The sequence below is a fragment of the Pseudorca crassidens genome (assembly GCF_039906515.1).
Source record: "Pseudorca crassidens isolate mPseCra1 chromosome 1 unlocalized genomic scaffold, mPseCra1.hap1 SUPER_1_unloc_8, whole genome shotgun sequence".
Classification (NCBI taxonomy): domain Eukaryota; kingdom Metazoa; phylum Chordata; class Mammalia; order Artiodactyla; family Delphinidae; genus Pseudorca; species Pseudorca crassidens.
The window spans coordinates 800,999-1,089,356 of NW_027135945.1; the positions used below are offsets into that span (position 1 = coordinate 800,999).

The following is a 288,358-nucleotide window of genomic DNA, read 5'->3' on the forward strand; positions in this document are numbered from 1 at the left end:
GATTCTTCCTTCAGCTAAAACATGCATGTGGAACCCAGAGGATGATCCACCGTGTGATCGGGAAACGTGTTCAAATGTGTCTCAGTTTTCGTCCCCTGGTACTCGGGTGCAACATTCCAGACGCTTTACTAACACTCTCCCCACTTGGAGAGTCAGTGCCTTTAACCTCCTGTTTGGCCCAGTTGGCAATTTCTTCGGAAAATGAACAGGAATAGGGAGAACCAATGAGAGACTAGCTGGAGGTGTCTGGACGGGTAAATTTAACTCTCATTTCCCACCAAGAAGAGGAATTAACCAAAGGCTCAGCGAGCCATGCCGGAACCACACTAGGGCCTGAAGCAATCCTGCGGTGTTGCGGCCAGCTCACAAGAAAGCGAGTTGAAGAAAGGAGCTCAGGGGCCCTGTAATTCACACACCTGCAGAGTTATAAATGACAGCTATCGTCCAAAAATATATTGAAGTAAGGCTGCCAAGAGGACTTGAAAGCGGGGCAGAATTGCAGGAAACCGATTTCAGGAGGTAGACTGGAATTGCATGTAAAGCATAGGAAAAGAGGCAGAACGTCCACAATGATGCACTTGGCCAAAAAGGGCGTATGCGTTTTTTCCTGAATATATTCAGGAAAAAACGCATACGCCCTTTTTGGCCAACCAAGCAAGCTTGCAAAGAAATCTGCACTACAATGAAGTCTCACTGCCCCCCGGTCAAAAGGGCCATCTGAACAAAGTGTAAAATCCAGAAAGGCAGGACAGGCCATGGAGAACTGGGAGCCTTGTTATGCTGATGGGCGTGATGTAAATTGCCAACAGCCACTCTGGAGAAGTGTATGGTGTTTCCTGAAACATCTAAAAAACAAAGCAACAGAGCCTAGGGCACTTCCACTTATGGTCCTATAGCTTAGGGAAATTAAAATAAAGACACAGACACCCCAAAGTTTGGGACAGCTCTGTTTACAAGAACCTCGTTTACGGTACAAGTTCAATATCGCAGAAAGCAAAAAATGGATAAAGAAGTTGTGGTACTTACGTACAATGCAATATCACTCAGCAATGAAATCTATGTCATCAGGCCAGTAGCAGCATAATGAGTGGATTCAGGTACGATGATTCTAAGTGAAATAAGTCACACAGAAAAAGAAACATCATAAGATATCACTAATACACGGAATGTAAACTTGGCTACACAGGAACTGAATTACAAAACAGAATAGGGTCTCAAATGTAGAAAACCAACTTATGCTTGCTTAAGTGGAAAGGTGAGTTGTGGTGCTGCATAAAACCAGAGATTGAAATTAGCACAGATACTTTTCCATAAGCCAAATATGTAATAGACAAGAGCTACTGCTTGGTCAACGAAGTGGACTCAACACCCCATATTAAACGCCTAAGAATATATCTGACTAGTAAGAATCTTAAAACCTATGGATTTATATGTCTCCGAAAGAGAATCAAGCGTGTGTACAGCGGCATAAACGCAGCAGTGATAGGATTGGTGAGGTTCGGTGAGCAATGCAGACCCTTTGAAGTCGTATTGCATGGTACCCATTCCATGGGTCTCAACTCTCCAGGTTTAAGGGATTCTTCCTTCAGCTAAAACATGCATGTGGAACCCAGAGGATGATCCACCGTGTGATCGGGAAACGTGTTCAAATGTGTCTCAGTTTTCGTCCCCTGGTACTCGGGTGCAACATTCCAGACGCTTTACTAACACTCTCCCCACTTGGAGAGTCAGTGCCTTTAACCTCCTGTTTGGCCCAGTTGGCAATTTCTTCGGAAAATGAACAGGAATTGGGAGAACCAATGAGAGACTAGCTGGAGGTGTCTGGACGGGTAAATTTAACTCTCATTTCCCACCAAGAAGAGGAATTAACCAAAGGCTCAGCGAGCCATGCCGGAACCACACTAGGGCCTGAAGCAATCCTGCGGTGTTGCGGCCAGCTCACAAGAAAGCGAGTTGAAGAAAGGAGCTCAGGGGCCCTGTAATTCACACACCTGCAGAGTTATAAATGACAGCTATCGTCCAAAAATATATTGAAGTAAGGCTGCCAAGAGGACTTGAAAGCGGGGCAGAATTGCAGGAAACCGATTTCAGGAGGTAGACTGGAATTGCATGTAAAGCATAGGAAAAGAGGCAGAACGTCCACAATGATGCACTTGGCCAAAAAGGGCGTATGCGTTTTTTCCTGAATATATTCAGGAAAAAAAGCATACGCCCTTTTTGGCCAACCAAGCAAGCTTGCAAAGAAATCTGCACTACAATGAAGTCTCACTGCCCCCCGGTCAAAAGGGCCATCTGAACAAAGTGTAAAATCCAGAAAGGCAGGACAGGCCATGGAGAACTGGGAGACTTGTTATGCTGATGGGCGGGATGTAAATTGCCAACAGCCACTCTGGAGAAGTGTATGGTGTTTCCTGAAACATCTAAAAAACAAAGCAACAGAGCCTAGGGCACTTCCACTTATGGTCCTATAGCTTAGGGAAATTAAAATAAAGACACAGACACCCCAAAGTTTGGGACAGCTCTGTTTACAAGAACCTCGTTTACGGTACAAGTTCAATATCGCAGAAAGCAAAAAATGGATAAAGAAGTTGTGGTACTTACGTACAATGCAATATCACTCAGCAATGAAATCTATGTCATCAGGCCAGTAGCAGCATAATGAGTGGATTCAGGTACGATGATTCTAAGTGAAATAAGTCACACAGAAAAAGAAACATCATAAGATATCACTAATACACGGAATGTAAACTTGGCTACACAGGAACTGAATTACAAAACAGAATAGGGTCTCAAATGTAGAAAACCAACTTATGCTTGCTTAAGTGGAAAGGTGAGTTGTGGTGCTGCATAAAACCAGAGATTGAAATTAGCACAGATAATTTTCCATAAGCCAAATATGTAATAGACAAGAGCTACTGCTTGGTCAACGAAGTGGACTCAGCACCCCATATTAAACGCCTAAGAATATACCTGACTAGTAAGAATCTTAAAACCTATGGATTTATATGTCTCCGAAAGAGAATCAAGCGTGTGTACAGCGGCATAAACGCAGCAGTGATAGGATTGGTGAGGTTTGGTGAGCAAATGCAGACCCTTTGAAGTCGTATTGCATGGTACCCATTCCATGGGTGTCAACTCTCCAGGTTTAAGGGATTCTTCCTTCAGCTAAAACATGCATGTGGAACCCAGAGGATGATCCACCATGTGATCGGGAAACGTGTTCAAATGTGTCTCAGTTTTCGTCCCCTGGTACTCGGGTGCAACATTCCAGACGCTTTACTAACACTCTCCCCACTTGGAGAGTCAGTGCCTTTAACCTCCTGTTTGGCCCAGTTGGCAATTTCTGCGGAAAATGAACAGGAATAGGGAGAACCAATGAGAGACTAGCTGGAGGTGTCTGGACGGGTAAATTTAACTCTCATTTCCCACCAAGAAGAGGAATTAACCAAAGGCTCAGCGAGCCATGCCGGAACCACACTAGGGCCTGAAGCAATCCTGCGGTGTTGCGGCCAGCTCACAAGAAAGCGAGTTGAAGAAAGGAGCTCAGGGGCCCTGTAATTCACACACCTGCAGAGTTCTAAATGACAGCTATCGTCCAAAAATATATTGAAGTAAGGCTGCCAAGAGGACTTGAAAGCGGGGCAGAATTGCAGGAAACCGATTTCAGGAGGTAGACTGGAATTGCATGTAAAGCATAGGAAAAGAGGCAGAACGTCCACAATGATGCACTTGGCCAAAAAGGGCGTATGCTTTTTTTCCTGAATATATTCAGGAAAAAAAGCATACGCCCTTTTTGGCCAACCAAGCAAGCTTGCAAAGAAATCTGCACTACAATGAAGTCTCACTGCCCCCCGGTCAAAAGGGACATCTGAAAAAAGTGTAAAATCCAGAAAGGCAGGACAGGCCATGGAGAAATGGGAGCCTTCTTATGCTGATGGGCGGGATGTAAATTGCCAACAGCCACTCTGGAGAAGTGTATGGTGTTTCCTGAAACATCTAAAAAACAAAGCAACAGAGCCTAGGGCACTTCCACTTATGGTCCTATAGCTTAGGGAAATTAAAATCAAAAAGACACAGCCACCCCAAAGTTTGGGACGGCTCTGTTTACAAGAACCTCGTTTACGGTACAAGTTCAATATCGCAGAAAGCGAAAAATGGATAAAGAAGTTGTGGTACTAACGTACAATGCAATATCACTCAGCAATGAAATCTCTTTCATAAGGCCCATAGCAGCATAATGAGTGGATTCAGGTACGATGATTCTAAGTGAAATATGTCACACAGAAAAAGAAACATCATAAGATATCACTAATACACGGAATGTAAACTTGGCTACACAGGAACTGAATTACAAAACAGAATAGGGTCTCAAATGTAGAAAACCAACTTATGCTTGCTTAAGGGGAAAGGTGAGTTGGGGTGCTGCATAAAACCAGAGATTGAAATTAGCACAGATACCTTTCCATAAGCCAAATATGTAATAGACAAGAGCTACTGCTTGCTCAACGAAGTGGACTCAACACCCCATATTAAACGCCTAAGAATATACTTGACTAGTAAGAATCTTAAAACCTATGGATTTATATGTCTCCGAAAGAGAATCAAGCGTGTGTACAGCGGCATAAACGCAGCAGTGATACGATTGGTGAGGTTCGGTGAGCACATGCAGACCCTTTGAAGTCATATTGCATGGTACCCATTCCATGGGTGTCAACTCTCCAGGTTTAAGGGATTCTTCCTTCAGCTAAAACATGCATGTGGAACCCAGAGGATGATCCACCGTGTGATCGGGAAACGTGTTCAAATGTGTCTCAGTTTTCGTCCAGTGGTACTCGGGTGCAACATTCCAGACGCTTTACTAACACTCTCCCCACTTGGTGAGTCAGTGCCTTTAACCTCCTGTTTGGCCCAGTTTGCAATTTCTGCGGAAAATGAACAGGAATAGGGAGAACCAATGAGAGACTAGCTGGAGGTGTCTGGACGGGTAAATTTAACTCTCATTTCCCACCAAGAAGAGGAATTAACCAAAGGCTCAGCGAGCCATGCCGGAACCACACTAGGGCCTGAAGCAATCCTGCGGTGTTGCGGCCCGCTCACAAGAAAGCGAGTTGAAGAAAGGAGCTCAGGGGCCCTGTAATTCACACACCTGCAGAGTTCTAAATGACAGCTATCGTCCAAAAATATATTGAAGTAAGGCTGCCAAGAGGACTTGGAAGCGGGGCAGAATTGCAGGAAACCGATTTCAGGAGGTAGACTGGAATTGCATGTAAAGCATAGGAAAAGAGGCAGAACGTCCACAATGATGCACTTGGCCAAAAAGGGCGTATGCGTTTTTTCCTAAATATATTCAGGAAAAAATGCATACGCACTTTTTGGCCAACCAAGCAAGCTTGCAAAGGAAATCTGCACTACAATGAAGTCTCACTGCCCCCCGGTCAAAAGGGCCATCTGAAAAAAGTGTAAAATCCAGAAAGGCAGGACAGGCCATGGAGAACTGGGAGCCTTGTTATGCTGATGGGCGTGATGTAAATTGCCAACAGCCACTCTGGAGAAGTGTATGGTGTTTCCTGAAACATCTAAAAAACAAAGCAACAGAGCCTAGGGCACTTCCACTTATGGTCCTATAGCTTAGGGAAATTAAAATAAAGACACAGCCACCCCAAAGTTTGGGACAGCTCTGTTTACAAGAACCTCGTTTACGGTACAAGTTCAATATCGCAGAAAGCAAAAAATGGATAAAGAAGTTGTGGTACTTACGTACAATGCAATATCACTCAGCAATGAAATCTATGTCATCAGGCCAGTAGTAGCATAATGAGTGGATTCAGGTACGATGATTCTAAGTGAAATAAGTCACACAGAAAAAGAAACATCATAAGATATCACTAATACACGGAATGTAAACTTGGCTACACAGGAACTGAATTACAAAACAGAATAGGGTCTCAAATGTAGAAAACCAACTTATGCTTGCTTAAGGGGAAAGGTGAGTTGTGGTGCTGCATAAAACCAGAGATTGAAATTAGCACAGATACCTTTCCATAAGCCAAATATGTAATAGACAAGAGCTACTGCTTGCTCAACGAAGTGGACTCAACACCCCATATTAAACGCCTAAGAATATACCTGAGTAGTAAGAATCTTAAAACCTATGGATTTATACATCTCCGAAAGAGAATCAAGCGTGTGTACAGCGGCATAAACGCATCAGTGATAGGATTGGTGAGGTTCGGTGAGCAAATGCAGACCCTTTGAAGTCGTATTGCATGGTACCCATTCCATGGGTCTCAACTCTCCAGGTTTAAGGGATTCTTCCTTCAGCTAAAACATGCATGTGGAACCCAGAGAATGATCCACCGTGTGATCGGGAAACGTGTTCAAATGTGTCTCAGTTTTCGTCCCCTGGTACTCAGGTGCAACATTCCAGACGCTTTACTAACACTCTCCCCACTTGGAGAGTCAGTGCCTTTAACCTCCTGTTTGGCCCAGTTGGCAATTTCTGCGGAAAATGAACAGGAATAGGGAGAACCAATGAGAGACTAGCTGGAGGTGTCTGGACGGGTAAATTTAACTCTCATTTCCCACCAAGAAGAGGAATTAACCAAAGGCTCAGCGAGCCATGCCGGAACCACACTAGGGCCTGAAGCAATCCTGCGGTGTTGCGGCCAGCTCACAAGAAAGCGAGTTGAAGAAAGGAGCTCAGGGGCCCTGTAACTCACACACTTGCAGAGTTATAAATGACAGCTATAGTCCAAAAATATATTGAAGTAATGTTGCCAAGAGGACTTGAAAGTGGGGCAGAATTGCAGTAAACCGATTTCAGGAGGTAGACTGGAATTGCATGTAAAGCATAGGAAAAGAGGCAGAACGTCCACAATGATGCACTTGGCCAAAAAGGGCGTATGCGTTTTTTCCTGAATATATTCAGGAAAAAACGCATACGCCCTTTTTGGCCAACCAAGCAAGCTTGCAAAGAAATCTGCACTACAATGAAGTCTCACTGCCCCCCGGTCAAAAGGGCCATCTGAAAAAAGTGTAAAATCCAGAAAGGCAGGACAGGCCATGGAGAACTGGGAGCCTTGTTATGCTGATGGGCGTGATGTAAATTGCCAACAGCCACTCTGGAGAAGTGTATGGTGTTTCCTGAAACATCTAAAAAACAAAGCAACAGAGCCTAGGGCACTTCCACTTATGGTCCTATAGCTTTGGGAAATTAAAATAAAGACACAGCCACCCCAAAGTTTGGGACAGCTCTGTTTACAAGAACCTCGTTTACGGTACAAGTTCAATATCGCAGAAAGCAAAAAATGGATAAAGAAGTTGTGGTACTTACGTACAATGCAATATCACTCAGCAATGAAATCTATGTCATCAGGCCAGTAGCAGCATAATGAGTGGATTCAGGTACGATGATTCTAAGTGAAATAAGTCACACAGAAAAAGAAACATCATAAGATATCACTAATACACGGAATGTAAACTTGGCTAAACAGGAACTGAATTACAAAACAGAATAGGGTCTCAAATGTAGAAAACCAACTTATGCTTGCTTAAGTGGAAAGGTGAGTTGTGGTGCTGCATAAAACCAGAGATTGAAATTAGCACAGATACTTTTCCATAAGCCAAATATGTAATAGACAAGAGCTACTGCTTGCTCAACGAAGTGGACTCAACACCCCATATTAAACGCCTAAGAATATACCTGACTAGTAAGAATCTTAAAACCTATGGATTTATATGTCTCCGAAAGAGAATCAAGCGTGTGTACAGCGGCATAAACGCAGCAGTGATAGATTTGGTGAGGTTCGGTGAGCAATGCAGACCCTTTGAAGTCGTATTGCATGGTACCCATTCCATGGGTCTCAACTCTCCAGGTTTAAGGGATTCTTCCTTCAGCTAAAACATGCATGTGGAACCCAGAGGATGATCCACCGTGTGATCGGGAAACGTGTTCAAATGTGTCTCAGTTTTCATCCCCTGGTACTCGGGTGCAACATTCCAGACGCTTTACTAACACTCTCCCCACTTGGAGAGTCAGTGCCTTTAACCTCCTGTTTGGCCCAGTTGGCAATTTCTGCGGAAAATGAACAGGAATAGGGAGAACCAATGAGAGACTAGCTGGAGGTGTCTGGACGGGTAAATTTAACTCTCATTTCCCACCAAGAAGAGGATTTAACCAAAGGCTGAGCGAGCCATGCCGGAACCACACTAGGGCCTGAAGCAATCCTGCGGTGTTGCGGACAGCTCACAAGAAAGCGAGTTGAAGAAAGGAGCTCAGGGTCCCTGTAATTCACACACCTGCAGAGTTATAAATGACAGCTATCGTCCAAAAATATATTGAAGTAAGGCTGCCAAGAGGACTTGAAAGCGGGGCAGAATTGCAGGAAACCGATTTCAGGAGGTAGACTGGAATTGCATGTAAAGCATAGGAAAAGAGGCAGAACGTCCACAATGATGCACTTGGCCAAAAAGGGCGTATGCTTTTTTTCCTGAATATATTCAGGAAAAAAAGCATACGCCGTTTTTGGCCAACCAAGCAAGCTTGCAAAGAAATCTGCACTACAATGAAGTCTCACTGCCCCCCGGTCAAAAGGGACATCTGAAAAAAGTGTAAAATCCAGAAAGGCAGGACAGGCCATGGAGAAATGGGAGCCTTCTTATGCTGAAGGGCGGGATGTAAATTGCCAACAGCCACTCTGGAGAAGTGTATGGTGTTTCCTGAAACATCTAAAAAACAAAGCAACAGAGCCTAGGGCACTTCCACTTATGGTCCTATAGCTTAGGGAAATTAAAATCAAAAAGACACAGCCACCCCAAAGTTTGGGACGGCTCTGTTTACAAGAACCTCGTTTACGGTACAAGTTCAATATCGCAGAAAGCGAAAAATGGATAAAGAAATTGTGGTACTAACGTACAATGCAATATCACTCAGCAATGAAATCTCTTTCATAAGGCCCATAGCAGCATAATGAGTGGATTCAGGTACGATGATTCTAAGTGAAATATGTCACACAGAAAAAGAAACATCATAAGATATCACTAATACACGGAACGTAAACTTGGCTACACAGGAACTGAATTACAAAACAGAATAGGGTCTCAAATGTAGAAAACCAACTTATGCTTGCTTAAGGGGAAAGGTGAGTTGGGGTGCTGCATAAAACCAGAGATTGAAATTAGCACAGATACCTTTCCATAAGCCAAATATGTAATAGACAAGAGCTACTGCTTGCTCAACGAAGTGGACTCAACACCCCATATTAAACGCCTAAGAATATACTTGAATAGTAAGAATCTTAAAACCTATGGATTTATATGTCTCCGAAAGAGAATCAAGCGTGTGTACAGCGGCATAAACGCAGCAGTGATACGAATGGTGAGGTTCGGTGAGCACATGCAGACCCTTTGAAGTCATATTGCATGGTACCCATTCCATGGGTGTCAACTCTCCAGGTTTAAGGGATTCTTCCTTCAGCTAAAACATGCATGTGGAACCCAGAGGATGATCCACCGTGTGATCGGGAAACGTGTTCAAATGTGTCTCAGTTTTCGTCCCCTGGTACTCGGGTGCAACATTCCAGATGCTTTACTAACACTCTCCCAACTTGGTGAGTCAGTGCCTTTAACCTCCTGTTTGGCCCAGTTTGCAATTTCTGCGGAAAATGAACAGGAATAGGGAGAACCAATGAGAGACTAGCTGGAGGTGTCTGCCCGGGTAAATTTAACTCTCATTTCCCACCAAGAAGAGGAATTAACCAAAGGCTCAGCGAGCCATGCCGGAACCACACTAGGGCCTGAAGCAATCCTGCGGTGTTGCGGCCAGCTCACAAGAAAGCGAGTTGAAGAAAGGAGCTCAGGGGCCCTGTAATTCACACACCTGCAGAGTTCTAAATGACAGCTATCGTCCAAAAATATATTGAAGTAAGGCTGCCAAGAGGACTTGAAAGCGGGGCAGAATTGCAGGAAACCGATTTCAGGAGGTAGACTGGAATTGCATGTAAAGCATAGGAAAAGAGGCAGAACGTCCACAATGATGCACTTGGCCAAAAAGGGCGTATGCGTTTTTTCCTGAATATATTCAGGAAAAAACGCATACGCCCTTTTTGGCCAACCAAGCAAGCTTGCAAAGGAAATCTGCACTACAATGAAGTCTCACTGCCCCCCGGTCAAAAGGGCCATCTGAAAAAAGTGTAAAATCCAGAAAGGCAGGACAGGCCATGGAGAACTGGGAGCCTTGTTATGCTGATGGGCGTGATGTAAATTGCCAACAGCCACTCTGGAGAAGTGTATGGTGTTTCCTGAAACATCTAAAAAACAAAGCAACAGAGCCTAGGGCACTTCCACTTATGGTCCTATAGCTTAGGGAAATTAAAATAAAGACACAGCCACCCCAAAGTTTGGGACAGCTCTGTTTACAAGAACCTCGTTTACGGTACAAGTTCAATATCGCAGAAAGCAAAAAATGGATAAAGAAGTTGTGGTACTTACGTACAATGCAATATCACTCAGCAATGAAATCTATGTCATCAGGCCAGTAGCAGCATAATGAGTGGATTCAGGTACGATGATTCTAAGTGAAATAAGTCACACAGAAAAAGAAACATCATAAGATATCACTAATACACGGAATGTAAACTTGGCTACACAGGAACTGAATTACAAAACAGAATAGGGTCTCAAATGTAGAAAACCAACTTATGCTTACTTAAGTGGAAAGGTGAGTTGTGGTGCTGCATAAAACCAGAGATTGAAATTAGCACAGATACTTTTCCATAAGCCAAATATGTAATAGACAAGAGCTACTGCTTGGTCAACGAAGTGGACTCAACACCCCATATTAAACGCCTAAGAATATACCTGACTAGTAAGAATCTTAAAACCTATGGATTTATATGTCTCCGAAAGAGATTCAAGCATGTGTACAGCGGCATAAACGCAGCAGTGATAGGATTGGTGAGGTTGGGTGAGCAATGCAGACCCTTTGAAGTCGTATTGGATGGTACCCATTCCATGGGTCTCAACTCTCCAGGTTTAAGGGATTCTTCCTTCAGCTAAAACATGCATGTGGAACCCAGAGGATGATCCACCGTGTGATCGGGAAACGTGTTCAAATGTGTCTCAGTTTTCGTCCCCTGGTACTCGGGTGCAACATTCCAGACGCTTTACTAACACTCTCCCCACTTGGAGAGTCAGTGCCTTTAACCTCCTGTTTGGCCCAGTTGGCAATTTCTGCGGAAAATGAACAGGAATAGGGAGAACCAATGAGAGACTAGCTGGAGGTGTCCTGACGGGTAAATTTAACTCTCATTTCCCACCAAGAAGAGGAATTAACCAAAGGCTCAGCGAGCCATGCCGGAACCACACTAGGGCCTGAAGCAATCCTGCGGTGTTGCGGACAGCTCACAAGAAAGCGAGTTGAAGAAAGGAGCTCAGGGGCACTGCAATTCACACACCTGCAGAGTTATAAATGACAGCTATCGTCCAAAAATATATTGAAGTAAGGCTGCCAAGAGGACTTGAAAGCGGGGCAGAATTGCAGGAAACCGATTTCAGGAGGTAGACTGGAATTGCATGTAAAGCATAGGAAAAGAGGCAGAACGTCCACAATGATGCACTTGGCCAAAAAGGGCGTATGCTTTTTTTCCTGAATATATTCAGGAAAAAAAGCATACGCCCTTTTTGGCCAACCAAGCAAGCTTGCAAAGAAATCTGCACTACAATGAAGTCTCACTGCCCCCCGGTCAAAAGGGACATCTGAAAAAAGTGTAAAATCCAGAAAGGCAGGACAGGCCATGGAGAACTGGGAGCCTTCTTATGCTGATGGGCGGGATGTAAATTGCCAACAGCCACTCTGGAGAAGTGTATGGTGTTTCCTGAAACATCTAAAAACAAAGCAACAGAGCCTAGGGCACTTCCACTTATGGTCCTATAGCTTAGGGAAATTAAAATCAAAAAGACACAGCCACCCCAAAGTTTGGGACGGCTCTGTTTACAAGAACCTCGTTTACGGTACAAGTTCAATATCGCAGAAAGCGAAAAATGGATAAAGAAGTTGTGGTACTAACGTACAATGCAATATCACTCAGCAATGAAATCTCTTTCATAAGGCCCATAGCAGCATAATGAGTGGATTCAGGTACGATGATTCTAAGTGAAATATGTCACACAGAAAAAGAAACATCATAAGATATCACTAATACACGGAATGTAAACTTGGCTACACAGGAACTGAATTACAAAACAGAATAGGGTCTCAAATGTAGAAAACCAACTTATGCTTGCTTAAGGGGAAAGGTGATTTGGGGTGCTGCATAAAACCAGAGATTGAAATTAGCACAGATACCTTTCCATAAGCCAAATATGTAATAGACAAGAGCTACTGCTTGCTCAACGAAGTGGACTCAACACCCCATATTAAACGCCTAAGAATATACTTGACTAGTAAGAATCTTAAAACCTATGGTTTTATATGTCTCCGAAAGAGAATCAAGCGTGTGTACAGCGGCATAAACGCAGCAGTGATACGATTGGTGAGGTTCGGTGAGCACATGCAGACCCTTTGAAGTCATATTGCATGGTACCCATTCCATGGGTGTCAACTCTCCAGGTTTAAGGGATTCTTCCTTCAGCTAAAACATGCATGTGGAACCCAGAGGATGATCCACCGTGTGATCGGGAAACGTGTTCAAATGTGTCTCAGTTTTCGTCCCCTGGTACTCGGGTGCAACATTCCAGACGCTTTACTAACACTCTCCCCACTTGATGAGTCAGTGCCTTTAAACTCCTGTTTGGTCCAGTTGGCAATTTCTGCGGAAAATGAACAGGAATAGGGAGAACCAATGAGAGACTAGCTGGAGGTGTCTGGACGGGTAAATTTAACTCTCATTTCCCACCAAGAAGAGGAATTAACCAAAGGCTCAGCGAGCCATGCCGGAACCACACTAGGGCCTGAAGCAATCCTGCGGTGTTGCAGCCAGCTCACAAGAAAGCGAGTTGAAGAAAGGAGCTCAGGGGCCCTGTAATTCACACACCTGCAGAGTTCTAAATGACAGCTATCGTCCAAAAATATATTGAAGTAAGGCTGCCAAGAGGACTTGAAAGCGGTTCAGAATTGCAGGAAACCGATTTCAGAAGGTAGACTGGAATTGCATGTAAAGCATAGGAAAAGAGGCAGAACGTCCACAATGATGCACTTGGACAAAAAGGGCGTATGCGTTTTTTCCTGAATATATTCAGGAAAAAACGCATACGCCCTTTTTGGCCAACCAAGCAAGCTTGCAAAGGAAATCTGCACTACAATGAAGTCTCACTGCCCCCCGGTCAAAAGGGCCATCTGAAAAAAGTGTAAAATCCAGAAAGGCAGGACAGACCATGGAGAACTGGGAGCCTTGTTATGCTGATGGGCGGGATGTAAATTGCCAACAGCCACTCTGGAGAAGTGTATGGTGTTTCCTGAAACATCTAAAAAACAAAGCAACAGAGCCTAGGGCACTTCCACTTATGGTCCTATAGCTTAGGGAAATTAAAATCAAAAAGACACAGCCACCCCAATGTTTGGGACGGCTCTGTTTACAAGAACCTCGTTTACGGTACAAGTTCAATATCGCAGAAAGCGAAAAATGGATAAAGAAGTTGTGGTACTTACGTACAATACAATATCACTCAGCAATGAAATCTATGTCATCAGGCCCATAGCAGAATAATGAGTGGATTTAGGTACGATGATTCTAAGTGAAATATGTCACACAGAAAAAGAAACATCATAAGATATCACTAATACACGGAATGTAAACATGGCTACACAGGAACTGAATTACAAAACAGAATAGGGTCTCAAATGTAGAAAACCAACTTATGCTTGCTTAAGGGGAAAGGTGAGTTGGGGTGCTGCATAAAACCAGAGATTGAAATTAACACAGATACCTATCCATAAGCCAAATATGTAATAGACAAGAGCTACTGCTTGCTCAACGAAGTGGACTCAACACCCCATATTAAACGCCTAAGAATATACCTGACTAGTAAGAATCTTAAAACCTATGGATTTATATGTCTCCGAAAGAGAATCAAGCGTGTGTACAGCGGCATAAACGCAGCAGTGATAGGATTGGTGAGGTTCGGTGAGCAAATGCAGACCCTTTGAAGTCATATTGCATGGTACCCATTCCATGGTTCTCAACTCTCCAGGTTTAAGGGATTCTTCCTTCAGCTAAAACATGCATGTGGAACCCAGAGTATGATCCACCGTGTGATCGGGAAACGTGTTCAAATATGTCTCAGTTTTTGTCCCCTCGTACTCGGGTGCAACATTCCAGACTCTTTACTAACACTCTCCCCACTTGGAGAGTCAGTGCCTTTAACCTCCTGTTTGGCCCAGTTTGCAATTTCTGCAGAAAAGGAACAGGAATAGGGAGAACCAATGAGAGACTAGCTGGAGGTGTCTGGACGGGCAAATTTAACTCTCATTTCCCACCAAGAAGAGGAATTAACCAAAGGCTCAGCGAGCCATGCCGGAACCACACTAGGGCCTGAAGCAATCCTGCGGTGTTGCGGCCAGCTCACAAGAAAGCGAGTTGAAGAAAGGAGCTCAGGGGCCCTGTAATTCACACACCTGCAGAGTTGTAAATGACAGCTATCGTCCAAAAATATATTGAAGTAAGGCTGCCAAGAGGACTTGAAAGCGGGGCAGAATTGCAGGAAACCGATTTCAGGAGGTAGACTGGAATTGCATGTAAAGCATAGGAAAAGAGGCAGAACGTCCACAATGATGCACTTGGCCAAAAAGGGCGTATGCGTTTTTTCCTGAATATATTCAGGAAAAAACGCATACGCACTTTTTGGCCAACCAAGCAAGCTTGCAAAGGAAATCTGCACTACAATGAAGTCTCACTGCCCCCCGGTCAAAAGGGCATTCTGAAAAAAGTGTAAAATCCAGAAAGGCAGGACAGACCATGGAGAACTGGGAGCCTTGTTATGCTGATGGGCGTGATGCAAATTGCCAACAGCCACTCTGGAGAAGTGTATGGTGTTTCCTGAAACATCTAAAAAACAAAGCAACAGAGCCTAAGGCACTTCCACTTATGGTCCTATAGATTAGGGAAATTAAAATCAAAAAGACACAGCCACCCCAATGTTTGGGAAGGCTCTGTTTACAAGAACCTCGTTTACGGTACAAGTTCAATATCGCAGAAAGCGAAAAATGGATAAAGAAGTTGTGGTACTTACGTACAATGCAATATCACTCAGCAATGAAATCTATGTCATCAGGCCAGTAGCAGCATAATGAGTGGATTCAGGTATGATGATTCTAAGTGAAATAAGTCACACAGAAAAAGAAACATCATAAGATATCACTAATACACGGAATGTAAACTTGGCTACACAGGAACTGAATTACAAAACAGAATAGGGTCTCAAATGTAGAAAACCAACATATGCTTGCTTAAGGGGAAAGGTGAGTTGGGGTGCTGCATAATACCAGAGATTGAAATTAGCACAGATACCTTTCCATAAGCTAAATATGTAATAGACAAGAGCTACTGCTTGCTCAACGAAGTGGACTCAACACCCCATATTAAACGCCTAAGAATATACCTGACTAGTAAGAATTTTAAAAAACCTATGGATTTATATGTCTCCGAAAGAGAATCAAGCGTGTGTACAGCGGCATAAACGCATCAGTGATAGGATTGGTGAGGTTCGGTGAGCAAATGCAGACCCTTTGAAGTCGTATTGCATGGTACCCATTCCATGGGTCTCAACTCTCCAGGTTTAAGGGATTCTTCCTTCAGCTAAAACATGCATGTGGAACCCAGAGGATGATCCACCGTGTGATCGGGAAACGTGTTCAAATGTGTCTCAGTTTTCGTCCCCTGGTACTCAGGTGCAACATTCCAGACGCTTTACTAACACTCTCCCCACTTGGAGAGTCAGTGCCTTTAACCTCCTGTTTGGCCCAGTTGGCAATTTCTGCGGAAAATGAACAGGAATAGGGAGAACCAATGAGAGACTAGCTGGAGGTGTCTGGACGGGTAAATTTAACTCTCATTTCCCACCAAGAAGAGGAATTAACCAAAGGCTCAGCGAGCCATGCCGGAACCACACTAGGGCCTGAAGCAATCCTGCGGTGTTGCGGCCAGCTCACAAGAAAGCGAGTTGAAGAAAGGAGCTCAGGGGCCCTGTAACTCACACAATTGCAGAGTTATAAATGACAGCTATAGTCCAAAAATATATTGAAGTAATGTTGCCAAGAGGACTTGAAAGCGGGGCAGAATTGCAGTAAACCGATTTCAGGAGGTAGACTGGAATTGCATGTAAAGCATAGGAAAAGAGGCAGAACGTCCACAATGATGCACTTGGCCAAAAAGGGCGTATGCGTTTTTTCCTGAATATATTCAGGAAAAAACGCATACGCCCTTTTTGGCCAACCAAGCAAGCTTGCAAAGAAATCTGCACTACAATGAAGTCTCACTGCCCCCCGGTCAAAAGGGCCATCTGAAAAAAGTGTAAAATCCAGAAAGGCAGGACAGGCCATGGAGAACTGGGAGCCTTGTTATGCTGATGGGCGTGATGTAAATTGCCAACAGCCACTCTGGAGAAGTGTATGGTGTTTCCTGAAACATCTAAAAAACAAAGCAACAGAGCCTAGGGCACTTCCACTTATGGTCCTATAGCTTAGGGAAATTAAAATAAAGACACAGCCACCCCAAAGTTTGGGACAGCTCTGTTTACAAGAACCTCGTTTACGGTACAAGTTCAATATCGCAGAAAGCAAAAAATGGATAAAGAAGTTGTGGTACTTACGTACAATGCAATATCACTCAGCAATGAAATCTATGTCATCAGGCCAGTAGCAGCATAATGAGTGGATTCAGGTACGATGATTCTAAGTGAAATAAGTCACACAGAAAAAGAAACATCATAAGATATCACTAATACACGGAATGTAAACTTGGCTACACAGGAACTGAATTACAAAACAGAATAGGGTCTCAAATGTAGAAAACCAACTTATGCTTGCTTAAGTGGAAAGGTGAGTTGTGGTGCTGCATAAAACCAGAGATTGAAATTAGCACAGATACTTTTCCATAAGCCAAATATGTAATAGACAAGAGCTACTGCTTGCTCAACGAAGTGGACTCAACACCCCATATTAAACGCCTAAGAATATACCTGACTAGTAAGAATCTTAAAACCTATGGATTTATATGTCTCCGAAAGAGAATCAAGCGTGTGTACAGCGGCATAAACGCAGCAGTGATAGGATTGGTGAGGTTCGGTGAGCAATGCAGACCCTTTGAAGTCGTATTGCATGGTACCCATTCCATGGGTCTCAACTCTCCAGGTTTAAGGGATTCTTCCTTCAGCTAAAACATGCATGTGGAACCCAGAGGATGATCCACCGTGTGATCGGGAAACGTGTTCAAAAGTGTCTCAGTTTTCGTCCCCTGGTACTCGGGTGCAACATTCCAGACGCTTTACTAACACTCTCCCCACTTGGAGAGTCAGTGCCTTTAACCTCCTGTTTGGCCCAGTTGGCAATTTCTGCGGAAAATGAACAGGAATAGGGAGAACCAATGAGAGACTAGCTGGAGGTGTCTGGACGGGTAAATTTAACTCTCATTTCCCACCAAGAAGAGGATTTAACCAAAGGCTGAGCGAGCCATGCCGGAACCACACTAGGGCCTGAAGCAATCCTGCGGTGTTGCGGCCAGCTCACAAGAAAGCGAGTTGAAGAAAGGAGCTCAGGGTCCCTGTAATTCACACACCTGCAGAGTTATAAATGACAGCTATCGTCCAAAAATATATTGAAGTAAGGCTGCCAAGAGGACTTGAAAGCGGGGCAGAATTGCAGGAAACCGATTTCAGGAGGTAGACTGGAATTGCATGTAAAGCATAGGAAAAGAGGCAGAACGTCCACAATGATGCACTTGGCCAAAAAGGGCGTATGCTTTTTTTCCTGAATATATTCAGGAAAAAAAGCATACGCCCTTTTTGGCCAACCAAGCAAGCTTGCAAAGAAATCTGCACTACAATGAAGTCTCACTGCCCCCCGGTCAAAAGGGACATCTGAAAAAAGTGTAAAATCCAGAAAGGCAGGACAGGCCATGGAGAAATGGGAGCCTTCTTATGCTGAAGGGCGGGATGTAAATTGCCAACAGCCACTCTGGAGAAGTGTATGGTGTTTCCTGAAACATCTAAAAAAGAAAGCAACAGAGCCTAGGGCACTTCCACTTATGGTCCTATAGCTTAGGGAAATTAAAATCAAAAAGACACAGCCACCCCAAAGTTTGGGACGGCTCTGTTTACAAGAACCTCGTTTACGGTACAAGTTCAATATCGCAGAAAGCGAAAAATGGATAAAGAAATTGTGGTACTAACGTACAATGCAATATCACTCAGCAATGAAATCTCTTTCATAAGGCCCATAGCAGCATAATGAGTGGATTCAGGTACGATGATTCTAAGTGAAATATGTCACACAGAAAAAGAAACATCATAAGATATCACTAATACACGGAACGTAAACTTGGCTACACAGGAACTGAATTACAAAACAGAATAGGGTCTCAAATGTAGAAAACCAACTTATGCTTGCTTAAGGGGAAAGGTGAGTTGGGGTGCTGCATAAAACCAGAGATTGAAATTAGCACAGATACCTTTCCATAAGCCAAATATGTAATAGACAAGAGCTACTGCTTGCTCAACGAAGTGGACTCAACACCCCATATTAAACGCCTAAGAATATACTTGAATAGTAAGAATCTTAAAACCTATGGATTTATATGTCTCCGAAAGAGAATCAAGCGTGTGTACAGCGGCATAAACGCAGCAGTGATACGAATGGTGAGGTTCGGTGAGCACATGCAGACCCTTTGAAGTCATATTGCATGGTACCCATTCCATGGGTGTCAACTCTCCAGGTTTAAGGGATTCTTCCTTCAGCTAAAACATGCATGTGGAACCCAGAGGATGATCCACCGTGTGATCGGGAAACGTGTTCAAATGTGTCTCAGTTTTCGTCCCCTGGTACTCGGGTGCAACATTCCAGATGCTTTACTAACACTCTCCCAACTTGGTGAGTCAGTGCCTTTAACCTCCTGTTTGGCCCAGTTTGCAATTTCTGCGGAAAATGAACAGGAATAGGGAGAACCAATGAGAGACTAGCTGGAGGTGTCTGCCCGGGTAAATTTAACTCTCATTTCCCACCAAGAAGAGGAATTAACCAAAGGCTCAGCGAGCCATGCCGGAACCACACTAGGGCCTGAAGCAATCCTGCGGTGTTGCGGCCAGCTCACAAGAAAGCGAGTTGAAGAAAGGAGCTCAGGGGCCCTGTAATTCACACACCTGCAGAGTTCTAAATGACAGCTATCGTCCAAAAATATATTGAAGTAAGGCTGCCAAGAGGACTTGAAAGCGGGGCAGAATTGCAGGAAACCGATTTCAGGAGGTAGACTGGAATTGCATGTAAAGCATAGGAAAAGAGGCAGAACGTCCACAATGATGCACTTGGCCAAAAAGGGCGTATGCGTTTTTTCCTGAATATATTCAGGAAAAAACGCATACGCCCTTTTTGGCCAACCAAGCAAGCTTGCAAAGGAAATCTGCACTACAATGAAGTCTCACTGCCCCCCGGTCAAAAGGGCCATCTGAAAAAAGTGTAAAATCCAGAAAGGCAGGACAGGCCATGGAGAACTGGGAGCCTTGTTATGCTGATGGGCGGGATGTAAATTGCCAACAGCCACTCTGGAGAAGTGTATGGTGTTTCCTGAAACATCTAAAAAACAAAGCAACAGAGCCTAGGGCACTTCCACTTATGGTCCTATAGCTTAGGGAAATTAAAATAAAGACACAGCCACCCCAAAGTTTGGGACAGCTCTGTTTACAAGAACCTCGTTTACGGTACAAGTTCAATATCGCAGAAAGCAAAAAATGGATAAAGAAGTTGTGGTACTTACGTACAATGCAATATCACTCAGCAATGAAATCTATGTCATCAGGCCAGTAGCAGCATAATGAGTGGATTCAGGTACGATGATTCTAAGTGAAATAAGTCACACAGAAAAAGAAACATCATAAGATATCACTAATACACGGAATGTAAACTTGGCTACACAGGAACTGAATTACAAAACAGAATAGGGTCTCAAATGTAGAAAACCAACTTATGCTTACTTAAGTGGAAAGGTGAGTTGTGGTGCTGCATAAAACCAGAGATTGAAATTAGCACAGATACTTTTCCATAAGCCAAATATGTAATAGACAAGAGCTACTGCTTGGTCAACGAAGTGGACTCAACACCCCATATTAAACGCCTAAGAATATACCTGACTAGTAAGAATCTTAAAACCTATGGATTTATATGTCTCCGAAAGAGATTCAAGCGTGTGTACAGCGGCATAAACGCAGCAGTGATAGGATTGGTGAGGTTGGGTGAGCAATGCAGACCCTTTGAAGTCGTATTGCATGGTACCCATTCCATGGGTCTCAACTCTCCAGGTTTAAGGGATTCTTCCTTCAGCTAAAACATGCATGTGGAACCCAGAGGATGATCCACCGTGTGATCGGGAAACGTGTTCAAAAGTGTCTCAGTTTTCGTCCCCTGGTACTCGGGTGCAACATTCCAGACGCTTTACTAACACTCTCCCCACTTGGAGAGTCAGTGCCTTTAACCTCCTGTTTGGCCCAGTTGGCAATTTCTGCGGAAAATGAACAGGAATAGGGAGAACCAATGAGAGACTAGCTGGAGGTGTCTGGACGGGTAAATTTAACTCTCATTTCCCACCAAGAAGAGGATTTAACCAAAGGCTGAGCGAGCCATGCCGGAACCACACTAGGGCCTGAAGCAATCCTGCGGTGTTGCGGCCAGCTCACAAGAAAGCGAGTTGAAGAAAGGAGCTCAGGGTCCCTGTAATTCACACACCTGCAGAGTTATAAATGACAGCTATCGTCCAAAAATATATTGAAGTAAGGCTGCCAAGAGGACTTGAAAGCGGGGCAGAATTGCAGGAAACCGATTTCAGGAGGTAGACTGGAATTGCATGTAAAGCATAGGAAAAGAGGCAGAACGTCCACAATGATGCACTTGGCCAAAAAGGGCGTATGCTTTTTTTCCTGAATATATTCAGGAAAAAAAGCATACGCCCTTTTTGGCCAACCAAGCAAGCTTGCAAAGAAATCTGCACTACAATGAAGTCTCACTGCCCCCCGGTCAAAAGGGACATCTGAAAAAAGTGTAAAATCCAGAAAGGCAGGACAGGCCATGGAGAAATGGGAGCCTTCTTATGCTGAAGGGCGGGATGTAAATTGCCAACAGCCACTCTGGAGAAGTGTATGGTGTTTCCTGAAACATCTAAAAAAGAAAGCAACAGAGCCTAGGGCACTTCCACTTATGGTCCTATAGCTTAGGGAAATTAAAATCAAAAAGACACAGCCACCCCAAAGTTTGGGACGGCTCTGTTTACAAGAACCTCGTTTACGGTACAAGTTCAATATCGCAGAAAGCGAAAAATGGATAAAGAAATTGTGGTACTAACGTACAATGCAATATCACTCAGCAATGAAATCTCTTTCATAAGGCCCATAGCAGCATAATGAGTGGATTCAGGTACGATGATTCTAAGTGAAATATGTCACACAGAAAAAGAAACATCATAAGATATCACTAATACACGGAACGTAAACTTGGCTACACAGGAACTGAATTACAAAACAGAATAGGGTCTCAAATGTAGAAAACCAACTTATGCTTGCTTAAGGGGAAAGGTGAGTTGGGGTGCTGCATAAAACCAGAGATTGAAATTAGCACAGATACCTTTCCATAAGCCAAATATGTAATAGACAAGAGCTACTGCTTGCTCAACGAAGTGGACTCAACACCCCATATTAAACGCCTAAGAATATACTTGAATAGTAAGAATCTTAAAACCTATGGATTTATATGTCTCCGAAAGAGAATCAAGCGTGTGTACAGCGGCATAAACGCAGCAGTGATACGAATGGTGAGGTTCGGTGAGCACATGCAGACCCTTTGAAGTCATATTGCATGGTACCCATTCCATGGGTGTCAACTCTCCAGGTTTAAGGGATTCTTCCTTCAGCTAAAACATGCATGTGGAACCCAGAGGATGATCCACCGTGTGATCGGGAAACGTGTTCAAATGTGTCTCAGTTTTCGTCCCCTGGTACTCGGGTGCAACATTCCAGATGCTTTACTAACACTCTCCCAACTTGGTGAGTCAGTGCCTTTAACCTCCTGTTTGGCCCAGTTTGCAATTTCTGCGGAAAATGAACAGGAATAGGGAGAACCAATGAGAGACTAGCTGGAGGTGTCTGCCCGGGTAAATTTAACTCTCATTTCCCACCAAGAAGAGGAATTAACCAAAGGCTCAGCGAGCCATGCCGGAACCACACTAGGGCCTGAAGCAATCCTGCGGTGTTGCGGCCAGCTCACAAGAAAGCGAGTTGAAGAAAGGAGCTCAGGGGCCCTGTAATTCACACACCTGCAGAGTTCTAAATGACAGCTATCGTCCAAAAATATATTGAAGTAAGGCTGCCAAGAGGACTTGAAAGCGGGGCAGAATTGCAGGAAACCGATTTCAGGAGGTAGACTGGAATTGCATGTAAAGCATAGGAAAAGAGGCAGAACGTCCACAATGATGCACTTGGCCAAAAAGGGCGTATGCGTTTTTTCCTGAATATATTCAGGAAAAAACGCATACGCCCTTTTTGGCCAACCAAGCAAGCTTGCAAAGGAAATCTGCACTACAATGAAGTCTCACTGCCCCCCGGTCAAAAGGGCCATCTGAAAAAAGTGTAAAATCCAGAAAGGCAGGACAGGCCATGGAGAACTGGGAGCCTTGTTATGCTGATGGGCGGGATGTAAATTGCCAACAGCCACTCTGGAGAAGTGTATGGTGTTTCCTGAAACATCTAAAAAACAAAGCAACAGAGCCTAGGGCACTTCCACTTATGGTCCTATAGCTTAGGGAAATTAAAATAAAGACACAGCCACCCCAAAGTTTGGGACAGCTCTGTTTACAAGAACCTCGTTTACGGTACAAGTTCAATATCGCAGAAAGCAAAAAATGGATAAAGAAGTTGTGGTACTTACGTACAATGCAATATCACTCAGCAATGAAATCTATGTCATCAGGCCAGTAGCAGCATAATGAGTGGATTCAGGTACGATGATTCTAAGTGAAATAAGTCACACAGAAAAAGAAACATCATAAGATATCACTAATACACGGAATGTAAACTTGGCTACACAGGAACTGAATTACAAAACAGAATAGGGTCTCAAATGTAGAAAACCAACTTATGCTTACTTAAGTGGAAAGGTGAGTTGTGGTGCTGCATAAAACCAGAGATTGAAATTAGCACAGATACTTTTCCATAAGCCAAATATGTAATAGACAAGAGCTACTGCTTGGTCAACGAAGTGGACTCAACACCCCATATTAAACGCCTAAGAATATACCTGACTAGTAAGAATCTTAAAACCTATGGATTTATATGTCTCCGAAAGAGATTCAAGCGTGTGTACAGCGGCATAAACGCAGCAGTGATAGGATTGGTGAGGTTGGGTGAGCAATGCAGACCCTTTGAAGTCGTATTGCATGGTACCCATTCCATGGGTCTCAACTCTCCAGGTTTAAGGGATTCTTCCTTCAGCTAAAACATGCATGTGGAACCCAGAGGATGATCCACCGTGTGATCGGGAAACGTGTTCAAATGTGTCTCAGTTTTCGTCCCCTGGTACTCGGGTGCAACATTCCAGACGCTTTACTAACACTCTCCCCACTTGGAGAGTCAGTGCCTTTAACCTCCTGTTTGGCCCAGTTGGCAATTTCTGCGGAAAATGAACAGGAATAGGGAGAACCAATGAGAGACTAGCTGGAGGTATCCTGACGGGTAAATTTAACTCTCATTTCCCACCAAGAAGAGGAATTAACCAAAGGCTCAGCGAGCCATGCCGGAACCACACTAGGGCCTGAAGCAATCCTGCGGTGTTGCGGACAGCTCACAAGAAAGCGAGTTGAAGAAAGGAGCTCAGGGGCCCTGTAATTCACACACCTGCAGAGTTATAAATGACAGCTATCGTCCAAAAATATATTGAAGTAAGGCTGCCAAGAGGACTTGAAAGCGGGGCAGAATTGCAGGAAACCGATTTCAGGAGGTAGACTGGAATTGCATGTAAAGCATAGGAAAAGAGGCAGAACGTCCACAATGATGCACTTGGCCAAAAAGGGCGTATGCTTTTTTTCCTGAATATATTCAGGAAAAAAAGCATACGCCCTTTTTGGCCAACCAAGCAAGCTTGCAAAGAAATCTGCACTACAATGAAGTCTCACTGCCCCCCGGTCAAAAGGGACATCTGAAAAAAGTGTAAAATCCAGAAAGGCAGGACAGGCCATGGAGAACTGGGAGCCTTCTTATGCTGATGGGCGGGATGTAAATTGCCAACAGCCACTCTGGAGAAGTGTATGGTGTTTCCTGAAACATCTAAAAACAAAGCAACAGAGCCTAGGGCACTTCCACTTATGGTCCTATAGCTTAGGGAAATTAAAATCAAAAAGACACAGCCACCCCAAAGTTTGGGACGGCTCTGTTTACAAGAACCTCGTTTACGGTACAAGTTCAATATCGCAGAAAGCGAAAAATGGATAAAGAAGTTGTGGTACTAACGTACAATGCAATATCACTCAGCAATGAAATCTCTTTCATAAGGCCCATAGCAGCATAATGAGTGGATTCAGGTACGATGATTCTAAGTGAAATATGTCACACAGAAAAAGAAACATCATAAGATATCACTAATACACGGAATGTAAACTTGGCTACACAGGAACTGAATTACAAAACAGAATAGGGTCTCAAATGTAGAAAACCAACTTATGCTTGCTTAAGGGGAAAGGTGATTTGGGGTGCTGCATAAAACCAGAGATTGAAATTAGCACAGATACCTTTCCATAAGCCAAATATGTAATAGACAAGAGCTACTGCTTGCTCAACGAAGTGGACTCAACACCCCATATTAAACGCCTAAGAATATACTTGACTAGTAAGAATCTTAAAACCTATGGTTTTATATGTCTCCGAAAGAGAATCAAGCGTGTGTACAGCGGCATAAACGCAGCAGTGATACGATTGGTGAGGTTCGGTGAGCACATGCAGACCCTTTGAAGTCATATTGCATGGTACCCATTCCATGGGTGTCAACTCTCCAGGTTTAAGGGATTCTTCCTTCAGCTAAAACATGCATGTGGAACCCAGAGGATGATCCACCGTGTGATCGGGAAACGTGTTCAAATGTGTCTCAGTTTTCGTCCCCTGGTACTCGGGTGCAACATTCCAGACGCTTTACTAACACTCTCCCCACTTGATGAGTCAGTGCCTTTAAACTCCTGTTTGGTCCAGTTGGCAATTTCTGCGGAAAATGAACAGGAATAGGGAGAACCAATGAGAGACTAGCTGGAGGTGTCTGGACGGGTAAATTTAACTCTCATTTCCCACCAAGAAGAGGAATTAACCAAAGGCTCAGCGAGCCATGCCGGAACCACACTAGGGCCTGAAGCAATCCTGCGGTGTTGCAGCCAGCTCACAAGAAAGCGAGTTGAAGAAAGGAGCTCAGGGGCCCTGTAATTCACACACCTGCAGAGTTCTAAATGACAGCTATCGTCCAAAAATATATTGAAGTAAGGCTGCCAAGAGGACTTGAAAGCGGTTCAGAATTGCAGGAAACCGATTTCAGAAGGTAGACTGGAATTGCATGTAAAGCATAGGAAAAGAGGCAGAACGTCCACAATGATGCACTTGGCCAAAAAGGGCGTATGCGTTTTTTCCTGAATATATTCAGGAAAAAACGCATACGCACTTTTTGGCCAACCAAGCAAGCTTGCAAAGGAAATCTGCACTACAATGAAGTCTCACTGCCCCCCGGTCAAAAGGGCCATCTGAAAAAAGTGTAAAATCCAGAAAGGCAGGACAGACCATGGAGAACTGGGAGCCTTGTTATGCTGATGGGCGGGATGTAAATTGCCAACAGCCACTCTGGAGAAGTGTATGGTGTTTCCTGAAACATTTAAAAAACAAAGCAACAGAGCCTAGGGCACTTCCACTTATGGTCCTATAGCTTAGGGAAATTAAAATCAAAAAGACACAGCCACCCCAATGTTTGGGACGGCTCTGTTTACAAGAACCTCGTTTACGGTACAAGTTCAATATCGCAGAAAGCGAAAAATGGATAAAGAAGTTGTGGTACTTACGTACAATACAATATCACTCAGCAATGAAATCTATGTCATCAGGCCCATAGCAGAATAATGAGTGGATTTAGGTACGATGATTCTAAGTGAAATATGTCACACAGAAAAAGAAACATCATAATATATCACTAATACACGGAATGTAAACATGGCTACACAGGAACTGAATTACAAAACAGAATAGGGTCTCAAATGTAGAAAACCAACTTATGCTTGCTTAAGGGGAAAGGTGAGTTGGGGTGCTGCATAAAACCAGAGATTGAAATTAACACAGATACCTATCCATAAGCCAAATATGTAATAGACAAGAGCTACTGCTTGCTCAACGAAGTGGACTCAACACCCCATATTAAACGCCTAAGAATATACCTGACTAGTAAGAATCTTAAAACCTATGGATTTATATGTCTCCGAAAGAGAATCAAGCGTGTGTACAGCGGCATAAACGCAGCAGTGATAGGATTGGTGAGGTTCGGTGAGCAAATGCAGACCCTTTGAAGTCATATTGCATGGTACCCATTCCATGGTTCTCAACTCTCCAGGTTTAAGGGATTCTTCCTTCAGCTAAAACATGCATGTGGAACCCAGAGTATGATCCACCGTGTGATCGGGAAACGTGTTCAAATATGTCTCAGTTTTTGTCCCCTCGTACTCGGGTGCAACATTCCAGACGCTTTACTAACACTCTCCCCACTTGGAGAGTCAGTGCCTTTAACCTCCTGTTTGGCCCAGTTTGCAATTTCTGCAGAAAAGGAACAGGAATAGGGAGAACCAATGAGAGACTAGCTGGAGGTGTCTGCCCGGGTAAATTTAACTCTCATTTCCCACCAAGAAGAGGAATTAACCAAAGGCTCAGCGAGCCATGCCGGAACCACACTAGGGCCTGAAGCAATCCTGCGGTGTTGCGGCCAGCTCACAAGAAAGCGAGTTGAAGAAAGGAGCTCAGGGGCCCTGTAATTCACACACCTGCAGAGTTGTAAATGACAGCTATCGTCCAAAAATATATTGAAGTAAGGCTGCCAAGAGGACTTGAAAGCGGGGCAGAATTGCAGGAAACCGATTTCAGGAGGTAGACTGGAATTGCATGTAAAGCATAGGAAAAGAGGCAGAACGTCCACAATGATGCACTTGGCCAAAAAGGGCGTATGCGTTTTTTCCTGAATATATTCAGGAAAAAACGCATACGCCCTTTTTGGCCAACCAAGCAAGCTTGCAAAGGAAATCTGCACTACAATGAAGTCTCACTGCCCCCCGGTCAAAAGGGCATTCTGAAAAAAGTGTAAAATCCAGAAAGGCAGGACAGACCATGGAGAACTGGGAGCCTTGTTATGCTGATGGGCGTGATGCAAATTGCCAACAGCCACTCTGGAGAAGTGTATGGTGTTTCCTGAAACATCTAAAAAACAAAGCAACAGAGCCTAAGGCACTTCCACTTATGGTCCTATAGATTAGGGAAATTAAAATCAAAAAGACACAGCCACCCCAATGTTTGGGAAGGCTCTGTTTACAAGAACCTTGTTTACGGTACAAGTTCAATATCGCAGAAAGCGAAAAATGGATAAAGAAGTTGTGGTACTTACGTACAATGCAATATCACTCAGCAATGAAATCTATGTCATCAGGCCAGTAGCAGCATAATGAGTGGATTCAGGTATGATGATTCTAAGTGAAATAAGTCACACAGAAAAAGAAACATCATAAGATATCACTAATACACGGAATGTAAACTTGGCTACACAGGAACTGAATTACAAAACAGAATAGGGTCTCAAATGTAGAAAACCAACATATGCTTGCTTAAGGGGAAAGGTGAGTTGGGGTGCTGCATAATACCAGAGATTGAAATTAGCACAGATACCTTTCCATAAGCTAAATATGTAATAGACAAGAGCTACTGCTTGCTCAACGAAGTGGACTCAACACCCCATATTAAACGCCTAAGAATATACCTGACTAGTAAGAATTTTAAAAAACCTATGGATTTATATGTCTCCGAAAGAGAATCAAGCGTGTGTACAGCGGCATAAACGCAGCAGAGAAAGGATTGGTGAGGTTCGGTGAGCAAATGCAGACCCTTTGAAGTCATATTGCATGGTACCCATTCCATGGTTCTCAACTCTCCAGGTTTAAGGGATTCTTCCTTCAGCTAAAACATGCATGTGGAACCCAGAGTATGATCCACCGTGTGATCGGGAAACGTGTTCAAATGTGTCTCAGTTTTCGTCCCCTGGTACTCGGGTGCAACATTCCAGACGCTTTACTAACACTCTCCCCACTTGGAGAGTCAGTGCCTTTAAACTCCTGTTAGGCCCAGTTTGCAATTTCTGCGGAAAATGAACAGGAATAGGGAGAACCAATGAGAGACTAGCTGGAGGTGTCTGGACGGGCAAATTTAACTCTCATTTCCCACCAGGAAGAGGAATTAACCAAAGGCTCAGCGAGCCATGCCGGAACCACACTAGGGCCTGAAGCAATCCTGCGGTGTTGTTGCCAGCTCACAAAAAAGCAAGTTGAAGAAAGGAGCTCAGGGGCCCTGTAATTCACACACCTGCAGAGTAATAAATGACAGCTATCATCCAAAAATATATTGAAGTAAGGCTGCCAAGAGGACTTGAAAGCGGGGCAGAATTGCAGGAAACCGATTTCAGGAGGTAGACTGGAATTGCATGTAAAGCATAGGAAAAGAGGCAGAACGTCCACAATGATGCACTTGGCCAAAAAGGGCGTATGCGTTTTTTCCTGAATATATTCAGGAAAAAACGCATACGCCCTTTTTGGCCAACCAAGCAAGATTGCAAAGGAAATCTGCACTGCAATGAAGTCTCACTGCCCCCAGGTAAAAAGGGCTATCTGAAGAAAGTGTAAAATCCAGAAAGGCAGGACAGGCCATGGAGAACTGGGAGCCTTGTTATGCTGATGGGCGTGATGTAAATTGCCAAAAGCCACTCTGGAGTAGTGTATGGTGTTTCCTGAAACATTTAAAAAACAAAGCACCAGAGCCTAGGGCACTTCCACTTATGGTCCTATAGCTTAGGGAAATTAAAATCAAAAAGACACAGCCACCCCAAAGTTTGAGAGGGCTCTGTTTACATGAACCTCGTTTACGGTACAAGTTCAATATCGCAGAAAGCGAAAAATGGATAAAGAAGTTGTGGTACTTACGTACAATGCAATATCACTCAGCAATGAAATCTATGTCATCAGGCCAGTAGCAGCATAATGAGTGGATTCAGGTACGATGATTCTAAGTGAAATAATTCACACAGAAAAAGAAACATCGTAAGATATCACTAATACACGGAATGTAAGCTTGGCTACACAGGAACTGAATTACAAAACAGAACAGGGTCTCAAATGTAGAAAACCAACTTATGCTTGCTTAAGGGGAAAGGTGAGTTGCGGTGCTGCATAAAACCAGAGATTGAAATTAACACAGATACCTTTCTATAAGACAAATATGTAATAGACCAGAGCTACTCCTTGCTCAACGAAGTGGACTCAACACCCCATATTAAACGCCTAAGAATATACCTGACTAGTAAGAATCTTAAAACCTATGGATTTATATGTCTCTAAAGAGAATCAAGCGTGTGTACAGCGGCATAAACGCAGCAGTGAAAGGATTGGTGAGGTTCGGTGAGCAAATGAAGACCGTTTGAAGTCATATTGCATGGTACCCATTCCATGGTTCTCAACTCTCTAGGTTTAAGGGATTCTTCCTTCAGCTAAAACATGCATGTGGAAACCAGAGTATGATCCAACGTGTGATCGGGAAACGTGTTCAAATGTGTCTCAGTTTTCGTCCCCTGGTACTCGGGTGCAACCTTCCAGACACTTTACTAACACTCTCCCCACTTGGAGAGTCAGTGCCTTTAACCTCCTGTTTGGCCCAGTTTGCAATTTCTGCGGAAAATGAACAGGAATAGGGAGAACCAATGAGAGACTAGCTGGAGGTGTCTGGACGGGCAAATTTAACTCTCATTTCCCACCAGGAAGAGGAATTAACCAAAGGCTCAGCGAGCCATGCCGGAACCACCCTAGGGCCTGAAGCAATCCTGCGGTGTTGCGGCCAGCTCACAAGAAAGCGAGTTGAAGAAAGGAGCTCAGGGGCACTGTAATTCACAAACCTGCAGAGTTATAAATGACAGCTATCGTCCAAAAATATATTGAAGTAAGGCTGCCAAGAGGACTTGAAAGCGGGGAAGAATTGCAGGAAACCGATTTCAGGAGGTAGACTGGAATTGCATGTAAAGCATAGGAAAAGAGGCAGAACGTCCACAATGATGCACTTGGCCAAAAAGGGCGTATGCGTTTTTTCCTGAATATATTCAGGAAAAAACGCATACGCCCTTTTTGGCCAACCAAGCAAGCTTGCAAAGGATATCTGCACTACAATGAAGTCTCACTGCCCCCCTGTCAAAAGGGCCATCTGAAAAAAGTGTAAAATCCTGAAAGGCAGGACAGGCCATGGAGAACTGGGAGCCTTGTTATGCTGAGGGGCGGGATGTAAATTGGCAAGAACCACTCTGGAGAAGTGTATGGTGTTTCCTGAAACATCTAAAAAACAAAGAAACAGAGCCTAGGGCACATCTACTTATGGTCCTATAGCTTAGGGAAATTAAAATCAAAAAGAAACAGCGACCCCAAAGTTTGGGACGGCTCTGTTTACAAGAACCTCGTTTACGGTACAAGTTCAATATCGCAGAAAGCGAAAAATGGATAAAGAAGTTGTGGTCCTTACGTACAATGCAATATCACTCAGCAATTAAATCTATGTCATCAGGCCAGTAGCAGCATAATGAGTGGATTCAGGTACGATGATTCTAAGTGAAATAAGTCACACAGAAAAAGAAACATCATAAGATATCACTAATACACGGAAGGTAAACTTGGCTACACAGGAACTGAATTACAAAACAGAATAGGGTCTCAAATGTAGAAAACCAACTTATGCTTGCTTAAGGGGAAAGGTGAGTTGGGGTGCTGCATAAAACCAGAGATTGAAATTAACACAGATACCTTTCCATAAGCTAAATATGTAATAGACAAGAGCTACTCCTTGCTCAACGATGTGGACTCAACACCACATATTAAACGCCTAAGAATATACCTGACTAGTAAGAATCTTAAAACCAATGGATTTATATGTCTCCGAAAGAGAATCAAGCGTGTGTACAGTGGCATAAACGCAGCAGTGATAGGATTGGTGAGGTTCGGTGACCAAATGCAGACCCTGTGAAGTTATATTGCATGGTACCCATTCCATGGGTCTCAACTCTCCAGGTTTAAGGGATTCTTCCTTCAGCTAAAACATGCATGTGGAACCCAGAGTATGTTCCACTGTGTGATCGGGAAACGTGTTCAAATGTGTCTCAGTTTTCGTCCCCTGGTACTCGGGTGCAACATTCCAGACGCTTTACTAACACTCTCCCCAATTGGAGAGTCAGTGCCTTTAACCTGCTGTTGGGCACAGTTTGCAATTTCTGCGGAAAATGAACAGGAATAGGGAGAACCAATGAGAGACTAGCTGGAGGTGTCTGGACGGGCAAATTTAACTCTCATTTCCCACCAGGAAGAGGAATTAACCAAAGGCTCAGCGAGCCATGCCAGAACCACACTAGGGCCTGAAGCAATCCTGCGGAGTTGCGGCCAGCTCACAAGAAAGCGAGTTGAAGAAAGGAGCTCAGGGGCACTGTAATTCACAAACCTGCAGAGTTATAAATGACAGCTATCGTCCAAAAATATATTGAAGTAAGGCTGCCAAGAGGACTTGAAAGCGGGGCAGAATTGCAGGAAACCGATTTCAGGAGGTAGACTGGAATTGCATGTAAAGCATAGGAAAAGAGGCAGAACGTCCACAATGATGCACTTGGCCAAAAAGGGCGTATGCGTTTTTTCCTGAATATATTCAGGAAAAAACGCATACGCCCTTTTTGGCCAACCAAGCAAGCTTGCAAAGGAAATCTGCACTACAATGAAGTCTCACTGCCCCCCGGTCTAAAGGGCCATCTGAAAAAAGTGTAAAATCCAGAAAGGCAGGACAGGCCATGGAGAAATGGGAGCCTTCTTATGCTGATGGGCGGGATGTAAATTACCAACAGCCAACCTGCAAAAGCGTATGGTGTTTCCTGAAACATCTAAAAAACAAAGCAACAGAGCCTAAGGCACTTCCACTTATGGTCCTATAGATTAGGGAAATTAAAATCAAAAAGACACAGCCACCCCAATGTTTGGGAAGGCTCTGTTTACAAGAACCTCGTTTACGGTACAAGTTCAATATCGCAGAAAGCGAAAAATGGATAAAGAAGTTGTGGTACTAACGTACAATGCAATATCACTCAGCAATGAAATCTATGTCATCAGGCCAGTAGCAGCATAATGAGTGGATTCAGGTACGATGATTCTAAGTGAAATAAGTCACACAGAAAAAGAAACATCATAAGATATCACTAATACACGGAATGTAAACTTGGCTACACAGGAACTGAATTACAAAACAGAATAGGGTCTCAAATGTAGAAAACCAACATATGCTTGCTTAAGGGGAAAGGTAAGTAGGGGTGCTGCATAATACCAGAGATTGAAATTAGCACAGATACCTTTCCATAAGCTAAATATGTAATAGACAAGAGCTACTGCTTGCTCAACGAAGTGGACTCAACACCCCATATTAAACGCCTAAGAATATACCTGACTAGTAAGAATTTTAAAAAACCTATGGATTTATATGTCTCCGAAAGAGAATCAAGCGTGTGTACAGCGGCATAAACGCAGCAGAGAAAGGATTGGTGAGGTTCGGTGAGCAAATGCAGACCCTTTGAAGTCATATTGCATGGTACCCATTCCATGGTTCTCAACTCTCCAGGTTTAAGGGATTCTTCCTTCAGCTAAAACATGCATGTGGAACCCAGAGTATGATCCACCGTGTGATCGGGAAACGTGTTCAAATGTGTCTCAGTTTTCGTCCCCTGGTACTCGGGTGCAACATTCCAGACGCTTTACTAACACTCTCCCCACTTGGAGAGTCAGTGCCTTTAACCTCCTGTTTGGCCCAGTTGGCAATTTCTGCGGAAAATGAACAGGAATAGGGAGAACCAATGAGAGACTAGCTGGAGGTGTCTGGACGGGCAAATTTAACTCTCATTTCCCACCAAGAAGAGGAATTAACCAAAGGCTCAGCGAGCCATGCCGGAACCACACTAGGGCCTGAAGCAATCCTGCGGTGTTGCGGCCAGCTCACAATAAAGCGAGTTGAAGAAAGGAGCTCAGGGGCCCTGTAATTCACAAACCTGCAGAGTTCTAAATGACAGCTATCGTCCAAAAATATATTGAAGTAAGGCTGCCAAGAGGACTTGAAAGTGGGCCAGAATTGCAGGAAACCGATTTCAGGAGGTAGACTGGAATTGCATGTAAAGCATAGGAAAAGAGGCAGAACGTCCACAATGATGCACTTGGCCAAAAAGGGCGTATGCGTTTTTTCCTGAATATATTCAGGAAAAAACGCATACGCCCTTTTTGGCCAACCAAGCAAGCTTGCAAAGGATATCTGCACTACAATGAAGTCTCACTGCCCCCCGGTCAAAAGGGCCATCTGAAAAAAGTGTAAAATCCTGAAAGGCAGGACAGGCCATGGAGAACTGGGAGCCTTGTTATGCTGAGGGGCGGGATGTAAATTGCCAACAAACACTCTGGAGAAGTGTATGGTGTTTCCTGAAACATCTAAAAAACAAAGCAACAGAGCCTAGGGCACTTCTACTTATGGTCCTATAGCTTAGGGAAATTAAAATCAAAAAGACACAGCCACCCCAAAGTTTGAGACGGCTCTGTTTACAAGAACCTCGTTTACGGTACAAGTTCAATATCACAGAAAGCGAAAAATGGATAAAGAAGTTGTGGTACTAACGTACAATGCAATATCACTCAGCAATGAAATCTATGTCATCAGGCCAGTAGCAGCATAATGAGTGGATTCAGGTACGATGATTCTAAGTGAAATAAGTCAAACAGAAAAAGAAACATCATAAGATATCACTAATACACGGAATGTAAACTTGGCTACACAGGAACTGAATTACAAAACAGAATAGGGTCTCAAATGTAGAAAACCAACTTCTGCTTGCTTAAGGGGAAAGGTGAGTTGGGGTGCTGCATAATACCAGAGATTGAAATTAGCACAGATACCTTTCCATAAGCTAAATATGTAATAGACAAGAGCTACTGCTTGCTCAATGAAGTGGACTCAACACCCCATATTAAACGCCTAAGAATATACCTGACTAGTAAGAATCTGAAAAAACCTATGGATTTATATGTCTCCGAAAGAGAATCAAGCGTGTGTACAGCGGCATAAATGCAGCAGTGATAGGATTGGTGAGGTTCGGTGAGCAAATGCAGACCCTTTGAAGTCATATTGCATGGTACCCATTCCATGGTTCTCAACTCTCCAGGTTTAAGGGATTCTTCCTTCAGCTAAAAGATGCATGTGGAACCCAGAGTATGATCCACCGTGTAATCGGGAAACGTGTTCAAATGTGTCTCAGTTTTCGTCCCCTGGTACTCGGGTGCAACCTTCCAGACGCTTTACTAACACTCTCCCCACTTGGAGAGTCAGTGCCTTTAACCTCCTGTTTGGCCCAGTTTGCAATTTCTGCGGAAAATGAACAGGAATAGGGAGAACCAATGAGAGACTAGCTGGAGGTGTCTGGACGGGCAAATTTAACTCTCATTTCCCACCAGGAAGAGGAATTAACCAAAGGCTCAGCGAGCCATGCCGGAACCACACTAGGGCCTGAAGCAATCCTGTGGAGTTGCGGCCAGCTCACAAGAAAGCGAGTTGAAGAAAGGAGCTCAGGGGCCCTGTAATTCACAAACCTGCAGAGTTCTAAATGACAGCTATCGTCCAAAAATATATTGAAGTAAGGCTGCCAAGAGGACTTGAAAGCGGGGCAGAATTGCAGGAAACCGATTTCAGGAGGTAGACTGGAATTGCATGTAAAGCATAGGAAAAGAGGCAGAACGTCCACAATGATGCACTTGGCCAAAAAGGGCGTATGCGTTTTTTCCTGAATATATTCAGGAAAAAACGCATACGCCCTTTTTGGCCACCCAAGCAAGCTTGCAAAGGAAATCTGCACTACAATGACGTCTCACTACCCCCCGGTCAAAAGGGCATTCTGACAAAAGTGTAAAATCTAGAAAGGCAGGACAGGCCATGGAGAACTGGGAGCCTTCTTATGCTGATGGGCGGGATGTAAATTGCCAGCAGCCACTCTGGAGAAGTGTATGGTGTTTCCTGAAACATCTAAAAAACAAAGCAACAGAGCCTAGGGCACTTCCACTTATGGTCCTATAGCTTAGGGAAATTAAAATCAAAAAGACACAGCCACCCCAAAGTTTGGGACGGCTCTGTTTACAAGAACCTCGTTTACGGTACAAGTTCAATATCGCAGAAAGCGAAAAATGGATAAAGAAGTTGTGGTACTTACGTACAATGCAATATCACTCAGCAATGAAATCTATGTCATCAGGCCAGGAGCAGCATAATGAGTGGATTCAGGTACGATGATTCTAAGTGAAATAAGTCACACAGAAAAAGAAACATCATAAGATATCACTAATACACGGAATGTAAACTTGGCTACACAGGAACTGAATTACAAAACAGAATAGGGTCTCAAATGTAGAAAACCAACATATGCTTGCTTAAGGGGAAAGGTGAGTTGGGGTGCTGCATAAAACCAGAGTTTGAAATTACCACAGATACCTTTCCATAAGCCAAATATGTAATAGACAAGAGCTACTCCTTGCTCAACGAAGTGGACTCAACACCCCATATTAAACGCCTAAGAATATACCTGACTAGTAAGAATCTTAAAACCTATGGATTTATATGTCTCCGAAAGAGAATCAAGTGTGTGTACAGTGGCATAAACGCAGCAGAGAAAGGATTGGTGAGGTTCGGTGAGCAAATGCAGACCCTTTGAAGTCATATAGCATGGTACCCATTCCATGGTTCTCAACTCTCCAGGTTTAAGGGATTCTTCCTTCAGCTAAAACATGCATGTGGAACCCAGAGTATGATCCAACGTGTGATCGGGAAACGTGTTCAAATGTGTCTCAGTTTTCGTCCCCTGGTACTCGGGTGCAACATTCCAGACGCTTTACTAACACTCTCCCCACTTGGAGAGTCAGTGCCTTTAACCTCCTGTTTGGCCCAGTTTGCAATTTCTTCAGAAAATGAACAGGAATAGGGAGAACCAATGAGAGACTAGCTGGAGGTGTCTGGACGGGCAAATTTAACTCTCATTTCCCACCAGGAAGAGGAATTAACCAAAGGCTCAGCATGCCATGCCAGGATCACACTAGGGCCTGAAGCAATCCTGCAGTGTTGCGGCCAGCTCACAAGAAAGCGAGTTGAAGAAAGGAGTTCAGGGGCACTGTAATTCACAAACCTGCAGAGTTATAAATGACAGCTATCGTCCAAAAATATATTGAAGTAAGGCTGCCAAGAGGACTTGAAAGTGGGGCAGAATTGCAGGAAACCGATTTCAGGAGGTAGACTGGAATTCCATGTAAAGCATAGGAAAAGAAGCAGAACGTCCACAATGATGCACTTGGCCAAAAAGTGCGTATGTGTTTTTTCCTGAATATATACAGGAAAAAACGCATACGCACTTTTTGGCCAACCAAGCAAGCTTGAAAAGGAAATCTGCACTACAATGAAGTCTCACTGCCCCCCGGTAAAAAGGGCCATCTGAAAAAAGTGTAAAATCTAGAAAGGTAGGACAGGCCATGGAGAACTGGGAGCCTTGTTATGCTGATGGGCGGGATGTAAATTGCCAACAGCCACTCTGGAGAAGTGTATGGTGTTTCCTGAAACATCTAAAAAACAAAGCAAGAGAGCCAAGGGCACTTCCACTTATGGTCCTATAGCTTAGGGAAATTAAAATCAAAAAGACACAGCTACCCCAAAGTTTGGGACAGCTCTGTTTACAAGAACCTCGTTTACAGTACAAGTTCAATATCACAGAAAGCTAAAAATGGATAAGGAAGTTGTGGAACTAACGTACACTGCAATGTCACTCAGCAATGAAATCTATGTCATCAGGCCAGGAGCAGCATAATGAGTGGATTCAGGTACGATGATTCTAAGTGAAATAAGTCACACAGAAAAAGAAACATCATAAGATATCACTAATACACGGAATGTAAACTTGGCTACACAGGAACTGAATTACAAAACAGAATAGGGTCTCAAATGTAGAAAACCAACTTATGCTTGCTTAAGGGGAAAGGTGAGTTGTGGTGCTGCATAAAACCAGAGATTGAAATTAGCACAGATACCTTTCCATAAGCCAAATATGTAATAGACAAGAGCTACTGCTTGCTCAACGAAGTGGACTCAACACCCCATATTAAACGCCTAAGAATATACCTGACTAGTAAGAATCTTAAAACCTATGTATTTATATGTCTCCGAAAGAGAATCAAGCGTGTGTACAGCGGCATAAACGCAGCAGTGATAGGATTGGTGAGGTTCGGTGAGCAAATGCAGACCCTTTGAAGTCATATTGCATGGTACCCATTCCATGGTTCTCAACTCTCCAGGTTTAAGGGATTCTTCCTTCAGCTAAAACATGCATGTGGAACCCAGAGTATGATCCACCGTGTGATCGGGAAACGTGTTCAAATGTGTCTCAGTTTTCGTCCCCTGGTACTCGGGTGCAACATTCCAGACGCTTTACTAACACTCTCCCCACTTGGAGAGTCAGTGCCTTTAACCTCCTGTTTGGCCCAGTTTGCAATTTCTGCGGAAAATGAACAGGAATAGGGAGAACCAATGAGAGACTAGCTGGAGGTGTCTGGACGGGTAAATTTAACTCTCATTTCCCACCAAGAAGAGGAATTAACCAAAGGCTCAGCGAGCCATGCCGGAACCACACTAGGGCCTGAAGCAATCCTGCGGTGTTGCGGCCAGCTCACAAGAAAGCGAGTTGAAGAAAGGAGCTCAGGGGCCCTGTAACTCACACACCTGCAGAGTTCTAAATGACAGCTATCGTCCAATAATATATTGAAGTAAGGCTGCCAAGAGGACTTGAAAGCGGGGCAGAATTGCAGGAAACCGATTTCAGGAGGTAGACTGGAATTGCATGTAAAGCATAGGAAAAGAGGCAGAACGTCCACAATGATGCACTTGGCCAAAAAGGGAGTATGCGTTTTTTCCTGAATATATTCAGGTAAAAACGCATACGCACTTTTTGGCCAACCAAGCAAGCTTGCAAAGGAAATCTGCACTACAATGAAGTCTCACTGCCCCCCGGTCAAAAGGGCCATCTGAAAAAAGTGTAAAATCCAGAAAGGCAGGACAGGCCATGGAGAACTGGGAGCCTTCTTATGCTGATGGGCGGGATGTAAATTGCCAACAGCCACTCTGGAGAAGTGTATGGTGTTTCCTGAAACATCTAAAAAACAAAGCAACAGAGCCTAGGGCATTTCCACTTATGGTCCTATAGCTTAGGGAAATTAAAATCAAACAGACACAGCCACCCCAAAGTTTGGGACGGCTCTGTTTACAAGAAGCTCGTTTATGGTACAAGTTCAATATCGCAGAAAGCGAAAAATGGATAAAGAAGTTGTGGTACTAACGTACAATGCAATATCACTCAACAATGAAATCTATGTCATCAGGCCAGTAGCAGCATAATGAGTGGATTCAGGTACGATGATTCTAAGTGAAATAAGTCACACAGAAAAAGAAACATCATAAGATATCACTAATACACGGAATGTAAACTTGGCTACACAGGAACTGAATTACAAAACAGAATAGGGTCTCAAATGCAGAAAACCAACTTATGCTTGCTTAAGGGGAAAGGTGAGTTGGGGTGCTGCATAAAACCAGAGATTGAAATTAGCACAGATACCTTTCCATAAGCCAAATATGTAATAGCCAAGAGCTACTGCTTGCTCAACGAAGTGGACTCAACACCCCATAGTAAACGCCTAAGAATATACCTGACTAGTAAGAATCTTAAAACCTATGGATTTGTATGTCTCCGAAAGAGAAGGAAGTGTGTGTACAGTGGCATAAACGCAGCAGAGAAAGGGTTGGTGATGTTCGGTGAGCAAATGCAGACCCTTTGAAGTCATATTGCATGGTACCCATTCCATGGGTCTCAACTCTCCAGGTTTAAGGGATTCTTCCTTCAGCTAAAACATGCATGTGGAACCCAGAGGATGATCCACCGTGTGATCGGGAAATGTGTTCAAATATGTCTCAGTTTTCGTCCCCTGGTACTCGGGTGCAACATTCCAGACGCTTTACTAACACTCTCCCCACTTGGAGAGTCAGTGCCTTTAACCTCCTGTTTGGCCCAGTTTGCAATTTCTGCAGAAAATGAACAGGAATAGGGAGAACCAATGAGAGACTAGCTGGAGGTGTCTGGACGGGTAAATTTAACTCTCATTTCCCACCAAGAAGAGGAATTAACCAAAGGCTCAGCGAGCCATGCCGGAACCACACTAGGGCCTGAAGCAATCCTGCGGTGTTGCGGCCAGCTCACAAGAAAGCGAGTTGAAGAAAGGAGCTCAGGGGCCCTGTAATTCACACACCTGCAGAGTTGTAAATGACAGCTATCGTCCAAAAATATATTGAAGTAAGGCTGCCAAGAGGACTTGAAAGCGGGGCAGAATTGCAGGAAACCGATTTCAGGAGGTAGACTGGAATTGCATGTAAAGCATAGGAAAAGAGGCAGAACGTCCACTATGATGCACTTGGCCAAATAGGGCGTATGCGTTTTTTCCTGAATACATTCAGGAAAAAACACATACGCCCTTTTTGGCCAACCAAGAAAGCTTGCAAAGGAAATCTGCACTACAATGAAGTCTCACTGCCCCCCGGTCAAAAGGGCCATCTGAAAAAAGTGTAAAATCCAGAAAGGCAGGACAGGCCATGGAGAACTGGGAGCCTTCTTATGCTGATGGGCGGGATGTAAATTGCCAACAGCCACTCTGGAGAAGTGTATGGTGTTTCCTGAAACATCTAAAAAACAAAGCAACAGAGCCTAGGGCATTTCCACTTATGGTCCTATAGCTTAGGGAAATTAAAATCAAAAAGACACAGCCACCCCAAAGTTTGGGACGGCTCTGTTTACAAGAAGCTCGTTTATAGTACAAGTTCAATATCGCAGAAAGCGAAAAATGGATAAAGAAGTTGTGGTACTTTGGTACAATGCAATATCACTCAACAATGAAATCTATGTCATCAGGCCAGTAGCAGCATAATGAGTGGATTCAGGTACGATGATTCTAAGTGAAATATGTCACACAGAAAAAGAAACATCATAAGATATCACTAATACACGGAATGTAAGCTTGGCTACACAGGAACTGAATTACAAAACAGAACAGGGTCTCAAATGTAGAAAACCAACTTATGCTTGCTTAAGGGGAAAGGTGAGTTGGGGTGCTGCAGAAAACCAGAGATTGAAATTAACACAGATACCTTTCCATAAGACAAATATGTAATAGACAAGAGCTACTCCTTGCTCAACGAAGCGGACTCAACACCCCATATTAAACGCCTAAGAATATACCTGACTAGTAAGAATCTTAAAACCTATGGATTTATATGTCTCCGAAAGAGAATCAAGCATGTGTACAGCGGCATAAAGGCAGCAGTGAAAGGATTGCTGAGGTTCGGTGAGCAAATGAAGACAGTTTGTAGTCATATTGCATGGTACCCATTCCATGGTTCTCAACTCTCCAGGTTTAAGGGATTCTTCCTTCAGCTAAAACATGCATGTGGAACCCAGAGTATAATCCACCGTGTGATCGGGAAACGTGTTCAAATGTGTCTCAGTTTTCGTCCCCTGGTACTCGGGTGCAACATTCCAGACGCTTTACTAACACTCTCCCCACTTGGAGAGTCAGTGCCTTTAACCTCCAGTTTGGCCCAGTTTGCAATTTCTGCAGAAAAGGAACAGGAATAGGGAGAACCAATGAGAGACTAGCTGTAGGTGTCTGGACGGGCAAATTTAACTCTCATTTCCCATCAGGAAGAGGAATTAACCAAAGGCTCAGCGAGCCATGCCGGAACCACACTAGGGCCTGAAGCAATCCTGCGGTGTTGTGGCCAGCTCACAAGAAAGCGAGTTGAAGAAAGGAGCTCAGGGGCCCTGTAATTCACACACCTGCAGAGTTCTAAATGACAGCTATCGTCCAAAAATATATTGAAGTAAGGCTGCCAAGAGGACTTGAAAGCGGGGCAGAATTGCAGGAAACCAATTTCAGGAGGTAGAGTGGAATTGCATGTAAAGCATAGGAAAAGAGGCAGAACGTCCACAATGATGCACTTGGCCAAAAAGGGCGTATGCGTTTTTTCCTAAATATATTCAGGAAAAAATGCATACGCCCTTTTTGGCCAACCAAGCAAGCTTGCAAAGGAAATCTGCACTACAATGAAGTCTCACTGCTCCCCGGTCAAAAGGGCCATCTGAAAAAAGAGTAAAATCCAGAAAGGCAGGACAGGCCATGGAGAACTGGGAGTTTTGTTATGCCAATGGGCGTGATGTAAATTGCCAACAGCCACTCTGGAGAAGTGTATGGTGTTTCCTGAAACATCTAAAAAACAAAGCAACAGAGCCTAGGGCACTTCCACTTATGGTGCTATAGCTTACGGAAATTAAAATAAAAAAGACACAGCCACCCCAAAGTTCGGGACGGCTCTGTTTACAAGAACCTCGTTTACGGTACAAGTTCAATATCGCAGAAAGCGAAAAATGGATAAAGAAGTTGTGGTACTAACGTACATTGCAATATCACTCAGCAATGAAATCTCTTTCATAAGGCCCATAGCAGCATAATGAGTGGATTCAGGTACGATGATTCTAAGTGAAATATGTCACACAGAAAAAGAAACATCATAAGATATCACTAATACACGGAATGTAAACTTGGCTACACAGGAACTGAATTACAAAACAGAATAGGGTCTCAAATGTAGAAAACCAACTTATGCTTGCTTAAGGGGAAAGGTGAGTTGGGGTGCTGCATAAAACCAGAGATTGAAATTAGCACAGATACCTTTCCATAAGCCAAATATGTAATAGACAAGAGCTACTGCTTGCTCAACGAAGTGGACTCAACACCCCATATTAAACGCCTATGAATATACCTGACTAGTAAGAATCTTAAAACCTATGGATTTATACATCTCCGAAAGAGAATCCAGCGTGTGTACAGCGGCATAAACGCATCAGTGATAGGATTGGTGAGGTTCGGTGAGCAAATGCAGACCCTTTGAAGTCGTATTGCATGGTACCCATTCCATGGGTGTCAACTCTCCAGGTTTAAGGGATTCTTCCTTCAGCTAAAACATGCATGTGGAACCCAGAGGATGATCCACCGTGTGATCGGGAAACGTGTTCAAATGTGTCTCAGTTTTCGTCCCCTGGTACTCGGGTGCAACATTCCAGACGCTTTACTAACACTCTCCCCACTTGGTGAGTCAGTGCCTTTAACCTCCTGTTTGGCCCAGTTTGCAATTTCTGCGGAAAATGAACAGGAATAGGGAGAACCAATGAGAGACTAGCTGGAGGTGTCTGGACGGGTAAATTTAACTCTCATTTCCCACCAAGAAGAGGAATTAACCAAAGGCTCAGCGAGCCATGCCGGAACCACACTAGGGCCTGAAACAATCCTGCGGTGTTGCGGCCAGCTCACAAGAAAGCGAGTTGAAGAAAGGAGCTCAGGGGCCCTGTAATTCACACACCTGCAGAGTTATAAATGACAGCTATCGTCCAAAAATATATTGAAGTAAGGCTGCCAAGAGGACTTGAAAGCGGGGCAGAATTGCAGGAAACCGATTTCAGGAGGTAGACTGGAATTGCATGTAAAGCATAGGAAAAGAGGCAGAACGTCCACAATGATGCACTTGGCCAAAAAGGGCGTATTCTTTTTTTTCCTGAATATATTCAGGAAAAAAAGCATACGCCCTTTTTGGCCAACCAAGCAAGCTTGCAAAGAAATCTGCACTACAATGAAGTCTCACTGCCCCCCGGTCAAAAGGGACATCTGAAAAAAGTGTAAAATCCAGAAAGGCAGGACAGGCCATGGAGAAATGGGAGCCTTCTTATGCTGATGGGCGGGATGTAAATTGCCAACAGCCACTCTGGAGAAGTGTATGGTGTTTCCTGAAACATCTAAAAAACAAAGCAACAGAGCCTAGGGCACTTCCACTTATGGTCCTATAGCTTAGGGAAATTAAAATCAAAAAGACACAGCCACCCCAAAGTTCGGGACGGCTCTGTTTACAAGAACCTCGTTTACGGTACAAGTTCAATATCGCAGAAAGCGAAAAATGGATAAAGAAGTTGTGGTACTAACGTACAATGCAATATCACTCAGCAATGAAATCTCTTTCATAAGGCCCATAGCAGCATAATGAGTAGATTCAGGTACGATGATTCTAAGTGAAATATGTCACACAGAAAAAGAAACATCATAAGATATCACTAATACACGGAATGTAAACTTGGCTACACAGGAACTGAATTACAAAACAGAATAGGGTCTCAAATGTAGAAAACCAACTTATGCTTGCTTAAGGGGAAAGGTGAGTTGGGGTGCTGCATAAAACCAGAGATTGAAATTAGCACAGATACCTTTCCATAAGCCAAATATGTAATAGACAAGAGCTACTGCTTGCTCAACGAAGTGGACTCAACACCCCATATTAAACGCCTAAGAATATACCTGACTAGTAAGAATCTTAAAACCTATGGATTTATACATCTCCGAAAGAGAATCAAGCGTGTGTACAGCGGCATAAACGCATCAGTGATAGGATTGGTGAGGTTCGGTGAGCAAATGCAGACCCTTTGAAGTCGTATTGCATGGTACCCATTCCATGGGTCTCAACTCTCCAGGTTTAAGGGATTCTTCCTTCAGGTAAAACATGCATGTGGAACCCAGAGGATGATCCACCGTGTGATCGGGAAACGTGTTCAAATGTGTCTCAGTTTTCGTCCCCTGGTACTCGGGTGCAACATTCCAGACGCTTTACTAACACTCTCCCCACTTGGTGAGTCAGTGCCTTTAACCTCCTGTTTGGCCCAGTTTGCAATTTCTGCGGAAAATGAACAGGAATAGGGAGAACCAATGAGAGACTAGCTGGAGGTGTCTGGACGGGTAAATTTAACTCTCATTTCCCACCAAGAAGAGGAATTAACCAAAGGCTCAGCGAGCCATGCCGGAACCACACTAGGGCCTGAAACAATCCTGCGGTGTTGCGGCCAGCTCACAAGAAAGCGAGTTGAAGAAAGGAGCTCAGGGGCCCTGTAATTCACACACCTGCAGAGTTATAAATGACAGCTATCGTCCAAAAATATATTGAAGTAAGGCTGCCAAGAGGACTTGAAAGCGGGGCAGAATTGCAGGAAACCGATTTCAGGAGGTAGACTGGAATTGCATGTAAAGCATAGGAAAAGAGGCAGAACGTCCACAATGATGCACTTGGCCAAAAAGGGCGTATGCATTTTTTCCTGAATATATTCAGGAAAAAACGCATACGCCCTTTTTGGCCAACCAAGCAAGCTTGCAAAGGAAATCTGCACTACAATGAAGTCTCATTGCCCCCCGGTCAAAAGGGCCATCTGAAAAAAGTGTAAAATCCAGAAAGGCAGGACAGGCCATGGAGAACTGGGAGCCTTGTTATGCTGATGGGCGTGATGTAAATTGCCAACAGCCACTCTGGAGAAGTGTATGGTGTTTCCTGAAACATCTAAAAAACAAAGCAACAGAGCCTAGGGCACTTCCACTTATGGTCCTATAGCTTAGGGAAATTAAAATAAAGACACAGCCACCCCAAAGTTTGGGACAGCTCTGTTTACAAGAACCTCGTTTACGGTACAAGTTCAATATCGCAGAAAGCAAAAAATGGATAAAGAAGTTGTGGTACTTACGTACAATGCAATATCACTCAGCAATGAAATCTATGTCATCAGGCCAGTAGCAGCATAATGAGTGGATTCAGGTACGATGATTCTAAGTGAAATAAGTCACACAGAAAAAGAAACATCATAAGATATCACTAATACACGGAATGTAAACTTGGCTACACAGGAACTGAATTACAAAACAGAATAGGGTCTCAAATGTAGAAAACCAACTTATGCTTGCTTAAGTGGAAAGGTGAGTTGTGGTGCTGCATAAAACCAGAGATTGAAATTAGCACAGATACCTTTCCATAAGCCAAATATGTAATAGACAAGAGCTACTGCTTGCTCAACGAAGTGGACTCAACACCCCATATTAAACGCCTAAGAATATACTTGACTAGTAATAATCTTAAAACCTATGGATTTATACGTCTCCGAAAGAGAATCAAGCGTGTGTACAGCGGCATAAACGCATCAGTGATAGGATTGGTGAGGTTCGGTGAGCAAATGCAGACCCTTTGAAGTCGTATTGCATGGTACCCATTCCTTGGGTCTCAACTCTCCAGGTTTAAGGGATTCTTGCTTCAGCTAAAACATGCATGTGGAACCCAGAGGATGATCCACCGTGTGATCGGGAAACGTGTTCAAATGTGTCTCAGTTTTCGTCCCCTGGTACTCGGGTGCAACATTCCAGACGCTTTACTAACACTCTCCCCACTTGGAGAGTCAGTGCCTTTAACCTCCTGTTTGGCCCAGTTTGCAATTTCTGCGGAAAATGAACAGGAATAGGGAGAACCAATGAGAGACTAGCTGGAGGTGTCTGGACGGGTAAATTTAACTCTCATTTCCCACCAAGAAGAGGAATTAACCAAAGGCTCAGCGAGCCATGCCGGAACCACACTAGGGCCTGAAGCAATCCTGCGGTGTTGCGGCCAGCTCACAAGAAAGCGAGTTGAAGAAAGGAGCTCAGGGGCCCTGTAATTCACACACCTGCAGAGTTATAAATGACAGCTATCGTCCAAAAATATATTGAAGTAAGGCTGCCAAGAGGACTTGAAAGCGGGGCAGAATTGCAGGAAACCGATTTCAGGAGGTAGACTGGAATTGCATGTAAAGCATAGGAAAAGAGGCAGAACGTCCACAATGATGCACTTGGCCAAAAAGGGCGTATGCGTTTTTTCCTGAATATATTCAGGAAAAAAAGCATACGCCCTTTTTGGCCAACCAAGCAAGCTTGCAAAGAAATCTGCACTACAATGAAGTCTCACTGCCCCCCGGTCAAAAGGGCCATCTGAACAAAGTGTAAAATCCAGAAAGGCAGGACAGGCCATGGAGAACTGGGAGCCTTGTTATGCTGATGGGCGGGATGTAAATTGCCAACAGCCACTCTGGAGAAGTGTATGGTGTTTCCTGAAACATCTAAAAAACAAAGCAACAGAGCCTAGGCTACTTCCACTTATGGTCCTATAGCTTAGGGAAATTAAAATAAAGACACAGCCACCCCAAAGTTTGGGACAGCTCTGTTTACAAGAACCTCGTTTACGGTACAAGTTCAATATCGCAGAAAGCAAAAAATGGATAAAGAAGTTGTGGTACTTACGTACAATGCAATATCACTCAGCAATGAAATCTATGTCATCAGGCCAGTAGCAGCATAATGAGTGGATTCAGGTACGATGATTCTAAGTGAAATAAGTCACACAGAAAAAGAAACATCATAAGATATCACTAATACACGGAATGTAAACTTGGCTACACAGGAACTGAATTACAAAACAGAATAGGGTCTCAAATGTAGAAAACCAACTTATGCTTGCTTAAGTGGAAAGGTGAGTTGTGGTGCTGCATAAAACCAGAGATTGAAATTAGCACAGATACTTTTCCATAAGCCAAATATGTAATAGACAAGAGCTACTGCTTGGTCAACGAAGTGGACTCAACACCCCATATTAAACGCCTAAGAATATACCTGACTAGTAAGAATCTTAAAACCTATGGATTTATACGTCTCCGAAAGAGAATCAAGCGTGTGTACAGCGGCATAAACGCAGCAGTGATAGGATTGGTGAGGTTTGGTGAGCAAATGCAGACCCTTTGAAGTCGTATTGCATGGTACCCATTCCATGGGTCTCAACTCTCCAGGTTTAAGGGATTCTTCCTTCAGCTAAAACATGCATGTGGAACCCAGAGGATGATCCACCGTGTGATCGGGAAACGTGTTCAAATGTGTCTCAGTTTTCGTCCCCTGGTACTCGGGTGCAACATTCCAGACGCTTTACTAACACTCTCCCCACTTGGAGAGTCAGTGCCTTTAACCTCCTGTTTGGCCCAGTTGGCAATTTCTGCGGAAAATGAACAGGAATAGGGAGAACCAATGAGAGACTAGCTGGAGGTGTCTGGACGGGTAAATTTAACTCTCATTTCCCACCAAGAAGAGGAATTAACCAAAGGCTCAGCGAGCGATGCCGGAACCACACTAGGGCCTGAAGCAATCCTGCGGTGTTGCGGCCAGCTCACAAGAAAGCGAGTTGAAGAAAGGAGCTCAGGGGCCCTGTAATTCACACACCTGCAGAGTTATAAATGACAGCTATCGTCCAAAAATATATTGAAGTAAGGCTGCCAAGAGGACTTGAAAGCGGGGCAGAATTGCAGGAAACCGATTTCAGGAGGTAGACTGGAATTGCATGTAAAGCATAGGAAAAGAGGCAGAACGTCCACAATGATGCACTTGGCCAAAAAGGGCGTATGCTTTTTTTCCTGAATATATTCAGGAAAAAAAGCATACGCCCTTTTTGGCCAACCAAGCAAGCTTGCAAAGAAATCTGCACTACAATGAAGTCTCACTGCCCCCCGGTCAAAAGGGACATCTGAAAAAAGTGTAAAATCCAGAAAAGCAGGACAGGCCATGGAGAAATGGGAGCCTTCTTATGCTGATGGGCGGGATGTAAATTGCCAACAGCCACTCTGGAGAAGTGTATGGTGTTTCCTGAAACATCTAAAAAACAAAGCAACAGAGCCTAGGGCACTTCCACTTATGGTCCTATAGCTTAGGGAAATTAAAATCAAAAAGACACAGCCACCCCAAAGTTTGGGACGGCTCTGTTTACAAGGACCTCGTTTCCGGTACAAGTTCAATATCGCAGAAAGCGAAAAATGGATAAAGAAGTTGTGGTACTAACGTACAATGCAATATCACTCAGCAATGAAATCTCTTTCATAAGGCCCATAGCAGCATAATGAGTGGATTCAGGTACGATGATTCTAAGTGAAATAAGTCACACAGAAAAAGAAACATCATAAGATATCACTAATACACGGAATGTAAACTTGGCTACACAGGAACTGAATTACAAAACAGAATAGTGTCTCAAATGTAGAAAACCAACTTATGCTTGCTTAAGGGGAAAGGTGAGTTGTGGTGCTGCATAAAACCAGAGATTGAAATTAGCACAGATACCTTTCCATAAGCCAAATATGTAATAGACAAGAGCTACTGCTTGCTCAACGAAGTGGACTCAACACCCCATATTAAACGCCTAAGAATATACCTGACTAGTAAGAATCTTAAAACCTATGGATTTATACATCTCCGAAAGAGAATCAAGCATGTGTACAGCGGCATAAACGCAGCAGTGATAGGATTGGTGAGGTTCGGTGAGCAAATGCAGACCCTTTGAAGTCGTATTGCATGGTACCCATTCCATGGGTCTCAACTCTCCAGGTTTAAGGGATTCTTCCTTCAGCTAAAACATGCATGTGGAACCCAGAGGATGATCCACCGTGTGATCGGGAAACGTGTTCAAATGTGTCTCAGTTTTCGTCCCCTGGTACTCGGGTGCAACATTCCAGACGCTTTACTAACACTCTACCCACTTGGAGAGTCAGTGCCTTTAACCTCCTGTTTGGCCCAGTTGGCAATTTCTTCGGAAAATGAACAGGAATAGGGAGAACCAATGAGAGACTAGCTGGAGGTGTCTGGACGGGTAAATTTAACTCTCATTTCCCACCAAGAAGAGGAATTAACCAAAGGCTCAGCGAGCCATGCCGGAACCACACTAGGGCCTGAAGCAATCCTGCGGTGTTGCGGCCAGCTCACAAGAAAGCAAGTTGAAGAAAGGAGCTCAGGGGCCCTGTAACTCACACACCTGCAGAGTTATAAATGACAGCTATAGTCCAAAAATATATTGAAGTAAGGCTGCCAAGAGGACTTGAAAGCGGGGCAGAATTGCAGGAAACCGATTTCAGGAGGTAGACTGGAATTGCATGTAAAGCATAGGAAAAGAGGCAGAACGTCCACAATGATGCACTTGGCCAAAAAGGGCGTATGCGTTTTTTCCTGAATATATTCAGGAAAAAACGCATACGCCCTTTTTGGCCAACCAAGCAAGCTTGCAAAGGAAATCTGCACTACAATGAAGTCTCACTGCCCCCCGGTCAAAAGGGCCATCTGAAAAAAGTGTAAAATCCAGAAAGGCAGGACAGGCCATGGAGAACTGGGAGCCTTGTTATGCTGATGGGCGGGATGTAAATTGCCAACAGCCACTCTGGAGAAGTGTATGGTGTTTCCTGAAACATCTAAAAAACAAAGCAACAGAGCCTAGGGCACTTCCACTTATGGTCCTATAGCTTAGGGAAATTAAAATAAAGACACAGCCACCCCAAAGTTTGGGACAGCTCTGTTTACAAGAACCTCGTTTACGGTACAAGTTCAATATCGCAGAAAGCAAAAAATGGATAAAGAAGTTGTGGTACTTACGTACAATGCAATATCACTCAGCAATGAAATCTATGTCATCAGGCCAGTAGCAGCATAATGAGTGGATTCAGGTACGATGATTCTAAGTGAAATAAGTCACACAGAAAAAGAAACATCATAAGATATCACTAATACACGGAATGTAAACTTGGCTACACAGGAACTGAATTACAAAACAGAATAGGGTCTCAAATGTAGAAAACCAACTTATGCTTGCTTAAGGGGAAAGGTGAGTTGGGGTGCTGCATAAAACCAGAGATTGAAATTAGCACAGATACCTTTCCATAAGCCAAATATGTAATAGACAAGAGCTACTGCTTGGTCAACGAAGTGGACTCAACACCCCATATTAAACGCCTAAGAATATACCTGACTAGTAAGAATCTTAAAACCTATGGATTTATATGTCTCTGAAAGAGAATCAAGCGTGTGTACAGCGGCATAAACGCAGCAGTGATAGGATTGGTGAGGTTCGGTGAGCAAATGCAGACCCTTTGAAGTCGTATTGCATGGTACCCATTCCATGGGTGTCAACTCTCCAGGTTTAAGGGATTCTTCCTTCAGCTAAAACATGCATGTGGAACCCAGAGGATGATCCACCGTGTGATCGGGAAACGTGTTCAAATGTGTCTCAGTTTTCGTCCCCTGGTACTCGGGTGCAACATTCCAGACGCTTTACTAACACTCTCCCCACTTGGAGAGTCAGTGCCTTTAACCTCCTGTTTGGCCCAGTTGGCAATTTCTGCGGAAAATGAACAGGAATAGGGAGAACCAATGAGAGACTAGCTGGAGGTGTCTGGACGGGTAAATTTAACTCTCATTTCCCACCAAGAAGAGGAATTAACCAAAGGCTCAGCGAGCCATGCCGGAACCACACTAGGGCCTGAAGAAATCCTGCGGTGTTGCGGCCAGCTCACAAGAAAGCGAGTTGAAGAAAGGAGCTCAGGGGCCCTGTAATTCACACACCTGCAGAGTTATAAATGACAGCTATCGTCCAAAAATATATTGAAGTAAGGCTGCCAAGAGGACTTGAAAGCGGGGCAGAATTGCAGGAAACCGATTTCAGGAGGTAGACTGGAATTGCATGTAAAGCATAGGAAAAGAGGCAGAACGTCCACAATGATGCACTTGGCCAAAAAGGGCGTATGCGTTTTTTCCTGAATATATTCAGGAAAAAACGCATACGCCCTTTTTGGCCAACCAAGCAAGCTTGCAAAGAAATCTGCACTACAATGAAGTCTCACTGCCCCCCGGTCAAAAGGGCCATCTGAACAAAGTGTAAAATCCAGAAAGGCAGGACAGGCCATGGAGAACTGGGAGCCTTGTTATGCTGATGGGCGTGATGTAAATTGCCAACAGCCACTCTGGAGAAGTGTATGGTGTTTCCTGAAACATCTAAAAAACAAAGCAACAGAGCCTAGGGCACTTCCACTTATGGTCCTATAGCTTAGGGAAATTAAAATAAAGACACAGACACCCCAAAGTTTGGGACAGCTCTGTTTACAAGAACCTCGTTTACGGTACAAGTTCAATATCGCAGAAAGCAAAAAATGGATAAAGAAGTTGTGGTACTTACGTACAATGCAATATCACTCAGCAATGAAATCTCTTTCATAAGGCCAGTAGCAGCATAATGAGTGGATTCAGGTACGATGATTCTAAGTGAAATAAGTCACACAGAAAAAGAAACATCATAAGATATCACTAATACACGGAATGTAAACTTGGCTACACAGGAACTGAATTACAAAACAGAATAGGGTCTCAAATGTAGAAAACCAACTTATGCTTGCTTAAGTGGAAAGGTGAGTTGTGGTGCTGCATAAAACCAGAGATTGAAATTAGCACAGATACTTTTCCATAAGCCAAATATGTAATAGACAAGAGCTACTGCTTGGTCAACGAAGTGGACTCAACACCCCATATTAAACGCCTAAGAATATACCTGACTAGTAAGAATCTTAAAACCTATGGATTTATATGTCTCCGAAAGAGAATCAAGCGTGTGTACAGCGGCATAAACGCAGCAGTGATAGGATTGGTGAGGTTCGGTGAGCAATGCAGACCCTTTGAAGTCGTATTGCATGGTACCCATTCCATGGGTCTCAACTCTCCAGGTTTAAGGGATTCTTCCTTCAGCTAAAACATGCATGTGGAACCCAGAGGATGATCCACCATGTGATCGGGAAACGTGTTCAAATGTGTCTCAGTTTTCGTCCCCTGGTACTCGGGTGCAACATTCCAGACGCTTTACTAACACTCTCCCCACTTGGAGAGTCAGTGCCTTTAACCTCCTGTTTGGCCCAGTTGGCAATTTCTGCGGAAAATGAACAGGAATAGGGAGAACCAATGAGAGACTAGCTGGAGGTGTCTGGACGGGTAAATTTAACTCTCATTTCCCACCAAGAAGAGGAATTAACCAAAGGCTCAGCGAGCCATGCTGGAACCACACTAGGGCCTGAAGCAATCCTGCGGTGTTGCGGCCAGCTCACAAGAAAGCGAGTTGAAGAAAGGAGCTCAGGGGCCCTGTAATTCACACACCTGCAGAGTTATAAATGACAGCTATCGTCCAAAAATATATTGAAGTAAGGCTGCCAAGAGGACTTGAAAGCGGGGCAGAATTGCAGGAAACCGATTTCAGGAGGTAGACTGGAATTGCATGTAAAGCATAGGAAAAGAGGCAGAACGTCCACAATGATGCACTTGGCCAAAAAGGGCGTATGCATTTTTTCCTGAATATATTCAGGAAAAAAAGCATACGCCCTTTTTGGCCAACCAAGCAAGCTTGCAAAGAAATCTGCACTACAATGAAGTCTCACTGCCCCCCGGTCAAAAGGGCCATCTGAACAAAGTGTAAAATCCAGAAAGGCAGGACAGGCCATGGAGAACTGGGAGCCTTGTTATGCTGATGGGCGTGATGTAAATTGCCAACAGCCACTCTGGAGAAGTGTATGGTGTTTCCTGAAACATCTAAAAAACAAAGCAACAGAGCCTAGGGCACTTCCACTTATGGTCCTATAGCTTAGGAAAATTAAAATAAAGACACAGCCACCCCAACGTTTGGGACAGCTCTGTTTACAAGAACCTCGTTTACGGTACAAGTTCAATATCGCAGAAAGCGAAAAATGGATAAAGAAGTTGTGGTACTTACGTACAATGCAATATCACTCAGCAATGAAATCTATGTCATCAGGCCAGTAGCAGCATAATGAGTGGATTCAGGTACGATGATTCTAAGTGAAATAAGTCACACAGAAAAAGAAACATCATAAGATATCACTAATACACGGAATGTAAACTTGGCTATACAGGAACTGAATTACAAAACAGAATAGGGTCTCAAATGTAGAAAACCAACTTATGCTTGCTTAAGTGGAAAGGTGAGTTGTGGTGCTGCATAAAACCAGAGATTGAAATTAGCACAGATAATTTTCCATAAGCCAAATATGTAATAGACAAGAGCTACTGCTTGGTCAACGAAGTGGACTCAGCACCCCATATTAAACGCCTAAGAATATACCTGACTAGTAAGAATCTTAAAACCTATGGATTTATATGTCTCCGAAAGAGAATCAAGCGTGTGTACAGCGGCATAAACGCAGCAGTGATAGGATTGGTGAGGTTTGGTGAGCAAATGCAGACCCTTTGAAGTCGTATTGCATGGTACCCATTCCATGGGTCTCAACTCTCCAGGTTTAAGGGATTCTTCCTTCAGCTAAAACATGCATGTGGAACCCAGAGGATGATCCACCGTGTGATCGGGAAACGTGTTCAAATGTGTCTCAGTTTTCGTCCCCTGGTACTCGGGTGCAACATTCCAGACGCTTTACTAACACTCTCCCCACTTGGAGAGTCAGTGCCTTTAACCTCCTGTTTGGCCCAGTTGGCAATTTCTGCGGAAAATGAACAGGAATAGGGAGAACAAATGAGAGACTAGCTGGAGGTGTCTGGACGGGTAAATTTAACTCTCATTTCCCACCAAGAAGAGGAATTAACCAAAGGCTCAGCGAGCCATGCCGGAACCACACTAGGGCCTGAAGCAATCCTGCGGTGTTGCGGCCAGCTCACAAGAAAGCGAGTTGAAGAAAGGAGCTCAGGGGCCCTGTAATTCACACACCTGCAGAGTTATAAATGACAGCTATCGTCCAAAAATATATTGAAGTAAGGCTGCCAAGAGGACTTGAAAGCGGGGCAGAATTGCAGGAAACCGATTTCAGGAGGTAGACTGGAATTGCATGTAAAGCATAGGAAAAGAGGCAGAACGTCCACAATGATGCACTTGGCCAAAAAGGGCGTATGCTTTTTTTCCTGAATATATTCAGGAAAAAAAGCATACGCCCTTTTTGGCCAACCAAGCAAGCTTGCAAAGAAATCTGCACTACAATGAAGTCTCACTGCGCCCCGGTCAAAAGGGCCATCTGAACAAAGTGTAAAATCCAGAAAGGCAGGACAGGCCATGGAGAAATGGGAGCCTTCTTATGCTGATGGGCGGGATGTAAATTGCCAACAGCCACTCTGGAGAAGTGTATGGTGTTTCCTGAAACATCTAAAAAACAAAGCAACAGAGCCTAGGGCACTTCCACTTATGGTCCTATAGCTTAGGGAAATTAAAATCAAAAAGACACAGCCACCCCAAAGTTTGGGACGGCTCTGTTTACAAGAACCTCGTTTCCGGTACAAGTTCAATATCGCAGAAAGCGAAAAATGGATAAAGAAGTTGTGGTACTAACGTACAATGCAATATCACTCAGCAATGAAATCTCTTTCATAAGGCCCATAGCAGCATAATGAGTGGATTCAGGTACGATGATTCTAAGTGAAATAAGTCACACAGAAAAAGAAACATCATAAGATATCACTAATACACGGAATGTAAACTTGGCTACACAGGAACTGAATTACAAAACAGAATAGTGTCTCAAATGTAGAAAACCAACTTATGCTTGCTTAAGGGGAAAGGTGAGTTGTGGTGCTGCATAAAACCAGAGATTGAAATTAGCACAGATACCTTTCCATAAGCCAAATATGTAATAGACAAGAGCTACTGCTTGCTCAACGAAGTGGACTCAACACCCCATATTAAACGCCTAAGAATATACCTGACTAGTAAGAATCTTAAAACCTATGGATTTATACGTCTCCGAAAGAGAATCAAGCGTGTGTACAGCGGCATAAACGCAGCAGTGATAGGATTGGTGAGGTTCGGTGAGCAAATGCAGACCCTTTGAAGTCGTATTGCATGGTACCCATTCCATGGGTCTCAACTCTCCAGGTTTAAGGGATTCTTCCTTCAGCTAAAACATGCATGTGGAACCCAGAGGATGATCCACCGTGTGATCGGGAAACGTGTTCAAATGTGTCTCAGTTTTCGTCCCCTGGTACTCGGGTGCAACATTCCAGACGCTTTACTAACACTCTCCCCACTTGGAGAGTCAGTGCCTTTAACCTCCTGTTTGGCCCAGTTTGCAATTTCTGCGGAAAATGAACAGGAATAGGGAGAACCAATGAGAGACTAGCTGGAGGTGTCTGGACGGGTAAATTTAACTCTCATTTCCCACCAAGAAGAGGAATTAACCAAAGGCTCAGCGAGCCATGCCGGAACCACACTAGGGCCTGAAGCAATCCTGCGGTGTTGCGGCCAGCTCACAAGAAAGCGAGTTGAAGAAAGGAGCTCAGGGGCCCTGTAACTCACACACCTGCAGAGTTATAAATGACAGCTATAGTCCAAAAATATATTGAAGTAATGTTGCCAAGAGGACTTGAAAGCGGGGCAGAATTGCAGGAAACCGATTTCAGGAGGTAGACTGGAATTGCATGTAAAGCATAGGAAAAGAGGCAGAACGTCCACAATGATGCACTTGGCCAAAAAGGGCGTATGCATTTTTTCCTGAATATATTCAGGAAAAAACGCATACGCCCTTTTTGGCCAACCAAGCAAGCTTGCAAAGGAAATCTGCACTACAATGAAGTCTCACTGCCCCCCGGTCAAAAGGGCCATCTGAAAAAAGTGTAAAATCCAGAAAGGCAGGACAGGCCATGGAGAACTGGGAGCCTTGTTATGCTGATGGGTGGGATGTAAATTGCCAACAGCCACTCTGGAGAAGTGTATGGTGTTTCCTGAAACATCTAAAAAACAAAGCAACAGAGCCTAGGGCACTTCCACTTATGGTCCTATAGCTTAGGGAAATTAAAATAAAGACACAGCCACCCCAAAGTTTGGGACAGCTCTGTTTACAAGAACCTCGTTTACGGTACAAGTTCAATATCGCAGAAAGCAAAAAATGGATAAAGAAGTTGTGGTACTTACGTACAATGCAATATCACTCAGCAATGAAATCTATGTCATCAGGCCAGTAGCAGCATAATGAGTGGATTCAGGTACGATGATTCTAAGTGAAATAAGTCACACAGAAAAAGAAACATCATAAGATATCACTAATACACGGAATGTAAACTTGGCTACACAGGAACTGAATTACAAAACAGAATAGGGTCTCAAATGTAGAAAACCAACTTATGCTTGCTTAAGGGGAAAGGTGAGTTGGGGTGCTGCATAAAACCAGAGATTGAAATTAGCACAGATACCTTTCCATAAGCCAAATATGTAATAGACAAGAGCTACTGCTTGCTCAACGAAGTGGACTCAACACCCCATATTAAACGCCTAAGAATATACCTGACTAGTAAGAATCTTAAAACCTATGGATTTATATGTCTCTGAAAGAGAATCAAGCGTGTGTACAGCGGCATAAACGCAGCAGTGATAGGATTGGTGAGGTTCGGTGAGCAAATGCAGACCCTTTGAAGTCGTATTGCATGGTACCCATTCCATGGGTGTCAACTCTCCAGGTTTAAGGGATTCTTCCTTCAGCTAAAACATGCATGTGGAACCCAGAGGATGATCCACCGTGTGATCGGGAAACGTGTTCAAATGTGTCTCAGTTTTCGTCCCCTGGTACTCGGGTGCAACATTCCAGACGCTTTACTAACACTCTCCCCACTTGGAGAGTCAGTGCCTTTAACCTCCTGTTTGGCCCAGTTGGCAATTTCTGCGGAAAATGAACAGGAATAGGGAGAACCAATGAGAGACTAGCTGGAGGTGTCTGGACGGGTAAATTTAACTCTCATTTCCCACCAAGAAGAGGAATTAACCAAAGGCTCAGCGAGCCATGCCGGAACCACACTAGGGCCTGAAGCAATCCTGCGGTGTTGCGGCCAGCTCACAAGAAAGCAAGTTGAAGAAAGGAGCTCAGGGGCCCTGTAATTCACACACCTGCAGAGTTGTAAATGACAGCTATCGTCCAAAAATATATTGAAGTAAGGCTGCCAAGAGGACTTGAAAGCGGGGCAGAATTGCAGGAAACCGATTTCAGGAGGTAGACTGGAATTGCATGTAAAGCATAGGAAAAGAGGCAGAACGTCCACAATGATGCACTTGGCCAAAAAGGGCGTATGCGTTTTTTCCTGAATATATTCAGGAAAAAACGCATACGCCCTTTTTGGCCAACCAAGCAAGCTTGCAAAGGAAATCTGCACTACAATGAAGTCTCACTGCCCCCCGGTCAAAAGGGCCATCTGAAAAAAGTGTAAAATCCAGAAAGGCAGGACAGACCATGGAGAACTGGGAGCCTTGTTATGCTGATGGGCGTGATGCAAATTGCCAACAGCCACTCTGGAAAAGTGTATGGTGTTTCCTGAAACATCTAAAAAACAAAGCAACAGAGCCTAGGGCACTTCCACTTATGGTCCTATAGCTTAGGGAAATTAAAATCAAAAAGACACATCAACCCAATGTTTGGGACGGCTCTGTTTACAAGAACATTGTTTACGGTACAAGTTCAATATCGCAGAAAGCGAAAAATGGATAAAGAAGTTGTGGTACTTACGTACAATGCAATATCACTCAGCAATGAAATCTATGTCAACAGGCCCATAGCAGAATAATGAGTGGATTCAGGTACGATGATTCTAAGTGAAATACGTCACACAGAAAAAGAAACATCATAAGATATCACTAATACACGGAATGTAAACTTGGCTACACAGGAACTGAATTACAAAACAGAACAGGGTCTCAAATGTAGAAAACCAACTTATGCTTGCTTAAGGGGAAAGGTGAGTTGGGGTGCTGCATAAAACCAGAGATTGAAATTAGCACAGATACCTTTCCATAAGCCAAATATGTAATAGACAAGAGCTACTGCTTGCTCAACGAAGTGGACTCAACACCCCATATTAAACGCCTAAGAATATACCTGACTAGTAAGAATCTTAAAACCTATGTATTTATATGTCTCCGAAAGAGAATCAAGCATGTGTACAGCGGCATAAACGCAGCAGTGATAGGATTGGTGAGGTTCGGTGAGCAAATGCAGACCCTTTGAAGTCATATTGCATGGTACCCATTCCATGGTTCTCAACTCTCCAGGTTTAAGGGATTCTTCCTTCAGCTAAAACATGCATGTGGAACCCAGAGTATGATCCACCGTGTGATCGGGAAACGTGTTCAAATGTGTCTCAGTTTTCGTCCCCTGGTACTCGGGTGCAACATTCCAGACGCTTTACTAACACTCTCCCCACTTGGAGAGTCAGTGCCTTTAACCTCCTGTTTGGCCCAGTTTGCAATTTCTGCGGAAAATGAACAGGAATAGGGAGAACCAATGAGAGACTAGCTGGAGGTGTCTGGACGGGTAAATTTAACTCTCATTTCCCACCAAGAAGAGGAATTAACCAAAGGCTCAGCGAGCCATGCCGGAACCACACTAGGGCCTGAAGCAATCCTGCGGTGTTGCGGCCAGCTCACAAGAAAGCGAGTTGAAGAAAGGAGCTCAGGGGCCCTGTAACTCACACACCTGCAGAGTTCTAAATGACAGCTATCGTCCAATAATATATTGAAGTAAGGCTGCCAAGAGGACTTGAAAGCGGGGCAGAATTGCAGGAAACCGATTTCAGGAGGTAGACTGGAATTGCATGTAAAGCATAGGAAAAGAGGCAGAACGTCCACAATGATGCACTTGGCCAAAAAGGGCGTATGCGTTTTTTCCTGAATATATTCAGGTAAAAACGCATACGCACTTTTTGGCCAACCAAGCAAGCTTGCAAAGGAAATCTGCACTACAATGAAGTCTCACTGCCCCCCGGTCAAAAGGGCCATCTGAAAAAAGTGTAAAATCCAGAAAGGCAGGACAGGCCATGGAGAACTGGGAGCCTTCTTATGCTGATGGGCGGGATGTAAATTGCCAACAGCCACTCTGGAGAAGTGTATGGTGTTTCCTGAAACATCTAAAAAACAAAGCAACAGAGCCTAGGGCATTTCCACTTATGGTCCTATAGCTTAGGGAAATTAAAATCAAAAAGACACAGCCACCCCAAAGTTTGGGACGGCTCTGTTTACAAGAAGCTCGTTTATGGTACAAGTTCAATATCGCAGAAAGCGAAAAATGGATAAAGAAGTTGTGGTACTAACGTACAATGCAATATCACTCAAGAATGAAATCTATGTCATCAGGCCAGTAGCAGCATAATGAGTGGATTCAGGTACGATGATTCTAAGTGAAATAAGTCACACAGAAAAAGAAACATCATAAGATATCACTAATACACGGAATGTAAACTTGGCTACACAGGAACTGAATTACAAAACAGAATAGGGTCTCAAATGCAGAAAACCAACTTATGCTTGCTTAAGGGGTAAGGTGAGTTGGGGTGCTGCATAAAACCAGAGATTGAAATTAGCACAGATACCTTTCCATAAGCCAAATATGTAATAGACAAGAGCTACTGCTTGCTCAACGAAGTGGACTCAACACCCCATAGTAAACGCCTAAGAATATACCTGACTAGTAAGAATCTTAAAACCTATGGATTTATATGTCTCCGAAAGAGAAGGAAGTGTGTGTACAGTGGCATAAACGCAGCAGAGAAAGGGTTGGTGATGTTCGGTGAGCAAATGCAGACCCTTTGAAGTCATATTGCATGGTACCCATTCCATGGGTCTCAACTCTCCAGGTTTAAGGGATTCTTCCTTCAGCTAAAACATGCATGTGGAACCCAGAGGATGATCCACCGTGTGATCGGGAAATGTGTTCAAATATGTCTCAGTTTTCGTCCCCTGGTACTCGGGTGCAACATTCCAGACGCTTTACTAACACTCTCCCCACTTGGAGAGTCAGTGCCTTTAACCTCCTGTTTGGCCCAGTTTGCAATTTCTGCAGAAAATGAACAGGAATAGGGAGAACCAATGAGAGACTAGCTGGAGGTGTCTGGACGGGTAAATTTAACTCTCATTTCCCACCAAGAAGAGGAATTAACCAAAGGCTCAGCGAGCCATGCCGGAACCACACTAGGGCCTGAAGCAATCCTGCGGTGTTGCGGCCAGCTCACAAGAAAGCGAGTTGAAGAAAGGAGCTCAGGGGCCCTGTAATTCACACACCTGCAGAGTTGTAAATGACAGCTATCGTCCAAAAATATATTGAAGTAAGGCTGCCAAGAGGACTTGAAAGCGGGGCAGAATTGCAGGAAACCGATTTCAGGAGGTAGACTGGAATTGCATGTAAAGCATAGGAAAAGAGGCAGAACGTCCACTATGATGCACTTGGCCAAATAGGGCGTATGCGTTTTTTCCTGAATACATTCAGGAAAAAACACATACGCCCTTTTTGGCCAACCAAGAAAGCTTGCAAAGGAAATCTGCACTACAATGAAGTCTCACTGCCCCCCGGTCAAAAGGGCCATCTGAAAAAAGTGTAAAATCCAGAAAGGCAGGACAGGCCATGGAGAACTGGGAGCCTTCTTATGCTGATGGGCGGGATGTAAATTGCCAACAGCCACTCTGGAGAAGTGTATGGTGTTTCCTGAAACATCTAAAAAACAAAGCAACAGAGCCTAGGGCATTTTCACTTATGGTCCTATAGCTTAGGGAAATTAAAATCAAAAAGACACAGCCACCCCAAAGTTTGGGACGGCTCTGTTTACAAGAAGCTCGTTTATAGTACAAGTTCAATATCGCAGAAAGCGAAAAATGGATAAAGAAGTTGTGGTACTTTGGTACAATGCAATATCACTCAACAATGAAATCTATGTCATCAGGCCAGTAGCAGCATAATGAGTGGATTCAGGTACGATGATTCTAAGTGAAATATGTCACACAGAAAAAGAAACATCATAAGATATCACTAATACACGGAATGTAAGCTTGGCTACACAGGAACTGAATTACAAAACAGAACAGGGTCTCAAATGTAGAAAACCAACTTATGCTTGCTTAAGGGGAAAGGTGAGTTGGGGTGCTGCAGAAAACCAGAGATTGAAATTAACACAGATACCTTTCCATAAGACAAATATGTAATAGACAAGAGCTACTCCTTGCTCAACGAAGCGGACTCAACACCCCATATTAAACGCCTAAGAATATACCTGACTAGTAAGAATCTTAAAACCTATGGATTTATATGTCTCCGAAAGAGAATCAAGCATGTGTACAGCGGCATAAAGGCAGCAGTGAAAGGATTGCTGAGGTTCGGTGAGCAAATGAAGACAGTTTGTAGTCATATTGCATGGTACCCATTCCATGGTTCTCAACTCTCCAGGTTTAAGGGATTCTTCCTTCAGCTAAAACATGCATGTGGAACCCAGAGTATAATCCACCGTGTGATCGGGAAACGTGTTCAAATGTGTCTCAGTTTTCGTCCCCTGGTACTCGGGTGCAACATTCCAGACGCTTTACTAACACTCTCCCCACTTGGAGAGTCAGTGCCTTTAACCTCCAGTTTGGCCCAGTTTGCAATTTCTGCAGAAAAGGAACAGGAATAGGGAGAACCAATGAGAGACTAGCTGTAGGTGTCTGGACGGGCAAATTTAACTCTCATTTCCCATCAGGAAGAGGAATTAACCAAAGGCTCAGCGAGCCATGCCGGAACCACACTAGGGCCTGAAGCAATCCTGCGGTGTTGTGGCCAGCTCACAAGAAAGCGAGTTGAAGAAAGGAGCTCAGGGGCCCTGTAATTCACACACCTGCAGAGTTCTAAATGACAGCTATCGTCCAAAAATATATTGAAGTAAGGCTGCCAAGAGGACTTGAAAGCGGGGCAGAATTGCAGGAAACCAATTTCAGGAGGTAGAGTGGAATTGCATGTAAAGCATAGGAAAAGAGGCAGAACGTCCACAATGATGCACTTGGCCAAAAAGGGCGTATGCGTTTTTTCCTAAATATATTCAGGAAAAAATGCATACGCCCTTTTTGGCCAACCAAGCAAGCTTGCAAAGGAAATCTGCACTACAATGAAGTCTCACTGCTCCCCGGTCAAAAGGGCCATCTGAAAAAAGAGTAAAATCCAGAAAGGCAGGACAGGCCATGGAGAACTGGGAGTTTTGTTATGCCAATGGGCGTGATGTAAATTGCCAACAGCCACTCTGGAGAAGTGTATGGTGTTTCCTGAAACATCTAAAAAACAAAGCAACAGAGCCTAGGGCACTTCCACTTATGGTGCTATAGCTTACGGAAATTAAAATAAAAAAGACACAGCCACCCCAAAGTTTGGGACGGCTCTGTTTACAAGAACCTCATTTACGGTACAAGTTCAATATCGCAGAAAGCGAAAAATGGATAAAGAAGTTGTGGTACTTACGTACAATGCAATATCACTCAGCAATGAAATCTATGTCATCAGGCCCATAGCAGAATAATGAGTGGATTTAGGTACGATGATTCTAACTGAAATATGTCACACAGAAAAAGAAACATCATAAGATATCACTAATACACGGAATGTAAACTTGGCTACACAGGAACTGAATTACAAAACAGAATAGGGTCTCAAATGTAGAAAACCAACTTATGCTTGCTTAAGGCGAAAGGTGAGTTGGGGTGCTGCATAAAACCAGAGATTGAAATTAGCACAGATACCTATCCATAAGCCAAATATGTAATAGACAAGAGCTACTCCTTGCTCAACGAAGTGGACTCAACACCCCATATTAAACGCCTAAGAATATACCTGACTAGTAAGAATCTTAAAACCTATGGATTTATATGTCTCCGAAAGACAATCAAGCGTGTGTACAGCGGCATAAACGCAGCAGTGATAGGATTGGTGAGGTTCGGTGAGCAAATGCAGACCCTTTGAAGTCATATCGCATGGTACCCATTCCATGGTTCTCAACTCTCCAGGTTTAAGGGATTCTTCCTTCAGCTAAAACATGCATGTGGAACCCAGAGTATGATCCACCGTGTGATCGGGAAACGTGTTCAAATATGTCTCAGGTTTTGTCCCCTGGTACTCGGGTGCAACATTCCAGACGCTTTACTAACACTCTCCCCACTTGGAGAGTCAGTGCCTTTAACCTCCTGTTTGGCCCAGTTTGCAATTTCTGCGGAAAATGAACAGGAATAGGGAGAACCAATGAGAGACTAGCTGGAGGTGTCTGCCCGGGTAAATTTAACTCTCATTTCCCACCAAGAAGAGGAATTAACCAAAGGCTCAGCGAGCCATGCCGGAACCACACTAGGGCCTGAAGCAATCCTGCGGTGTTGCGGCCAGCTCACAAGAAAGCGAGTTGAAGAAAGGAGCTTAGGGGCCCTGTAATTCACACACCTGCAGAGTTGTAAATGACAGCTATCGTCCAAAAATATATTGAAGTAAGGCTGCCAAGAGGACTTGAAAGCGGGGCAGAATTGCAGGAAACCGATTTCAGGAGGTAGACTGGAATTGCATGTAAAGCATAGGAAAAGAGGCAGAACGTCCACAATGATGCACTTGGCCAAAAAGGGCGTATGCGTTTTTTCCTGAATATATTCAGGAAAAAACGCATACGCCCTTTTTGGCCAACCAAGCAAGCTTGCAAAGGAAATCTGCACTACAATGAAGTCTCACTGCCCCCCCGGTCAAAAGGGACATCTGAAAAAAGTGTAAAATCCAGAAAGGCAGGACAGGCCATGGAGAACTGGGAGCCTTCTTATGCTGATGGGCGGGATGTAAATTGCCAACAGCCACTCTGGAGAAGTGTATGGTGTTTCCTGAAACATCTAAAAAACAAAGCAACACAGCCTAGGGCACTTGCACTTATGGTCCTATAGCTTAGGGAAATTAAAATAAAAAAGACACAGCCACCCCAAAGTTTGGGACGGCTCTGTTTACAAGAACCTCGTTTCCGGTACAAGTTCAATATCGCAGAAAGCGAAAAATGGATAAAGAAGTTGTGGTACTTTGGTACAATGCAATATCACTCAACAATGAAATCTATGTCATCAGGCCAGTAGCAGCATAATGAGTGGATTCAGGTACGATGATTCTAAGTGAAATAAGTCACAGAGAAAAAGAAACATCATAAGATATCACTAATACACGGAATGTAAGCTTGGCTACACAGGAACTGAAATACAAAACAGAATAGGGTCTCAAATGTAGAAAACCAACTTATGCTTGCTTAAGGGGAAAGGTGAGTTGGGGTGCTGCATAAAACCAGAGATTGAAATTAACACAGATACCTTTCCATAAGACAAATATGTAATAGACAAGAGCTACTGCTTGCTCAACGAAGTGGACTCAACACCCCATATTAAACGCCTAAGAATATACCTGACTAGTAAGAATCTTAAAACCTATGTATTTATATGTCTCCGAAAGAGAATCAAGCGTGTGTACAGCGACATAAACGCAGCAGTGATAGGATTGGTGAGGTTCGGTGAGCAAATGCAGACCCTTTGAAGTCATATTGCATGGTACCCATTCCATGGTTCTCAACTCTCCAGGTTTAAGGGATTCTTCCTTCAGCTAAAACATGCATGTGGAACCCAGAGTATGATCCACCGTGTGATCGGGAAATGTGTTCAAATGTATCTCAGATTTCATCCCCTGGTACTCGGGTGCAACATTCCAGACGCTTTACTAACACTCTCCCCACTTGCAGAGTCAGTGCCTTTAATCTGCTGTTGGGCCCAGTTTGTAATTTCGGCGGAAAATGAACAGGAATAGGGAGAACCAATGAGAGACTAGCTGGAGGTGTCTGGATGGGCAAATTTAACTCTCATTTCTCACCAGGAAGAGGAATTAACCAAAGGCTCAGCATGCCATGCCAGTATCACACTAGGGCTTGAAGCAATCCTGCAGTGTTGCGGCCAGCTCACAAGAAAGCGAGTTGAAGAAAGGAGCTCAGGGGCACTGTAATTCACAAACCTGCAGAGTTATAAATGACAGGTATCATCCAAAATTATACTGAAGTAAGGCTGCGAAGAGGACTTGAATACGGTGCAGAATTGTTGGAAACCGATTTCAGAAGGTACACGGGAGTTGCTCTTAAAGCATAGGAAATGAGACAGAACTTGGAAAATAATGCACTTGGCAAAAGAGGGCATATGTGTTTTATCCAGAGCTCTCATAACCGAGGGGAGGAGATTCCCAGCAGGCTCCAACTGCCACCTGAAGGCTCACGTTGTCAAGGCAACGTGAACAAGCCAGGCAGGAGTTACCTCACAGCAGAGGTCCCAGCTCACAGAAGGGTGAGAAAATCAGCCAACATCAGACTCTCACCAGAGGGCCCACATCACCAAGGGGATGGGAACCAGGCACGAGTGTCTTCACACCAGTGGGGCCACATCATCGAAAGGTGAGGTACTCAGCACATGTGTCCTCAAACCAGAGGACCCACATCACCAAGGGCCTCGGAGTGAGGCAGGCAGGAGTAGCCTCACAACACTGGGCCCATAGAACAAAAAAGTGAGGAATCCAGCAGTTGGAACCTCCCAGCAGGCGGCCCAGAGCACCGAGGCTATGGGATCCAGGCCACAGTGAACTCACAGAAGAGGGCCCATGTCATGAAACTGAGCAACCCAGCCATTGGGACCTCAGAGCAGGAGGCCCACATCCCCATGGGGATATAAATCTGGTAGGAGTGTCCTCGCACCACTGAGAACATATCAGAAAATTTTGGGAGACCAGCAGTTAGGGCCTGACGCCAGAGGACCCTCATCACCAAGGGAAGGAGGCTCCCAGCAGGCTCCAACTGCCACCAGAGGGCTGACATCGCCAAGGTGATGTGTGCCAACCAGGCACGAATGACCTCACAGCAGAGGGCCCACCTCAGAGAAGTGTGATGAACCCAGTCAGGATCACACTCGCACCAGAGGGCCCACATCACCAAATGGATTCGAACCAGGCAGGAGTGTCCTCACATGAGTAGGGCCACATCATCTAAAGTTGAGGAACCCAGAACATGTGGCTTCAAACCATAGGACACCCATCATCAATGGGCTGGGAGTGAGGCAGGCAGGAGGAGCCTCACAAAAGAGGGCCCAAAAATAAGAAAGGTGAGGAGTGACCTCACAGCAGAGGGCCCACCTCACAGAAGGGTGAGGAACACAGCCAGGATCAGACTCTCACCAGAGGGTCCACATCACCAAGGGGATGGGAACAAGGCAGGAGTGTCCCCAAACCAGTGGGACAACATCATCGAAAGGTGAGGATCCCAGCACATGTAGCCTCAAACCAGAGGAACCACATCACTAAGGGGTTCGGAACGAGGCTGGCAGGACCAGCCTCACAACACAGGGTCCATAGAATATAAAAGTTGAGGAATCCAGCAGTTGGAACCTCCCAGCAAGTGGCCCAGAGCACCGAGGCTATGAGATCCAGGCCGCAGTGAACTCACAACAGATGGCCCACATCATGAACCTGTGAGCAGCCCAGCCGTTGGGACCTCAGAACAGAAGGCCCACATCCCCATTGGGATGGGAACCTGGCAGGAGTGGCCTCGCACCACTTAGCACATATCAGAAAATGTTAGGAGCCCAGCAGTTAGGGCCTGACGCCAGGGGGCCCTCATAACTGAGGGGAGGAGACTCCCAGCAGGTTCCAACTGCCAACAGAGGGCCCACGTCTACAAGGAGGCATGCGTCAGCCAGGCAGTAGTGACCTCACAGCAGAGGGCCTATCTCACAGAAGGGTGAGGAACCGAGGCAGGATGAGACTCTCGCCAGAGGGCCCACAACACCAAGGGGATGGAAACCAGTCAGGACTGTCCTCCCACCAGTGGGGCCACATCATCGAAAGGTGAGGAACCCAGCACATGCGGCCTCATATCAGAGGACATACATCACAAAGGGGATGGGAGTGAGGCAGGTAGGAGTAGCCTAAATACAGAGGGCCCAAAGAATAAAAAAGGTGAGGAATCCAGCATTTGGAACCTCCCAGCAGGCGGCCGAGAGCACAGAAGCTATGGGATGCAGGCAGGAGTGAACTAACACCAGAGAGCCCACATCATGAAACTGTGAGCAACCCAGGCGTTGGGACCTCAGAGCAGAAAGCCCACATCCCCATGGGGATGGGAACCTGACAGGAGTGTCCTGGCATCACTGGGCTCACATCAGAAAACGTGGGGAGCCCAGCAGTTATGGCCTGATGCTAGAGGGCCGTCATCACCGAGGGCAGGAGGCTCCCAGCAGGTTCCATGTGCCAACAGAGGGCCCACGTCGCCAAGGTGATGTGTGCAAGTCAGGCAGGATTGACCTCACAGCAGAGGGCCTACCTCACAGAAGAGTGAGGAACCCAGCCAGGATAAGACTGTCACCAGAAGGCCCACATCACCAAGGGGATGGGAACCAGGCAGGAGTGTCCTCACACCAGTGGGGCCACATCATTGAAAGTTGCGGAACCCAGCACATGTGGCCTCAAACCAGAGGACCCACATCACGAAGGGGTTGCGAGTGAGGCAGGCAGGAGGAGCATCGCAACACAGGACCCATAGAATACAAAAGTTGAGGAATCGAGCAGTTGGAACCTCCCAGCAGGCGGCCCAGAGCACAGAGGCTATGGCATCCAGGCCAGAGTGAACTAACAGCAGAGAGCCCACATCATGAAACTGTGAACAACCCAGCCGTTGGGACTTCAGAGCAGAATACCCACATCCCAATGGGGATGTGAACCTGGATAGAGTGTCTTCGAACCACTGGGCGCACATCACAAAATGTGGGGAGCCCAGCAGTTAGGGCCTGACGCCAGAGGGCCCTCATCACCAAGGGGAGGAGGCTCCCAGCAGGCTCCAAGTGCCACCGAAGGCTCATGTCCACAAGGCGAGGTGAGCAAGCCAAGCAGGAGTGACCTCACAGCAGACGGCCCACCTCACAGAAGGGTGAGGAACCCAGCCAGGATCAGACTCTCAACAGAGGGCCCACATCACCAAGGGGATGTGAACCAGGCAGGAGTCTCCTAAGACCATTGGTCCCACATCATCGAAAGGTGAGGAACCCAGCACATGTGGCCTCAAACCAGACGACACACATCACGAAGGGGCTGGGAGTGAGGCAGGCAGGAGGATCCTCACAACAGAGGGCCTAAAAAATTAAAAAAGTGAGGAATCCAGCAGTTGGAACCTCCCAGCAGGCGGCCAAGAGCACAGAGGCTATGGGATCCAGGCCACAGTGAACTAACACCAGAGAGCCCACATCATGAAATTGTGATCAACCCAGCCGTTGGAACCTCAGAGCAGAAGGCCCACATCCCCATGGAGATGGGAACCTAAGAGGAGTGCCCGAGCATCACTGGGCTCACTAAGAAAAGTTGGGGAGCCCAGCAGTTAGGGCCTGACGTCAGAGGGCCCTCATCACAGAGGTGAGGAGGCTCCCAGCAGGGTCCAAGTGCCACCAGAGGGCTCATGTTAACAAGGCGAGGTGAGCAAGCCAGGCAAGAGTTACCTGATAGTAGAGGGCCCACCTCACAGATGGGTGAGGAACCCAGCCAGGATCAGACTCTCACCAGAGGGCCCACATCACAAAGGGGATGGGAACCAGTCAGGATTATCCTCACACCAGTGGGGCCTCATCATCTTAAGGTGAGGAACCCAGCACATGTGTCCTCAAACCAGAGGACCCACATCACCAAGGGCCTTGGAGTGAGGCAGGCAGGAGTAGCCTCACAACACAGGGCACATAATATAAAAAACGTGAGGATTCCAGCATTTAGACCTTCCAGCAGGCGGCTCAGAACACCGAGGCTATGGGATCCAGGCCGCAGTGAACTCACAGCAGAGGGCCCACATCATAAAACTGTGAGCAACCCAGGCGTTGGGACCTCAGCGCAGAAGGCCCACATCCCCATGGGAATGGGAACCTGGCTGGAGTGTCCTCGCACCACTGGGCGCACATCAGAAAATGTGGGGAGCCCACCATTTAGGGCCTGATGCCAGAGGGCCGTCATCACCGAGAGGAGGAGGCACCCTGCACGCTCCAACTGCCACCAGAGGGCTCACGTCTCCAAGGTGACGTGTGCCAGCCAGGCAGGAGTGACCTCACAGCAGAGGGCCTACCTCACAGAACGTTGAGGAACCCAGCCAGGATTAGACTCTCGCCAGAGGGCCCACCTCACCAAGGGGATGGGAACCAGGCAGGAGTGTCCTCACACGAGTGGGGCCACATCATCAAAAGGTGAGGAACGCAGCACATGTGGCCTCAAGCCATAGGACAGTCATCACCAAGGGGCTGGCAGTGAGGCAGGCAGGAGGAGCCTCACAACAGAGGGCACATAGAATAAAAAAGTTGAGGAATCCAGCAGTTGGAACCTCCCAGCAGGCGGCTCAGAGCACCGATGATAAGGGATCCTTGCCGGAGTGAACTCACAGCAGAGGGCCCACATCATGGTACTGTGAGCAAGCCAGCCGTTTTGACCTCAGAGCAGAAGGCCCATATCCCCATGGGGATGGGAACCTGGCAAGAGTGTCCTCACTCACTTGGCACACATCAGAAAATGTGGGGAGCCCAGCAGTTATGGCCTAAGGCAAGAGGGCCCTCATCACTGAGGGGAGGAGGATCCCAGCACACTCCAACTGCCACCAGAGGGCCCACGTCGCCAAGGTGACGTGTGCCAGACAGGCATGAATGACCTCACAGCAGAGGGGCCACCTCACAGACGGGTGGGGAACCCAGCCAGGATCAGACTCTCACCTGAGGGCCCACATCAGCAAGGGGATGGGAACCAGTCAGGACTGTCTTCCCTCCAGTGGGGCCACATCATCGAAAGGTGCGGAACCCAGCACATGTGGCCTCAAATCAGAGGACACATATCACAAAGGGAATGGGAGTGAGGCAGGCAGGAGTAGCCTAAAAACAGAGGGCCCAAAGAATAAGAAAGGTGAGGAATCCAGCAGTTGGAACCTCCCAGCAGGTGGCCGAGAGCACAGAAGCTATGGGATGCAGGCAGGAGTGAACTAATAGCAGAGAGCCCACATCATGAAACTGTGAGCAACCCAGGCGTTGGTACCTCAGAGCAGAAGGCCCACATCCCAATGGGGAGGTGAACCTGGCTGGAGTGTCCTCGCACCACTGGGCGCACATCACAAAATGTGGGGAGACCAGCAGTTAGGGCCTGACGCCAGAGGGCCCTCATCACCGAGGGGAGGAGGCTCCCAGCAGGCTCCAAGTGCCACCAGAGGGCTCATGTCCACAAGGCGAGGTGAGCAAGCCAGGCAGGACTGACCTCACAGCAGACGGCCCACCTCACAGATGGGTGAGGAACCCAGCCAGGATCAGACTCTCAACAGAGGGCCCACATCACCAAGGGGATGTGAACCAGGCAGGAGTCTCCTAAGACCATTGGTCCCACATCATCGAAAGGTGAGGAACCCAGCACATGTGGCCTCAGACCAGACGACACACATCACGAAGGGGCTGGGAGTGAGGCAGGCAGGAGGATCCTCACAACAGAAGACCCAAAAAATTAAAAAAGTGAGGAATCCAGCAGTTGGAACCTCCCAACAGGTGGCCAAGAGCACAGAGGCTATGGGATCCAGGCCTCTGTGAACTAACACCAGAGAGCCCACATCATGAAAATGTGAACAACCCAGACGTTGGGACTTCAGAGCAGAAGGCCCACATCCCCATCGAGATGGGATCCTAAGAGGAGTGCCCAAGCATCATTGGGCTCACTAAGAAAAGTTGGTGAGCCCAGCAGTTAGGGCCTGACGCAAGAGGGCCCTCATCACCGAGGGGAGGAGATCCTCAGCACGCTCCTACTGCCACCACATGGCTGACTTCACCAAGGCAATGTGTGCCAGCCATGCAGGAGTGACCTATCAACAGTGACCTCCCTCACAGAAGGGTGAGGAACACAGCCAGGAACAGACTCTCACCAGGGGGTCCACATAACCACGTAGATGAGAACCAGGCAGGAGTGTCCTCACACTAGTGGGGCCACATCATCGAAAGGTGAGGAACCCAGCAAAGGTGGCCACAAACCAGAGGACCCACATCACCAAGGGGTTGAGAGTGAGGTAGGTGTCTGGACGGGCATATTTAACACTCATTTCCCACCAGGAAGAGGAATTAACCAAAGGCTCAGCATGCCCTGCCAGAAGCAGATTAGGGCCTGAAGCAGTCTTGCGGGTTTGCGGCCAGCTCACAAGAAAGCGAGTTGAAGAAAGGAGCTCAGGGGCCCTGTAATTCACAAACCTGCAGAGTTATAAATGACAGATAACGTCCAAAAATATATTGAAGTAAGGCTGCCAAGAGGACTTGAAAGCGGGGCAGAATTTCAGGAAACCGATTTCAGGAGGTAGACTGGATTTGCATTTAAAGCATAGGAAAAGAGGCAGAACATCGACAATGATGCACTTGGCAAAAAAAGGGCGTATGAGTTTGTTCCTGAATATATTCAGGAAAAAACACATACGCCCTTTTTGGCAAACCAAGCAAGCTTGCAATGGAAATCCGAACTACTATGAAGTGTCACTTCCCCCCGGTCTAAAGGGCCATCTGAAAAAAGTGTAAAATCCAGAAAGGCAAGACAGGCCATGGGGAAAAAGGAGCCTTGTTATGCTGATGGGCGGGATGTAAATTGCCAACAGCCACTCTGGAGAAGTGTATGGTGTTTCCTGATACATCTGAAAAACAAAGCAACAGAGTCTAGGGCATTTCCACTTATGGTCCTATAGCTTAGGGAAATTAAAATCAAAAAGACACAGCCACCCCAAAATTTGGGACGGCTCTGTTTACAAGAACCTCGTTTACGGTCCAAGTTCAATATCACAGAGAGCAAAAACTGGATAAAGAAGTTGTGGTACTTATGTACAATGCAATATCACTCAGCAATGAAATCTGTGTCACCAGGCCTGTACCAGCATAATGAGTGGATTGAGGCACGGTGATTCTAAGTGAAATAAGTAACACAGAAAAAGAAACATCATAAGGTATCACTAATGCACGGAATGTAAACTTGGCTACACATGAACTGAATTACAAAACAGAACAGGGTCTCAAGTTTAGAAAACCAACTTATGCTTGCTTAAGGGGAAAGGTGAGTTGGGGTGCTGCATAAAACCAGAGTTTGAAATTAGCACAGATACCGTTCCATAAGCCAAATATGTAATAGACAAGACCTACCCCTTGTTCATCGAAATGGACTCAACAATGAGGTATCACCTCACACCTGTTAGAATGGGCATCATCTGAAAATCTACAAACAACAAATGCTGGAAAGGGTGTGGAGAAAAGGAAGCCTCTTCCACTATTGTTGGGAATATAAATTGATACAGTCACTATGGAGAACAATATGGAGTTTCTTAAGAAACTAATAATAGAATTACCATATGATACAGCAATCCCAGTACTGGACATATACCCAGACAAAACCATAAATCAAAAAGAGACATTCACCGTAATGTTCATTGCATCACTATTTACAATATCGAGGTAATGGAAGCAACCTAAATGCCCACAGACAGACGAATGCATAAAGATGTGGTACATATATAAAATGGAATATTACTAAGCCATGAAAGGAATGAAATTGGGTCATTTGTAGAGACGTCGATGGATCTAGAGACTGTCATACAGAGTGAAGTAAGTCAGAAAGAGAAAAACAAATCTTGTATATTCATGCATATATGTGGAACCTAGAAAAACTGTACAGATTAACCGTTTTGCAAGGCATAAATAGAGCAACAGATGTAGACAACAATCGTATGGACAACAAGGGGGGAAAGCTCTTGGGGGTGGTGGTGGTGGGAGGAGTTGAGAGATTGGGATTGGCATGTAAACATTTATATGTATAAAATAGATAACCAATAAGAACCTGCTGTATAAAAATATAAAATAAAATTCAAAATTAAAAAGAAATAAAATTTAAAAAATAAAACAGAAAAAACAATTATTCCCTTCACATACATGTATTTATATGAATAAATTATTTCCATGCTTATATCTGTAAATACAAAAAAGAGGAATAAAATCTACCTTGAACCAAAAACAAAAAAGAGAAAAAAAAAAACAGAACCCACCAGTTACTCAGAGGAAAACCGTATCAGGGCACTTGCTCCAGTTGTAAACAATTCTGAAGTTGGTCAGTGGTGGGGAATCGTCTCCCATTCAGCCAGCAGCCCCCACACAACAAGCGTCCTCATTGCAAAGCTGGGGCACCGTGCCGAGGCATCTGTGAGTAAACGTGAGCTGAGCCCCAGGCCAGTTGCTGCTGAACTGTTCCCACCCTTCCCAGGTAAAACACCTGAATATATACAAGGACTTGAAAGCCTAGAGGAAGGGCCATGGAGCCACACGAGTGACAGCATGCCAGCTGACTTGGTGCCTGCAGGCCAGCCAGGATGGTCCTGGCCCTGGGTGCTCTTCTGGAAGATTTCCATTTCCCTGCCTGAGATACCCGTCCTGTCCCTGCCCCCACTGCTTTTTTCCTTCCTCACCTCTGCCCAGGGAGCAATTCCAGCAGCAGGTATGGGTGACACATCCTCTTCTTTAGCAGGTGGCAGCCTGGCAACTGCTGCAGAAAGTCCAGCAGAGCCCCACTCACACTGGGCCACCCACAAAGCCGTGGCCTCTCACTCCCTCCCACCAGCCCAGCCCCGAGACTGCTGACAGGGCAGAGAAAATGGCGTCAGACACAGCTGCAGGGGCTCTTGCTGCCTGGAGTGGTATTTATATTGATCTCAACCCAGGCACACCTGGGGAGGGCTGGCCGGCACCGTAAGGCTGCCCAGGTCAGCCAATCGTCACCCCTCAGGGGCTCACAGTTGCAGAAAATGGAACTTGCTGAACCGGCCAGGTCCAAGGAACAGGTGTGGGCTCCTGAGAGTCAGGATAGACAAGGGGCTGCAGCTTTGGCTTGTTTTCTAATCATTTTATCTGGCCCATGAGTGGGAGACAACTTCAAGAAAACCCTCTCCTAATGAGAGGAACCCAGGAGTCAGGGAGAGGAGGGGTGGGTGGTGGTTGGAGACAGAGGCCTGGTGCCCCGGGTGCAGTGGAAGTCTCTGGAAGACCAGGTGGAGGGAGGCCACACAGAGTGATGCCCAGGGTCACAGACCTGTCGGAGCTGCTGTTTGTTAGTTCAAGTCCTGCTCTGAGGTGCTCTGTGTCAGCTCTGAGCGACAGGTGAGCTGGGGGTGCTCTTCAATGAGGGCTATGTGCACGGTTCCTGTGTGCCCAGCCCTGCCACGGTACCTGCAAGGGTAGCTCTGTATCCTGGGAGGGGCCTGACCACGAGAGCCCCGTGGGCTGGCTTGGGGGTGGGGTACCTGCCCAGGAGAGCTCCATATCCTGGGATTGGCCTGACCACGAGAGCTCCATGGGCTGCTGGGGACCTGGTAAAGGATGTCAGGACAGTCAGTGAAGCCACCGAGGATATACCTCCAGTTGCTCCTAATTCCTACACCCTGCTGGTCATTCTACCAACCACCAGGACATGGTATTCTGTATTAGTCTTCAATGATGCCTTCTTTTGTATTCCATTAGTCCCAGAGTCACAAGAAATTTTGGCTTGTGAGTGGCAGGACTCAACATACAACTAAAACAATACTTCCGGGCCGTCTTGCCCCAAGGGTTCAAAAATTCCCACACCATCTTTGGGGAAAGCTTAGCTAAAGACTGAAAAGTTCTACCTCTGGAAAAGGAAACCCTCCTTCAATATGCAGACGACATTCTGATCGCCAGCCCTACTAAGGAGGCCTCTGAACTACCAAGCCAATAAAGGATAGAAGTTGTCCAAGAAAAAGCTCAAATATCACAGACTGCGGTGACCTGCCTGGGCTTCATTCTCACACAAGGTCGGAGAAGCCCATCCCAGGAAAGGGAAGAAACCATTTGCAGCCTTACCCCTTTCTAAAACGAGAAGACAGCTTAGGGGTTCCTGGGGAGGCCAGGGTTTGCTGCTTCTGGATCCCTAACTACAGTCTACTAGCTGGGCCTCTATATGAAACACTGAAAGGAAAAGATGATGATCCTTTTGAACAGAATCCAGAAGTGGCCTTTCAAGAATGGAAAGAGCAGTCAATTCAGACCCTTGCCCTGGAACTCCCTAATTGAGCTAAACCCTTTGACCTTTCCATTCCCGGTGAAAGGTGAATCGCCATTGGAGAATTAGTGCAAAAACTGGAACCACTTGAAATGGAACAACGCAAGAATGCCATCCAGGTAGGATAAACTACAGTCACCAAGGGGCTTGGCCCACTGCCACATCTGGCCAAGATACTGGCGGTATCTAAAAACCTGGAAATCAGCAGCCCAAAAGGCCACCTCCCTCCTAAGGGAAAAGGACCCCACGTGGTGATCCTAATCACCAACCATGCCCTGAAGTTGCAGGGTTCGCTCCGTGGGCACACCGACCTCGAGTGAGGAGGCCCTCCAACTCCAACATCCAGAGAGATAACCGGGGGCAGCAGGGCACCATGACGACTCGTGTGAACATCACTTGACCTGGAGTTTCTCTCATAAAACAACAATAGTGTGTCCCGAAGGAGTAGACTACTGCTTGCAGGACTTACTGCACCCGGAGGGGAGCTAATAATCTTGGCGGGGGAACCGTATATCACACTGTCACCATAGAAAAGCCTACAGACACCGTGATGATGGTGGCCAATAAGACCGGCTGGACTCCTGTTTACTTCAAAAGGCTGTTGACTCAGTGGCCATCATGGTCCTTGATCACCACTGACCCTGGACTGTCTGGGAGTTGAGCGGGCAGGGCTCTGACACCTGGTGCTGTTTTTACGTTAATTCAGGGACCTAATTGAAGAAAGAGCAGACTACTGGTCAGAGCATCTAGGCTGGCAGAAACGGTCAGCCTAAGGTGGCCGAACAAATGTGGGGCGGGGTGAAACCGGCCCCCACAGCGTCTCTGCACATCTCTTTCCTGGACCCTTAAAGGTCATTAGAATCTATAACACTTCCAATGCTGGTGCTCAGGCGGACGAGCAGGGAGGCAGGGGTCCTGGGGCCAATCAACGTCACCTGGAGGTTGCTGGGGAGAAGTTCTGACCCTCGTCCCCTGGTATGAGGGCTCCCAACTCAGCACTCAGCAGTTACAGAAGAAGGGTCTGCACCCTCAGCACTCCAAGAATGAGGAATGGGACAAAAGGCAGAGGAGGGGTTTGTCCCCAGCAAAGCCCATTAAAAATCCCTGGGAGATAAAAATAGAATCTGGGCAATAAAGTCAAGTCTGACCTTTTTTATCCTTTGTGCTTTGTCTAATTTCACGTGCTCCTAGGGTCCCGCATACAGAGGTTCCACACCCGGCACTTCAGACCAGATTTCCTAGTGCAGAATGGCTGGGTCGACACCTCAGCTCCTGGGGCCCAGTGCAGACTCCGAGATATAGAGCCTGAGCTGCAGCCAACCCGGCCCTCGAGAGCTCCGCCCCCTCCCTCCCACTGACTCTGACAGGATCTCTACACAGCAGCCCAGCCCACAGCCCACGGGGTAGTGCATGCTCTCACCTCTCCATTCTCTGATCAAAATATAAAGTTTCCTTTGCTTGTGAACCAAACTCAGTCTCGATCTGTTGGCCCCAATGACACTGGGCAGGGGGACACTTGTTGGGGTCCACTCTGGAGGATCAGTAACAGAAATTGAGACTACTGTAACTTCAATGAACAGATGTGTGAGCCAAACTGTAGTTAACATAGAACAGTTTATAAGGCTCGGGTAAAATAAGATGTTTCTAACACTTCCATTTGATATTTCCATCACTTTATTATAAGCAAGTTCAGTGAAAAGGTTTGTCTTATTTGTCAGGTCAATATTAGAGAAATGAAGTGATTTCTTTCCAAGGATGTACATCTAATAATCTTGGTTAAAGCTTCAATCTTGTTTTAAATGCTTTTCCATTGAAAATGATACCTCTCTTTCAGCTCCCCCATTTCTGAGAAGTATAAAATCTTATAATTTATTATTACCAAAGGGGAAAGGTGGGAGGAGGGATAAATTAACAGTTTGGAATTAAAACATACACACTGCTATGTATAAAATAGATCATCAACAAGGAACTACTGTATAGCACAGGGAACTACACTCAATATTTTGCAATAACCTATAAGGGGAAATAATCGGAAAAAGAATAGATATTTTTATTGACATCATCTATCAATGACAGTTAAAGTGTAACCTAAGGGAAGCCGGTGGTGAGTGCTTCTGACCCTGAAGACTTCAATCATCTAAAGTTTGGACTCTGCCTACTTCCCAAGGCCCTTAATGAACATATGTGTAGCCGTAGCTTAAAAATTTCCCCAGTTTGGGTTTCGGGGAGACACTGATTTTGAAAAAGCCCTGGTGTTCTCCTTACATGAATGGGACCCTTCCTACTGCTAAAACATGTCTGTCACACCCAGAGGATGGTATACCGTCTGATCGGGAAGAATTTGGAAAAGGCATCTCATCTCCTCATCTCCTGGTGCTCGGGTTCACCCCTCCAGCGTCTTTACTAACAGTCTCCCCACTTGGAGATGTCAGCACTGTCAACATCCTGTTGCGTACAGTTTGGAATTTGCCCAGAGGATGAAGCGGAAGGATGAGGAACAATGAGAGACAAGTCCTAGGTGTTCAGACAGGCACATGTCACTCTAATTTCCAATCAGGAAGACGAATTGACCAAAGGCTAGGGTTGCCCATGGAAACAGTATAGGGCTTGAGGAAATCCCACTGCTTTGTGGCCAGTTCCCATAAACACAAGTTGAACAATGGAACTCAGGGGCAGTAAAATTCACGAAACTGCAGAGTTGAAAATATCTATCACTGAAAAATGTCTTGAGGAAAGTCAAAGAAAAGGATTGGTAAGCAAGGGAGAATGGCAGGAAAGGGATTTGAGGAGGTAGAAAGGACTCGCCATTAAGCACAAGAAAAGGGGCTGAACATTGCCAACATTGCAGTTGGCCAAAAAGGCTGTATGCGTTTTTTTCTGTATATATTCAAGAAAAGGGCATACACTTTTTTTAGCCAACCAAACAGGTGGGCACTGGAAATCAATACTACAAAAGATATCACTTCGCATCAGTCAGAAAAGCCATCCTCATAAAGTGTAAACACCAGAAATGCAGGACAGGGCAAGGAGAAGAGGGAGCCCTGTGAGGCTTATAGTGGAAATGTATATTGCCAACGGCCATTCTGGAGAAGTGTATTGTGTTTACTAAAGCATCTAAAAAATGAGCTACAGAGCATAGGGCACTTGCACTCATGGGCGTATATCTTGGGAAAAACAAAAATCGAGAGGACACAGGCACCCCAATGTTTACTGCCTCTCTGTTTAAAAGATCCTCGACTAGGATATAACTTAAATGTCTCTGGAGGGAAAAAATGGATAGAGATGTGGTACTTATGTAGAGTGGAATATTACTCAGCCTGGAAATCAATGAAATATGGCCAGTTGTAACAACTCCGGAGGAGTTACGTATGATCATTCTAAGTGACATAATTCAAAAAGAAAAAGACACATATCATAAGATATCACTTAAAGGTGGAATCCAAAATGGCTACACATGAAATAAATTACAAAACAAAAACATAGTCAAATATGTAGAAAACACGCATAAGGCTGCTAAACGGGAAAGGTGGGGAGGGGTGAGGCATCATCCAGGAGGTTGAAATTAGCAAAGATACCATTCCAAATACCAAACTGATAATCAACAAGGCCTACACGGTAGCTAAAAGAACTGCACTCAGCACACTCAAGTCACCGGAAAAGAATATCTATGACTGGTAAGAATCTGAAAAAGAATTTATTGATGTCTCTCTGTACGTGAATCAAGTGGATGTACAGCAGCAAGAAACAGAGCTTTGAAAATCAGTTGTAACCAATATAGTAATAAATTGAAAAAAATAAATGACAGAGAGACAGAGAAAACCTCTTACAACTTTTCCTCAGGGACGGTGATGCAACATGGATTGAACACATCTAGACCCACAGCAGGATGAGACATAAGGCTGGAAACTGTTCGCGCTAAGAGAAATGTGAGGTTGGGTGAGGAAATGCACACCCTTTAAAGTAATACTACCTGGTACCCATTCAATGGGTCCCAAATCTGCAGGTTCAAGGAATCTTCCTACAGCTAAAACATGCATGGAAAACATGCATGGAAAACACCATGTGATCGGGAGATGTGTCTAAAATGCACCTCATTTATCCTCTCCTGGTGCTCCTGTTCATCACTCCAGCCACGTTACTTAGAATCTCCCCACTTAGAGAATCAGCACATTTAAACGTCTGTTTCACACATTTTGCAAATTGTGAGGAGGATGAACGGGAAGAGGGGGAACCAATGAGAGAATAGTTGTAGGGGTTTGGACGGGCACATGTCACTCTAATTTCCCATTAAGAGTAAGAATTAAAAAAAGGCTCAGCCCGCCTCGCCGGAGCCAAAATAGGGCCTGAAGCAATCCTGCGGCTTTGAGGCCAGCTCACAAAAGAGCAACTTAAAAAATGGAGCTCAGGGTCACTGCAATTCACAAACCTGCAGAGTTATAAATGAAAACTAACGTCCAAAAATATGTTGAGGTAAGGCAAAGAAGAGGATCTGAATGCAAGACAGAATTGCAAGAAACAGATTTCAAGAGATAGATTGGACTCGTCCTTAAAGTACATGAAAAGCGGCAGAATTTCGACAATGATGTAGTTGGCCCAAAAGGGAGTATGCGTTTTTTCCTGAATATATCCAGGAAAAAACGCATACGCACTTTATGGGCAACCAAGCAAGCAAGCAATGCAAATGTGCACAACAAAGAAGTCTCATTTCCCACCGGTCAAAAGGGCCATCCGAAAAAATTGTAAAAACCAGAAATGCAGGACAGGCCATGGAGAACAGGGAGCCTTTATACGCTGATGGACAGTGTGTGAACTGCCGAGAGCCACTCTGGAGAAGTGTATGGTGGTTCCTAAATCATCTAAAAAACAGAGCTACAGAGCATAGGGCACTTCCAATCATGGAAGTATATCTAGGGAAGTCTAAAAATCAACAAGACACAAGCACACCACAGTTTAGGGCTACTCTGTTTACAAGAACCTCAACTTCAGTACACCTTAAATATCCCAGGAAAGAGAACAATGGATAAAGAAAATGTGGTACTTATGTACAATGGAATATCTCTTCACCATGAAATCAATGTAATAAGGCTAGTAGAAGGATAAAGAGTGGATTTAGGTCCGATAATACTACTTGAAATAAGTCAAACAGAAAAAGAAACATATCATAAGATATCACTTATAGAGGGAGGATAAATATGGCTGCACAAAAAATGAATTACAAAACAGAACAGTGTCTCACATTTAGAAAACACACTTATGTCAGCTTAAGGGGAAAGGAGAGGTGGGGTGATGCATAAAACCAGAGTTTGAAATTAGCACAGATACCGTTCAATAAACCAAATAGGTATTAGACAAGATCTACACCTTGCTCAATGAACTGGCCTCAACACACCCTATACACCGCAGAGAAATATATCTGAGTAATAAGAATCTTAAAACCCATGTATTGATATATCTCCATAAGGGAATCAAGTGTGTGCAGAGCGGCACAAACACAGCAGTGAAAATGAGCTAAACCCCATTATAGAAATAAATTTTAAAACCAAAACGCAGAAACAATGAAAGAGAGAAAAATTCTTACAAAATTCGCTCAGGGGCTGTGATGCAACCTGTAATGACCACATATAAACCCACAGCTGGATAAGACATAAGGCTGGACACTTGGGGCTGAGAGCATTGGTGAGCTTTGGTGAGCAACTGCCGAAAGTTTAATGCAATACTTCATACTACTCATTCCAAGGGTCCCAACACTCCAGGTTGAAGGGAATCTTCCTACAGCTAAACCATGCATGGGGAATCCAGCAGATGGTATACCATATGATCGGGAAAGGTTTCTAAAACGCACCTCATTTTCCTCTCCTGGGGCTCCGGATCAACATTCCAGCCACTTTACTAACAACATCTCCACATGGAGAGTCAATGCCTTTAAGTTCCGGTATCGCACAGTCTGCAGTTAGTGCGGAGGATGAATGGGAATAGGGGGAACCAGTGAGAAAATAGCTGTAGCGGTTTCAATGGGCACATGTCACTCTAATTTCACATCAGGAAGAAGAATTAACCAAAGGCAGAGCAAGGCGCCCCAGAAGAAGGATAGGGCCTGAAGAAATCCTGTGGATATGAGGCAAGATCACAAAAATAAGAGCTGAAAAATGGAGCTAAGGGCCACTGCAATTCAAAAACCTGCAGAGTTATAAAGGCCAACTATTTTCCAAAAGTATATTGAGGTAAGGCTATGAAGAGGCACTGACAGCAAGGCAGAATTGCAGGAAACCGATTTCAAGAGGTAGACAGGAACTGCATTGAAAACATATGAAAAGATTCAGAACGTCGACAATGATGCACTTGGCCAAAAAGGGCGTATGCGTTTCTTCCTGAATATATTCAGGAAGAAACGCATACGCCCTTTCTGGCCAACCAAGCAAGCTTGCAAAGGAAATCTGCACTACAATGAAGTCTCACTGCCCCCCGGTCAAAAGGGCCATCTGAAAAAAGTGTAAAATCCAGAACGGCAGGACAGGCCATGGAGAACTGGGAGCCTTTTTGTGCTTATGGGCAGGATGTAAATTGCCAACAGCCATTCTGGAGAAGTGTATGGTGTTTCCTGAAACATCTAAAAAACAAAGAAACAGAGCCTAGGGCACTTCCACTTATGGTCCTATAGCTTAGTGAAATTAAAATCAAAAAGACACAGCCACCCCAAAGTTTGGGACGGCTCTGTTTACAAGAACCTCGTTTACGGTACAAGTTCAATATCGTAGAAAGCAAAAAATGGATAAAGAAGTTGTGGTACATACGTAGAATGCAATATCATTCAGCAATGAAATCTATGTCATCAGGCCCGTAGCAGCATAATGAGTGGATTCAGGTACGATGATTCTAAGTGAAATAAGTCACACAGAAAAAGAAACATCATAAGATATCCCTAATACACGGAATGTAAACTTGGCTACCCAGGAAATGAATTACAAAACAGAACAGGGTCTCAAATGTAGAACCAACTTATGCTTGCTAAAGGGGAAAGGTGAGTTGGTGTGCTGCATAAAACAAGAGATTGAAATGAGCACAGATACCGTTCAATAAGCCAAATATGTAATAGACTAGAGCTACTCCTTGCTCAACGAAGTGGACTCAACACCACATATTAAACGCCTAAGAATATACCTGACTAGTAAGAATCTTAAAACCTATGGATTTATATGTCTCCGAAAGAGAATCAAGCGTGTTTACAGCGGCATAAACGCAGCAGTGATAGGATTGGTGAGGTTCGGTGAGCAAATGCAGACCCTTTGAAGTCATATTGCATGGTACCCATTCCATGGTTCTCAACTCTCCAGGTTTAAAGGATTCTTCCTTCAGCTAAAACATGCATGTGGAACCCAGAGTTTGATTCACCGTGTGATCGGGAAACATGTTCAAATGTGTCTCAGTTTTCGTCCCCTGGTACTCGGGTGCAACATTCCAGAAGCTTTACTAACACTCTCCCCACTTGGAGAGTCAGTGCCTTTAACCTCCTGTTTGGCCCAGTTTGCAATTTCTGCGGAAAATGAACAGGAATAGGGAGAACCAATGAGAGACTAGCTGGAGGTGTCTGGACGGGCAAATTTAACTCTCATTTCCCACCAGGAAGAGGAATTAACCAAAGGCTCAGCGAGCCATGCCGGAACCACACTAGGGCCTGAAGCAATCCTGCGGTGTTGCGGCCAGCTCACAAGAATGCGAGTTGAAGAAAGGAGCTCAGGGGCCCTGTAATTCACAAACCTGCAGAGTTATACATGACAGCTATCGTCCAAAAATATATTGAAGTAAGGCTGCCAAGAGGACTTGAAAGCGGGGCAGAATTGCAGGAAACCGATTTCAGGAGGTAGACTGGAATTGCATGTAAAGCATAGGAAAAGAGGCAGAACGTCCACAATGATGCACTTGGCCAAAAAGGGCGTATGCGTTTTTTCCTGAATATATTCAGGAAAAAACGCATACGCACTTTTTGGCCAACCAAGCAAGCTTGCAAAGGAAATCTGCACTACAATGACGTCTCACTGCCCCCGGGTCAGAAGGGCCATCTGAAAAAAGTGTAAAACCCAGAAAGGCAGGACAGTCCATGGAGAACTGGGAGCCTTGTTATGCTGATGGGCGGGATGTAAATTGCCAACAGCCACTCTGCAGAAGTGTATGGTGTTTCCTGAAACATCTAAAAAACAAAGCAACAGAGCCTAGGGCACTTCCACTTATGGTCCTATAGCTTAGGGAAATTAAAATCAAAAAGACACAGCCACCCCAAAGTTTGGGACAGCTCTGTTTACAAGAACCTCGTTTACGGTACAAGTTCAATATCACAGAAAGCGAAAAATGGATAAAGAAGTTGTGGTACTAACGTACAATGCAATATCACTCAGCAATGAAATCTATGTCATCAGGCCCATAGCAGCATAATGAGTGGATTCAGGTACGATGATTCTAAGTGAAATATGTCACACAGAAAAAGAAACATCATAAGATATCACTAATACACGTAATGTAAACTTGGCTACACAGGAACTGAATTACAAAACAGAATAGGGTCTCAAATGTAGAAAACCAACTTATGCTTGCTTAAGGGGAAAGGTGAGTTGGGGTGCTGCATAAAACCAGAGATTGAAATTAGCACAGATACCTTTCCATAAGACAAATATGTAATAGACAAGAGCTACTGCTTGCTCAACGAAGTGGACTCAACAGCCCATATTAAACGCCTAAGAATATACCTGACTAGTAAGAATCTTAAAACCTATGGATTTATATGTCTCCGAAAGAGAATCAAGCGTGTGTACAGCGGCATAAACGCAGCAGTGATAGGATTGGTGAGGTTCGGTGAGCAAATGCAGACCCTTTGAAGTCATATTGCATGGTACCCATTCCATGGTTCTCAACTCTCCAGGTTTAAGGGATTCTTCCTTCAGCTAAAACATGCATGTGGAACCCAGAGTATGATCCACCGTGTGATCGGGAAACATGTTCAAATGTGTCTCAGTTTTCGTCCCCTGGTACTCGGGTGCAACATTCCAGATGCTTTACTAACACTCTCCCCACTTGGAGAGTCAGTGCCTTTAACCTCCTGTTTGGCCCAGTTTGCAATTTCTGCGGAAAATGAACAGGAATAGGGAGAACCAATGAGTGACTAGCTGGAGGTGTCTGGACGGGCAAATTTAACTCTCATTTCCCACCAGGAAGAGGAATTAACCAAAGGCTCAGCGAGCCATGCCGGAACCACACTAGGGCCTGAAGCAATCCTGCGGTGTTGCGGCCAGCTCACAAGAAAGCGAGTTGAAGAAAGGAGCTCAGGGGCCCTGTAATTCACACACCTGCAGAGTTCTAAATGACAGCTATCGTCCAAAAATATATTGAAGTAAGGCTGCCAAGAGGACTTGAAAGCGGGGCAGAATTTCAGGAAACCGATTTCAGGAGGTAGACTGGAATTGCATGTAAAGCATAGGAAAAGAGGCAGAACGTCCACAATGATGCACTTGGCCAAAAAGCGGGTATGCGTTTTTTCCTGAATATATTCAGGAAAAAACGCATATGCACTTTTTGGCCACCCAAGCAAGCTTGCAAAGGAAATCTGCACTACAATGAAGTCTCACTGCCCCCCGGTCAAAAGGGCCATCTGAAAAAAGTGTAAAATCCAGAAAGGTAAGACAGGCCATGGAGAACTGGGAGCCTTCTTATTCTGATGGGCGGGATGTAAATTGCCAACAGCCACTCTGCAGAAGTGTATGGTGTTTCCTGAAACATCTAAAAAACTAAGCAACAGAGCCTAGGGCACTTCCACTTATGGTCCTATAGCTTAGGGAAATTAAAATCAAAAAGAAACAGCCACCCCAAAGTTTGGGACGGCTCTGTTTACAAGAAGCTCTTTTACGGTACAAGTTCAATATCGCAGAAAGCGAAAAATGGATAAAGAAGTTGTGGTACTTACGTACAATGCAATATCACTCAGCAATGAAATGTATGTCATCAGGCCAGTAGCAGCATAATGAGTGGATTCAGGTACGATGATTCTAAGTGAAATATGTCACACAGAAAAAGAAACATCATAAGATATCACTAATACACGGAATGTAAACTTGGCTACACAGGAACTGAATTACAAAACAGAATAGGGTCTCAAATGTAGAAAACCAACTTCTGCTTGCTTAAGGGGAAAGGTGAGTTGGGGTGCTGCATAAAACCAGAGATTGAAATTAACACAGATACCTTTCCATAAGCCAAATATGTAATAGACAAGAGCTACTCCTTGCTCAACGAAGTGGACTCAACACCCCATATTAAACGCCTAAGAATATACCTGACTAGTAAGAATCTTAAAACCTATGGATTTATATGTCTCCGAAAGAGAATCAAGAGTGTGTACAGCGGCATAAATGCAGCAGTGAAAGGATTGGTGAGGTTCGGTGAGCAAATGCAGACCCTTTGAAGTCATATTGCATGGTACCCATTCCATGGGTCTCAACTCTCCATGTTTAAGGGATTCTTCCTTCAGCTAAAACATGCATGTGGAACCCAGAGTATGATCCAACGTGTGATCGGGAAACGTGTTCAAATGTGTCTCAGTTTTCGTCCCCTGGTACTCGGGTGCAACATTCCAGACGCTTTTCTAACACTCTCCCCACTTGGAGAGTCAGTGCCTTTAACCTCCTGTTTGGCCCAGTTTGCAATTTCTGCAGAAAATAAACAGGAATAGGGAGAACCAATGAGAGACTAGCTGGAGGTGTCTGGACGGGCAAATTTAACTCTCATTTCCCACCAAGAAGAGGAATTACCAAAGGCTCAGCGAGCCATGCCGGAACCACACTAGGCACAGAAGCAATCCTGCGGTGTTGCGGCCAGCTCACAAGAAAGCGAGTTGAAGAAAGGAGCTCAGGGGCCCTGAAATTCACAAACCTGCAGAGTTCTAAATGACAGCTATCGTCCAAAAATATATTGAAGTAAGGTTGCCAAGAGGACTTGAAAGCGGGGCAGAATTGCAGGAAACCGATTTCAGGACGTAGACTGGAATTGCATGTAAAGCATAGGAAAAGAGGCAGAACGTCCACAATGATGCACTTGGCCAAAAAGGGCGTCTTCGTTTTTTCCTGAATATATTCAGGAAAAAACGCATACGCACTTTTTGGCCAACCAAGCAAGCTTGCAAAGGAAATCTGCACTACAATGAAGTCTCACTGCCCCCCGGTCAAAAGGGCCATCTGAAAAAAGTGTAAAATCCAGAAAGGCAGGACAGTCCATGGAGAACTGGGAGCCTTGTTATGCTGATGGGCGGGATGTAAATTGCCAACAGCCACTTTGGAGAAGTGTATGGTGTTTCCTGAAACATCTAAAAAACAAAGCATCAGAGCCTAGGGCACTTCCACTTATGGTCCTATAGCTTAGGGAAATTAAAATCAAAAAGACACAGCCACCCCAAAGTTTGGGACAGCTCTGTTTACAAGAACCTCGTTTACGGTACAAGTTCAATATCACAGAAAGCGAAAAATGGATAAAGAAGTTGTGGTACTAACGTACAATGCAATATCAGTCAGCAATTAAATCTATGTCATCAGGCCAGTAGCAGCATAATGAGTGGATTCAGGTACGATGATTCTAAGTGAAATAAGTCACACAGAAAAAGAAACATCATAAGATATCACTAATACACGGAATGTAAGCTTGGCTACACAGGAACTGAATTACAAAACAGAACAGGGTCTCATATGTAGAAAACCAACTTATGCTTGCTTAAGGGGAAAGGTGAGTTGGGGTGCTGCATAAAACCAGAGATTGAAATTAGCACAGATACCTTTCCATAAGCCAAATATGTAATAGACAAGAGCTACTGCTTGCTCAACGAAGTGGACTCAACACCCCATATTAAACGCCTAAGAATATACCTGACTAGTAAGAATCTTAAAACCTATGGATTTATATGTCTCCGAAAGAGAATCTAGCGTGTGTACAGCGGCATAAACGCAGCAGTGATAGGATTGGTGGTGTTCGGTGAGCAAATGCAGACCCTTTGAAGTCATATTGCATGGAACCCATTCCATGGTTCTCAACTCTCCAGGTTTAAGGGATTCTTCCTTCAGCTAAAACATGCATGTGGAACCCAGAGTATGATCCACAGTGTGATCGGGAAACGTGTTCAAATGTGTCTCAGTTTTCGTCCCCTGGTACTCGGGTGCAACATGCCAGACGCTTTACTAACACTCTCCCCACTTGGAGAGTCAGTGCCTTTAACGTCCTGTTTGGCCCAGTTTGCAATTTCTGCGGAAAATGAACAGGAATAGGGAGAACCAATGAGAGACTAGCTGGAGGTGTCTGGACGGGCAAATTTAACTCTCATTTCCCACCAGGAAGAGGAATTAACCAAAGGCTCAGCGTGCCATGCCAGTACCACACTAGGGCCTGAAGCAATCCTGCAGTGTTGCGGCCAGCTCACAAGAAAGCGAGTTGAAGAAAGGAGCTAAGGGGCACTGTAATTCACAAACCTGCAGAGTTATAAATGACAGCTATCGTCCAAAAATATATTGAAGTAAGGCTGCCAAGAGGACTTGAAAGCGGGGCAGAATTGCAGGAAACCGATTTCAGGAGGTAGACTGGAATTGCATGTAAAGCATAGGAAAAGAGGCAGAACGTCCACAATGATGCACTTGGCCAAAAAGGGCGTATGCGTTTTTTCCTGAATATATTCAGGAAAAAACGCATACGCCCTTTTTGGCCAACCAAGCAAGCTTGCAAAGGAAATCTGCACTACAATGAACTCTCACTGCCCCCCGGTCAGAAGGGCCATCTGAAAAAAGTGTAAAACCCAGAAAGGCAGGACAGGCCATGGAGAACTGGGAGCATAGTTAGGCTGATGGGCGGGATGTAAATTGCCAACAGCCACTCTGGAGAAGTGAATGGTGTTTCCTGAAACATCTAAAAAACAAAGCAACAGAGCCTAGAGCACTTCCACTTATGGTCCTATAGCTTAGGGAAATTAAAATCAAAAAGACACAGCCACCCCAAAATTTGGGACGGCTCTGTTTACAGGAACCTCATTTACGGTACAAGTTCAATATCACAGAAAGCGAAAAATGGATAAAGAAGTTGTGGTACTAACGTACAATGCAATATCACTCAGCAATTAAATCTATGTCATCAGGCCCATAGCAGCATAATGAGTGGATTCAGGTACGATGATTCTAAGTGAAATATGTCACACAGAAAAAGAAACATCATAAGATATCACTAATAGACGGAATGTAAACTTGGCTACACAGGAACTGAATTACAAAACAGAATAGGGTCTCAAATGTAGAAAACCAACTTATGCTTGCTTAAGGGGAAAGGTGAGTTGGGGTGCTGCATAAAACCAGAGATTGAAATTAACACAGATACCTTTCCATAAGCCAAATATGTAATAGACAAGAGCTACTCCTTGCTCAACGAAGTGGACTCAACACCCCATATTAAACGCCTACGAATATACCTGACTAGTAAGAATCTTAAAACCTATGGATTTATATGTCTCCGAAAGAGAATCAAGCGTGTGTACAGTGGCATAAACGTAGCAGTGAAAGGATTGGTGATGTTCGGTGAGCAAATGCAGACCCTTTGTAGTCATATTGCATGGTACCCATTCCATGGTTCTCAACTCTCCAGGTTTAAGGGATTCTTCCTTCAGCTAAAACATGCATGTGGAACCCAGAGTATGATCCACCATGTGATCGGGAAACATGTTCAAATGTGTCTCAGTTTTCGTCCCCTGGTACTCGGGTGCAACATTCCAGACGCTTTACTAACACTCTCCCCACTTGGAGAGTCAGTGCCTTTAACCTCCTGTTTGGCCCAGTTTGCAATTTCTGCGGAAAATGAACAGGAATAGGGAGAACCAATGAGAGACTAGCTGGAGTTGTCTGGACGGGCAAATTTAACTCTCATTTCCCACCAGGAAGAGGAATTAACCAAAGGCTCAGCGAGCCATGCCGGAACCACACTAGGGCCTGAAGCAATCCTACGGTGTTGCGGCCAGCTCACAAGAAAGCGAGTTGAAGAAAGGAGCTCAGGGGCCCTGTAATTCACAAACCTGCAGAGTTATACATGACAGCTATCGTCCAAAAATATATTGAAGTAAGGCTGCCAAGAGGACTTGAAAGCGGGGCAGAATTGCAGGAAACCGATTTCAGGAGGTAGACTGGAATTGCATGTAAAGCATAGGAAAAGAGGCAGAACGTCCACAATGATGCACTTGGCCAAAAAGGGCGTATGCGTTTTTTCCTGAATATATTCAGGAAAAAACGCATACGAACTTTTTGGTCAACCAAGCAAGCTTGCAAAGGAAATCTGCACTACAATGAAGTCTCACTGCCCCCCGGTCAAAAGGGCCATCTGAAAAAAGTGTAAAATCCAGAAAGGCAGGACAGTCCATGGAGAACTGGGAGCCTTGTTATGCTGATGGGCGGGATGTAAATTGCCAACAGCCACTCTGCAGAAGTGTATGGTGTTTCCTGAAACATCTAAAAAACAAAGCAACAGAGCCTAGGGCACTTCCACTTATGGTCCTATAGCTTAGGGAAATTAAAATCAAAAAGACACAGCCACCCCAAAGTTTGGGACAGCTCTGTTTACAAGAACCTCCTTTACAGTACAAGTTCAATATCACAGAAAGCGAAAAATGGATAAAGAAGTTGTGGTACTAACGTACAATGCAATATCACTCAGCAATGAAATCTATGTCAGCAGGCCCATAGCAGCATAATGAGTGGATTCAGGTATGACGATTCTAAGTGAAATATGTCACACAGAAAATGAAACATCATAAGATATCACTAATACATGGAATGTAAACTTGGCTACACAGGAACTGAATTACAAAACAGAATAGGGTCTCAAATGTAGAAAACCAACTTATGCTTGCTTAAGGGGTAAGGTGAGTTGGGGTGCTGCATAAAACCAGAGATTGAAATTAGCACAGATACCTTTCCATAAGACAAATATGTAATAGACAAGAGCTACTGCTTGCTCAACGAAGTGGACTCAACACCCCATATTAAACGCCTAAGGATATACCTGACTAGTAAGAATCTTAAAACCTATTGATTTATATGTCTCCGAAAGAGAATCAAGTGTGTGTACAGCGGCATAAACGCAGCAGTGATAGGATTGGTGAGGTTCGGTGAGCAAATGCAGACCCTTTGAAGTCATATTGCATGGTACCCATTCCATGGTTCTCAACTCTCCATGTTTAAGGGATTCTTCCTTCAGCTAAAACATGCATGTGGAACCCAGAGTATGATCCACCGTGTGATCGGGAAACGTGTTCAAATGTGTCTCAGTTTTCGTCCCATGGTACTCGGGTGTAACATTCCAGACGCTTTACTAACACTCTCCCCACTTGGAAAGTCAGTGCCTTTAACCTCCTGTTTGGCCCAGTTTGCAATTTCTGCGGAAAATGAACAGGAATAGGGAGAACCAATGAGAGACTAACTGGAGGTGTCTGGACGGGTAAATTTAACTCTCATTTCCCACCAAGAAGAGGAATTAACCAAAGGCTCAGCGAGCCATGCCGGAACCACACTAGGGCCTGAAGCAATCCTGCGGTGTTGCGGCCAGCTCACAAGAAATCGAGTTGAAGAAAGGAGCTCAGGGACCCTGTAATTCACAAACCTACAGAGTTATACATGACAGCTATCGTCCAAAAATATATTGAAGTAAGGCTGCCAAGAGGACTTGAAAGCGGGGCAGAATTGCAGGCAACCGATTTCAAGAGGTAGACTGGAATTGCATGTAAAGCATAGGAAAAGAGGCAGAACGTCCACAATGATGCACTTGGCCAAAAAGGGCGTAGCGTTTTTTCCTGAATATATTCAGGAAAAAACGCATACGCCCTTTTTGGCCAACCAAGCAAGCTTGCAAAGGAAATCTGCACTACAATGAAGTCTCACTGCCCCCCGGTCAGAAGGGCCATCTGAAAAAAGTGTAAAACCCAGAAAGGCAAGACAGGCCATGGAGAACTGGGAGCCTTGTTATGCTGATGGGCGGGATGTAAATTGCCAACAGCCACTCTGGAGAAGTGTATGGTGTTTCCTGAAACATCTAAAAAAGAAAGCAACAGAGCCTAGGGCACTTCCACTTATGGTCCTATAGCTTAGGGAAATTAAAATCAAAAAGACACACCCACCCCAAAGTTTGGGACGGCTCTGTTTACAAGAACCTCGTTTCCGGTACAAGTTCAATATCGCAGAAAGCGAAAAATGGATAAAGAAGTTGTGGTGCTTACGTACAATGCAATATCACTCAGCAATGAAATGTATGTCATCAGGCCAGTAGCAGCATAATGAGTGGATTCAGGTACGATGATTCTAAGTGAAATAAGTCACACAGAAAAAGAAACATCATAAGATATCACTAATACATGGAATGTAAACTTGGCTACACAGGAACTGAATTACAAAACAGAATAGTGTCTCAAATGTAGAAAACCAACTTATGCTTGCTTAAGGGGAAAGGTGAGTTGGGGTGCTGCATAAAACCAGAGATTGAAATTAACACAGATACCTTTCCATAAGCCAAATATGTAATAGACAAGAGCTACTCCTTGCTCAACGAATTGGACTCAACACCCCATATTAAACGCCGACGAATATACCTGACTAGTAAGAATCTTAAAACCTATTGATTTATATGTCTCCGAAAGAGAATCAAGTGTGTGTACAGCGGCATAAACGCAACAGTGATAGGATTGGTGAGGTTCAGTGAGCAAATGCAGACCCTTTGAAGTCATATTGCATGGTACCCATTCCATGGGTCTCAACTCTCCAGGTTTAAGGGATTCTTCTTTCAGCTAAAACATTTATGTGGAACCCAGAGTATGATCCACCGTGTGATCGGGAAACATGTTCAAATGTGTCTCAGTTTTCGTCCCCTGGTACTCGGGTGCAACATTCCAGACGCTTTACTAACACTCTCCCCACTTGGAGAGTCAGTGCCTTTAACCTCCTGTTTGGCCCAGTTTGCAATTTCTGCGGAAAATGAACAGGAATAGGGAGAACACATGAGAGACTAGCTGGAGGTGTCTGGACGGGCAAATTTAACTGTCATTTCCCACCAGGAAGAGGAATTAACCAAAGGCTCAGCGAGCCATGCCGGAACCACACTAGGGCCTGAAGCAATCCTGCGGTGTTGCGGCCAGCTCACAAGAACGCGAGTTGAAGAAAGGAGCTCAGGGGCCCTGTAATTCACAAACCTGCAGAGTTATACATGACAGCTATCATCCAAAAATATATTGAAGTAAGGCTGCCAAGAGGACTTGAAAGCGGGGCCGAATTGCAGGAAACCGATTTCAGGAGGTAGACTGGAATTGCATGTAAAGCATAGGAAAAGAGGCAGAACGTCCACAATGATGCACTTGGCCAAAAAGGGCGTATGCGTTTTTTCCTGAATATATTCAGGAAAAAACGCATATGCCCTTTTTGGCCACCCAAGCAAGCTTGCAAAGGAAATCTGCACTACAATGAAGTCTCACTGCCCCCCGGTCAAAAGGGCCATCTGAAAAAAGTGTAAAATCCAGAAAGGCAAGACAGGCCATGGAGAACTGAGAGCCTTCTTATGCTGATGGGCGGGATGTAAATTACCAACAGCCACTCTGGAGAAGTGTATGGTGTTTCCTGAAACATCTAAAAAACAAAGCAACAGAGCCTAGGGCACTTCCACTTATGGTCCTATAGCTTAGGGAAATTAAAATCAAAAAGACACAGCCACCCCAAAGTTTGAGACAGCTCGGTTTACAAGAACCTCGTTTACGGTACAAGTTCAATATCGCAGAAAGCGAAAAATGGATAAAGAAGTTGTGGTACTTACGTACAATGCAATATCACTCAGCAATGAAATCTATGTCATCAGGCCAGTAGCAGCATAATGAGTGGATTCAGGTACGATGATTCTAAGTGAAATAAGTCACACAGAAAAAGAAACATCATAAGATATCACTAATACACGGAATGTAAACTTGGCTACACAGGAACTGAATTACAAAACAGAATAGGGTCTCAAATGTAGAAAACCAACTTATGCTTGCTTAAGGGGAAAGGTGAGTTGGGGTGCTGCATAAAACCAGAGATTGAAATTAGCACAGATACCTTTCCATAAGCCAAATATGTAATAGACAAGAGCTACTGCTTGCTCAACGAAGTGGACTCAACACCCCATATTAAACGCCTAAGAATATACCTGACTAGTAAGAATCTTAAAACCTATGGATTTATATGTCTCCGAAAGAGAATCAAGTGTGTGTACAGCGGCATAAACGCAGCAGTGATAAGATTGGTGAGGTTCGGTGAGCAAATGCAGACCCTTTGAAGTCATATTGCATGGTACCCATTCCATGGTTCTCAACTCTCCAGGTTTAAGGGATTCTTCCTTCAGCTAAAACATGCATGTGGAACCCAGACTATGATCCACCGAGTGATCGGGAAACGTGTTCAAATGTGTCTCAGGTTTCTTCCCCTTGTACTCGGGTGCAACATTCCAGACGCTTTACTAACACTCTCCCCACTTGGAGAGTCAGTGCCTTTAACCTCCTGTTTGGCCCAGTTTGCAATTTCTGCGGAAAATGAACAGGAATAGGGAGAACCAATGAGAGACTAGCTGGAGGTCTCTGGACGGGCAAATTTAACTCTCATTTCCCACAAGGAAGAGGAATTAACCAAAGGCTCAGCGTGCCATGCCGGTACCACACTAGGGCCTGAAGCAATCCTGCAGTGTTGCGGCCAGCTCACAAGAAAGCGAGTTGAAGAAAGGAGCTCAGGGACCCTGTAATTCACAAACCTGCAGAGTTATAAATGAAAGCTATCGTCCAAAAATATATTGAAGTAAGGCTGCCAAGAGGACTTGAAAGTGGGGCAGAATTGCAGGAAACCGATTTCAGGAGGTAGACTGGAATTGCATGTAAAGCATAGGAAAAGAGGCAGAACGTCCACAATGATGCACTTGGCCAAAAAGGGCGTATGCGTTTTTTCCTGAATATATTCAGGAAAAAACGCATATGCACTTTTTGGCCAACCAAGCAAGCTTGCAAAGGAAATCTGCACTACAATGAAGTCTCACAGCTCCCCGGTCAAAAGGGCCATCTGAAAAAAGTGTAAAATCCAGAAAGGCAGGACAGGCCATGGAGAACTGGGAGTTTTGTTATGCCAATGGGCGTGATGTAAATTGCCAACAGCCACTCTGGAGAAGTGTATGGAGTTTCCTGAAACATCTAAAAAACAAAGCAACAGAGCCTAGGGCACTTCCACTTATGGTCCTATAGCTTAGGGAAATTAAAATCAAAAAGACACAGCCACCCCAAAGTTTGGGACGGCTCTGTTTACAAAAACCTCATTTACGGTACAAGTTCAATATCGCAGAAAGCGAAAAATGGATAAAGAAGTTGTGGTACTTACGTACAATGCAATATCACTCAGCAATGAAATGTATGTCATCAGGCCAGTAGCAGCATAATGAGTGGATTCAGGTACGATGATTCTAAGTGAAATAAGTCACACAGAAAAAGAAACATCATAAGATATCACTAATACACGGAATGTAAGCTTGGCTACACAGGAACTGAATTACAAAACAGAACAGGGTCTCAAATGTAGAAAACCAACTTATGCTTGCTTAAGGGGAAAGGTGAGTTGGGGTGCTGCATAAATCCAGAGATTGAAATTAGCACAGATACCTTTCCATAAGCCAAATATGTAATAGACAAGAGCTACTGCTTGCTCAACGAAGTGGACTCAACACCCCATATTAAACGCCTAAGAATATACCTGACTAGTAAGAATCTTAAAACCTATGGATTTATATGTCTCCGAAAGAGAATCTAGCGTGTGTACAGCGGCATAAACGCAGCAGTGATAGGATTGGTGATGTTCGGTGAGCAAATGCAGACCCTTTGAAGTCATATTGCATGGTACCCATTCCATGGTTCTCAACTCTCCAGGTTTAAGGGATTCTTCCTTCAGCTAAAACATGCATGTGGAACCCAGAGTATGATCCACCATGTGATCGGGAAACATGTTCAAATGTGTCTCAGTTTTCGTCCCCTGGTACTCGGGTGCAACATTCCAGACGCTTTACTAACACTCTCCCCACTTGGAGAGTCAGTGCCTTTAACCTCCTGTTTGGCCCAGTTTGCAATTTCTGCGGAAAATGAACAGGAATAGGGAGAACCAATGATAGACTAGCTGGAGGTGTCTGGACGGGCAAATTTAACTCTCATTTCCCACCAAGAAGAGGAATTAACCAAAGGCTCAGCGAGCCATGCCGGAACCACACTAGGGCCTGAAGCAATCCTACGGTGTTGCGGCCAGCTCACAAGAAAGCGAGTTGAAGAAAGGAGCTCAGGGGCCCTGTAATTCACAAACCTGCAGAGTTATACATGACAGCTATCGTCCAAAAATATATTGAAGTAAGGCTGCCAAGAGGACTTGAAAGCGGGGCAGAATTGCAGGAAACCGATTTCAGGAGGTAGACTGGAATTGCATGTAAAGCATAGGAAAAGAGGCAGAACGTCCACAATGATGCACTTGGCCAAAAAGGGCGTATGCGTTTTTTCCTGAATATATTCAGGAAAAAACGCATACGAACTTTTTGGCCAACCAAGCAAGCTTGCAAAGGAAATCTGCACTACAATGAAGTCTCACTGCCCCCCGGTCAAAAGGGCCATCTGAAAAAAGTGTAAAATCCAGAAAGGCAGGACAGTCCATGGAGCACTGGGAGCCTTGTTATGCTGATGGGCGTGATGTAAATTGCCAACAGCCACTCTGCAGAAGTGTATGGTGTTTCCTGAAACATCTAAAAAACAAAGCAACAGAGCCTAGGGCACTTCCACTTATGGTCCTATAGCTTAGGGAAATTAAAATAAAAAAGACACAGCCACCCCAAAGTTTGGGACGGCTCTGTTTACAAGAACCTCGTTTACGGTACAAGTTCAATATCGCAGAAAGCGAAAAATGGATAAAGAAGTTGTGGTACTAACGTACAATGCAATATCACTCAGCAATGAAATCTCTTTCATCAGGCTCATAGCAACATAATGAGTGGATTCAGGTACGATGATTCTAAGTGAAATACGTCACACAGAAAAAGAAACATCATAAGATATCACTAATACACGGAATGTAAACTTGGCTACACAGGAACTGAATTACAAAACAGAATAGGGTCTCAAATGTAGAAAACCAACTTATGCTTGCTTAAGGGGAAAGGTGAGTTGGGGTGCTGCATAAAACCAGAGATTGAAATTAGCACAGATACCTTTCCATAAGCCAAATATGTAATAGACAAGAGCTACTTCTTGCTCAACGAAGTGGACTCAACACCCCATATTAAACGCCTAAGAATATACCTGACTAGTAAGAATCTTAAAACTTATGTATTTATATGTCTCCGAAAGAGAATCAAGCATGTGTACAGCGGCATAAACGCAGCAGTGATAGGATTGGTGAGGTTCGGTGAGCAAATGCAGACCCTTTGAAGTCATATTGCATGGTACCCATTCCATGGGTCTCAACTCTCCAGGTTTAAGGGATTCTTCCTTCAGCTAAAACATGCATGTGGAACCCAGAGTATGATCCACCGTGTGATCGGGAAACGTGTTCAAATGTGTCTCAGTTTTCGTCCCCTGGTACTCGGGTGCAACATTCCAGACGCTTTACTAACACTCTCCCCACTTGGAGAGTCAGTGCCTTTAACCTCCTGTTTGGCCCAGTTTGCAATTTCTGCGGAAAATGAACAGGAATAGGGAGAACCAATGAGAGACTAGCTGGAGGTGTCTGGACGGGTAAATTTAACTCTCATTTCCCACCAAGAAGAGGAATTAACCAAAGGCTCAGCGAGCCATGCCGGAACCACACTAGGGCCTGAAGCAATCCTGCGGTGTTGCGGCCAGCTCACAAGAAAGCGAGTTGAAGAAAGGAGCTCAGGGGCCCTGTAATTCACAAACCTGCAGAGTTATAAATGACAGCTATCGTCCAAAAATATATTGAAGTAAGGCTGCCAAGAGGACTTGAAAGTGGGGCAGAATTGCAGGAAACCGATTTCAGGAGGTAGACTGGAATTGCATGTAAAGCATAGGAAAACAGGCAGAACGTCCACAATGATGCACTTGGCCAAAAAGGGCGTAGCGTTTTTTCCTGAATATATTCAGGAAAAAACGCATACGAACTTTTTGGCCAACCAAGCAAGCTTGCAAAGGAAATCTGCACTACAATGAAGTCTCACTGCCCCCCGGTCAGAAGGGCCATCTGAAAAAAGTGTAAAACCCAGAAAGGCAGGACAGGCCATGGAGAACTGGGAGCCTTGTTATGCTGATGGGCGGGATGTAAATTGCCAACAGCCACTCTGGAGAAGTGTATGGTGTTTCCTGAAACATCTAAAAAACAAAGCAACAGAGCCTAGGGCACTTCCACTTATGGTCCTATAGCTTAGGGAAATTAAAATCAAAAAGACACAGCCACCCCAAAGTCTGGGACGGCTCTGTTTACAAGAAGCTCTTTTACGGTACAAGTTCAATATCGCAGAAAGCGAAAAATGGATAAAGTAGTTGTGGTACTTACGTACAATGCAATATCACTCAGCAATGAAATGTATGTGATCAGGCCAGTAACAGCATAATGAGTGGATTCAGGTACGATGATTCTAAGTGAAATAAGTCACACAGAAAAAGAAACATCATAAGATATCACTAATACACGGAATGTAAGCTTTTCTACACAGGAACTGAATTACAAAACAGAACAGGGTCTCAAATGTAGAAAACCAACTTATGCTTGCTTAAGGGGAAACGTGAGTTGGGGTGCTGCATAAAACCAGAGATTGAAATTAGCACAGATACCTTTCCATAAGCCAAATATGTAATAGACAAGAGCTACTGCTTGCTCAACGAAGTGGACTCAACACCCCATATTAAACGCCTAAGAGTATACCTGACTAGTAAGAATCTTAAAACCTATGGATTTATATGTCTCCGAAAGAGAATCTAGCGTGTGTACAGCGGCATAAACGCAGCAGTGATAGGATTGGTGGTGTTCGGTGAGCAAATGCAGACCCTTTGAAGTCATATTGCATGGTACCCATTCCATGGTTCTCAACTCTCCAGGTTTAAGGGATTCTTCCTTCAGCTAAAACATGCATGTGGAACCCAGAGTATGATCCACCATGTGATCGGGAAACATGTTCAAATGTGTCTCAGTTTTCGTCCCCTGGTACTCGGGTGCAACATTCCAGACGCTTTACTAACACTCTCCCCACTTGGAGAGTCAGTGCCTTTAACCTCCTGTTTGGCCCAGTTTGCAATTTCTGCAGAAAATGAACAGGAATAGGGAGAACCAATGAGAGACTAGCTGGAGGTGTCTGGATGGGCAAATTTAACTCTCATTTCCCACCAGGAAGAGGAATTAACCAAAGGCTCAGCGAGCCATGCCGGAACCACACTAGGTCCTGAAGCAATCCTGCGGTGTTGCGGCCAGCTCACAAGAATGCGAGTTGAAGAAAGGAGCTCAGGGGCCCTGTAATTCACAAACCTGCAGAGTTATACATGACAGCTATCATCCAAAAATATATTGAAGTAAGCCTGCCAAGAGGACTTGAAAGCGGGGCAGAATTGCAGGAAACCGATTTCAGGAGGTAGACTGGAATTGCATGTAAAGCATAGGAAAAGAGGCAGAACGTCCACAATGATGCACTTGGCCAAAAAGGGCGTATGCGTTTTTTCCTGAATATATTCAGGAAAAAACGCATACGAACTTTTTGGCCAACCAAGCAAGCTTGCAAAGGAAATCTGCACTACAATGAAGTCTCACTGCCCCCCGGTCAGAAGGGCCATCTGAAAAAAGTGTAAAACCCAGAAAGGCAGGACAGTCCATGGAGAACTGGGAGCCTTGTTATGCTGATGGGCGGGATGTAAATTGCCAACAGCCACTCTGCAGAAGTGTATGGTGTTTCCTGAAACATCTAAAAAACAAAGCAACAGAGCCTAGGGCACTTCCACTTATGGTCCTATAGCTTAGGGAAATTAAAATCAAAAAGACACAGCCACCCCAAAGTTTGGGACAGCTCTGTTTACAAGAACCTCGTTTACGGTACAAGTTCAATATCACAGAAAGCGAAAAATGGATAAAGAAGTTGTGGTACTAACGTACAATGCAATATCACTCAGCAATGAAATCTATGTCATCAGGCCCATAGCAGCATAATGAGTGGATTCAGGTACGATGATTCTAAGTGAAATATGTCACACAGAAAAAGAAACATCATAAGATATCACTAATACACGTAATGTAAACTTGGCTACACAGGAACTGAATTACAAAACAGAACAGGGTCTCAAATGTAGAAAACCAACTTATGCTTGCTTAAGGGGAAAGGTGAGTTGGGGTGCTGCATAAAACCAGAGATTGAAATTAGCACAGATACCTTTCCATAAGCCAAATATGTAATAGACAAGAGCTACTGCTTGCTCAACGAAGTGGACTCAACACCCCATATTAAACGCCTAAGAATATACCTGATTAGTAAGAATCTTAAAACCTATGGATTTATATGTCTCCGAAAGAGAATCTAGCATGTGTACAGCGGCATAAACGCAGCAGTGAAAGGATTGGTGAGGTTCGGTGAGCAAATGAAGACCCTTTGAAGTCATATTGCATGGTACCCATTCCATGGTTCTCAACTCTCCAGGTTTAAGGGATTCTTCCTTCAGCTAAAACATGCATGTGGAACCCAGAGTATGATCCAACGTGTGATCGGGAAACGTGTTCAAATGTGTCTCAGTTTTCGTCCCCTGGTACTCGGGTGCAACATTCCAGAAGCTTTACTAACACTCTCCCCACTTGGAGAGTCAGTGCCTTTAACCTCCTGTTTGGCCCAGTTTGCAATTTCTGCAGAAAAGGAACAGGAATAGGGAGAACCAATGAGAGACTAGCTGGAGGTGTCTGGACGGGCAAATTTAACTCTCATTTCCCACCAGGAAGAGGAATTAACCAAAGGCTCAACGTGCCATGCCAGTACCACACTAGGGCCTGAAGCAATCCTGCAGTGTTGCGGCCAGCTCACAAGAAAACGAGTTGAAGAAAGGAGCTCAGGGGCACTGTAATTCACAAACCTGCAGAGTTATACATGACAGCTATCGTCCAAAAATATATTGAAGTAAGGCTGCCAAGAGGACTTGAAAGCGGGGCAGAATTGCAGGAAACCGATTTCAGGAGGTAGACTGGAATTGCATGTAAAGCATAGGAAAAGAGGCAGAACGTCCACAATGATGCACTTGGCCAAAAAGGGCGTAGCGTTTTTTCCTGAATATATTCAGGAAAAAACGCATACGCCCTTTTTGGCCAACCAAGCAAGCTTGCAAAGGAAATCTGCACTACAATGAAGTCTCACTGCCCCCCGGTCAGAAGGGCCATCTGAAAAAAGTGTAAAACCCAGAAAGGCAGGACAGGCCATGGAGAACTGGGAGCCTTGTTATGCTGATGGGTGGGATGTAAATTGCCAACAGCCACTCTGGAGAAGTGTATGGTGTTTCCTGAAACATCTAAAAAACAAAGCAACAGAGCCTAGGGCACTTCCACTTATGGTCCTATAGCTTAGGGAAATTAAAATCAAAAAGACACACCCACCCCAAAGTTTGGAACGGCTCTGTTTACAAGAAGCTCTTTTACGGTACAAGTTCAATATCGCAGAAAGCGAAAAATGGATAAAGAAGTTGTGGTACTTACGTACAATGCAATATCACTCAGCAATGAAATGTATGTCATCAGGCCAGTAGCAGCATAATGAGTGGATTCAGGTACGATGATTCTAAGTGAAATAAGTCACACAGAAAAAGAAACATCATAAGATATCACTAATACATGGAATGTAAACTTGGCTACACAGGAACTGAATTACAAAACAGAATAGTGTCTCAAATGTAGAAAACCAACTTATGCTTGCTTAAGGGGAAAGGTGAGTTGGGGTGCTGCATAAAACCAGAGATTGAAATTAACACAGATACCTTTCCATAAGCCAAATATGTAATAGACAAGAGCTACTCCTTGCTCAACGAAGTGGACTCAACACCCCATATTAAACGCTTACGAATATACCAGACTAGTAAGAATCTTAAAACCTATGGATTTATATGTCTCCGAAAGAGAATCAAGCGTGTGTACAGTGGCATAAACGTAGCAGTGAAAGGATTGGTGAGGTTCGGTGAGCAAATGAAGACCCTTTGAAGTCATATTGCATGGTACCCATTCCACGGTTCTCAACTCTCCAGGTTTAAGGGATTCTTCCTTCAGCTAAAACATGCATGTGGAACCCAGAGTATGATCCAACGTGTGATCGGGAAACGTGTTCAAATGTGTCTCAGTTTTCGTCCCCTGGTACTCGGGTGCAACATTCCAGACGCTTTACTAACACTCTCCCCACTTGGAGAGTCAGTGCCTTTAACCTCCTGTTTGGCCCAGTTTGCAATTTCTGCAGAAAATGAACAGGAATAGGGAGAACCAATGAGAGACTAGCTGGAGGTGTCTGGACGGGCAAATTTAACTCTCATTTCCCACCAGGAAGAGGAATTAACCAAAGGCTCAGTGTGCCATGCCACTACCACACTAGGGCCTGAAGCAATCCTGCAGTGTTGTGGCCAGCTCACAAGAAAGCGAGTTGAAGAAAGGAGCTCAGGGGCACTGTAATTCACAAACCTGCAGAGTTATAAATGACAGCTATCATCCAAAAATATATTGAAGTAAGGCTGCCAAGAGGACTTGAATGCGGGGCAGAATTGCAGGAAACCGATTTCAGGAGGTAGACTGGAATTGCATGTAAAGCATAGGAAAAGAGGCAGAACGTCCACAATGATGCACTTGGACAAAAAGGGCGTATGCGTTTTTTCCTGAATATATTCAGGAAAAAACGCATACGCCCTTTTTGGCCAACGAAGCAAGCTTGCAAATGAAATCTGCACTACAATGAAGTCTCACTGCCCCACGGTCAGAAGGGCCATCTGAAAAAAGTGTAAAACCCAGAAAGGCAGGACAGGCCATGGAGAACTGGGAGTTTTGTTATGCCAATGGGTGTGATGTAAATTGCCAACAGCCACTCTGGAGAAGTGTATGGTGTTTCCTGAAACATCTAAAAAACAAAGCAACGGAGCCTAGGGCACTTCCACTTATGGTCCTATAGCTTAGGGAAATTAAAATCAAAAAGACACAGCCACCCCAAAGTTTGGGATGGCTCTGTTTACAAAAACCTCATTTACGGTACAAGTTCAATATCGCAGAAAGCGAAAAATGGATAAAGAAGTTGTGGTACTTACGTACAATGCAATATCACTCAGCAATGAAATCTATGTCATCAGGCCAGTAGCAGCATAATGAGTGGATTCAGGTACGATGATTCTAAGTGAAATAAGTCACACAGAAAAAGAAACATCATAAGATATCACTAATACACAGAATGTAAACTTGTCTACATAGGAACTGAATTACAAAACAGAATAGGGTCTCAAATGTAGAAAACCAACTTATGCTTGCTTAAGGGGAAAGGTGAGTTGGGGTGCTGCATAAAACCAGAGATGGAAATTAGCACAGATACCTTTCCATAAGACAAATATGTAATAGACAAGAGCTACTGCTTGCTCAACGAAGTGGACTCAACACCCCATATTAAACGCCTAAGAATATACCTGACTAGTAAGAATCTTAAAACCTATGGATTTATATGTCTCCGAAAGAGAATCAAGCGTGTGTACAGCGGCATAAACGCAGCAGTGATAGGATTGGTGAGGTTCGGTGAGCAAATGCAGACCCTTTGAAGTCATATTGCATGGTACCCATTCCATGGTTCTCAACTCTCCAGGTTTAAGGGATTCTTCCTTCAGCAAAAACATGCATGTGGAACCCAGAGTATGATCCACCGTGTGATCGGGAAACATGTTCAAATGTGTCTCAGTTTTCGTCCCCTGGTACTCGGGTGCAACATTCCAGACGCTTTACTAACACTCTCCCCACTTGGAGAGTCAGTGCCTTTAACCTCCTGTTTGGCCCAGTTTGCAATTTCTGCGGAAAATGAACAGGAATAGGGAGAACCAATGAGAGACTAGCTGGAGGTGTCTGGACGGGCAAATTTAACTCTCATTTCCCACCAGGAAGAGGAATTAACCAAAGGCTCAGCGTGCCATGCCGGTACCACACTAGGGCCTGAAGCAATCCTGCAGTGTTGCGGCCTGCTCACAAGAAAGCGAGTTGAAGAAAGGAGCTCAGGGACCCTGTAATTCACAAACCTGCAGAGTTATACATGACAGCTATCGTCCAAAAATATTTTGAAGTAAGGCTGCCAAGAGGACTTGAAAGCGGGGCAGAATTGCAGGAAACCGATTTCAGGAGGTAGACTGGAATTGCATGTAAAGCATAGGAAAGAGGCAGAACGTCCACAATGATGCACTTGGCCAAAAAGTGCGTATGCGTTTTTTCCTGAATATATTCAGGAAAAAACGCATATGCACTTTTTGGCCAACCAAGCAAGCTTGCAAAGGAAATCTGCACTACAATGAAGTCTCACAGCTCCCCGGTCAAAAGGGCCATCTGAAAAAAGTGTAAAATCCAGAAAGGCAGGACAGGCCATGGAGAACTGGGAGTTTTGTTATGCCAATGGGCGTGATGTAAATTGCCAACAGCCACTCTGGAGAAGTGTATGGTGTTTCCTGAAACATCTAAAAAACAAAGCAACAGAGCCTAGGGCACTTCCACTTATGGTCCTATAGCTTAGGGAAATTAAAATCAAAAAGACACAGCCACCCCAAAGTTTGGGACGGCTCTGTTTACAAAAACCTCATTTACGGTACAAGTTCAATATCGCAGAAAGCGAAAAATGGATAAAGAAGTTGTGGTACTTACGTACAATGCAATATCACTCAGCAATGAAATGTATGTCATCAGGCCAGTACAGCATAATGAGTGGATTCAGGTACGATGATTCTAAGTGAAATAAGTCACACAGAAAAAGAAACATCATAAGATATCACTAATACACGGAATGTAAGCTTGGCTACACAGGAACTGAATTACAAAACAGAACAGGGTCTCAAATGTAGAAAACCAACTTATGCTTGCTTAAGGGGAAAGGTGAGTTGGGGTGCTGCATAAAACCAGAGATTGAAATTAGCACAGATACCTTTCCATAAGCCAAATATGTAATAGACAAGAGCTACTGCTTGCTCAACGAAGTGGACTCAACACCCCATATTAAACGCCTAAGAATATACCTGACTAGTAAGAATCTTAAAACCTATGGATTTATATGTCTCCGAAAGAGAATCTAGCGTGTGTACAGCGGCATAAACGCAGCAGTGATAGGATTGGTGATGTTCGGTGAGCAAATGCAGACCCTTTGAAGTCATATTGCATGGTACCCATTCCATGGTTCTCAACTCTCCAGGTTTAAGGGATTCTTCCTTCAGCTAAAATATGCATGTGGAACCCAGAGTATGATCCACCATGTGATCGGGAAACATGTTCAAATGTGTCTCAGTTTTCGTCCCCTGGTACTCGGGTGCAACATTCCAGATGCTTTACTAACACTCTCCCCACTTGGAGAGTCAGTGCCTTTAACCTCCTGTTTGGCCCAGTTTGCAATTTCTGCGGAAAATGAACAGGAATAGGGAGAACCAATGAGAGACTAGCTGGAGGTGTCTGGACGGGCAAATTTAACTCTCATTTCCCACCAGGAAGAGGAATTAACCAAAGGCTCAGCGAGCCATGCCGGAAACACACTAGGGCCTGAAGCAATCCTACGGTGTTGCGGCCAGCTCACAAGAACGCGAGTTGAAGAAAGGAGCTCAGGGGCCCTGTAATTCACAAACCTGCAGAGTTATACATGACAGCTATCGTCCAAAAATATATTGAAGTAAGGCTGCCAAGAGGACTTGAAAGCGGGGCAGAATTGCAGGAAACCGATTTCAGGAGGTAGACTGGAATTGCATGTAAAGCATAGGAAAAGAGGCAGAACGTCCACAATGATGCACTTGGCCAAAAAGGGCGTATGCGTTTTTTCCTGAATATATTCAGGAAAAAACGCATACGAACTTGTTGGTCAACCAAGCAAGCTTGCAAAGGAAATCTGCACTACAATGAAGTCTCACTGCCCCCCGGTCAAAAGGGCCATCTGAAAAAAGTGTAAAATCCAGAAAGGCAGGACAGTCCATGGAGAACTGGGAGCCTTGTTATGCTGATGGGCGGGATGTAAATTGCCAACAGCCACTCTGCAGAAGTGTATGGTGTTTCCTGAAACATCTAAAAAACAAAGCAACAGAGCCTAGGGCACTTCCACTTATGGTCCTATAGCTTAGGGAAATTAAAATAAAAAAGAAACAGCCACCCCAAAGTTTGGGACAGCTCTGTTTACAAGAACCTCGTTTACGGTACAAGTTCAATATCACAGAAAGCGAAAAATGGATAAAGAAGTTGTGGTACTTTGGTACAATGCAATATCACTCAGCAATGAAATCTATGTCATCAGGCCCATAGCAGCATAATGAGTGGATTCAGGTACGACGATTCTAAGTGAAATATGTCACACAGAAAATGAAACATCATAAGATATCACTAATACATGGAATGTAAACTTGGCTACACAGGAACTGAATTACAAAACAGAATAGGGTCTCAAATGTAGAAAACCAACTTATGCTTGCTTAAGGGGTAAGGTGAGTTGGGGTGCTGCATAAAACCAGAGATTGAAATTAGCACAGATACCTTTCCATAAGCCAAATATGTAATAGACAAGAGCTACTGCTTGCTCAACGAAGTGGACTCAACACCCCATATTAAACGCCTAAGAATATACCTGATTAGTAAGAATCTTAAAACCTATGGATTTATATGTCTCCGAAAGAGAATCAAGCGTGTGTACAGCGGCATAAACGCAGCAGTGAAAGGATTGGTGAGGTTCGGTGAGCAAATGAAGACCCTTTGAAGTCTTATTGCATGGTACCCATTCCACGGTTCTCAACTCTCCAGGTTTAAGGGATTCTTCCTTCAGCTAAAACATGCATGTGGAACCCAGAGTATGATCCAACGTGTGATCGGGAAACGTGTTCAAATGTGTCTCAGTTTTCGTCCCCTGGTACTCGGGTGCAACATTCCAGACGCTTTACTAACACTCTCCCCACTTGGAGAGTCAGTGCCTTTAACCTCCTGTTTGGCCCAGTTTGCAATTTCTGCGGAAAATGAACAGGAATAGGGAGAACCAATGAGAGACTAGCTGGAGGTGTCTGGACGGGCAAATTTAACTCTCATTTCCCACCAGGAAGAGGAATTAACCAAAGGCTCAGCGTGCCATGCCGGTACCACACTAGGGCCTGAAGCAATCCTGCAGTGTTGCGGCCAGCTCACAAGAAAGCGAGTTGAAGAAAGGAGCTCAGGGACCCTGTAATTCACAAACCTGCAGAGTTATAAATGAAAGCTATCGTCCAAAAATATATTGAAGTAAGGCTGCCAAGAGGACTTGAAAGTGGGGCAGAATTGCAGGAAACCGATTTCAGGAGGTAGACTGGAATTGCATGTAAAGCATAGGAAAAGAGGCAGAACGTCCACAATGATGCACTTGGCCAAAAAGGGCGTATGCGTTTTTTCCTGAATATATTCAGGAAAAAACGCATATGCACTTTTTGGCCAACCAAGCAAGCTTGCAAAGGAAATCTGCACTACAATGAAGTCTCACAGCTCCCCGGTCAAAAGGGCCATCTGAAAAAAGTGTAAAATCCAGAAAGGCAGGACAGGCCATGGAGAACTGGGAGTTTTGTTATGCCAATGGGCGTGATGTAAATTGCCAACAGCCACTCTGGAGAAGTGTATGGTGTTTCCTGAAACATCTAAAAAACAAAGCAACAGAGCCTAGGGCACTTCCACTTATGGTCCTATAGCTTAGGGAAATTAAAATCAAAAAGACACAGCCACCCCAAAGTTTGGGACGGCTCTGTTTACAAAAACCTCATTTACGGTACAAGTTCAATATCGCAGAAAGCGAAAAATGGATAAAGAAGTTGTGGTACTTACGTACAATGCAATATCACTCAGCAATGAAATGTATGTCATCAGGCCAGTACAGCATAATGAGTGGATTCAGGTACGATGATTCTAAGTGAAATAAGTCACACAGAAAAAGAAACATCATAAGATATCACTAATACACGGAATGTAAGCTTGGCTACACAGGAACTGAATTACAAAACAGAACAGGGTCTCAAATGTAGAAAACCAACTTATGCTTGCTTAAGGGGAAAGGTGAGTTGGGGTGCTGCATAAAACCAGAGATTGAAATTAGCACAGATACCTTTCCATAAGCCAAATATGTAATAGACAAGAGCTACTGCTTGCTCAACGAAGTGGACTCAACACCCCATATTAAACGCCTAAGAATATACCTGACTAGTAAGAATCTTAAAACCTATGGATTTATATGTCTCCGAAAGAGAATCTAGCGTGTGTACAGCGGCATAAACGCAGCAGTGATAGGATTGGTGATGTTCGGTGAGCAAATGCAGACCCTTTGAAGTCATATTGCATGGTACCCATTCCATGGTTCTCAACTCTCCAGGTTTAAGGGATTCTTCCTTCAGCTAAAATATGCATGTGGAACCCAGAGTATGATCCACCATGTGATCGGGAAACATGTTCAAATGTGTCTCAGTTTTCGTCCCCTGGTACTCGGGTGCAACATTCCAGACGCTTTACTAACACTCTCCCCACTTGGAGAGTCAGTGCCTTTAACCTCCTGTTTGGCCCAGTTTGCAATTTCTGCGGAAAATGAACAGGAATAGGGAGAACCAATGAGAGACTAGCTGGAGGTGTCTGGACGGGCAAATTTAACTCTCATTTCCCACCAGGAAGAGGAATTAACCAAAGGCTCAGCGAGCCATGCCGGAAACACACTAGGGCCTGAAGCAATCCTACGGTGTTGCGGCCAGCTCACAAGAACGCGAGTTGAAGAAAGGAGCTCAGGGGCCCTGTAATTCACAAACCTGCAGAGTTATACATGACAGCTATCGTCCAAAAATATATTGAAGTAAGGCTGCCAAGAGGACTTGAAAGCGGGGCAGAATTGCAGGAAACCGATTTCAGGAGGTAGACTGGAATTGCATGTAAAGCATAGGAAAAGAGGCAGAACGTCCACAATGATGCACTTGGCCAAAAAGGGCGTATGCGTTTTTTCCTGAATATATTCAGGAAAAAACGCATACGAACTTTTTGGTCAACCAAGCAAGCTTGCAAAGGAAATCTGCACTACAATGAAGTCTCACTGCCCCCCGGTCAAAAGGGCCATCTGAAAAAAGTGTAAAATCCAGAAAGGCAGGACAGTCCATGGAGAACTGGGAGCCTTGTTATGCTGATGGGCGGGATGTAAATTGCCAACAGCCACTCTGCAGAAGTGTATGGTGTTTCCTGAAACATCTAAAAAACAAAGCAACAGAGCCTAGGGCACTTCCACTTATGGTCCTATAGCTTAGGGAAATTAAAATAAAAAAGAAACAGCCACCCCAAAGTTTGGGACAGCTCTGTTTACAAGAACCTCGTTTACGGTACAAGTTCAATATCACAGAAAGCGAAAAATGGATAAAGAAGTTGTGGTACTAACGTACAATGTAATATCACTCAGCAATGAAATCGATGTCATCAGGCCCATAGCAGCATAATGAGTGGATTCAGGTACGACGATTCTAAGTGAAATATGTCACACAGAAAATGAAACATCATAAGATATCACTAATACATGGAATGTAAACTTGGCTACACAGGAACTGAATTACAAAACAGAATAGGGTCTCAAATGTAGAAAACCAACTTATGCTTGCTTAAGGGGTAAGGTGAGTTGGGGTGCTGCATAAAACCAGAGATTGAAATTAGCACAGATACCTTTCCATAAGACAAATATGTAATAGACAAGAGCTACTGCTTGCTCAACGAAGTGGACTCAACACCCCATATTAAACGCCTAAGAATATACCTGATTAGTAAGAATCTTAAAACCTATGGATTTATATGTCTCCGAAAGAGAATCAAGCGTGTGTACAGCGGCATTAACGCAGCAGTGAAAGGATTGGTGAGGTTCGGTGAGCAAATGAAGACCCTTTGAAGTCATATTGCATGGTACCCATTCCACGGTTCTCAACTCTCCAGGTTTAAGGGATTCTTCCTTCAGCTAAAACATGCATGTGGACCCCAGAGTATGATCCAACGTGTGATCGGGAAACGTGTTCAAATGTGTCTCAGTTTTCGTCCCCTGGTACTCGGGTGCAACATTCCAGACGCTTTACTAACACTCTCCCCACTTGGAGAGTCAGTGCCTTTAACCTCCTGTTTGGCCCAGTTTGCAATTTCTGCAGAAAATGAACAGGAATAGGGAGAACCAATGAGAGACTAGCTGGAGGTGTCTGGACGGGCAAATTTAACTCTCATTTCCCACCAGGAAGAGGAATTAACCAAAGGCTCAGCGTGCCATGCCAGTACCACACTAGGGCCTGAAGCAATCCTGCAGTGTTGCGGCCAGCTCACAAGAAAACGAGTTGAAGAAAGGAGCTCAGGGGCACTGTAATTCACAAACCTGCAGAGTTATAAATGACAGCTATCGTCCAAAAATATATTGAAGTAAGGCTGCCAAGAGGACTTGAAAGCGGGGCAGAATTGGAGGAAACCGATTTCAGGAGGTAGACTGGAATTGCATGTAAAGCATAGGATAAGAGGCAGAACGTCCACAATGATGCACTTGGCCAAAAAGCGCGTATGCGTTTTATCCTGAATATATTCAGGAAAAAACGCATACGCCCTTTTTGGCCAACCAAGCAAGCTTGCAAAGGAAATCTGCACTACAATGAACTCTCACTGCCCCCCGGTCAGAAGGGCCATCTGAAAAAAGTGTAAAACCCAGAAAGGCAGGACAGGCCATGGAGAACTGGGAGCCTAGTTAGGCTGATGGGCGGGATGTAAATTGCCAACAGCCACTCTGCAGAAGTGTATGGTGTTTCCTGAAACATCTAAAAAACAAAGCAACAGAGCCTAGAGCACTTCCACTTATGGTCCTATAGCTTAGGGAAATTAAAATCAAAAAGACACAGCCACCCCAAAATTTGGGACGGCTCTGTTTACAGGAACCTCATTTACGGTACAAGTTCAATATCACAGAAAGCGAAAAATGGATAAAGAAGTTGTGGTACTAACGTACAATGCAATATCACTCAGCAATTAAATCTATGTCATCAGGCCCATAGCAGCATAATGAGTGGATTCAGGTACGATGATTCTAAGTGAAATATGTCACACAGAAAAAGAAACATCATAAGATATCACTAATACACGGAATGTAAACTTGGCTACACAGGAACTGAATTACAAAACAGAATAGGGTCTCAAATGTAGAAAACCAACTTATGCTTGCTTAAGGGGAAAGGTGAGTTGGGGTGCTGCATAAAACCAGAGATTGAAATTAGCACAGATACCTTTCCATAAGCCAAATATGTAATAGACAAGAGCTACTGCTTGCTCAACGAAGTGGACTCAACACCCCATATTAAACGCCTAAGGATATACCTGACTAGTAAGAATCTTAAAACCTATTGATTTATATGTCTCCGAAAGAGAATGAAGTGTGTGTACAGCGGCATAAACGCAGCAGTGATAGGATTGGTGAGGTTCGGTGAGCAAATGCAGACCCTTTGAAGTCATATTGCATGGTACCCATTCCATGGTTCTCAACTCTCCAGGTTTAAGGGATTCTTCCTTCAGCTAAAACATGCATGTGGAACCCAGAGTATGATCCACCGTGTGATCGGGAAACGTGTTCAAATGTGTCTCAGTTTTCGTCCCATGGTACTCGGGTGTAACATTCCAGACGCTTTACTAACACTCTCCCCACTTGGAAAGTCAGTGCCTTTAACCTCCTGTTTGGCCCAGTTTGCAATTTCTGCGGAAAATGAACAGGAATAGGGAGAACCAATGAGAGACTAACTGGAGGTGTCTGGACGGGTAAATTTAACTCTCATTTCCCACCAAGAAGAGGAATTAACCAAAGGCTCAGCGAGCCATGCCGGAACCACACTAGGGCCTGAAGCAATCCTGCGGTGTTGCGGCCAGCTCACAAGAAATCGAGTTGAAGAAAGGAGCTCAGGGACCCTGTAATTCACAAACCTACAGAGTTATACATGACAGCTATCGTCCAAAAATATATTGAAGTAAGGCTGCCAAGAGGACTTGAAAGCGGGTCAGAATTGCAGGAAACCAATTTCAGGAGGTAGACTGGAATTGCATGTAAAGCATAGGAAAACAGGCAGAACGTCCACAATGATGCACTTGGCCAAAAAGGGCATAGCGTTTTTTCCTGAATATATTCAGGAAAAAACGCATACGCCCTTTTTGGCCAACCAAGCAAGCTTGCAAAGGAAATCTGCACTACAATGAAGTCTCACTGCCCGCCGGTCAGAAGGGCCATCTGAAAAAAGTGTAAAACCCAGAAAGGCAGGACAGGCCATGGAGAACTGGGAGCCTTGTTATGCTGATGGGCGGGATGTAAATTGCCAACAGCCACTCTGGAGAAGTGTATGGTGTTTCCTGAAACATCTAAAAAACAAAGCAACAGAGCCTAGGGCACTTCCACTTATGGTCCTATAGCTTAGGGAAATTAAAATCAAAAAGACACAGCCACCCCAAAGTTTGGGACGGCTCTGTTTACAAGAAGCTCTTTTACGGTACAAGTTCAATATCGCAGAAAGCGAAAAATGGATAAAGAAGTTGTGGTACTTACGTACAATGCAATATCACTCAGCAATGAAATGTATGTCATCAGGCCAGTAGCAGCATAATGAGTGGATTCAGGTACGATGATTCTAAGTGAAATAAGTCACACAGAAAAAGAAACATCATAAGATATCACTAATACATGGAATGTAAACTTGGCTACACAGGAACTGAATTACAAAACAGAATAGTGTCTCAAATGTAGAAAACCAACTTATGCTTGCTTAAGGGGAAAGGTGAGTTGGGGTGCTGCATAAAACCAGAGATTGAAATTAACACAGATACCTTTCCATAAGCCAAATATGTAATAGACAAGAGCTACTGCTTGCTCAACGAAGTGGACTCAACACCCCATATTAAACGCCTAAGGATATACCTGACTAGTAAGAATCTTAAAACCTATTGATTTATATGTCTCCGAAAGAGAATCAAGTGTGTGTACAGCGGCATAAACGCAGCAGTGATAGGATTGGTGAGGTTCGGTGAGCAAATGCAGACCCTTTGAAGTCATATTGCATGGTACCCATTCCATGGTTCTCAACTCTCCATGTTTAAGGGATTCTTCCTTCAGCTAAAACATGCATGTGGAACCCAGAGTATGATCCACCGTGTGATCGGGAAACGTGTTCAAATGTGTCTCAGTTTTCGTCCCATGGTACTCGGGTGTAACATTCCAGACGCTTTACTAACACTCTCCCCACTTGGACAGTCAGTGCCTTTAACCTCCTGTTTGGCCCAGTTTGCAATTTCTGCGGAAAATGAACAGGAATAGGGAGAACCAATGAGAGACTAACTGGAGGTGTCTGGACGGGTAAATTTAACTCTCATTTCCCACCAAGAAGAGGAATTAACCAAAGGCTCAGCGAGCCATGCCGGAACCACACTAGGGCCTGAAGCAATCCTGCGGTGTTGCGGCCAGCTCACAAGAAATCGAGTTGAAGAAAGGAGCTCAGGGACCCTGTAATTCACAAACCTACAGAGTTATACATGACAGCTATCGTCCAAAAATATATTGAAGTAAGGCTGCCAAGAGGACTTGAAAGCGGGGCAGAATTGCAGGAAACCGATTTCAGGAGGTAGACTGGAATTGCATGTAAAGCATAGGAAAAGAGGCAGAACGTCCACAATGATGCACTTGGCCAAAAAGGGCGTATGCGTTTTTTCCTGAATATATTCAGGAAAAAACGCATACGCCCTTTTTGGCCAACCAAGCAAGCTTGCAAAGGAAATCTGCACTACAATGAAGTCTCACTGCCCCCCGGTCAGAAGGGCCATCTGAAAAAAGTGTAAAACCCAGAAAGGCAGGACAGGCCATGGAGAACTGGGAGCCTTGTTATGCTGATGGGCGGGATGTAAATTGCCAACAGCCACTCTGCAGAAGTGTATGGTGTTTCCTGAAACATCTAAAAAACAAAGCAACAGAGCCTAGGGCACTTCCACTTATGGTCCTATAGCTTAGGGAAATTAAAATCAAAAAGACACACCCACCCCAAAGTTTGGGACGGCTCTGTTTACAAGAAGCTCTTTTACGGTACAAGTTCAATATCGCAGAAAGCGAAAAATGGATAAAGAAGTTGTGGTACTTACGTACAAAGCAATATCACTCAGCAATGAAATGTATGTCATCAGGCCAGTAGCAGCATAATGAGTGGATTCAGGTACGATGATTCTAAGTGAAATAAGTCACACAGAAAAAGAAACCTCATAAGATATCACTAATACATGGAATGTAAACTTGGCTACACAGGAACTGAATTACAAAACAGAATAGGGTCTCAAATGTAGAAAACCAACTTATGCTTGCTTAAGGGGAAAGGTGAGTTGGGGTGCTGCATAAAACCAGAGATTGAAATTAACACAGATACCTTTCCATAAGCCAAATATGTAATAGACAAGAGCTACTCCTTGCTCAACGAAGTGGACTCAACACCCCATATTAAACGCCTACGAATATACCTGACTAGTAAGAATCTTAAAACCTATGGATTTATAGGTCTCCGAAAGAGAATCAAGCGTGTGTACAGTGGCATAAACGTAGCAGTGAAAGGATTGGTGAGGTTCGGTGAGCAAATGAAGACCCTTTGAAGTCATATTGCATGGTACCCATTCCACGGTTCTCAACTCTCCAGGTTTAAGGGATTCTTCCTTCAGCTAAAACATGCATGTGGAACCCAGAGTATGATCCAACGTGTGATCGGGAAACGTGTTCAAATGTGTCTCAGTTTTCGTCCCCTGGTACTCGGGTGCAACATTCCAGACGCTTTACTAACACTCTCCCCACTTGGAGAGTCAGTGCCTTTAACCTCCTGTTTGGCCCAGTTTGCAATTTCTGCGGAAAATGAACAGGAATAGGGAGAACCAATGAGAGACTAACTGGAGGTGTCTGGACGGGTAAATTTAACTCTTATTTCCCACTAAGAAGAGGAATTAACCAAAGGCTCAGCGAGCCATGCTGGAACCACACTAGGGCCTGAAGCAATCCTGCGGTGTTGCGGCCAGCTCACAAGAAAGCGAGTTGAAGAAAGGAGCTCAGGGACCCTGTAATTCACAAACCTACAGAGTTATACATGACAGCTATCGTCCAAAAATATATTGAAGTAAGGCTGCCAAGAGGACTTGAAAGCGGGGCAGAATTGCAGGAAACCGATTTCAGGAGGTAGACTGGAATTGCATGTAAAGCATAGGAAAAGAGGCAGAACGTCCACAATGATGCACTTGGCCAAAAAGGGCGTAGCGTTTTTTCCTGAATATATTCAGGAAAAAACGCATACGCCCTTTTTGGCCAACCAAGCAAGCTTGCAAAGGAAATCTGCACTACAATGAAGTCTCACTTCCCCCTGGTCAGAAGGGCCATCTGAAAAAAGTGTAAAACCCAGAAAGGCAGGACAGGCCATGGAGAACTGGGAGCCTTGTTATGCTGATGGGCGGGATGTAAATTGCCAACAGCCACTCTGCAGAAGTGTATGGTGTTTCCTGAAACATCTAAAAAACAAAGCAACAGAGCCTAGGGCACTTCCACTTATGGTCCTATAGCTTAGGGAAATTAAAATCAAAAAGACACACCCACCCCAAAGTTTAGGACGGCTCTGTTTACAAGAAGCTCTTTTACGGTACAAGTTCAATATCGCAGAAAGCGAAAAATGGATAAAGAAGTTGTGGTACTTACGTACACTGCAATATCACTCAGCAATGAAATGTATGTCATCAGGCCAGTAGCAGCATAATGAGTGGATTCAGGTACGATGATTCTAAGTGAAATAAGTCACACAGAAAAAGAAACCTCATAAGATATCACTAATACATGGAATGTAAACTTGGCTACACAGGAACTGAATTACAAAACAGAATAGGGTCTCAAATGTAGAAAACCAACTTATGCTTGCTTAAGGGGAAAGGTGAGTTGGGGTGCTGCATAAAACCAGAGATTGAAATTAACACAGATACCTTTCCATAAGCCAAATATGTAATAGACAAGAGCTACTCCTTGCTCAACGAAGTGGACTCAACACCCCATATTAAACGCCTACGAATATACCTGACTAGTAAGAATCTTAAAACCTATGGATTTATATGTCTCCGAAAGAGAATCAAGCGTGTGTACAGTGGCATAAACGTAGCAGTGAAAGGATTGGTGAGGTTCGGTGAGCAAATGAAGACCCTTTGAAGTCATATTGCATGGTACCCATTCCACGGTTCTCAACTCTCCAGGTTTAAGGGATTCTTCCTTCAGCTAAAACATGCATGTGGAACCCAGAGTATGATCCAACGTGTGATCGGGAAACGTGTTCAAATGTGTCTCAGTTTTCGTCCCCTGGTACTCGGGTGCAACATTCCAGACGCTTTACTAACACTCTCCCCACTTGGAGAGTCAGTGCCTTTAACCTCCTGTTTGGCCCAGTTTGCAATTTCTGCAGAAAATGAACAGGAATAGGGAGAACCAATGAGAGACTAGCTGGAGGTGTCTGGACGGGCAAATTTAACTCTCATTTCCCACCAGGAAGAGGAATTAACCAAAGGCTCAGTGTGCCATGCCACTACCACACTAGGGCCTGAAGCAATCCTGCAGTGTTGCGGCCAGCTCACAAGAAAGCGAGTTGAAGAAAGGAGCTCAGGGGCACTGTAATTCACAAACCTGCAGAGTTATAAATGACAGCTATCATCCAAAAATATATTGAAGTAAGGCTGCCAAGAGGACTTGAATGCGGGGCAGAATTGCAGGAAACCGATTTCAGGAGGTAGACTGGAATTGCATGTAAAGCATAGGAAAAGAGGCAGAACGTCCACAATGATGCACTTGGCCAAAAAGGGCGTATGCGTTTTTTCCTGAATATATTCAGGAAAAAACGCATACGCCCTTTTTGGCCAACCAAGCAAGCTTGCAAAGGAAATCTGCACTCCAATGAAGTCTCACTGCCCCCCGGTCAAAAGGGCCATCTGAAAAAAGTGTAAAATCCAGAAAGGCAGGACAGTCCATGGAGAACTGGGAGCCTTGTTATGCTGATGGGCGGGATGTAAATTGCCAACAGCCACTCTGGAGAAGTGTATGGTGTTTCCTGAAACATCTAAAAAACAAAGCAACAGAGCCTAGGGCACTTCCACTTATGGTCCTATATCTTAGGGAAATTAAAATCAAAAAGACACAGGCACCCCAAAGTTTGGGACAGCTCTGTTTACAAGAACCTCGTTTACGGTACAAGTTCAATATCACAGAAAGCGAAAAATGGATAAAGAAGTTGTGGTACTAACGTACAATGCAATATCACTCAGCAATTAAATCTATGTCATCAGGCCCATAGCAGCATAATGAGTGGATTCAGGTACGATGATTCTAAGTGAAATATGTCACACAGAAAAAGAAACATCATAAGATATCACTAATACACGGAATGTAAACTTGGCTACACAGGAACTGAATTACAAAACAGAATAGGGTCTCAAATGTAGAAAACCAACTTATGCTTGCTTAAGGGGAAAGGTGAGTTGGGGTGCTGCATAAAACCAGAGATTGAAATTAGCACAGATACCTTTCCATAAGCCAAATATGTAATAGACAAGAGCTACTGCTTGCTCAACGAAGTGGACTCAACACCCCATATTAAACGCCTAAGGATATACCTGACTAGTAAGAATCTTAAAACCTATTGATTTATAGGTCTCCGAAAGAGAATCAAGTGTGTGTACAGCGGCATAAACGCAGCAGTGATAGGATTGGTGAGGTTCGGTGAGCAAATGCAGACCCTTTGAAGTCATATTGCATGGTACCCATTCCATGGTTCTCAACTCTCCAGGTTTAAGGGATTCTTCCTTCAGCTAAAACATGCATGTGGAACCCAGAGTATGATCCACCGTGTGATCGGGAAACGTGTTCAAATGTGTCTCAGTTTTCGTCCCATGGTACTCGGGTGTAACATTCCAGACGCTTTACTAACACTCTCCCCACTTGGAAAGTCAGTGCCTTTAACCTCCTGTTTGGCCCAGTTTGCAATTTCTGCGGAAAATGAACAGGAATAGGGAGAACCAATGAGAGACTAACTGGAGGTGTCTGGACGGGTAAATTTAACTCTCATTTCCCACCAAGAAGAGGAATTAACCAAAGGCTCAGCGAGCCATGCCGGAACCACACTAGGGCCTGAAGCAATCCTGCAGTGTTGCGGCCAGCTAACAAGAAATCGAGTTGAAGAAAGGAGCTCAGGGACCCTGTAATTCACAAACCTACAGAGTTATACATGACAGCTATCGTCCAAAAATATATTGAAGTAAGGCTGCCAAGAGGACTTGAAAGCGGGTCAGAATTGCAGGAAACCGATTTCAGGAGGTAGACTGGAATTGCATGTAAAGCATAGGAAAAGAGGCAGAACGTCCACAATGATGCACTTGGCCAAAAAGGGCGTAGCGTTTTTTCCTGAATATATTCAGGAAAAAACGCATACGCCCTTTTTGGCCAACCAAGCAAGCTTGCAAAGGAAATCTGCACTACAATGAAGTCTCACTGCCCCCCGGTCAGAAGGGCCATCTGAAAAAAGTGTAAAACCCAGAAAGGCAGGACAGGCCATGGAGAACTGGGAGCCTTGTTATGCTGATGGGCGGGATGTAAATTGCCAACAGCCACTCTGGAGAAGTGTATGGTGTTTCCTGAAACATCTAAAAAACAAAGCAACAGAGCCTAGGGCACTTCCACTTATGGTCCTATAGCTTAGGGAAATTAAAATCAAAAAGACACAGCCACCCCAAAGTTTGGGACGGCTCTGTTTACAAGAAGCTCTTTTACGGTACAAGTTCAATATCGCAGAAAGCGAAAAATGGATAAAGAAGTTGTGGTACTTACGTACAATGCAATATCACTCAGCAATGAAATCTATGTCATCAGGCCAGTAGCAGCATAATGAGTGGATTCAGGTACGATGATTCTAAGTGAAATAAGTCACACAGAAAAAGAAACATCATAAGATATCACTAATACATGGAATGTAAACTTGGCTACACAGGAACTGAATTACAAAACAGAATAGTGTCTCAAATGTAGAAAACCAACTTATGCTTGCTTAAGTGGAAAGGTGAGTTGGGGTGCTGCATAAAACCAGAGATTGAAATTAACACAGATACCTTTCCATAAGCCAAATATGTAATAGACAAGAGCTACTCCTTGCTCAACGAAGTGGACTCAACACCCCATATTAAACGCCTAAGGATATACCTGACTAGTAAGAATCTTAAAACCTATTGATTTATATGTCTCCGAAAGAGAATCAAGTGTGTGTACAGCGGCATAAACGCAGCAGTGATAGGATTGGTGAGGTTCGGTGAGCAAATGCAGACCCTTTGAAGTCATATTGCATGGTACCCATTCCATGGTTCTCAACTCTCCATGTTTAAGGGATTCTTCCTTCAGCTAAAACATGCATGTGGAACCCAGAGTATGATCCACCGTGTGATCGGGAAACGTGTTCAAATGTGTCTCAGTTTTCGTCCCATGGTACTCGGGTGTAACATTCCAGACGCTTTACTAACACTCTCCCCACTTGGAAAGTCAGTGCCTTTAACCTCCTGTTTGGCCCAGTTTGCAATTTCTGCGGAAAATGAACAGGAATAGGGAGAACCAATGAGAGACTAACTGGAGGTGTCTGGACGGGTAAATTTAACTCTCATTTCCCACCAAGAAGAGGAATTAACCAAAGGCTCGGCGAGCCATGCCGGAACCACACTAGGGCCTGAAGCAATCCTGCGGTGTTGCGGCCAGCTCACAAGAAATCGAGTTGAAGAAAGGAGCTCAGGGACCCTGTAATTCACAAACCTACAGAGTTATACATGACAGCTATCGTCCAAAAATATATTGAAGTAAGGCTGCCAAGAGGACTTGAAAGCGGGGCAGAATTGCAGGAAACCGATTTCAGGAGGTAGACTGGAATTGCATGTAAAGCATAGGAAAAGAGGCAGAACGTCCACAATGATGCACTTGGCCAAAAAGGGCGTAGCGTTTTTTTCCTGAATATATTCAGGAAAAAACGCATACGCCCTTTTTGGCCAACCAAGCAAGCTTGCAAAGGAAATCTGCACTACAATGAAGTCTCACTGCCCCCCGGTCAGAAGGGCCATCTGAAAAAAGTGTAAAACCCAGAAAGGCAGGACAGGCCATGGAGAACTGGGAGCCTTGTTATGCTGATGGGCGGGATGTAAATTGCCAACAGCCACTCTGCAGAAGTGTATGGTGTTTCCTGAAACATCTAAAAAACAAAGCAACAGAGCCTAGGGCACTTCCACTTATGGTCCTATAGCTTAGGGAAATTAAAATCAAAAAGACACACCCACCCCAAAGTTTGGGACGGCTCTGTTTACAAGAAGCTCTTTTACGGTACAAGTTCAATATCGCAGAAAGCGAAAAATGGATAAAGAAGTTGTGGTACTTACGTACAATGCAATATCACTCAGCAATGAAATGTATGTCATCAGGCCAGTAGCAGCATAATGAGTGGATTCAGGTACGATGATTCTAAGTGAAATAAGTCACACAGAAAAAGAAACCTCATAAGATATCACTAATACATGGAATGTAAACTTGGCTACACAGGAACTGAATTACAAAACAGAATAGTGTCTCAAATGTAGAAAACCAACTTATGCTTGCTTAAGGGGAAAGGTGAGTTGGGGTGCTGCATAAAAACAGAGATTGAAATTAACACAGATACCTTTCCATAAGCCAAATATGTAATAGACAAGAGCTACTCCTTGCTCAACGAAGTGGACTCAACACCCCATATTAAACGCCTACGAATATACCTGACTAGTAAGAATCTTAAAACCTATGGATTTATAGGTCTCCGAAAGAGAATCAAGCGTGTGTACAGTGGCATAAACGTAGCAGTGAAAGGATTGGTGAGGTTCGGTGAGCAAATGAAGACCCTTTGAAGTCATATTGCATGGTACCCATTCCACGGTTCTCAACTCTCCAGGTTTAAGGGATTCTTCCTTCAGCTAAAACATGCATGTGGAACCCAGAGTATGATCCAACGTGTGATCGGGAAACGTGTTCAAATGTGTCTCAGTTTTCGTCCCCTGGTACTCGGGTGCAACATTCCAGACGCTTTACTAACACTCTCCCCACTTGGAGAGTCAGTGCCTTTAACCTCCTGTTTGGCCCAGTTTGCAATTTCTGCGGAAAATGAACAGGAATAGGGAGAACCAATGAGAGACTAACTGGAGGTGTCTGGACGGGTAAATTTAACTCTCATTTCCCACCAAGAAGAGGAATTACCCAAAGGCTCAGCTAGCCATGCCGGAACCACACTAGGGCCTGAAGCAATCCTGCGGTGTTGCGGCCAGCTCACAAGAAAGTGAGTTGAAGAAAGGAGCTCAGGGACCCTGTAATTCACAAACCTACAGAGTTATACATGACAGCTATCGTCCAAAAATATATTGAAGTAAGGCTGCCAAGAGGACTTGAAAGCGGGGCAGAATTGCAGGAAACCGATTTCAGGAGGTAGACTGGAATTGCATGTAAAGCATAGGAAAAGAGGCAGAACGTCCACAATGATGCACTTGGCCAAAAAGGGCGTAGCGTTTTTTCCTGAATATATTCAGGAAAAAACGCATACGCCCTTTTTGGCCAACCAAGCAAGCTTGCAAAGGAAATCTGCACTACAATGAAGTCTCACTGCCCCCTGGTCAGAAGGGCCATCTGAAAAAAGTGTAAAACCCAGAAAGGCAGGACAGGCCATGGAGAACTGGGAGCCTTGTTATGCTGATGGGCGGGATGTAAATTGCCAACAGCCACTCTGCAGAAGTGTATGGTGTTTCCTGAAACATCTAAAAAACAAAGCAACAGAGCCTAGGGCACTTCCACTTATGGTCCTATAGCTTAGGGAAATTAAAATCAAAAAGACACACCCACCCCAAAGTTTGGGACGGCTCTGTTTACAAGAAGCTCTTTTACGGTACAAGTTCAATATCGCAGAAAGCGAAAAATGGATAAAGAAGTTGTGGTACTTACGTACAATGCAATATCACTCAGCAATGAAATGTATGTCATCAGGCCAGTAGCAGCATAATGAGTGGATTCAGGTACGATGATTCTAAGTGAAATAAGTCACACAGAAAAAGAAACCTCATAAGATATCACTAATACATGGAATGTAAACTTGGCTACACAGGAACTGAATTACAAAACAGAATAGTGTCTCAAATGTAGAAAACCAACTTATGCTTGCTTAAGGGGAAAGGTGAGTTGGGGTGCTGCATAAAACCAGAGATTGAAATTAACACAGATACCTTTCCATAAGCCAAATATGTAATAGACAAGAGCTACTCCTTGCTCAACGAAGTGGACTCAACACCCCATATTAAACGCCTACGAATATACCTGACTAGTAAGAATCTTAAAACCTATGGATTTATATGTCTCCGAAAGAGAATCAAGCGTGTGTACAGTGGCATAAACGTAGCAGTGAAAGGATTGGTGAGGTTCGGTGAGCAAATGAAGACCCTTTGAAGTCATATTGCATGGTACCCATTCCACGGTTCTCAACTCTCCAGGTTTAAGGGATTCTTCCTTCAGCTAAAACATGCATGTGGAACCCAGAGTATGATCCAACGTGTGATCAGGAAACGTGTTCAAATGTGTCTCAGTTTTCGTCCCCTGGTACTCGGGTGCAACATTCCAGACGCTTTACTAACACTCTCCCCACTTGGAGAGTCAGTGCCTTTAACCTCCTGTTTGGCCCAGTTTGCAATTTCTGCAGAAAATGAACAGGAATAGGGAGAACCAATGAGAGACTAGCTGGAGGTGTCTGGACGGGCAAATTTAACTCTCATTTCCCACCAGGAAGAGGAATTAACCAAAGGCTCAGTGTGCCATGCCACTACCACACTAGGGCCTGAAGCAATCCTGCAGTGTTGCGGCCAGCTCACAAGAAAGCGAGTTGAAGAAAGGAGCTCAGGGGCACTGTAATTCACAAACCTGCAGACTTATAAATGACAGCTATCATCCAAAAATATATTGAAGTAAGGCTGCCAAGAGGACTTGAATGCGGGGCAGAATTGCAGGAAACCGATTTCAGGAGGTAGACTGGAATTGCATGTAAAGCATAGGAAAAGAGGCAGAACGTCCACAATGATGCACTTGGCCAAAAAGGGCGTATGCGTTTTTTCCTGAATATATTCAGGAAAAAACGCATACGCCCTTTTTGGCCAACCAAGCAAGCTTGCAAAGGAAATCTGCACTCCAATGAAGTCTCACTGCCCCCCGGTCAAAAGGGCCATCTGAAAAAAGTGTAAAATCCAGAAAGGCAGGACAGTCCATGGAGAACTGGGAGCCTTCTTATGCTGATGGGCGGGATGTAAATTGCCAACAGCCACTCTGGAGAAGTGTATGGTGTTTCCTGAAACATCTAAAAAACAAAGCAACAGAGCCTAGGGCACTTCCACTTATGGTCCTATAGCTTAGGGAAATTAAAATCAAAAAGACACAGCCACCCCAAAGTTTGGGACAGCTCGGTTTACAAGAACCTCGTTTACGGTACAAGTTCAATATCGCAGAAAGCGAAAAATGGATAAAGAAGTTGTGGTACTTACGTACAATGCAATATCACTCAGCAATGAAATCTATGTCATCAGGCCAGTAGCAGCATAATGAGTGGATTCAGGTACGATGATTCTAAGTGAAATAAGTCACACAGAAAAAGAAACATCATAAGATATCACTAATACACGGAATGTAAACTTGGCTACACAGGAACTGAATTACAAAACAGAATAGGGTCTCAAATGTAGAAAACCAACTTATGCTTGCTTAAGGGGAAAGGTGAGTTGGGGTGCTGCATAAAACCAGAGATTGAAATTAGCACAGATACCTTTCCATAAGCCAAATATGTAATAGACAAGAGCTACTGCTTGCTCAACGAAGTGGACTCAACACCCCATATTAAACGCCTAAGAATATACCTGACTAGTAAGAATCTTAAAACCTATGGATTTATATGTCTCCGAAAGAGAATCAAGTGTGTGTACAGCGGCATAAATGCAGCAGTGATAAGATTGGTGAGGTTCGGTGAGCAAATGCAGACCCTTTGAAGTCATATTGCATGGTACCCATTCCATGGTTCTCAACTCTCCAGGTTTAAGGGATTCTTCCTTTAGCTAAAACATGCATGTGGAACCCAGACTATGATCCACCGAGTGATCGGGAAACGTGTTCAAATGTGTCTCAGGTTTCTTCCCCTTGTACTCGGGTGCAACATTCCAGACGCTTTACTAACACTCTCCCCACTTGGAGAGTCAGTGCCTTTAACCTCCTGTTTGGCCCAGTTTGCAATTTCTGCGGAAAATGAACAGGAATAGGGAGAACCAATGAGAGACTAGCTGGAGGTGTCTGGACGGGCAAATTTAACTCTCATTTCCCACCAGGAAGAGGAATTAACCAAAGGCTCAGCATGCCATGCCGGTACCACACTAGGGCCTGAAGCAATCCTGCAGTGTTGCGGCCAGCTCACAAGAAAGCGAGTTGAAGAAAGGAGCTCAGGGACCCTGTAATTCACAAACCTGCAGAGTTATAAATGACAGCTATCGTCCAAAAATATATTGAAGTAAGGCTGCCAAGAGGACTTGAAAGTGGGGCAGAATTGCAGGAAACCGATTTCAGGAGGTAGACTGGAATTGCATGTAAAGCATAGGAAAAGAGGCAGAACGTCCACAATGATGCACTTGGCCAAAAAGGGCGTATGCGTTTTTTCCTGAATATATTCAGGAAAAAACGCATATGCACTTTTTGGCCAACCAAGCAAGCTTGCAAAGGAAATCTGCACTACAATGAAGTCTCACAGCTCCCCGGTCAAAAGGGCCATCTGAAAAAAGTGTAAAATCCAGAAAGGCAGGACAGGCCATGGAGAACTGGGAGTTTTGTTATGCCAATGGGCGTGATGTAAATTGCCAACAGCCACTCTGGAGAAGTGTATGGTGTTTCCTGAAACATCTAAAAAACAAAGCAACAGAGCCTAGGGCACTTCCACTTATGGTCCTATAGCTTAGGGAAATTAAAATCAAAAAGACACAGCCACCCCAAAGTTTGGGACGGCTCTGTTTACAAAAACCTCATTTACGGTACAAGTTCAATATCGCAGAAAGCGAAAAATGGATAAAGAAGTTGTGGTACTTACCTACAATGCAATATCACTCAGCAATGAAATCTATGTCATCAGGCCAGTAGCAGCATAATGAGTGTATTCAGGTACGATGATTCTAAGTGAAATAAGTCACACAGAAAATGAAACATCATAAGATATCACTAATACACAGAATGTAAACTTGTCTACGTAGGAACTGAATTACAAAACAGAATAGGGTCTCAAATGTAGAAAACCAACTTATGCTTGCTTAAGGGGAAAGGTGAGTTGGGGTGCTGCATAAAACCAGAGATTGAAATTAACACAGATACCTTTCCATAAGACAAATATGTAATAGACAAGAGCTACTGCTTGCTCAACGAAGTGGACTCAACACCCCATATTAAACGCCTAAGAATATACCTGACTAGTAAGAATCTTAAAACCTATGGATTTATATGTCTCCGAAAGAGAATCAAGTGTGTGTACAGCGGCATAAACGCAGCAGTGATAGGATTGGTGAGGTTCGGTGAGCAAATGCAGACCCTTTGAAGTCATATTGCATGGTACCCATTCCATGGTTCTCAACTCTCCAGGTTTAAGGGATTCTTCCTTCAGGTAAAACATGCATGAGGAACCCAGAGTATGATCCAACGTGTGATCGGGAAACGTGTTCAAATGTGTCTCAGTTTTCGTCCCCTGGTACTCGGGTGCAACATTCCAGACGCTTTACTAACACTCTACCCACTTGGAGAGTCAGTGCCTTTAACCTCCTGTTTGGCCCAGTTTGCAATTTCTGCGGAAAATGAACAGGAATAGGGAGAACACATGAGAGACTAGCTGGAGGTGTCTGGACGGGCAAATTTAACTCTCATTTCTCACCAAGAAGAGGAATTAACCAAAGGCTCAGTGAGCCATGCCGGAACCACACTAGGGCCTGAAGCAATCCTGCGGTGTTGCGGCCAGCTCACAAGAAAGCGAGTTGAAGAAAGGAGCTCAGGGGCCCTGTAATTCACAAACCTGCAGAGTTATACATGACAGCTATCGTCCAAAAATATATTGAAGTAAGGCTGCCAAGAGGACTTGAAAGCGGGTCAGAATTGCAGGAAACCGATTTCAGGAGGTAGACTGGAATTGCATGTAAAGCATAGGAAAAGAGGCAGAACGTCCACAATGATGCACTTGGCCAAAAAGGGCGTATGCGTTTTTTCCTGAATATATTCAGGAAAAAACGCATACGCCCTTTTTGGCCAACCAAGCAAGCTTGCAAAGGAAATCTGCACTACAATGTAGTCTCACTGCCCCCCGGTCAAAAGGGCCATCTGAAAAAAGTGTAAAATCCAGAAAGGCAGGACAGTCCATGGAGAACTGGGAGCCTTGTTATGCTGATGGGCGGGATGTAAACTGCCAACAGCCACTCTGGAGAAATGTATGGTGTTTCCTGAAACATCTAAAAAACAAAGCAACAGAGCCTAGAGCACTTCCACTTATGGTCCTATAGCTTAGGGAAATTAAAATCAAAAAGACACAGCCACCCCAAAGTTTGGGACGGCTCTGTTTACAAGAACCTCGTTTACGGTACAAGTTCAATATCGCAGAAAGAGAAAAATGGATAAAGAAGTTGTGGTACTAACGTACAATGCAATATCACTCAGCAATTAAATCTATGTCATCAGGCCCATAGCAGCATAATGAGTGGATTCAGGTACGATGATTCTAAGTGAAATATGTCACACAGAAAAAGAAACATCATAAGATATCACTAATACATGGAATGTAAACTTGGCTACACAGGAACTGAATTACAAAACAGAATAGGGTCTCAAATGTAGAAAACCAACTTATGCTTGCTTAAGGGGAAAGGTGAGTTGGGGTGCTGCATAAAACCAGAGATTGAAATTAACACAGATACCTTTCCATAAGACAAATATGTAATAGACAAGAGCTACTGCTTGCTCAATGAAGTGGACTCAACACCCCATATTAAACGCCAAAGAATATACCTGACTAGTAAGAATCTTAAAACCTATGGATTTATATGTCTCCGAAAGAGAATCAAGTGTGTGTATAGCGGCATAAACGCAGCAGTGAAAGGATTGGTGAGGTTCGGTGAGCAAATGCAGACCCTTTGAAGTCATATTGCATGGTACCCATTCCATGGTTCTCAACTCTCCAGGTTTAAGGGATTCTTCCTTCAGCTAAAACATGCATGTGGAACCCAGAGTATGATCCACCATGTGATCAGGAAACATGTTCAAATGTGTCTCAGTTTTCGTCCCCTGGTACTCGGGTGCAACATTCCAGACGCTTTACTAACACTCTCCCCACTTGGAGTGTCAGTGCCTTTAACCTCCTGTTTGGCCCAGTTTGCAATTTCTGCAGAAAATGAACAGGAATAGGGAGAACCAATGAGAGACTAGCTGGAGGTGTCTGGACGGGCAAATTTAACTCTCATTTCCCACCAGGAAGAGGAATTAACCAAAGGCTCAGCGAGCCATGCCGGAACCACACTAGGGCCTGAAGCAATCCTGCGGTGTTGCGGCCAGCTCACAAGAAAGCGAGTTGAAGAAAGGAGCTCAGGGGCCCTGTAATTCACAAACCTGCAGAGTTATACATGACAGCTATCGTCCAAAAATATATTGAAGTAAGGCTGCCAAGAGGACTTGAAAGCGGGGCAGAATTGCAGGAAACCGATTTCAGGAGGTAGACTGGAATTGCATGTAAAGCATAGGAAAAGAGGCAGAACGTCCACAATGATGCACTTGGCCAAAAAGGGCGTATGCGTTTTTTCCTGAATATATTCAGGAAAAAACGCATACGCCCTTTTCGGCCAACCAAGCAAGCTTGCAAAGGAAATCTGCACTACAATGAAGTCTCACTGCCCCCCGGTCAAAAGGGCCATCTGAAAAAAGTGTAAAATCCAGAAAGGCAGGACAGTCCATGGAGAACTGGGAGCCTTGTTATGCTGATGGGCGGGATGTAAATTGCCAACAGCCACTCTGCAGAAGTGTATGGTGTTTCCTGAAACATCTAAAAAACAAAGCAACAGAGCCTAGGGCACTTCCACTTATGGTCCTATAGATTAGGGAAATTAAAAGCAAAAAGACACAGCCACCCCAAAATTTGGGACGGCTCTGTTTACAGGAACCTCTTTTACGATACAAGTTCAATATCGCAGAAAGAGAAAAATGGATAAAGAAGTTGTGGTACTTACGTACAATGCAATATCACTCAGCAATTAAATCTATGTCATCAGGCCCGTAGCAGCATAATGAGTGGATTCAGGTACGATGATTCTAAGTGAAATATGTCGCACAGAAAAAGAAACATCATAAGATATCACTAATACACAGAATGTAAACTTGGCTACACAGGAACTGAATTACAAAACAGAATAGGGTCTCAAATGTAGAAAACCAACTTATGCTTGCTTAAGGGGAAAGGTGAGTTGGGGTGCTGCATAAAACCAGAGATTGAAATTAGCACAGATACCTTTCCATAAGCCAAATATGTAATAGACAAGAGCTAGTGCTTGCTCAACGAAGTGGACTCAACACCCCATATTAAACGCCTAAGGATATACCTGACTAGTAAGAATCTTAAAACCTATTGATTTATATGTCTCCGAAAGAGAATCAAGTTTGTGTACAGCGGCATAAACGCAGCAGTGATAGGATTGGTGAGGTTCGGTGAGCAAATGCAGACCCTTTGAAGTCATATTGCATGGTACCCATTCCATGGTTCTCAACTCTCCATGTTTAAGGGATTCTTCCTTCAGCTAAAACATGCATGTGGAACCCAGAGTATGATCCACCGTGTGATCGGGAAACGTGTTCAAATGTGTCTCAGTTTTCGTCCCCTGGTACTCGGGTGCAACATTCCAGACGCTTTACTAACACTCTCCCCACTTGGAGAGTCAGTGCCTTTAACCTCCTGTTTGGCCCAGTTTGCAATTTCTGCGGAAAATGAACAGGAATAGGGAGAACCAATGAGAGACTAACTGGAGGTGTCTGGACGGGTAAATTTAACTCTCATTTCCCACCAAGAAGAGGAATTAACCAAAGGCTCAGCGAGCCATGCTGGAACCACACTAGGTCCTGAAGCAATCCTGCGGTGTTGCGGCCAGCTCACAAGAAATCGAGTTGAAGAAAGGAGCTCAGGGGCCCTGTAATTCACAAACCTGCAGAGTTATACATGACAGCTATCGTCCAAAAATATATTGAAGTAAGGCTGCCAAGAGGACTTGAAAGCGGGTCAGAATTGCAGGAAACCGATTTCAGGAGGTAGACTGGAATTGCATGTAAAGCATAGGAAAAGAGGCAGAACGTCCACAATGATGCACTTGGCCAAAAAGGGCGTATGCGTTTTTTCCTGAATATATTAAGGAAAAAACGCTTACGCCCTTTTTGGCCAACCAAGGAAGCTTGCAAAGGAAATCTGCACTACAATGAAGTCTCACTGCCCCCCGGTCAAAAGGGCCATCTGAAAAAAGTGTAAAATCCAGAAAGGCAGGACAGTCCATGGAGAACTGGGAGCCTTGTTATGCTGATGGGCGGGATGTAAATTGCCAACAGCCACTCTGCAGAAGTGTATGGTGTTTCCTGAAACATCTAAAAAACAAAGCAACAGAGCCTAGGGCACTTCCACTTATGGTCCTATAGCTTAGGGAAATAAAAATCAAAAAGAAACAGCCACCCCAAAGTTTGGGACAGCTCTGTTTACAAGAAGCTCTTTTACGGTACAAGTTCAATATCGCAGAAAGCGAAAAATGGATAAAGAAGTTGTGGTACTTACGTACAATGCAATATCACTCAGCAATGAAATGTATGTCATCAGGCCAGTAGCAGCATAATGAGTGGATTCAGGTACGATGATTCTAAGTGAAATAAGTCACACAGAAAAAGAAACATCATAAGATATCACTAATACACGGAATGTAAACTTGGCTACACAGGAACTGAATTACAAAACAGAATAGGGTCTCAAATGTACAAAACCAACTTATGCTTGCTTAAGGGGAAAGGTGAGTTGGGGTGCTGCATAAAACCAGAGATTGAAATTAACACAGATACCTTTCCATAAGCCAAATATGTAATAGACAAGAGCTACTCCTTGCTCAACGAAGTGGACTCAACACCCCATATTAAACGCCTAAGAATATACCTGACTAGTAAGAATCTTAAAACCTATTGATTTATATGTCTCCGAAAGAGAATCAAGCGTGTGTACAGCGGCATAAACGCAGCAGTGAAAGGATTGGTGAGGTTCGGTGAGCAAATGAAGACCCTTTGAAGTCATATTGCATGGTACCCATTCCACGGTTCTCAACTCTCCATGTTTAAGGGATTCTTCCTTCAGCTAAAACATGCATGTGGAACCCAGAGTATGATCCAACGTGTGATCGGGAAACGTGTTCAAATGTGTCTCAGTTTTCGTCCCCTGGTACTCGGGTGCAACATTCCAGACGCTTTACTAACACTCTCCCCACTTGGAGAGTCAGTGCCTTTAACCTCCTGTTTGGCCCAGTTTGCAATTTCTGCAGAAAATGAACAGGAATAGGGAGAACCAATGAGAGACTAGCTGGAGGTGTCTGGACGGGCAAATTTAACTCTCATTTCCCACCAGGAAGAGGAATTAACCAAAGGCTCAGCGTGCCATGCCAGTACCACACTAGGGCCTGAAGCAATCCTGCAGTGTTGCGGCCAGCTCACAAGAAAGCGAGTTGAAGAAAGGAGCTCAGGGGCCCTGTAATTCACAAACCTGCAGAGTTATACATGACAGCTATCATCCAAAAATATATTGAAGTAAGGCTGCCAAGAGGACTTGAAAGCGGGGCAGAATTGCAGGAAACCGATTTCAGGAGGTAGACTGGAATTGCATGTAAAGCATAGGAAAAGAGGCAGAACGTCCACAATGATGCACTTGGCCAAAAAGGGCGTATGCGTTTTTTCCTGAATATATTCAGCAAAAAACGCATACGAACTTTTTGGCCAACCAAGCAAGCTTGCAAAGGAAATCTGCACTACAATGAAGTCTCACTGCCCCCCGGTCAAAAGGGCCATCTGAAAAAAGTGTAAAATCCAGAAAGGCAGGACAGTCCATGGAGAACTGGGAGCCTTGTTATGCTGATGGGCGGGATGTAAATTGCCAACAGCCACTCTGCAGAAGTGTATGGTGTTTCCTGAAACATCTAAAAAACAAAGCAACAGAGCCTAGGGCACTTCCACTTATGGTCCTATAGCTTAGGGAAATTAAAATAAAAAAGACACAGCCACCCCAAAGTTTGGGACAGCTCTGTTTACAAGAACCTCGTTTACGGTACAAGTTCAATATCACAGAAAGCGAAAAATGGATAAAGAAGTTGTGGTACTTACGTACAATGCAATATCACTCAGCAATGAAATCTATGTCATCAGGCCAGTAGCAGCATAATGAGTGGATTCAGGTACGATGATTCTAAGTGAAATAAGTCACACAGAAAAAGAAACATCATAAGATATCACTAATACACGGAATGTAAACTTGGCTACACAGGAACTGAATTACAAAACAGAATAGGGTCTCAAATGTAGAAAACCAACTTATGCTTGCTTAAGTGGAAAGGTGAGTTGGGGTGCTGCATAAAACCAGAGATTGAAATTAACACAGATACCTTTCCATAAGCCAAATATGTAATAGACAAGAGCTACTCCTTGCTCAACGAAGTGGACTCAACACCCCATATTAAACGCCTAAGAATATACCTGACTAGTAAGAATCTTAAAACCTATTGATTTATATGTCTCCGAAAGAGAATCAAGCGTGTGTACAGCGGCATAAACGCAGCAGTGAAAGGATTGGTGAGGTTCGGTGAGCAAATGAAGACCCTTTGAAGTCATATTGCATGGTACCCATTCCACGGTTCTCAACTCTCCAGGTTTAAGGGATTCTTCCTTCAGCTAAAACATGCATGTGGAACCCAGAGTATGATCCACCGAGTGATCAGGAAACGTGTTCAAATGTGTCTCAGGTTTCTTCCCCTTGTACTCGGGTGCAACATTCCAGACGCTTTACTAACACTCTCCCCACTTGGAGAGTCAGTGCCTTTAACCTCCTGTTTGGCCCCTTTTGCAATTTCTGTGGAAAATGAACAGGAATAGGGAGAACCAATGAGAGACTAGCTGGAGGTGTCTGGACGGGCAAATTTAACTCTCATTTCCCACCAGGAAGAGGAATTAACCAAAGGCTGAGCGTGCCATGCCGGTACCACACTAGGGCCTGAAGCAATCCTGCAGTGTTGCGGCCAGCTCACAAGAAAGCGAGTTGAAGAAAGGAGCTCAGGGGCCCTGTAATTCACAAACCTGCAGAGTTATAAATGAAAGCTATCGTCCAAAAATATATTGAAGTAAGGCTGCCAAGAGGACTTGAAAGTGGGGCAGAATTGCAGGAAACCGATTTCAGGAGGTAGACTGGAATTGCATGTAAAGCATAGGAAAAGAGGCAGAACGTCCACAATGATGCACTTGGCCAAAAAGGGCGTATGCGTTTTTTCCTGAATATATTCAGGAAAAAACGCATATGCACTTTTTGGACAACCAAGCAAGCTTGCAAAGGAAATCTGCACTATAATGAAGTCTCACAGCTCCCCGGTCAAAAGGGCAATCTGAAAAAAGTGTAAAATCCAGAAAGGCAGGACAGGCCATGGAGAACTGGGAGTTTTGTTATGCCAATGGGCGTGATGTAAATTGCCAACAGCCACTCTGGAGAAGTGTATGGTGTTTCCTGAAACATCTAAAAAACAAAGCAACAGAGCCTAGGGCACTTCCACTTATGGTCCTATAGCTTAGGGAAATTAAAATCAAAAAGACACAGCCACCCCAAAGTTTGGGACGGCTCTGTTTACAAAAACCTCATTTACGGTACAAGTTCAATATCGCAGAAAGCGAAAAATGGATAAAGAAGTTGTGGTACTTACGTACAATGCAATATCACTCAGCAATGAAATCTATGTCATCAGGCCAGTAGCAGCATAATGAGTGGATTCAGGTACGATGATTCTAAGTGAAATAAGTCACACAGAAAAAGAAACATCATAAGATATCACTAATACACGGAATGTAAACTTGGCTACACAGGAACTGAATTACAAAACAGAATAGGGTCTGAAATGTAGAAAACCAACTTATGCTTGCTTAAGGGGAAAGGTGAGTTGGGGTGCTGCATAAAACCAGAGATTGAAATTAACACAGATACCTTTCCATAAGACAAATATGTAATAGACAAGAGCTACTGCTTGCTCAACGAAGTGGACTCAACACCCCATATTAAACGCCTAAGAATATACCTGACTAGTAAGAATCTTAAAACCTATGGATTTATATGTCTCCGAAAGAGAATCAAGCGTGTGTACAGTGGCATAAACGCAGCAGTGAAAGGATTGGTGAGGTTCGGTGAGCAAATGAAGACCCTTTGAAGTCGTATTGCATGGTACCCATTCCACGGTTCTCAACTCTCCAGGTTTAAGGGATTCTTCCTTCAGCTAAAACATGCATGTGGAACCCAGAGTATGATCCAACGTGTGATCGGGAAACGTGTTCAAATGTGTCTCAGTTTTCGTCCCCTGGTACTCGGGTGCAACATTCCAGACGCTTTACTAACACTCTCCCCACTTGGAGAGTCAGTGCCTTTAAACTCCTGTTTGGCCCAGTTTGCAATTTCTGCAGAAAATGAACAGGAATAGGGAGAACCAATGAGAGACTAGCTGGAGGTGTCTGGACGGGCAAATTTAACTCTCATTTCCCACCAGGAAGAGGAATTAACCAAAGGCTCAGCGTGCCATGCCACTACCACACTAGGGCCTGAAGCAATCCTGCAGTGTTGCGGCCAGCTCACAAGAAAGTGAGTTGAAGAAAGGAGCTCAGGGGCACTGTAATTCACAAACCTGCAGAGTTATAAATGACAGCTATCATCCAAAAATATATTGAAGTAAGGCTGCCAAGAGGACTTGAAAGCGGGGCAGAATTGCAGGAAACCGATTTCAGGAGGTAGACTGGAATTGCATGTAAAGCATAGGAAAAGAGGCAGAACGTCCACAATGATGCACTTGGCCAAAAACGGTGTATGCGTTTTTTCCTGAATATATTCAGGAAAAAACGCATACGCCCTTTTTGGCCAACCAAGCAAGCTTGCAAAGGAAATCTGCACTACAATGAAGTCTCACTGCCCCCCGGTCAGAAGGGCCATCTGAAAAAAGTGTAAAACCCAGAAAGGCACGACAGGCCATGGAGAACTGGGAGCCTAGTTAGGCTGATGGGCGGGATGTAAATTGCCAACAGCCACTCTGCAGAAGTGTATGGTGTTTCCTGAAACATCTAAAAAACAAAGCAACAGAGCCTAGGGCACTTCCACTTATGGTCCTATAGCTTAGGGAAATTAAAATCAAAAAGACACAGCCACCCCAAAGTTTGGGACGGCTCTGTTTACAAGAAGCTCGTTTACGGTACAAGTTCAATATCGCAGAAAGCGAAAAATGGATAAAGAAGTTGTGGTACTAACGTACAATGCAATATCACTCAGCAATGAAATCTATGTCATCAGGCCCATAGCAGCATAATGAGTGGATTCAGGTACGATGATTCTAAGTGAAATATGTCACAAAGAAAAAGAAACATCATAAGATATCACTAATACACGGAATGTAAACTTGGCTACACAGGAACTGAATTACAAAACAGAATAGGGTCTCAAATGTAGAAAACCAACTTATGCTTGCTTAAGGGGAAAGGTGAGTTGGGGTGCTGCATAAAACCAGAGATTGAAATTAACACAGATACCTTTCCATAAGACAAATATGTAATAGACAAGAGCTACTGCTTGCTCAACGAAGTGGACTCAACACCCCATATTAAACGCCTAAGAATATACCTGACTAGTAAGAATCTTAAAACCTATGGATTTATATGTCTCCGAAAGAGAATCAAGCGTGTGTATAGCGGCATAAACGCAGCAGTGAAAGGATTGCTGAGGTTCGGTGAGCAAATGCAGACCCTTTGAAGTCATATTGCATGGTACCCATTCCATGGTTCTCAACTCTCCAGGTTTAAGGGATTCTTCCTTCAACTAAAACATGCATGTGGAACCCAGATTATGATCCACCGTGTGATCGGGAAACATGTTCAAATGTGTCTCAGTTTTCGTCCCCTGGTACTTGGGTGCAACATTCCAGACGCTTTACTAACACTCTCCCCACTTGGAGTGTCAGTGCCTTTAACCTCCTGTTTGGCCCAGTTTGCAATTTCTGCGGAATATGAACAGGAATAGGGAGAACCAATGAGAGACTAGCTGGAGGTGTCTAGACGGGCAAATTTAACTCTCATTTTCCACCAGGAAGAGTAATTAACCAAAGGCTCAGCGAGGCATGCCGGAACCACACTAGGGCCTGAAGCAATCCTGCGGTGTTGCGGCCAGCTAATAAGAAAGTGAGTTGAAGAAAGGAGCTCAGGGGCCCTGTAATTCACAAACCTGCAGAGTTATACATGACAGCTATCGTCCAAAAATATATTGAAGTAAGGCTGCCAAGAGGACTTGAAAGCGGGGCAGAATTGCAGGAAACCGATTTCAGGAGATAGACTGGAATTGCATGTAAAGCATAGGAAAAGAGGAAGAACGTCCACAATGATGCACTTGGCCAAAAAGCGCGTATGCGTTTTTTCCTGAATATATTCAGGAAAAAACGCATACGCCCTTTTTGGCCAACCAAGCAAGCTTGCAAAGGAAATCTGCACTACAATGAAGTCTCACTGCCCCCCGGTCAAAAGGGCCATCTGAAAAAAGTGTAAAATCCAGAAAGGCAGGACAGTCCATGGAGAACTGGGAGCCTTCTTATGCTGATGGGCGGGATGTAAATTGCCAACAGCCACTCTGGAGAAGTGTATGGTGTTTCCTGAAACATCTAAAAAACAAAGCAACAGAGCCTAGGGCACTTCCACTTATGGTCCTATAGCTTAGGGAAATTAAAATCAAAAAGAAACAGCCACCCCAAAGTTTGGGACGGCTCTGTTTACAAGAAGCTCTTTTACGGTACAAGTTCAATATCGCAGAAAGCGAAAAATGGATAAAGAAGTTGTGGTACTTACGTACAATGCAATATCACTCAGCAATGAAATGTATGTCATCAGGCCAGTAGCAGCATAATGAGTGGATTCAGGTACGATGATTCTAAGTGAAATAAGTCACACAGAAAAAGAAACATCATAAGATATCACTAATACACGGAATGTAAACTTGGCTACACAGGAACTGAATTACAAAACAGAATAGGGTCTCAAATGTAGAAAACCAACTTATGCTTGCTTAAGGGGAAAGGTGAGTTGGGGTGCTGCATAAAACCAGAGATTGAAATTAACACAGATACCTTTCCATAAGCCAAATATGTAATAGACAAGAGCTACTCCTTGCTCAACGAAGTGGACTCAACACCCCATATTAAACGCCTAAGAATATACCTGACTAGTAAGAATCTTAAAACCTATGGATTTATATGTCTCCGAAAGAGAATCAAGCGTGTGTACAGCGGCATAAACGCAGCAGTGAAAGGATTGGTGAGGTTCGGTGAGCAAATGAAGACCCTTTGAAGTCATATTGCATGGTACCCATTCCACGGTTCTCAACTCTCCAGGTTTAAGGGATTCTTCCTTCAGCTAAAACATGCATGTGGAACCCAGAGTATGATCCAACGTGTGATCGGGAAACGTGTTCAAATGTGTCTCAGTTTTCGTCCCATGGTACTCGGGTGCAACATTCCAGACGCTTTACTAACACTCTCCCCACTTGGAGAGTCAGTGCCTTTAACCTCCTGTTTGGCCCAGTTTGCAATTTCTGCGGAAAATGAACAGGAATAGGGAGAACCAATGAGAGACTAACTGGAGGTGTCTGGACGGGTAAATTTAACTCTCATTTCCCACCAAGAAGAGGAATTAACCAAAGGCTCAGCGAGCCATGCCGGAACCACACTAGGGCCTGAAGCAATCCTGCGGTGTTGCGGCCAGCTCACAAGAAATCGAGTTGAAGAAAGGAGCTCAGGGACCCTGTAATTCACAAACATGCAGAGTTATACATGACAGCTATCGTCCAAAAATATATTGAAGTAAGGCTGCCAAGAGGACTTGAAAGCGGGGCAGAATTGCAGGAAACCGATTTCAGGAGGTAGACTGGAATTGCATGTAAAGCATAGGAAAAGAGGCAGAACGTCCACAATGATGCACTTGGCCAAAAAGCGCGTATGCGTTTTTTCCTGAATATATTCAGGAAAAAACGCATACGCCCTTTTTGGCCAACCAAGCAAGCTTGCAAAGGAAATCTGCACTCCAATGAAGTCTCACTGCCCCCCGGTCAAAAGGGCCATCTGAAAAAAGTGTAAAATCCAGAAAGGCAGGACAGTCCATGGAGAACTGGGAGCCTTGTTATGCTGATGGGCGGGATGTAAATTGCCAACAGCCACTCTGGAGAAGTGTATGGTGTTTCCTGAAACATCTAAAAAACAAAGCAACAGAGCCTAGGGCACTTCCACTTATGGTCCTATAGCTTAGGGAAATTAAAATCAAAAAGACACAGCCACCCCAAAGTTTGGGACGGCTCTGTTTACAAGAAGCTCTTTTACGGTACAAGTTCAATATCGCAGAAAGCGAAAAATGGATAAAGAAGTTGTGGTACTTACGTACAATGCAATATCACTCAGCAATGAAATGTATGTCATCAGGCCAGTAGCAGCATAATGAGTGGATTCAGGTACGATGATTCTAAGTGAAATAAGTCACACAGAAAAAGAAACATCATAAGATATCACTAATACACGGAATGTAAACTTGGCTACACAGGAACTGAATTACAAAACAGAATAGGGTCTCAAATGTAGAAAACCAACTTATGCTTACTTAAGGGGAAAGGTGAGTTGGGGTGCTGCATAAAACCAGAGATTGAAATTAACACAGATACCTTTCCATAAGCCAAATATGTAATAGAGAAGAGCTACTCCTTGCTCAACGAAGTGGACTCAACACCCCATATTAAACGCCTAAGAATATACCTGACTAGTAAGAATCTTAAAACCTATGGATTTATATGTCTCCGAAAGAGAATCAAGCGTGTGTACAGTGGCATAAACGCAGCAGTGAAAGGATTGGTGAGGTTCGGTGAGCAAATGAAGACCCTTTGAAGTCATATTGCATGGTACCCATTCCACGGTTCTCAACTCTCCAGGTTTAAGGGATTCTTCCTTCAGCTAAAACATGCATGTGGAACCCAGAGTATGATCCAACGTGTGATCGGGAAACGTGTTCAAATGTGTCTCAGTTTTCGTCCCCTGGTACTCGGGTGCAACATTCCAGACGCTTTACTAACACTCTCCCCACTTGGAGAGTCAGTGCCTTTAACCTCCTGTTTGGCCCAGTTTGCAATTTCTGCAGAAAATGAACAGGAATAGGGAGAACCAATGAGAGACTAGCTGGAGGTGTCTGGACGGGTAAATTTAACTCTCATTTCCCACCAGGAAGAGGAATTAACCAAAGGCTCAGCGTGCCATGCCATTACCACACTAGGGCCTGAAGCAATCCTGCAGTGTTTCGGCCAGCTCACAAGAAAGCGAGTTGAAGAAAGGAGCTCAGGGGCACTGTAATTCACAAACCTGCAGAGTTATAAATGACAGCTATCATCCAAAAATATATTGAAGTAAGGCTGCCAAGAGGACTTGAATGCGGGGCAGAATTGCAGGAAACCGATTTCAGGAGGTAGACAGGAATTGCATGTAAAGCATAGGAAAAGAGGCAGAACGTCCACAATGATGCACTTGGCCAAAAAGGGCGTATGCGTTTTTTCCTGAATATATTCAGGAAAAAACGCATACGCCCTTTTTGGCCAACCAAGCAAGCTTGCAAAGGAAATCTGCACTACAATGAAGTCTCACTGCCCCCCGGTCAGAAGGGCCATCTGAAAAAAGTGTAAAACCCAGAAAGGCACGACAGGCCATGGAGAACTGGGAGCCTAGTTAGGCTGATGGGCGGGATGTAAATTGCCAACAGCCACTCTGGAGAAGTGTATGGTGTTTCCTGAAACATCTAAAAAACAAAGCAACAGAGCCTAGAGCACTTCCACTTATGGTCCTATAGCTTAGGGAAATTAAAATCAAAAAGACACAGCCACCCCAAAATTTGGGACGGCTCTGTTTACAGGAACCTCATTTACGGTACAAGTTCAATATCACAGAAAGCGAAAAATGGATAAAGAAGTTGTGGTACTAACGTACAATGCAATATCACTCAGCAATTAAATCTATGTCATCAGGCCCATAGCAGCATAATGAGTGGATTCAGGTACGATGATTCTAAGTGAAATATGTCACACAGAAAAAGAAACATCATAAGATATCACTAATACACGGAATGTAAACTTGGCTACACAGGAACTGAATTACAAAACAGAATAGGGTCTCAAATGTAGAAAACCAACTTATGCTTGCTTAAGGGGAAAGGTGAGTTGGGGTGCTGCATAAAACCAGAGATTGAAATTAGCACAGATACCTTTCCATAAGCCAAATATGTAATAGACAAGAGCTACTGCTTGCTCAACGAAGTGGACTCAACACCCCATATTAAACGCCTAAGGATATATCTGACTAGTAAGAAACTTAAAACCTATTGATTTATATGTCTCCGAAAGAGAATCAAGTGTGTGTACAGCGGCATAAACGCAGCAGTGATAGGATTGGTGAGGTTCGGTGAGCAAATGCAGACCCTTTGAAGTCATATTGCATGGTACCCATTCCATGGTTCTCAACTCTCCATGTTTATGGGATTCTTCCTTCAGCTAAAACATGCATGTGGAACCCAGAGTATGATCCACCGTGTGATCGGGAAATGTGTTCAAATGTGTCTCAGTTTTCGTCCCATGGTACTCGGGTGTAACATTCCAGACGCTTTACTAACAATCTCCCCACTTGGAGAGTCAGTGCCTTTAACCTCCTGTTTGGCCCAGTTTGCAATTTCTGCGGAAAATGAACAGGAATAGGGAGAACCAATGAGAGACTAACTGGAGGTGTCTGGACGGGTAAATTTAACTCTCATTTCCCACCAAGAAGAGGAATTAACCAAAGGCTCAGCGAGCCATGCCGGAACCACACTAGGGCCTGAAGCAATCCTGCGGTGTTGCGGCCAGCTCACAAGAAATCGAGTTGAAGAAAGGAGCTCAGGGACCCTGTAATTCACAAACCTACAGAGTTATACATGACAGCTATCGTCCAAAAATATATTGAAGTAAGGCTGCCAAGAGGACTTGAAAGCGGGTCAGAATTGCAGGAAACCGATTTCAGGAGGTAGACTGGAATTGCATGTAAAGCATAGGAAAACAGGCAGAACGTCCACAATGATGCACTTGACCAAAAAGGGCATATGTGTTTTTTCCTGAATATATTCAGGAAAAAACTCATACGCCCTTTTTGGCCAACCAAGCAAGCTTGCAAATGAAATCTGCACTACAATGAAGTTTCACTGCCCCCCGGTCAAAAGGGCCATCTGAAAACAGTGTAAAATCCAGAAAGGCAGGACAGTCTATGGAGAACTGGGAGCCTTGTTATGCTGATGGGCGGGATGTAAATTGCCAACAGCCACTCTGGAGAAGTGTATGGTGTTTCCTGAAACATCTAAAAAACAAAGCAACAGAGCCTAGGGCACTTCCACTTATGGTCCTATAGCTTAGGGAAATTAAAATCAAAAAGAAACAGCCACCCCAAAGTTTGGGACGGCTCTGTTTACAAGAAGCTCTTTTACGGTACAAGTTCAATATCGCAGAAAGCGAAAAATGGATAAAGAAGTTGTGGTACTTACGTACAATGCAATATCACTCAGCAATGAAATGTATGTCATCAGGCCAGTAGCAGCATAATGAGTGGATTCAGGTACGATGATTCTAAGTGAAATAAGTCACACAGAAAAAGAAACATCATAAGATATCACTAATACACGGAATGTAAACTTGGCTACACAGGAACTGAATTACAAAACAGAACAGGGTCTCAAATGTATAAAACCAAATTATGCTTGCTTAAGGGAAAGGTGAGTTGGGGTGCTGCATAAAACCAGAGATTGAAATTAGCACAGATTCCGTTCCATAAGCCAAATATGTAATAGACAAGAGCTACTGCTTGCTCAACGAAGTGGACTCAACACCCCATATTAAACGCCTAAGAATATACCTGACTAGTAAGAATCTTAAAACCTATGGATTTATATGTCCCCGAAAGAGAATCAAGCGTGTGTACAACGGCATAAACGCAGCAGTGATAGGATTGGTGAGGTTCGGTGAGCAAATGCAGACCCTTTGAAGTCATATTGCATGGTACCCATTCCATGGGTCTCAACTCTCCAAGTTTCAGGGATTCTTCCTTCAGCTAAAACATGCATGTGGAATCCAGAGTATGATCCACCATGTGATCGCGAAACGTGTTCAAATGTGTCTCAGTTTTCGTCCCCTGGTACTCGGGTACAACATTCCAGACGCTTTACTAACACTCTCCCCACTTGGAGAGTCAGTGCCTTTAACCTGCTGTTTGGCCCAGTTTGCAATTTCTGCGGAAAATGAACAGGAATAGGGAGAACCAATGAGAGGCTAGCTGGAGGTGTCTGGACGGGCAAATTTAACTCTCACTTCCCACCAGGAAGAGGAATTAACCAAAGGCTCACTGTGCCATGCCGGAACCACACTAGGACCTGAAGCAATCCTGCGGTGTTGTGTCCAGCTCACAAGAAAGCGAGTTGAAGAAAGGAGCTCAGGGGCACTGTAATTCACAAACCTGCAGAGTTATAAATGACAGCTATCGTCCAAAAATATATTGAAGTAAGGCTGCCAAGAGGACTTGAAAGCAGGGAAGAATTGCACGGAACCGATTTCAGGAGGTAGACTGTAATTGCATGTAAAGCATAGGAAAAGAGGCAGAACGTCCACAATGATGCCCTTGGCCAAAAAGGGCGTATGCGTTTTTTCCATTCAGGAAAAAACGCATACGCCCTTTTTGGCCAACCAAGCAAGCTTGCAAAGGAAATCTGCACTACAATGAAGTCTCACTGCCCCCCGGTCAAAAGGGCCAACTGAAAAAAGTGTAAAATCCAGAAAGGCAGGACAGGCCATGGAGAACTGGGAGCTTTGTTATGCTGATGGGTGGGATGTAAATTGCCAACAGCCACTCTGGAGAAGTGTATGGTGTTTCCTGAAACATCTAAAAAACAAAGCAACAGAGCCTAGGGCACTTCCACTTATGGTCCTATAGCTTAGGGAAATTAAAATCAAAAAGACTCAGCCACCTCAAAGTTTGGCACGGCTCTGTTTAGAAGAACGTCACTTACGGTACAAGTTCAATATCACAGAAAGCGAAAAATGGATAAAGAAGTTGTGGTACTTACTTACAATGCAATATCACTTAGCAATGAAATCTATGTCATCAGGCCCGTAGCTGCATAATGAGTGTATTCAGGTACGATGATTCTAAGTGAAATAAGACACAGAGAAAAAGAAACATCATAAGATATCACTAATACATGGAATGTAAACTTGGCTACACAGGAACTCAATTACAAAACAGAATAGGGTCTCAAATGTAGAAAACCAACTTATGCTTGCTTAAGGGGAAAGGAGACTTGGGGTGCTGCATAAAACCAGAGATTGAAATTAGCACAGATACCTTTCCATAAGCCAAATATATAATAGACAAGAGCTACTCCTTGCTCAACAAAGTGGACTCAACGCCCCATATTAAACGCCTAAGAATATACCTGACTAGTAAGAAATTTAAAGCTATGGATTTATATGTCTCCGAAAGAGAATCAAGCATGGGTACAGCGGCAAAAACGCAGCAGTGATAGGATTGGTGAGGACCGGTGAGCAAATGCAGACCCTTTGAAGTCATATTGCATGGTACCCATTCCGTGGTTCTCAACTCTCCAGGTTTAAGGGATTCTTCCTTCAGCAAATCATGCATGTGGAACCCAGAGTATGATCCACCGTTTGATCGGGAAACGTGTTCAAATGTGTCTCAGTTTTCGTCCCCTGGTACTTGGGTGCAACATTCCAGACGCTTTACTAACACTCTCCCCACTTGGAGAGTCAGTGCCTTTAACCTCCTGTTTGGCCCAGTTTGCAATTTCTGCGGAAAATGAACAGGAATAGGGAGAACCAATGAGAGGCTAGCTGGAGGTGTCTGGACGGGCAAATTTAACTCTCACTTCCCACCAGGAAGAGGAATTAACCAAAGGCTCTGCGTGCCATGCCGGAACCACACTTGGACCTGAAGCAATCCTGCGGTGTTGTGTCCAGCTCACAAGAAAGCGAGTTGAAGAAAGGAGCTCAGGGGCACTGTAATTCACAAACCTGCAGAGTTATACATGACAGCTATCGTCCAAAAATATATTGAAGTAAGGCTGCCAAGAGGACTTGAAAGCAGGGAAGAATTGCACGGAACCGATTTCAGGAGGTAGACTGTAATTGCATGTAAAGCATAGGAAAAGAGGCAGAACGTCCACAATGATGCACTTGGCCAAAAAGGGCGTATGCGTTTTTTCCATTCAGGAAAAAACGCATACACCCTTTTTGGCCAACCAAGCAAGCTTGCAAAGGAAATCTGCACTACAATGAAGTCTCACTGACCCCTGGTCAAAAGGGCCAACTGAAAAAAGTGTAAAATCCAGAAAGGCAGGACAGGCCATGGAGAACTGGGAGCTTTGTTATGCTGATGGGCGAGATGTAAATTGCCAACAGCCACTCTGGAGAAGTGTATGGTGTTTCCTGAAACATCTAAAAAACAAAGCAACAGAGCCTAGGGCACTTCCACTTATGGTCCTATAGCTTAGGGAAATTAAAATAAAAAAGACACAGCCACCCCAAAGTTTGGGACAGCTCTGTTTACAAGAACCTCGTTTACGGTAAAAGTTCAATATTGCAGAAAGCGAAAAATGGATAAAGAAGTTGTGGTACTTACGTACAATGCAATATCACTCAGCAATGAAATCTATGTCATCAGGCCCGTAGCAGCATAATGAGTGGATTCAGGTACGATGATTCTAAGTGAAATAAGTCACACAGAAAAAGAAACATCATAAGATATCACTAATACACGGAATGTAAACTTGGCTACACAGGAACTGAATTACAAAACAGAACAGGGTCTCAAATGTAGAAAACCAACTTATGCTTGCTTAAGGGGAAAGGTGAGTTGGGGTGCTGCACTAAACAAGAGATTGAAATTAGCACAGATACGGTTCCATAAGCCCAATATGTAATAGACAAGAGCTACTGCTTGCTCAACGAAGTGGACTCAACACCCCATATTAAACGCCTAAGAATATACCTGACTAGTAAGAATCTTAAAACCTATGGATTTATATGTCCCCGAAAGAGAATCAAGCGTGTGTACAACGGCATAAACGCAGCAGTGATAGGATTGGTGAGGTTCGGTGAGCAAATGCAGACCCTTTGAAGTCATATTGCATGGTACCCATTCCATGGGTCTCAACTCTCCAAGTTTCAGGGATTCTTCCTTCAGCTAAAACATGCATGTGGAATCCAGAGTATGATCCACCATGTGATCGCGAAACGTGTTCAAATGTGTCTCAGTTTTCGTCCCCTGGTACTCGGGTACAACATTCCAGACGCTTTACTAACACTCTCCCCACTTGGAGAGTCAGTGCCTTTAACCTGCTGTTTGGCCCAGTTTGCAATTTCTGCGGAAAATGAACAGGAATAGGGAGAACCAATGAGAGGCTAGCTGGAGGTGTCTGGACGGGCAAATTTAACTCTCACTTCCCACCAGGAAGAGGAATTAACCAAAGGCTCACCGTGCCATGCCGGAACCACACTAGGACCTGAAGCAATCCTGCGGTGTTGTGTCCAGCTCACAAGAAAGCGAGTTGAAGAAAGGAGCTCAGGGGCACTGTAATTCACAAACCTGCAGAGTTATAAATGACAGCTATCGTCCAAAAATATATTGAAGTAAGGCTGCCAAGAGGACTTGAAAGCAGGGAAGAATTGCACGGAACCGATTTCAGGAGGTAGACTGTAATTGCATGTAAAGCATAGGAAAAGAGGCAGAACGTCCACAATGATGCACTTGGCCAAAAAGGGCGTATGCGTTTTTTCCATTCAGGAAAAAACGCATACGCCCTTTTTGGCCAACCAAGCAAGCTTGCAAAGGAAATCTGCACTACAATGAAGTCTCACTGCCCCCCGGTCAAAAGGGCCAACTGAAAAAAGTGTAAAATCCAGAAAGGCAGGACAGGCCATGGAGAACTGGGAGCTTTGTTATGCTGATGGGTGGGATGTAAATTGCCAACAGCCACTCTGGAGAAGTGTATGGTGTTTCCTGAAACATCTAAAAAACAAAGCAACAGAGCCTAGGGCACTTCCACTTATGGTCCTATAGCTTAGGGAAATTAAAATCAAAAAGACTCAGCCACCTCAAAGTTTGGCACGGCTCTGTTTAGAAGAACGTCACTTACGGTACAAGTTCAATATCACAGAAAGCGAAAAATGGATAAAGAAGTTGTGGTACTTACTTACAATGCAATATCACTTAGCAATGAAATCTATGTCATCAGGCCCGTAGCTGCATAATGAGTGGATTCAGGTACGATGATTCTAAGTGAAATAAGACACAGAGAAAAAGAAACATCATAAGATATCACTAATACATGGAATGTAAACTTGGCTACACAGGAACTCAATTACAAAACAGAATAGGGTCTCAAATGTAGAAAACCAACTTATGCTTGCTTAAGGGGAAAGGAGACTTGGGGTGCTGCATAAAACCAGAGATTGAAATTAGCACAGATACCTTTCCATAAGCCAAATATATAATAGACAAGAGCTACTCCTTGCTCAACAAAGTGGACTCAACGCCCCATATTAAACGCCTAAGAATATACCTGACTAGTAAGAAATTTAAAGCTATGGATTTATATGTCTCCGAAAGAGAATCAAGCATGGGTACAGCGGCAAAAACGCAGCAGTGATAGGATTGGTGAGGACCGGTGAGCAAATGCAGACCCTTTGAAGTCATATTGCATGGTACCCATTCCGTGGTTCTCAACTCTCCAGGTTTAAGGGATTCTTCCTTCAGCAAATCATGCATGTGGAACCCAGAGTATGATCCACCGTTTGATCGGGAAACGTGTTCAAATGTGTCTCAGTTTTCGTCCCCTGGTACTTGGGTGCAACATTCCAGACGCTTTACTAACACTCTCCCCACTTGGAGAGTCAGTGCCTTTAACCTCCTGTTTGGCCCAGTTTGCAATTTCTGCGGAAAATGAACAGGAATAGGGAGAACCAATGAGAGGCTAGCTGGAGGTGTCTGGACGGGCAAATTTAACTCTCACTTCCCACCAGGAAGAGGAATTAACCAAAGGCTCTGCGTGCCATGCCGGAACCACACTTGGACCTGAAGCAATCCTGCGGTGTTGTGTCCAGCTCACAAGAAAGCGAGTTGAAGAAAGGAGCTCAGGGGCACTGTAATTCACAAACCTGCAGAGTTATACATGACAGCTATCGTCCAAAAATATATTGAAGTAAGGCTGCCAAGAGGACTTGAAAGCAGGGAAGAATTGCACGGAACCGATTTCAGGAGGTAGACTGTAATTGCATGTAAAGCATAGGAAAAGAGGCAGAACGTCCACAATGATGCACTTGGCCAAAAAGGGCGTATGCGTTTTTTCCATTCAGGAAAAAACGCATACACCCTTTTTGGCCAACCAAGCAAGCTTGCAAAGGAAATCTGCACTACAATGAAGTCTCACTGACCCCTGGTCAAAAGGGCCAACTGAAAAAAGTGTAAAATCCAGAAAGGCAGGACAGGCCATGGAGAACTGGGAGCTTTGTTATGCTGATGGGCGAGATGTAAATTGCCAACAGCCACTCTGGAGAAGTGTATGGTGTTTCCTGAAACATCTAAAAAACAAAGCAACAGAGCCTAGGGCACTTCCACTTATGGTCCTATAGCTTAGGGAAATTAAAATAAAAAAGACACAGCCACCCCAAAGTTTGGGACAGCTCTGTTTACAAGAACCTCGTTTACGGTAAAAGTTCAATATTGCAGAAAGCAAAAAATGGATAAAGAAGTTGTGGTACTTACGTACAATGCAATATCACTCAGCAATGAAATCTATGTCATCAGGCCCGTAGCAGCATAATGAGTGGATTCAGGTACGATGATTCTAAGTGAAATAAGTCACACAGAAAAAGAAACATCATAAGATATCACTAATACACGGAATGTAAACTTGGCTACACAGGAACTGAATTACAAAACAGAACAGGGTCTCAAATGTAGAAAACCAACTTATGCTTGCTTAAGGGGAAAGGTGAGTTGGGGTGCTGCACTAAACAAGAGATTGAAATTAGCACAGATACGGTTCCATAAGCCCAATATGTAATAGACAAGAGCTACTGCTTGCTCAACGAAGTGGACTCAACACCCCATATTAAACGCCTAAGAATATACCTGACTAGTAAGAATCTTAAAAAACCTATGGATTTATATGTCTCTGAAAGAGAAACAAGTGTGTGTACAGCGGCATAAACGCAGCAGTGATAGGATTGGTGAGGTTCGGTGAGCAAATGCAGACCCTTTGAAGTCATATTGCACGGTACCCATTCCATGGGTCTCAACTCTCCAGGTTTAAGGGATTCTTCCTTCAGCTAAAACATGCATGTGGAACCCAGCGTATGATCCACCGTGTGATCGGGAAACGTGTTCAAATGTGTCTCAGTTTTGGTCCCCTGGCACTCGGGTGCAACATTCCAGATGCTTTACTAACACTCTCCCTACTTGGAGAGTCAGGGCTTTTAACCTCCTGTCTGGAACAGTTTGCAATTTCTGCGGAAAATGAACAGGAATAGGGACAACCAATGAGAGACTAGCTGGAGGTGGTTTGACTGACAAATTTAACTCTCATTTCCAACCAGGAAGAGGAATTAACCAAAGGCTCGGAGTGCCATGCCAGAACCACATTAGGGCCTGAAGCAATACTGCGGTGTTGCGGCCAGCTCACAAGAAAGCGAGTTGAAGAAAGGAGCTCATGGACACTGTAATTCACAAACCTGCAGAGTTATAAATGACAGCTATCGTCCAAAAATATATTGAAGTAAGGCTGCCAAGAGGACTTGAAAGCGGGGCAGAATTGCAGGAAACCGATTTCAGGAGGTAGACTGGAATTGCATGTAAAGCATAGGAAAAGAGGCAGAACGTCCACAATGATGCACTTGGCCAAAAAGGGCGTCTGCGTTTTTTCCTGAATATATTCAGGAAAAAACGCATACGCCCTTTTTGGCCAACCAAGCAAGCTTGCAAAGGAAATCTGCACTACAATGAAGTCTCACTGCCCCCCGGTCAGAAGGGCCATCTGAAAAAAGTGTAAAATCCAGAAAGGCAGGACAGGCCATGGAGAACTGGGAGCCTAGTTAGGCTGATGGGCGGGATGTAAATTGCCAACAGCCACTCTGGAGAAGTGTATGGTGTTTCCTGAAACATCTAAAAAACAAAGCAACAGAGCCTAGGGCACTTCCACTTATGGTCCTATAGCTTAGGGAAATTTAAATCAAAAAGACACAGCCACCCCAAAATTTGGGACGGCTCTGTTTACAGGAACCTCATTTACGGTACAAGTTCAATATCACAGAAAGCGAAAAATGGATAAAGAAGTTGTGGTACTAACGTACAATGCAATATCACTCAGCAATTAAATCTATGTCATCAGGCCCATAGCAGCATAATGAGTGGATTCAGGTACGATGATTCTAAGTGAAATATGTCGCACAGAAAAAGAAACATCATAAGATATCACTAATACACAGAATGTAAACTTGGCTACACAGGAACTGAATTACAAAACAGAATAGGGTCTCAAATGTAGAAAACCAACTTATGCTTGCTTAAGGGGAAAGGTGAGTTGGGGTGTTGCATAAAACCAGAGATTGAAATTAGCACAGATACCTTTCCATAAGCCAAATATGTAATAGACAAGAGCTAGTGCTTGCTCAACGAAGTGGACTCAACACCCCATATTAAACGCCTAAGGATATACCTGACTAGTAAGAATCTTAAAACCTATTGATTTATATGTCTCCGAAAGAGAATCAAGTTTGTGTACAGCGGCATAAACGCAGCAGTGATAGGATTGGTGAGGTTCGGTGAGCAAATGCAGACCCTTTGAAGTCATATTGCATGGTACCCATTCCATGGTTCTCAACTCTCCATGTTTAAGGGATTCTTCCTTCAGCTAAAACATGCATGTGGAACCCAGAGTATGATCCACCATGTGATCGGGAAACGTGTTCAAATGTGTCTCAGTTTTCGTCCCATGGTACTCGGGTGCAACATTCCAGACGCTTTACTAACACTCTCCCCACTTGGAGAGTCAGTGCCTTTAACCTCCTGTTTGGCCCAGTTTGCAATTTCTGCGGAAAATGAACAGGAATAGGGAGAACCAATGAGAGACTAACTGGAGGTGTCTGGACGGGTAAATTTAACTCTCATTTCCCACCAAGAAGAGGAATTAACCAAAGGCTCAGCGAGCCATGCTGGAACCACACTAGGGCCTGAAGCAATCCTGCGGTGTTGCGGCCAGCTCACAAGAAATCGAGTTGAAGAAAGGAGCTCAGGGACCCTGTAATTCACAAACCTGCAGAGTTATACATGACAGCTATCGTCCAAAAATATATTGAAGTAAGGCTGCCAAGAGGACTTGAAAGCGGGTCAGAATTGCAGGAAACCGATTTCAGGAGGTAGACTGGAATTGCATGTAAAGCATAGGAAAAGAGGCAGAACGTCCACAATTATGCACTTGGCCAAAAAGGGCGTATGCGTTTTTTCCTGAATATATTAAGGAAAAAACGCTTACGCCCTTTTTGGCCAACCAAGGAAGCTTGCAAAGGAAATCTGCACTACAATGAAGTCTCACTGCCCCCCGGTCAAAAGGGCCATCTGAAAAAAGTGTAAAATCCAGAAAGGCAGGACAGTCCATGGAGAACTGGGAGCCTTGTTATGCTGATGGGCGGGATGTAAATTGCCAACAGCCACTCTGGAGAAGTGTATGGTGTTTCCTGAAACATCTAAAAAACAAAGCAACAGAGCCTAGGGCACTTCCACTTATGGTCCTATAGCTTAGGGAAATTAAAATCAAAAAGAAACAGCCACCCCAAAGTTTGGGACGGCTCTGTTTACAAGAAGCTCTTTTACGGTACAAGTTCAATATCGCAGAAAGCGAAAAAAGGATAAAGAAGTTGTGGTACTTACGTACAATGCAATATCACTCAGCAATGAAATGTATGTCATCAGGCCAGTAGCAGCATAATGAGTGGATTCAGGTACGATGATTCTAAGTGAAATAAGTCACACAGAAAAAGAAACATCATAAGGTATCACTAATACACGGAATGTAAACTTGGCTACACAGGAACTGAATTACAAAACAGAATAGGGTCTCAAATGTAGAAAACCAACTTATGCTTGCTTAAGGGGAAAGGTGAGTTGGGGTGCTGCATAAAACCAGAGATTGAAATTAACACAGATACCTTTCCATAAGCCAAATATGTAATAGACAAGAGCTACTGCTTGCTCAACGAAGTGGACTCAACACCCCATATTAAACGCCTAAGAATATACCTGACTAGTAAGAATCTTAAAACCTATGGATTTATATGTCTCCGAAAGAGAATCAAGCGTGTGTACAGCGGCATAAACGCAGCAGTGAAAGGATTGGTGAGGTTCGGTGAGCAAATGAAGACCCTTTGAAGTCATATTGCATGGTACCCATTCCACGGTTCTCAACTCTCCAGGTTTAAGGGATTCTTCCTTCAGATAAAACATGCATGTGGAACCCAGAGTATGATCCAACGTGTGATCGGGAAACGTGTTCAAATGTGTCTCAGTTTTCATCCCCTGGTACTCGGGTGCAACATTCCAGACGCTTTACTAACACTCTCCCCACTTGGAGAGTCAGTGCCTTTAACCTCCTGTTTGGCCCAGTTTGCAATTTCTGCGGAAAATGAACAGGAATAGGGAGAACCAATGAGAGACTAACTGGAGGTGTCTGGACGGGTAAATTTAACTCTCATTTCCCACCAAGAAGAGGAATTAACCAAAGGCTCAGCGAGCCATGCCGGAACCACACTAGGGCCTGAAGCAATCCTGCGGTGTTGCGGCCAGCTCACAAAAAATCGAGTTGAAGAAAGGAGCTCAGGGACCCTGTAATTCACAAACCTGCAGAGTTATACATGACAGCTATCGTCCAAAAATATATTGAAGTAAGGCTGCCAAGAGGACTTGAAAGCGGGGCAGAATTGCAGGAAACCGATTTCAGGAGGTAGACTGGAATTGCATGTAAAGCATAGGAAAAGAGGCAGAACGTCCACAATGATGCACTTGGCCAAAAAGGGCGTATGCGTTTTTTCCTGAATATATTCAGGAAAAAACGCATACGCCCTTTTTGACCAACCAAGCAAGCTTGCAAAGGAAATCTGCACTCCAATGAAGTCTCACTGCCCCCCGGTCAAAAGGGTCATCTGAAAAAAGTGTAAAATCCAGAAAGGCAGGACAGTCCATGGAGAACTGGGAGCCTTGTTATGCTGATGGGCGGGATGTAAATTGCCAACAGCCACTCTGGAGAAGTGTATGGTGTTTCCTGAAACATCTAAAAAACAAAGCAACAGAGCCTAGGGCACTTCCACTTATGGTCCTATAGCTTAGGGAAATTAAAATCAAAAAGAAACAGCCACCCCAAAGTTTGGGACGGCTCTGTTTACAAGAAGCTCTTTTACGGTACAAGTTCAATATCGCAGAAAGCGAAAAATGGATAAAGAAGTTGTGGTACTTACGTACAATGCAATATCACTCAGCAATGAAATGTATGTCATCAGGCCAGTAGCAGCATAATGAGTGGATTCAGGTACGATGATTCTAAGTGAAATAAGTCACACAGAAAAAGAAACATCATAAGATATCACTAATACACAGAATGTAAACTTGGCTACACAGGAACTGAATTACAAAACAGAATAGGGTCTCAAATGTAGAAAACCAACTTATGCTTACTTAAGGGGAAAGGTGAGTTGGGGTGCTGCATAAAACCAGAGATTGAAATTAACACAGATACCTTTCCATAAGCCAAATATGTAATAGACAAGAGCTACTCCTTGCTCAACGAAGTGGACTCAACACCCCATATTAAACGCCTAAGAATATACCTGACTAGTAAGAATCTTAAAACCTATGGATTTATATGTCTCCGAAAGAGAATCAAGCGTGTGTACAGTGGCATAAACGCAGCAGTGAAAGGATTGGTGAGGTTCGGTGAGCAAATGAAGACCCTTTGAAGTCATATTGCATGGTACCCATTCCACGGTTCTCAACTCTCCAGGTTTAAGGGATTCTTCCTTCAGCTAAAACATGCATGTGGAACCCAGAGTATGATCCACCGTGTGATCGGGAAACGTGTTCAAATGTGTCTCAGTTTTCGTCCCCTGGTACTCGGGTGCAACATTCCAGACGCTTTACTAACACTCTCCCCACTTGGAGAGTCAGTGCCTTTAACCTCCTGTTTGGCCCAGTTTGCAATTTCTGCGGAAAATGAACAGGAATAGGGAGAACACATGAGAGACTAGCTGGAGGTGTCTGGACGGGCAAATTTAACTCTCATTTCCCACCAGGAAGAGGAATTAACCAAAGGCTCAGCGAGCCATGCCGGAACCACACTAGGGCCTGAAGCAATCCTGCGGTGTTGCGGCCAGCTCACAAGAAAGCGAGTTGAAGAAAGGAGCTCAGGGGCCCTGTAATTCACAAACCTGCAGAGTTATACATGACAGCTATCATCCAAAAATATATTGAAGTAAGGCTGCCAAGAGGACTTGAAAGCGGGGCCGAATTGCAGGAAACCGATTTCAGGAGGTAGACTGGAATTGCATGTAAAGCATAGGAAAAGAGGCAGAACGTCCACAATGATGCACTTAGCCAAAAAGCGCGTATGCGTTTTTTCCTGAATATATTCAGGAAAAAACGCATATGCCCTTTTTGGCCACCCAAGCAAGCTTGCAAAGGAAATCTGCACTACAATGAAGTCTCACTGCCCCCCGGTCAAAAGGGCCATCTGAAAAAAGTGTAAAATCCAGAAAGGCAAGACAGGCCATGGAGAACTGAGAGCCTTCTTATGCTGATGGGCGGGATGTAAATTGCCAACAGCCACTCTGGAGAAGTGTATGGTGTTTCCTGAAACATCTAAAAAACAAAGCAACAGAGCCTAGGGCACTTCCACTTATGGTCCTATAGCTTAGGGAAATTAAAATCAAAAAGACACAGCCACCCCAAAGTTTGGGACAGCTCTGTTTACAAGAACCTCGTTTACGGTACAAGTTCAATATCACAGAAAGCGAAAAATGGATAAAGAAGTTGTGGTACTTACGTACAATGCAATATCACTCAGCAATGAAATCTATGTCATCAGGCCAGTAGCAGCATAATGAGTGGATTCAGGTACGATGATTCTAAGTGAAATAAGTCACACAGAAAAAGAAACATCATAAGATATCACTAATACACAGAATGTAAACTTGGCTACACAGGAACTGAATTACAAAACAGAATAGGGTCTCAAATGTAGAAAACCAACCTTTGCTTGCTTAAGGGGAAAGGTGAGTTGGCTTTTTGCATAAAACCAGAGATTGAAATTAGCACAGATACCGTTCCATAATCCAAATATGTAATAGGAAAGAGCTACTCCTTGCTCAATGAACTGGACTCAACACCCCATATTAAACGCCTAAGAATATACCTGACTAGTAAGAATCTTAAAACCTATGGATTTATATGTCTCCGAAAGAGAATCAAGCGTGTGTACAGCGGCATAAACGCAGCAGTGATAGGATTGGTGAGGTTCGGTGAGCAAATGCAGACCCTTTGAAGTCATATTGCATGGTACCCATTCCATGGGTCTCAACTCTCCAGGTTTAAGGGATTCTTCCTTCAGCTAAAACATGCATGTGGAACCCAGAGTATGATCCACCGTGTGATCGGGAAACGTGTTCAGATGTGTCTCAGTTTTCGTCCCATGGTACTCGGGTGAAACATTCCAGACGCTTTACTAACACTCTCCCCACTTGGAGAGTCAGTGCCTTTAACCTCCTGTTTGGCCCAGTTTGCAATTTCTGCAGAAAATGAACAGGAATAGGGAGAACCAATGAGAGACTAGCTGGAGGTGTCTGGACGGGCAAATTTAACTCTCATTTCCCACCAGGAAGAGGATTTAACCAAAGGCTCAGCGAGCCATGCCGGAACCACACTAGGGCCTGAAGCAATCGTGCGGTGTTGCGGCCAGCTCACAAGAAAGCGAGTTGAAGAAAGGAGCTCAGGGTCACTGTAATTCACAAACCTGCAGAGTTATAAATGACAGCTATCGTCCAAAAATATATTGAAGTAAGGCTGCCAAGAGGACTTGAAAGCGGGGCAGAATTGCAGGAAACCGATTTCAGGAGGTAGACTGGAATTGCATTTAAAGCATAGGAAAAGAGGCAGAACGTCCACAATGATGCACTTGGCCAAAAAGTGCGTACGCGTTTTTTCCTGAATATATTCAGGAAAAAACGCGTACGCCCTTTTTGGCCAACCAAGCAAGCTTGCAAAGGAAATCTGCACTACAATGAAGTCTCACTGCCCCCCGGTCCAAAGGGCCATCTGAGAAAAGTGTAAAATCCAGAAAGGCAGGACAGGCCATGGAGAACTGGGAGCTTTGTAATGCTGATGGGCGGGATGTAAATTGCCAACAGCCACTCTGGAAAAGTGTATGGTGTTTCCTGAAACATCTAAAAAACAAAGCAACAGAGCCTAGGGCACTTCCACTTATGGTCCTATAGCTTAGGGAAATTAAAATCAAAAAGACACAGTCACCTCAAAGTTTGGGACGGCTCTGTTTACAAGAACCTCATTTACGGTACAAGTTCAATATCACAGAAAGCGAAAAATGGATAAAGTAGTTGTGGTACTTACGTACAATGCAATATCACTCAGCAATGAAATCTACGTCATCAGGCCCGTAGGAGCATAATGAGTGTATTCAGGTACGATGATTCTAAGTGAAATAAGACACAGAGAAAAAGAAACATCATAAGATATCACTAATACACGGAATGTAAACTTGGCTACACAGGAACTGAATTACAAAACAGAACAGGGTCTCAAATGTATAAAACCAAATTATGCTTGCTTAAGGGAAAGGTGAGTTGGGGTGCTGCATAAAACCAGAGATTGAAATTAGCACAGATTCCGTTCCATAAGCCAAATATGTAATAGACAAGAGCTACTGCTTGCTCAACGAAGTGGACTCAACACCCCATATTAAACGCCTAAGAATATACCTGACTAGTAAGAATCTTAAAACCTATGGATTTATATGTCCCCGAAAGAGAATCAAGCGTGTGTACAACGGCATAAACGCAGCAGTGATAGGATTGGTGAGGTTCGGTGAGCAAATGCAGACCCTTTGAAGTCATATTGCATGGTACCCATTCCATGGGTCTCAACTCTCCAAGTTTCAGGGATTCTTCCTTCAGCTAAAACATGCATGTGGAACCCAGAGTATGATCCACCGAGTGATCAGGAAACGTGTTCAAATGTGTCTCAGGTTTCTTCCCCTTGTACTCGGGTGCAACATTCCAGACGCTTTACTAACACTCTCCCCACTTGGAGAGTCAGTGCCTTTAACCTCCTGTTTGGCCCCGTTTGCAATTTCTGTGGAAAATGAACAGGAATAGGGAGAACCAATGAGAGACTAGCTGGAGGTGTCTGGACGGGCAAATTTAACTCTCATTTCCCACCAGGAAGAGGAATTAACCAAAGGCTGAGCGTGCCATGCCGGTACCACACTAGGGCCTGAAGCAATCCTGCAGTGTTGCGGCCAGCTCACAAGAAAGCGAGTTGAAGAAAGGAGCTCAGGGGCCCTGTAATTCACAAACCTGCAGAGTTATAAATGAAAGCTATCGTCCAAAAATATATTGAAGTAAGGCTGCCAAGAGGACTTGAAAGTGGGGCAGAATTGCAGGAAACCGATTTCAGGAGGTAGACTGGAATTGCATGTAAAGCATAGGAAAAGAGGCAGAACGTCCACAATGATGCACTTGGCCAAAAAGGGCGTATGCGTTTTTTCCTGAATATATTCAGGAAAAAACGCATATGCACTTTTTGGACAACCAAGCAAGCTTGCAAAGGAAATCTGCACTATAATGAAGTCTCACAGCTCCCCGGTCAAAAGGGCAATCTGAAAAAAGTGTAAAATCCAGAAAGGCAGGACAGGCCATGGAGAACTGGGAGTTTTGTTATGCCAATGGGCGTGATGTAAATTGCCAACAGCCACTCTGGAGAAGTGTATGGTGTTTCCTGAAACATCTAAAAAACAAAGCAACAGAGCCTAGGGCACTTCCACTTATGGTCCTATAGCTTAGGGAAATTAAAATCAAAAAGACACAGCCACCCCAAAGTTTGGGACGGCTCTGTTTACAAGAAGCTCGTTTACGGTACAAGTTCAATATCGCAGAAAGAGAAAAATGGATAAAGAAGTTGTGGTACTAACGTACAATGCAATATCACTCAGCAATGAAATCTATGTCATCAGGCACATAGCAGCATAATGAGTGGATTCAGGTACGATGATTCTAAGTGAAATATGTCACAAAGAAAAAGAAACATCATAAGATATCACTAATACACGGAATGTAAACTTGGCTACACAGGAACTGAATTACAAAACAGAATAGGGTCTCAAATGTAGAAAACCAACTTATGCTTGCTTAAGGGGAAAGGTGAGTTGGGGTGCTGCATGAAACCAGAGATTGAAATTAACACAGATACCTTTCCATAAGACAAATATGTAATAGACAAGAGCTACTGCTTGCTCAACGAAGTGGACTCAACACCCCATATTAAACGCCTAAGAATATACCTGACTAGTAAGAATCTTAAAACCTATGGATTTATAGGTCTCCGAAAGAGAATCAAGCGTGTGTACAGCGGCATAAACGCAGCAGTGAAAGGATTGGTGAGGTTCGGTGAGCAAATGAAGACCCTTTGAAGTCATATTGCATGGTACCCATTCCACGGTTCTCAACTCTCCAGGTTTAAGGGATTCTTCCTTCAGATAAAACATGCATGTGGAACCCAGAGTATGATCCAACGTGTGATCGGGAAACGTGTTCAAATGTGTCTCAGTTTTCGTCCCCTGGTACTCGGGTGCAACATTCCAGACGCTTTACTAACACTCTCCCCACTTGGAGAGTCAGTGCCTTTAACCTCCTGTTTGGCCCAGTTTGCAATTTCTGCGGAAAATGAACAGGAATAGGGAGAACCAATGAGAGACTAACTGGAGGTGTCTGGACGGGTAAATTTAACTCTCATTTCCCACCAAGAAGGGGAATTAACCAAAGGCTCAGCGAGCCATGCCGGAACCACACTAGGGCCTGAAGCAATCCTGCGGTGTTGCGGCCAGCTCACAAGAAATCGAGTTGAAGAAAGGAGCTCAGGGACCCTGTAATTCACAAACCTGCAGAGTTATACATGACAGCTATCGTCCAAAAATATATTGAAGTAAGGCTGCCAAGAGGACTTGAAAGCGGGGCAGAATTGCAGGAAACCGATTTCAGGAGGTAGACTGGAATTGCATGTAAAGCATAGGAAAAGAGGCAGAACGTCCACAATGATGCACTTGGCCAAAAAGGGTGTATGCGTTTTTTCCTGAATATATTCAGGAAAAAACGCATACGCCCTTTTTGGCCAACCAAGCAAGCTTGCAAAGGATATCTGCACGACAATGAAGTCTCACTGCCCCGCGGTCAGAAGGGCCATCTGAAAAAAGTGTAAAACCCAGAAAGGCAGGACAGGCCATGGAGAACTGGGAGCCTAGTTAGGCTGATGGGCGGGATGTAAATTGCCAACAGCCACTCTGCAGAAGTGTATGGTGTTTCCTGAAACATCTAAAAAACAAAGCAACAGAGCCTAGGGCACTTCCACTTATGGTCCTATAGCTTAGGGAAATTAAAATCAAAAAGACACAGCCACCCCAAAATTTGGGACGGCTCTGTTTACAGGAACCTCATTTACGGTACAAGTTCAATATCACAGAAAGCGAAAAATGGATAAAGAAGTTGTGGTACTAACGTACAATGCAATATCACTCAGCAATTAAATCTACGTCATCAGGCCCATAGTAGCATAATGAGTGCATTCAGGTACGATGATTCTAAGTGAAATAAGTCACACAGAAAAAGAAACATCATAAGATATCACTAATACACGGAATGTAAACTTGGCTACACAGGAACTGAATTACAAAACAGAATAGGGTCTCAAATGTAGAAAACCAACTTATGCTTGCTTAAGGGGAAAGGTGAGTTGGGGTGCTGCATAAAACCAGAGATTGAAATTAACACAGATACCTTTCCATAAGCCAAATATGTAATAGACAAGAGCTACTCCTTGCTCAACGAAGTGGACTCAACACCCCATATTAAACGCCTAAGAATATACCTGACTAGTAAGAATCTTAAAACCTATGGATTTATATGTCTCTGAAAGAGAATCAAGCATGTGTACAGCGGCATAAACGCAGCAGTGAAAGGATTGGTGAGGTTCGGTGAGCAAATGAAGACCCTTTGAAGTCATATTGCATGGTACCCATTCCACGGTTCTCAACTCTCCAGGTTTAAGGGATTCTTCCTTCAGCTAAAACATGCATGTGGAACCCAGAGTATGATCCACCGTGTGATCGGGAAACGTGTTCAAATGTGTCTCAGTTTTCGTCCCCTGGTACTCGGGTGCAATATTCCAGACGCTTTACTAACACTCTCCCCACTTGGAGAGTCAGTGCCTTTAACCTCCTGTTTGGCCCAGTTTGCAATTTCTGCAGAAAATGAACAGGAATAGGGAGAACCAATGAGAGACTAGCTGGAGGTGTCTGGACGGGCAAATTTAACTCTCATTTCCCACCAGGAAGAGGAATTAACCAAAGGCTCAGCGTGCCATGCCAGTACCACACTAGGGCCTGAAGCAATCCTGCAGTGTTGCGGCCAGCTCACAAGAAAGCGAGTTGAAGAAAGGAGCTCAGGGGCCCTGTAATTCACAAACCTGCAGAGTTATACATGACAGCTATCATCCAAAAATATATTGAAGTAAGGCTGCCAAGAGGACTTGAAAGCGGTGCAGAATTGCAGGAAACCGATTTCAGGAGGTAGACTGGAATTGCATGTAAAGCATAGGAAAAGAGGCAGAACGTCCACAATGATGCACTTGGCCAAAAAGGGCGTATGCGTTTTTTCCTGAATATATTCAGGAAAAAACGCATACGAACTTTTTGGCCAACCAAGCAAGCTTGCAAAGGAAATCTGCACTACAATGAAGTCTCACTGCCCCCCGGTCAAAAGGGCCATCTGAAAAAAGTGTAAAATCCAGAAAGGCAGGACAGGCCATGGAGAACTGGGAGCCTTGTTATGCTGATGGGCGGGATGTAAATTGCCAACAGCCACTCTGCAGAAGTGTATGGTGTTTCCTGAAACATCTAAAAAACAAAGCAACAGAGCCTAGGGCACTTCCACTTATGGTCCTATAGCTTAGGGAAATTAAAATAAAAAAGACACAGCCACCCCAAAGTTTGGGACAGCTCTGTTTAAAAGAACCTCGTTTACGGTACAAGTTCAATATCACAGAAAGCGAAAAATGGATAAAGAAGTTGTGGTACTTACGTATAATGCAATATCACTCAGCAATGAAATCTATGTCATCAGGCCAGTAGCAGCATAATGAGTGGATTCAGGTATGATGATTCTAAGTGAAATAAGTCACACAGAAAAACAAACATCATAAGATATCACTAATACACGGAATGTAAACTTGGCTACACAGGAACTGAATTACAAAACAGAATAGGGTCTCAAATGTAGAAAACCAATTTATGCTTGCTTAAGGGGAAAGGTGAGTTGGGGTGCTGCATAAAACCAGAGATTGAGATTAGCACAGATACCTTTCCATAAGCCAAATATGTAATAGACAAGAGCTACTGCTTGCTCAACGAAGTGGACTCAACACCCCATATTAAACGCCTAAGAATATACCTGACTAGTAAGAATCTTAAAACCTATGGATTTATATGTCTCCGAAAGAGAATCAAGCGTGTGTACAGCGGCATAAACGGAGCAGTGATAAGATTAGTGAGGTTCGGTGAGCAAATGCATACCCTTTGAAGTCATATTGCATGGTACCCATTCCATGGTTCTCAACTCTCCAGGTTTAAGGGATTCTTCCTTCAGCTAAAACATGCATGTGGAACCCAGAGTATGATCCACCGAGTGATCAGGAAACGTGTTCAAATGTGTCTCAGGTTTCTTCCCCTTGTACTCGGGTGCAACATTCCAGACGCTTTACTAACACTCTCCCCACTTGGAGAGTCAGTGCCTTTAACCTCCTGTTTGGCCCCGTTTGCAATTTCTGTGGAAAATGAACAGGAATAGGGAGAACCAATGAGAGACTAGCTGGAGGTGTCTGGACGGGCAAATTTAACTCTCATTTCCCACCAGGAAGAGGAATTAACCAAAGGCTGAGCGTGCCATGCTGGAACCACACTAGGGCCTGAAGCAATCCTGCGGTGTTGCGGCCAGCTCACAAGAAATCGAGTTGAAGAAAGGAGCTCAGGGACCCTGTAATTCACAAACCTGCAGAGTTATACATGACAGCTATCGTCCAAAAATATATTGAAGTAAGGCTGCCAAGAGGACTTGAAAGCGGGTCAGAATTGCAGGAAACCGATTTCAGGAGGTAGACTGGAATTGCATGTAAAGCATAGGAAAAGAGGCAGAACGTCCACAATGATGCACTTGGCCAAAAAGGGCGTATGCGTTTTTTCCTGAATATATTAAGGAAAAAACGCTTACGCCCTTTTTGGCCAACCAAGGAAGCTTGCAAAGGAAATCTGCACTACAATGAAGTCTCACTGCCCCCCGGTCAAAAGGGCCATCTGAAAAAAGTGTAAAATCCAGAAAGGCAGGACAGTCCATGGAGAACTGGGAGCCTTGTTATGCTGATGGTTGGGATGTAAATTGCCAACAGCCACTCTGCAGAAGTGTATGGTGTTTCCTGAAACATCTAAAAAACAAAGCAACAGAGCCTAGGGCACTTCCACTTATGGTCCTATAGCTTAGGGAAATTAAAATCAAAAAGAAACAGCCACCCCAAAGTTTGGGACGGCTCTGTTTACAAGAAGCTCTTTTACGGTACAAGTTCAATATCGCAGAAAGCGAAAAATGGATAAAGAAGTTGTGGTACTTACGTACAATGCAATATCACTCAGCAATGAAATGTATGTCATCAGGCCAGTAGCAGCATAATGAGTGGATTCAGGTACGATGATTCTAAGTGAAATAAGTCACACAGAAAAAGAAACATCATAAGATATCACTAATACACGGAATGTAAACTTGGCTACACAGGAACTGAATTACAAAACAGAATAGGGTCTCAAATGTAGAAAACCAACTTATGCTTGCTTAAGTGGAAAGGTGAGTTGGGGTGCTGCATAAAACCAGAGATTGAAATTAACACAGATACCTTTCCATAAGCCAAATATGTAATAGACAAGAGCTACTCCTTGCTCAACGAAGTGGACTCAACACCCCATATTAAACGCCTAAGAATATACCTGACTAGTAAGAATCTTAAAACCTATTGATTTATATGTCTCCGAAAGAGAATCAAGCGTGTGTACAGCGGCATAAACGCAGCAGTGAAAGGATTGGTGAGGTTCGGTGAGCAAATGAAGACCCTTTGAAGTCATATTGCATGGTACCCATTCCACGGTTCTCAACTCTCCAGGTTTAAGGGATTCTTCCTTCAGCTAAAACATGCATGTGGAACCCAGAGTATGATCCAACGTGTGATCGGGAAACGTGTTCAAATGTGTCTCAGTTTTCGTCCCCTGGTACTCGGGTGCAACATTCCAGACGCTTTACTAACACTCTCCCCACTTGGAGAGTCAGTGCCTTTAACCTCCTGTTTGGCCCAGTTTGCAATTTCTGCAGAAAATGAACAGGAATAGGGAGAACCAATGAGAGACTAGCTGGAGGTGTCTGGACGGGCAAATTTAACTCTCATTTCCCACCAGGAAGAGGAATTAACCAAAGGCTCAGCGTGCCATGCCAGTACCACACTAGGGCCTGAAGCAATCCTGCAGTGTTGCGGCCAGCTCACAAGAAAGCGAGTTGAAGAAAGGAGCTCAGGGGCCCTGTAATTCACAAACCTGCAGAGTTATACATGACAGCTATCATCCAAAAATATATTGAAGTAAGGCTGCCAAGAGGACTTGAAAGCGGGGCAGAATTGCAGGAAACCGATTTCAGCAGGTAGACTGGAATTGCATGTAAAGCATAGGAAAAGAGGCAGAACGTCCACAATGATGCACTTGGCCAAAAAGGGCGTATGCGTTTTTTCCTGAATATATTCAGGAAAAAGCGCATACACCCTTTTTGGCCAACCAAGCAAGCTTGCAAAGGAAATCTGCACTACAATGAAGTCTCACTGCCCCCCGGTCAAAAGGGCCATCTGAAAAAAGTGTAAAATCCAGAAAGGCAGGACAGTCCATGGAGAACTGGGAGCCTTGTTATGCTGATGGGCGGGATGTAAATTGCCAACAGCCACTCTGCAGAAGTGTATGGTGTTTCCTGAAACATCTAAAAAACAAAGCAACAGAGCCTAGGGCACTTCCACTTATGGTCCTATAGCTTAGGGAAATTAAAATAAAAAAGACACAGCCACCCCAAAGTTTGGGACAGCTCTGTTTAAAAGAACCTCGTTTACGGTACAAGTTCAATATCACAGAAAGCGAAAAATGGATAAAGAAGTTGTGGTACTTACGTACAATGCAATATCACTCAGCAATGAAATCTATGTCATCAGGCCAGTAGCAGCATAATGAGTGGATTCAGGTATGATGATTCTAAGTGAAATAAGTCACACAGAAAAACAAACATCATAAGATATCACTAATACACGGAATGTAAACTTGGCTACACAGGAACTGAATTACAAAACAGAATAGGGTCTCAAATGTAGAAAACCAATTTATGCTTGCTTAAGGGGAAAGGTGAGTTGGGGTGCTGCATAAAACCAGAGATTGAGATTAGCACAGATACCTTTCCATAAGCCAAATACGTAATAGACAAGAGCTACTGCTTGCTCAACGAAGTGGACTCAACACCCCATATTAAACGCCTAAGAATATACCTGACTAGTAAGAATCTTAAAACCTATGGATTTATATGTCTCCGAAAGAGAATCAAGCGTGTGTACAGCGGCATAAACGGAGCAGTGATAAGATTAGTGAGGTTCGGTGAGCAAATGCAAACCCTTTGAAGTCATATTGCATGGTACCCATTCCATGGTTCTCAACTCTCCAGGTTTAAGGGATTCTTCCTTCAGCTAAAACATGCATGTGGAACCCAGAGTATGATCCACCGAGTGATCAGGAAACGTGTTCAAATGTGTCTCAGGTTTCTTCCCCTTGTACTCAGGTGCAACATTCCAGACGCTTTACTAACACTCTCCCCACTTGGAGAGTCAGTGCCTTTAACCTCCTGTTTGGCCCCGTTTGCAATTTCTGTGGAAAATGAACAGGAATAGGGAGAACCAATGAGAGACTAGCTGGAGGTGTCTGGACGGGCAAATTTAACTCTCATTTCCCACCAGGAAGAGGAATTAACCAAAGGCTGAGCGTGCCATGCCGGTACCACACTAGGGCCTGAAGCAGTCCTGCAGTGTTGCGGCCAGCTCACAAGAAAGCGAGTTGAAGAAAGGAGCTCAGGGGCCCTGTAATTCACAAACCTGCAGAGTTATAAATGAAAGCTATCGTCCAAAAATATATTGAAGTAAGGCTGCCAAGAGGACTTGAAAGTGGGGCAGAATTGCAGGAAACCGATTTCAGGAGGTAGACTGGAATTGCATGTAAAGCATAGGAAAAGAGGCAGAACGTCCACAATGATGCACTTGGCCAAAAAGGGCGTATGCGTTTTTCCTGAATATATTCAGGAAAAAACGCATATGCACTTTTTGGACAACCAAGCAAGCTTGCAAAGGAAATCTGCACTATAATGAAGTCTCACAGCTCCCCGGTCAAAAGGGCAATCTGAAAAAAGTGTAAAATCCAGAAAGGCAGGACAGGCCATGGAGAACTGGGAGTTTTGTTATGCCAATGGGCGTGATGTAAATTGCCAACAGCCACTCTGGAGAAGTGTATGGTGTTTCCTGAAACATCTAAAAAACAAAGCAACAGAGCCTAGGGCACTTCCACTTATGGTCCTATAGCTTAGGGAAATTAAAATCAAAAAGACTCAGCCACCCCAAAGTTTGGGACGGATCTGTTTACAAAAACCTCATTTACGGTACAAGTTCAATATCGCAGAAAGCGAAAAATGGATAAAGAAGTTGTGGTACTTACGTACAATGCAATATCACTCAGCAATGAAATCTATGTCATCAGGCCAGTAGCAGCATAATGAGTGGATTCAGGTACGATGATTCTAAGTGAAATAAGTCACACAGAAAAAGAAACATCATAAGATATCACTAATACACGGAATGTAAACTTGGCTACACAGGAACTGAATTACAAAACAGAATAGTGTCTCAAATGTAGAAAACCAACTTATGCTTGCTTAAGGGGAAAGGTGAGTTGGGGTGCTGCATAAAACCAGAGATTGAAATTAACACAGATACCTTTCCATAAGCCAAATATGTAATAGACAAGAGCTACTGCTTGCTCAACGAAGTGGACTCAACACCCCATATTAAACGCCTAAGAATATACCTGACTAGTAAGAATCTTAAAACCTATGGATTTATATGTCTCCGAAAGAGAATCAAGCGTGTGTACAGCGGCATAAACGCAGCAGTGAAAGGATTGGTGAGGTTCGGTGAGCAAATGAAGACCCTTTGAAGTCATATTGCATGGTACCCATTCCACGGTTCTCAACTCTCCAGGTTTAAGGGATTCTTCCTTCAGCTAAAACATGCATGTGGAACCCAGAGTATGATCCAACGTGTGATCGGGAAACGTGTTCAAATGTGTCTCAGTTTTCGTCCCCTGGTACTCGGGTGCAACATTCCAGACGCTTTACTAACACTCTCCCCACTTGGAGAGTCAGTGCCTTTAACCTCCTGTTTGGCCCAGTTTGCAATTTCTGCAGAAAATGAACAGGAATAGGGAGAACCAATGAGAGACTAGCTGGAGGTGTCTGGACGGGCAAATTTAACTCTCATTTCCCACCAGGAAGAGGAATTAACCAAAGGCTCAGCGTGCCATGCCAGTACCACACTAGGGCCTGAAGCAATCCTGCAGTGTTGCGGCCAGCTCACAAGAAAGTGAGTTGAAGAAAGGAGCTCAGGGACCCTGTAATTCACAAACCTGCAGAGTTATACATGACAGCTATCATCCAAAAATATATTGAAGTAAGGCTGCCAAGAGGACTTGAATGCGGGGCAGAATTGCAGGAAACCGATTTCAGGAGGTAGACTGGAATTGCATGTAAAGCATAGGAAAAGAGGCAGAACGTCCACAATGATGCACTTGGCCAAAAACGGTGTATGCGTTTTTTCCTGAATATATTCAGGAAAAAACGCATACGCCCTTTTTGGCCAACCAATCAAGCTTGCAAAGGAAATCTGCACTACAATGAAGTCTCACTGCCCCCCGGTCAGAAGGGCCATCTGAAAAAAGTGTAAAACCCAGAAAGGCACGACAGGCCATGGAGAACTGGGAGCCTAGTTAGGCTGATGGGCGGGATGTAAATTGCCAACAGCCACTCTGCAGAAGTGTATGGTGTTTCCTGAAACATCTAAAAAACAAAGCAACAGAGCCTAGGGCACTTCCACTTATGGTCCTATAGCTTAGGGAAATTAAAATCAAAAAGACACAGCCACCCCAAAGTTTGGGACGGCTCTGTTTACAAAAAGCTTGTTTACGGTACAAGTTCAATATCGCAGAAAGAGAAAAATGGATAAAGAAGTTGTGGTACTAACGTACAATGCAATATCACTCAGCAATTAAATCTATGTCATCAGGCCCATAGCAGCATAATGAGTGGATTCAGGTACGATGATTCTAAGTGAAATATGTCACAAAGAAAAAGAAACATCATAAGATATCACTAATACACGGAATGTAAACTTGGCTACACAGGAACTGAATTACAAAACAGAATAGGGTCTCAAATGTAGAAAACCAACTTATGCTTGCTTAAGGGGAAAGGTGAGTTGGGGTGCTGCATAAAACCAGAGATTGAAATTAACACAGATACCTTTCCATAAGACAAATATGTAATAGACAAGAGCTACTGCTTGCTCAACGAAGTGGACTCAACACCCCATATTAAACGCCTAAGAATATACCTGACTAGTAAGAATCTTAAAACCTATGGATTTATATGTCTCCGAAAGAGAATCAAGCGTGTGTATAGCGGCATAAACGCAGTAGTGAAAGGATTGGTGAGGTTCGGTGAGCAAATGCAGACCCTTTGAAGTCATATTGCATGGTACCCATTCCATGGTTCTCAACTCTCCAGGTTTAAGGGATTCTTCCTTCAACTAAAACATGCATGTGGAACCCAGAGTATGATCCACCGTGTGATCGGGAAACATGTTCAAATGTGTCTCAGTTTTCGTCCCCTGGTACTCGGGTGCAACATTCCAGACGCTTTACTAACACTCTCCCCACTTGGAATGTCAGTGCCTTTAACCTCCTGTTTGGCCCAGTTTGCAATTTCTGCGGAATATGAACAGGAATAGGGAGAACCAATGAGAGACTAGCTGGAGGTGTCTAGACGGGCAAATTTAACTCTCATTTTCCACCAGGAAGAGGAATTAACCAAAGGCTCAGCGAGGCATGCCGGAACCACACTAGGGCCTGAAGCAATCCTGCGGTGTTGCGGCCAGCTCACAAGAAAGTGAGTTGAAAAAAGGAGCTCAGGGGCCCTGTAATTCACAAACCTGCAGAGTTATACATGACAGCTATCGTCCAAAAATATATTGAAGTAAGGCTGCCAAGAGGACTTGAAAGCGGGGCAGAATTGCAGGAAACCGATTTCAGGAGGTAGACTGGAATTGCATGTAAAGCATAGGAAAAGAGGCAGAACGTCCACAATGATGCACTTGGCCAAAAAGGGCGTATGCGTTTTTTCCTGAATATATTCAGGAAAAAACGCATACGCCCTTTTTGGCCAACCAAGCAAGCTTGCAAAGGAAATCTGCACTACAATGAAGTCTCACTGCCCCCCGGTCAAAAGGGCCATATGAAAAAAGTGTAAAATCCAGAAAGGCAGGACAGTCCATGGAGAACTGGGAGCCTTCTTATGCTGATGGGCGGGATGTAAATTGCCAACAGCCACTCTGGAGAAGTGTATGGTGTTTCCTGAAACATCTAAAAAACAAAGCAACAGAGCCTAGGGCACTTCCACTTATGGTCCTATAGCTTAGGGAAATTAAAATCAAAAAGAAACAGCCACCCCAAAGTTTGGGATGGCTCTGTTTACAAGAAGCTCTTTTACGGTACAAGTTCAATATCGCAGAAAGCGAAAAATGGATAAAGAAGTTGTGGTACTTACGTACAATGCAATATCACTCAGCAATGAAATGTATGTCATCAGGCCAGTAGCAGCATAATGAGTGGATTCAGGTACGATGATTCTAAGTGAAATAAGTCACACAGAAAAAGAAACATCATAAGATATCACTAATACACGGAATGTAAACTTGGCTACACAGGAACTGAATTACAAAACAGAATAGGGTCTCAAATGTAGAAAACCAACTTATGCTTGCTTAAGGGGAAAGGTGAGTTGGGGTGCTGCATAAAACCAGAGATTGAAATTAACACAGATACCTTTCCATAAGCCAAATATGTAATAGGCAAGAGCTACTCCTTGCTCAACGAAGTGGACTCAACACCCCATATTAAACGCCTAAGAATATACCTGACTAGTAAGAATCTTAAAACCTATGGATTTATATGTCTCCGAAAGAGAATCAAGCGTGTGTACAGTGGCATAAACGCAGCAGTGAAAGGATTGGTGAGGTTCGGTGAGCAAATGAAGACCCTTTGAAGTCATATTGCATGGTACCCATTCCACGGTTCTCAACTCTCCAGGTTTAAGGGATTCTTCCTTCAGCTAAAACATGCATGTGGAACCCAGAGTATGATCCACCGTGTGATCGGGAAACGTGTTCAAATGTGTCTCAGTTTTCGTCCCCTGGTACTCGGGTGCAACATTCCAGACGCCTTACTAACACTCTCCCCACTTGGAGAGTCAGTGCCTTTAACCTCCTGTTTGGCCCAGTTTGCAATTTCTGCAGAAAATGAACAGGAATAGGGAGAACCAATGAGAGACTAGCTGGAGGTGTCTGGACGGGTAAATTTAACTCTCATTTCCCACCAGGAAGAGGAATTAACCAAAGGCTCAGCGTGCCATGCCATTACCACACTAGGGACTGAAGCAATCCTGCAGTGTTTCGGCCAGCTCACAAGAAAGCGAGTTGAAGAAAGGAGCTCAGGGGCACTGTAATTCACAAACCTGCAGAGTTATAAATGACAGCTATCATCCAAAAATATATTGAAGTAAGGCTGCCAAGAGGACTTGAATGCGGGGCAGAATTGCAGGAAACCGATTTCAGGAGGTAGACTGGAATTGCATGTAAAGCATAGGAAAAGAGGCAGAACGTCCACAATAATACACTTGGCCAAAAACGGTGTATGCGTTTTTTCCTGAATATATTCAGGAAAAAACGCATACGCCCTTTTTGGCCAACCAAGCAAGCTTGCAAAGGAAATCTGCACTACAATGAAGTCTCACTGCCCCCCGGTCAGAAGGGCCATCTGTAAAAAGTGTAAAACCCAGAAAGGCAGGACAGGCCATGGAGAACTGGGAGCCTAGTTAGGCTGATGGGCGGGATGTAAATTGCCAACAGCCACTCTGGAGAAGTGTATGGTGTTTCCTGAAACATCTAAAAAACAAAGCAACAGAGCCTAGGGCACTTCCACTTATGGTCCTATAGCTTAGGGAAATTAAAATCAAAAAGACACAGCCACCCCAAAATTTGGGACGGCTCTGTTTACAGGAACCTCATTTACGGTACAAGTTCAATATCACAGAAAGCGAAAAATGGATAAAGAAGTTGTGGTACTAACGTACAATGCAATATCACTCAGCAATTAAATCTATGTCATCAGGCCCATAGCAGCATAATGAGTGGATTCAGGTACGATGATTCTAAGTGAAATATGTCACACAGAAAAAGAAACATCATAAGATATCACTAATACACGGAATGTAAACTTGGCTACACAGGAACTGAATTACAAAACAGAATAGGGTCTCAAATGTAGAAAACCAACTTATGCTTGCTTAAGGGGAAAGGTGAGTTGGGGTGCTGCATAAAACCAGAGATTGAAATTAGCACAGATACCTTTCCATAAGACAAATATGTAATAGACAAGAGCTACTGCTTGCTCAACGAAGTGGACTCAACACTCCATATTAAACGCCTAAGAATATACCTGACTAGTAAGAATCTTAAAACCTATGGATTTATATGTCTACGAAAGAGAATCAAGTGTGTGTACAGCGGCATAAACGCAGCAGTGATAGGATTGGTGAGGTTCGGTGAGCAAATGCAGACCCTTTGAAGTCATATTGCATGGTACCCATTCCATGGTTCTCAACTCTCCAGGTTTAAGGGATTCTTCCTTCAGCTAAAACATGCATGTGGAACCCAGAGGATGATCCACCGTGTGATCGGGAAACGTGTTCAAATGTGTCTCAGTTTTCTTCCCCTGGTACTCGGGTGCAACATGCCAGACGCTTTACTAACACTCTCCCCACTTGGAGAGTCAGTGCCTTTAACGTCCTGTTTGGCCCAGTTTGCAATTTCTGCGGAAAATGAACAGGAATAGGGAGAACCAATGAGAGACTAGCTGGAGGTGTCTGGACGGGCAAATTTAACTCTCATTTCCCACCAAGAAGAGGAATTACCAAAGGCTCAGCGAGCCATGCCGGAACCACACTAGGCCCAGAAGCAATCCTGCGGTGTTGCGGCCAGCTCACAAGAAAGCGAGTTGAAGAAAGGAGCTCAGGGGCACTGTAATTCACAAACCTGCAGAGTTCTAAATGACAGCTATCGTCCAAAAATATATTGAAGTAAGGCTGCCAAGAGGACTTGAAAGCGGGTCAGAATTGCAGGAAACCGATTTCAGGAGGTAGACTGGAATTGCATGTAAAGCATAGGAAAAGAGGCAGAACGTCCACAATGATGCACTTGGCCAAAAAGGGCGTCTTCGTTTTTTCCTGAATATATTCAGGAAAAAACGCATACGCCCTTTTTGGCCAACCAAGCAAGCTTGCAAAGGAAATCTGCACTACAATGAAGTCTCACTGCCCCCCGGTCAAAAGGGCCATCTGAAAAAAGTGTAAAATCCAGAAAGGCAGGACAGTCCATGGAGAACTGGGAGCCTTGTTATGCTGATGGGCGGGATGTAAATTGCCAACAGCCACTCTGCAGAAGTGTATGGTGTTTCCTGAAACATCTAAAAAACAAAGCAACAGAGCCTAGGGCACTTCCACTTATGGTCCTATAGATTAGGGAAATTAAAATCAAAAAGACACAGCCACCCCAACGTTTGGGACGGCTCTGTTTACAAGAAGCTCTTTTACGGTACAAGTTCAATATCGCAGAAAGTGAAAAATGGATAAAGAAGTTGTGGTACTTACGTACAATGCAATATCACTCAGCAATGAAATGTATGTCATCAGGCCAGTAGCAGCATAATGAGTGGATTCAGGTACGATGATTCTAAGTGAAATAAGTCACACAGAAAAAGAAACATCATAAGATATCACTAATACACGGAATGTAAACTTGGCTACACAGGAACTGAATTACAAAACAGAATAGGGTCTCAAATGTAGAAAACCAACTTATGCTTGCTTAAGGGGAAAGGTGAGTTGGGGTGCTGCATAAAACCAGAGATTGAAATTAGCACAGATACCTTTCCATAAGCCAAATATGTAATAGCCAAGAGCTACTGCTTGCTCAACGAAGTGGACTCAACACCCCATATTAAACGCCTAAGGATATACCTGACTAGTAAGAATCTTAAAACCTATTGATTTATATGTCTCCGAAAGAGAATCAAGTGTGTGTACAGCGGCATAAATGCAGCAGTGATAGGATTGGTGAGGTTCGGTGAGCAAATGCAGACCCTTTGAAGTCATATTGCATGGTACCCATTCCATGGTTCTCAACTCTCCATGTTTAAGGGATTCTTCCTTCAGCTAAAACATGCATGTGGAACCCAGAGTATGATCCACCGTGTGATCGGGAAACGTGTTCAAATGTGTCTCAGTTTTCGTCCCCTGGTACTCGGGTGCAACATTCCAGACGCTTTACTAACACTCTCCCCACTTGGAGAGTCAGTGCCTTTAACCTCCTGTTTGGCCCAGTTTGCAATTTCTGCGGAAAATGAACAGGAATAGGGAGAACCAATGAGAGACTAACTGGAGGTGTCTGGACGGGTAAATTTAACTCTCATTTCCCACCAAGAAGAGGAATTAACCAAAGGCTCAGCGAGCCATGCCGGAACCACACTAGGGCCTGAAGCAATCCTGCGGTGTTGCGGCCAGCTCACAAGAAATCGAGTTGAAGAAAGGAGCTCAGGGACCCTGTAATTCACAAACCTGCAGAGTTCTAAATGACAGCTATCGTCCAAAAATATATTGAAGTAAGGCTGCCAAGAGGACTTGAAAGCGGGGCAGAATTGCAGGAAACCGATTTCAGGAGGTAGACTGGAATTGCATGTAAAGCATAGGAAAAGAGGCAGAACGACCACAATGATGCACTTGGCCAAAAAGGGCGTATCCTTTTTTTCCTGAATATATTCAGGAAAAAACGCATACGCCCTTTTTGGCCAACCAAGGAAGCTTGCAAAGGAAATCTGCACTACAATGAAGTCTCACTGCCCCCCGGTCAAAAGGGCCATCTGAAAAAAGTGTAAAATCCAGAAAGGCAGGACAGTCCATGGAGAACTGGGAGCCTTGTTATGCTGATGGGCGGGATGTAAATTGCCAACAGCCACTCTGCAGAAGTGTATGGTGTTTCCTGAAACATCTAAAAAACAAAGCAACAGAGCCTAGGGCACTTCCACTTATGGTCCTATAGCTTAGGGAAATTAAAATCAAAAAGACACAGCCACCCCAAAGTTTCGGACGGCTCTGTTTACAAGAAGCTCTTTTACGGTACAAGTTCAATATCGCAGAAAGCGAAAAATGGATAAAGAAGTTGTGGTACTTACGTACAATGCAATATCACTCAGCAATGAAATGTATGTCATCAGGCCAGTAGCAGCATAATGAGTGGATTCAGGTACGATGATTCTAAGTGAAATAAGTCACACAGAAAAAGAAACATCATAAGATATCACTAATACACGGAATGTAAACTTGGCTACACAGGAACTGAATTACAAAACAGAATAGGGTCTCAAATGTAGAAAACCAACTTATGCTTGCTTAAGGGGAAAGGTGAGTTGGGGTGCTGCATAAATCCAGAGATTGAAATTAACACAGATACCTTTCCATAAGCCAAATATGTAATAGACAAGAGCTACTCCTTGCTCAACGAAGTGGACTCAACACCCCATATTAAACGCCTAAGAATATACCTGACTAGTAAGAATCTTAAAACCTATGGATTTATATCTCTCTGAAAGAGAATCAAGCATGTGTACAGTGACATAAACGCAGCAGTGAAAGGATTGGTGAGGTTCGGTGAGCAAATGAAGACCCTTTGAAGTCATATTGCATGGTACCCATTCCACGGTTCTCAACTCTCCAGGTTTAAGGGATTCTTCCTTCAGCTAAAACATGCATGTGGAACCCAGAGTATGATCCAACGTGTGATCGGGAAACGTGTTCAAATGTGTCTCAGTTTTCGTCCCCTGGTACTCGGGTGCAATATTCCAGACGCTTTACTAACACTCTCCCCACTTGGAGAGTCAGTGCCTTTAACCTCCTTTTTGGCCCAGTTTGCAATTTCTGCAGAAAATGAACAGGAATAGGGAGAACCAATGAGAGACTAGCTGGAGGTGTCTGGACGGGTAAATTTAACTCTCATTTCCCACCAGGAAGAGGAATTAACCAAAGGCTCAGCGTGCCATGCCATTACCACACTAGGGACTGAAGCAATCCTGCAGTGTTTCGGCCAGCTCACAAGAAAGCGAGTTGAAGAAAGGAGCTCAGGGGCACTGTAATTCACAAACCTGCAGAGTTATAAATGACAGCTATCATCCAAAAATATATTGAAGTAAGGCTGCCAAGAGGACTTGAATGCGGGGCAGAATTGCAGGAAACCGATTTCAGGAGGTAGACTGGAATTGCATGTAAAGCATAGGAAAAGAGGCAGAACGTCCACAATAATACACTTGGCCAAAAACGGTGTATGCGTTTTTTCCTGAATATATTCAGGAAAAAACGCATACGCCCTTTTTGGCCAACCAAGCAAGCTTGCAAAGGAAATCTGCACTACAATGAAGTCTCACTGCCCCCCGGTCAGAAGGGCCATCTGTAAAAAGTGTAAAACCCAGAAAGGCAGGACAGGCCATGGAGAACTGGGAGCCTAGTTAGGCTGATGGGCGGGATGTAAATTGCCAACAGCCACTCTGGAGAAGTGTATGGTGTTTCCTGAAACATCTAAAAAACAAAGCAACAGAGCCTAGGGCACTTCCACTTATGGTCCTATAGCTTAGGGAAATTAAAATCAAAAAGACACAGCCACCCCAAAATTTGGGACGGCTCTGTTTACAGGAACCTCATTTACGGTACAAGTTCAATATCACAGAAAGCAAAAAATGGATAAAGAAGTTGTGGTACTAACGTACAATGCAATATCACTCAGCAATTAAATCTATGTCATCAGGCCCATAGCAGCATAATGAGTGGATTCAGGTACGATGATTCTAAGTGAAATATGTCACACAGAAAAAGAAACATCATAAGATATCACTAATACACGGAATGTAAACTTGGCTACACAGGAACTGAATTACAAAACAGAATAGGGTCTCAAATGTAGAAAACCAACTTATGCTTGCTTAAGGGGAAAGGTGAGTTGGGGTGCTGCATAAAACCAGAGATTGAAATTAGCACAGATACCTTTCCATAAGACAAATATGTAATAGACAAGAGCTACTGCTTGCTCAACGAAGTGGACTCAACACTCCATATTAAACGCCTAAGAATATACCTGACTAGTAAGAATCTTAAAACCTATGGATTTATATGTCTCCGAAAGAGAATCAAGTGTGTGTACAGCGGCATAAACGCAGCAGTGATAGGATTGGTGAGGTTCGGTGAGCAAATGCAGACCCTTTGAAGTCATATTGCATGGTACCCATTCCATGGTTCTCAACTCTCCATGTTTAAGGGATTCTTCCTTCAGCTAAAACATGCATGTGGAACCCAGAGTATGATCCACCGTGTGATCGGGAAACGTGTTCAAATGTTTCTCAGTTTTCGTCCACTGGTACTCAGGTTCAACATTCCAGACGCTTTACTAACACTCTCCCCACTTGGAGAGTCAGTGCCTTTAACCTCCTGTTTGGCCCAGTTTGCAATTTCTGCGGAAAATGAACAGGAATAGGGAGAACCAATGAGAGACTAACTGGAGGTGTCTGGACGGGTAAATTTAACTCTCATTTCCCACCAGGAAGAGGAATTAACCAAAGGCTCAGCGAGCCATGCCGGAACCACACTAGGGCCTGAAGCAATCCTACGGTGTTGCGGCCAGCTCACAAGAAAGCGAGTTGAAGAAAGGAGCTCAGGGGCCCTGTAATTCACAAACCTGCAGAGTTATACATGACAGCTATCGTCCAAAAATATATTGAAGTAAGGCTGCCAAGAGGACTTGAAAGCGGGGCAGAATTGCAGGAAACCGATTTCAGGAGGTAGACTGGAATTGCATGTAAAGCATAGGAAAAGAGGCAGAACGTCCACAATGATGCACTTGGCCAAAAAGGGCGTATGCGTTTTTTCCTGAATATATTCAGGAAAAAACGCATACGCCCTTTTTGGCCAACCAAGCAAGCTTGCAAAGGAAATCTGCACTCCAATGAAGTCTCACTGCCCCCCGGTCAAAAGGGCCATCTGAAAAAAGTGTAAAATCCAGAAAGGCAGGACAGTCCATGGAGAACTGGGAGCCTTGTTATGCTGATGGGCGGGATGTAAATTGCCAACAGCCACTCTGGAGAAGTGTATGGTGTTTCCTGAAACATCTAAAAAACAAAGCAACAGAGCCTAGGGCACTTCCACTTATGGTCCTATAGCTTAGGGAAATTAAAATCAAAAAGACACAGCCACCCCAAAGTTTGGGACGGCTCTGTTTACAAGAAGCTCTTTTACGGTACAAGTTCAATATCGCAGAAAGCGAAAAATGGATAAAGAAGTTGTGGTACTTACGTACAATGCAATATCACTCAGCAATGAAATGTATGTCATCAGGCCAGTAGCAGCATAATGAGTGGATTCAGGTACGATGATTCTAAGTGAAATAAGTCACACAGAAAAAGAAACATCATAAGATATCACTAATACACGGAATGTAAACTTGGCTACACAGGAACTGAATTACAAAACAGAATAGGGTCTCAAATGTAGAAAACCAACTTATGCTTGCTTAAGGGGAAAGGTGAGTTGGGGTGCTGCATAAAACCAGAGATTGAAATTAGCACAGATACCTTTCCATAAGACAAATATGTAATAGACAAGAGCTACTGCTTGCTCAACGAAGTGGACTCAACACTCCATATTAAACGCCTAAGAATATACCTGACTAGTAAGAATCTTAAAACCTATGGATTTATATGTCTCCGAAAGAGAATCAAGTGTGTGTACAGCGGCATAAACGCAGCAGTGATAGGATTGGTGAGGTTCGGTGAGCAAATGCAGACCCTTTGAAGTCATATTGCATGGTACCCATTCCATGGTTCTCAACTCTCCATGTTTAAGGGATTCTTCCTTCAGCTAAAACATGCATGTGGAACCCAGAGTATGATCCACCGTGTGATCGGGAAACGTGTTCAAATGTTTCTCAGTTTTCGTCCACTGGTACTCAGGTTCAACATTCCAGACGCTTTACTAACACTCTCCCCACTTGGAGAGTCAGTGCCTTTAACCTCCTGTTTGGCCCAGTTTGCAATTTCTGCGGAAAATGAACAGGAATAGGGAGAACCAATGAGAGACTAACTGGAGGTGTCTGGACGGGTAAATTTAACTCTCATTTCCCACCAGGAAGAGGAATTAACCAAAGGCTCAGCGAGCCATGCCGGAACCACACTAGGGCCTGAAGCAATCCTACGGTGTTGCGGCCAGCTCACAAGAAAGCGAGTTGAAGAAAGGAGCTCAGGGGCCCTGTAATTCACAAACCTGCAGAGTTATACATGACAGCTATCGTCCAAAAATATATTGAAGTAAGGCTGCCAAGAGGACTTGAAAGCGGGGCAGAATTGCAGGAAACCGATTTCAGGAGGTAGACTGGAATTGCATGTAAAGCATAGGAAAAGAGGCAGAACGTCCACAATGATGCACTTGGCCAAAAAGGGCGTATGCGTTTTTTCCTGAATATATTCAGGAAAAAACGCATACGCCCTTTTTGGCCAACCAAGCAAGCTTGCAAAGGAAATCTGCACTCCAATGAAGTCTCACTGCCCCCCGGTCAAAAGGGCCATCTGAAAAAAGTGTAAAATCCAGAAAGGCAGGACAGTCCATGGAGAACTGGGAGCCTTGTTATGCTGATGGGCGGGATGTAAATTGCCAACAGCCACTCTGGAGAAGTGTATGGTGTTTCCTGAAACATCTAAAAAACAAAGCAACAGAGCCTAGGGCACTTCCACTTATGGTCCTATAGCTTAGGGAAATTAAAATCAAAAAGACACAGCCACCCCAAAGTTTGGGACGGCTCTGTTTACAAGAAGCTCTTTTACGGTACAAGTTCAATATCGCAGAAAGCGAAAAATGGATAAAGAAGTTGTGGTACTTACGTACAATGCAATATCACTCAGCAATGAAATGTATGTCATCAGGCCAGTAGCAGCATAATGAGTGGATTCAGGTACGATGATTCTAAGTGAAATAAGTCACACAGAAAAAGAAACATCATAAGATATCACTAATACACGGAATGTAAACTTGGCTACACAGGAACTGAATTACAAAACAGAATAGGGTCTCAAATGTAGAAAACCAACTTATGCTTGCTTAAGGGGAAAGGTGAGTTGGGGTGCTGCATAAAACCAGAGATTGAAATTAACACAGATACCTTTCCATAAGCCAAATATGTAATAGACAAGAGCTACTGCTTGCTCAACGAAGTGGACTCAACACCCCATATTAAACGCCTAAGAATATACCTGACTAGTAAGAATCTTAAAACCTATGGATTTATATGTCTCCGAAAGAGAATCAAGCGTGTGTATAGCGGCATAAACGCAGCAGTGAAAGGATTGGTGAGGTTCGGTGAGCAAATGCAGACCCTTTGAAGTCATATTGCATGGTACCCATTCCATGGTTCTCAACTCTCCAGGTTTAAGGGATTCTTCCTTCAACTAAAACATGCATGTGGAACCCAGAGTATGATCCACCGTGTGATCGGGAAACGTGTTCAAATGTGTCTCAGTTTTCGTCCCCTGGTACTCGGGTGCAACATTCCAGACGCTTTACTAACACTCTCCCCACTTGGAGAGTCAGTGCCTTTAACCTCCTGTTTGGCCCAGTTTGCAATTTCTGCAGAAAATGAACAGGAATAGGGAGAACCAATGAGAGACTAGCTGGAGGTGTCTGGACGGGCAAATTTAACTCTCATTTCCCACCAGGAAGAGGAATTAACCAAAGGCTCAGCGTGCCATGCCAGTACCACACTAGGGCCTGAAGCAATCCTGCAGTGTTGCGGCCAGCTCACAAGAAAGCGAGTTGAAGAAAGGAGCTCAGGGGCCCTGTAATTCACAAACCTGCAGAGTTGTAAATGACAGCTATCATCCAAAAATATATTGAAGTAAGGCTGCCAAGAGGACTTGAATGCGGGGCAGAATTGCAGGAAACCGATTTCAGGAGGTAGACTGGAATTGCATGTAAAGCATAGGAAAAGAGGCAGAACGTCCACAATAATAACTTGGCCAAAAACGGTGTATGCGTTTTTTCCTGAATATATTCAGGAAAAAACGCATACGCCCTTTTTGGCCAACCAAGCAAGCTTGCAAAGGAAATCTGCACTACAATGAAGTCTCACTGCCCCCCGGTCAGAAGGGCCATCTGTAAAAAGTGTAAAACCCAGAAAGGCAGGACAGGCCATGGAGAACTGGGAGCTTAGTTAGGCTGATGGGCGGGATGTAAATTGCCAACAGCCACTCTGGAGAAGTGTATGGTGTTTCCTGAAACATCTAAAAAACAAAGCAACAGAGCCTAGGGCACTTCCACTTATGGTCCTATAGCTTAGGGAAATTAAAATCAAAAAGACACAGCCACCCCAAAATTTGGGACGGCTCTGTTTACAGGAACCTCATTTACGGTACAAGTTCAATATCACAGAAAGCGAAAAATGGATAAAGAAGTTGTGGTACTAACGTACAATGCAATATCACTCAGCAATTAAATCTATGTCATCAGGCCCATAGCAGCATAATGAGTGGATTCAGGTACGATGATTCTAAGTGAAATATGTCACACAGAAAAAGAAACATCATAAGATATCACTAATACACGGAATGTAAACTTGGCTACACAGGAACTGAATTACAAAACAGAATAGGGTCTCAAATGTAGAAAACCAACTTATGCTTGCTTAAGTGGAAAGGTGAGTTGGGGTGCTGCATAAAACCAGAGATTGAAATTAGCACAGATACCTTTCCATAAGACAAATATGTAATAGACAAGAGCTACTGCTTGCTCAACGAAGTGGACTCAACACTCCATATTAAACGCCTAAGAATATACCTGACTAGTAAGAATCTTAAAACCTATGGATTTATATGTCTCCGAAAGAGAATCAAGTGTGTGTACAGCGGCATAAACGCAGCAGTGATAGGATTGGTGAGGTTCGGTAAGCAAATGCAGACCCTTTGAAGTCATATTGCATGGTACCCATTCCATGGTTCTCAACTCTCCAGGTTTAAGGGATTCTTCCTTCAGCTAAAACATGCATGTGGAACCCAGAGTATGATCCACCGTGTGATCGGGAAACGTGTTCAAATGTGTCTCAGTTTTCTTCCCCTGGTACTCGGGTGCAACATGCCAGACGCTTTACTAACACTCTCCCCACTTGGAGAGTCAGTGCCTTTAACGTCCTGTTTGGCCCAGTTTGCAATTTCTGCGGAAAATGAACAGGAATAGGGAGAACCAATGACAGACTAGCTGGAGGTGTCTGGACGGGCAAATTTAACTCTCATTTCCCACCAAGAAGAGGAATTACCAAAGGCTCAGCGAGCCATGCCGGAACCACACTAGGCCCAGAAGCAATCCTGCGGTGTTGCGGCCAGCTCACAAGAAAGCGAGTTGAAGAAAGGAGCTCAGGGGCCCTGTAATTCACAAACCTGCAGAGTTCTAAATGACAGCTATCGTCCAAAAATATATTGAAGTAAGGCTGCCAAGAGGACTTGAAAGCGGGGCAGAATTGCAGGAAACTGATTTCAGGAGGTAGACTGGAATTGCATGTAAAGCATAGGAAAAGAGGCAGAACGTCCACAATGATGCACTTGGCCAAAAACGGCGTCTTCGTTTTTTCCTGAATATATTCAGGAAAAAACGCATACGCACTTTTTCGCCAACCAAGCAAGCTTGCAAAGGAAATCTGCACTACAATGAAGTCTCACTGCCCCCCGGTCAAAAGGGCCATCTGAAAAAAGTGTAAAATCCAGAAAGGCAGGACAGTCCATGGAGAACTGGGAGCCTTGTTATGCTGATGGGCGGGATGTAAATTGCCAACAGCCACTCTGCAGAAGTGTATGGTGTTTCCTGAAACATCTAAAAAACAAAGCAACAGAGCCTAGGGCACTTCCACTTATGGTCCTATAGATTAGGGAAATTAAAATCAAAAAGACACAGCCACCCCAAAGTTTGGGACGGCTCTGTTTACAAGAAGCTCTTTTACGGTACAAGTTCAATATCGCAGAAAGCGAAAAATGGATAAAGAAGTTGTGGTACTTACGTACAATGCAATATCACTCAGCAATGAAATGTATGTCATCAGGCCAGTAGCAGCATAATGAGTGGATTCAGGTACGATGATTCTAAGTGAAATAAGTCACACAGAAAAAGAAACATCATAAGATATCACTAATACACGGAATGTAAACTTGGCTACACAGGAACTGAATTACAAAACAGAATAGGGTCTCAAATGTAGAAAACCAACTTATGCTTGCTTAAGGGGAAAGGTGAGTTGGGGTGCTGCATAAAACCAGAGATTGAAATTAGCACAGATACCTTTCCATAAGCCAAATATGTAATAGACAAGAGCTACTGCTTGCTCAACGAAGTGGACTCAACACCCCATATTAAACGCCTAAGGATATACCTGACTAGTAAGAATCTTAAAACCTATGGATTTATATGTCTCCGAAAGAGAATCAAGTGTGTGTACAGCGGCATAAACGCAGCAGTGATAGGATTGGTGAGGTTCGGTGAGCAAATGCAGACCCTTTGAAGTCATATTGCATGGTACCCATTCCATGGTTCTTAACTCTCCATGTTTAAGGGATTCTTCCTTCAGCTAAAACATGCATGTGGAACCCAGAGTATGATCCACCGTGTGATCGGGAAACGTGTTCAAATGTGTCTCAGTTTTCGTCCCCTGGTACTCGGGTGCAACATTCCAGACGCTTTACTAACACTCTCCCCACTTGGAGAGTCAGTGCCTTTAACCTCCTGTTTGGCCCAGTTTGCAATTTCTGCGGAAAATGAACAGGAATAGGGAGAACCAATGAGAGACTAACTGGAGGTGTCTGGACGGGTAAATTTAACTCTCATTTCCCACCAAGAAGAGGAATTAACCAAAGGCTCAGCGAGCCATGCCGGAACCACACTAGGGCCTGAAGCAATCCTGCGGTGTTGCGGCCAGCTCACAAGAAATCGAGCTGAAGAAAGGAGCTCAGGGACCCTGTAATTCACAAACCTGCAGAGTTCTAAATGACAGCTATCGTCCAAAAATATATTGAAGTAAGGCTGCCAAGAGGACTTGAAAGCGGGGCAGAATTGCAGGAAACCGATTTCAGGAGGTAGACTGGAATTGCATGTAAAGCATAGGAAAAGAGGCAGAACGTCCACAATGATGCACTTGGCCAAAAAGGGCGTATGCGTTTTTTCCTGAATATATTCAGGAAAAAACGCATACGCCATTTTTGGCCAACCAAGGAAGCTGGCAAAGGAAATCTGCACTACAATGAAGTCTCACTGCCCCCCGGTCAAAAGGGCCATCTGAAAAAAGTGTAAAATCCAGAAAGGCAGGACAGTCCATGGAGAACTGGGAGCCTTGTTATGCTGATGGGCGGGATGTAAATTGCCAACAGCCACTCTGCAGAAGTGTATGGTGTTTCCTGAAACATCTAAAAAACAAAGCAACAGAGCCTAGGGCACTTCCACTTATGGTCCTATAGCTTAGGGAAATAAAAATCAAAAAGACACAGCAACCCCAAAGTTTGGGACGGCTCTGTTTACAAGAAGCTCTTTTACGGTACAAGTTCAATATCGCAGAAAGCGAAAAATGGATAAAGAAGTTGTGGTACTTGCGTACAATGCAATATCACTCAGCAATGAAATGTATGTCATCAGGCCAGTAGCAGCATAATGAGTGGATTCAGGTACGATGATTCTAAGTGAAATAAGTCACACAGAAAAAGAAACATCATAAGATATCACTAATACATGGAATGTAAACTTGGCTACACAGGAACTGAATTACAAAACAGAATAGGGTCTCAAATGTAGAAAACCAACTTATGCTTGCTTAAGGGGAAAGGTGAGTTGGGGTGCTGCATAAAACCAGAGATTGAAATTAACACAGATACCTTTCCATAAGCCAAATATGTAATAGACAAGAGCTACTCCTTGCTCAACGAAGTGGACTCAACATCCCATATTAAACGCCTAAGAATATACCTGACTAGTAAGAATCTTAAAACCTATGGATTTATATGTCTCCGAAAGAGAATCAAGCGTGTGTACAGCGGCATAAACGCAGCAGTGAAAGGATTGGTGAGGTTCGGTGAGCAAATGAAGACCCTGTGAAGTCATATTGCATGGTACCCATTCCACGGTTCTCAACTCTCCAGGTTTAAGGGATTCTTCCTTCAGCTAAAACATGCATGTGGAACCCAGAGTATGATCCAACGTGTGATCGGGAAACGTGTTCAAATGTGTCTCAGTTTTCGTCCCCTGGTACTCGGGTGCAACATTCCAGACGCTTTACTAACACTCTCCCCACTTGGAGAGTCAGTGCCTTTAACCTCCTGTTTGGCCCAGTTTGCAATTTCTGCAGAAAATGAACAGGAATAGGGAGAACCAATGAGAGACTAGCTGGAGGTGTCTGGACGGGCAAATTTAACTCTCATTTCCCACCAGGAAGAGGAATTAACCAAAGGCTCAGCGTGCCATGCCAGTACCACACTAGGGCCTGAAGCAATCCTGCAGTGTTGCGGCCAGCTCACAAGAAAGCAAGTTGAAGAAAGGAGCTCAGGGGCACTGTAATTCACAAACCTGCAGAGTTATAAATGACAGCTATCGTCCAAAAATATATTGAAGTAAGGCTGCCAAGAGGACTTGAAAGCGGGGCAGAATTGCAGGAAACCGATTTCAGGAGGTAGACTGGAATTGCATGTAAAGCATAGGAAAAGAGGCAGAACGTCCACAATGATGCACTTGGCCAAAAAGGGCGTATGCGTTTTTTCCTGAATATATTCAGGAAAAAACGCATACGCCCTTTTTGGCCAACCAAGCAAGCTTGCAAAGGATATCTTCACTACAATGAAGTCTCACTGCCCCCCGGTCAGAAGGGCCATCTGAAAAAAGTGTAAAACCCAGAAAGGCAGGACAGGCCATGGAGAACTGGGAGCCTAGTTAGGCTGATGGGCGGGATGTAAATTGCCAACAGCCACTCTGCAGAAGTGTATGGTGTTTCCTGAAACATCTAAAAAACAAAGCAACAGAGCCTAGGGCACTTCCACTTATGGTCCTATAGCTTAGGGAAATTAAAATCAAAAAGACACAGCCACCCCAAAATTTGGGACGGCTCTGTTTACAGGAACCTCATTTACGGTACAAGTTCAATATCACAGAAAGCGAAAAATGGATAAAGAAGTTGTGGTACTAACGTACAATGCAATATCACTCAGCAATTAAATCTATGTCATCAGGCCCATAGTAGCATAATGAGTGGATTCAGGTACGATGATTCTAAGTGAAATATGTCACACAGAAAAAGAAACATCATAAGATATCACTAATACACGGAATGTAAACTTGGCTACACAGGAACTGAATTACAAAACAGAATAGGGTCTCAAATGTAGAAAACCAACTTATGCTTGCTTAAGGGGAAAGGTGAGTTGGGGTGCTGCATAAAACCAGAGATTGAAATTAGCACAGATACCTTTCCATAAGCCAAATATGTAATAGACAAGAGCTACTGCTTGCTCAACGAAGTGGACTCAACACCCCATATTAAACGCCTAAGGATATACCTGACTAGTAAGAATCTTAAAACCTATGGATTTATATGTCTCCGAAAGAGAATCAAGTGTGTGTACAGCGGCATAAACGCAGCAGTGATAGGATTGGTGAGGTTCGGTGAGCAAATGCAGACCCTTTGAAGTCATATTGCATGGTACCCATTCCATGGTTCTCAACTCTCCATGTTTAAGGGATTCTTCCTTCAGCTAAAACATGCATGTGGAACCCAGAGTATGATCCACCGTGTGATCGGGAAACGTGTTCAAATGTGTCTCAGTTTTCGTCCACTGGTACTCAGGTTCAACATTCCAGACGCTTTACTAACACTCTCCCCACTTGGAGAGTCAGTGCCTTTAACCTCCTGTTTGGCCCAGTTTGCAATTTCTGCGGAAAATGAACAGGAATAGGGAGAACCAATGAGAGACTAACTGGAGGTGTCTGGACGGGTAAATTTAACTCTCATTTCCCACCAAGAAGAGGAATTAACCAAAGGCTCAGCGAGCCATGCCGGAACCACACTAGGGCCTGAAGCAATCCTGCGGTGTTGCGGCCAGCTCACAAGAAATCGAGTTGAAGAAAGGAGCTCAGGGACCCTGTAATTCACAAACCTGCAGAGTTATACATGACAGCTATCGTCCAAAAATATATTGAAGTAAGGCTGCCAAGAGGACTTGAAAGCGGGGCAGAATTGCAGGAAACCGATTTCAGGAGGTAGACTGGAATTGCATGTAAAGCATAGGAAAAGAGGCAGAACGTCCACAATGATGCACTTGGCCTAAAAGGGCGTATGCGTTTTTTCCTGAATATATTCAGGAAAAAACGCATACGCCCTTTTTGGCCAACCAAGGAAGCTTGCAAAGGAAATCTGCACTACAATGAAGTCTCACTGCCCCCCGGTCAAAAGGGCCATCTGAAAAAAGTGTAAAATCCAGAAAGGCAGGACAGTCCATGGAGAACTGGGAGCCTTGTTATGCTGATGGGCGGGATGTAAATTGCCAACAGCCACTCTGCAGAAGTGTATGGTGTTTCCTGAAACATCTAAAAAACAAAGCAACAGAGCCTAGGGCACTTCCACTTATGGTCCTATAGCTTAGGGAAATTAAAATCAAAAAGAAACAGCCACCCCAAAGTTTCGGACGGCTCTGTTTACAAGAAGCTCTTTTACGGTACAAGTTCAATATCGCAGAAAGCGAAAAATGGATAAAGAAGTTGTGGTACTTACGTACAATGCAATATCACTCAGCAATGAAATGTATGTCATCAGGCCAGTAGCAGCATAATGAGTGGATTCAGGTACGATGATTCTAAGTGAAATAAGTCACACAGAAAAAGAAACATCATAAGATATCACTAATACACGGAATGTAAACTTGGCTACACAGGAACTGAATTACAAAACAGAATAGGGTCTCAAATGTAGAAAACCAACTTATGCTTGCTTAAGGGGAAAGGTGAGTTGGGGTGCTGCATAAATCCAGAGATTGAAATTAACACAGATACCTTTCCATAAGCCAAATATGTAATAGACAAGAGCTACTCCTTGCTCAATGAAGTGGACTCAACACCCCATATTAAACGCCTAAGAATATACCTGACTAGTAAGAATCTTAAAACCTATGGATTTATATCTCTCTGAAAGAGAATCAAGCATGTGTACAGCGACATAAACGCAGCAGTGAAAGGATTGGTGAGGTTCGGTGAGCAAATGAAGACCCTTTGAAGTCATATTGCATGGTACCCATTCCACGGTTCTCAACTCTCCAGGTTTAAGGAATTCTTCCTTCAGCTAAAACATGCATGTGGAACCCAGAGTATGATCCACCGTGTGATCAGGAAACGTGTTCAAATGTGTGTCAGTTTTCGTCCCCTGGTACTCGGGTGCAACATTCCAGACGCTTTACTAACACTCTCCCCACTTGGAGAGTCAGTGCCTTTAACCTCCTGTTTGGCCCAGTTTGCAATTTCTGCAGAAAATGAACAGGAATAGGGAGAACCAATGAGAGACTAGCTGGAGGTGTCTGGATGGGTAAATTTAACTCTCATTTCCCACCAGGAAGAGGAATTAACCAAAGGCTCAGCGTGCCATGCCATTACCACACTAGGGACTGAAGCAATCCTGCAGTGTTTCGGCCAGCTCACAAGAAAGCGAGTTGAAGAAAGGAGCTCAGGGGCACTGTAATTCACAAACCTGCAGAGTTATAAATGACAGCTATCATCCAAAAATATATTGAAGTAAGGCTGCCAAGAGGACTTGAATGCGGGGCAGAATTGCAGGAAACCGATTTCAGGAGGTAGACTGGAATTGCATGTAAAGCATAGGAAAAGAGGCAGAACGTCCACAATAATACACTTGGCCAAAAACGGTGTATGCGTTTTTTCCTGAATATATTCAGGAAAAAACGCATACGCCCTTTTTGGCCAACCAAGGAAGCTTGCAAAGGAAATCTGCACTACAATGAAGTCTCACTGCCCCCCGGTCAGAAGGGCCATCTGTAAAAAGTGTAAAACCCAGAAAGGCAGGACAGGCCATGGAGAACTGGGAGCCTAGTTAGGCTGATGGGCGGGATGTAAATTGCCAACAGCCACTCTGGAGAAGTGTATGGTGTTTCCTGAAACATCTAAAAAACAAAGCAACAGAGCCTAGGGCACTTCCACTTATGGTCCTATAGCTTAGGGAAATTAAAATCAAAAAGACACAGCCACCCCAAAATTTGGGACGGCTCTGTTTACAGGAACCTCATTTACGGTACAAGTTCAATATCACAGAAAGCGAAAAATGGATAAAGAAGTTGTGGTACTAACGTACAATGCAATATCACTCAGCAATTAAATCTATGTCATCAGGCCCATAGCAGCATAATGAGTGGATTCAGGTACGATGATTCTAAGTGAAATATGTCACACAGAAAAAGAAACATCATAAGATATCACTAATACACGGAATGTAAACTTGGCTACACAGGAACTGAATTACAAAACAGAATAGGGTCTCAAATGTAGAAAACCAACTTATGCTTGCTTAAGGGGAAAGGTGAGTTGGGGTGCTGCATAAAACCAGAGATTGAAATTAGCACAGATACCTTTCCATAAGACAAATATGTAATAGACAAGAGCTACTGCTTGCTCAACGAAGTGGACTCAACACTCCATATTAAACGCCTAAGAATATACCTGACTAGTAAGAATCTTAAAACCTATGGATTTATATGTCTCCGAAAGAGAATCAAGTGTGTGTACAGCGGCATAAACGCAGCAGTGATAGGATTGGTGAGGTTCGGTGAGCATATGCAGACCCTTTGAAGTCATATTGCATGGTACCCATTCCATGGTTCTCAACTCTCCAGGTTTAAGGGATTCTTCCTTCAGCTAAAACATGCATGTGGAACCCAGAGGATGATCCACCGTGTGATCGGGAAACGTGTTCAAATGTGTCTCAGTTTTCTTCCCCTGGTACTCGGGTGCAACATGCCAGACGCTTTACTAACACTCTCCCCACTTGGAGAGTCAGTGCCTTTAACGTCCTGTTTGGCCCAGTTTGCAATTTCTGCGGAAAATGAACAGGAATAGGGAGAACCAATGAGAGACTAGCTGGAGGTGTCTGGACGGGTAAATTTAACTCTCATTTCCCACCAAGAAGAGGAATTACCAAAGGCTCAGCGAGCCATGCCGGAACCACACTAGGCCCAGAAGCAATCCTGCGGTGTTGCGGCCAGCTCACAAGAAAGCGAGTTGAAGAAAGGAGCTCAGGGGCCCTGTAATTCACAAACCTGCAGAGTTCTAAATGACAGCTATCGTCCAAAAATATATTGAAGTAAGGCTGCCAAGAGGACTTGAAAGCGGGGAAGAATTGCAGGAAACTGATTTCAGGAGGTAGACTGGAATTGCATGTAAAGCATAGGAAAAGAGGCAGAACGTCCACAATGATGCACTTGGCCAAAAAGGGCGTCTTCGTTTTTTCCTGAATATATTCAGGAAAAAACGCATACGCACTTTTTGGCCAACCAAGCAAGCTTGCAAAGGAAATCTGCACTACAATGAAGTCTCACTGCCCCCCGGTCAAAAGGGCCATCTGAAAAAAGTGTAAAACCCAGAAAGGCAGGACAGGCCATGGAGAACTGGGAGCCTAGTTAGGCTGATGGGCGGGATGTAAATTGCCAACAGCCACTCTGGAGAAGTGTATGGTGTTTCCTGAAACATCTAAAAAACAAAGCAACAGAGCCTAGGGCACTTCCACTTATGGTCCTATAGCTTAGGGAAATTAAAATAAAAAAGACACAGCCACCCCAAAATTTGGGACGGCTCTGTTTACAGGAACCTCATTTACGGTACAAGTTCAATATCACAGAAAGCGAAAAATGGATAAAGAAGTTGTGGTACTAACGTACAATGCAATATCACTCAGCAATTAAATCTATGTCATCAGGCCCATAGCAGCATAATGAGTGGATTCAGGTACGATGATTCTAAGTGAAATATGTCACACAGAAAAAGAAACATCATAAGATATCACTAATACACGGAATGTAAACTTGGCTACACAGGAACTGAATTACAAAACAGAATAGGGTCTCAAATGTAGAAAACCAACTTATGCTTGCTTAAGGGGAAAGGTGAGTTGGGGTGCTGCATAAAACCAGAGATTGAAATTAGCACAGATACCTTTCCATAAGCCAAATATGTAATAGACAAGAGCTACTGCTTGCTCAACGAAGTGGACTCAACACCCCATATTAAACGCCTAAGAATATACCTGACTAGTAAGAATCTTAAAACCTATGGATTTATATGTCTCCAAAAGAGAATCAAGCGTGTGTACAGTGGCATAAACGCAGCAGTGAAAGGATTGGTGAGGTTCGGTGAGCAAATGAAGACCCTTTGAAGTCATATTGCATGGTACCCATTCCACGGTTCTCAACTCTCCAGGTTTAAGGGATTCTTCCTTCAGCTAAAACATGCATGTGGAACCCAGAGTATGATCCACCGTGTGATCAGGAAACGTGTTCAAATGTGTGTCAGTTTTCGTCCCCTGGTACTCGGGTGCAACATTCCAGACGCTTTACTAACACTCTCCCCACTTGGAGAGTCAGTGCCTTTAACCTCCTGTTTGGCCCAGTTTGCAATTTCTGCAGAAAATGAACAGGAATAGGTAGAACCAATGAGAGACTAGCTGGAGGTGTCTGGATGGGTAAATTTAACTCTCATTTCCCACCAGGAAGAGGAATTAACCAAAGGCTCAGCGTGCCATGCCATTACCACACTAGGGACTGAAGCAATCCTGCAGTGTTTCGGCCAGCTCACAAGAAAGCGAGTTGAAGAAAGGAGCTCAGGGGCACTGTAATTCACAAACCTGCAGAGTTATAAATGACAGCTATCATCCAAAAATATATTGAAGTAAGGCTGCCAAGAGGACTTGAATGCGGGGCAGAATTGCAGGAAACCGATTTCAGGAGGTAGACTGGAATTGCATGTAAAGCATAGGAAAAGAGGCAGAACGTCCACAATAATACACTTGGCCAAAAACGGTGTATGCGTTTTTTCCTGAATATATTCAGGAAAAAACGCATACGCCCTTTTTGGCCAACCAAGGAAGCTTGCAAAGGAAATCTGCACTACAATGAAGTCTCACTGCCCCCCGGTCAGAAGGGCCATCTGTAAAAAGTGTAAAACCCAGAAAGGCAGGACAGGCCATGGAGAACTGGGAGCCTAGTTAGGCTGATGGGCGGGATGTAAATTGCCAACAGCCACTCTGGAGAAGTGTATGGTGTTTCCTGAAACATCTAAAAAACAAAGCAACAGAGCCTAGGGCACTTCCACTTATGGTCCTATAGCTTAGGGAAATTAAAATCAAAAAGACACAGCCACCCCAAAATTTGGGACGGCTCTGTTTACAGGAACCTCATTTACGGTACAAGTTCAATATCACAGAAAGCGAAAAATGGATAAAGAAGTTGTGGTACTAACGTACAATGCAATATCACTCAGCAATTAAATCTATGTCATCAGGCCCATAGCAGCATAATGAGTGGATTCAGGTACGATGATTCTAAGTGAAATATGTCACACAGAAAAAGAAACATCATAAGATATCACTAATACACGGAATGTAAACTTGGCTACACAGGAACTGAATTACAAAACAGAATAGGGTCTCAAATGTAGAAAACCAACTTATGCTTGCTTAAGGGGAAAGGTGAGTTGGGGTGCTGCATAAAACCAGAGATTGAAATTAGCACAGATACCTTTCCATAAGACAAATATGTAATAGACAAGAGCTACTGCTTGCTCAACGAAGTGGACTCAACACTCCATATTAAACGCCTAAGAATATACCTGACTAGTAAGAATCTTAAAACCTATGGATTTATATGTCTCCGAAAGAGAATCAAGTGTGTGTACAGCGGCATAAACGCAGCAGTGATAGGATTGGTGAGGTTCGGTGAGCATATGCAGACCCTTTGAAGTCATATTGCATGGTACCCATTCCATGGTTCTCAACTCTCCAGGTTTAAGGGATTCTTCCTTCAGCTAAAACATGCATGTGGAACCCAGAGGATGATCCACCGTGTGATCGGGAAACGTGTTCAAATGTGTCTCAGTTTTCTTCCCCTGGTACTCGGGTGCAACATGCCAGACGCTTTACTAACACTCTCCCCACTTGGAGAGTCAGTGCCTTTAACGTCCTGTTTGGCCCAGTTTGCAATTTCTGCGGAAAATGAACAGGAATAGGGAGAACCAATGAGAGACTAGCTGGAGGTGTCTGGACGGGCAAATTTAACTCTCATTTCCCACCAAGAAGAGGAATTACCAAAGGCTCAGCGAGCCATGCCGGAACCACACTAGGCCCAGAAGCAATCCTGCGGTGTTGCGGCCAGCTCACAAGAAAGCGAGTTGAAGAAAGGAGCTCAGGGGCCCTGTAATTCACAAACCTGCAGAGTTCTAAATGACAGCTATCGTCCAAAAATATATTGAAGTAAGGCTGCCAAGAGGACTTGAAAGCGGGGCAGAATTGCAGGAAACTGATTTCAGGAGGTAGACTGGAATTGCATGTAAAGCATAGGAAAAGAGGCAGAACGTCCACAATGATGCACTTGGCCAAAAAGGGCGTCTTCGTTTTTTCCTGAATATATTCAGGAAAAAACGCATACGCACTTTTTGGCCAACCAAGCAAGCTTGCAAAGGAAATCTGCACTACAATGAAGTCTCACTGCCCCCCGGTCAAAAGGGCCATCTGAAAAAAGTGTAAAATCCAGAAAGGCAGGACAGTCCATGGAGAACTGGGAGCCTTGTTATGCTGATGGGCGGGATGTAAATTGCCAACAGCCACTCTGCAGAAGTGTATGGTGTTTCCTGAAACATCTAAAAAACAAAGCAACAGAGCCTAGGGCACTTCCACTTATGGTCCTATAGATTAGGGAAATTAAAATCAAAAAGACACAGCCACCCCAAAGTTTGGGACGGCTCTGTTTACAAGAAGCTCTTTTACGGTACAAGTTCAATATCGCAGAAAGCGAAAAATGGATAAAGAAGTTGTGGTACTTACGTACAATGCAATATCACTCAGCAATGAAATGTATGTCATCAGGCCAGTAGCAGCATAATGAGTGGATTCAGGTACGATGATTCTAAGTGAAATAAGTCACACAGAAAAAGAAACATCATAAGATATCACTAATACACGGAATGTAAACTTGGCTACACAGGAACTGAATTACAAAACAGAATAGGGTCTCAAATGTAGAAAACCAACTTATGCTTGCTTAAGGGGAAAGGTGAGTTGGGGTGCTGCATAAAACCAGAGATTGAAATTAGCACAGATACCTTTCCATAAGCCAAATATGTAATAGACAAGAGCTACTGCTTGCTCAACGAAGTGGACTCAACACCCCATATTAAACGCCTAAGGATATACCTGACTAGTAAGAATCTTAAAACCTATTGATTTATATGTCTCCGAAAGAGAATCAAGTGTGTGTACAGCGGCATAAACGCAGCAGTGATAGGATTGGTGAGGTTCGGTGAGCAAATGCAGACCCTTTGAAGTCATATTGCATGGTACCCATTCCATGGTTCTCAACTCTCCATGTTTAAGGGATTCTTCCTTCAGCTAAAACATGCATGTGGAACCCAGAGTATGATCCACCGTGTGATCGGGAAACGTGTTCAAATGTGTCTCAGTTTTCGTCCCCTGGTACTCGGGTGCAACATTCCAGACGCTTTACTAACACTCTCCCCACTTGGAGAGTCAGTGCCTTTAACCTCCTGTTTGGCCCAGTTTGCAATTTCTGCGGAAAATGAACAGGAATAGGGAGAACCAATGAGAGACTAACTGGAGGTGTCTGGACGGGTAAATTTAACTCTCATTTCCCACCAAGAAGAGGAATTAACCAAAGGCTCAGCGAGCCATGCCGGAACCACACTAGGGCCTGAAGCAATCCTGCGGTGTTGCGGCCAGCTCACAAGAAATCGAGTTGAAGAAAGGAGCTCAGGGACCCTGTAATTCACAAACCTGCAGAGTTCTAAATGACAGCTATCGTCCAAAAATATATTGAAGTAAGGCTGCCAAGAGGACTTGAAAGCGGGGCAGAATTGCAGGAAACCGATTTCAGGAGGTAGACTGGAATTGCATGTAAAGCATAGGAAAAGAGGCAGAACGTCCACAATGATGCACTTGGCCAAAAAGGGCGTATGCGTTTTTTCCTGAATATATTCAGGAAAAAACGCATACGCACTTTTTGGCCAACCAAGCAAGCTTGCAAAGGAAATCTGCACTACAATGAAGTCTCACTGCCCCCCGGTCAAAAGGGCCATCTGAAAAAAGTGTAAAATCCAGAAAGGCAGGACAGTCCATGGAGAACTGGGAGCCTTGTTATGCTGATGGGCGGGATGTAAATTGCCAACAGCCACTCTGCAGAAGTGTATGGTGTTTCCTGAAACATCTAAAAAACAAAGCAACAGAGCCTAGGGCACTTCCACTTATGGTCCTATAGCTTAGGGAAATTAAAATCAAAAAGACACAGCAACCCCAAAGTTTGGGACGGCTCTGCTTACAAGAAGCTCTTTTACGGTACAAGTTCAATATCGCAGAAAGCGAAAAATGGATAAAGAAGTTGTGGTACTTGCGTACAATGCAATATCACTCAGCAATGAAATGTATGTCATCAGGCCAGTAGCAGCATAATGAGTGGATTCAGGTACGATGATTCTAAGTGAAATAAGTCACACAGAAAAAGAAACATCATAAGATATCACTAATACACGGAATGTAAACTTGGCTACACAGGAACTGAATTACAAAACAGAATAGGGTCTCAAATGTAGAAAACCAACTTATGCTTGCTTAAGGGGAAAGGTGAGTTGGGGTGCTGCATAAAACCAGAGATTGAAATTAACACAGATACCTTTCCATAAGCCAAATATGTAATAGACAAGAGCTACTCCTTGCTCAACGAAGTGGACTCAACATCCCATATTAAACGCCTAAGAATATACCTGACTAGTAAGAATCTTAAAACCTATGGATTTATATGTCTCCGAAAGAGAATCAAGCGTGTGTACAGCGGCATAAACGCAGCAGTGAAAGGATTGGTGAGGTTCGGTGAGCAAATGAAGACCCTTTGAAGTCATATTGCATGGTACCCATTCCACGGTTCTCAACTCTCCAGGTTTAAGGGATTCTTCCTTCAGCTAAAACATGCATGTGGAACCCAGAGTATGATCCAACGTGTGATCGGGAAACGTGTTCCAATGTGTCTCAGTTTTCGTCCCCTGGTACTCGGGTGCAACATTCCAGACGCTTTACTAACACTCTCCCCACTTGGAGAGTCAGTGCCTTTAACCTCCTGTTTGGCCCAGTTTGCAATTTCTGCGGAAAATGAACAGGAATAGGGAGAACCAATGAGAGACTAGCTGGAGGTGTCTGGACGGGCAAATTTAACTCTCATTTCCCACCAGGAAGAGGAATTAACCAAAGGCTCAGCGTGCCATGCCAGTACCACACTAGGGCCTGAAGCAATACTGCAGTGTTGCGGCCAGCTCACAAGAAAGCAAGTTGAAGAAAGGAGCTCAGGGGCACTGTAATTCACAAACCTGCAGAGTTATAAATGACAGCTATCGTCCAAAAATATATTGAAGTAAGGCTGCCAAGAGGACTTGAAAGCGGGGCAGAATTGCAGGAAACCGATTTCAGGAGGTAGACTGGAATTGCATGTAAAGCATAGGAAAAGAGGCAGAACGTCCACAATGATGCACTTGGCCAAAAAGGGTGTATGCGTTTTTTCCTGAATATATTCAGGAAAAAACGCATACGCCCTTTTTGGCCAACCAAGCAAGCTTGCAAAGGATATCTGCACTACAATGAAGTCTCACTGCCCCCCGGTCAGAAGGGCCATCTGAAAAAAGTGTAAAACCCAGAAAGGCAGGACAGGCCATGGAGAACTGGGAGCCTTGTTAGGCTGATGGGCGGGATGTAAATTGCCAACAGCCACTCTGCAGAAGTGTATGGTGTTTCCTGAAACATCTAAAAAACAAAGCAACAGAGCCTAGGGCACTTCCACTTATGGTCCTATAGCTTAGGGAAATTAAAATCAAAAAGACACAGCCACCCCAAAATTTGGGACGGCTCTGTTTACAGGAACCTCATTTACGGTACAAGTTCAATATCACAGAAAGCGAAAAATGGATAAAGAAGTTGTGGTACTAACGTACAATGCAATATCACTCAGCAATTAAATCTATGTCATCAGGCCCATAGTAGCATAATGAGTGGATTCAGGTACGATGATTCTAAGTGAAATATGTCACACAGAAAAAGAAACATCATAAGATATCACTAATACACGGAATGTAAACTTGGCTACACAGGAACTGAATTACAAAACAGAATAGGGTCTCAAATGTAGAAAACCAACTTATGCTTGCTTAAGGGGAAAGGTGAGTTGGGGTGCTGCATAAAACCAGAGATTGAAATTAGCACAGATACCTTTCCATAAGCCAAATATGTAATAGACAAGAGCTACTGCTTGCTCAACGAAGTGGACTCAACACCCCATATTAAACGCCTAAGGATATACCTGACTAGTAAGAATCTTAAAACCTATTGATTTATATGTCTCCGAAAGAGAATCAAGTGTGTGTACAGCGGCATAAACGCAGCAGTGATAGGATTGGTGAGGTTCGGTGAGCAAATGCAGACCCTTTGAAGTCATATTGCATGGTACCCATTCCATGGTTCTCAACTCTCCATGTTTAAGGGATTCTTCCTTCAGCTAAAACATGCATGTGGAACCCAGAGTATGATCCACCGTGTGATCGGGAAACGTGTTCAAATGTGTCTCAGTTTTCGTCCACTGGTACTCGGGTGCAACATTCCAGACGCTTTACTAACACTCTCCCCACTTGGAGAGTCAGTGCCTTTAACCTCCTGTTTGGCCCAGTTTGCAATTTCTGCGGAAAATGAACAGGAATAGGGAGAACCAATGAGAGACTAACTGGAGGTGTCTGGACGGGTAAATTTAACTCTCATTTCCCACCAAGAAGAGGAATTAACCAAAGGCTCAGCGAGCCATGCCGGAACCACACTAGGGCCTGAAGCAATCCTGCGGTGTTGCGGCCAGCTCACAAGAAATCGAGTTGAAGAAAGGAGCTCAGGGACCCTGTAATTCACAAACCTGCAGAGTTATACATGACAGCTATCGTCCAAAAATATATTGAAGTAAGGCTGCCAAGAGGACTTGAAAGCGGGGCAGAATTGCAGGAAACCGATTTCAGGAGGTAGACTGGAATTGCATGTAAAGCATAGGAAAAGAGGCAGAACGTCCACAATGATGCACTTGGCCTAAAAGGGCGTATGCGTTTTTTCCTGAATATATTCAGGAAAAAACGCATACGCCCTTTTTGGCCAACCAAGGAAGCTTGCAAAGGAAATCTGCACTACAATGAAGTCTCACTGCCCCCCGGTCAAAAGGGCCATCTGAAAAAAGTGTAAAATCCAGAAAGGCAGGACAGTCCATGGAGAACTGGGAGCCTTGTTATGCTGATGGGCGGGATGTAAATTGCCAACAGCCACTCTGCAGAAGTGTATGGTGTTTCCTGAAACATCTAAAAAACAAAGCAACAGAGCCTAGGGCACTTCCACTTATGGTCCTATAGGTTAGGGAAATTAAAATCAAAAAGAAACAGCCACCCCAAAGTTTCGGACGGCTCTGTTTACAAGAAGCTCTTTTACGGTACAAGTTCAATATCGCAGAAAGCGAAAAATGGATAAAGAAGTTGTGGTACTTACGTACAATGCAATATCACTCAGCAATGAAATGTATGACATCAGGCCAGTAGCAGCATAATGAGTGGATTCAGGTACGATGATTCTAAGTGAAATAAGTCACACAGAAAAAGAAACATCATAAGATATCACTAATACACGGAATGTAAACTTGCCTACACAGGAACTGAATTACAAAACAGAATAGGGTCTCAAATGTAGAAAACCAACTTATGCTTGCTTAAGGGGAAAGGTGAGTTGGGGTGCTGCATAAAACCAGAGATTGAAATTAACACAGATACCTTTCCATAAGCCAAATATGTAATAGACAAGAGCTACTCCTTGCTCAACGAAGTGGACTCAACACCCCATATTAAACGCCTAAGAATATACCTGACTAGTAAGAATCTTAAAACCTATGGATTTATATGTCTCTGAAAGAGAATCAAGCATGTGTACAGCGGCATAAACGCAGCAGTGAAAGGATTGGTGAGGTTCGGTGAGCAAATAAAGACCCTTTGAAGTCATATTGCATGGTACCCATTCCACGGTTCTCAACTCTCCAGGTTTAAGGGATTCTTCCTTCAGCTAAAACATGCATGTGGAACCCAGAGTATGATCCAACGTGTGATCGGGAAACGTGTTCAAATGTGTCTCAGTTTTCGTCCCCTGGTACTCGGGTGCAATATTCCAGACGCTTTACTACCACTCTCCCCACTTGGAGAGTCAGTGCCTTTAACCTCCTGTTTGGCCCAGTTTGCAATTTCTGCAGAAAATGAACAGGAATAGGGAGAACCAATGAGAGACTAGCTGGAGGTGTCTGGACGGGCAAATTTTACTCTCATTTCCCACCAGGAAGAGGAATTAACCAAAGGCTCAGCGTGCCATGCCAGTACCACACTAGGGCCTGAAGCAATCCTGCAGTGTTGCGGCCAGCTCACAAGAAAGCGAGTTGAAGAAAGGAGCTCAGGGGCACTGTAATTCACAAACCTGCAGAGTTATAAATGACAGCTATCGTCCAAAAATATATTGAAGTAAGGCTGCCAAGAGGACTTGAAAGCGGGGCAGAATTGCAGGAAACCGATTTCAGGAGGTAGACTGGAATTGCATGTAAAGCATAGGAAAAGAGGCAGAACGTCCACAATGATGCACTTGGCCAAAAAGGGCGTATGCGTTTTTTCCTGAATATATTCAGGAAAAAACGCATACGCCCTTTTTGGCCAACGAAGCAAGCTTGCAAAGGAAATCTGCACTACAATGAAGTCTCACTGCCCCCCGGTCAGAAGGGCCATCTGAAAAAAGTGTAAAACCCAGAAAGGCAGGACAGGCCATGGAGAACTGGGAGCCTAGTTAGGCTGATGGGCGGGATGTAAATTGCCAACAGCCACTCTGGAGAAGTGTATGGTGTTTCCTGAAACATCTAAAAAACAAAGCAACAGAGCCTAGGGCACTTCCACTTATGGTCCTATAGCTTAGGGAAATTAAAATCAAAAAGACACAGCCACCCCAAAATTTGGGACGGCTCTGTTTACAGGAACCTCATTTACGGTACAAGTTCAATATCACAGAAAGCGAAAAATGGATAAAGAAGTTGTGGTACTAACGTACAATGCAATATCACTCAGCAATTAAATCTATGTCATCAGGCCCATAGCAGCATAATGAGTGGATTCAGGTACGATGATTCTAAGTGAAATATGTCAAACAGAAAAAGAAACATCATAAGATATCACTAATACACGGAATGTAAACTTGGCTACACAGGAACTGAATTACAAAACAGAATAGGGTCTCAAATGTAGAAAACCAACTTATGCTTGCTTAAGGGGAAAGGTGAGTTGTGGTGCTGCATAAAACCAGAGATTGAAATTAGCACAGATACCTTTCCATAAGCCAAATATGTAATAGACAAGAGCTACTGCTTGCTCAACGAAGTGGACTCATCACCCCATATTAAACGCCTAAGGATATACCTGACTAGTAAGAATCTTAAAACCTATGGATTTATATGTCTCCGAAAGAGAATCAAGTGTGTGTACAGTGGCATAAACGCAGCAGTGATAGGATTGGTGAGGTTCGGTGAGCAAATGCAGACCCTTTGAAGTCATATTGCATGGTACCCATTCCATGGTTCTCAACTCTCCAGGTTTAAGGGATTCTTCCTTCAGCTAAAACATGCATGTGGAACCCAGAGTATGATCCACCGTGTGATCGGGAAACGTGTTCAAATGTGTCTCAGTTTTCGTCCACTGGTACTCAGGTTCAACATTCCAGACGCTTTACTAACACTCTCCCCACTTGGAGAGTCAGTGCCTTTAACCTCCTGTTTGGCCCAGTTTGCAATTTCTGCGGAAAATGAACAGGAATAGGGAGAACCAATGAGAGACTAACTGGAGGTGTCTGGACGGGTAAATTTAACTCTCATTTCCCACCAAGAAGAGGAATTAACCAAAGGCTCAGCGAGCCATGCCGGAACCACACTAGGGCCTGAAGCAATCCTGCGGTGTTGCGGCCAGCTCACAAGAAATCGAGTTGAAGAAAGGAGCTCAGGGACCCTGTAATTCACAAACCTGCAGAGTTATACATGACAGCTATCGTCCAAAAATATATTGAAGTAAGGCTGCCAAGAGGACTTGAAAGCGGGGCAGAATTGCAGGAAACCGATTTCAGGAGGTAGACTGGAATTGCATGTAAAGCATAGGAAAAGAGGCAGAACGTCCACAATGATGCACTTGGCCTAAAAGGGCGTATGCGTTTTTTCCTGAATATATTCAGGAAAAAACGCATACGCCCTTTTTGGCCAACCAAGGAAGCTTGCAAAGGAAATCTGCACTACAATGAAGTCTCACTGCCCCCCGGTCAAAAGGGCCATCTGAAAAAAGTGTAAAATCCAGAAAGGCAGGACAGTCCATGGAGAACTGGGAGCCTTGTTATGCTGATGGGCGGGATGTAAATTGCCAACAGCCACTCTGCAGAAGTGTATGGTGTTTCCTGAAACATCTAAAAAACAAAGCAACAGAGCCTAGGGCACTTCCACTTATGGTCCTATAGCTTAGGGAAATTAAAATCAAAAAGAAACAGCCACCCCAAAGTTTCGGACGGCTCTGTTTACAAGAAGCTCTTTTACGGTACAAGTTCAATATCGCAGAAAGCGAAAAATGGATAAAGAAGTTGTGGTACTTACGTACAATGCAATATCACTCAGCAATGAAATGTATGTCATCAGGCCAGTAGCAGCATAATGAGTGGATTCAGGTACGATGATTCTAAGTGAAATAAGTCACACAGAAAAAGAAACATCATAAGATATCACTAATACACGGAATGTAAACTTGCCTACACAGGAACTGAATTACAAAACAGAATAGGGTCTCAAATGTAGAAAACCAACTTATGCTTGCTTAAGGGGAAAGGTGAGTTGGGGTGCTGCATAAAACCAGAGATTGAAATTAACACAGATACCTTTCCATAAGCCAAATATGTAATAGACAAGAGCTACTCCTTGCTCAACGAAGTGGACTCAACACCCCATATTAAACGCCTAAGAATATACCTGACTAGTAAGAATCTTAAAACCTATGGATTTATATGTCTCTGAAAGAGAATCAAGCATGTGTACAGCGGCATAAACGCAGCAGTGAAAGGATTGGTGAGGTTCGGTGAGCAAATAAAGACCCTTTGAAGTCATATTGCATGGTACCCATTCCACGGTTCTCAACTCTCCAGGTTTAAGGGATTCTTCCTTCAGCTAAAACATGCATGTGGAACCCAGAGTATGATCCACCGTGTGATCGGGAAACGTGTTCAAATGTGTCTCAGTTTTCGTCCCCTGGTACTCGGGTGCAACATTCCAGATGCTTTACTAACACTCTCCCCACTTGGAGAGTCAGTGCCTTTAACCTCCTGTTTGGCCCAGTTTGCAATTTCTTCGGAAAATGAACAGGAATAGGGAGAACCAATGAGAGACTAGCTGGAGGTGTCTGGACGGGCAAATTTTACTCTCATTTCCCACCAGGAAGAAGAATTAACCAAAGGCTCAGCCTGCCGTGCCGGAACCACACTAGGGCATGAAGCAATCCTGCGGTGTTGCGGCCAGCTCACAAGAAAGCGAGTTGAAGAAAGGAGCTCAGGGGCACTGTAATTCACAAACCTTCAGAGTTATAAATGACAGCTATCGTCCAAAAATATATTGAAGTAAGGCTGCCAAGAGGACTTGAAAGCGGGGCAGAATTGCAGGAAACCGATTTCAGGAGGTAGACTGGAATTGCATGTAAAGCATAGGAAAAGAGGCAGAACGTCCACAATGATGCACTTGGCCAAAAAGGGCGTATTCTTTTTTTCCTGAATATATTCAGGAAAAAACGCATACGCCCTTTTTGGCCAACCAAGCAAGCTTACAAAGGAAATCTGCACTACAATGAAGTCTCACTGCCCCCCGGTCAAAAGGGCCATCTGAAAAAAGTGTAAAATCCAGAAAGTCAGGACAGACCATGGAGAACTGGGAGCCTACTTAGGCTGATGGGCGGGATGTAAATTGCCAACAGCCACTCTGGAGAAGTGTATGGTGTTTCCTGAAACATCTGAAAAACAAAGCAACAGAGCCTAGGGCACTTCCATTTTTGGTCCTATAGATTAGGGAAATTAAAATCAAAAAGACACAGCCACCCCAAAGTTTGGAATGGCTCTGTTTACAAGAACCTCGTTTACGGTTCAAGTTCAATATCGCAGAAAGCGAAAAATGGATAAAGAAGTTGTGGTACTTACGTACAATGCAATATCACTCAGCAATGAAATCTATGTCATCAGGCCAGTAGCAGCATAATGAGTGGATTCAGGTACGATGATTCTAAGTGAAATAAGTCACACAGAAAAAGAAACATCATAAGATATCACTAATACACGGATTGTAAACTTGGCTACACAGGAACTGAATTACAAAACAGAATAGGGTCTCAAATGTAGAAAACCAACTTATGCTTTCTTAAGGGGAAAGGTGAGTTGGGGTGCTGCAGAAAACCAGAGATTGAAATTAGCACAGATACCTTTCCATAAGCCAAATATGTAATAGACAAGAGCTACTGCTTGCTCAACGAAGTGGACTCAACACCCCATATTAAACGCCTAAGAATATACCTGACTAGTAAGAATCTTAAAACCTATGGATTTATATGTCTCCGAAAGAGAAACAAGCGTGTGTACAGCGGCATAAACGCAGCTGTGATAGGATTGGTGAGGTTCGGTGAGCAAATGCAGACCCTTGGAAGTCATATTGCATGGTACCCATTCCATGGTTCTCAACTCTCCAGGTTTAAGGGATTCTTCCTTCAGCTAAAACATGCATGTGGAACCCAGAGTATGATCCACCGTGTGATCGGGAAACGTGTTCAAATGTGTCTCAGATTTCGTCCCCTGGTACTCGGGTGCAACATTCCAGACACTTTACTAACACTCTCCCCACTTGGAGAGTCAGTGCCTTTAACCTCCTATTTGCCCAATTTGCAAATTCTGCTGAAGATGAACAGGAATAGGGAGAACCAATGAGAGACTAGCTGGAGGTGTCTGGAAGGGCAAATTTAACTCTCATTTCCCACCAGGAAGAGGAATTAACCAAAGGCTCAGCCTGCCGTGCCGGAACGACACTAGGGCCTGAAGCAATCCTGCGGTGTTGCGGCCAGCTCACAAGAAAGCGAGTTGAAGAAAGGAGCTCAGGGGCACTGTAATTCACAAACCTGCAGAGTTATAAATGACAGCTATCGTCCAAAAATATATTGAAGTAAGGCTGCCAAGAGGACTTGAAAGTGGGGCAGAATTGCAGGAAACCGATTTCAGGAGGTAGACTGGAATTGCATGTAAAGCATAGGAAAAGAGGCAGAACGTCCACAATGATGCACTTGGCCAAAAAGGACATATGCGTTTTTTCCTGAATATATTCAGGAAAAAACGCATACGCCCTTTTTGGCCAACCAAGCAAGCTTGCAAAGGAAATCTGCACTACAATGAAGTCTCACTGCCCCCCGGTCAGAAGGGCCATCTGAAAAAAGTGTAAAACCCAGAAAGGCAGGACAGGCCATGGAGAACTGGGAGCCTAGTTAGGCTGATGGGCGGGATGTAAATTGCCAACAGCCACTCTGGAGAAGTGTATGGTGTTTCCTGAAACATCTAAAAAACAAAGCAACAGAGCCTAGGGCACTTCCACTTATGGTCCTATAGATTAGGGAAATTAAAATCAAAAAGACACAGCCACCCCAAAATTTGGGACGGCTCTGTTTACAGGAACCTCATTTACGGTACAAGTTCAATATCGCAGAAAGCGAAAAATGGATAAAGAAGTTGTGGTACATATGTACAATGCAATATCACTCAGCAATTAAATCTATGTCATCAGGCCAGTAGCAGCATAATGAGTGGATTCAGGTACGATGATTGTAAGTGAAATATGTCACACAGAAAAAGAAACATCATAAGATATCACTAATACACGGAATGTACACTTGGCTACACAGGAACTGAATTACAAAACAGAATAGGGTCTCAAATGTAGAAAACCAACTTATGCTTGCTTAAGGGGAAAGGTGAGTTGGGGTGCTGCATAAAACCAGAGATTGAAATTAGCACAGATACCTTTCCATAATACAAATATGTAATAGACAAGAGCTACTGCTTGCTCAGCGAAGTGGACTCAACACCCCATATTAAACGCCTAAGAATATACCTGACTAGTAAGAATCTTAAAACCTATGGATTTATATGTCTCCGAAAGAGAATCAAGTGTGTGTACAGCGGCATAAACGCAGCAGTGATAGGATTGGTGAGGTTCGGGGAGCAAATGCAGACCCTTTGAAGTCATATTGCATGGTACCCATTCCATGGTTCTCAACTCTCCAGGTTTAAGGGATTCTTCCTTCAGCTAAAACATGCATGTGGAACCCAGAGTATGATCCACCGTGTGATCGGGAAACATGTTCAAATGTGTCTCAGTTTTCGTCCCCTGGTACTCGGGTGCAACATTCCAGACGCTTTACTAACACTCTCCCCACTTGGAGAGTCAGTGCCTTTAACCTCCTGTTTGGCCCAGTTTGCAATTTCTGCGGAAAATGAACAGGAATAGGGAGAAACAATGAGAGACTAGCTGGAGGTGTCTGGACGGGCAAATTTAACTCTCATTTCCCACCAGGAAGAGGAATTAACCAAAGGCTCAGCGAGCCATGCCGGAACCACACTAGGGCCTGAAGCAATCCTGCGGTGTTGCGGCCAGCTCACAAGAAAGCGAGTGAAGAAAGGAGCTCAGGGGCCCTGTAATTCACAAACCTACAGAGTTATACATGACAGCTATCGTCCAAAAATATATTGAAGTAAGGCTGCCAAGAGGACTTGAAAGCGGGGCAGAATTGCAGGAAACCGATTTCAGGAGGTAGACTGGAATTGCATGTAAAGCATAGGAAAAGAGGCAGAACGTCCACAATGATGCACTTGGCCAAAAAGCGTGTATGCGTTTTTTCCTGAATATATTCAGGAAAAAACTCATATGCCCTTTTTGGCCACCCAAGCAAGCTTGCAAAGGAAATCTGCACTACAATGAAGTCTCACTGCCCCCCGGTCAAAAGGGCCATCTGAAAAAAGTGTAAAATCCAGAAAGGCAAGACAGGCCATGGAGAACTGGGAGCCTTCTTATGCTGATGGGCGGGATGTAAATTGCCAACAGCCACTCTGGAGAAGTGTATGGTGTTTCCTGAAACATCTAAAAAACAAAGCAACAGAGCCTAGGGCACTTCCACTTATGGTCCTATAGATTAGGGAAATTAAAATCAAAAAGACACAGCCACCCCAAAGTTTGGGACAGCTCGGTTTACAAGAACCTCGTTTACGGTACAAGTTCAATATCGCAGAAAGCGAAAAATGGATAAAGAAGTTGTGGTACTTACGTACAATGCAATATCACTCAGCAATGAAATCTATGTCATCAGGCCAGTAGCAGCATAATGAGTGGATTGAGGTATGATGATTCTAAGTGAAATAAGTCACACAGAAAAAGAAACATCATAAGATATCACTAATACACGGAATGTAAACTTGGCTACACAGGAACTGAATTACAAAACAGAATAGGGTCTCAAATGTAGAAAACCAACTTATGCTTGCTTAAGGGGAAAGGTGAGTTGGGGTGCTGCATAAAACCAGAGATTGAAATTAGCACAGATACCTTTCCATAAGCCAAATATGTAATAGACAAGAGCTACTGCTTGCTCAACGAAGTGGACTCAACACCCCATATTAAACGCCTAAGAATATACCTGACTAGTAAGAATCTTAAAACCTATGGATATATATGTCTCTGAAAGAGAATCAAGCGTGTGTACAGCGGCATAAACGCACCAGTGATAGGATTGGTGAGGTTCGGTGAGCAAATGAAGACCCTTTGAAGTCATATTGCATGGTACCCATTCCATGGTTCTCAACTCTCCAGGTTTAAGGGATTCTTCCTTCAGATAAAACATGCATGTGGAACCCAGACTATGATCCACCGAGTGATCGGGAAACGTGTTCAAATGTGTCTCAGGTTTCTTCCCCTTGTACTCGGGTGCAACATTCCAGACGCTTTACTAACACTCTCCCCACTTGGAGAGTCAGTGCCTTTAACCTCCTGTTTGGCCCAGTTTGCAATTTCTGTGGAAAATGAACAGGAATAGGGAGAACCAATGAGAGACTAGCTGGAGGTGTCTGGTCGGGCAAATTTAACTCTCATTTCCCACCAGGAAGAGGAATTAACCAAAGGCTCAGCGTGCCATGCCGGTACCACACTAGGGCCTGAAGCAATCCTGCAGTGTTGCGGCCAGCTCACAAGAAAGCGAGTTGAAGAAAGGAGCTCAGGGGCACTGTAATTCACAAACCTGCAGAGTTATAAATGAAAGCTATCGTCCAAAAATATATTGAAGTAAGGCTGCCAAGAGGACTTGAAAGTGGGGCAGAATTGCAGGAAACCGATTTCAGGAGGTAGACTGGAATTGCATGTAAAACATAGGAAAAGAGGCAGAACGTCCACAATGATGCACTTGGACAAAAAGGGCGTATGCGTTTTTTCCTGAATATATTCAGGAAAAAACGCATATGCACTTTTTGGCCAACCAAGCAAGCTTGCAAAGGAAATCTGCACTACAATGAAGTCGCACTGCCCCCCGGTCAAAAGGGCCATCTGAAAAAAGTGTAAAATCCAGAAAGGCAGGACAGGCCATGGAGAACTGGGAGTTTTGTTATGCCAATGGGCGTGATGTATATTGCCAACAGCCACTCTGGAGAAGTGTATGGTGTTTCCTGAAACATCTAAAAAACAAAGCAACAGAGCCTAGGGCACTTCCACTTATGGTCCTATAGCTTAGGGAAATTAAAATCAAAAAGACACAGCCACCCCAAAGTTTGGGACGGCTCTGTTTACAAAAACCTCATTTACGGTACAAGTTCAATATCGCAGAAAGCGAAAAATGGATAAAGAAGTTGTGGTACTTACGTACAATGCAATATCACTCAGCAATGAAATCTATGTCATCAGGCCAGTAGCAGCATAATGAGTGTATTCAGGTACGATGATTCTAAGTGAAATAAGTCACACAGAAAAAGAAACATCATAAGATATCACTAATACACGGAATGTAAACTTGGCTACACAGGAACTGAATTACAAAACAGAATAGGGTCTCAAATGTAGAAAACCAACTTATGCTTGCTTAAGGGGAAAGGTGAGTTGGGGTGCTGCATAAAACCAGAGATTGAAATTAACACAGATACCTTTCCATAAGACAAATATGTAATAGACAAGAGCTACTGCTTGCTCAACGAAGTGGACTCAACACCCCATATTAAACGCCTAAGAATATACCTGACTAGTAAGAATCTTAAAACCTATGGATATATATGTCTCTGAAAGAGAATCAAGCGTGTGTACAGCGGCATAAATGCACCAGTGATAGGATTGGTGAGGTTCGGTGAGCAAATGAAGACCCTTTGAAGTCATATTGCATGGTACCCATTCCATGGTTCTCAACTCTCCAGGTTTAAGGGATTCTTCCTTCAGGTAAAACATGCATGAGGAACCCAGAGTATGATCCAACGTGTGATCGGGAAACGTGTTCAAATGTGTCTCAGTTTTCGTCCCCTGGTACTCGGGTGCAACATTCCAGACGCTTTACTAACACTCTCCCCACTTGGAGAGTCAGTGCCTTTAACCTCCTGTTTGGCCCAGTTTGCAATTTCTGCGGAAAATGAACAGGAATAGGGAGAACACATGAGAGACTAGCTGGAGGAGTCTGGACGGGCAAATTTAACTCTCATTTCCCACCAGGAAGAGGAATTAACCAAAGGCTCAGCGAGCCGTGCCGGAACCACACTAGGGCCTGAAGCAATCTTGAGTTGTTGCGGCCAGCTCACAAGAAAGCGAGTTGAAGAAAGGAGCTCAGGGGCACTGTAATTCACAAACCTGCAGAGTTATAAATGACAGCTATCGTCCAAAAATATATTGAAGTAAGGCTGCCAAGAGGACTTGAAAGTGGGGCAGAATTGCAGGAAACCGATTTCCGGAGGTAGACTGGAATTGCATGTACATCATAGGAAAAGAGGCAGAATGTCCACAATGATGCACTTGGCCAAAAAGGGCGTATGCATTTTTTCCTGAATATATTCAGGAAAAAACGCATACGCCCTTTTTGGCCAACCAAGCAAGCTTGCAAAGGAAATCTGCACTACAATGAAGTCTCACTGCCCCCGGTCAAAAGGGCCATCTGAAAAAAGTGTAAAATCCGGAAAGGCAGGACAGGCCATGGAGAACTGGGAGCCTTCTTATGCTGATGGGCGGGATGTAAATTGCAAACAGCCACTATGGAGAAGTGTATGGTGTTTCCTGAAATATCTAAAAAACAAAGCAACAGAGCCTAGGGCACTTCCACTTATGGTCCTATAGCTTAGGGAAATTAAAATCAAAAAGACACAGCCACCCCAAAGTTTGGAACGGCTCTGTTTACAAGAACCTCGTTTACGGTACAAGTTCAATATCGCAGAAAGCGAAAAATGGATAAAGAAGTTGTGGTACTTACGAACAATGCAATATCACTCAGCAATGAAATCTATGTCATCAGGCCAGTAGCAGCATAATGAGTGGATTCAGGCACGATGATTCTAAGTGAAATAAGTCACACAGAAAAAGAAACATCATAAGATATCACTAATACACGGATTGTAAACTTGGCTACACAGGAACTGAATTACAAAACAGAATAGGGTCTCAAATGTAGAAAACCAACTTATGCTTTCTTAAGGGGAAAGGTGAGTTGGGGTGCTGCAGAAAACCAGAGATTGAAATTAGCACAGATACCTTTCCATAAGCCAAATATGTAATAGACAAGAGCTACTGCTTGCTCAACGAAGTGGACTCAACACCCCATATTAAACGCCTAAGAATATACCTGACTAGTAAGAATCTTAAAACCTATGGATTTATATGTCTCCGAAAGAGAAACAAGCGTGTGTACAGCGGCATAAACGCAGCTGTGATAGGATTGGTGAGGTTCGGTGAGCAAATGCAGACCCTTGGAAGTCATATTGCATGGTACCCATTCCATGGTTCTCAACTCTCTAGGTTTAAGGGATTCTTCCTTCAGCTAAAACATGCATGTGGAACCCAGAGTATGATCCACCGTGTGATCGGGAAACGTGTTCAAATGTGTCTCAGATTTCGTCCCCTGGTACTCGGGTGCAACATTCCAGACACTTTACTAACACTCTCCCCACTTGGAGAGTCAGTGCCTTTAACCTCCTATTTGGCCCAATTTGCAAATTCTGCTGAAGATGAACAGGAATAGGGAGAACCAATGAGAGACTAGCTGGAGGTGTCTGGACGGGCAAATTTAACTCTCATTTCCCACCAGGAAGAGGAATTAACCAAAGGCTCAGCCTGCTGTGCCGGAACGACCCTAGGGCCTGAAGCAATCCTGCGGTGTTGCGGCCAGCTCACAAGAAAGCGAGTTGAAGAAAGGAGCTCAGGGGCACTGTAATTCACAAACCTGCAGAGTTATAAATGACAGCTATCGTCCAAAAATATATTGAAGTAAGGCTGCCAAGAGGACTTGAAAGTGGGGCAGAATTGCAGGAAACCGATTTCAGGAGGTAGACTGGAATTGCATGTAAAGCATAGGAAAAGAGGCAGAACGTCCACAATGATGCACTTGGACAAAAAGGACATATGCGTTTTTTCCTGAATATATTCAGGAAAAAACGCATACGCCCTTTTTGGCCAACCAAGCAAGCTTGCAAAGGAAATCTGCACTACAATGAAGTCTCACTGCCCCCCGGTCAAAAGGGCCATCTGAAAAAAGTGTAAAATCCAGAAAGGCAGGACAGGCCATGGAGAACTGGGAGCCTAGTTAGACTGATGGGCGGGATGTAAATTGCCAATAGCCACTCTGGAGAAGTGTATGGTGTTTCCTGAAACATCTAAAAAACAAAGCAACAGAGCCTAGGGCACTTCCACTTATGGTCCTATAGATTAGGGAAATTAAAATCAAAAAGACACAGCCACCCCAAAGTTTGGAACGGCTCTGTTTACAAGAACCTCGTTTACGGTACAAGTTCAATATCGCAGAAAGCGAAAAATGGATAAAGAAGTTGTGGTACTTACGTACAATGCAATATCACTCAGCAATGAAATCTATGTCATCAGGCCAGTAGCAGCATAATGAGTGGATTCAGGTATGATGATTCTAAGTAAAATAAGTCACACAGAAAAAGAAACATCATAAGATATCACTAATACACGGAATGTAAACTTGCCTACACAGGAACTGAATTACAAAACAGAATAGGGTCTCAAATGTAGAAAACCAACTTATGCTTTCTTAAGGGGAAAGGTGAGTTGGGGTGCTGCATAAAACCAGAGATTGAAATTAACACAGATACCTTTCCATAAGACAAATATGTAATAGACAAGAGCTACTGCTTGCTCAACGAAGTGGACTCAACACCCCATATTAAACGCCTAAGAATATACCTGACTAGTAAGAATCTTAAAACCTATGGATTTATATGTCTCCGAAAGAGAAACAAGCATGTGTACAGTGGCATAAACGCAGCTGTGATAGGATTGGTGAGGTTCGGTGAGCAAATGCAGACCCTTGGAAGTCATATTGCATGGTACCCATTCCATGGTTCTCAACTCTCCAGGTTTAATGGATTCTTCCTTCAGCTAAAACATGCATGTGGAACCCAGAGTATGATCCACCGTGTGATCGGGAAACGTGTTCAAATGTGTCTCAGATTTCGTCCCCTGGTACTCGGGTGCAACATTCCAGACACTTTACTAACACTCTCCCCACTTGGAGAGTCAGTGCCTTTAACCTCCTATTTGGCCCAATTTGCAAATTCTGCTGAAGATGAACAGGAATAGGGAGAACCAATGAGAGACTAGCTGGAGGTGTCTGGACGGGCAAATTTAACTCTCATTTCCCACCAGGAAGAGGAATTAACCAAAGGCTCAGCCTGCCGTGCCGGAACGACACTAGGGCCTGAAGCAATCCTGCGGTGTTGCGGGCAGCTCACAAGAAAGCGAGTTGAAGAAAGGAGCTCAGGGGCACTGTAATTCACAAACCTGCAGAGTTATAAATGACAGCTATCGTCCAAAAATATATTGAAGTAAGGCTGCCAAGAGGACTTGAAAGTGGGGCAGAATTGCAGGAAACCGATTTCAGGAGGTAGACTGGAATTGCATGTAAAGCATAGGAAAAGAGGCAGAACGTCCACAATGATGCACTTGGCCAAAAACGGTGTAGGCGTTTTTTCCTGAATATATTCAGGAAAAAACGCATACGCCCTTTTTGGCCAACCAAGCAAGCTTGCAAAGGAAATCTGCACTACAATGAAGTCTCACTGCCCCCCGGTCAAAAGGGCCATCTGAAAAAAGTGTAAAATCCAGAAAGGCAGGACAGGCCATGGAGAACTGGGAGCCTAGTTAGACTGATGGGTGGGATGTAAATTACCAACAGCCACTCTGGAGAAGTGTATGGTGTTTCCTGAAACATCTAAAAAACAAAGCAACAGAGCCTAGGGCACTTCCACTTATGGTCCTATAGATTAGGGAAATTAAAATCAAAAAGACACAGCCACCCCAAAGTTTGGAACGGCACTGTTTACAAGAACCTCGTTTACGGTACAAGTTCAATATCGCAGAAAGCGAAAAATGGATAAAGAAGTTGTGGTACTTACGTACAATGCAATATCACTCAGCAATGAAATCTATGTCATCAGGCCAGTAGCAGCATAATGAGTGGATTCAGGTACGATGATTCTAAGTGAAATAAGTCACACAGAAAAAGAAACATCATAAGATATCACTAATACACGGAATGTAAACTTGGCTACACAGGAACTGAATTACAAAACAGAATAGGGTCTCAAATGTAGAAAACCAACTTATGCTTGCTTAAGGGGAAAGGTGAGTTGGGGTGCTGCATAAAACCAGAGATTGAAATTAGCACAGATACCTTTCCATAAGCCAAATATGTAATAGACAAGAGCTACTGCTTGCTCAACGAAGTGGACTCAACACCCCATATTAAACGCCTAAGAATATACCTGACTAGTAAGAATCTTAAAACCTATGGATTTATATGTCTCCGAAAGAGAACCAAGCATGTGTACAGCGGCATAAACGCAGCAGTGATACGATTGGTGAGGTTCGGTGAGCAAATGCAGACCTTTTGAAGTCATATTGCATGGTACCCATTCCATGGTTCTCAACTCTCCAGGTTTAAGGGATTCTTCCTTCAGCTAAAACATGCATGTGGAACCCAGAGTATGATCCACCGTGTGATCGGGAAACGTGTTCAAATATGTCTCAGATTTCGTCCCCTGGTACTCGGGTGCAACATTCCAGACACTTTACTAACACTCTCCCCACTTGCAGAGTCAGTGCCTTTAACCTCCTATTTGGCCCAATTTGCAAATTCTGCTGAAGATGAACAGGAATAGGAAGAACCAATGAGAGACTAGCTGGAGGTGTCTGGACGGGCAAATTTAACTCTCATTTCCCACCAGGAAGAGGAATTAACCAAAGGCTCAGCGAGCCATGCCGGAACGACACTAGGGCCTGAAGCAATCCTGCGGTGTTGCGGCCAGCTCACAAGAAAGCGAGTTGAAGAAAGGAGCTCAGGGGCACTGTAATTCACAAACCTGCAGAGTTAAAAATGACAGCTATCGTCCAAAAATATATTGAAGTAAGGCTGCCAAGAGGACTTGAAAGCGGGGCAGAATTGCAGGAAACCGATTTCAGGAGGTAGACTGGAATTGCATGTAAAGCATAGGAAAAGAGGCAGAACGTCCACAATGATGCACTTGGCCAAAAAGGGCGTATGCGTTTTTTCCTGAATATATTCAGGAAAAAACGCATACGCCCTTTTTGGCCAACAAAGCAAGCTTGCAAAGGAAATCTGCACTACAATGAAGTCTCACTGCCTCCCGGTCAAAAGGGCCATCTGAAAAAAGTGTAAAATCCAGAAAGGCAGGACAGTCCATGGAGAACTGGGAGCCTTGTTATGCTGATGGGCGGGATGTAAACTGCCAACAGCCACTCTGGAGAAATGTATGGTGTTTCCTGAAACATCTAAAAAACAAAGCAACAGAGCCTAGAGCACTTCCACTTATGGTCCTATAGCTTAGGGAAATTAAAATCAAAAAGACACAGCCACCCCAAAGTTTGGGACAGCTCTGTTTACAAGAACCTCGTTTACGGTACAAGTTCAATATCGCAGAAAGAGAAAAATGGATAAAGAAGTTGTGGTACTAACGTACAATGCAATATCACTCAGCAATGAACTCTATGTCATCAGGCCCATAGCAGCATAATGAGTGGATTCAGGTACGATGATTCTAAGTGAAATATGTCACACAGAAAAAGAAACATCATAAGATATCACTAATACACGGAATGTAAACTTGGCTACACAGGAACTGAATTACAAAACAGAATAGGGTCTCAAATGTAGAAAACCAACTTATGCTTGCTTAAGGGGAAAGGTGAGTTGGGGTGCTGCATAAAACCAGAGATTGAAATTAACACAGATACCTTTCCATAAGACAAATATGTAATAGACAAGAGCTACTGCTTGCTCAACGAAGTGGACTCAACACCCCATATTAAACGCCTAAGAATATACCTGACTAGTAAGAATCTTAAAACCTATGGATTTATATGTCTCCGAAAGAGAATCAAGCGTGTGTACAGCGGCATAAACGCAGCAGTGATAGGATTGGTGAGGTTCGGTGAGCAAATGCAGACCCTTTGAAGTCATATTGCATGGTACCCATTCCATCGTTCTCAACTCTCCAGGTTTAAGGGATTCTTCCTTCAGCTAAAACATGCATGTGGAACCCAGAGTATGATCCACCGTGTGATCGGGAAACGTGTTCAAATATGTCTCACGTTTTGTCCCCTGTTACTCCTGTGCAACATTCCAGACGCTTTACTAAGACTCTCCCCACTTGGAGAGTCAGTGCCTTTAACCTCCTGTTTGGCCCAGTTTGCAATTTCTTCGGAAAATGAACAGGAATAGGGAGAACCAATGAGAGACTAGCTGGAGGTGTCTGCCCGGGTAAATTTAACTCTCATTTCCCACCAGGAAGAGGAATTAACCAAAGGCTCAGCGTGCCATGCCAGTACCACACTAGGGCCTGAAGCAATCCTGCGGTGTTGCGGCCAGCTCACAAGAAAGCGAGTTGAAGAAAGGAGCTCAGGGACCCTGTAATTCACAAACCTGCAGAGTTATACATGACACCTATCATCCAAAAATATATTGAAGTAAGGCTGCCAAGAGGACTTGAAAGCGGGGCAGAATTGCAGGAAACCGATTTCAGGAGGTAGACTGGAATTGCATGTAAAGCATAGGAAAGAGGCAGAACGTCCACAATGATGCACTTGGCCAAAAAGGGCGTATGCGTTTTTTCCTGAATATATTCAGGAAAAAACGCATACGCCCTTTTTGGCCAACCAAGCAAGCTTGCAAAGGAAATCTGCACTACAATGAAGTCTCACTGCCCCCCGGTCAGAAGGGCCATCTGAAAAAAGTGTAAAACCCAGAAAGGCAGGACAGGCCATGGAGAACTGGGAGCCTAGTTAGGCTGATGGGCGGGATGTAAATTGCCAACAGCCACTCTGGAGAAGTGTATGGTGTTTCCTGAAACATCTAAAAAACAAAGCAACAGAGCCTAGGGCACTTCCACTTATGGTCCTATAGCTTAGGGAAATTAAAATCAAAAAGACACAGCCACCCCAAAATTTGGGACGGCTCTGTTTACAGGAACCTCATTTACGGTACAAGTTCAATATCACAGAAAGCGAAAAATGGATAAAGAAGTTGTGGTACTAACGTACAATGCAATATCACTCAGCAATTAAATCTATGTCATCAGGCCCATAGCAGCATAATGAGTGGATTCAGGTACGATGATTCTAAGTGAAATATGTCACACAGAAAAAGAAACATCATAAGATATCACTAATACACGGAATGTACACTTGGCTACACAGGAACTGAATTACAAAACAGAATAGGGTCTCAAATGTAGAAAACCAACTTATGCTTGCTTAAGGGGAAAGGTGAGTTGGGGTGCTGCATAAAACCAGAGATTGAAATTAGCACAGATACCTTTCCATAATACAAATATGTAATAGACAAGAGCTACTGCTTGCTCAACGAAGTGGACTCAACACCCCATATTAAACGCCTAAGAATATACCTGACTAGTAAGAATCTTAAAACCTATGGATTTATATGTCTCCGAAAGAGAATCAAGTGTGTGTACAGCGGCATAAACGCAGCAGTGATAGGATTGGTGAGGTTCGGTGAGCAAATGCAGACCCTTTGAAGTCATATTGCATGGTACCCATTCCATGGTTCTCAACTCTCCAGGTTTAAGGGATTCTTCCTTCAGCTAAAACATGCATGTGGAACCCAGAGTATGATCCACCGTGTGATCGGGAAACATGTTCAAATGTGTCTCAGTTTTCGTCCCCTGGTACTCGGGTGCAACATTCCAGACGCTTTACTAACACTCTCCCCACTTGGAGAGTCAGTGCCTTTAACCTCCTGTTTGGCCCAGTTTGCAATTTCTGCGGAAAATGAACAGGAATAGGGAGAACCAATGAGAGACTAACTGGAGGTGTCTGGACGGGCAAATTTAACTCTCATTTCCCACCAAGAAGAGGAATTAACCAAAGGCTCAGCGAGCCGTGCCGGAACCACACTAGGGCCTGAAGCAATCCTGCGGTGTTGCGGCCAGCTCACAAGAAAGCGAGTTGAAGAAAGGAGCTCAGGGGCCCTGTAATTCACAAACCTGCAGAGTTATACATGACAGCTATCGTCCAAAAATATATTGAAGTAAGGCTGCCAAGAGGACTTGAAAGCGGGTCAGAATTGCAGGAAACCGATTTCAGGAGGTAGACTGGAATTGCATGTAAAGCATAGGAAAAGAGGCAGAACGTCCACAATGATGCACTTGGCCAAAAAGGGCGTATGCGTTTTTTCCTGAATATATTCAGGAAAAAACGCATACGACCTTTTTGGCCAACCAAGCAAGCTTGCAAAGGAAATCTGCACTACAATGAAGTCTCACTGCCCCCTGGTCAAAAGGGCCATCTGAAAAAAGTGTAAAATCCAGAAAGGCAGGACAGGCCATGGAGAACTGGGAACCTAGTTAGACTGATGGGCGGGATGTAAATTGCCAACAGCCACTCTGGAGAAGTGTATGGTGTTTCCTGAAACATCTAAAAAACAAAGCAACAGAGCCTAGGGCACTTCCACTTATGGTCCTATAGATTAGGGAAATTAAAATCAAAAAGACACAGCCACCCCAAAGTTTGGAACGGCTCTGTTTACAAGAACCTCGTTTACGGTACAAGTTCAATATCGCAGAAAGCAAAAAATGGATAAAGAAGTTGTGGTACTTACGTACAATGCAATATCACTCAGCAATGAAATGTATGTCATCAGGCCAGTAGCAGCATAATGAGTGGATTCAGGTACGATGATTCTAAGTGAAATAAGTCACACAGAAAAAGAAACATCATAAGATATCACTAATACACGGAATGTAAACTTGCCTACACAGGAACTGAATTACAAAACAGAATAGGGTCTCAAATGTAGAAAACCAACTTATGCTTGCTTAAGGGGAAAGGTGAGTTGGGGTGCTGCATAAAACCAGAGATTGAAATTAGCACAGATACCTTTCCATAAGCCAAATATGTAATAGACAAGAGCTACTGCTTGCTCAACGAAGTGGACTCAACACCCCATATTAAACGCCTAAAAATATACCTGACTAGTAAGAATCTTAAGACCTATGGATTGATATGTCTACGAAAGAGAATCAAGCGTGTGTACAGTGGCATAAACGCAGCAGTGATAGGATTGGTGAGGTTCGGTGAGCAAATGCAGACCCTTTGAAGTCATATTGCATGGTACCCATTCCATGGTTCTCAACTCTCCAGGTTTAAGGGATTCTTCCTTCAGATAAAACATGCATGTGGAACCCAGAGTATGATCCACCGTGTGATCGGGAAACGTGTTCAAATGTGTCTCAGTTTTCGTCCCCTGGTACTCGGGTGCAACATTCCAGACGCTTTACTAACACTCTCCCCACTTGGAGAGTCAGTGCCTTTAACCTCCTGTTTGGCCCAGTTTGCAATTTCTGCGGAAAATGAACAGGAATAGGGAGAACACATGAGAGACTAGCTGGAGGTGTCTGGACGGGCAAATTTAACTCTCATTTCCCACCAGGAAGGGGAATTAACCAAAGGCTCAGCGTGCCATGCCAGTACCACACTAGGGCCTGAAGCAATCCTGCGGTGTTGCGGCCAGCTCACAAGAAAGCGAGTTGAAGAAAGGAGCTCAGGGGCACTGTAATTCACAAACCTGCAGAGTTATAAATGACAGCTATCGTCCAAAAATATATTGAAGTAAGGCTGCCAAGAGGACTTGAAAGCGGGGCAGAATTGCAGGAAACCGATTTCAGGAGGTAGACTGGAATTGCATGTAAAGCATAGAAAAAGAGGCAGAACGTCCACAATGATGCACTTGGCCAAAAAGGGCGTATGCGTTTTTTCCTGAATATATTCAGGAAAAAACGCATACGCCCTTTTTGGCCAACCAAGCAAGCTTGCAAAGGAAATCTGCACTACAATGAAGTCTCACTGCCCCCCGGTCAGAAGGGCCATCTGAAAAAAGTGTAAAACCCAGAAAGGCAGGACAGGCCATGGAGAACTGGGAGCCTAGTTAGGCTGATGGGCGGGATGTAAATTGCCAACAGCCACTCTGGAGAAGTGTATGGTGTTTCCTGAAACATCTAAAAAACAAAGCAACAGAGCCTAGGGCACTTCCACTTATGGTACTATAGCTTAGGGAAATTAAAATCAAAAAGACACAGCCACCCCAAAATTTGGGACGGCTCTGTTTACAGGAACCTCATTTACGGTACAAGTTCAATATCACAGAAAGCGAAAAATGGATAAAGAAGTTGTGGTACTAACGTACAATGCAATATCACTCAGCAATTAAATCTATGTCATCAGGCCCATAGCAGCATAATGAGTGGATTCAGGTACGATGATTCTAAGTGAAATATGTCACACAGAAAAAGAAACATCATAAGATATCACTAATACACGGAATGTACACTTGGCTACACAGGAACTGAATTACAAAACAGAATAGGGTCTCAAATGTAGAAAACCAACTTATGCTTGCTTAAGGGGAAAGGTGAGTTGGGGTGCTGCATAAAACCAGAGATTGAAATTAGCACAGATACCTTTCCATAATACAAATATGTAATAGACAAGAGCTACTGCTTGCTCAATGAAGTGGACTCAACACCCCATATTAAACGCCTAAGAATATACCTGACTAGTAAGAATCTTAAAACCTATGGATTTATATGTCTCCGAAAGAGAATCAAGTGTGTGTACAGCGGCATAAACGCAGCAGTGATAGGATTGGTGAGGTTCGGTGAGCAAATGCAGACCCTTTGAAGTCATATTGCATGGTACCCATTCCATGGTTCTCAACTCTCCAGGTTTAAGGGATTCTTCCTTCAGCTAAAACATGCATGTGGAACCCAGAGTATGATCCACCGTGTGATCGGGAAACATGTTCAAATGTGTCTCAGTTTTCGTCCCCTGGTACTCGGGTGCAACATTCCAGACGCTTTACTAACACTCTCCCCACTTGGAGAGTCAGTGCCTTTAACCTCCTGTTTGGCCCAGTTTGCAATTTCTGCGGAAAATGAACAGGAATAGGGAGAACCAATGAGAGACTAGCTGGAGGTGTCTGGACGGGCAAATTTAACTCTCATTTCCCACCAGGAAGAGGAATTAACCAAAGGCTCAGCGAGCCGTGCCGGAACCACACTAGGGCCTGAAGCAATCCTGCGGTGTTGCGGCCAGCTCACAAGAAAGCTAGTTGAAGAAAGGAGCTCAGGGGCCCTGTAATTCACAAACCTGCAGAGTTATACATGACAGCTATCGTCCAAAAATATATTGAAGTAAGGCTGCCAAGAGGACTTGAAAGCGGGTCAGAATTGCAGGAAACCGATTTCAGGAGGTAGACTGGAATTTCATGTAAAGCATAGGAAAAGAGGCAGAACGTCCACAATGATGCACTTGGACAAAAAGGACATATGCGTTTTTTCCTGAATATATTCAGGAAAAAACGCATACGCCCTTTTTGGCCAACCAAGCAAGCTTGCAAAGGAAATCTGCACTACAATGAAGTCTCACTGCCCCCCGGTCAAAAGGGCCATCTGAAAAAAGTGTAAAATCCAGAAAGGCAGGACAGGCCATGGAGAACTGGGAGCCTAGTTAGACTGATGGGCAGGATGTAAATTGCCAACAGCCACTCTGGAGAAGTGTATGGTGTTTCCTGAAACATCTAAAAAACAAAGCAACAGAGCCTAGGGCACTTCCACTTATGGTCCTATAGATTAGGGAAATTAAAATCAAAAAGACACAGCCACCCCAAAGTTTGGAACGGCTCTGTTTACAAGAACCTCGTTTACAGTACAAGTTCAATATCGCAGAAAGCAAAAAATGGATAAAGAAGTTGTGGTACTTACGTACAATGCAATATCACTCAGCAATGAAATGTATGTCATCAGGCCAGTAGCAGCATAATGAGTGGATTCAGGTACGATGATTCTAAGTGAAATAAGTCACACAGAAAAAGAAACATCATAAGATATCACTAATACACGGAATGTAAACTTGCCTACACAGGAACAGAATTACAAAACAGAATAGGGTCTCAAATGTAGAAAACCAACTTATGCTTGCTTAAGGGGAAAGGTGAGTTGGGGTGCTGCATAAAACCAGAGATTGAAATTAGCACAGATACCTTTCCATAAGCCAAATATGTAATAGACAAGAGCTACTGCTTGGTCAACGAAGTGGACTCAACACCCCATATTAAACGCCTAAAAATATACCTGACTAGTAAGAATCTTAAGACCTATGGATTGATATGTCTACGAAAGAGAATCAAGCGTGTGTACAGTGGCATAAACGCAGCAGTGATAGGATTGGTGAGGTTCGGTGAGCAAATGCAGACCCTTTGAAGTCATATTGCATGGTACCCATTCCATGGTTCTCAACTCTCCAGGTTTAAGGGATTCTTCCTTCAGATAAAACATGCATGTGGAACCCAGAGTATGATCCACCGTGTGATCGGGAAACGTGTTCAAATGTGTCTCAGTTTTCGTCCCCTGGTACTCGGGTGCAACATTCCAGACGCTTTACTAACACTCTCCCCACTTGGAGAGTCAGTGCCTTTAACCTCCTGTTTGGCCCAGTTTGCAATTTCTGCGGAAAATGAACAGGAATAGGGAGAACACATGACAGACTAGCTGGAGGTGTCTGGACGGGCAAATTTAACTCTCATTTCCCACCAGGAAGGGGAATTAACCAAAGGCTCAGCGTGCCATGCCAGTACCACACTAGGGCCTGAAGCAATCCTGCGGTGTTGCGGCCAGCTCACAAGAAAGCGAGTTGAAGAAAGGAGCTCAGGGGCACTGTAATTCACAAACCTGCAGAGTTATAAATGACAGCTATCGTCCAAAAATATATTGAAGTAAGGCTGCCAAGAGGACTTGAAAGCGGGGCAGAATTGCAGGAAACCGATTTCAGGAGGTAGACTGGAATTGCATGTAAAGCATAGAAAAAGAGGCAGAACGTCCACAATGATGCACTTGGCCAAAAAGGGCGTATGCGTTTTTTCCTGAATATATTCAGGAAAAAACGCATACGCCCTTTTTGGCCAACCAAGCAAGCTTGCAAAGGAAATCTGCACTACAATGAAGTCTCACTGCCCCCCGGTCAGAAGGGCCATCTGAAAAAAGTGTAAAACCCAGAAAGGCAGGACAGGCCATGGAGAACTGGGAGCCTAGTTAGGCTGATGGGCGGGATGTAAATTGCCAACAGCCACTCTGGAGAAGTGTATGGTGTTTCCTGAAACATCTAAAAAACAAAGCAACAGAGCCTAGGGCACTTCCACTTATGGTCCTATAGCTTAGGGAAATTAAAATCAAAAAGACACAGCCACCCCAAAATTTGGGACGGCTCTGTTTACAGGAACCTCATTTACGGTACAAGTTCAATATCACAGAAAGCGAAAAATGGATAAAGAAGTTGTGGTACTAACGTACAATGCAATATCACTCAGCAATTAAATCTATGTCATCAGGCCCATAGCAGCATAATGAGTGGATTCAGGTACGATGATTCTAAGTGAAATATGTCACACAGAAAAAGAAACATCATAAGATATCACTAATACACGGAATGTACACTTGGCTACACAGGAACTGAATTACAAAACAGAATAGGGTCTCAAATGTAGAAAACCAACTTATGCTTGCTTAAGGGGAAAGGTGAGTTGGGGTGCTGCATAAAACCAGAGATTGAAATTAGCACAGATACCTTTCCATAATACAAATATGTAATAGACAAGAGCTACTGCTTGCTCAATGAAGTGGACTCAACACCCCATATTAAACGCCTAAGAATATACCTGACTAGTAAGAATCTTAAAACCTATGGATTTATATGTCTCCGAAAGAGAATCAAGTGTGTGTACAGCGGCATAAACGCAGCAGTGATAGGATTGGTGAGGTTCGGTGAGCAAATGCAGACCCTTTGAAGTCATATTGCATGGTACCCATTCCATGGTTCTCAACTCTCCAGGTTTAAGGGATTCTTCCTTCAGCTAAAACATGCATGTGGAACCCAGAGTATGATCCACCGTGTGATCGGGAAACATGTTCAAATGTGTCTCAGTTTTCGTCCCCTGGTACTCGGGTGCAACATTCCAGACGCTTTACTAACACTCTCCCCACTTGGAGAGTCAGTGCCTTTAACCTCCTGTTTGGCCCAGTTTGCAATTTCTGCGGAAAATGAACAGGAATAGGGAGAACCAATGAGAGACTAGCTGGAGGTGTCTGGACGGGCAAATTTAACTCTCATTTCCCACCAGGAAGAGGAATTAACCAAAGGCTCAGCGAGCCGTGCCGGAACCACACTAGGGCCTGAAGCAATCCTGCGGTGTTGCGGCCAGCTCACAAGAAAGCGAGTTGAAGAAAGGAGCTCAGGGGCCCTGTAATTCACAAACCTGCAGAGTTATACATGACAGCTATCGTCCAAAAATATATTGAAGTAAGGCTGCCAAGAGGACTTGAAAGCGGGTCAGAATTGCAGGAAACCGATTTCAGGAGGTAGACTGGAATTGCATGTAAAGCATAGGAAAAGAGGCAGAACGTCCACAATGATGCACTTGGCCAAAAAGGGCGTATGCGTTTTTTCCTGAATATATTCAGGAAAAAACGCATACGCCCTTTTTGGCCAACCAAGCAAGCTTGCAAAGGAAATCTGCACTACAATGAAGTCTCACTGCCCCCCGGTCAAAAGGGCCATCTGAAAAAAGTGTAAAATCCAGAAAGGCAGGACAGGCCATGGAGAACTGGGAGCCTAGTTAGACTGATGGGCGGGATGTAAATTGCCAACAGCCACTCTGGAGAAGTGTATGGTGTTTCCTGAAACATCTAAAAAACAAAGCAACAGAGCCTAGGGCACTTCCACTTATGGTCCTATAGATTAGGGAAATTAAAATCAAAAAGACATAGCCACCCCAAAGTTTGGAACGGCTCTGTTTACAAGAACCTCGTTTACAGTACAAGTTCAATATCGCAGAAAGCAAAAAATGGATAAAGAAGTTGTGGTACTTACGTACAATGCAATATCACTCAGCAATGAAATGTATGTCATCAGGCCAGTAGCAGCATAATGAGTGGATTCAGGTACGATGATTCTAAGTGAAATAAGTCACACAGAAAAATAAACATCATAAGATATCACTAATACACGGAATGTAAAGTTGGCTACACAGGAACTGAATTACAAAACAGAATAGGGTCTCAAATGTAGAAAACCAACTTATGCTTGCTTAAGGGGAAAGGTGAGTTGGGGTGCTGCATAAAACCAGAGATTGAAATTAACACAGATACCTTTCCATAAGCCAAATATGTAATAGACAAGAGCTACTGCTTGGTCAACGAAGTGGACTCAACACCCCATATTAAACGCCTAAGAATATACCTGACTAGTAAGAATCTTAAAACCTATGGATTTATATGTCTCCGAAAGAGAATCAAGCGTGTGTACAGCGGCATAAACGCAGCAGTGAAAGGATTGGTGAGGTTCGGTGAGCAAATGAAGACCCTTTGAAGTCATATTGCATGGTACCCATTCCACGGTTCTCAACTCTCCAGGTTTAAGGGATTCTTCCTTCAGCTAAAACATGCATGTGGAACCCAGAGTATGATCCACCGTGTGATCGGGAAACGTGTTCAAATGTGTCTCAGTTTTCGTCCCCTGGTACTCGGGTGCAACATTCCAGACGCTTTACTAACACTCTCCCCACTTGGAGAGTCAGTGCCTTTAACCTCCTGTTTGGCCCAGTTTGCAATTTCTGCGGAAAATGAACAGGAATAGGGAGAACCAATGAGAGACTAACTGGAGGTGTCTTGACGGGTAAATTTAACTCTCATTTCCCACCAAGAAGTGGAATTAACCAAAGGCTCAGCGAGCCATGCCGGAACCACACTAGGGCCTGAAGCAATCCTGCGGTGTTGCGGCCAGCTCACAAGAAATCGAGTTGAAGAAAGGAGCTCAGGGACCCTGTAATTCACAAACCTGCAGAGTTATACATGACAGCTATCGTCCAAAAATATATTGAAGTAAGGCTGCCAAGAGGACTTGAAAGCGGGTCAGAATTGCAGGAAACCGATTTCAGGAGGTAGACTGGAATTGCATGTAAAGCATAGGAAAAGAGGCAGAACGTCCACAATGATGCACTTGGACAAAAAGGACATATGCGTTTTTTCCTGAATATATTCAGGAAAAAACGCATACGCCCTTTTTGGCCAACCAAGCAAGCTTGCAAAGGAAATCTGCACTACAATGAAGTCTCACTGCCCCCCGGTCAAAAGGGCCATCTGAAAAAAGTGTAAAATCCAGAAAGGCAGGACAGGCCATGGAGAACTGGGAGCCTAGTTAGACTGATGGGCAGGATGTAAATTGCCAACAGCCACTCTGGAGAAGTGTATGGTGTTTCCTGAAACATCTAAAAAACAAAGCAACAGAGCCTAGGGCACTTCCACTTATGGTCCTATAGATTAGGGAAATTAAAATCAAAAAGACACAGCCACCCCAAAGTTTGGAACGGCTCTGTTTACAAGAACCTCGTTTACAGTACAAGTTCAATATCGCAGAAAGCAAAAAATGGATAAAGAAGTTGTGGTACTTACGTACAATGCAATATCACTCAGCAATGAAATGTATGTCATCAGGCCAGTAGCAGCATAATGAGTGGATTCAGGTACGATGATTCTAAGTGAAATAAGTCACACAGAAAAAGAAACATCATAAGATATCACTAATACACGGAATGTAAACTTGCCTACACAGGAACAGAATTACAAAACAGAATAGGGTCTCAAATGTAGAAAACCAACTTATGCTTGCTTAAGGGGAAAGGTGAGTTGGGGTGCTGCATAAAACCAGAGATTGAAATTAGCACAGATACCTTTCCATAAGCCAAATATGTAATAGACAAGAGCTACTGCTTGCTCAACGAAGTGGACTCAACACCCCATATTAAACGCCTAAAAATATACCTGACTAGTAAGAATCTTAAGACCTATGGATTGATATGTCTACGAAAGAGAATCAAGCGTGTGTACAGTGGCATAAACGCAGCAGTGATAGGATTGGTGAGGTTCGGTGAGCAAATGCAGACCCTTTGAAGTCATATTGCATGGTACCCATTCCATGGTTCTCAACTCTCCAGGTTTAAGGGATTCTTCCTTCAGATAAAACATGCATGTGGAACCCAGAGTATGATCCACCGTGTGATCGGGAAACGTGTTCAAATGTGTCTCAGTTTTCGTCCCCTGGTACTCGGGTGCAACATTCCAGACGCTTTACTAACACTCTCCCCACTTGGAGAGTCAGTGCCTTTAACCTCCTGTTTGGCCCAGTTTGCAATTTCTGCGGAAAATGAACAGGAATAGGGAGAACACATGACAGACTAGCTGGAGGTGTCTGGACGGGCAAATTTAACTCTCATTTCCCACCAGGAAGGGGAATTAACCAAAGGCTCAGCGTGCCATGCCAGTACCACACTAGGGCCTGAAGCAATCCTGCGGTGTTGCGGCCAGCTCACAAGAAAGCGAGTTGAAGAAAGGAGCTCAGGGGCACTGTAATTCACAAACCTGCAGAGTTATAAATGACAGCTATCGTCCAAAAATATATTGAAGTAAGGCTGCCAAGAGGACTTGAAAGCGGGGCAGAATTGCAGGAAACCGATTTCAGGAGGTAGACTGGAATTGCATGTAAAGCATAGAAAAAGAGGCAGAACGTCCACAATGATGCACTTGGCCAAAAAGGGCGTATGCGTTTTTTCCTGAATATATTCAGGAAAAAACGCATACGCCCTTTTTGGCCAACCAAGCAAGCTTGCAAAGGAAATCTGCACTACAATGAAGTCTCACTGCCCCCCGGTCAGAAGGGCCATCTGAAAAAAGTGTAAAACCCAGAAAGGCAGGACAGGCCATGGAGAACTGGGAGCCTAGTTAGGCTGATGGGCGGGATGTAAATTGCCAACAGCCACTCTGGAGAAGTGTATGGTGTTTCCTGAAACATCTAAAAAACAAAGCAACAGAGCCTAGGGCACTTCCACTTATGGTCCTATAGCTTAGGGAAATTAAAATCAAAAAGACACAGCCACCCCAAAATTTGGGACGGCTCTGTTTACAGGAACCTCATTTACGGTACAAGTTCAATATCACAGAAAGCGAAAAATGGATAAAGAAGTTGTGGTACTAACGTACAATGCAATATCACTCAGCAATTAAATCTATGTCATCAGGCCCATAGCAGCATAATGAGTGGATTCAGGTACGATGATTCTAAGTGAAATATGTCACACAGAAAAAGAAACATCATAAGATATCACTAATACACGGAATGTACACTTGGCTACACAGGAACTGAATTACAAAACAGAATAGGGTCTCAAATGTAGAAAACCAACTTATGCTTGCTTAAGGGGAAAGGTGAGTTGGGGTGCTGCATAAAACCAGAGATTGAAATTAGCACAGATACCTTTCCATAATACAAATATGTAATAGACAAGAGCTACTGCTTGCTCAATGAAGTGGACTCAACACCCCATATTAAACGCCTAAGAATATACCTGACTAGTAAGAATCTTAAAACCTATGGATTTATATGTCTCCGAAAGAGAATCAAGTGTGTGTACAGCGGCATAAACGCAGCAGTGATAGGATTGGTGAGGTTCGGTGAGCAAATGCAGACCCTTTGAAGTCATATTGCATGGTACCCATTCCATGGTTCTCAACTCTCCAGGTTTAAGGGATTCTTCCTTCAGCTAAAACATGCATGTGGAACCCAGAGTATGATCCACCGTGTGATCGGGAAACATGTTCAAATGTGTCTCAGTTTTCGTCCCCTGGTACTCGGGTGCAACATTCCAGACGCTTTACTAACACTCTCCCCACTTGGAGAGTCAGTGCCTTTAACCTCCTGTTTGGCCCAGTTTGCAATTTCTGCGGAAAATGAACAGGAATAGGGAGAACCAATGAGAGACTAGCTGGAGGTGTCTGGACGGGCAAATTTAACTCTCATTTCCCACCAGGAAGAGGAATTAACCAAAGGCTCAGCGAGCCGTGCCGGAACCACACTAGGGCCTGAAGCAATCCTGCGGTGTTGCGGCCAGCTCACAAGAAAGCGAGTTGAAGAAAGGAGCTCAGGGGCCCTGTAATTCACAAACCTGCAGAGTTATACATGACAGCTATCGTCCAAAAATATATTGAAGTAAGGCTGCCAAGAGGACTTGAAAGCGGGTCAGAATTGCAGGAAACCGATTTCAGGAGGTAGACTGGAATTGCATGTAAAGCATAGGAAAAGAGGCAGAACGTCCACAATGATGCACTTGGACAAAAAGGACATATGCGTTTTTTCCTGAATATATTCAGGAAAAAACGCATACGCCCTTTTTGGCCAACCAAGCAAGCTTGCAAAGGAAATCTGCACTACAATGAAGTCTCACTGCCCCCCGGTCAAAAGGGCCATCTGAAAAAAGTGTAAAATCCAGAAAGGCAGGACAGGCCATGGAGAACTGGGAGCCTAGTTAGACTGATGGGCGGGATGTAAACTGCCAACAGCCACTCTGGAGAAATGTATGGTGTTTCCTGAAACATCTAAAAAACAAAGCAACAGAGCCTAGGGCACTTCCACTTATGGTCCTATAGCTTAGGGAAATTAAAATCAAAAAGACACAGCCACCCCAAAGTTTGGGACGGCTCTGTTTACAAGAACCTCGTTTACGGTACAAGTTCAATATCGCAGAAAGAGAAAAATGGATAAAGAAGTTGTGGTACTAACGTACAATGCAATATCACTCAGCAATGAACTCTATGTCATCAGGCCCATAGCAGCATAATGAGTGGATTCAGGTACGATGATTCTAAGTGAAATATGTCACACAGAAAAAGAAACATCATAAGATATCACTAATACACGGAATGTAAACTTGGCTACACAGGAACTGAATTACAAAACAGAATAGGGTCTCAAATGTAGAAAACCAACTTATGCTTGCTTAAGGGGAAAGGTGAGTTGGGGTGCTGCATAAAACCAGAGATTGAAATTAACACAGATACCTTTCCATAAGACAAATATGTAATAGACAAGAGCTACTGCTTGCTCAACGAAGTGGACTCAACACCCCATATTAAACGCCTAAGAATATACCTGACTAGTAAGAATCTTAAAACCTATGGATTTATATGTCTCCGAAAGAGAATCAAGCGTGTGTACAGCGGCATAAACGCAGCAGTGATAGGATTGGTGAGGTTCGGTGAGCAAATGCAGACCCTTTGAAGTCATATTGCATGGTACCCATTCCATGGTTCTCAACTCTCCAGGTTTAAGGGATTCTTCCTTCAGCTAAAACATACATGTGGAACCCAGAGTATGATCCACTGTGTGATCGGGAAACGTGTTCAAATATGTCTCACGTTTTGTCCCCTGTTACTCCTGTGCAACATTCCAGACGCTTTACTAACACTCTCCCCACTTGGAGAGTCAGTGCCTTTAACCTCCTGTTTGGCCCAGTTTGCAATTTCTTCAGAAAATGAACAGGAATAGGGAGAACCAATGAGAGACTAGCTGGAGGTGTCTGCCCGGGTAAATTTAACTCTCATTTCCCACCAGGAAGAGGAATTAACCAAAGGCTCAGCGTGCCATGCCAGTACCACACTAGGGCCTGAAGCAATCCTGCGGTGTTGCGGCCAGCTCACAAGAAAGCGAGTTGAAGAAAGGAGCTCAGGGGCCCTGTAATTCACAAACCTGCAGAGTTATACATGACAGCTATCATCCAAAAATATATTGAAGTAAGGCTGCCAAGAGGACTTGAAAGCGGGTCAGAATTGCAGGAAACCGATTTCAGGAGGTAGACTGGAATTGCATGTAAAGCATAGGAAAAGAGGCAGAACGTCCACAATGATGCACTTGGCCAAAAAGGTCGTATGCGTTTTTTCCTGAATATATTCAGGAAAAAACGCATACGCCCTTTTTGGCCAACCAAGCAAGCTTGCAAAGGAAATCTGCACTACAATGAAGTCTCACTGCCCCCCGGTCAAAAGGGCCATCTGAAAAAAGTGTAAAATCCAGAAAGGCAGGACAGGCCATGGAGAACTGGGAGCCTAGTTAGACTGATGGGCGGGATGTAAATTGCCAACAGCCACTCTGCAGAAGTGTATGGTGTTTCCTGAAACATCTAAAAAACAAAGCAACAGAGCCTAGGGCACTTCCACTTATGGTCCTAAAGATTAGGGAAATTAAAATCAAAAAGACACAGCCACCCCAAAGTTTGGAACGGCTCTGTTTACAAGAACCTCGTTTACGGTACAAGTTCAATATCGCAGAAAGCAAAAAATGGATAAAGAAGTTGTGGTACTTACGTACAATGCAATATCACTCAGCAATGAAATGTATGTCATCAGGCCAGTAGCAGCATAATGAGTGGATTCAGGTACGATGATTCTAAGTGAAATAAGTCACACAGAAAAAGAAACATCATAAGATATCACTAATACACGGAATGTAAACTTGCCTACACAGGAACTGAATTACAAAACAGAATAGGGTCTCAAATGTAGAAAACCAACTTATGCTTGCTTAAGGGGAAAGGTGAGTTGGGGTGCTGCATAAAACCAGAGATTGAAATTAGCACAGATACCTTTCCATAATACAAATATGTAATAGACAAGAGCTACTGCTTGGTCAACGAAGTGGACTCAACACCCCATATTAAACGCCTAAAAATATACCTGACTAGTAAGAATCTTAAAACCTATGGATTGATATGTCTACGAAAGAGAATCAAGCGTGTGTACAGTGGCATAAACGCAGCAGTGATAGGATTGGTGAGGTTCGGTGAGCAAATGCAGACCCTTTGAAGTCATATTGCATGGTACCCATTCCATGGTTCTCAACTCTCCAGGTTTAAGGGATTCTTCCTTCAGATAAAACATGCATGTGGAACCCAGAGTATGATCCACCGTGTGATCGGGAAACGTGTTCAAATGTGTCTCAGTTTTCGTCCCCTGGTACTCGGGTGCAACATTCCAGACGCTTTACTAACACTCTCCCCACTTGGAGAGTCAGTGCCTTTAACCTCCTGTTTGGCCCAGTTTGCAATTTCTTCGGAAAATGAACAGGAATAGGGAGAACCAATGAGAGACTAGCTGGAGGTGTCTGGACGGGCAAATTTAACTCTCATTTCCCACCAGGAAGGGGAATTAACCAAAGGCTCAGTGTGCCATGCCAGTACCACACTAGGGCCTGAAGCAATCCTGCGGTGTTGCGGCCAGCTCACAAGAAAGCGAGTTGAAGAAAGGAGCTCAGGGGCACTGTAATTCACAAACCTGCAGAGTTATAAATGACAGCTATCGTCCAAAAATATATTGAAGTAAGGCTGCCAAGAGGACTTGAAAGCGGGGCAGAATTGCAGGAAACCGATTTCAGGAGGTAGACTGGAATTGCATGTAAAGCATAGAAAAAGAGGCAGAACGTCCACAATGATGCACTTGGCCAAAAAGGGCGTATGCGTTTTTTCCTGAATATATTCAGGAAAAAACGCATACGCCCTTTTTGGCCAACCAAGCAAGCTTGCAAAGGAAATCTGCACTACAATGAAGTCTCACTGCCCCCCGGTCAGAAGGGCCATCTGAAAAAAGTGTAAAACCCAGAAAGGCAGGACAGGCCATGGAGAACTGGGAGCCTAGTTAGGCTGATGGGCGGGATGTAAATTGCCAACAGCCACTCTGGAGAAGTGTATGGTGTTTCCTGAAACATCTAAAAAACAAAGCAACAGAGCCTAGGGCACTTCCACTTATGGTCCTATAGCTTAGGGAAATTAAAATCAAAAAGACACAGCCACCCCAAAATTTGGGACGGCTCTGTTTACAGGAACCTCATTTACGGTACAAGTTCAATATCACAGAAAGCGAAAAATGGATAAAGAAGTTGTGGTACTAACGTACAATGCAATATCACTCAGCAATTAAATCTATGTCATCAGGCCCATAGCAGCATAATGAGTGGATTCAGGTACGATGATTCTAAGTGAAATATGTCACACAGAAAAAGAAACATCATAAGATATCACTAATACACGGAATGTAAAGTTGGCTACACAGGAACTGAATTACAAAACAGAATAGGGTCTCAAATGTAGAAAACCAACTTATGCTTGCTTAAGGGGAAAGGTGAGTTGGGGTGCTGCATAAAACCAGAGATTGAAATTAGCACAGATACCTTTCCATAATACAAATATGTAATAGACAAGAGCTACTGCTTGCTCAATGAAGTGGACTCAACACCCCATATTAAACGCCTAAGAATATACCTGACTAGTAAGAATCTTAAAACCTATGGATTTATATGTCTCCGAAAGAGAATCAAGTGTGTGTACAGCGGCATAAACGCAGCAGTGATAGGATTGGTGAGGTTCGGTGAGCAAATGCAGACCCTTTGAAGTCATATTGCATGGTACCCATTCCATGGTTCTCAACTCTCCAGGTTTAAGGGATTCTTCCTTCAGCTAAAACATGCATGTGGAACCCAGAGTATGATCCACCGTGTGATCGGGAAACATGTTCAAATGTGTCTCAGTTTTCGTCCCCTGGTACTCGGGTGCAACATTCCAGACGCTTTACTAACACTCTCCCCACTTGGAGAGTCAGTGCCTTTAACCTCCTGTTTGGCCCAGTTTGCAATTTCTGCGGAAAATGAACAGGAATAGGGAGAACCAATGAGAGACTAGCTGGAGGTGTCTGGACGGGCAAATTTAACTCTCATTTCCCACCAGGAAGAGGAATTAACCAAAGGCTCAGCGAGCCGTGCCGGAACCACACTAGGGCCTGAAGCAATCCTGCGGTGTTGCGGCCAGCTCACAAGAAAGCGAGTTGAAGAAAGGAGCTCAGGGGCCCTGTAATTCACAAACCTGCAGAGTTATACATGACAGCTATCGTCCAAAAATATATTGAAGTAAGGCTGCCAAGAGGACTTGAAAGCGGGTCAGAATTGCAGGAAACCGATTTCAGGAGGTAGACTGGAATTGCATGTAAAGCATAGGAAAAGAGGCAGAACGTCCACAATGATGCACTTGGCCAAAAAGGGCGTATGCGTTTTTTCCTGAATATATTCAGGAAAAAACGCATACGCCCTTTTTGGCCAACCAAGCAAGCTTGCAAAGGAAATCTGCACTACAATGAAGTCTCACTGCCCCCCGGTCAAAAGGGCCATCTGAAAAAAGTGTAAAATCCAGAAAGGCAGGACAGGCCATGGAGAACTGGGAGCCTAGTTAGACTGATGGGCGGGATGTAAATTGCCAACAGCCACTCTGGAGAAGTGTATGGTGTTTCCTGAAACATCTAAAAAACAAAGCAACAGAGCCTAGGGCACTTCCACTTATGGTCCTATAGATTAGGGAAATTAAAATCAAAAAGACATAGCCACCCCAAAGTTTGGAACGGCTCTGTTTACAAGAACCTCGTTTACAGTACAAGTTCAATATCGCAGAAAGCAAAAAATGGATAAAGAAGTTGTGGTACTTACGTACAATGCAATATCACTCAGCAATGAAATGTATGTCATCAGGCCAGTAGCAGCATAATGAGTGGATTCAGGTACGATGATTCTAAGTGAAATAAGTCACACAGAAAAATAAACATCATAAGATATCACTAATACACGGAATGTAAAGTTGGCTACACAGGAACTGAATTACAAAACAGAATAGGGTCTCAAATGTAGAAAACCAACTTATGCTTGCTTAAGGGGAAAGGTGAGTTGGGGTGCTGCATAAAACCAGAGATTGAAATTAACACAGATACCTTTCCATAAGCCAAATATGTAATAGACAAGAGCTACTGCTTGGTCAACGAAGTGGACTCAACACCCCATATTAAACGCCTAAGAATATACCTGACTAGTAAGAATCTTAAAACCTATGGATTTATATGTCTCCGAAAGAGAATCAAGCGTGTGTACAGCGGCATAAACGCAGCAGTGAAAGGATTGGTGAGGTTCGGTGAGCAAATGAAGACCCTTTGAAGTCATATTGCATGGTACCCATTCCACGGTTCTCAACTCTCCAGGTTTAAGGGATTCTTCCTTCAGCTAAAACATGCATGTGGAACCCAGAGTATGATCCAACGTGTGATCGGGAAACGTGTTCAAATGTGTCTCAGTTTTCGTCCCCTGGTACTCGGGTGCAACATTCCAGACGCTTTACTAACACTCTCCCCACTTGGAGAGTCAGTGCCTTTAACCTCCTGTTTGGCCCAGTTTGCAATTTCTGCGGAAAATGAACAGGAATAGGGAGAACCAATGAGAGACTAACTGGAGGTGTCTTGACGGGTAAATTTAACTCTCATTTCCCACCAAGAAGTGGAATTAACCAAAGGCTCAGCGAGCCATGCCGGAACCACACTAGGGCCTGAAGCAATCCTGCGGTGTTGCGGCCAGCTCACAAGAAATCGAGTTGAAGAAAGGAGCTCAGGGACCCTGTAATTCACAAACCTGCAGAGTTATACATGACAGCTATCGTCCAAAAATATATTGAAGTAAGGCTGCGAAGAGGACTTGAAAGCGGGGCAGAATTGCAGGAAACCGATTTCAAGAGGTAGACTGGAATTGCATGTAAAGCATAGGAAAAGAGGCAGAACGTCCACAATGATGCACTTGGCCAAAAAGGGCGTATGCGTTTTTTCCTGAATATATTCAGGGAAAAAACGCATACGCACTTTTTGGCCAACCAAGCAAGCTTGCAAAGGAAATCTGCACTACAATGAAGTCTCACTGCCCCCCGGTCAAAAGGGCCATCTGAAAAAAGTGTAAAACCCAGAAAGGCAGGACAGGCCATGGAGAACTGGGAGCCTAGTTAGGCTGATGGGCGGGATGTAAATTGCCAACAGCCACTCTGGAGAAGTGTATGGTGTTTCCTGAAACATCTAAAAAACAAAGCAACAGAGCCTAGGGCACTTCCACTTATGGTCCTATAGCTTAGGGAAATTAAAATCAAAAAGACACAGCCACCCCAAAGTTTGGGACGGCTCTGTTTACAAGAACCTCGTTTACGGTACAAGTTCAATATCGCAGAAAGCGAAAAATGGATAAAGAAGTTGTGGTACTTACGTACAATGCAATATCACTCAGCAATGAAATCTATGTCATCAGGCCAGTAGCAGCATAATGAGTGGATTCAGGTACGATGATTCTAAGTGAAATAAGTCACACAGAAAAAGAAACATCATAAGATATCACTAATACACGGAATGTAAACTTGGCTACACAGGAACTGAATTACAAAACAGAATAGGGTCTCAAATGTAGAAAACCAACTTATGCTTGCTTAAGGGGAAAGGTGAGTTGGGGTGCTGCATAAAACCAGAGATTGAAATTAACACAGATACCTTTCCATAAGCCAAATATGTAATAGACAAGAGCTACTGCTTGCTCAACGAAGTGGACTCAACACCCCATATTAAACGCCTAAGAATATACCTGACTAGTAAGAATCTTAAAACCTATGGATTTATATGTCTCCAAAAGAGAATCCAGCGTGTGTACAGTGACATAAAAGCAGCAGTGATAGGATTGCTGAGGTTCGGTGAGCAAATGCAGACCCTTTGAATTCATATTGCATGGTACCCATTCCATGGGTCTCAACTCTCCAGGAGTAAGGGATTCTTCCTTCAGCTAAAACATGCATGTGGAACCCAGAGTATGATCCACCATGTGATCGGGAAACGTGTTCAAATGTGTCTCAGTTTTCGTCCCCTGGTACTCGGGTGCAACATTCCAGACGCTTTACTAACACTCTCCCCACTTGGAGAGTCAGTGCCTTTAACCTCCTGTTTGGCCCAGTTTGCAATTTCTGCGGAAAATGAACAGGAATAGGGAGAACCAATGAGAGACTAGCTGGAGGAGTCTGGACGGGCAAATTTAACTCTCATTTCCCAACAGGAAGAGGAATTAACCAAAGGCTCAGCGAGCCATGCCGGAACGACACTAGGGCCTGAAGCAATCCTGCGGTGTTGCGGCCAGCTCACAAGAAAGCGAGTTGAAGAAAGGAGCTCAGGGGCCCTGTAATTCACACACCTGCAGAGTTCTAAATGACAGCTATCGTCCAAAAATATATTGAAGTAAGGCTGCCAAGAGGACTTGAAAGCGGGGCAGAATTGCAGGAAACCGATTTCAGGAGGTAGACTGGAATTGCATGTAAAGCATAGGAAAAGAGGCAGAACGTCCACAATGATGCACTTGGCCAAAAAGGGCGTCTTCGTTTTTTCCTGAATATATTCAGGGAAAAAACGCATACGCCCTTTTTGGCCAACCAAGCAAGCTTGCAAAGGAAATCTGCACTACAATGAAGTCTCACTGCCCCCCAGTCAAAAGGGCCATCTGAAAAAAGTGTAAAATCCAGAAAGGCAGGACAGGCCATGGAGAACTGGGAGCCTTGTTATGCTGATGGGCGTGATGTAAATTGCCAACAGCCACTCTGGAGAAGTGTATGGTGTTTCCTGAAACATCTAAAAAACAAAGCAACAGAGCCTAGGGCACTTCCACTTATGGTCCTATAGCTTAGGGAAATTAAAATCAAAAAGACACAGCCACCCAAAAGTTTGGGACGGCTCTGTTTACAAGAACCTCGTTTCTGGTACAAGTTCAATATCGCAGAAAGCGAAAAATGGATAAAGAAGTTGTGGGACTTACGTACAATGCAATATCATTCAGCAATGAAATCTATGTCATCATGCCCGTAGCAGCATAATGAGTGGATTCAGGTACGATGATTTTAAGTGAAATATGTCACACAGAAAAAGAAACATCATAAGATATCACTAATACACGGAATGTAAAGTTGGCTACACAGGAACTGAATTACAAAACAGAATAGGGTCTCAAATGTAGAAAACCAACTTATGCTTGCTTAAGGGGAAAGGTGAGTTGGGTTGCTGCATAAAACCAGAGATGGAAATTAACACAGATACCTTTCCATAAGCCAAATATGTAATAGACAAGAGCTACTGCTTGCTCAACGAAGTGGACTCAACACCCCATGTTAAACGCCTAAGAATATACTTGACTAGTAAGAATCTTAAAACCTATGGATTTATATGTCTCCGAAGGAGAATCAAGCGTGTGTACAGCGGCATAAACGCAGCAGTGATAGGATTGGTGAGGTTCGGTGAGCAAATGCAGACCCTTTGAAGTCATATTGCATGGTACCCATTCCATGGTTCTCAACTCTCCAGGTTTAAGGGATTCTTCCTTCAGCTAAAACATGCATGTGGAACCCAGAGTATGATCCACCATGTGATCGGGAAACGTGTTCAAATGTGTCTCAGTTTTCGCCCCCTGGTACTCGGGTGCAACATTCCAGACGCTTTACTAACACTCTCCCCACTTGGAGAGTCAGTGCCTTTAACCTCCTGTTTGGCCCAGTTTGCAATTTCTGCGGAAAATGAACAGGAATAGGGAGAACCAATGAGAGACTAGCTGGAGGTGTCTGGACGGGCAAATTTAACTCTCATTTCCCACCAAGAAGAGGAATTAAACAAAGGCTCAGCGAGCCATGCCGGAACCACACTAGAGCCTGAAGCAATCCTGCGGTGTTGCGGCCAGCTCACAAGAAAGCCAGTTGAAGAAAGTAGCTCAGGGGCACTGTAATTCACAAACCTTCAGAGTTCTAAATGACAGCTATCGTCCAAAAATATATTGAAGTAAGGCTGCCAAGAGGACTTGAAAGCGAGGCAGAATTGCAGGAAACCGTTTTCAGGAGGTAGACTGGAATTGCATGTAAAGCATAAGAAAAGAGGCAGACCGTCCATAATGATGCACTTGGCCAAAAAGGGCGTATGCGTTTTTTCCTGAATATATTCAGGAAAAAACGCATACGCCCTTTTTGGCCAACCAAGCAAGCTTGCAAAGGAAATCTGCACTACAATGAAGTCTCACTGCCCCCCGGTCAAAAGGGCCATCTGAAAAAAGTGTAAAATCCAGAAAGGCAGGACAGACCATGGAGAACTGGGAGCCTACTTAGGCTGATGGGCGGGATGTAAATTGCCAACAGCCACTCTGGAGAAGTGTATGGTGTTTCCTGAAACATCTGAAAAACAAAGCAACAGAGCCTAGGGCACTTCCATTTTTGGTCCTATAGATTAGGGAAATTAAAATCAAAAAGACACAGCCACCCCAAAGTTTGGGACAGCTCTGTTTACAAGAACCTCATTTACGATACAAGTTCAATATCGCAGAAAGCGAAAAATGGATAAAGAAGTTGTGGTACTTAAGTACAATGCAATATCACTCAGCAATGAAATCTATGTCATCAGGCCAGTAACAGCATAATGAGTGGATTCAGGTACGATGATTCTAAGTGAAATAAGTCACACAGAAAAAGAAACATCATAAGGTATCACTAATACACGGAATGTAAACTTGGCTACACAGGAACTGAATTACAAAACAGAATAGGGTCTCAAATGTAGAAAACCAACTTATGCTTGCTTAAGGGGAAAGGTGAGTTGGGGTGCTGCATAAAACCAGAGATTGAAATTAGCACAGATACCTTTCCATAAGCCAAATATGGAATAGACAAGAGCTACTGCTTGCTCAACGAAGTGGACTCAACACCCCATATTAAACGCCTAAGAATATACCTGACTAGTAAGAATCTTAAAACCTATGGATTTATATGTCTCCGAAAGAGAATCCAGCGTGTGTACAGCGGCATAAACGCAGCAGTGATAGGATTGGTGAGGTTCGGTGAGCAAATGCAGACCCTTTGAAGTCATATTGCATGGTACCCATTCCATGGGTCTCAACTCTCCAGGTTTAAGGGATTCTTCCTTCAGCTAAAACATGCATGTGGAACCCAGAGTATGATCCACCATGTGATCGGGAAACGTGTTCAAATGTGTCTCAGTTTTCGTCCCCTGGTACTCGGGTGCAACATTCCAGACGCTTTACTAACACTCTCCCCACTTGGAGAGTCAGTGCCTTTAACCTCCTGTTTGGCCCAGTTTGCAATTTCTGTGGAAAATGAACAGGAATAGGGAGAACCAATGAGAGACTAGCTGGAGGTGTCTGGACGGGCAAATTTAACTCTCATTTCCCACCAGGAAGAGGAATTAACCAAAGGCTCAGCGAGCCATGCCGGAACCACACTAGGGCCTGAAGCAATCCTGCGGTGTTGCGGCCAGCTCACAAGAAAGCCAGTTGAAAAAAGGAGCTCAGGGGCACTGTAATTCACAAACCTTCAGAGTTATAAATGACAGCTATCGTCCAAAAATATATTGAAGTAAGGCTGCCAAGAGGACTTGAAAGCAGGGCAGAATTGCAGTAAACCGATTTCAGGAGGTAGACTGGAATTGCATGTAAAGCATAGGAAAAGAGGCAGAACTTCCACAATGATGCACTTGGCCAAAAAGGGCGTATGCGTTTTTTCCTGAATATATTCAGGAAAAAACGCATAAGCCCTTTTTGGCCAACCAAGCAAGCTTGCAAAGGAAATCTGCACTACAATGAAGTCTCACTGCCCCCCGGTCAAAAGGGCCATCTGAAAAACCTGTAAAATCCAGAAAGGCAGGACAGGCCATGGAGAACTGGGAGCCTTCTTATGCTGATGGGCGGGATGTAAATTGCCAACAGCCACTCTGGAGAAATGTATGGTGTTTCCTTAAACATCTAAAAAACAAAGCAACAGAGCCTAGGGCACTTCCACTTATGGTCCTATAGCTTAGGGAAATTAAAATCAAAAAGACACAGCCACCCCAAAGTTTGGGTCGGCTCTGTTTACAAGAACCTCATTTATGGTACAAGTTCAATATCGCAGAAAGCGAAAAATGGATAAAGAAGTTGTGGTACTTACGTACAATGCAATATCACTCAGCAATGAAATCTATGTCATCAGGCCAGTAGCAGCATAATGAGTGGATTCAGGTACGATGATTCTAAGTAAAATAAGTCACACAGAAAAAGAAACATCATGAGGTATCACTAATACACGGAATGTAAACTTGGCTACACAGGAACTGAATTACAAAACAGAATAGGGTCTCAAATGTAGAAAACCAACTTATGCTTGCTTAAGGGGAAAGGTGAGTTGGGGTGCTGCATAAAACCAGAGATTGAAATTAGCACAGATACATTTCCATAAGTCAAATATGTAATAGACAAGAGCTACTGCTTGCTCAACGAAGTGGACTCAACACCACATATTAAACGCCTAAGAATATACCTGACTAGTAAGAATCTTAAAGCCTATGGATTTATATGTCTCCGAAAGAGAATCAAGCGTGTGTACAGCGGCATAAACGCAGCAGTGATAGGATTGGTGAGGTTCGGTGAGCAAATGCAGACCCTTTGAAGTCATATTGCATGGTACCCATTCCATGCGTCTCAACTCTCCAAGTAAGGGATTCTTCCTTCAGCTAAAACATGCATGTGGAACCCAGAGTATGATCCACCGTGTGATCGGGAAACGTGTTCAAATGTGTCTCAGTTTTCGTCCCCTGGTACTCGGGTGCAACATTCCAGACACTTTACTAACACTCTCCCCACTTGGAGAGTCAGTGCCTTTAAACTCCTATTTGGCCCAGTTTGCAATTTCTGTGGAAAATTAACAGGAATAGGGAGAATCAATGACAGACTAGCTGGAGGTGACTGGACAGGCAAATTTAACTCTCATTTCCCACCAGGAAGAGGAATTAACCAAAGGATCAGCGAGCCATGCCGGAACCACACTAGGACCTGAAGCAATCCTGCGGTGTTGCGGCCAGCTCACAAGAAAGCCAGTTGAAAAAAAGAGCTCAGGGGCACTGTAATTCACAAACCTTCAGAGTTATAAATGACAGCTATCGTCCAAAAATATATTGAAGCAAGGCTGCCAAGAGGACTTGAAAGCGGGGAAGAATTGCAGGAAACCAATTTCAGGAGGTAGACTGGAATTGCATGTAAAGCATAGGAAAAGAGGCAGAACGTCCACAATGATGCACTTGGCCAAAAAGGGCGTATGCGTTTTTTCCTGAATATATTCAGGAAAAAACGCATACGCCCTTTTTGGCCAACCAAGCAAGCTTGCAAAGGAAATCTGCACTACAATGAAGTCTCACTGTCCCCCGGTCAAAAGGGACATCTGAAAAAAGTGTAAAATCCAGAAAGGCAGGACAGGCCATGGAGAACTGGGAGCCTTCTTATGCTGCTGGGTGGGATGTAAATTGCAAACAGCCACTCTGGAGAAGTGTATGGTGTTTCCTGAAATATCTAAAAAACAAAGCAACAGAGCGTAGGGCACTTCCACTTATGGTCCTATAGCTTAGGGAAATTAAAATCAAAAAGACACAGGCACCCCAAGTTTGGGACGGCTCTGTTTACAAGAACCTCGTTTACGGTACAAGTTCAATATCGCAGAAAGCGAAAAATGGATAAAGAAGTTGTGGTACTTACGTACAATGCAATATCACTCAGCAATGAAATCTATGTCATCAGGCCAGTAGCAGCATAATGAGTGGATTCAGGTACGATGATTCTAAGTGACATAAATCACACAGAAAAAGAAACATCATAAGGTATCACTAATACACGGAATGTAAACATGGCTACACAGGAACTGAATTACAAAACAGAATAGGGTCTCAAATGAAGAAAACCAACTTACGCTTGCTTAAGAGGAAAGGTTAGTTGGGGTGCTGCATAAAACCAGAGATTGAAATTAATACAGATACCTTTCCATAAGCCAAATATGTAATAGACAAGAGCTACTGCTTGCTCAAAGAAGTGGACTCAACACCCCATATTAAACGCCTAAGAATATACCTGACTAGTAAGAATCTTAAAACCTATGGATTTATATGTCTCCGAAAGAGAATCAAGCGTGTTTACAGCGGCATAAACGCAGCAGTGATAGGATTGGTGAGGTTCGGTGAGCAAATGCAGACCCTTTGAAGTCATATTGCATGGTACCCATTCCATGGTTCTCAACTCTCCAGGTTTAAGGGATTCTTCCTTCAGCTAAAACATGCATGTGGAACCCAGAGTATGATCCACCGTGTGATCGGGAAACGTGTTCAAATGTGTCTCAGTTTTCGTCCCCTGGTACTCGGGTGCAACATTCCAGACGCTTTACTAACACTCTCCCCACTTGGAGAGTCAGTGCCTTTAACCTCCTGTTTGGCCCAGTTTGCAATTTCTGCGGAAAATGAACAGGAATAGGGAGAAACAATGAGAGACTAGCTGGAGGTGTCTGGACGGGCAAATTTAACTCTCATTTCCCACCAGGAAGAGGAATTAACCAAAGGCTCAGCGAGCCATGCCGAAACCACACTAGGGCCTGAAGCAATCCTGCGGTGTTGCAGCCAGCTCACAAGAAAGCGAGTTGAAGAAAGGAGCTCAGGGGCACTGTCATTCACAAACCTGCAGAGTTATACATGACAGCTATCGTCCAAAAATATATTGAAGTAAGGCTGCCAAGAGGACTTGAAAGCGGGGCAGAATTGCAGGAAACCGATTTCAGGAGGTAGACTGGAATTGCATGTAAAGCATAGGAAAAGAGGCAGAACGTCCACAATGATGCACTTGGCCAAAAAGGGCGTATGCGTTTTTTCCTGAATACATTCAGGAAAAAACGCATACGCCCTTTTTGGCCAAGGAAGCAAGCTTGCAAAGGAAATCTGCACTACAATGAAGTCTCACTGCCCCCCGGTCAAAAGGGCCATTTGAAAAAAAGTGTAAAATCCAGAAAGGCAGGTCAGGCCATGGAGAACTTAGAGCCTAGTTAGACTGATGGGCGGGATGTAAATTTCCAACGGCCACTCTGGAGAAGTGTATGGTGTTTCCTGAAACATCTAAAAAACAAAGCAACAGAGCCTAGGGCACTTACACTTATGGTCCTATAGATTAGGGAAATTAAAATCAAAAAGGCACAGCCACCCCAAAGTTTGGGACGGCTCTGTTTACAAGAACCTCATTTACGGTACAAGTTCAATATCACAGAAAGCGAAAAATGGATAAAGTAGTTGTGGTACTTACGTACAATGCAATATCACTCAGCAATGAAATCTATGTCATCAGGCCAGTAGCAGCATAATGAGTGGATTCAGGTACGATGATTCTAAGTGAAATAAGTCACAGAGAAAAAGAAACATCATAAGGTATCACTAATACACGGAATGTAAACTTGGCTACACAGGAACTGAATTACAAAACAGAATAGGGTCTCAAATGTCGAAAACCAACTTATGCTTGCTTAAGGGGAAAGGTGAGTTGGGGTGCTGCATAAAACCAGAGATTGAAATTAGCACAGATACCTTTCCATAAGCCAAATATGTAATAGACAAGAGCTACTGCTTGCTCAACGAAGTGGACTCAACACCACATATTAAACGCCTAAGAATATACCTGACTAGTAAGAATCTTAAAACCTATGGATTTATATGTCTCCGAAAGAGAATCCAGCGTGTGTACAGCGGCATAAACGCAGCAGTGATAGGATTGGTGAGGTTCGGTGAGCAAATGCAGACCCTTTGAAGTCATATTGCATGGTACCCATTCCATGCGTCTCAACTCTCCAGGTAAGGGATTCTTCCTTCAGCTAAAACATGCATGTGGAACCCAGAGTATGATCCACCGTGTGATCGGGAAACGTGTTCATATGTGTCTCAGTTTTCGTCCCCTGGTACTCGGGTGCAACATTCCAGACGCTTTACTAACACTCTCCCCTCTTGGAGAGTCAGTGCCTTTAAACTCCTGTTTGGCCCAGTTTGCAATTTCTGTGGAAAATTAACAAGATTAGGGAGAACCAATGAGAGACTAGCTGGAGGTGTCTGGACGGGCAAATTTAACTCTCATTTCCCACCAGGAAGAGGAATTAACCAAAGGCTCAGCGAGCCATGCCGAAACCACACTAGGGCCTGAAGCAATCCTGCGGTGTTGCGGCCAGCTCACAAGAAAGCGAGGTGAAGAAAGAAGCTCAGGGGCACTGTAATTCACAAACCTGCAGAGTTATAAATGACAGCTATCGTCCAAAAATATATTGAAGTAAGGCTGCCAAGAGGACTTGAAAGTGGGGCAGAATTGCAGGAAACCGATTTCAGGAGGTAGACAGGAATTGCATGTAAAGCATAGGAAAAGAGGCAGAACGTCCACAATGATGCACTTGGCCAAAAGGGCGTATGCGTTTTATCCTGAATATATTCAGGAAAAAACGCATACGCCCTTTTTGGCCAACCAAGGAAGCTTGCAAAGGAAATCTGCACTACAATGAAGTCTCACTGCCCCCCGGTTAAAAGGGCTATCTGAAAAAAGTGTAAAATCCAGAAAGGCAGGACAGGCCATGGAGAACTGGGAGCCTTCTTATGCTGATGGGCGGGATGTAAATTGCCAACAGCCACTCTGGAGAAGTGTATGCTGTTTCCTGAAACATCTAAAAAACAAAGCAACAGAGCCTAGGGCACTTCCACTTATGGTCCTATAGATTAGGGAAATTAAAATCAAAAAGACACAGCCACCCCAATGTTTGGGACGGCTCTGTTTACAAGAACCTCGTTTACGGTACAAGTTCAATATCACAGAAAGCGAAAAATGGATAAAGTAGTTGTGGTACTTACGTACAATGCAATATCACTCAGCAATGAAATCTATGTCATCAGGCCAGTAGCAGCATAATGAGTGGATTCAGGTACAATGATTCTAAGTGAAATAAGTCACAGAGAAAAAGAAACATCATAAGGTATCACTAATACACGGAATGTAAACTTGGCTACACAGGAACTGAATTACAAAACAGAATAGGGTCTCAAATGTCGAAAACCAACTTATGCTTGCTTAAGGGGAAAGGTGAGTTGGGGTGCTGCATAAAACCAGAGATTGAAATTAGCACAGATACCTTTCCATAAGCCAAATATGTAATAGACAAGAGCTACTGCTTGCTCAACGAAGTGGACTCAACACCACATATTAAACGCCTAAGAATATACCTGACTAGTAAGAATCTTAAAACCTATGGATTGATATGTCTCCGAAAGAGAATCAAGCGTGTGTACAGCGGCATAAACGCAGCAGTGATAGGATTCGTGAGGTTCGGTGAGCAAATGCAGACCCTTTGAAGTCATATTGCATGGTACCCATTCCATGGGTCTCAACTCTCCAGGTTTAAGGGATTCTTCCTTCAGCTAAAACATGCATGTGGAGCCCAGAGTATGATCCACCGTGTGATCGGGAAACGTGTTCAAATGTGTCTCAGTTTTCGTCCCCTGGTACTCGGGTGCAACATTCCAGACGCTTTACTAAGACTCTCCCCACTTGGAGAGTCAGTGCCTTTAACCTCCTGTTTGGCCCAGTTTGCAATTTCTGCGGAAAATGAACAGGAATAGGGAGAACCAATGAGAGACTAGCTGGAGGTGTCTGGACGGGCAAATTTAACTCTCATTTCCCACCAGGAAGAGGAATTAACCAAACGCTCAGCGAGCCATGACGGAACCACACTAGGGCCTGAAGCAATCCTGCGGTGTTGCGGCAAGCTCACAAGAAAGCCAGTTGAAAAAAGGAGCTCAGGGGCACTGTAATTCACAAACCTTCAGAGTTATAAATGACAGCTATCGTCCAAAAATATATTGAAGCAAGGCTGCCAAGAGGACTTGAAAGCGGGGAAGAATTGCAGGAAACCGATTTCAGGAGGTAGACTGGAATTGCATGTAAAGCATAGGAAAAGAGGCAGAACGTCCACAATGATGCACTTGGCCAAAAAGGGCGTATGCGTTTTTTCCTGAATATATTCAGGAAAAAACGCATACGCCCTTTTTGGCCAAGCAAGCAAGCTTGCAAAGGAAATCTGCACTACAATGAAGTCTCATTGCCCCCCGGTCAAAAGGGCCATCTGAAAAAAGTGTAAAATCCAGAAAGGCAGGACAGGCCATGGAGAACTGGGAGCCTTCTTATGCTGATGGGTGGGATGTAAATTGCCAACAGCCACTCTGGAGAAGTGTATGGTGTTTCCTGAAATATCTAAAAAACAAAGCAACAGAGCCTAGGGCACTTCCACTTATGGTCCTATAGCTTAGGGAAATTAAAATCAAAAAGACACTGCCACCCCAAAGTTTGGGACAGCTCTGTTTACAAGAACCTCGTTTACGGTACAAGTTCAATATCGCAGAAAGCGAAAAATGGATAAAGAAGTTGTCGTATTTACGTACAATGCAATATCACTCAGCAATGAAATCTATGTCATCAGGCCAGTAGAAGCATAATGAGTGGATTCAGGTACGATGATTCTAAGTGAAATAAATCACACAGAAAAAGAAACATCATAAGGTATCACTAATACACGGAAGGTAAACATGGCTACACAGGAACTGAATTACAAAACAGAATAGGGTCTCAAATGAAGAAAACCAACTTACGCTTGCTTAAGAGGAAAGGTTAGTTGGGGTGCTGCATAAAACCAGAGATTGAAATTAACACAGATATATTTCCATAAGCCAAATATGTAATAGACAAGAGCTACTGCTTGCTCAACGAAGTGGACTCAACACCACATATTAAACGCCTAAGAATATACCTGACTAGTAAGAATCTTAAAACCTATGGATTTATATGTCTCTGAAAGAGAATCAAGCGTGTTTACAGCGGCATAAACGCAGCAGTGATAGGATTGGTGAGGTTCGGTGAGCAAATGCAGACCCTTTGAAGTCATATTGCATGGTACCCATTCCATGGTTCTCAACTCTCCAGGTTTAAGGGATTCTTCCTTCAGCTAAAACATGCATGTGGAATCCAGAGTATGATCCACCGTGTGATCGGGAAACGTGTTCAAATGTGTCTCAGTTTTCGTCCCCTGGAACTCGGGTGCAACATTCCAGACGCTTTACTAACACTCTCCCCACTTGGAGAGTCAGTGCCTTTAACCTCCTGTTTGGCCCAGTTTGCAATTTCTGTGGAAAATGAACAGGAATAGGGAGAACCAATGAGAGACTAGCTGGAGGTGTCTGGACGGGCAAATTTAACTCTCATTTCCCACCAAGAAGAGGAATTAACCAAAGGCTCAGCGAGCCATGCCGAAACCACTCTAGGGCCTGAAGCAATCCTGCGGTGTTGCGGCCAGCTCACAAGAAAGCGAGTTGAAAAAAGGAGCTCAGGGGCACTGTCATTCACAAACCTGCAGAGTTATACATGACAGCTATCGTCCAAAAATATATTGAAGTAAGGCTGCCAAGAGGACTTGAAAGCGGGGCAGAATTGCAGGAAACCGATTTCAGGAGGTAGACTGGAATTGCATGTAAAGCATAGGAAAAGAGGCAGAACGTCCACAATGATGCACTTGGCCAAAAAGGGCGTATGCGTTTTTTCCTGAATACATTCAGGAAAAAACGCATACGCCCGTTTTGCCCAAGGAAGCAAGCTTGCAAAGGAAATCTGCACTACAATGAAGTCTCACTGCCCCCCGGTCAAAAGGGCCATCTGAAAAAAGTGTAAAATCCAGAAAGGCAGGACAGGCCATGGAGAACTGAGAGCCTAGTTAGACTGATGGGCGGGATGTAAATTTCCAACAGACACTCTGGAGAAGTGTATGGTGTTTCCTGAAACATCTAAAAAACAAAGCAACAGAGCCTAGGGCACTTCCACTTATAGTCCTATAGTTTAGGGAAATTAAAATCAAAAAGACACAGCCACCCCAAAGTTTGGGACGGCTCTGTTTACAAGAACCTCATTTACGGTACAAGTTCAATATTGCAGAAAGCGAAAAATGGATAAAGAAGTTGTGGTACTTACGTACAATGCAATACCACTCAGCAATGAAATCTATGTCATCAGGCCAGTAGCAGCATAATGAGTGGATTCAGGTACGATGATTCTAAGTGAAATAAGTCACACAGAAAAAGAAACATCATAAGATATCACTAATACACGGAATGTAAACTTGGCTACACAGGAACTGAATTACAAAACAGAATAGGGTCTCAAATGTAGAAAACCAACTTATGCTTGCTTAAGGGGAAAGGTGAGTTGGGGTGCTGCATAAAACCAGAGATTGAAATTAACACAGATACCTTTCCATAAGACAAATATGTAATAGACAAGAGCTACTGCTTGCTCAACGAAGTGGACTCAACACCCCATATTAAACGCCTAAGAATACACCTGACTAGTAAGAATCTTAAAACCTATGGATTTATATGTCTCCGAAAGAGAATCCAGCATGTGTACAGTGGCATAAACGCAGCAGTGATAGGATTGGTGAGGTTCGGTGAGCAAATGCAGACCCTTTGAAGTCCTATTGCATGGTACCCATTCCATGGTTCTCAACTCTCCAGGTTTAAGGGATTCTTCCTTCAGCTAAAACATGCATGTGGAACCCAGAGGATGATCCAACGTGTGATCGGGAAACGTGTTCAAATGTGTCTCAGTTTTCGTCCCCTGGTACTCGGGTGCAACATTCCAGATGCTTTACTAACACTCTCCCCACTTGGAGAGTCAGTGCCTTTAACCTCCTGTTTGGCCCAGTTTGCAATTTTTGTGGAAAATGAACAGGAATAGGGAGAACCAATGAGAGACTAGCTGGAGGTGTCTGGACGGGCAAATTTAACTCTCATTTCCCACCAGGAAGAGGAATTAACCAAAGGCTCACTGAGATATGCCGGAACCACACTAGGGCCTGAAGCAATCCTGCGGTGTTGCGGCCAGCTCACAAGAAAGCCAGTTGAAGAAAGGAGCTCAGGGGCACTGTATTTCACAAACCTGCAGAGTTATAAATGACAGCTATCGTCCAAAAATATATTGAAGTAAGGCTCCCAAGAGGACTTGAAAGCGGGGCAGAATTGCAGGAAACCGATTTCAGGAGGTAGACTGGAATTGCATGTAAAGCATAGGAAAAGAGGCAGAACGTCCACAATGATGCACTTGGCCAAAAGGGCGTATGCGTTTTATCCTGAATATATTCAGGAAAAAACGCATACGCACTTTTTGGCCAACCAAGCAAGCTTGCAAAGGAAATCTGCACTACAATGAAGTCTCACTGCCCCCCGGTCAAAAGGGCCATCTGAAAAAAGTGTAAAATCCAGAAAGGCAGGACAGGCCATGGAGAACTGGGAGCCTTCTTATGCTGATGGGTGGGATGTAAATTGCCAACAGCCACTCTGGAGAAGTGTATGGTGTTTCCTGAAACATCTAAAAAACAAAGCAACAGAGCCTAGGGCACTTCCACTTATGGTCCTATAGATTAGGGAAATTAAAATCAAAAAGACACAGCCACCCCAAAGTTTGGGACGGCTCTGTTTACAAGAACCTCGTTTACGGTACAAGTTCAATATCGCAGAAAGCGAAAAATGGATAAAGAAGTTGTGGTACTTACGTACAATGCAATATCACTCAGCAATGAAATCTATGTCATCAGGCCAGTAGCAGCATAATGAGTGGATTTAGGTGCGATGATTCTAAGAGAAATAAGTCAAACAGAAAAAGAAACATCATAAGGTATCACTAATACACGGAATGTAAACTTGGCTACACAGGAACTGAAGTACAAAACAGGATAGGTTCTCAAATGTAGAAAACCAACTTATGCTTGCTTAAGGGGAAAGGTGAGTTGGGGTGCTGCATAAAACCAGAGATTGAAATTAGCACAGATACCTTTCCATAAGCCAAATATGTAATAGACAAGAGCTACTGCTTGCTCAACGAAGTGGACTCAACACCCCATATTAAACGCCTAAGAATATACCTGACTAGTAAGAATCTTAAAACCTATGGATTTATATGTCTCCGAAAGAGAATCAAGCATGTGTACAGCGGCATAAACGCAGCAGTGATAGGATTGGTGAGGTTCGGTGAGCAAATGCAGACCCTTTGAAGTCATACTGCATGGTACCCATTCCATGGGTCTCAACTCTCCTGGATTAAAGGATTCTTCCTTCAGCTAAAACATGCATGTGGAACCCAGAGTATGATCCACCGTGTGATCGGGAAACGTGTTCAAATGTGTCTCAGTTTTCATCCCCTGATACTCGGGTGCAACATTCCAGACGCTTGACTAACACTCTTCCCACTTGGAGAGTCAGTGCCTTTAACCTCCTGTTTGGCCCCGTTTGCAATTTCTGCGGAAAATGAACAGGAATAGGGAGAACCAATGAGAGACTAGCTGGAGGTGTCTGGACGGGCAAATTTAACTCTCATTTCCCACCAGGAAGAGGAATTAACCAAAGGCTCAGCGTGCCGTGCCGGAACCACACTAGGGCCTGAAGCAATCCTGCTGTGTTGCGGCCAGCTCACAAGAAAGCGAGTTGAAGAAAGGAGCTCAGGGGCACTGTATTTCGCAAACCTGCAGAGTTATAAATGACAGCTATCGTCCAAAAATATATTGAAGTAAGGCTGCCAAGAGGACTTGAAAGCGAGGCAGAATTGTAGGAAAGCAATTTCAGGAGGCAGAGGGGAATTGCATGTAAAGCCTAGGAAAAGAGGCAGAACGTCCACAATGATGCACTTAGCCAAAAAGGGCGTATGCGTTTTTTCCTGAATATATTCAGGAAAAAACGCATACGCCCTTTTTAGCCAACCAAGCAAGCTTGCAATGGAAATCTGCACTACAATGAAGTCTCACAGCTCCCCGTTCAAAAGGGCCATCTGAAAAAAGTGTAAAATCCAGAAAGGCAGGACAGGCCATGGAGAACTGGGAGCCTTGTTATGCTGATGGGCGGGATGTAAATTGCCAACAGCCACTCTGGAGAAGTGTATGGTGTTTCCTGAAGCATCTATAAAACAAAGCAACAGAGCCTAGGGCACTTCTACTTATGGTCCTATAGCTTAGGGAAATTAAAATCAAAAAGACACAGCCACCCCAAAGTTTGGGACGGCTCTGTTTACAAGAACCTCATTTACGGTACAAGTTCAATATCGCAGAAAGCAAAAATGGGTAAAGAAGTTGTGGTACTTACGTACAATGCAATATCACTCAGCAATGAAATCTATGTCATCAGGCCCGTAGCAGCATAATGAGTGGATTCACCTACGATGATTCTAAGTGAAATAAGTCACACAGAAAAAGAAACATCATAAGATATCACTAATACACGGAATGTAAACTTGGCTACACAGGAACTGAATTACAAAACAGAATAGGGTCTCAAATGTAGAAAACCAACTTATGCTTGCTTAAGGGGAAAGGTGCGGTGGGGTGCTGCATAAAACCAGAGATTGAAATTAACACAGATACCTTTCCATAAGCCAAATATGTAATAGACAAGAGCTACTCCTTGCTCAACGAAGGACACTCAACACCACATATTAAACGCCTAAGAATATACCTGACTAGTAAGAATCTTAAAACCTATGGATTTATATGTCTCTGAAAGCGAATCAAGAGTGTGTACAGCGGCATGAACGCAGCAGTGATAGGATTGGTGAGGTTCGGTGAGCAAATGCAGACTCTTTGAAGTCATATTGCATGGTACCCGTTCCATGGGTCTCAACTCTCCAGGTTTAAGGGATTCTTCCTTCAGCTAAAACATGCATGTGGAACCCAGAGTATGATCCACCGTGTGATCGGGAAACGTGTTCAAATGTGTCTCAGTTTTCGTCCCCTGGTACTCGGGTGCAACATTCCAGACGCTTTACTAACACTCTCCCCACTTGGAGAGTCAGTGCCTTTAAACTCCTGTTTGGCCCAGTTTGCAATTTCTGCAGAAAATGAACAGGAATAGGGAGAACTAATGAGAGACTAGCTGGAGGTGTCTGGACGGGCAAATTTAACTCTCATTTCCCACCAAGAAGAGGAATTAACCAAAGGCTCAGCGAGCCATGCCGGAACCACACTAGGGCCTGAAGCAATCCTGCGGTGTTGCGGCCAGCTCACAAGAAAGCGAGTTGAAGAAAGGAGCTCAGGGGCCCTGTAATTCACAAACCTGCAGAGTTATAAATGACAGCTATCGTCCAAAAATATATTGAAGTAAGGCTGCCAAGAGGACTTGAAAACGGGGCAGAATTGCAGGAAACCAATTTCAGGAGGTAGACTGGAATTGCATGTAAAGCATAGGAAAAGAGGCAGAACGTCCACAATGATGCACTTGGCCAAAAAGCGCGTATGCGTTTTTTCCTGCATATATTCAGGAAAAAACGCATATGCCCTTTTTGGCCACCCAAGCAAGCTTGCAAAGGAAATCTGCACTACAATGAAGTCTCACTGCCCCCCGGTCAAAAGGGCCATCTGAAAAAAGTGTAAAATCCAGAAAGGCAGGACAGGCCATGGAGAACTGGGAGCCTTCTTATGCTGATGGGCGGGATGTAAATTGCCAACAGCCACTCTGGAGAAGTGTATGGTGTTTCCTGAAACATCTAAAAAACAAAGCAACAGAGCCTAGGGCACTTCCACTTATGGTCCTATAGCTTAGGGAAATTAAAATCAAAAAGACACAGCCACCCCAAAGTTTGGGACGGCTCTGTTTACAAGAACCTCATTTATGGTACAAGTTCAATATCGCAGAAAGCGAGAAATGGATAAAGAAGTTGAGGTACTTACGTACAATGCAATAACACTCAGCAATGAAATCTATGTAATCAGGCCCTTAGCAGCATAATGAGTGGATTCAGGTACGATAATTCTAAGTGAAATAAGTCACACAGAAAAAGAAACATCATAAGATATCACTAATACATGGAATGTAAACTTGGCTACACAGGAACTGAATTACAAAACAGAACAGGGTCTCAAATGTAGAAAACCAACTTATGCTTGCTTAAGGGGAAAGGTTAGTTGGGGTGCTGCATAAAACCAGAGATTGAAATTAGCACAGATACCATTCCATAAGCCAAATATGTAATAAACAAGAGCTACTCCTTGCTCAACGAAGTGGACCCAACACCCCATATTAAACGCCTAAGAATATACCTGACTAGTAAGAATCTTAAAACCTATGGATTTATATGTCTCCGAAAGAGAAACCAGCGTGTGTACAGCGGCATAAACTCAGCAGTGATAGGATTGGTGAGGTTCGGTGAGCAAATGCAGACCCTTTGAAGTCATATTGCATGGTACCCATTCCATGGGTCTCAACTCTCCAGGAGTAAGGGATTCTTCCTTCAGCTGAAACATGCATGTGGAACCCAGAGTATGATCCACCATGTGATCGGGAAACGTGTTCAAATGTGTCTCAGTTTTCGTCCCCTGGTACTCGGGTGCAACATTCCAGACGCTTTACTAAGACTCTCCCCACTTGGAGAGTCAGTGCCTTTAACCTCCTGTTTGGCCCAGTTTGCAATTTCTGCGGAAAATGAACAGGAATAGGGAGAACCAATGAGAGACTAGCTGGAGGAGTCTGGACGGGCAAATTTAACTCTCATTTTCCAACAGAAAGAGGAATTAACCAAAGGCTCAGCGAGCCATGCCGGAACCACACTAGGGCCTGAAGCAATCCTGCGGTGTTGCGGCCAGCTCACAAAAAAGCAAGTTGAAGAAAGGAGCTCAGGGGCCCTGTAATTCACACACCTGCAGAGTTATAAATGACAGCTATCATCCAAAAATATATTGAAGTAAGGCTGCCAAGAGGACTTGAAAACGGGGCAGAATTGCAGGAAACCGATTTCAGGAGGTAGACTGGAATTGCATGTAAAGCATAGGAAAAGAGGCAGAACGTCCACAATGATGCACTTGGCCAAAAAGTGCGTATGCGTTTTTTCCGGAATATATTCAGGAAAAAACGCATACGCCCTTTTTGGCCAACCAAGCAGGACTGCAAAGGAAATCTGCACTACAATGAAGTCTCACTGCCCCCCGGTCAAAAGGGCTATCTGAAAAAAGTGTAAAATCCAGAAAGACAGGACAGGCCATGGAGAACTGGGAGCCTTGTTATGCTGATGGGCGTGATGTAAATTGCCAACAGCCACTCTGGAGTAGTGTATGGTGTTTCCTGAAACATCTAAAAAACAAAGCACCAGAGCCTAGGGCACTTCCACTTATGGTCCTATAGCTTAGGGAAATTAAAATCAAAAAGTCACAGCCAACCCAAAGTTTGAGAGGGCTCTGTTTACATGAACCTCGTTTACGGTACAAGTTCAATATCGCAGAAAGCGAAAAATGGATAAAGAAGTTGTGGTACTTACGTACAATGCAATATCACTCAGCAATGAAATCTATGTCATCAGGCCAGTAGCAGCATAATGAGTGGATTCAGGTACGATGATTCTAAGTGAAATAAGTCACACAGAAAAAGAAACATCATAAAATATCACTAATACACGGAATGTAAACTTGGCTACACAGGAACTGAATTACAAAACAGAATAGGGTCTCAAATGTAGAAAACCAACATATGCTTGCTTAAGGGGAAAGGTGAGTTGGGGTGCTGCATAATACCGGAGATTGAAATTAGCACAGATACCTTTCCATAAGCTAAATATGTTATAGACAAGCTACTGCTTGCTCAACGAAGTGGACTCAACACCCCATATTAAACGTCTAAGAATATACCTGACTAGTAAGAATCTTAAAACCTATGGATTTATATGTCTCCGAAGGAGAATCAAGCGTGTGTACAGCGGCATAAACGCAGCAGAGAAAGGATTGGTGAGGTTCGGTGAGCAAATGCAGACCCTTTGAAGTCATATTGCATGGTACCCATTCCATGGTTCTCAACTCTCCAGGTTTAAGGGATTCTTCCTTCAGCTAAAACATGCATGTGGAACCCAGAGTATGATCCACCGTGTGATCGGGAAACGTGTTCAAATGTGTCTCAGTTTTCGTCCCCTGGTACTCGGGTGCAACATTCCAGACGCTTTACTAACACTCTCCCCACTTGGAGAGTCAGTGCCTTTAACCGCCTGTTTGGCCCAGTTGGCAATTTCTCCGGAAAATGAACAGGAATAGGGAGAACCAATGAGAGACTAGCTGGAGGTGTCTGGACGGGCAAATTTAACTCTCATTTCCCATCATGAAGAGGAATTAACCAAAGGCTCAGCGAGCCATGCCGGAACCACACTAGGGCCTGAAGCAATCCTGCGGTGTTGCGGCCAGCTCACAAGAAAGCGAGTTGAAGAAAGGAGCTCAGGGGCACTGTAATTCACAAACCTGCAGAGTTATAAATGACAGCTATCGTCCACAAATATATTGAAGTAAGGCTGCCAAGAGGACTTAAAGCGGGGCAGAATTGCAGGAAACCGATTTCAGGAGGTAGACTGGAATTCCATGTAAAGCATAGGAAAAGAGGCAGAACGTCCACAATGATGCACTTGGCCAAAAAGGGCGTATGCGTTTTTTCCTGAATATATTCAGGAAAAAACGCATACGCCCTTTTTGGCCAACCAAGCAAGCTTGCAAATGATATCTGCACTACAATGAAGTCTCACTGCCCCCCGGTCAAAAGGGCCATCTGAAAAAAGTGTAAAATCCTGAAAGGCAGGACAGGCCATGGAGAACTGGGAGCCTTGTTATGCTGAGGGGCGGGATGTAAATTGCCAACAAACACTCTGGAGAAGTGTATGGTGTTTCCTGAAACATCTAAAAAACAAAGCAACAGAGCCTAGGGCACTTCCACTTATGGTCCTATAGCTTAGGGAAATTAAAATCAAAAAGACACAGCCACCCAAAAGTTTGGGACGGCTCTGTTTACAAGAACCTCGTTTCCGGTACAAGTTCAATATCGCAGAAAGCGAAAAATGGATAAAGAATTTGTGGGACTTACGTACAATGCAATATCATTCAGCAATGAAATCTATGTCATCATGCCCGTAGCAGCATAATGAGTGGATTCAGGTACGATGATTCTAAGTGAAATAAGTCACACAGAAAAAGAAACATCATAAGATATCACTAATACACGGAATGTAAACTTGGCTACACAGGAACTGAATTACAAAACAGAATAGGGTCTCAAATGTTGAAAACCAACTTATGCTTGCTTAAGGGGAAAGGTGAGTTGGGGTGCTGCATAAAACCAGAGATGGAAATTAGCACAGATACCTTTCCATAAGCCAAATATGTAATAGACAAGTGCTACTGCTTTCTCAACGAAGTGGACTCAACACCCCATATTAAACGCCTAAGAATATACTTGATTAGTAAGAATCTTAAAACCTATGGATTTATATGTCTCCGAAGGAGAATCAAGCGTGTGTACAGCGGCATAAACGCAGCAGTGATAGGATTGGTGAGGTTCGGTGAGCAAATGCAGACCCTTTGAAGTCATATTGCATGGTACCCATTCCATGGTTCTCAACTCTCCAGGTTTAAGGGATTCTTCCTTCAGCTAAAACATGCATGTGGAACCCAGAGTATGATCCACCGTGTGATCGGGAAACGTGTTCAAATGTGTCTCAGTTTTCGCCCCCTTGTACTCGGGTGCAACATTCCAGACGCTTTACTAACACTCTCCCCACTTGGAGAGTCAGTGCCTTTAACCTCCTGTTTGGCCCAGTTTGCAATTTCTGTGGAAAATGAACAGGAATAGGGAGAACCAATGAGAGACTAGCTGGAGGTGTCTGGACGGGCAAATTTAACTCTCATTTCCCACCAAGAAGAGGAATTAACCAAAGGCTCAGCGAGCCATGCCGGAACCACACTATAGCCTGAAGCAATCCTGCGGTGTTGTGTCCAGATCACAAGAAAGCGAGTTGAAAAAAGGAGCTCAGGGGCCCTGTAATTCACACACCTGCAGAGTTCTAAATGACAGCTATCGTCCAAAAATATATTGAAGTAAGGCTGCCAAGAGGACTTGAAAGCGGGGCAGAATTGCAGGAAACCGATTTCAGGAGGTAGACTGGAATTGCATGTAAAGCATAGGAAAAGAGGCAGAACGTCCACAATGATGCACTTGGCTAAAAAGGGCGTATGCGTTTTTTCCTGAATATATTCAGGAAAAAACGCATACGCCCTTTTTGGCCAACCAAGCAAGCTTGCAAAGGAAATCTGCACTACAATGAAGTCTCACTGCCCCCCGGTCAAAAGGGCCATCTGAAAAAAGTGTAAAATCCAGAAAGGCAGGACAGGCCATGGAGAACTGGGAGCCTTGTTATGCTGATGGGCATGATGTAAATTGCCAACAGCCACTCTGGAGAAGTGTATGGTGTTTCCTGAAACATCTAAAAAACAAAGCAACAGAGCCTAGGGCACTTCCACTTATGGTCCTATAGATTAGGGAAATTAAAATCAAAAAGACACAGCCACCCCAAAGTTTGGGACGGCTCTGTTTACAAGAACCTAGTTTACGGTACAAGTTCAATATCGCAGAAAGCGAAAAATGGATAAAGAAGTTGTGGTACTTACGTACAATGGAATATCACTCAGCAATGAAATCTATGTCATCAGGCCAGTAGCAGCATAATGAGTGGATTTAGGTGCGATGATTCTAAGAGAAATAAGTCAAACAGAAAAAGAAACATCATAAGGTATCACTAATAAACGGAATGTAAACTTGGCTACACAGGAACTGAATTACAAAACAGAATAGGGTCTCAAATGTAGAAAACCAACTTATGCTTGCTTAAGGGGAAAGGTGAGTTGGGGTGCTGCATAAAACCAGAGATTGAAATTAGCACAGATACCTTTCCATAAGCCAAATATGTAATAGACAAGAGCTACTGCTTGCTCAACGAAGTGGACACAACACCCCATATTAAATGCCTAAGAATATACCTGACTAGTAAGAATCTTAAAGCCTATGGATTTATATGTCTCCGAAAGAGAATCAAGCGTGTGTACAGCGGCATAAACTCAGCAGTGATAGGATTGGTGAGGTTCGGTGAGCAAATGCAGACCCTTTGAAGTCATATTGCATGGTACCCATTCCATGGGTCTCAACTCTCCAGGAGTAAGGGATTCTTCCTTCAGCTGAAACATGCATGTGGAACCCAGAGTATGATCCACCATGTGATCGGGAAACGTGTTCAAATGTGTCTCAGTTTTCGTCCCCTGGTACTCGGGTGCAACATTCCAGACGCTTTACTAAGACTCTCCCCACTTGGAGAGTCAGTGCCTTTAACCTCCTGTTTGGCCCAGTTTGCAATTTCTGCGGAAAATGAACAGGAATAGGGAGAACCAATGAGAGACTAGCTGGAGGAGTCTGGACGGGCAAATTTAACTCTCATTTCCCAACAGGAAGAGGAATTAACCAAAGGCTCAGCGAGCCATGCCGGAACCACACAAGGGCCTGAAGCAATCCTGCGGTGTTGCGGCCAGCTCACAAGAAAGCGAGTTGAAGAAAGGAGCTCAGGGGCCCTGTAATTCACACAACTGCAGAGTTATAAATGACAGCTATCATCCAAAAATATATTGAAGTAAGGCTGCCAAGAGGACTTGAAAGCGGGGAAGAATTGCAGGAAACCGATTTCAGGAGGTAGACTGGAATTGCATGTAAAGCATTGGAAAAGAGGCAGAAAGTCCACAATGATGCACTTGGCCAAAAAGGGCGTATGCGTTTTTTCCTGAATATATTCAGGAAAAAACGCATACGCCCTTTTTGGCCACCCAAGCAAGCTTGCAAAGGAAATCTGCACTACAATGAAGTCTCACTGCCCCCTGGTCAAAAGGGCCATCTGAAAAATGTGTAAAATCCAGAAAGGCAGGACAGGCCATGGAGAACTGGGAGCCTTGTTATGCTGATGGGCGTGATGTAAATTGCCAACAGCCACTCTGGAGAAGTGTATGGTGTTTCCTGAAACATCTAAAAAACAAAGCAACAGAGCCTAGGGCACTTCCACTTATGGTCCTATAGCTTAGGGAAATTAAAATCAAAAAGACACAGCCACCCAAAAGTTTGGGACGGCTCTGTTTACAAGAACCTCGTTTCCGGTACAAGTTCAATATCGCAGAAAGCGAAAAATGGATAAAGAAGTTGTGGGACTTACGTACAATGCAATATCACTCAGCAATTAAATCTATGCCATCAGGCCCGTAGCAGCATAATGAGTGGATTCAGGTACGATGATTCTAAGTGAAATAAGTCACACAGAAAAAGAAGCATCATAAGATATCACTAATACACGGAAGGTAAACTTGGCTACACAGGAACTGAATTACAAAACAGAATAGGGTCTCAAATGTAGAAAACCAACTTATGTTTGCTTAAGGGGAAAGGTGAGTTGGGGTGCTGCATAAAACCAGAGATTGAAATTAGCACATATACCTTTCCATAAGCCAAATACGTAATAGACAAGAGCTACTGCTTGCTCAACGAAGTGGACTCAACACCCCATATTAAACGCCTAAGAATATACCTGACTAGTAAGAATCTTAAAACCTATGGATTGATATGTCTCCGAAAGGGAATCAAGCGTGTGTACAGCGGCATAAACGCAGCAGTGATAGGAATGGTGAGGTTCGGTGAGCAAATGCAGACCCTTTGAATTCATATTGCATGGTACCCATTCCATGGGTCTCAACTATCCACGTTTAAGGGATTCTTCCTTCAGCTAAAACATGCATGTGGAACCCAGAGGATGATCCACCGTGTGATCGGGAAACGTGTTCAAATGTGTCTCAGTTTTCGTCCCCTGGTACTCGGGTGCAACATTCCAGATGCTTTACTAACACTCTCCCCACTTGGAGAGTCAGTGCCTTTAACCTCCTGTTTGGCCCAGTTGGCAATTTCTGCGGAAAATGAACAGGAATAGGGAGAACCAATGAGAGACTAGCTGGAGGTGTCTGGCCAGGCAAATTTAACTCTCATTGCCCACCAGGAGGAGGAATTAACCAAAGGCTCAGCAAGCCATGCCGGAACCACACTAGGGCCTGAAGCAATCCTGCGGTGTTGCGGCCAGCTCACAAGAAAGCGAGTTGAAGAAAGGAGCTCAGGGGCACTGTAATTCACAAACCTGCAGAGTTATAAATGACAGCTATCGTCCACAAATATATTGAAGTAAGGCTGCCAAGAGGACTTGAAAGCGGGGCAGAATTGCAGGAAACCGATTTCAGGAGGTAGACTGGAATTGCATGTAAAGCATAGGAAAAGAGGCAGAACGTCCACAGTGATGCACTGGGCCAAAAAGGGCGTATGCGTTTTTTCCTGAATATATTCAGGAAAAAGCGCATACGCCCTTTTTGGCCAACCAAGCAAGCTTGCAAAGGAAATCTGCACTACAATGAAGTCTCACTGCCCCCCGGTCAAAAGGGCCATCTGAAAAAAGTGTAAAATCCAGAAAGGCAGGACAGGCCATGGAGAAGTGGGAGCCTAGTTAGGCTGATGGGTGGGATGTAAATTGCCAACAGCCACTCTGGAGAAGTGTATGGTGTTTCCTGAAACATCTAAAAAACAAAGCAACAGAGCCTAGGGCACTTCCACTTATGGTCTTATAGCTTAGGGAAATTAAAATCAAAAAGACACAGCCACCCCAAAGTTTGGGACGGCTCTGTTTACAAGAACCTCGTTTACGGTACAAGTTCAATATCGCAGAAAGCGAAAAATGGATAAAGAAGTTGTGGTACTTACGTACAATGCAATATCACTCAGCAATGAAATCTATGTCATCAGGCCAGTAGCAGCATAATGAGTGGATTCAGGTACAATGATTCTAAGTGAAATAAGTCACACAGAAAAAGAAACATCATAAAATATAACTAATACACGGAATGTAAACTTGGCTACACAGGAACTGAATTACAAAACAGAATAGGGTCTCAAATGTAGAAAACCATCTTATGCTTGCTTAAGGGGAAAGGTGAGTTGGGGTGCTGCATAAAACCAGAGTTTGAAATTACCACAGATACCTTTCCATAAGCCAAATATGTAATAGACAAGAGCTACTGCTTGCTCCACGAAGTGGACTCAACACCCCATATTAAACGCCTAAGAATATACCTGACTAGTAAGAATCTTAAAACCTATGGATTTATATGTCTCCGAAAGAGAATCAAGCGTGTGTACAGCGGCATAAACGCAGCAGAGAAAGGATTGGTGAGGTTCGGTGAGCAAATGCAGACCCTTTGAAGTCATATTGCATGGTACCCATTCCATGGTTCTCAACTCTCCAGGTTTAAGGGATTCTTCCTTCAGCTAAAACATGCATGTGGAACCCAGAGTATGATCCACCGTGTGATCGGGAAACGTGTTCAAATGTGTCTCAGTTTTCATCCCCTGGTACTCGGGTGCAACATTCCAGACGCTTTACTAACACTCTCCCCACTTGGAGAGTCAGTGCCTTTAACCTCCTGTTTGGCCCAGTTTGCAATTTCTGCGGAAAATGAACAGGAATAGGGAGAACCAATGAGAGACTAGCTGGAGGAGTCTGGACGGGCAAATTTAACTCTCATTTTCCAACAGAAAGAGGAATTAACCAAAGGCTCAGCGAGCCATGCCGGAACCACACTAGGGCCTGAAGCAATCCTGCGGTGTTGCGGCCAGCTCACAAAAAAGCAAGTTGAAGAAAGGAGCTCAGGGGCCCTGTAATTCACACACCTGCAGAGTTATAAATGACAGCTATCATCCAAAAATATATTGAAGTAAGGCTGCCAAGAGGACTTGAAAACGGGGCAGAATTGCAGGAAACCGATTTCAGGAGGTAGACTGGAATTGCATGTAAAGCATAGGAAAAGAGGCAGAACGTCCACAATGATGCACTTGGCCAAAAAGTGCGTATGCGTTTTTTCCGGAATATATTCAGGAAAAAACGCATACGCCCTTTTTGGCCAACCAAGCAGGACTGCAAAGGAAATCTGCACTACAATGAAGTCTCACTGCCCCCCGGTCAAAAGGGCTATCTGAAAAAAGTGTAAAATCCAGAAAGACAGGACAGGCCATGGAGAACTGGGAGCCTTGTTATGCTGATGGGCGTGATGTAAATTGCCAACAGCCACTCTGGAGTAGTGTATGGTGTTTCCTGAAACATCTAAAAAACAAAGCACCAGAGCCTAGGGCACTTCCACTTATGGTCCTATAGCTTAGGGAAATTAAAATCAAAAAGTCACAGCCACCCCAAAGTTTGAGAGGGCTCTGTTTACATGAACCTCGTTTACGGTACAAGTTCAATATCGCAGAAAGCGAAAAATGGATAAAGAAGTTGTGGTACTTACGTACAATGCAATATCACTCAGCAATGAAATCTATGTCATCAGGCCAGTAACAGCATAATGAGTGGATTCAGGTACGATGATTCTAAGTGAAATAAGTCACACAGAAAAAGAAACATCATAAAATATCACTAATACACGGAATGTAAACTTGGCTACACAGGAACTGAATTACAAAACAGAATAGGGTCTCAAATGTAGAAAACCAACATATGCTTGCTTAAGGGGAAAGGTGAGTTGGGGTGCTGCATAATACCGGAGATTGAAATTAGCACAGATACCTTTCCATAAGCTAAATATGTTATAGACAAGCTACTGCTTGCTCAACGAAGTGGACTCAACACCCCATATTAAACGTCTAAGAATATACCTGACTAGTAAGAATCTTAAAACCTATGGATTTATATGTCTCCGAAGGAGAATCAAGCGTGTGTACAGCGGCATAAACGCAGCAGAGAAAGGATTGGTGAGGTTCGGTGAGCAAATGCAGACCCTTTGAAGTCATATTGCATGGTACCCATTCCATGGTTCTCAACTCTCCAGGTTTAAGGGATTCTTCCTTCAGCTAAAACATGCATGTGGAACCCAGAGTATGATCCACCGTGTGATCGGGAAACGTGTTCAAATGTGTCTCAGTTTTCATCCCCTGGTACTCGGGTGCAACATTCCAGATGCTTTACTAACACTCTCCCCACTTGGAGAGTCAGTGCCTTTAACCTCCTGTTTGGCCCAGTTTGCAATTTCTGCGGAAAATGAACAGGAATAGGGAGAACCAATGAGAGACTAGCTGGAGGAGTCTGGACGGGCAAATTTAACTCTCATTTTCCAACAGAAAGAGGAATTAACCAAAGGCTCAGCGAGCCATGCCGGAACCACACTAGGGCCTGAAGCAATCCTGCGGTGTTGCGGCCAGCTCACAAAAAAGCAAGTTGAAGAAAGGAGCTCAGGGGCCCTGTAATTCACACACCTGCAGAGTTATAAATGACAGCTATCATCCAAAAATATATTGAAGTAAGGCTGCCAAGAGGACTTGAAAACGGGGCAGAATTGCAGGAAACCGATTTCAGGAGGTAGACTGGAATTGCATGTAAAGCATAGGAAAAGAGGCAGAACGTCCACAATGATGCACTTGGCCAAAAAGTGCGTATGCGTTTTTTCCGGAATATATTCAGGAAAAAACGCATACGCCCTTTTTGGCCAACCAAGCAGGACTGCAAAGGAAATCTGCACTACAATGAAGTCTCACTGCCCCCCGGTCAAAAGGGCTATCTGAAAAAAGTGTAAAATCCAGAAAGACAGGACAGGCCATGGAGAACTGGGAGCCTTGTTATGCTGATGGGCGTGATGTAAATTGCCAACAGCCACTCTGGAGTAGTGTATGGTGTTTCCTGAAACATCTAAAAAACAAAGCACCAGAGCCTAGGGCACTTCCACTTATGGTCCTATAGCTTAGGGAAATTAAAATCAAAAAGTCACAGCCACCCCAAAGTTTGAGAGGGCTCTGTTTACATGAACCTCGTTTACGGTACAAGTTCAATATCGCAGAAAGCGAAAAATGGATAAAGAAGTTGTGGTACTTACGTACAATGCAATATCACTCAGCAATGAAATCTATGTCATCAGGCCAGTAACAGCATAATGAGTGGATTCAGGTACGATGATTCTAAGTGAAATAAGTCACACAGAAAAAGAAACATCATAAAATATCACTAATACACGGAATGTAAACTTGGCTACACAGGAACTGAATTACAAAACAGAATAGGGTCTCAAATGTAGAAAACCAACATATGCTTGCTTAAGGGGAAAGGTGAGTTGGGGTGCTGCATAATACCGGAGATTGAAATTAGCACAGATACCTTTCCATAAGCTAAATATGTTATAGACAAGCTACTGCTTGCTCAACGAAGTGGACTCAACACCCCATATTAAACGTCTAAGAATATAACTGACTAGTAAGAATCTTAAAACCTATGGATTTATATGTCTCCGAAGGAGAATCAAGCGTGTGTACAGCGGCATAAACGCAGCAGAGAAAGGATTGGTGAGGTTCGGTGAGCAAATGCAGACCCTTTGAAGTCATATTGCATGGTACCCATTCCATGGTTCTCAACTCTCCAGGTTTAAGGGATTCTTCCTTCAGCTAAAACATGCATGTGGAACCCAGAGTATGATCCACCGTGTGATCGGGAAACGTGTTCAAATGTGTCTCAGTTTTCGTCCCCTGGTACTCGGGTGCAACATTCCAGATGCTTTACTAACACTCTCCCCACTTGGAGAGTCAGTGCCTTTAACCGCCTATTTGGCCCAGTTGGCAATTTCTCCGGAAAATGAACAGGAATAGGGAGAACCAATGAGAGACTAGCTGGAGGTGTCTGGACGGGCAAATTTAACTCTCATTTCCCATCATGAAGAGGAATTAACCAAAGGCTCAGCGAGCCATGCCGGAACCACACTAGGGCCTGAAGCAATCCTGCGGTGTTGCGGCCAGCTCACAAGAAAGCGAGTTGAAGAAAGGAGCTCAGGGGCACTGTAATTCACAAACCTGCAGAGTTATAAATGACAGCTATCGTCCACAAATATATTGAAGTAAGGCTGCCAAGAGGACTTAAAGCGGGGCAGAATTGCAGGAAACCGATTTCAGGAGGTAGACTGGAATTCCATGTAAAGCATAGGAAAAGAGGCAGAACGTCCACAATGATGCACTTGGCCAAAAAGGGCGTATGCGTTTTTTCCTGAATATATTCAGGAAAAAACGCATACGCCCTTTTTGGCCAACCAAGCAAGCTTGCAAAGGATATCTGCACTACAATGAAGTCTCACTGCCCCCCGGTCAAAAGGGCCATCTGAAAAAAGTGTAAAATCCTGAAAGGCAGGACAGGCCATGGAGAACTGGGAGCCTTGTTATGCTGAGGGGCGGGATGTAAATTGCCAACAAACACTCTGGAGAAGTGTATGGTGTTTCCTGAAACATCTAAAAAACAAAGCAACAGAGCCTAGGGCACTTCCACTTATGGTCCTATAGCTTAGGGAAATTAAAATCAAAAAGACACAGCCACCCAAAAGTTTGGGACGGCTCTGTTTACAAGAACCTCGTTTCCGGTACAAGTTCAATATCGCAGAAAGCGAAAAATGGATAAAGAATTTGTGGGACTTACGTACAATGCAATATCATTCAGCAATGAAATCTATGTCATCATGCCCGTAGCAGCATAATGAGTGGATTCAGGTACGATGATTCTAAGTGAAATATGTCACACAGAAAAAGAAACATCATAAGATATCACTAATACACGGAATGTAAACTTGGCTACACAGGAACTGAATTACAAAACAGAATAGGGTCTCAAATGTTGAAAACCAACTTATGCTTGCTTAAGGGGAAAGGTGAGTTGGGGTGCTGCATAAAACCAGAGATGGAAATTAGCACAGATACCTTTCCATAAGCCAAATATGTAATAGACAAGTGCTACTGCTTTCTCAATGAAGTGGACTCAACACCCCATATTAAACGCCTAAGAATATACTTGATTAGTAAGAATCTTAAAACCTATGGATTTATATGTCTCCGAAGGAGAATCAAGCGTGTGTACAGCGGCATAAACGCAGCAGTGATAGGATTGGTGAGGTTCGGTGAGCAAATGCAGACCCTTTGAAGTCATATTGCATGGTACCCATTCCATGGTTCTCAACTCTCCAGGTTTAAGGGATTCTTCCTTCAGCTAAAACATGCATGTGGAACCCAGAGTATGATCCACCGTGTGATCGGGAAACGTGTTCAAATGTGTCTCAGTTTTCGCCCCCTTGTACTCGGGTGCAACATTCCAGACGCTTTACTAACACTCTCCCCACTTGGAGAGTCAGTGCCTTTAACCTCCTGTTTGGCCCAGTTTGCAATTTCTGTGGAAAATGAACAGGAATAGGGAGAACCAATGAGAGACTAGCTGGAGGTGTCTGGACGGGCAAATTTAACTCTCATTTCCCACCAAGAAGAGGAATTAACCAAAGGCTCAGCGAGCCATGCCGGAACCACACTATAGCCTGAAGCAATCCTGCGGTGTTGTGTCCAGATCACAAGAAAGCGAGTTGAAAAAAGGAGCTCAGGGGCCCTGTAATTCACACACCTGCAGAGTTCTAAATGACAGCTATCGTCCAAAAATATATTGAAGTAAGGCTGCCAAGAGGACTTGAAAGCGGGGCAGAATTGCAGGAAACCGATTTCAGGAGGTAGACTGGAATTGCATGTAAAGCATAGGAAAAGAGGCAGAACGTCCACAATGATGCACTTGGCCAAAAAGGGCGTATGCGTTTTTTCCTGAATATATTCAGGAAAAAACGCATACGCCCTTTTTGGCCAACCAAGCAAGCTTGCAAAGGAAATCTGCACTACAATGAAGTCTCACTGCCCCCCGGTCAAAAGGGCCATCTGAAAAAAGTGTAAAATCCAGAAAGGCAGGACAGGCCATGGAGAACTGGGAGCCTTGTTATGCTGATGGGCATGATGTAAATTGCCAACAGCCACTCTGGAGAAGTGTATGGTGTTTCCTGAAACATCTAAAAAACAAAGCAACAGAGCCTAGGGCACTTCCACTTATGGTCCTATAGATTAGGGAAATTAAAATCAAAAAGACACAGCCACCCCAAAGTTTGGGACGGCTCTGTTTACAAGAACCTAGTTTACGGTACAAGTTCAATATCACAGAAAGCGAAAAATGGATAAAGAAGTTGTGGTACTTACGTACAATGGAATATCACTCAGCAATGAAATCTATGTCATCAGGCCAGTAGCAGCATAATGAGTGGATTTAGGTGCGATGATTCTAAGAGAAATAAGTCAAACAGAAAAAGAAACATCATAAGGTATCACTAATAAACGGAATGTAAACTTGGCTACACAGGAACTGAATTACAAAACAGAATAGGGTCTCAAATGTAGAAAACCAACTTATGCTTGCTTAAGGGGAAAGGTGAGTTGGGGTGCTGCATAAAACCAGAGATTGAAATTAGCACAGATACCTTTCCATAAGCCAAATATGTAATAGACAAGAGCTACTGCTTGCTCAACGAAGTGGACACAACACCCCATATTAAACGCCTAAGAATATACCTGACTAGTAAGAATCTTAAAGCCTATGGATTTATATGTCTCCGAAAGAGAATCAAGCGTGTGTACAGCGGCATAAACTCAGCAGTGATAGGATTGGTGAGGTTCGGTGAGCAAATGCAGACCCTTTGAAGTCATATTGCATGGTACCCATTCCATGGGTCTCAACTCTCCAGGAGTAAGGGATTCTTCCTTCAGCTGAAACATGCATGTGGAACCCAGAGTATGATCCACCATGTGATCGGGAAACGTGTTCATATGTGTCTCAGTTTTCGTCCCCTGGTACTCGGGTGCAACATTCCAGACGCTTTACTAAGACTCTCCCCACTTGGAGAGTCAGTGCCTTTAACCTCCTGTTTGGCCCAGTTTGCAATTTCTGCGGAAAATGAACAGGAATAGGGAGAACCAATGAGAGACTAGCTGGAGGAGTCTGGACGGGCAAATTTAACTCTCATTTCCCAACAGGAAGAGGAATTAACCAAAGGCTCAGCGAGCCATGCCGGAACCACACAAGGGCCTGAAGCAATCCTGCGGTGTTGCGGCCAGCTCACAAGAAAGCGAGTTGAAGAAAGGAGCTCAGGGGCCCTGTAATTCACACAACTGCAGAGTTATAAATGACAGCTATCATCCAAAAATATATTGAAGTAAGGCTGCCAAGAGGACTTGAAAGCGGGGAAGAATTGCAGGAAACCGATTTCAGGAGGTAGACTGGAATTGCATGTAAAGCATTGGAAAAGAGGCAGAAAGTCCACAATGATGCACTTGGCCAAAAAGGGCGTATGCGTTTTTTCCTGAATATATTCAGGAAAAAACGCATACGCCCTTTTTGGCCACCCAAGCAAGCTTGCAAAGGAAATCTGCACTACAATGAAGTCTCACTGCCCCCTGGTCAAAAGGGCCATCTGAAAAATGTGTAAAATCCAGAAAGGCAGGACAGGCCATGGAGAACTGGGAGCCTTGTTATGCTGATGGGCGTGATGTAAATTGCCAACAGCCACTCTGGAGAAGTGTATGGTGTTTCCTGAAACATCTAAAAAACAAAGAAACAGAGCCTAGGGCACTTCCACTTATGGTCCTATAGCTTAGGGAAATTAAAATCAAAAAGACACAGCCACCCAAAAGTTTGGGACGGCTCTGTTTACAAGAACCTCGTTTCCGGTACAAGTTCAATATCGCAGAAAGCGAAAAATGGATAAAGAAGTTGTGGGACTTACGTACAATGCAATATCACTCAGCAATTAAATCTATGCCATCAGGCCCGTAGCAGCATAATGAGTGGATTCAGGTACGATGATTCTAAGTGAAATAAGTCACACAGAAAAAGAAGCATCATAAGATATCACTAATACACGGAAGGTAAACTTGGCTACACAGGAACTGAATTACAAAACAGAATAGGGTCTCAAATGTAGAAAACCAACTTATGTTTGCTTAAGGGGAAAGGTGAGTTGGGGTGCTGCATAAAACCAGAGTTTGAAATTACCACAGATACCTTTCCATAAGCCAAATATGTAATAGACAAGAGCTACTGCTTGCTCCACGAAGTGGACTCAACACCCCATATTAAACGCCTAAGAATATACCTGACTAGTAAGAATCTTAAAACCTATGGATTTATATGTCTCCGAAAGAGAATCAAGCGTGTGTACAGCGGCATAAACGCAGCAGAGAAAGGATTGGTGAGGTTCGGTGAGCAAATGCAGACCCTTTGAAGTCATATTGCATGGTACCCATTCCATGGTTCTCAACTCTCCAGGTTTAAGGGATTCTTCCTTCAGCTAAAACATGCATGTGGAACCCAGAGTATGATCCACCGTGTGATCGGGAAACGTGTTCAAATGTGTCTCAGTTTTCATCCCCTGGTACTCGGGTGCAACATTCCAGACGCTTTACTAACACTCTCCCCACTTGGAGAGTCAGTGCCTTTAACCTCCTGTTTGGCCCAGTTTGCAATTTCTGCGGAAAATGAACAGGAATAGGGAGAACCAATGAGAGACTAGCTGGAGGAGTCTGGACGGGCAAATTTAACTCTCATTTTCCAACAGGAAGAGGAATTAACCAAAGGCTCAGCGAGCCATGCCGGAACCACACTAGGGCCTGAAGCAATCCTGCGGTGTTGCGGCCAGCTCACAAAAAAGCAAGTTGAAGAAAGGAGCTCAGGGGCCCTGTAATTCACACACCTGCAGAGTTATAAATGACAGCTATCATCCAAAAATATATTGAAGTAAGGTTGCCAAGAGGACTTGAAAACGGGGCAGAATTGCAGGAAACCGATTTCAGGAGGTAGACTGGAATTGCATGTAAAGCATAGGAAAAGAGGCAGAACGTCCACAATGATGCACTTGGCCAAAAAGGGCGTATGCGTTTTTTCCGGAATATATTCAGGAAAAAACGCATACGCCCTTTTTGGCCAACCAAGCAGGACTGCAAAGGAAATCTGCACTACAATGAAGTCTCACTGCCCCCCGGTCAAAAGGGCCATCTGAAAAAAGTGTAAAATCCAGAAAGACAGGACAGGCCATGGAGAACTGGGAGCCTTGTTATGCTGATGGGCGTGATGTAAATTGCCAACAGCCACTCTGGAGTAGTGTATGGTGTTTCCTGAAACATCTAAAAAACAAAGCACCAGAGCCTAGGGCACTTCCACTTATGGTCCTATAGCTTAGGGAAATTAAAATCAAAAAGTCACAGCCACCCCAAAGTTTGAGAGGGCTCTGTTTACATGAACCTCGTTTACGGTACAAGTTCAATATCGCAGAAAGCGAAAAATGGATAAAGAAGTTGTGGTACTTACGTACAATGCAATATCACTCAGCAATGAAATCTATGTCATCAGGCCAGTAGCAGCATAATGAGTGGATTCAGGTACGATGATTCTAAGTGAAATAAGTCACACAGAAAAAGAAACATCATAAAATATCACTAATACACGGAATGTAAACTTGGCTACACAGGAACTGAATTACAAAACAGAATAGGGTCTCAAATGTAGAAAACCAACATATGCTTGCTTAAGGGGAAAGGTGAGTTGGGGTGCTGCATAATACCGGAGATTGAAATTAGCACAGATACCTTTCCATAAGCTAAATATGTTATAGCCAAGCTACTGCTTGCTCAACGAAGTGGACTCAACACCCCATATTAAACGTCTAAGAATATACCTGACTAGTAAGAATCTTAAAAAACCTATGGATTTATATGTCTCCGAAAGAGAATCAAGCGTGTGTACAGCGGCATAAACGCAGCAGAGAAAGGATTGGTGAGGTTCGGTGAGCAAATGCAGACCCTTTGAAGTCATATTGCATGGTACCCATTCCATGGTTCTCAACTCTCCAGGTTTAAGGGATTCTTCCTTCAGCTAAAACATGCATGTGGAACCCAGAGTATGATCCACCGTGTGATCGGGAAACGTGTTCAAATGTGTCTCAGTTTTCGTCCCCTGGTACTCGGGTGCAACATTCCAGACGCTTTACTAACACTCTCCCCACTTGGAGAGTCAGTGCCTTTAACCGCCTGTTTGGCCCAGTTGGCAATTTCTCCGGAAAATGAACAGGAATAGGGAGAACCAATGAGAGACTAGCTGGAGGTGTCTGGACGGGCAAATTTAACTCTCATTTCCCATCATGAAGAGGAATTAACCAAAGGCTCAGCGAGCCATGCCGGAACCACACTAGGGCCTGAAGCAATCCTGCGGTGTTGCGGCCAGCTCACAAGAAAGCGAGTTGAAGAAAGGAGCTCAGGGGCACTGTAATTCACAAACCTGCAGAGTTATAAATGACAGCTATCGTCCACAAATATATTGAAGTAAGGCTGCCAAGAGGACTTAAAGCGGGGCAGAATTGCAGGAAACCGATTTCAGGAGGTAGACTGGAATTCCATGTAAAGCATAGGAAAAGAGGCAGAACGTCCACAATGATGCACTTGGCCAAAAAGGGCGTATGCGTTTTTTCCTGAATATATTCAGGAAAAAACGCATACGCCCTTTTTGGCCAACCAAGCAAGCTTGCAAAGGATATCTGCACTACAATGAAGTCTCACTGCCCCCCGGTCAAAAGGGCCATCTGAAAAAAGTGTAAAATCCTGAAAGGCAGGACAGGCCATGGAGAACTGGGAGCCTTGTTATGCTGAGGGGCGGGATGTAAATTGCCAACAAACACTCTGGAGAAGTGTATGGTGTTTCCTGAAACATCTAAAAAACAAAGCAACAGAGCCTAGGGCACTTCCACTTATGGTCCTATAGCTTAGGGAAATTAAAATCAAAAAGACACAGCCACCCAAAAGTTTGGGACGGCTCTGTTTACAAGAACCTCGTTTCCGGTACAAGTTCAATATCGCAGAAAGCGAAAAATGGATAAAGAATTTGTGGGACTTACGTACAATGCAATATCATTCAGCAATGAAATCTATGTCATCATGCCCGTAGCAGCATAATGAGTGGATTCAGGTACGATGATTCTAAGTGAAATATGTCACACAGAAAAAGAAACATCATAAGATATCACTAATACACGGAATGTAAACTTGGCTACACAGGAACTGAATTACAAAACAGAATAGGGTCTCAAATGTTGAAAACCAACTTATGCTTGCTTAAGGGGAAAGGTGAGTTGGGGTGCTGCATAAAACCAGAGATGGAAATTAGCACAGATACCTTTCCATAAGCCAAATATGTAATAGACAAGTGCTACTGCTTTCTCAACGAAGTGGACTCAACACCCCATATTAAACGCCTAAGAATATACTTGACTAGTAAGAATCTTAAAACCTATGGATTTATATGTCTCCGAAGGAGAATCAAGCGTGTGTACAGCGGCATAAACGCAGCAGTGATAGGATTGGTGAGGTTCGGTGAGCAAATGCAGACCCTTTGAAGTCATATTGCATGGTACCCATTCCATGGTTCTCAACTCTCCAGGTTTAAGGGATTCTTCCTTCAGCTAAAACATGCATGTGGAACCCAGAGTATGATCCACCGTGTGATCGGGAAACGTGTTCAAATGTGTCTCAGTTTTCGCCCCCTTGTACTCGGGTGCAACATTCCAGACGCTTTACTAACACTCTCCCCACTTGGAGAGTCAGTGCCTTTAACCTCCTGTTTGGCCCAGTTTGCAATTTCTGTGGAAAATGAACAGGAATAGGGAGAACCAATGAGAGACTAGCTGGAGGTGTCTGGACGGGCAAATTTAACTCTCATTTCCCACCAAGAAGAGGAATTAACCAAAGGCTCAGCGAGCCATGCCGGAACCACACTAGGGCCTGAAGCAATCCTGCGGTGTTGCGTCCAGATCACAAGAAAGCGAGTTGAAGAAAGGAGCTCAGGGGCCCTGTAATTCACACACCTGCAGAGTTCTAAATGACAGCTATCGTCCAAAAATATATTGAAGTAAGGCTGCCAAGAGGACTTGAAAGCGGGGCAGAATTGCAGGAAACCGATTTCAGGAGGTAGACTGGAATTGCATGTAAAGCATAGGAAAAGAGGCAGAACGTCCACAATGATGCACTTGGCTAAAAAGGGCGTATGCGTTTTTTCCTGAATATATTCAGGAAAAAACGCATACGCCCTTTTTGGCCAACCAAGCAAGCTTGCAAAGGAAATCTGCACTACAATGAAGTCTCACTGCCCCCCGGTCAAAAGGGCCATCTGAAAAAAGTGTAAAATCCAGAAAGGCAGGACAGGCCATGGAGAACTGGGAGCCTTGTTATGCTGATGGGCATGATGTAAATTGCCAACAGCCACTCTGGAGAAGTGTATGGTGTTTCCTGAAACATCTAAAAAACAAAGCAACAGAGCCTAGGGCACTTCCACTTATGGTCCTATAGATTAGGGAAATTAAAATCAAAAAGACACAGCCACCCCAAAGTTTGGGACGGCTCTGTTTACAAGAAGCTCGTTTACGGTACAAGTTCAATAACGCAGAAAGCGAAAAATGGATAAAGAAGTTGTGGTACTTACGTACAATGCAATATCACTCAGCAATGAAATCTATGTCATCAGGCCAGTAGCAGCATAATGAGTGGATTCAGGTACGATGATTCTAAGTGAAATAAGTCACACAGAAAAAGAAACATCATAAGATATCACTAATACACGGAATGTAAACTTGGCTACACAGGAACTGAATTACAAAACAGAATAGGGTCTCAAATGTAGAAAACCAACTTATGCTTGCTTAAGGGGAAAGGTGAGTTGGGGTGCTGCATAAAACCAGAGATTGAAATTAGCACAGATACCTTTCCATAAGCCAAATATGTAATAGACAAGAGCTACTGCTTGCTCAATGAAGTGGACTCAACACCCCATATTAAACGCCTAAGAATATACCTGACTAGTAAGAATCTTAAAACCTATGGATTTATATGTCTACGAAAGAGAATCAAGCGTGTGTACAGTGGCATAAACGCAGCAGTGATAGGATTGGTGAGGTTCGGTGAGCAAATGCAGACCCTTTGAAGTCATATTGCATGGTACCCATTCCATGGTTCTCAACTCTCCAGGTTTAAGGGATTCTTCCTTCAGCTAAAACATGCATGTGGAACCCAGAGTATGATCCACCGTGTGATCGGGAAACGTGTTCAAATGTGTCTCAGTTTTCGTCCCCTGGTACTCGGGTGCAACATTCCAGACGCTTTACTAACACTCTCCCCACTTGGAGAGTCAGTGCCTTTAACCTCCTGTTTGGCCCAGTTTGCAATTTCTGCGGAAAATGAACAGGAATAGGGAGAACCAATGAGAGACTAGCTGGAGGAGTCTGGACGGGCAAATTTAACTCTCATTTCCCAACAGGAAGAGGAATTAACCAAAGGCTCAGCGAGCCATGCCGGAATCACACTAGGGCCTGAAGCAATCCTGCGGTGTTGCGGCCAGCTCACAAGAAAGCGAGTTGAAGAAAGGAGCTCAAGGGCCCTGTAATTCACACACCTGCAGTGTTCTAAATGACAGCTATCATCCAAAAATATATTGAAGTAAGGCTGCCAAGAGGACTTGAAAGTGGGGCAGAATTGCAGGAAACCGATTTCAGGAGGTAGACTGGAATTGCATGTAAAGCATAGGAAAAGAGGCAGAACGTCCACAATGATGCACTTGGCCAAAAAGGGCGTATGCGTTTTTTCCTGAATATATTCAGGAAAAAACGCATACGCCCTTTTTGGCCAACCAAGCAAGCTTGCAAAGGAAATCTGCACTACAATGAAGTCTCACTGCCCCCCGGTCAAAAGGGCCATCTGAAAAACTTGTAAAATCCAGAAAGGCAGGACAGGCCATGGAGAACTGGGAGCCTTCTTATGCTGATGGGCGGGATGTAAATTGCCAACAGCCACTCTGGAGAAGTGTATGGTGTTTCCTGAAACATCTAAAAAACAAAGCAACAGAGCCTAGGGCACTTCCACTTATGGTCCTATAGATTAGGGAAATTAAAATCAAAAAGACACAGCCACCCCAAAGTTTGGGACGGCTCTGTTTACAAGAACCTAGTTTACGGTACAAGTTCAATATCGCAGAAAGCGAAAAATGGATAAAGAAGTTGTGGTACTTACGTACAATGGAATATCACTCAGCAATGAAATCTATGTCATCAGGCCAGTAGCAGCATAATGAGTGGATTTAGGTGCGATGATTCTAAGAGAAATAAGTCAAACAGAAAAAGAAACATCATAAGGTATCACTAATAAACGGAATGTAAACTTGGCTACACAGGAACTGAATTACAAAACAGAATAGGGTCTCAAATGTAGAAAACCAACTTATGCTTGCTTAAGGGGAAAGGTGAGTTGGGGTGCTGCATAAAACCAGAGATTGAAATTAGCACAGATACCTTTCCATAAGCCAAATATGTAATAGACAAGAGCTACTGCTTGCTCAACGAAGTGGACTCAACACCCCATATTAAACGCCTAAGAATATACCTGACTAGTAAGAATCTTAAAACCTATGGATTTATATGTCTCCGAAAGAGAATCAAGCGTGTGTACAGCGGGATAAACGCAGCAGTGATAGGATTGGTGAGGTTCGGTGAGCAAATGCAGACCCTTTGAAGTCATATTGCATGGTACCCATTCCATGGTTCTCACCTCTCCTGGATTAAAGGATTCTTCCTTCAGCTAAAACATGCATGTGGAACCCAGAGTATGATCCACCGTGTGATCGGGAAACGTGTTCCAATGTGTCTCAGTTTTCGCCCCCTGGTACTCGGGTGCAACATTCCAGACGCTTTACTAACACTCTCCCCACTTGGAGAGTCAGTGCCTTTAACCTCCTGTTTGGCCCAGTTTGCAATTTCTGTGGAAAATGAACAGGAATAGGGAGAACCAATGAGAGACTAGCTGGAGGTGTCTGGACGGGAAAATATAACTCTCATTTCCCACCAGGAAGAGGAATTAACCAAAGGCTCAGTGTGCCATGCCAGAACCACACTAGGGCCTGAAGCAATCCTGCAGTGTTGCGGCCAGCTCACAAGAAAGCGAGTTGAAGAAAGGAGCTCAGGGGCCCTGTAATTCACAAACCTGCAGAGTTATACATGACAGCTATCGTCCAAAAATATATTGAAGTAAGGCTGTCAAGATGACTTGAAAGTGTGGCAGAATTGCAGGAAACCGATTTCAGGAGGTAGACTGGAATTGCATGTAAAGCATAGGAAAAGAGGCAGGACGTCCACAATGATGCACTTGGCCAAAAAGTTCATATGCGTTTTTTCCTGAATATATTCAGGAAAATACGCATACACACTTTTTGGTCAACCAAGCAAGCTTGCAAAGGAAATCTGCACTACAATGAAGTCTCACTGCTCCACGGTCAAAAGGGCCATCTGAAAAAAGTGTAATATCCAGAAAGGCAGGACAGGCCATGGAGAACTGGGAGCCTTCTTATGCTGATGGGCGGGATGTAAATTGCCAACAACCACTCTGGAGAAGTGTATGCTGTTTCCTGAAACATCTAAAAAACAAAGCAACAGACCCTAGGGCATTTCTACTTATGGTCCTATAGCTTAGGGAAATTAAAATCAAAAAGACACAGCCACCCCAAAGTTTGGGACGGCTCTGTTTACAAGAACCTCATTTACGGTACAACTTCAATATCGCAGAAAGCAAAAATGGATAAAGAAGTTGTGGTACTTACGTACAATTCAATATCACTCAGCAATGAAATCTATGTCATCAGGCCCGTAGCAGCATAATGAGTGGATTCAGGTACGATGATTCTAAGTGAAATAAATCACACAGAAAAAGAAACATCATAAGATATCACTAATACACGGAATGTAAACTTGGCTACACAGGAACTGAATTACAAAACAGAATAGGGTCTCAAATGTATAAAACCAACTTATGCTTGCTTAAGGGGAAAGGTGAGGTGGGGTGCTGCATAAAACCAGAGATTGAAATTAACACAGATACCTTTCCATAAGCCAAATATGTAATAGACAAGAGCTACTGCTTGCTCAACGAAGTGGACTCAACACCCCATATTAAACGCCTAAGAATATACCTGACTAGTAAGAATCTTAAAACCTATGGATTTATATGTCTCCGAAAGAGAATCAAGCGTGTGCACAGCGGCATAAACGCAGCAGTGATAGGATTGGTGAGGTTCGGTGAGCAAATGCAGACCCTTTGAAGTCATATTGCATGGTACACATTCCATGGGTCTCAACTCTCCAGGTTTAAGGTATTCTTCCTTCAGCTAAAACATGTATGTGGAACCCCGAGTATGATCCAACGTGTGATCGGGAAACGTGTTCAAATGTGTCTCAGTTTTCGTACCCTGGTACTCGGGTGCAACATTCCAGACGCTTTCCTAACACTCTCCCCACTTGGAGAGTCAGTGCCTTTAACCTCCTGTTTGGCCCAGTTTGCAATTTCTGCGTAAGATGAATAGGAATAGGGAGAACCAATGAGAGACTAGCTGGAGGTGTCTGGATGGGCAAATTTAACTCTCATTGCCCACCCGGAAGAGGAATTAACCAAAGGCTCAGCGTGCCATGCCGGAACCCCACTAGGGCCTGAAGCAATCCTGCGGTGTTGCGGCCAGCTCACAAGAAAACGAGTTGAAGAAAGGAGCTCAGGGGCACTGTATTTCACAAACCTGCAGAGTTATAAATGACAGCTATCGTCCAAAAATATATTGAAGTAAGGCTGCCAAGAGGACTTGAAAGCGAGGCAGAATTGTAGGAAACCAATTTCAGGAGGCAGAGGGGAATTGCATGTAAAGCCTAGGAAAAGAGGCAGAACGTCCACAATGATGCACTTAGCCAAAAAGTGCGTATGCGTTTTTTCCTGAATATATTCAGGAAAAAACGCATACGCCCTTTTTGGCCAACCAAGCAAGCTTGCAATGGAAATCTGCACTACAATGAAGTCTCACTGCTCCCCATTCAAAAGGGCCATCTGAAAAAAGTGTAAAATCCAGAAAGGCAGGACAGGCCATGGAGAACTGGGAGCCTTGTTATGCTGATGGGCGGGATGTAAATTGCCAACAGCCACTCTGGAGAAGTGTATGGTGTTTCCTGAAGCATCTATAAAACAAAGCAACAGAGCCTAGGGCAATTCTACTTATGGTCCTATAGCTTAGGGAAATTAAAATCAAAAAGACACAGCCACCCAAAGTTTGGGACGGCTCTGTTTACAAGAACCTCATTTACGGTACAAGTTCAATATCGCAGAAAGCAAAAATGGATAAAGAAGTTGTGGTACTTACGTACAATGCAATATCACTCAGCAATGAAATCTATGTCATCAGGCCAGTAGCAGCATAATGAGTGGATTCACCTACGATGATTCTAAGTGAAATAAGTCACACAGAAAAAGAAACATCATAAGATATCACTAATACACGGAATGTAAACTTGGCTACACAGGAACTGAATTACAAAACAGAATAGGGTCTCAAATGTAGAAAACCAACTTATGCTTGCTTAAGGGGAAAGGTGAGGTGGGGTGCTGCATAAAACCAGAGATTGAAATTAACACAGATACCTTTCCATAAGCCAAATATGTAATAGACAAGAGCTACTCCTTGCTCAACGAAGGACACTCAACACCACATATTAAACGCCTAAGAATATACCTGACTAGTAAGAATCTTAAAACCTATGGATTTATATGTCTCTGAATGCGAATCAAGAGTGTGTTCAGCGGCATGAACGCAGCAGTGATAGGATTGGTGAGGTTCGGTGAGCAAATGCAGACTCTTTGAAGTCATATTGCATGGTACCCGTTCCATGGGTCTCAACTCTCCAGGTTTAAGGGATTCTTCCTTCAGCTAAAACATGCATGTGGAACCCAGAGTATGATCCACCGTGTGATCGGGAAACATGTTCAAATATGTCTCAGTTTTCGTCCCCTGGTACTCGGGTGCCACATTCCAGATGCTTTACTAACACTCTCCCCACTTGGAGAGTCAGTGCCTTTAAACTCCTGTTTGGCCCAGTTTGCAAATTCTGCGGAAAATGAACAGGAATAGGGAGAGCCAATGAGAGACTAGCTGGAGGTGTCTGGATGGTCAAATTTAACTCTCATTTCCCAGTAGGAAGTGGAATTAACCAAAGGCTATGCGTGCAATGCCGGAACCACACTAAGGCCTGAAGCAATCCTGCGGTGTTGCGGCCAGCTCACAAGAAAGCGAATTGAAGAAAGGAGCTCAGGGGCACTGTAATTCACAAACCTGCAGAGTTATAAATGACAGCTATCGTCCAAAAATATATTGAAGTAAGGCTGCCAAGAAGAATTGAAAGTGGGGCAGAATTGCAGGAAACCGATTTCAGGAGGTAGAGTGGAATTGCATGTAAAGCATAGGAAAAGAGGCAGAACATCTACAATGATGCACTTGACCAAAAAGGGCGTATGCGTTTTTTCCTGAATATATTCAGGAAAAAACGCATACGCCCTTTTTGGCCAACCAAGCAAGCTTGCAAAGGAAATCTGCACTACAATGAAGTCTCACTGCCCCCCGGTCAAAAGGGCCATCTGAAAAAAGTGTAAAATCCAGAAAGGCAGGACAGGCCATGGAGAACTGGGAGCCTTGTTATGCTGATGGGCGGGATGTAAATTGCCAACAGCCACTCTGGAGAAGTGTATGGTGTTTCCTGAAACATCTAAAAAACAAAGCAACAGAGACTAGGGCACTTCCACTTATGGTCCTATAGCTTAGGGAAATTAAAATCAAAAAGACACAGCCACCCCAAAGTTTGGGACGGCTCTGTTTACAAGAACCTCGTTTACGGTACAAGTTCAATATCGCAGAAAGCGAAAAATGGATAAAGAAGTTGTGGTACTAACGTACAATGCAATATCACTCAGCAATGAAATCTCTGTCATCAGGCCCATAGCAGCATAATAAGTGGATTCAGGTACGATGATTCTAAATGAAATATGTGACACAGAAAAAGAAACATCATAAGATATCACTAATACACGGAATGTAAACTTGGCTACACAAGAACTGAATTACAAAACAGAATAGGGTCTCAAATGTAGAAAACCAACTTATGCTTGCTTAAGGGGAAAGGTGAGTTGGGGTGCTGCATAAAACCAGAGATTGAAATTAGCACAGATACCTTTCCATAAGCCAAATATGTAATAGACAAGAGCTACTGCTTGCTCAACGAAGTGGACTCAACACCGCATATTAAACGCCTAAGAATATACCTGACTAGTAAGTATCTTAAAACCTATGGATTTATATGTCTCCGAAAGAGAATCTAGCGTGTGTACAGTGGCATAAACGCAGCAGACAAAGGATTGTTGAGGTTCGGTGAGCAAATGCAGACCCTTTGAAGTCATATTGCATGGTACCCATTCCATGGGTCTCAACTCTCCAGGTTTAAGGGATTCTTCCTTCAGCTAAAACATGCATGTGGAACCCAGAGTATGATCCACCGTGTGATCGGGAAACGTGTTCAAATGTGTCTCAGTTTTCGTCCCCTGGTACTCGGGTGCAACATTCCAGACGCTTTACTAACACTCTCCCCACTTGGAGAGTCAGTGCCTTTAACCTCCTGTTTGGTACAGTTTGCAATTTCTGCAGAAAATGAACAGGAATAGGGAGAACCAATGAGAGACTAGATGGAGGTGTCTGGACGGGCAAATTTAACTCTCATTTCCCACCAGGAAGAGGAATTAACCAAAGCCTCAGCGTGCCATTGCAGTACCAAACTAGAGCCTGAAGCAATCCTGCACTGTTGCGGCCAGCTCACGAGAAAGCGAGTTGAAGAAAGGAGCTCAGGGGCCCTGTAATTCACACACCTGCAGAGTTATAAATGACAGCTATCATCCAAAAATATATTGAAGTAAGGCTGCCAAGAGGACTTGAAAGCGGGGCAGAATTTCAGGAAACCGATTTCAGGAGGTAGACTGGAATTGCATGTAAAGCATAGGAAAAGAGGCAGAACGTCCACAATGATGCACTTGGCCAAAAAGGGCGTATGCGTTTTTTCCTGAATATATTCAGGAAAAAACGCATACGCCCTTTTTGGCCAACCAAGCAAGCTTGCAAAGGAAATCTGCACTACAATGAAGTCTCACTGCCCCCTGGTCAAAAGGGCCATCTGAAAAAAGTGTAAAATCCAGAAAGGCAGGACAGGCCATGGAGAACTGGGAGCCTAGTTAGACTGATGGGCGGGATGTAAATTGCCAACAGCCACTCTGGAGAAATGTATGGTGTTTCCTGAAACATCTAAAAAACAAAGCAACAGAGCCTAGGGCACTTCCACTTATGGTCCTATAGATTAGGGAAATTAAAATCAAAAAGACACAGCCACCCCAAAGTTTGGGACGGCTCTGTTTACAAGAACCTCATTTACGGTACAAGTTCAATATCGCAGAAAGCGAAAAATGGATAAAGAAGTTGTGGTACTTACGTACAATGCAATATCACTCAGCAATGAAATCTATGTCATCAGGCCAGTAGCAGCATAATGAGTGGATTCAGGTACGATGATTCTAAGTGAAATAAGTCACACAGAAAAAGAAACATCATAAGATATCACTAATAAACGGAATGTAAACTTGGCTACACAGGAACTGAATTACAAAACAGAATAGGGTCTCAAATGTAGAAAACCAACTTATGCTTGCTTAAGGGGAAAGGTGAGTTGGGGTGCTGCATAAAACCAGAGATTGAAATTAACACAGATACCTTTCCATAAGCCAAATATGTAATAGACAAGAGCTACTGCTTGCTCAACGAAGTGGACTCAACACCCCATATTAAATGCCTAAGAATATACCTGACTAGTAAGAATCTTAAAACCTATGGATTTATATGTCTCCGAAAGAGAATCAAGCGTGTGTACAGCAGAATAAACGCAGCAGTGATAGGACTGGTGAGGTTCGGTGAGCAAATGCAGACCCTTTGAAGTCATATTGCATGGTACCCATTCCATGGTTCTCAACTCTCCAGGTTTAAGGGATTCTTCCTTCAGCTAAAACATGCATGTGGAACCCAGAATATGATCCACCGTGTGATCGGGAAACGTGTTCAAATGTGTCTCAGTTTTCGTCCCCTGGTACTCGGGTGCAACATTCCAGACGCTTTACTAACACTCTCCCCACTTGGAGAGTCAGTGCCTTTAACCTCCTGTTTGGCCCAGTTTGCAATTTCTGCAGAAAATGAACAGGAATAGGGAGAACCAATGAGAGACTAGCTGGAGGAGTCTGGACGGGCAAATTTAACTCTCATTTCCCAACAGGAAGAGGAATTAACCAAAGGCTCAGCGAGCCATGCAGGAACCACACTAGGGCCTGAAGCAATCCTACGGTGTTGCGGCCAGCTCACAAGAAAGCGAGTTGAAGAAAGGAGCTCAGGGGCACTGTAATTCACACACCTGCAGAAATATAAATGACAGCTATCGTCCAAAAATATATTGAAGTAAGGCTGCCAAGAGGACTTGAAAGAGGGGCAGAATTGCAGGAAACCGATTTCAGGAGGTAGACTGGAATTGCATGTAAAGCATAGGAAAAGAGGCAGAACGTCCACAATGATGCACTTGGCCAAAAAGGGCGTACGCGTTTTTTCCTGAATATATTCAGGAAAAAACGCATACGCCCTTTTTGGCCAACCAAGCAAGCTTGAAAAGGAAATCTGCACTACAATGAAGTCTCACTGCCCCCCGGTCAAAAGGGCCATCTGAAAAAAGTGTAAAATCCAGAAAGGCAGGACAGGCCATGGAGAACTGGGAGCCTTGTTATGCTGATGGGCGTGATGTAATTTGCCACCAGCCACTCTGGAGAAGTGTATGGTGTTTCCTGAAACATCTAAAAAACAAAGCAACAGAGCCTAGGGCACTTCCACTTATGGTCCGATAGCTTAGGGAAATTAAAATCAAAAAGACACAGCCACCCCAAAGTTTGGGACGGCTCTGTTTACAAGAACCTCGTTTCCGGTACAAGTTCTATATCGCAGAAAGCGAAAAATGGATAAAGAAGTTGTGGTACTTACGTACAATGCAATATCACTCAGCAATGAAATCTATGTCATCAGGCCCATAGCAGGATAATGAGTGGATTCAGGTACGATGATTCTAAGTGAAATAAGTCACACCGAAAAAGAAACATCATAAGATATCACTAATACACAGAATGTAAGCTTGGCTACACAGGAAGTGAATTACAAAACAGAACAGGGTCTCAAATGCAAAAAAGCAACTTATGCTTGCTTAAGGGGAAAGGTGAGTTGGGGTGCTGCATAAAACCAGAGATTGAAATTAGCACAGATACCTTTCCATAAGCCAAATATGTAATAGACAAGAGCTACTGCTTTCTCAACGAAGTGGACTCAACACCGCATATTAAATTCCTAAAAATATACCTGACTAGTAAGAATCTTAAAACCTATGGATTTATATGTCTCCGAAAGAGAATCAAGCATGTTTACAGTGGCATAAACGCAGCAGTGATAGGATTGGTGAGGTTCGGTGAGCAAATGCAGACCCTTTGAAGTCATATTGCATGGTACCCATTCCATGGTTCTCAACTCTCCAGGTTTAAGGGATTCTTCCTTCAGCTAAAACATGCATGTGGAACCCAGAGTATGATCCACCGTGTGATCGGGAAATGTGTTCAAATGTGTCTCAGTTTTCGTCCCCTGGTACTCGGGTGCAACATTCCAGACGCTTTACTAACACTCTCCCCACTTGGAGAGTCAGTGCCTTTAACCTCCTGTTTGGCCCAGTTTGCAAATTCTGCGGAAAATGAACAGGAATAGGGAGAACCAATGAGAGACTAGCTGGACGAGTCTGGACGGGCAAATTTAACTCTCATTTCCCACCAGGAAGAGGAATTAACCAAAGGCTCAGCGAGCCATGCCGGAACCACACTAGGGCCTGAAGCAATCCTGCGGTGTTGCGGCCAGCTCACAAGAAAGCGAGTTGAAGAAAGGAGCTCAGGGGCCCTGTAATTCACACACCTGCAGAGTTCTAAATGACAGCTATCGTCCAAAAATATATTGAAGTAAGGCTGCCAAGAGGACTTGAAAGCGGGGCAGAATTGCAGGAAACCGATTTCAGGAGGTAGACTGGAATTGCATGTAAAGCATAGGAAAAGAGGCAGAACGTCCACAATGATGCACTTGGCCAAAAAGGGCGTATGCGTTTTTTCCTGAATATATTCAGGAAAAAACGCATACGCCCTTTTTGGCCAACCAAGCAAGCTTGCAAAGGAAATCTGCACTACAATGAAGTCTCACTGCCCCCTGGTCAAAAGGGCCATCTGAAAAAAGTGTAAAATCCAGAAAGGCAGGACAGGCCATGGAGAACTGGGAGCCTTGTTATGCTGATGGGCGTGATGTAAATTGCCAACAGCCACTCTGGAGAAGTGTATGGTGTTTCCTGAAACATCTAAAAAACAAAGCAACAGAGCCTAGGGCACTTCCACTTATGGTCCTATAGCTTAGGGAAATTAAAATCAAAAAGACACAGCCACCCAAAAGTTGGGGACGGCTCTGTTTACAAGAACCTCGTTTCTGGTACAAGTTCAATATCGCAGAAAGCGAAAAATGGATAAAGAAGTTGTGGGATTTACGTACAATGCAATATCATTCAGCAATGAAATCTATGTCATCATGCCCGTAGCAGCATAATGAGTGGATTCAGGTACGATGATTCTAAGTGAAATATGTCACACAGAAAAAGAAACATCATAAGATATCACTAATACACGGAATGTAAAGTTGGCTACACAGGAACTGAATTACAAAACAGAATAGGGTCTCAAATGTAGAAAACCAACTTATGCTTGCTTAAGGGGAAAGGTGAGTTGGGGTGCTGCATAAAACCAGAGATGGAAATTAACACAGATACCTTTCCATAAGCCAAATATGTAATAGACAAGAGCTACTGCTTGCTCAACGAAGTGGACTCAACACCCCATATTAAACGCCTAAGAATATACCTGACTAGTAAGAATCTTAAAACCTATGGATTTATATGTCTCCGAAAGAGAATCAAGCATGTTTACAGTGGCATAAACGCAGCAGTGATAGGATTGGTGAGGTTCGGTGAGCAAATGCAGACCCTTTGAAGTCATATTGCATGGTACCGATTCCATGGGTCTCAACTCTCCAGGTTTAAGGGATTCTTCCTTCAGCTAAAACATGCATGTGGAACCCAGAGTATGATCCACCGTGTGATCGGGAAACGTGTTCAAATGTGTCTCAGTTTTCGTCCCCTGGTACTCGGGTGCAACATTCCAGACGCTTTACTAACACTCTCCCCACTTGGAGAGTCAGTGCCTTTAACCTCCTGTTTGGCCCAGTTTGCAAATTCTGCGGAAAATGAACAGGAATAGGGAGAACCAATGAGAGACTAGCTGGAGGAGTCTGGACGGGCAAATTTAACTCTCATTTCCCACCAGGAAGAGGAATTAACCAAAGGCTCAGCGAGCCATGCCGGAACCACACTAGGGCCTGAAGCAATCCTGCGGTGTTGCGGCCAGCTCACAAGAAAGCGAGTTGAAGAAAGGAGCTCAGGGTCCCTGTAATTCACACACCTGCAGAGTTATAAATGACAGCTATCGTCCAAAAATATATTGAAGTAAGGTTGCCAAGAGGACTTGAAAGCGGGGCAGAATTGCAGGAAACCAATTTCAGGAGGTAGACTGGAATTGCATGTAAAGCATTGGAAAAGAGGCAGAACGTCCACAATGATGCACTTGGCCAAAAAGGGCGTATGCGTTTTTTCCTGAATATATTCAGGAAAAAACGCATACGCCCTTTTTGGCCAACCAAGCAAGCTTGCAAAGGAAATCTGCACTACAATGAAGTCTCACTGCCCCCTGGTCAAAAGGGCCATCTGAAAAATGTGTAAAATCCAGAAAGGCAGGACAGGCCATGGAGAACTGGGAGCCTTCTTATGCTGATGGGCGGGATGTAAATTGCCAACAGCCACTCTGGAGAAGTGTATGGTGTTTCCTGAAACATCTAAAAAACAAAGCAACAGAGCCTAGGGCACTTCCACTTATGGTCCTATAGCTTAGGGAAATTAAAATCAAAAAGACACAGCCACCCCAAAGTTTGGGACGGCTCTGTTTACAAGAACCTCGTTTCCGGTAAAAGTTCAATATCGCAGAAAGCGAAAAGTGGATAAAGAAGTTGTGGTACTAACGTACAATGCAATATCACTCAGCAATGAAATCTCTTTCATCAGGCCCATAGCAGCATAATGAGTGGATTCAGGTACGATGATTCTAAGTGAAATATGTCACACAGAAAAAGAAACATCATAAGATATCACTAATACATGGAATGTAAACTTGGCTACAGAGGAACTGAATTACAAAACAGAATAGGGTCTCAAATGTAGAAAACCAACTTGTGCTTGCTTAAGGGGAAAGGTGAGTTGGGGTGCTGCATAAAACCAGAGATTGAAATTAGCACAGATACCTTTCCATAAGCCAAATATGTAATAGACAAGAGCTACTGCTTTCTCAACGAAGTGGACTCAACACCCCATATTAAACGCCTAAGAATATACCTGACTAGTAAGAATCTTAAAACCTATGGATTTATATGTCTCTGAAACAGAATCCAGCATGTGTACAGCGGCATAAACGCAGCAGTGATAGGATTGGTGAGGTTCGGTGAGCAAATGCAGACCCTTTGAAGTCATATTGCATGGTACCCATTCCATGGTTCTCAACTCTCCAGGTTTAAGGGATTCTTCCTTCAGCTAAAACATGCATGTGGAACCCAGAGTATGATCCACCGTGTGATCGGGAAACGTGTTCAAATGTGTCTCAGTTTTCGTCCCCTGGTACTCGGGTGCAACATTCCAGACGCTTTACTAAGACTCTCCCCACTTGGAGAGTCAGTGCCTTTAACCTCCTGTTTGGCCCAGTTTGCAATTTCTGCGGAAAATGAACAGGAATAGGGAGAACCAATGAGAGACTAGCTGGAGGTGTCTGGACGGGTAAATTTAACTCTCAATTCCCACCAAGAAGAGGAATTAACCAAAGGCTCAGCGAGCCATGCCGGAACCACACTAGGGCCTGAAGCAATCCTGCGGTGTTGCGGCCAGCTCACAAGAAAGCGAGTTGAAGAAAGGAGCTCAGGGGCCCTGTAATTCACACACCTGCAGAGTTCTAAATGACAGCTATCGTCCAAAAATATATTGAAGTAAGGCTGCCAAGAGAACTTGAAAGCGGGGCAGAATTGCAGGAAACCGATTTCAGGAGGTAGACTGGAATTGCATGTAAAGCATAGGAAAAGAGGCAGAACGTCCACAATGATGCACTTGGCCAAAAAGGGCGTATGCGTTTTTTCCTGAATATATTCAGGAAAAAACGCATACGCCCTTTTTGGCCAACCAAGCAAGCTTGCAAAGGAAATCTGCACTACAATGAAGTCTCACTGCCCCCCGGTCAAAAGGGCCATCTGAAAAAAGTGTAAAATCCAGAAAGGCAGGACAGGCCATGGAGAACTGGGAGCCTTGTTATGCTGATGGGCGGGATGTAAATTGCCAACAGCCACTCTGCAGAAGTGTATGGTGTTTCCTGAAACATCTAAAAAACAAAGCAACAGAGCCTAGGGCACTTCCACTTACGGTCCTATAGATTAGGGAAATTAAAATCAAAAAGACACAGGCACCCCAAAGTTTGGGACGGCTCTGTTTACAAGAACCTCGTTTACGGTACAAGTTCAATATCGCAGAAAGCGAAAAATGGATAAAGAAGTTGTGGTACTTACGTACAATGCAATATCACTCAGCAATGAAATCTATGTCATCAGGCCAGTAGCAGCATAATGAGTGGATTCAGGTACGATGATTCTAAGTGAAATAAGTCACACAGAAAAAGAAACATCATAAGATATCACTAATACATGGAATGTAAACTTGGCTACACAGGAACTGAATTACAAAACAGAATAGGGTCTCAAATGTAGAAAACCAACTTGTGCTTGCTTAAGGGGAAAGGTGAGTTGGGGTGCTGCATAAAACCAGAGATTGAAATTAGCACAGATACCTTTCCATAAGCCAAATATGTAATAGACAAGAGCTACTGCTTTCTCAACGAAGTGGACTCAACACCCCATATTAAACGCCTAAGAATATACCTGACTAGTAAGAATCTTAAAACCTATGGATTTATATGTCTCCGAAAGAGAATCAAGCATGTGTACAGCGGCATAAACGCAGCAGTGATAGGATTGGTGAGGTTCGGTGAGCAAATGCAGACCCTTTGAAGTCATATTGCATGGTACCCATTCCATGGTTCTCAACTCTCCAGGTTTAAGGGATTCTTCCTTCAGCTAAAACATGCATGTGGAACCCAGAGTATGATCCACCGTGTGATCGGGAAACGTGTTCAAATGTGTCTCAGTTTTCGTCCCCTAGTACTCGGGTGCAACATTCCAGACGCTTTACTAACACTCTCCCCACTTGGAGAGTCAGTGCCTTTAACCTCCTGTTTGGCCCAGTTTGCAATTTCTGCGGAAAATGAACAGGAATAGGGAGAACCAATGAGAGACTAGCTGGAGGTGTCTGGACGGGTAAATTTAACTCTCAATTCCCACCAAGAAGAGGAATTAACCAAAGGCTCAGCGAGCCATGCCGGAACCACACTAGGGCCTGAAGCAATCCTGCGGTGTTGCGGCCAGCTCACAAGAAAGCGAGTTGAAGAAAGGAGCTCAGGGGCCCTGTAATTCACACACCTGCAGAGTTCTAAATGACAGCTATCGTCCAAAAATATATTGAAGTAAGGCTGCCAAGAGAACTTGAAAGCGGGGCAGAATTGCAGGAAACCGATTTCAGGAGGTAGACTGGAATTGCATGTAAAGCATAGGAAAAGAGGCAGACCGTCCACAATGATGCACTTGACCAAAAAGGGCGTATGCGTTTTTTCCTGAATATATTCAGGAAAAAACGCATACGCCCTTTTTGGCCAACCAAGCAAGCTTGCAAAGGAAATCTGCACTACAATGAAGTCTCACTGCCCCCCGGTCAAAAGGGCCATCTGAAAAAAGTGTAAAATCCAGAAAGGCAGGACAGGCCATGGAGAACTGGGAGCCTTGTTATGCTGATGGGCGGGATGTAAATTGCCAACAGCCACTCTGCAGAAGTGTATGGTGTTTCCTGAAACATCTAAAAAACAAAGCAACAGAGCCTAGGGCACTTCCACTTACGGTCCTATAGATTAGGGAAATTAAAATCAAAAAGACACAGGCACCCCAAAGTTTGGGACGGCTCTGTTTACAAGAACCTCGTTTACGGTACAAGTTCAATATCGCAGAAAGCGAAAAATGGATAAAGAAGTTGTGGTACTTACGTACAATGCAATATCACTCAGCAATGAAATCTATGTCATCAGGCCAGTAGCAGCATAATGAGTGGATTCAGGTACGATGATTCTAAGTGAAATAAGTCACACAGAAAAAGAAACATCATAAGATATCACTAATACATGGAATGTAAACTTGGCTACACAGGAACTGAATTACAAAACAGAATAGGGTCTCAAATGTAGAAAACCAACTTGTGCTTGCTTAAGGGGAAAGGTGAGTTGGGGTGCTGCATAAAACCAGAGATTGAAATTAGCACAGATACCTTTCCATAAGCCAAATATGTAATAGACAAGAGCTACTGCTTTCTCAACGAAGTGGACTCAACACCCCATATTAAACGCCTAAGAATATACCTGACTAGTAAGAATCTTAAAACCTATGGATTTATATGTCTCCGAAAGAGAATCAAGCATGTGTACAGCGGCATAAACGCAGCAGTGATAGGATTGGTGAGGTTCGGTGAGCAAATGCAGACCCTTTGAAGTCATATTGCATGGTACCCATTCCATGGTTCTCAACTCTCCAGGTTTAAGGGATTCTTCCTTCAGCTAAAACATGCATGTGGAACCCAGAGTATGATCCACCGTGTGATCGGGAAACGTGTTCAAATGTGTCTCAGTTTTCGTCCCCTGGTACTCGGGTGCAACATTCCAGACGCTTTACTAACACTCTCCCCACTTGGAGAGTCAGTGCCTTTAACCTCCTGTTTGGCACAGTTTGCAATTTCTGCGGAAAATGAACAGGAATAGGGAGAACCAATGAGAGACTAGCTGGAGGTTTCTGGACGGGTAAATTTAACTCTCAATTCCCACCAAGAAGAGGAATTAACCAAAGGCTCAGCGAGCCATGCCGGAACCACACTAGGGCCTGAAGCAATCCTGCGGTGTTGCGGCCAGCTCACAAGAAAGCGAGTTGAAGAAAGGAGCTCAGGGGCCCTGTAATTCACACACCTGCAGAGTTCTAAATGACAGCTATCGTCCAAAAATATATTGAAGTAAGGCTGCCAAGAGGACTTGAAAGCGGGGCAGAATTGCAGAAAACCGATTTCAGGAGGTAGACTGGAATTGCATGTAAAGCATAGGAAAAGAGGCAGAACGTCCACAATGATGCACTTGGCCAAAAAGGGCGTATGCGTTTTTTCCTGAATATATTCAGGAAAAAACGCATACGCCCTTTTTGGCCAACCAAGCAAGCTTGCAAAGGAAATCTGCACTACAATGAAGTCTCACTGCCCCCCGGTCAAAAGGGCCATCTGAAAAAAGTGTAAAATCCAGAAAGGCAGGACAGGCCATGGAGAACTGGGAGCCTTGTTATGCTGATGGGCGTGATGTAAATTGCCAACAGCCACTCTGGAGAAGTGTATGGTGTTTCCTGAAACATCTAAAAAACAAAGCAACAGAGCCTAGGGCACTTCCACTTACGGTCCTATAGATTAGGGAAATTAAAATCAAAAAGACACAGGCACCCCAAAGTTTGGGACGGCTCTGTTTACAAGAACCTCGTTTACGGTACAAGTTCAATATCACAGAAAGCGAAAAATGGATAAAGAAGTTGTGGTACTTACGTACAATGCAATATCACTCAGCAATGAAATCTATGTCATCAGGCCAGTAGCAGCATAATGAGTGGATTCAGGTACGATGATTCTAAGTGAAATAAGTCACACAGAAAAAGAAACATCATAAGATATCACTAATACACGGAATGTAAACTTGGCTACACAGGAACTGAATTACAAAACAGAATAAGGTCTCAAATGTAGAAAACCAACTTATGCTTGCTTAAGGGGAAAGGTGAGTTGAGGTGCTGCATAAAACCAGAGATTGAAATTAGCACAGATACCTTTCCATAAGCCAAATACGTAATAGACAAGAGCTACTGCTTGCTCAACGAAGTGGACTCAACACCCCATATTAAACGCCTAAGAATATACCTGACTAGTAAGAATCTTAAAACCTATGGATTTATACGTCTCCGAAAGAGAATCAAGCGTGTGTACAGCGGCATAAACGCAGCAGTGATAGGATTGGTGAGGTTCGGTGAGCAAATGCAGACCCTTTGAAGTCATATTGCATGGTACCCTTTCCATGGTTCTCAACTCTCCAGGTTTAAGGGATTCTTCCTTCAGCTAAAACATGCATGTGGAACCCAGAGTATGATCCACCGTGTGATCGGGAAACGTGTTCAAATGTGTCTCAGTTTTCGTCCCCTGGTACTCGGGTGCAACATTTCAGGCACTTTACTAACACTCTCCCCACTTGGAGAGTCAGTGCCTTTAACCGCCTGTTTGGCCCAGTTTGCAATTTCTGCGGAAAATGAACAGGAATAGGGAGAACCAATGAGAGACTAGCTGGAGGTGTCTGGACGGGTAAATTTAACTCTCATTTCCCACCAAGAAGAGGAATTAACCAAAGGCTCAGCGAGCCATGCCAGAACCACACTAGGGCCTGAAGCAATCCTGCGGTGTTGCGGCCAGCTCACAAGAAAGCGAGTTGAAGAAAGGAGCTCAGGGGCCCTGTAATTCACACACCTGTAGAGTTATAAATGACAGCTATC

The 288,358-nt window shown here is 43.9% G+C and overlaps 1 long non-coding RNA gene across 2 annotated transcripts; it reads right to left on the bottom strand.

Annotated features, from left to right (window-relative positions):
* Positions 1–89,976: 89,976 nt before the first annotated feature.
* Positions 89,977–235,364, bottom strand: LOC137217940 (uncharacterized). Of its 2 annotated transcripts, none has more exons than XR_010940339.1 (3): positions 235,242–235,364; positions 208,385–208,466; positions 89,977–90,017 (listed from the first exon to the last, which is right to left on the bottom strand). It is a non-coding gene; the product is annotated as an uncharacterized lncRNA (long non-coding RNA). The 2 variants fall into 2 exon arrangements; XR_010940340.1 differs by lacking the exon at positions 89,977–90,017 and adding an exon at positions 162,613–162,655 and having other exon boundaries at positions 208,381–208,466.
* Between the last annotated feature and the right edge of the window lie 52,994 nt (positions 235,365–288,358).